The following is a 288358-nucleotide window of genomic DNA, read 5'->3' as shown; positions in this document are numbered from 1 at the left end:
TTCATTCATCATTGTTTTGTGTCATAACCAACAATAGAGTCGCTTAAACTTTCCACACCAGTAAAATGAAATGATTTACATGATGGGGCTGTTAGCAGAAAGTAGTGAATACGGGACATATATGAAAATTTTTGAGAGGATTGTAAATTTCACACTCAGAATTTGGACCCTCAAATAAAAGGTCTTTCAGTAAACATGTGAAAGATACAACAAAAGCCGCATTTTGTTCGGTTGCAATATAAAGCACATGAATCCACTAATACATTTCTGCACCTGTTTTATCATTTAACGTTATGAATAATATATAAAATAAATTCTGCAGCTTGTTTTATGATATCCAACAACACAAAGCATTGAATTACACAACATCAATTTGGGAATCTTGTTAAATTCCAACAAGGTCCCGTGCTGTATGAGTGTAGTGTTTTGCTCAACATACCTGTACTTCACATTAATCTGAAGCCATTCAATTAAAATGTTAGGTCCAATCTAGTCGAATTGCCACCATGAAGCTTGTGCACAAGTTCAATGAGAAAGCTCTGTTCCTTCATGTGCCATTCTTGCTGCTCTATTTTCTTCATCACTCTATTTTACCACGCTCTGAACTCATTCATTCGTCACTACACCTGCTCAATGATCTTTCTGCACGTGTTTTTGAGCCAATTAGTTTCCCTGTTCTTGAAACATCATTGTAATATTGTCATTCTGCCTTTCAGACTGACCGACACGCAGCCATCACCACCTCATCCGTCTGGTTTTTCTGATAGTTTCAACTGAAGTTTCCATTCATCTCCGCTCTCCCCTCTTCCCTAACAGTTGAGATAGATGACCTCCCACCTCTGAGCCCGGTTCTGTTTCTTCCTATCATTCCTGTGGGAATTGTTGAATTGTTGGGTTTCTTAAGTCCCCTGAGATGTCTTATATTGTGATTTGGTGCTACATATTAAATAATTTGAAATCCACATTCTCCTCCGCTCCACCGCCTCCAGTGTCTAAGCTGCAGGGATCTTGTCCTGTCTCCTACATCCATTTGGGACATCAGTGTATGAAGGGGCTTAATCGCCAGAATTTATTACTCAATCTGTCATTTTTTCAATAGATTATTTTTCATTCCTAATGGTCTCTCTGTTTACATAAAAAAAATATATATCTTAGGCACTTGTTCAGACATCAACTGACCAACTGCCATCAGATTAATATTAAGGGGTTCTTGTCAGAAATGTTTCTTTTGAATGTTGAATTGTCATCTCTGTTTGACTGTGACTTGGTTATTTCAGCACTTAAATGACGGCTATTTGTGTACAGAAATACACAATGAATGTTCTTACCTGTTAGCAGGTCTTTGTTCAGACTGGCTCGGTCCACTGACAGGATGTACTGAAAGGAGAACATTCTGTAATTCTGTTCTACAGGTAACACAGCTTCACAAACAGATATATACAGTTCATATAAAATGGGAACAGGAAGCATCTGCAGATTAAATACTAATTTTGCAGCTTGTCAGACCTCGAATGTGTTTGAAAGCACACACTTACAAGTAGCTGGGGTTCGTGTTGTCTCTGCATTCACGACTCATTGTGCTTCCCCCGTCTTTCTTGTATATTGTTGTTTCAACTAACCATGTAGGTCCCCATGAGATTAAAGAATCCCTGCCGAACTGGCAGCAGGGTAATTAAACAGCTATTTTCAGACAGACTCATCCTGCATACAAATAGCATCTTATATAATGACATACAAGCATCTATCTAGTTGGACCTTTATATTGTTTTGGGACAAAATTAAGTCTGACTGTAGCAGTCATCACCTCTACTAGTCGTTGTTTGGTGCATCCTCGAGTTACCTCAGCCAACAGCTACTTGTAAGTGTGTGCTTTCAAACACATTCGAGGACTGACAAGCTGCAAAATTAGTATTTAATCTGCAGACTGAATCTGTATGCATGAGGCAGTTCTTACAGTGTCTTCACGAGCACCCAGACACTTGTAACTGGACAGAGTAATATTCTTGGAAGTGGAGATGCTGTCAATTTAACTTGGTGCGCAAATTCTTTCCTGTGAAGGGCAAATTAATCTGGAAGGAGGGTCAAGAGCCAAAAACAAATGTTTATGCTTGAGAACACCATCCTTCTTTCTAGATAAGATGTAGGCAAAGTGTTATAAATATATGGAAGCTTAACAGCACGATGCTGTACAATGTTATGACTCATATTAACTTTTTAGTTGCACAAAATGTACAGTTTTGATTAATTACGGTTTGGATTATACAGCATTTAAGAATAAGGAGGATAAGTATGTGCTTTTCAAATGCTGTGGTGGACCAAGACAATGACAGTGCAGGCCAAACCTGGCCCACAGGCCCCAAATTGGGCCGCTGCGATCTAAAAAGAAGTAGTTTAACAGAAAATCCAAATGACAATTTATAGTTATTTGTAGATTCATTAACATATGCCCTGATAATGTATTTTTAAGTCTTTAGTGTTATGTCATTAATTGAGACTTTTGTTTTAGTTTATTACTTAAATAAAAACCGGATTCACAAAATTCTGCAGTTATTTTGTGAAAAACAGTAGTTTTGCAGTTGTTATGGGGTTGATATGTGACAAATTAAAGAGGTTTACCTGGCCTTTCTTGCCATAAGGGATTGGAGACTGTTTACCACTCAGTGAATGGATCATCCTTGCATGCATGGGGATTCCCTGGGACACAATCTGAAAAGAAATAACAGATTATTACAGGACATCACATCTTTAAGCCGACGTGTACAACCCATTTGTCTATATCCGCTTCATCCTGAGGCCTATCCCATCTGCCTGTGGGCCAAGTCGGAGTACAGTTCTGTCTCATGTTTTGTTTGTCAGTGTCCTCAGTGGAAAATGTCAAGTGGAAAATGTCAAGTGGAAAGAGGACATCATGCTGTGTACAGCCAGCTCGTCCATGCACTGTGTCCGTGTCTGCCCTTGAAAAGTATGTGAAAACCTGGCGAAGCATGTCTTATTTCGTCATGCTGAAAAGTCATGCAAGTGTAAAAAAAAAAAGGGGGGGAGTGATACAGAGTGATGCAGAGTTCTCAGGCATGAATAACATGCTCAGTGCAGACAATGTAGACCAACAAAAAGGATTGCTGACCTCAGACACCAGAAAAAAAATATCTTGAGTTGACTACAAGCAGAGAAAGCAAGGTGGCTGCTTCCCTGAGGCCTGGCCACATATTTAATATTAATGTAAATCAACAAAAACAAATGCTTACCTCCACTTTTCTCTATATTACCACCATATTCACCTAATTTACACTTCATAATTTAAGCAGTGAATATGTTTTATCAGCATACCTTCTCCTCCATTCCAACATGTTTCAGTGCTTGCCGGCCGCGGTGAGACAGAGCCAGATTGATGCTTCTCCCCTTCACAATTTTGGCTTGCCGGATATCTGAGCAAAAAGTCAAACACAGTATTTCAATCTTACCTTTTTTTCCCCTGTGTGTGTAGGATTACAGTAATTGGGATGCGTGGGTGTATTCCTGAGAGAATGGTGTGGTAATGTGACAACATTACTGACTTAGAAAAATATTAGTTTTAAATAAGCTGTGAGTGTTACCTTCCCGAGTTTCAAAGACTTCCACATCAAAGCCTCTTCTGGCGAAGTAGCAGGCACTCAGTGCCCCAACCTGAAGCATTCCATAAAAACCTTATCAAAATCACTTTTACACTGACATATATACAGTATATTGTGACTACACAGTATTAACAGCTGTACATGCTGCATAGCCAATCCTAAACACTCGTTTTTAATTACACTGTTAAATGTAAATACACTTCTTTGACCACATAGTTAAAACAAATTGTGGTCTCTCCTTCCCTTTAACAGTATTGCTTTGTAAAACTGACCCCTTTAGAGGAGACCAGCTGGCTTGGAAAAAGCACATTTACAGTAAAGAGCTCAAGAGGCAAGAAGTACAACAAATGTATGCAATAACAAAATGAATAATTCACTTTTACTTCACTTTCACTTTATTTTCTTACCAAACCACCGCCCACCACTGCTACGACTTTCCTCCTGTTTTGTCTGTCAGTGGATTCCTCCATTATGTTCGGGGCTCTCTGGTGGTTTGACCTTCTGCACTCACTGTCCAGCTCAAAGTGACTTATGGGACTATTGAGTTAAGATTTAAAAGAGGAGGAGCGTTGTGAATCCCATGAATGACACTTTCAAAATCAATTCCCCTGTTTCTAGGCAAACAGCTTCAAAGTAGTGTCTGGCAGACCAATCTGGTGTCAGAAAAGCCGAAACCAGACACCACCTGTGCTCTACCCTAAATATTCCATTGGCATAAGTTTGATCTATTGTTATAGTCCCAGGAAGTCTCTGTCTGCATGTGGGATATTGAGTATGCAGGTTCAAAACATACATTAAAAAGTCAAAAAGTCCCTAAATTTTGCTGAGTTATTATCAGCCGTCCATTCATAACATGTAAACATACAGGATCATTATAGCAGTTGTATTTTCGGGGGCCACCTGAACCTGTACTTGTAAAGACGACGAGTATTAAGGATTACTGCTCCTGTTGTCACAAATGACAGGTACTGTAATGGCATTTAAATATAAAAGCAAAGAAATCTGTCGCCATCTAGTGGTTGTGCGATGACAGCACGTTCAGCAGCTACACGACCACAACACTCATCAACAAGGCTACTACATACAGTACATATAGCCTACTACATACAGCATATGTACAAATAAGTACAGCGTTACAATTAAGAGTTGGAAATACCCTACAATTTATACAATATATAATAACATCTGCAATTTCGGTGCTATTTCAAATTGTTCTTGACTAAAGAGTTTACTACTAACATAAACTACATTGAAAATTATATCTTTCTTGTTGACTTTGAAACATACCCATACAGCTTCTTTTTTTATTTTATTTTTTTATTAAATCAGCATCCATTCGGTATGTTTTATGTCTATTTTATATGTAATCACAACGATATTAAATATTTAGCCTCTCCGGCTCACATTGTACTATATCAGGTAGGTGTAATTTTAAAAAGAAACGTAATTTTTTTTTTGATCCCAGCAACAAAACATAAACATGATTCATAAAAAATAACACTCGCAAAGTAACAACAATAATAAAGAGTAATTAAAAATTGGTCTTCATGTCTTTCTCTATTAAGAGTTCCGTAAAGTTCTGCAGATATTAACGATTCCTTTGCAGAATTTAAATTTATACATTTACTACTAGCAAAATTGTTTTTATACCATAGCTTTGACCATTATGTTATTATATAGGAAAGGGGGAGTATATTTGTAATACTTGTACTTTTTAATGTCTAACTTTCATGTTTAAAAGCAGCCCTCAGGACAAAAGGAGGAAACTTGATCTGACACACGCAACATAAAAGGAAATCCACACACAGGCGATGTAATCAATATCAGAATCAATGACACAACACAATTGTGACAACAAGGGTGAACTCTTCACAGCTTGCCGGTGTTTTTAACTTCAAGTCTACAGCTAATTAATTGTTGTTGTCACAATTCAATTTACCATTGGCAGGATTCATTGTAAAATTGACGACCTATCATTTCCGACATCGGTGCGTTCTGCGCTCGATTGCTCGAGTCTGTTCAAAGATGGCGCTGTGAAAGCCGAGGTTTGTTTTCCAACGGGTGCAAAGTATGTTTAAGTGCATTAACCGACCGGCCCAGTTAACGAGGTATCTCCAGTCGGCAACCGACAGTCTCTGTATCTACCAAGACTTCAGGTGAGTGCTGCCACGCACATGTTGGTAACATTTAGTTAAAACGAGTTGAGTTGTTTCTACAAAGAACAGCCAGCTGCCAAAAACAACGTTAGTAGCCGGAGCCGGTTTCTCGACCCGGCTAACCTCCCGAGCTAACGCGGACCTGCTAGCCGCGCTGCTACGTGAGGTGGCAGCTGAGTCGGGTTGTGCTCGCAGCTCCCGTGTTACTCAGTCGGTTATAATACGTTTAGTTGCACATGTCGCCGCAGAAAGAGACCAGACGGCCCCGGACAGCTGCCGCTCGCTGACCCCCCCGGAGCTTTTGTTGCTGTCGGAACAAGCTAGCGCTCGTTCCCCATGTGAGTGGTGTTGATCACGTCCTCCGGAGAGTTGTCGGTCCACTCATCTCTGCTGCCTTCGTGTTTTCAACCATCTCACCGACAGTGACGCGTGGATTTTTACGCGTTTTTTGTTGTTGTTCTTTCTGTGAACCCGTTTTAAAGCGTGTGTTCCGGTCAGCTGTTCTTTGAGACAACAACGTAGTTACGACCGAAGTAGCTTTCAAAAACAGATTCGCTGGTTGTATTTTAATATTCGGCACCGCTTTGCAAAACTGAAAGATTTAATATTATAATATTCCTATAAAACTGTGCCACGCGACCAACGCGTCGGCCAGCGGCACCATCAGGTGTGTTTCACCGACTATCATCTGTTAAAGTCGCTTTATAACCACCACTGGAACAGCTGTATGTAAACATATATCCGTACATGTCACTTATTATATCCCCCGCGACGCTCTCGGCCCTTACAGACCAAATCCTCAGGGGTCAAGAGAATCTCCTTTGACCTTTACGGGTTCATTCAGAATATCATTACAGGAGAAACTCACAGCTGCGTTAACTTCTGAGTTTCCGTTTGCTTCCCTCTGCTGCAGGCCGGTGTCATCCTCGCCACTCAGAATGACCGAGCCGGCTGTGAACAGGGTGGTCAGTGAAATAATCCGCTCTCCAGAAGACAAACGGGTTTACCAGGGCCTGGAGTTCACCAACGGCCTGAAGGCCATGCTCATCAGTGACCCAACAACAGACAAATCCTCTGCTGCTTTGGATGTCCAGATAGGTAAAAGATGGCTGTTTTCTTGCCAGGTTGTGTTTGTATATACTGTATATTCATTCATTCGTTGAAAAGATCCATGTGACCGTGTATTATGCTAAAATGTTGGGCTTTGAAGATGACCATAATGTCTAATGTAACCTCAATACTGACCATAAATTAGTTTTAGGTTTCAGAGAAGAATCTTTGATATCTATTGTCTGTTGCCATAAATTAACCTCTAATGATAATATTTTGATGTGCCTACTTGGGTTTTTCAACTTTCATGTAAAACATTGTCCCAGCAAAAAAAATATTCAAAGTTGTGACTCTCGGCTGTAACTCCTGTGACGAAGCATTAGTGGCTTGCTTTTAGTGTAGGAGGAGGAAATGATTAACACTGAACACTGTCATGTTTTCACTTCACTATAAAATGTTACCTCTGAACTGTCTAACACATTAAAAGGCACAACTGCAGAGATGGTTTATAAGAGGGGTAAACGTTTACTATACTACACTGAGCTGTTTTATATCAGGTAAGTTGATGAGGTCTTTCAGAGTAGAGGCTTACCCAGCATATTCTGATTGCTTAAATACCATCTCAATCTCTCTGCATATAAACGTACCTGTTATGGTGCCGTTTCACATCCGTGATTCTTTTTTTTTTCTTCCTTTGTTTGGCCAACCATATGGCACACTTTGTAAAGTCAAGATTTTGTATCTGGGTTCTAATGAGCAAAGACATTCAGCTCAACTGACTTCATTTTCTTTTTCAATTCAAAGGTTCTTTATCTGACCCAGCGAACATCTCAGGCCTGGCGCACTTTTGTGAGCACATGTTGTTCCTGGGAACACAGAAGTACCCCAAGGAGAATGAGTACAGTCAGTTTCTCAGCGAGCACGCAGGCAGCTCCAACGCCTTCACCAGCGGAGAGCATACCAACTATTACTTTGACGTGTCCCATGAGCACTTGGAAGGAGCACTAGACAGGTATTTAATTTGCTTAATTTCGCCTTGTATGAAAAAAAAAAAGGCACGTCACGAGGACTCTAGTCTCTGCAAATATGAGTCAATTAGCAAACATGGCAGCAATATCTGCACAGCTAATCAGATTTCACAAGTCTTTAATCTGTTTTTCACCATATACACATACATGAGTTTATAGCTTGTCAGTGTTTTTTTTTTTTTAGGACACCCACACACACACACACACACACACACACACACACACACACACACACACACACACACACACACACACACACACACACACACACACACGTACGTACGTTTATCAAATATGGGCAGATGTCATGTGTTTGCCTAAGTGCTCGTTGAGTTATCAGTACACAGTGTTCCCCTCGGGAGTCGTCGTCAACCTCAGGCACCGGGTGAGATTGATGGCTTCAGCCTTGCAGGGGGCTCCGCACGTGTCAGCTGTGGTGGTTTGAAAAGGACACTTGGGTGGTCAGAATTTAACCAATAAGGGTAAACTTACCTAATTAGAAATGAATGATGGTCTAGCAAGCACCTGTTTCAGTGGCATAGGCTAATTGTTCCCTTGCACCAGTGAGTTGTGAAGGCCATCTGGACTTTAGTGGGAGGAAAGGACAGTGCAGAGTGAGCTGAATTATTGACGATGCTGCTTCTTTGAAAACGTTGGGTCTAAAAGGACCATGTGTTATTAACAAGCCTGGTTTTCATACCCATGCTAGTATTAATCCAACAATATTTATATCACACTTTTGTGTCTAGGTGGTTTATTTATTTATTTGATTTACCTTGATTGATTGTCCAGATGTCACCTCTACCTAACGCAAAGTTTGCTGAAATATTTTTAGCTTGCACACATAACATTCATCTTGGTCATGGTGTGAATCTCTTATAATCAAACAGCAACATCATCTTCTTTTTTTTTTTCTAGGCCTGCTATTCAGTAGTGGCTTAAACAATCACACAAATATTAGAATGCACCTCAGTGAACCTCGTACTAAAGACTGATTGTGTTTTAGCGTGAGCATTTTAAGGATACAACACCTATAAACACCTGCTAGTGAAAACGTTCACGGTGCAGTTGTTGTAATTGTGCAGTTGTATTGTAACTTGACTTCAAACAACCAGCTGCTGTGACAACGCTACATTTCTCGTCAGCTCCAGGAAGGATTTCAGATGGGTACAATATCTGTGTCATCAATCTTTAAATCTTCACTGTTCACTTCTGTGTGCACTTTGCATTTCCTCATTTGCATGGCAGTTGCTCTGACCTTGTACTCATGCAAATGTTTTTTCATCATTTCATGTGTATGTCGCAGTGTGTGTCTACAAATGGTCCTATTGTTCACACTAACAATATTCATTTAATATAGAACAGCATTGTTCAACTCGCAAATTAAAAAAAGATCACAGAGCCTTCAGTGTTAGTATTGTTCATCTGTATACCAGCATACCAAAATGTAATGGTTTATGTTAACCTGTCATATTGCAAACTCTGCAGGTTTGCTCAGTTCTTCCTGTGCCCGTTGTTTGATGAGAGCTGTAAGGACCGCGAGGTGAATGCTGTGGACTCTGAGCATGAGAAGAACCTGATGAATGATGCCTGGAGGCTGTTTCAGTTGGAGAAGGCGACTGGCAACTCAAACCACCCCTTCAGTAAATTTGGAACAGGTAGAAACCCACACGAGTTCTCGCCAGACCGCACTTAAGACACTATATCATCATATTATTCTGTCTCGATTGTTGTGGTAGGTCGTCGTGTCTGTCATATGAGCGTGTCTGTCTCTACACATGGAGACGCGGAGTGAATACGTCCGGAGAGCAATATGTGTTTAAGCACCATCAGACAGTACTTAAGTATTTCTAGTTTTCTCCCAACTATAGGACAGAGATAATGTGATTTAGAGTTTGGATTCCCAGATCAGAGTAACATGGAGTTGGAGCAGCTCTAAACTCAAAATATCCACCTGATGGCAGTCTTGAATTGTATAATCTGTGTTCCAGTTAAGAATAGAAGAGGATCAGACAGGCCTGAGAGCCATGCACTCATAGCAGACTAACATAATCTTCTCCAGCCTGTTGTTTGTGTCTCTGTCTCAAAAAACCTCAACCACTAGACTTGCCTTAGAGGTGCCAGATGTAGAAATATAATTCACTCGCAGACGGCAGGGAAGCAGCTTATTTATGTGCTTAACATGTTATTTTCACTTGGACTCTGAATAGTTAAAGCAATTTTTAAGAAGATCATGCTGATGTATGCGGTGATCATTATCTGTCCTTTCTCTGTCATGCACAGCCAACTGATCTGTCAATACACTGCTCATATTTCTCTATTTATTCAAACTTTGTTGATAACTGCAGTTGAACCTAAAGGATGTTTTAGTTTTTATAGGCTGGCAAAGATTGAGTGTGACAGTTGTGGAATTTTTTTTTTTTTTAACATGACTTCATATGTCCTGATTACTTTTTGTTATAGGTAACAAATTGACACTTGAGACCAGACCGTCTAGAGATGGGATCGACATCCGCCAGGAGCTCCTAAAATTTCACTCGACATACTACTCCTCCAACCTTATGGGATTCTGTGTGTTAGGACGAGGTAAGACTTCTGCTGTGTTCCAAATGGCCTACTTACATACTAACACTCAGCATTTTGAGTGCATAAGTGTGCTCACACTTACAAATATGTAAACATGCAGTGCACTACAAGCACCCAGATGATGGACTCGGAATGGTCCAAAAATTGCTTGTGAAGTGCTCGACACTTTCCACACTCGACCGCCCCCATTGTGGCTACTCAGCAGAAAAGGACGGATCACCAACACTGTACGAAAGTGTTTATTTTTCACTAAGTACCACCATACTGCTGTTGGGTAAAAGACATCAGTATGTTTATTGTGTGCGTTAAACAGAGGGCACGAAAAAAAAGTACAGCATTTGAAATATAATCTATTGTTTATGTAACGTTTGAAAGTTGCAACACTGCTTTTGTACTGTCTGTACAAAGAGAGGAACAAACATGGCAACTCATGGATGACTTAGGTGTTGCATGTTCTGCTTGCAAATTATTATGCAGTAGTACAACATATCATTTTCAAAACAGTTGTGATAATGTGCTTTTGTCTCATGACTGAAACTAAATGACATCATCAAGCCTCCACCTCATGCCAGCTGTAGCATTTCATAAAGCTTAGTTCTTATACAGTGTTCGCTGCAATGTTTGTCTTCTGTTTAGCTTTGCTGAACATGGAGGTGGTGATATGGTGACTGGCTGCTGGCCTTTCAACATGGTGTGTGTAATTGTGAGGAAAACTGAAAACCTCATTTCCTTTGTGGTAAAAGCAGTCTGTGTTTTACAAGTTCCTCAAACTAAAGGTGATATTCTGGAGTCGAAAATAAAAGCTAAATGCTAACAGGACTTCCAGCATGTTGAAACGATGATGGACACAATGTGTACATTTACTATGATCATTGGCTCCAGGTGATTCTCAGTTACTGAAAATCTAGTGAGGTTTCTTGTATATGTTGTTGTGAGTGTCCTGACAACTGTTTAAAATGCTCAACATATTTGCATGTTTCAGACGAGGCCATTGAAAGTTACATACTATAGGTTAACTGGGTCTGGATTTATTTATTTTCTCAACCATATATATTCTCCTGTTTCACCCACAGAGTCACTAGAAGAGTTGACGTCCATGGTGGTTAAGCTGTTTGGAGAAGTGGAAAACAAGAGCGTGCCTATCCCAGAATTCCCTGAGCACCCCTTCCAGGCAGAACACCTCAAAGTGAGCCGCTAACTTCTCTCATCACGTTACACTCTTCACACTTTAACGCAGGAGTATATCCAGCATTTCTTTTCTGTTTTCACCCATTACATCATGGTAACTGGCTGTTTTTCTACATTTTTACTGCCTATGGAAGACATTTCATCACTCATTTGAATAGTAAATAATGTGTTTTTTGTTGTTCTTTGTGTTCCGTTACAGCAATTCTACAAAGTGGTTCCTATCAAAGACATTAGGAACCTTTACGTGACTTTCCCCATCCCAGACCTCCAGAAGTACTACAAATCTAACCCAGGCCATTATCTGGGACATCTGATTGGTCACGAAGGACCTGGAAGTTTGTTATCGGAGCTGAAATCTAAAGGTACGAGGACACAGAGTTGACGACAAAAATGGTTGAATACATTTTAGAGAGTTTAGAGGTTAAGATTGAAAATGCTGCAGACATAAACGGAAGGTCTTATCAGCTATGATTAACACTGGGTTTTTTTGTGTGTTTTTTTTGTTTTATTATAATAATCTAATCATAACCATATATAACAACAAAACAAGAATACAGTTTTCTGCGCTTTAAAATCAAATGACAACAGATTGAGCTGTTACCCACGAGCGCGGCACTTTTTTATTTCACTGAATAGCTTAGAAGGGAATAATTTTCAGTAATCAAAGTTATTAAGAGTTCAAATTATTAAGAGTTAAAAATTTTCCATCACCAAATGACATTTATACTCCTCAGTAAATGAAAATTATGATAATTGTTTTTCAGGCTGGGTGAACACGCTTGTTGGAGGGCAGAAAGAAGGAGCCAGAGGATTCATGTTCTTTATCATCAATGTGGATTTGACTGAAGAGGGCCTCTGTAAGTACTGCATCTTACTCCACTGTCGGTGTACTGCAGTTGCTTCATCACTGGTGTGTTTTGCACGTGATTGTGTTTATTCCTAGGAGTGATCAGATTTATATGTGTGGGTAAAAGAAATGTAAATCTCCTTACCGCGGCGTGCTCTCCGTGTCGCTGCAGTGCACGTGGAGGACATCATCTTCCACATGTTCCAGTACATCCAGAAGCTGCGTACTGAGGGCCCTCAGGAGTGGGTGTTCGATGAGTGCAAGGTAATTTATGTCGTCTATTCAGTGGCACGATTTCTGAGGAACGGAACAAACATGATCCACTTCTGGTTAGTGGAGAAACTAATAAAGCAGCAGATACATTGACAACAGAGACTGATGGATTCAAACCTGACAACCGTTTCCTCCATCTCTTAATATCATTTGAAAAGACTAATATCAAAATAATGGCAATATTCTGACACGTTGACCAAATTAACTTAAAAACAGTTTGGATACAAAAGGAAGTTGCAATTGCATTTTCTTGAAATGAATGAGAAAATATTTTTTAGTATTTTGTCATATCGTGTTATCTTAGAAATAAACAGAAATGCCCTAAAACGCTGTGCTGTTATTTTCGGGCCATATCACCCACCTATACTGTACGTTTATTGTTTAAGTCATCTTCCCAAAGAGATGATAATAGCAGCAGCACTCCTTTTTTAGATGCGTCTCTAAACTTCAACTGTTTGCATCAGTTTTACGTGTTTCCAGGCTTCAGCGTGTTACATCCTCCACCTCTTTCTTTTTTTTCGCCTCTCTGCAGGATTTAAACAAAGTGGCCTTCAGGTTCAAGGACAAGGAGCGACCCCGGGGCTACACCTCCAAAGTGGCAGGTTTACTACACGTAGGTCCCCTCTCCATCTGCAAAGGTTGTTTCCAGGGAGACTCGGTGCAGCTCATTGCGTCTGTACCTGCTGTCGTCACCGGGCTGCCGGCTGCTGCTGTTGACTCTGTTATGTGAGACGGGAGATTTTGCAGAGGCACAGCCAGAATGAGGCTACCTTTTATATTTAACTGTGGCAGCAGGTAGAGTTAAGTACCTGATGGTTACTGCTGCTCTAATTACAGGAATTTTGTTACACCAGATTTGGCAGTGCAAATATTTTTCTCACCATTATAACAAGGCACAGGAAGTGCTTACATTACACCCATGCTGCCAGGTAGAATACGGTCACCTTGAGCATAGAAAGCATTTTGTCTAATCTTCATACACTCACCGGTTTGCTTCATGTAATTAGAAATTTGATATCTGGACACCAAAAAGATTTTAGATTTAACAGCACATATGTTTCATCCTCTTTAGTAGCACTTTAAGACTTTTGGCTTTTTAAAAAAGAAATTAATTGAATTTTATGTGTTTTCCATGAATGTTTTCTAGTTAATTCCCCCCCAACCTGAAGCAGGAAAATGCTAACAACTTCCTGCCCTTTGTGTTGCAGTACTACCCTCTAGAAGAAGTTCTAGCAGCAGAGTACCTTTTGGAGGACTTCAGGCCAGATCTGATTGAGATGGTGCTGGATAAGCTGAGACCAGAACACGTCAGGTCAGTATGATTAAAAACCAGGCTCTGGTCATGTGCAGAAAACCTTAGGCTCTCTTTGTTTATTCCTTTAACAGGAAATAAACACCACCCAAGTAATAGTGGCTTGAGACAGTAACTGAACTGTTCAGTAAAGAATATTATTGAATATTATTAGGTTATTTTCTGTACATGATGTACAAATCTCCTCACTGATAGAATTTTTTTTACTGATAATTAGATGCATTGCAAGCCTTTTATACATTACATTATGTATCATTGTACCATTATAACTGGTGTCTGTGCTGATGGATACAAAATAGAAAGTGGGGTTGGTTTGTTTGGATGAAACGGCTTTTCAATTTTCTCCCCTGAAAAGAAATGCCAGACAGCTTTACAGATGTGATTATCTCTGCAGCTCAGAAAAGGTTTAGTTTCTTATATCAGGAGACAGACGGGAGTGCTCAGGAATACATTATCAAGTTTTGCTTTCTTCGTTGGGAATACTTGCATCTTCATAGGATTTTACATAAGCAGTTTGTCGAGAATGAAAGATTTGTAATAGACGGGTTGTCCATGTCCTGTGTTGTTTAAAGATGGAGCCACGTCAGATTGTAATTGAGCTCCACAAAGCTGTGGGTTTTACACATGGACCCGATAGTTGTCTAACATGATGGACTACAGCTGAAACAATTGACAGAAGAACAATCACCAACAACTTGATAATTGATAATTTAAGCAAAAGTGATCTGATTCCAGTTTCTTAGATGTAAGTATTAGTTCGTTTCCTTTTCTACGATTTTAATTCTATCGGCATTTTTCCATATTTTCCGATGGAATACTTACATTAATTTAAGTAGTTTTTTTTTTTTTTTTTTTACCCGTAACCACACTTTTGGATCCAGATTTTGTCCTTTATGGAGATGCTGAATAGGTTTGGGTATTTGAGGGTGTGACACTGAGAGAAATTTCTGTTTACCTGTTGACTTTATTTTTAATTCACAACCTTTTATGAGGCGAGATGTCTGTGAATGAAAGAAAAAAAGGTGGGCACACTTTTTTTTTTTTTTAAAAGCTTAATCTTTACATTTACAGTCTGACAAATCTTACCTTGTGTGGCTTCAACACTAACTAATTTTCTTGGATGCTGCTGTTGCGTCAAGCAAAGTGCAGACGTGTGTCTAGTCCATTGCTTAATGAGGAGGAGATGGTGTGCACTCATTGGCTGACCCTGCCAGTTTGGCTGCCAGTCTCTTCCTTTACTGAAGTGGCTGTTTAACTTTGGGGTTCTGCCAGCACTGTTTTAAATTCATGACCGAGGGCTTCTTGATGTATCACTCTCATTCCAGCAGCTGTAAGTGAAGCATGTCAGTTTGAATCTGCTATACATTACACACTTGTTAATTATGAGCACTATTTCCCAGTACCTTGTTGTTTAACAAACGACAGCGCGTGAAACACAGACTCTAAATGCGCTCAGAGCTCCAGCTCTGTGCTCTGAATGCTGGATCAGACTTGTCCCCTCGACCTCATACATGATCCATAGGTTTCTCTAAACAAAAGTGACCTGATTTGCTTTTTTTTTTTCTCTCTCTCTCTCTCTTTCTCCAGAGTTGCAGTGGTGTCAAAGTCATTTGAAGGGCAAACAGACAAGACAGAAGAGTGGTATGGCACGCAGTACAAACAAGAGGCCATCTCCGAGGAGACCATCAAGGTGAGTGACTGCGGTCGCAGCGCTCTAATCCGATCACACACCGTCCTGCGTGTTTAGTTTTTCTGCTGTGTGATGAGTGTATGATAGCTGACTTCGTTTTATAAAAGACTGCTCACTGATCGTACACTTGTGTTTCAGAAATGGGAAAATGCAGACTTCAACGGCAAGTTCAAATTACCAATGAAAAACGAGTTCATCCCCATGAACTTCGAGATCTACCCTCTTGAGAAAGACTCTCCTTCAGTACCGACTTTAATCAAGGCAAGTGTTTTTTGCTGCACAGCTGTGTCATCAAAGTGTTGCCTCACTGCACCGGATGCTCCCCGCTCAGCTGCATACTGTTAGAAATCTCTATCATGCTTTCATATTGAAATATGGTATTGTGATTGAGACATTAAGCCTTTAGGAATGTCGTTGCCATGATGTCCAGATCAGAGGAACTAAGCTATGAACAACAGCGAACAGCTGAATCAAATGTAGTCTTTTTTTTTTTTTTTTGCTAAAAGACCTATCAAAGTAACTCTGTTGGATTCACGTGATGAGATTTGCACTATTTGCTGGTGTGCAGCTGAAATTTGCCTCTGCAGGCATTTCTATGGTTATGTTTGCACAGCCTGGACTTTGAAAATGAGAATTGCCTGTTTGGTGTTTATTTCTTCCAGGACACTGCAATGAGCAAGGTGTGGTTCAAGCAGGATGACAAGTTCTTCCTGCCCAAAGCATGCCTGAACTTTGAGTTCTTCAGGTGAGCAATTATGAAGATTTGTACTTCAGCTGGAATGTAAGCACAACGTCTCACCCAGTAAAACAACGTTACTTCATTGTAATTCTTAAACAGCTTCTAGATGTGGGGATTCATTAGTGACAAGCAGTAACTAAACGTCCAGGTTTTTTTTAGGGTGCCATGGAAACGGTACTTCAAATTATTCAACCAACAAAGTGCAGAAAAGAAATGTGAAAAAACACGTGTTTATCAGGAGTTTGATCAAGTCAACGACTGCTGTAGCTGCTACATAATAACAACGAGTTTTAAAAAGGAGCTGAAAGTCGTATTAATTTTGCATTAAGTTGTTCCACTTCACAACTTCAGAAGTAAGTAAAACACATCAGTTTTACTGGAACTACAAATCTACTGCAACCTGAACGACTGCCACAGTTTGACCATGGATGGTCTCAGCATGTTAACAGCAACGGAAGTACAAATAACTGTGGAAACACCACATAAACCTGAAATTCTTTTAACCAGGTTAGCTCACTCCTTAATTAAGGTAGGTCGCTGCTTCCTGGCTCAGTGTTGATATAATTTAGTTGCAGGATTTAATGATTCCAGACATGCAATCAAACTGGGAAGGTGTTTGCGTAGGCCGCGCACAGAAAATACTTCTATATGAAGTAGGATTTGATGGATTAGCTTGTAGCCAATAGTCAACACTGGAAACACTGCCCAGCCCTTCTGGGTGGAACTGTAATTAGACGGTATTGTTTTGGCGAATACATGTAACATTACAAATAGCACGCTAAAGTGTAGAAACAGGTACTGTACATGTTTCAGATCTCAGTGGGAGAAAATGTAAAGACCAATATCTCTACATGTTGTGTCTCTATGCTTTGTGTGACCACTGACGTTTTCTCTGCAGCCCGTTTGCATACGTGGACCCATTGCATTGTAACATGGCGTATTTATACCTGGAGCTCCTCAAGGACTCCCTCAACGAGTATGCATATGCAGCCGAGCTAGCTGGCTTGAACTATGACCTCCAAAATACCGTCTATGGGATGTATGTAAGTATTGACAATCCCTCCCCATCGCCCTCACGCCGCTTCCCAGACCTCACATCTCCTCCCCCTTTATCGTCCTCAGACTGAGACTGTGGCTCAGCCAGGCCTCGGTTGACAGGTAATATTAAGGCCTGTCTGTGGGCCGAGTGGAAGGTTTTATCACGCGGAATGATAAAGAAATGAAAGAAGTTTAGACATTTACAAAGTCATGTAGTTAAAAAAAACCAATGTATTTTCAAAAACCCTTCCAACCCAGGCCAGGCTGCACCAGCCTCTGTTCTATCTGCATCTTCCTCCTCATTCTTCATCAATCCTTTCTCTCTGCCCATCCACCTCCTGCTAAACGTTCATGACTACGTAAGAGAGGCTTTATTTGCTCATATCAAATCATCAGTTTTCTCTTTTTAGACATACGAGGGTTAAGTGCACACCTGTAACGACATCATCGGGTGAAGCGGTGTTCAATCAACAAAATTAAATTCATTATTTAAAAGTTGATTTGAAACTAGTGCAAGTCCTCCAGAGAACAGTTGTTGCGGGACAGAAAGCCGGTCATGTGGCTGCATATGCATACTCTTCTTATCATTCTTCTCATACCGCCTTTCCTTTTCTTTTTTTTTGACAACCCTTCATGCCCAGCCAACATGTTTTTGTTTATTTTTGTTTCTTTCTTCCTTCCATTAGTCGCTACCTTTACGCAGATCCCCTGCACTGCAACATGACCTACTTGTTACTCAGGTTACTGAAGGATGATTTAAAAGAGTATACATATGCAGCCAGCCTGGCCGGGCTGGTGTATGGCGTAGCCTCAGGGATGAATGCCATCCTCGTAAGTACAGCCGTTTGAAGTCTGGAGGGGAGTGGGGGCGTCAGCAGAGGGTCCACTCTCAGGCTGTACCGGAGTGAAAATGGCTTGGTTTTCTACGCTGTGTTTGATGGTGTGAAGTGCTGCCCTGGATTTATAGGACTCTCTGTTTGCTACTGCATTCCCTGCAAACACCAACTTAATCTCACTTCTACAAAATTCTCTGGAAAGACAATTAACGACTGCGTTGGCATTTTTATTTCCACGTAAGTCAAGGAACTATGTTGGAGAGAATCTCCTCATTATATTTCATGAGAGGAGAGCACAAATTTCCACACCACGTTTTTGACACGCCAACATTTTCATTTGTAAGATTAGTGTTGAAATGTATTTATTCATTAACAGTTTCGTTTTAGGCCCCCGTGGCAGTAAAACCGACAAATTTAAAACTTTGTGCGGACTTTCAGGAGAAACTCTGGCCGGTTCAGTCGAGGATGCATGAGCGACTGATCTCACAGATTCACTTCCAAACGTCACACAGGGTGATAAATTCAGACGGCGAATGTTCAGCAGAAGGGGAAAAAAAAAAAAAGGAGGAATACCGGAAGGCACGATTTTACCCACTCTGACTGTGTAATGCTGTTTTTTGGTCTTTTGGCTGCTGTTCTCCTGCATCTATTGTTCAGGTCATAGAGACAGTAAATGAAAAAGCATCTCAGTCTGAAGGAATACAATCAATCAATGCAGATTTGCTGACATATTTATAGTCCTATTTCTGCTGATGCAAGTGCACAAAGGATGTTGGGAGTGGATCTGTATCCAGGAAGTGTGACATCATTTGGAGGGACTTGCTCAATCAGGCAGCTCTTTGTTTTCCCTCCTTATGAATACAGCTTGTGTGTGTGTGTGTGTGGAGGGAGGGGGGGGGGGGACACTGAAAACCTCCCACCCTACGAATGAAAACTGGTTTCCAGGGTTGGTGCTTCTGTCTTCTTTCAAGCTTTCTAACTTCCTCACTAACACTCTGCACCCTTTGTCATGACCTAGTAACCTGCATTCATTAGCTACCTCTCTCAAAAGTGAGTTCCTGACAGCGGTGTGTGTCCTTGGAGACGAACATTCAACACAGTCTGTGGACCTGTGGTGGGATGCAGGTAATTGATTTGAGTCAGCAGTATCGGTGCGGCTGGCTGGCCGTTTGTGAAGGTTAATGATGTTAGGAGAGATTACTTTTAACAGGTGTCACCGCAGGGACTCGGTGACAGCGAGAGGCCGGGAATGGGATGAGTCTGAAAGTGTAGCCATGTAGTCGGAGGTTTTGCTGAATCATGGAGGCCCATAAGGTGTGCATGACATTGCAAAATGGAGGCTTGGAATAACCTTGACTTTTCTTTTTCTATTTTTTACTACTTTGCATAGAAAAACCTCATCATCAGCCACTTAGGTCTGTGCTCATCTCTTTTATGCTCAAGCACATTATCTAACATAGATGGGTATAAATTTTTTTTATGATATTTACTAGAGTAGGGAAAAAAATTTTTACCATAGCAATGAAGAGGAATAATTTTTATAACATAACATTTTTAAGCCTCAAGCGGCAGCCTCAGAAGCTGTTAGATTAAACCAAAGCCGGAGGAGCAAAAGCTGCAGTTCCTCAAATGAAACGGCCACTTGAGGTTGCCCCCAAAGGCTCGTCAATCCCCATAGACCACCATGTTAAAATGCCAGACTTTACTGCAGGAATAAACATGTTTACAGCCTCCTACAAAAAACACTTCTGGACTCTACATATCATGTTTCTCTTCATGACAACTGTATGAGGGATGAAATTTTATAGAATTCATCCATTTTATTGTATTAAGGCATAAAGTCATGCCTAATAAAGGGCGAGGCTTCTTTAAGTTACATGTGGGTGTGGTGACAGTTGGCTCGCTGAATGCAGGTTGTGGCAACCAGGCTCCATTCAGCCCACTTCAACACCATCCATGCTTCACCTTTTCACCCATATTTCGATTAGCCGAGAGTGAAGCAGAATCAGGCGCCGAGTTTAGTCAGAGTTTATTGTTTATTGGAACATTTTAGGGACCTGGTGTAATAATTATTGTGATTTATATGTTGTTGTGGTGATGACTCATCTTAATCTGCATAGTGATATTTTCATGACAATTATCTGACCAGCCAGTAATTGCCTTACCACACATTATATTAAACGGACACACCGCAATCATGAATTCCCTGGTGATGAATGGTAGCTAATGAATGCAAAAACCTTCAAATCAAACTCCTGAACGAAGATGATGTTTCATGCTCCCAGGCTTTCAGCTCTGTTTGCTGATAATGTTCCACCTGTGCTCTGTCACTGCTCGCTGCAGCTGTCTGTTAAAGGTTACAGTGACAAACAGCACATCCTGCTGAAGAAGATTATCGAGAAGATGGCCACCTTTGAGATCGATGAGAAGCGCTTTGACATCATCAAGGAAGCGGTACGTTCTGACTGTGACTCCATCATCGCTACAAAGTTATGATGCGTCATCAAACAAATGACTCCGCAATGTGTTGAAACATCCATAAATCCTGACGATCTGTTTTATTCTGCCGTGTGACACAGAACAGTAGCGTAACCGCAGTAATAGCAGACGTGATACTCTGCTCTGGTTTTACTTGACTCCTCCACTCCTCCAAGTGCTGAAGTGGAACTCACTCTGCCTTCTCCATCTCCCTACAGTACATGAGGTCTTTGAATAACTTCAGAGCCGAGCAGCCTCACCAGCACGCCATGTACTACCTCCGCCTTCTAATGACGGAGGTTGCTTGGACCAAAGATGAGCTCAGAGAGGCTCTGGATGGTGAGACGCTGCTCTTTCTCTTTCTCTTTACTTCTGTCTCTGAGCGCCTGCACTTGTGCTTATTGGTGCCTTTTCTGCTGCGGACCAAACAGACTTCACTGAAATACAGAATAAAACACATAGTCAAGCCCTTCTTCAGGCTCGAGCTGAACAAGTGAACTGTGCGCTAGTTGGATGAGATTAAATAACATGGTAGCTCTCAGTCTGTAGGCTGGTGTTTCCAGGTGTTTGGCTTCGAGTCGATAGAGCAGTGCTCCTTCTCTCCTCTCACCTGAGGTCGACTCTTCTCCTCCGTCTCCCTCCTTACATCCTCATTTGAATGCCGAGGCTGCTCTCCAGCAGATGCCTCCCTCGCTGCAGTCGCTTCCCTCTCCGCGGCGCCAGTCTGGAGCCTGAAGGGCAGATTGTTATATTTTTTATCACGGAGCTTTACACAGAGAATCCTCAGATTCACGAGACCCAATTAACCTGCAGGGTCGAAGCCTGTAGCGCCGTCACCTGGGCCTCCAATTACCACGACTTGTTCCCCTCCTTCCCCTGTCCTCCTCTGTCGGGGGTCTATGAGACACTGGTCAGTCTCCTGGTGCTGAGTGTATCGGTGTTGCCATGGACAAACAAAGCGCACGAGCGTGTGTGTGTGTGTGTGTGTGTGCGTGTAGCATTTCATCCTTGAATCTGGGTCAGACGTTGCTTGAATTCAGATTGGACAGCCCCCATTGAGACGGACTTGATTTTTGTGCATGTGTCATTGAATGTTTAATTGTGATTATTTCCATCCTGTGTGACCGTCCGTCATGAAGCTGCTGCTGTTCGATGAAATCACCACACACTCGGCAGATATTCTCTTCTTTTTTTTTTGTCACTGTTGATAACAGCTTGGGAAAATTGCTCTTTGATTGATTGCTGTTGTCTGTGATTTGTTTTCCAGATGTAACTCTCCCACGCCTCAAGGCCTTCATACCTCAGCTATTGTCACGGTTACATATTGAAACCCTTCTCCATGGCAACATCACCAAGGAGGTTTGTTCAGTCACTGTGTTTTTACTGCCAGCTTAGAGGATTTTAAATTTGTTACCTCTTTGCCGTGAACATGTGTGTGCGCTTTTCTCCATGAATATAAATCGCACCTTTCTATTCTTGGAGCCACATTTCAGTCACATGTCATTCTGTCCTCCGATGGTATCGCAGGGTATTACTGCGGAAAATCTCTTATAAGATGGAATCACACTTTTGTATGAGGTCCCAGCAGTCGCATCAGCTGCCTTAGTGATGACGGCGTCACAGCCTGGTGGACGGAGAATTAGACCCATCAGTGGGAGCAATGATCCATTTTGTTATCACGGAGCTACAGTACCGACCTGCTTCTGTAGCACCAGAACAAATCTGACCAAGTAGTTAGGCAGAGAAGTCTTGAGGCTGTATGATGCATGAGGAATCAGATGGTAATGTTTTCATTTGAAATATTTGATTATTAATTACAGCAAAACAGGCCAATTTGAATAATGGGAAAATATATTTAAAAAACAATTTACGAATGACTTTCTTGTTTGATGGCAAGAGCAACTACACCAGTTAGCATATGCAATGTGAACTGAGCCTCTCCTTTTACATTTTAGGAAAATAAACTCCGTAATACCAACTTTTTTTTTTACATAATTCTTTGACAACTGTCAGAAGTCAACGTAGTTACCTCAAATTCCCTTTGTTAGTCCATCCCACATACACACCTCACAATTTACCACTTTTCTAAGGTATTCTATACACCGGTGATTATTAAACTGGGTCAGTAGTTTAAATGACACAAACACCAGATTTTATTTTATTTTATCCCCTCGTGGTTATACTTTGAGATTTTGTGACTTTATAATGTAAAGTTTTTGTAGGAAATGTTTTTTTTTTCCATTAAATGTTTACCATTGAGATGATAATCAAAAGTGTTGTTGTACTGGACTATATTTTGTTTTTCATACATGAGGGTGGGAGACCATTGGAAACATCTCTGACCAGTTTAAAATGTCATTTCAGTGCAGCACATAACCACCACTAACTATGACCTTAAAGCTCAAACACAAAACTTCTTAGTGTCAAAAAAATATATACAGAGACATCAGAAAAGGTGACTTGATGGCAGAACACTCGTTTGAGTGTATGAAATTTCACTTTTTTGAATCTTGAGCACCACAACTAAAACGCCACTCACCTTCTATGTATTAGTGTAGTAAAATAAAAGTCCCTTTGGGAACCTCTCATCACCCTCAAGCTAAGCTCACTGCAGTTTTTAAGTGGTGGTGGAGAGAGTGATGCAATACCCATGTGTGCCATCAATTAGCACTACAAATTGAGGGTGGAAGTGGTTCGATGTCAAGACAACTTAATTCTCATCATGAAGAAGCCGCAGCGTAATTCAGCTTGTTGCGGAGCGTCCGAAGCAATTCTGATTCATTAGCTGCAAACGGAGGCAGGTTAAAGGAAAAACTGCACGACAGGAAGGTGAATTAGAAATTCTTAGAGAGGGGCGAGACATCACAGCAAAATGATGTTTTTCTAAGGGGAAAAATGACTTGATACAGATTTTGAGGACTAAAATGTTTTGCTTTCCCTCTCGTCTGTTTTCTCTGCTAGTCTGCTCTGGGCATGATGCAGATGGTGGAGGACACGCTCATTGAGCACGCTCACACAAAGCCCCTCCTCCCGAGCCAACTGATTCGCTACAGAGAGGTGCAGGTTCCAGACACACACACACACACACACACACACACACACACACACACACACACACACACACACACACAAACGCACACCAGTTAAGCTCTGTTGATCATCGTCTGCCTGTCATGTCTGTCTCCACGGCGACCGTTCAGAAGGGTCCTTGCCTTCGTCATCGGTGTCTTGCGTTTGTGAAGATCTGATTAAAGTGAACATCCCATGTTTACCGCAGAGGAACAACAGTCAGTGGAAATGGACGTCATTGGGCAAAATACGTCCACACGTTGCCCTCGGCAGCTCGAACAATGAGCACACACATGCAGGCAGGGAACCTGCGTGGCCTCTGATTACATTCGGAGGGTGGAATAATGTGCAGAAGAAAACCAGAGGCGTGCAGGGCCACCCGGAGACGTCCTGTGTCTCAGAGGGACTTTCTCGGACTGGCTCCAGACTGCAGAGCAGGAGAAAGACGTACATCTCACAAACATGGTGTTAGTCTCACAGCTGAAAGTTTTAGAGCAAAGAGTTCACTCGAGTGTGGACAGTTACACATCCATCTTTGTTAAATACACCATATATTTGAAAATGCCATTTAAAAAAAAAATGTATGCTCAATTTTGTAGCCTGCTCTCACGCTAACCGGTGAATCCCAGCGGGTACAGGACCGTCACGTCCCGTTGGGTCCGTCCTCTGTACAACATCCTTCCTCACCGGGGCCGTTTCACAATTTAAGCATTTTGTTCACCTGATTTTGTTGACTTCATGATTCTAATGTAGGAAAGTAGGCTCCGTTGTTTCTTTTCTACTTTTTTGTGCTGAAGCTGAGAGACCAAGTTAATACAGTTGGCTTTGATTTAGTTGCTAAAAAAAAACCAAAAAATAACCAACCTTCGTCCTCATTATTATTTTGCTTCTATATTTCACACCGTGTCTGTGAGCAGGAGGAGAACACGTTAGAAGGGGAAACACTGATATACAATCATTGGTCTGCATACGGTATTTTATTTGGAAAATTGACCAAACTCTTTGCCTTTCTGACTTCCTGCCAGGCAGATCTGTTCTGTGCAGTTTGACACAGCTTCCGTCAAACAATCTCCAGCGTTGTGTAGACGGGCAGTGATCAGGTCCAGAGACGGCCCGGTGGAGTCGAGGCTTTAAGTTGATTGACAGGCTGTTTATTACAAGGACAAACACTGGAAAACAATAAATCCTCAACTAAAGCTCATGTTTTCTGTTGCTGCAGCAAAGACAGCTGTAATTCATATCGTTAAAAATGTTACAGCAGAAAGTCGTGCAGTTTTCCACCGAGCAGTGAGAAAATATGCAATTTCATCTCTTCGTATTCGGAGCGCCACGCTTCTGTTGAGTTGACTGAAAGCTAGTTTACGCCACACCGACAGCCTGATGTGTAACGCTAACAGTCTGTGACAAAACCAAATACACAATGACAAAGTCCGAAGTTTCCGCAGTTCCCATTAGAGCTTTGATTAATCAAAGAGCGCCTCTGCCCCCAACGGTCGACCGCTCCTTTTTTTTTTTTTTTACAGAAAACTTTTGACATGTGGAGGAGAACGCGAGCGGAGACGTTGAGTACTGTGGACAGGACACTCCCTGAGCGCCGAGCCAAAGTGCTCCGTCAGCATGAACACAAAGGCACCTGCTTCACCAGCCTCCGCTCGTCCTGCATTCAGAGTGAGCTTGATCACAATGGACTCGTACAAACTGAAGCCGAGCGTACGAGGAGCCAGATGTTCCCCGTGCTGCAACGGATGACTCCTCTCCACGTTCTACTCCAAAGAAAATGTTAAAGTACAGATGAAAGGCAAGAGGAGGCCAGTTTGGATCCACTCGGCAACCCCCCCCCCAAAAAAAAAAGGCCAGATGTTGGCGTTGAGCAGAACGTGTCCGCCTTTCTGGAGAATGTCACCACTGACCTCTGCGTGAACTTTCCTGTACTATACTTGTCTCCGCCTCGAGCAGAGTGCTGAGCTCCAGGTGCATACCTGCAGTTGAAAGAGCTGGTGTGTTTTCACACGCTTCACCTGGACGAGTTACTTTACGCAGCTCTGAAAGACCCGATTATTCATCCAGGGATGGATTATATGAAGTCGAGCAGCTCAGCCGCTGAAATTCATTTCAAAGCTTATCTGAGTTCATGAATCAGTGGATTTCAGGTTAATGAAAAGGATTCTACCTTAAACTCCCGGAGCTGCCTTCTGCTCGCTCGCTGCATTACAGGCCAAGTTCAGATCTCGGCACGGCCGTGTTGGATACAATAACTTCAGCTTTGACCGGGTTTGTGAACTAAATTAAACGTGTACACACACAGCAGAAAGAAAGTATATTATCAAATGCAGTCTTCTAACTGTTCTGAGGTCTGTTTTATGGTTCAAAAACTGGAGCAGGATGATGGAGAATGACAGGATGAGGTTTTTTTTGTTGGTTTTTTTTTTGAGTTTTCCTCACTTCATTAGTTTCTGCCTCAAATACATGCCGACATACTAAAAACATGTCCGCTCCTTTACTTGTATCAGTGTTCAGCTGAAATATAAATGAGTTGTTTGCTTTTTTTCAGGTCCATCGCTGCTGGTTTTTTTTTTGTGTCAATAATGAATCTCCGACTGAATGTGCTTCCCTTTTTTTTTTTTTTTTTATGATGACGGCACAAGAGAAGGTAAACAAACAAATATTGTTGTCTTCCTCTCAGGTGGCTGGTATGTTTACCAGCAGAGGAACGAGGTGCACAACAACTGCGGCATCGAGATCTACTACCAGACGGACATGCAGACGACCCACGACAACATGCTGCTGGAGCTCTTCTGTCAGATCGTCTCGGAGCCCTGCTTCAACACGCTGAGAACCAAAGAGCAGCTGGGTGAGCTCACAACACACCGACGAGGACGCAGCCCGCTCTGCACGACGGAAGGAGACTAAATCCTGGCAGATGTAGTAGATTTGCTGCAAAGTTGTGAATGTTTGTTTGAGTTTCGGCTGCGTTTGGTAACGAGATCCCGTTTCTGTAAACGGCGGACGGCGTGAAGGTGACGTCTCTAAAGATCTGTCACCTCTGATGACGTTTAATAAGTTTGAGAATGAATGGATTGTTCGTCTGAGCCACATCTCCTTGGAAGTAGTGCTGTAATTATAGTGCTAGACCTAAAAATAATATCAAGACGGTAATAAGACTAAAGTGAGGAGAAGAAGAGCGCAACCTCAGTATTTTTTTTTAGTTTTTTTTTTTTTAAACACTTAAAAGGTTTATGTGCACGACAGTGAAGTTAATAGTTTGGAACAAACTGTCCTTTGAAGAGTTTTTCTGTACGAGCCGAGACTCCCCTTCCTGCTAAGCTCTAACTCCCCTCATCCTCCCCCTCCCCCTCCCCCCCTCCTCCTTCTCAAACCCCCTCAAGGCTACATCGTGTTCAGCGGGCCTCGGCGGGCCAACGGGGTGCAAGGCCTGCGCTTCATCATCCAGTCTGAGAAGGCGCCCCACTACCTGGAGAGCCGGGTGGAGGCCTTCCTGTGCACCATGGAGAAGGCCGTGGAGGAGATGAGCGAGGAGGCCTTCCAGAAGCACATCCAGGCGCTGGCCATCCGCCGCCTGGACAAGCCCAAGAAGCTGTCGGCCGAGTGTGCCAAGTACTGGGGGGAGATCATCTCTCAGCAGTACAACTTTGACAGAGGTGAGACCTCCCTGCGAACTCTTCATCCCGTTTGGATCCGATGCGACTCTTCCTCACCCGCCTGCTCGTGTGACACGGAAAGTCAAATTTCACGCTGTTGAGAGTTATCAATATTTTGCTCCGTCTCAGAGGTGAGCAGGACGTGGCTTGGAGCTGCACAAACTGCGATCGATTAAAGCCCGAAATAATCTGCAGCCGTAGCACACCTCTCCTGAGTGGCGTAATGGATCGTAATGGGCCTGATTCACTAGTAATCTGCCTAAAGCCCTGAATGATGGCGACGAGGAGAGGCTGCCAGGGGAGCGCTGGTGATTACTGATACTAGCAGTGCTAACACGCCAAGGGCTCCGAAAAACATACAACACACTCTATTAATAAGAGCACACACACACACACACACACACACACAGTGTCTCAGTGTCTCCATGGAGAAAAGCTGCTGCTGACTGATCACTAAGAAATTCTTATTGGATTTGGTTCCGTTCTACATTCATTTTATCTGCTGATCGGCAGCAGATACTTTATTGATCCGAGGTTTATTTTCTTGTCATTGTGATGCTAAACAATTCAAAGCTATGATATATTTTTATAAAATCAATCCCAGAAAACAAAAAAATCTAAGAAAAAAAAAGAAATGAATTTTTTTTTTTGGCAGCTTCAGTTTCAGATATACAAACGCATTTGAACACACTAATATGGAACACTTTTAAACATCCAGTTCTGCAGCTGCAGTTTAATGACTGAATTGATGAACCAACACTAAGATGGAGCGCTCCTCAGCGTTATTTTTGAAATTCCACTGACCTGAAGTGAAACGTCCGCCCTGCACGGTCAGCAGTTATTTGAAGTGTTCTTGAGTTGCTGTGTGTCGGCTGAAAGCTAAGAGGACCTCTTTTGTAGCGCTCCTCTCAGTACAGTACAGTTCTTCTACAGTCGTGATCATGTACCCGAAACTGATGCGCTCTGTTGTCTCTGTTGTGTTGCAGATAACATTGAAGTAGCGTATCTGAAGACGCTGACAAAAGAGAACATCATGAACTTCTACAGAGTAAGTAGCACCGTGTTTCAGCCCGAACCCATTCATGTAACAGGTCATCCACACTTTAGGGACTGTTTAGTTTCACCGCTTTCTTTTTTTGACAATAATAAGAATAAACTATTTGCATGGCGCTTTTTTTTTTTTTTTTTTTTTTTTAACGGCTACAAAGAACAATAAAAAAATCAAATAAAAAAAAAAAGCACCCACACAATCAGGATATAATACCAATATAAGACACAGGACCTAATAAAACATCCTGCGCAATGAGAGCATAAAACATGCAGCGATAAAAAGGGGAATAAAAACCAGAGAAACTACAGAATTATTGTAAGAAAGCCTTTCAAGAAAAGTACCTTTTGAGGAGATTTAAAAGAAAGCTCAGAGCCAGCTCACCTGAGTTTCTCAGGTCAGGAGTTCCACTCTTGCGGGGTTTTAATAGAAAACAACACCTGCTATCTGCTCAGTAAATGAGGCGCTCAGATATGTGAAACCGTAAATATCAAACAAATGAGCCGGACAACTTCGGGTCGTCGTCGTCCTCCGAGGAAATTATGACACAATATAACAACCAGAATAAACAAAGTCCCCGAATGTATTTACTGCACGTCTTGAGCATTTGAGCAGCTTTAAATTCTGATGCTCGTTTGACTCGAGTTGCAGTACTTTGTTGCTGTATCGATAGCAGAGGCTGCTGTTTACATTAAAACGTGATGATGAAATCTCTCAGCAGTTCGTCCACCATTGTTCAAGGCATATTTGGACCGTCTCATAATCCCTCGTTAATGTCTGTGAAATGACACACCTAGAGGCCAACTTCATACATACTACTGCTTGGAAATATGAACTGACTGGACATGAGTTGTTTTAAGTTTGATTATCAGACCTTACTGTGGTAATTTGCACACATATGGGCTCATTATTATACCTCGGTGTTACCAAGCGGCAACCAGCAGTGACGTCACCCATTGGTTTGTGAACTGCTGTTCTCAAGCATCGAATTAGGCATTTCGGCCGTCGCCATCTTGCTATTTTTGAGCCAGAAGTGAGAATATTTGGACAAAATGGGAGCAACGAGTGATGGATCTGATTTTAAACTCAACGACGTTACATCCCGCCCACCAATAGGCCTGTCAATCAAGCAGACATGCTGCTTTTTGAGGCCTACTATCTAATTAATGATGGAATTATTTTCAGGTGGCCCACCAGAAAACTAATAAGGAGGAGTGACTTCAGCAAATGACACCACAATGACTCATGGGGAAAATGTACTGACTTTGTATTTCATGAGAGAAGTTGAATGGGAGTCTGGAGCCAGAGCCTTTTTAAGCCAGCTGGTTTTATAATCAGTCTTTGGAAGTTACACATCTTGTTCTTGGAAGCTTGAAGTTCATTCTTGTTTTGAAAGCAAATGTTGAAATAACGGACTTCTACAGAAATAACAGCTCTTCTGTTCACTTAAGTTTGATATGTCGTCATGGAAGTTCCAATTTCCTTCTTTTTTTTTTCCTGAGGAATTAATACACTCTTTCACCCACGTCGGCTTAAAAATCCAAAGTTCAAACAGAAAAAGTGAAGCCGGATCATTTTCATCAGCCGATGAAGACTATGAGGTGTGATCGAAACCTCCAGAGTACAATTTAAACCGACTGATGTCTGCTGAGGTGTATTTTGCTCTTGGGCACCTCTCCACGCACGGACAAATATTCAAACGGCTGGTTTAAACAAATCGGATCAAACTGTGTCTGTAGATAATTGTGGAGCTTAAACCGGTTAATAGAAATACATATTTAGCATTCAGAAGCAGAAGACAGAAATATTTGAATGTACTATTAATAATAGTACTTTTACCAGAGTTGTATCATTGTGTCAGACGGCAGAATATGTCATCAGTATTGCGCAACGGTGACGGGATGGTAATCACAGTTCTGATTAAAGAGCATCATTTCTCCTATACACAGCAGCAGCACCTACTCTGAACCCGTGTGTGTGTGTGTGTGTGTGTGCGTGTGTGTGTGTGTGTGTGTGCGCGGGGACACACACTGCTCTCCTGGATTCAGCGTGCCCTCCCAGCTTTCATCTCCTCCTGCTTCTATTCATAGCTGCGGAGGTGACACTGACACAGGACGCTCGCAGCATATCAGCTGCCGTAATGACAGCCAGCCGCTTCCGAGGGGATAAAGGGTCCAGAGACACGGGGCCGCAGAAAGAATGGGCTTTATCTGAGCCCGGCAGAAACCAGTACAGCCCCCATGCAGAATAAAGCCAATGCATTTTTAATGTCGTATCAACAGCAATCTCGGACGCCTTTTTAATATATATATATATATATATATATACGTGTGTGTGTGTGTGTATGTATATACATATATATATATATATATATATATATATATATATACGTGTGTGTGTGTGTGTATGTATATACATATATATATATATATATATATATAGACGAGCCAAATCTTCAGTGTAATATAATCCTCCGTTCAGAGGCGGTGACGAGGCCCGACGATGCAGCTAAATCTCACGGGGCTGTCGCCACCGATCCCGACTCGGTGGGAGGAACACGCGGTCATCTCGGCCATGTTGAGCTTCTTCCAGTGTTTTAACACGCCGATGACTCACTCCTTTATGTCCCCCCCACCCCCTCCCCTAAAACTCCGTGCGGACATTTAAATAAAGAATGAAATGGTAATGACGTCTCCTGCCTGCCGCCGTGCATCATGTCACCCGTCTCCGTTTGTCTCCATAGGAACGGCTGACAGTCGAGGCCCCGAAGAGACACAAGGTGTCCGTGCACGTCCTGTCCAGAGAGATGGACTCCTGTGAGTTTCTGTGGACACATGGTGGTGTCACATGATGCTACATGTTGAATCTCTGTTTATTCACTGTCAGGTTGAGCTGAATGTTCCTGTGTGTGTGTCTATGTCTCTGTGTGTGTGTGTGTGTGTGTGCGTGTGTGTGTGTGTGTGTGTGTGTGTGTGTGTGTGTGTGTGTGTGTGTGTGTGTGTGTATATACACCAGGTCCAATAGTGGGAGAGTTCCCGGCTCAGAACGATGTCAACCTGGCCCCTGCTCCCTCTCTGCCACAGGTACTGATCACATCCTTCATCTCAGCTTCTGGATCCATTAACCTGACTGTTGGTCAACTGCTGACGAACTTCATTCACTTTTTTTTTTACTGTATGTTTTGTCACATCGACACAAAGTCACGTGAAAAGAAAACGACGAAATGATCTGACTAACACACGTCAGCTGTACGTAGCTTTTGTTGTCCAACTAAAAACACGCAGACACAAAGCTACACCGACCGACGTGAACATTATTTGGAGTCACACTCGGTCCTGCTGCGTCCACTAGATGTGGATTAAAGGTGCGATGGGTCATATTTTTAGTTTAACGTAGTCGGTCTCTAATGGAAAGTTTTATGCCGTCTCGTGATGTTAAGAAAAGACTGAAAGTCAGCTGGCCTCAGAAACTTTGAACTTTTCGATAGAAAACAAAATAATTAGGAAAGAAGGGTTTTACAGCAGCTGTTGCTCTGCTGCTAGTTAAAAGCTACCTGACTCATCGCTATGACAACAAGTCAGCTGTTTTGCATCTTGCATCATTAGAAAGGCTTCTCTGACCTGCCTGCCTGTTTGTTTGTTCCCTGCAGCCCACGTTGGTTCAGGACATGACGGAGTTCAAGAGGAGCCTTCCTCTGTTCCCGCTGGCCAAGCAGCACATCAACTTCATGGCTGCCAAACTGTGAGCGCGGTCGACACGCGGCAGCGTGGAGGGACGGGAAGACGTCGGGGGGGGGGGGACCACGCAACACCACGCAACACCACGCAACACCACCCAACACCCCAACTCTCCGTTCCCCACATCCCCCCATCTCTCTCTCTCTCTCTCTACCTTCTCCCGTCAGAAAGACTTCTACGTCAACGTGTGTGTGTGTGTGTGTGTGTGTGTGTGTGTGTGTGTGCGTGTGTGTGAACGTGGCACGTGTGGCAGGCCGGCGCCGCTAGAAAGAGGCGCTCGGAAACAAAAAAAAAAAAAAAAAAAAAAAGCTTAACGAAGCAAAATTTGAATCACCAAGTTAGCCGTGGTTGTCGACATAGCTGTGATAACGATAGACTCACCTCATGTTCAAGTCTCTGGCAGGAGATGCATCTCAACACTGTGTAGGCTGTCGTAGAGGAAGTAGAAGCAACGTTAAAAAAATAATAATAATAATAATTAAGACGAGGGCCCCGATCGCTTTCAACAAACGTACTGCAGAAGCTTCACGGTAGGAGGCGTTGCCTTGGAGACGCTGCTCTGAGAACGGACGGCGCGTTTTACCGCGACGAACCGGAGGGTGTTTTATTTGTCCGTTTGTTTGCCACGTCACTCTCGGCTCTCCTCAGTTCACAGCAGAGGCGCTCGGTCGCTATTTTAATTCAAATGTATGCATTTCTGAAGCCTTATAATTCTCCTTTCAACCAGTGCATGTTTTGAAACGTTTTTGCCTGTAAGCTGGTAAAATGTTGGAGCCCTTTGAGGAGCTGTTTTTACGTTGCAGAATCATCCCCGTCACCAGAGTTTTATTTTTTAATTGCATTTTACAGTAGTATGTAATTCCGACATCTCAGGGGTACGTCCATGCTGTTTTATTTTATTTTTTATGGTTGTTTTTACATTCAGTTTTATTACCAATTAAAATAAAACCTTTCATTGGTCTGTCATCTACATTAGTGCTCTGTTCACAAATCCATAAAACTAAAAGGACACGAACAGCTGTTGAGACTTTTATTTTGAAAGCTCCGGGGAGCCTGTCATTGTTCTGAGTCTGCATGTTAGACTTCCTGCAGCTTGTGCCTTTCCAGGGGGGCATCGGTTACTTTATATCCTGGTTCCCCCCCCCCCCATGCCCCCCCTAACCCCACGACCACCGCCACCCCCCTCCCCTCCTCTAAATTGATGATGTGCACTGGCTCTAACAGCGTAGATGTCAAACAAAGCAGCTCCAGTCTGGACTTTCTTTTTTTTTTATTCTGAAAATATGCACTTCTTTCACAGAGCAATAATTTGAAACGTTGTTGACGGGAGCCGGTGCGAGGCGGGACGAGGTGCAGCTCTGCACGACTGCTGAGCTGGACTCCAAATTAACCCCAGAGAGGACCGTGTCCGTTCTGAGTGGGTGGTGGTGGTGATGTCGGTGTCGTGACACCCCCCCCCCCTCTGTCCCCCCTCCCCTCCCCTCCTCCCTCTCTCAGGTGCTAACCAGCTTCGCAGTGTAAAGTGGAGCTGCCAACACACTGATTTTTTTTTGGCTGTTTGAACAGTTGTACCTGCTCTCAGGCGACTTCATTGCACACTTATGTGATGCTGCAGTTTTAAAGGCTGAAACAACAACAACAACAACAATAATACGTTGCAGGGAGCATGTTTGATTGTGGTGCACCAAAAAGCTTCTTCAATGTTTTCCAGCATTTTACTACGTCTCAACCAGATCAAAAACCATTTCAATTGTTTGTGTTTTTTTTGTTTTTAAATGAGCGCCCCCCCCACCTCCTCCATGATCAACTGCTACGGTGTCAAAGCTCAAAGACAACCAGCAGCAGCAGCAGCAGCCTCCAGTAATCTTCCCTCCCACAGGCAGTAGCTCGGGACGGAGCAGTCTTCTTCACACAGCGGTCTCCAACAAACTAGCAACATGACATATCAGGCTTGGGTGGGCCGTGCACTGTTTACCTTGTGAAGTACCTAGTGAGTGGTTTACACTTAGAAAAATCAAGCTTTTTTTTATTTTATTTTTTTTTATTTCTGGATGTATTTAGCAACAGAAAGGCCCGTGATTGGCTGGTTGTGTTTATGGGCTGGTGATGAAGCGTGCTGATATTTTCAGTCCCGTGTGTGTTTCTAATGAATAAACCAACTGAACGGAACCGTCGTGACGTTTCTTTTTCCTCCATTCAGTGTCGACACGAGCGCGTCGGCGTTTGGAAAAATACATTTATTCACAGAAGTGAGACCGTAGAGCTCTACAGTCGGGAGCAAGGTGTGTTCACACGTTAAAACGTCCCGCGGCGGACATGACGGTGGACGTCATGTGGGGAGGGGGGGGAGGAGGAGGACACCTGGGATGCAGGCGGGTGCAGTTTAAACGGTCCCAGAGATCAGATAGAGAGTGAACGTCCTCAACCACACACATTATTTCTACACCTGGAAAACTGCAACATTTATACATGAATATTTGAAGTCAGTTCACTCAAACTACACAGAAATTAAAGTTTAGTTTATTCATTTTTTTGTTTTTAATTTTGTATTTCTACTCATCTTCCAGTAAATTCTTAGTTGTATGAGCATTTAAATATTACATCGTGACATACTGAAAGAAATGATCCCAAATGACTCAACATTTTTGTAAATCATATTTGTTCCACTGCTTCAATCCCGAGAGTGTCGAAGTAAAAACCAGAAATCGGGTTTAAAGCAGGAAAATATAGTTTGTTAGTTTGTGTGAACTGACCCTTTCATTACCAAAGGAGTCCAGCCAAAAGTGTCAACTGCTGCAATGAGTCACTTTCAATTACTGGTGTCCAAGTCTCTCTCGTGTCTCCACGGTAACCACTGAGCTGCAGTTCAGGCGACGCCGTCTTCTCATCACGATGGGGAAGAAAAATATGTATATATAAAAGTTTCACATGTCCCAGTGAAAAGCGATGGACTGAATGTCGTGTGATAGGCACCCGAAGCTTTAAAAAAAAAGAAAAAAAAGACCAAACAAATTCAGTCCAACGTCCTGAAACCTCCCCGCGTCAGGAAGAGACGGTCTCTCGGCAACCAGCTGGAGCGCTGTGATTGGGCGATGAGGCTTCAAACACATCACATAACTGCGGTTAGTAAAAAATAAAAACAAAAGCTACGCCGTGAACACTGCCGAGGCATGTGAATGAAAACATGACGCACTCCTCGGATAAGTCGGGGTCTGAAACACACACCTGTGTTTACTGTGGTCAGCGCTTCCTGCCTGTATTTACCTTCTGCATCAGGATCCGCTGTTAAACTGTTAAACATAATTGTATTGTTTGCTCATTAATACATTCCAGACACTGAATAATATTCAATAGAAAGCCCTGACATGTCAAACCTGCAAAATAAACATTATAAAACAATCATTTATTAACATTATAAAACTCTCATTACACATGCCCCGCATAGCTTTGCTTTAAAATACAGTAAGTTTACAACGAGGGTTAGTCGTGTGATTGTTGCAGCACATTCACCCTGCGGTCGCACGCCACAGTCAGGGAGGAGGTGGAGGGGTGGGTGTGTGTGTGTGTGTGTGTGTGCGTGTGTGTGCGTGTGTGCGTGCGTGTGTGTGTAACGTGCTCCAATCTGCAGCTCTGATCCGTCCTTCACCTTTTTTTTTTTTTGAAAGTTTAAAAACAGCGTGTGGTTGGTGGAGGAGGTGGTTGGTGGTTGGTGGTGGTTGGTTGTTGTTGGTGGTGGTGGTGGTGCAATGAGTCAATGAGTCACTCCGGAGCGGGGTGGGGTGGGGTGTGGCGGGCGGGCGGGGGTGCAGGGAGGAGGAGGTAAATGAGTCTGTTTCACCAGCACTTCCTGCCCCCCCTGCCCCCCACCCACCCAGGTAGTGGTGTGTGGCTCCTCCCTCCGGACACCCCCCCCCCCTCCCCTTCCTCCCCCCTCAGGCCTCCTCCTGCTCGGGGAAGTTGAGGATCTTGCGGTGGGCTTGCCGCATGTACTGCTGCTGTTTGAAATACACCTTGAACGCCCCCTTGATGGCCACGAAGGCGATACCTCCCTGCAGGTGGAAATGGGGAAAAAAAGAAAGAAGAAGAGAGGGCTTAGAAACAGATTGAGCCGCACACATCAAAGCCTCCGTCACCGCCGGCTTAGAGGAGGTCTTCTTTCATTTCACGCCGTCTCTCAGACGTACGGCGGAAACACACAAACGAGAGGAATGTTTCCTGCTCGGGAAACATTTCCTTCATTGTACTCGTTGGTTCAGATTCAACACCGAGAAGTAAAAGCTGCGGCTTCCTGAAACGCTGTGAAAGTGCAGATTAAAACCTCGGAGCAAAGAATTCACACCAAGTTTAGTTTTTCGATTCAGTTTTTAAACAAACAAAACCCGGTTTCCAGTACACGAAGAGCAACCTCGTTAACATCAGGACGTATTCAAAGTGTACAGCTACGGGACTTATGGACTTTATAGTTACAGTTCGTAGATAACCGTCTTGAATTAGATGTTAAATAATAAATTCTGATGGTTTATATGATTAAGAATTATTGATAACGTTCTGATGGGTTCTTCCAAAAAACAGGAAGTTATTGAGTGGAGAGAGAAAAGAAAAAAAAAACTGCACTCCAACAAACGACGACTGTTTGTCTGATAACTGTTAAATGAAGTTCAGGTCTGACGGCTGTATTTCAGACTTTATAGTTAATCGATCACAAATGAGTGACGCAAAAAAATAAGACAGATTAAAATGGCAACAGAAACAAATGCTAACCATGTTTTTTCGTTGTGTATTTGGAAGAAATATTTACACTGAGAACGAAACTACACCTGAATTCAAATACATAAAACTAGATGAAAAGGAAAAGGCAAAAATGTTTGATTTCAATTTCAAATCCAGACATAAAGGTGTTTTTTTTTTTTTTTCTTTCTTTCTGCTCTGAGGAACGTCGGACTAAAATCTCCACGAATCGTCCCGGACCTCATTTCCAGCTTCCACCACGCAGACGTGTGACGGTGAGACGAATGATGCCGCTCGTCCGCTCGCTCGGCTTCCTGCTCGGGTGAAAGGTTTCAGTCCGTCACTCAGAGCGGCCGAGGACGAGGACAAAGTGTCGGGACGGGTGTCGGCGCTGCCGCTCCGGTTACCTCTCTGTCCTCTCGTCTGTACGATGCCGTCGAAGCGCCGCACGTTTATTCAGCGGTGAGCTGCGACGCGTTTCCGTCTGGCTAAAGCCGCCGGCGTCATTTCCGTGTGTGAATGCTAATCCCGCTGTGACTCATTCTACTTCCTGTGCCCCCCTCCCCCCCCCCCCCCCCCCCGGGACTCTGCTGGTACCCACCAGGATGGTCCTCTGCAGGTTGGAGTTGACGCTGCTGAACATGAGCTTCCCCACGATGGTGGCGATGGTGGGGAACACCAGAGCGCCGCACAGGATGCGCGTGGCCGACACGTGGTCCGCCAGCGGGCTGGCCTCCGCGGGGATCCGAGGGACCGGGCAGCCGAGCCCTGCAGAGACACGGGGGAGGGGGAGGGGGGACGGGGAGGGGCATATTTACATGAGCACCTGAGACACCGGCTGGTCTGAGTCATCGGCTCAGGGAGCTGAAGTCCGAGCGTGTTCACGACCGTGAGGCCGTCTGACGGATGCAGGACGTGACGCTCGGTTCCCAACACCAGGCGTCCGGGGTCTGTGCTCACGAAGCTGCTGACTCGTGGTCTGCTCCTTAAACGATGCAGGTCAATATTGTCCTTTAAACACAGTATTTAACTAAACCGCGGGCCTGAGATCATCTCACAGTAACGGCAGCGTCTGAACGCGGTCAAACGGACGCACGGAGACGAGCGACGTGTTTAAAGAAGTAACGACTGAAAGGTAAGCGGAGGACGTCCTGACCCGGGAAGATGCTGTTGAGGATCTGCAGCTTGTTGGAGTACTTCCTCCACAGACGCAGGACGTAGTCCTCCCAGCGGATCATCTTGCCGAGGATCAGCATGACGGGGATGGTGGGCAGCCCGATGAGCAGGAACAGAGGGTCGGCCCGCTCCATCACGTCCAGGCCCTCCTTATGGCCCACCACCTGGACAGCAGAGGGGACGCAGAGGGGACGCGGAGCGGGTCAGACAGCGGGCCGGGACAACCGGATGACTTCTACTTACAAATACGGAACCGGACGGAGGAGCAACGGAGGAGCTGCTGGGAAGCCGCAGCGGAGGTCACACCTGCATGACGGTGACGGCGCCGTAGGTGACGGCCGTCCAGTAGATGGAGCCCACCATGATGCCGGCGGCGGCGAAGGGGCCGGCCTTCGAAATGAGCCGGTCAGCCAGGTCCAGCACGTAAACCACGGGACCTGGAGGAGGGACACATCCGACAGCAGAGTCACAACGGACGTCTGTTTGACACCGGGAGCTGAAAATAACCCCGAGAACAAAAGGCAACGCTTTCAATGACCCACTCATCTCATAATCGTCTTGATTCACTGATCCATCCTTTTTTTTTTTGGTGTGTGTGTGTGTGTGTGGGGGGGGGGGGGGGGGGGTAAAAAGTCAGAAACATGTTCTTCATAGTTTGCCTCACATCTCAGGTTGACATGTCCTAATGTCCAAGCCACTATGAGCACCTCCATCACCAGACAGACAGACAGACAGGCAGGCAGGCAGGCAGGCAGGCAGACAGACAGACAGCGGCCATGTTTGTTGCATCCGGCTGAGAGGTTGAGTTTAACCAGCACGCCGACCTGCGACCACAACTTTTCTTTCACTTCGCTAAACAACCAGACAAAGACACCAGGAAGCTGCCATGAAATAAACATGTCCAACAATGCAGTCATGTGAGTGCGCAGCTTCCTCCTCGGTGCCGTCTGTCAGTACGCCCGCGGGTGTATTGACAGACGGGTTGGAGCTTCTTCCACTGAGATTAAAACCCAACCGGGCTGATTCTCCACAAGCGTGTGGTAAGGATTCATCTGATGCTCAAACTTCAGAGCAGCGACATCTCTGTCTGACACCAGGGGCAGGACTTTAAAAAAATAAAATAAAATAAAATAAAACCCCTCCTCTCCGGCGTTCCAGGCCGACTCGAGGGAAATCATGCAATATTTACAGGAAGGCAACCTGATTTCCTCCCTCAGACAGACCCATCCACAGCCTATTAATACCCGGCCCGGGAGTCGGCGGGAGGGGCCGCGGCCGGAGGGAGAGCTCGGAGCAACACAACACAGAGCTGTGATGCTCAGGAGCTCTGGAAACTAACTGCAGGACCGGATCCAGAGCACAGAGCAGCCTGGAAACCCAGTTCCTCAAACACCTCCACTTCTTACTGGAAGCAGCGCGGTTCCTCATCCAAACCAGGGGAACGGTGACGTCCGCTCGGCCCCGCCCCCTCAGGTGCTGCGAAATCACTTGGTGGAACGCAGACAGCCGATGAATCACCGACAGACTTTACAAGCTGCAGCTCAGTTCAGCCGAGTTCAACGAGCTGATTAAAAGCGTTCGAAGTTTCTGATTGATCTCGTTACATTTGCGGGTTCGGGAAAGGGAAGATCAGGCTTTTATTCCACCAGATTGTCAGCTGCTTAGTTTACAAACTCAAGACCAGCTGGGCAGGTCAGATGTTAAGATAGTACGTTACCCTTTGAAGAGCACAAAAGTCAAAACTTTAAAAGGATGGAGATTACCCGATGAATTTAGCATAACGCCGCACTGCACGACGGTATCTGGGATAACTGGTTTGAGTTACTATTTAATGAGGAGCAGGACAGAGCCGCTGACGTTAGTTTACGCTGACGCAGCACCTAGCAGAGGAACGCTGTGTTTAATCCTTTTCCTACGACCTTTCATCTTGTGTTTTTTGGTTGTAAAACAGATTGGGGGGGAGGGAGAAGGGGGGGGGGAAATGGCTTCAACATGCGACTTGATCCAAAGCGTGATGTGATTTCTGATAAATAATTACATAAAAGAATAGTTCAAACTTACACTTTGATATTTTGCTTCTTTTTTGTGTGTAAATAACAAAAAAAATATATGCAAGTTGTGACAAGCAAAATCAAATTCAAATATGCCGTCTGTAAAAAAAAAAAACTGCAGTCTCAGTATCTGTGTAATATGTGCTGTTAAAACTAAAACCACAGCTGATCGATATCAATGTTATCGGGAAAATTCTATTGCAATGATCCCTAAAATGTGGGAATCAAACTCCTTTGACACTTGGGACAAAGATATATGATGGAAGCGGGATATTTTACAGTTTATTGTCCGCGCTGACACCAGTGCACTGAAACGGTGACTAAAAATGTAATTATTGTAAGTAACTGATCAAATTTGACCCCAGACATCTTCTTTTTTTTTTAACATGATGTTCAGTATAAATATTAAAAGCACGTTGGCCAAAATAGACGCTGCTACTGGTAAATCTGTGATGGGCAAATATCAGCCAATAAAATCATGAGCAGGCCCAGTCGGGCCTTCGTGCTTTATTTATTTTGGATTTTTTTTTTTTTTTTTTTGATTTATCAAAACTGGGTTGAAATGTGGTTTCCGAGGAGGGTGACATTTATAGTTGCGTTCTTAAAATAGTGATTTGGCCACGCGTCTTCTCTAGTTTGGAAACAGTGCTGAGTCACCGGTCGTTGGGAAAGCAGGACAGGGTTCAAGAGCACGTGTCCTCCTCCTCCTCCTCCTCGTCCTCCTCCTCCTCAGATTGATAAATATATGATCTTGTTCGTGTATGCTGCAAAGCTGGAGTAGAGCGAGGTAAATAAAACACATCGACCTTGTGGCGCTGAGCCGCCATCACTCCGCTGCCGGCGGGGGGGGGGGGGGATTACCGAGCAGGGCTGCCGAGCCAGCGTGGCAGAGACGTGGGCAGATTTAATGCGAACACCTGAGCGGAGACATTTTCATGAGCCTTCGGAGGAAGCTGTAACATCTCAAACTACAACGTTTACATTAGCCTACACGGCAAATGTGGGGAAAAAAAAAAAAAAAAAAAAAGAGCCACAGCTTTCTGAAATAACTCCGACCTTCGGGGGGTTATTTTGGGGATACGAGTTTTTACAGTTCGCACATAAGACAGACTTTATGAAGCTGTTTGTACAGCGTGGCCACTATGAGGCTGCTACCCATAAGTACTTCCCACAAGCTGTGTACAATTCAGCCACTGTTAGCTGGGCACCTATTTCTCCAGCTGAGTACATTCCCCGTGTAAAAAGCTTCGAGTTGTGAGCAGCATTTTAATCAGGCCACGCTCCGTCTCTCCAGACAGCAGCGCTCCGGCCCATTTGTTGAAGAGTCCAAAGCAAGCGAGGCGGCATTTCTAACTTTTAAAGCTACTTAACTTGACAGAAGCATCACAAGTTATTTCTAAAGTAGTTATTAATGCAGCAGCTCTCTCTCTCTCTCTCCCTCTCGTCTACTGCCAGCCTTCTGATGCTCTCCACGACTCCTTCTTTCTTTTTTTTTTTTTTTTTACTGCACCTGCGTTTGCCGCACAGACTGATCTCACAATGCTTGAGAGCATTAATACGCCATATTTTGATGACGGCACTAGAATCTCTTCCTCTCTCGCCCTGCCGGAGCGTTACGCCATCGCGGCCGGAGGGAACTGGGTCGACCTTAACGGCCGCTAGCAGAGTGGAGAGCTGAGCAATTCATTTCAGCCGCTGGCAGCCGATTCCATAATTAAGATAATTAAAAAGGAGGGGGGGGGGGGGAGAGAGAGAGACGGGGGGGGGGAGGGGGGGAGTGCGCAACTGCAATTTCTCAGTAGTTGGCACGTTGGCACGCTGCTCCGACTGGCTTGTTTACTCTCTCCAGGCTGAGTGTCAGTAAATTAGAAGCAGCAAGGACACGCCGTCCTCGGAGTTATATTGCCGGCCAAATTAGCACGATCGGCTGAGCTCTGGCTCTGCAGCAGGTGCGCTGCTCGTTCAGGGCGGAAGTGACGCTAACTTCCGCCTCTGCTGTGCTGCAAGTCAGTGAAAACAATCAAAAGATGGGTTGATAGAAAAGGTAAGCCGTAGCTCTGTATTCCCCCCCCCCCCCCCCCATCTGATCCGGCAGCAGCAGGCAGGGATCCCACCCTGGGAGCCAAAAATGAGTAATGCCTGTGAAGGCTGGAGAAATGAGCTGGCCTCAGCAGCAACCCTGAGAAAATAACTACTGTGGCAGCTCCCTGACGATGCTCCCTGTCTCTGCCTGTCCACGGCTTTAGCTCCATCACCCAAATTGAAAGCTGCCCCCCCTGTGTTGTCGCCAAGCTGTGAAATTGCTATTATTCTGAGGGCTAATTAAAGCTGCTGCAAATACCACAACACGGGGAGCCAAGTCACTAAAAGGGGAAATACATATCGGTGCTTTACATTTTGAACTAAAGATGGCACAGCAACTGGCTGTCTGTACAACTGGCAAACCATAAATGTAAAGTATCATTGTGTCCATATCACCGTTATAAAGAGAGCGGGGCTGAAGGGGAACAAAATGGGAAAGAAACACTGCAGCAATGATGCAGCAAAACAGACACCGCTGTGCTCCTCCTGCTCACTTTGAAGTGCACTCGTGCCCAGAGTATCCTGCAGCTCCGGTCTGAAGTCAGTACAAATACAATCACAGCGAATAGGTGGAGAGATGTACTCCTCTGCATTAATAATCACATCATTCAGCAACAACGGTGTAAAAGAAGATAGATAAAGCCCCGATGCAGACGTGAAATGTTTGATGTGTTCATACTGTTTGTCCTCTGTTAGGGTTCTGGAGGCTGCACGACAAAAACTGCAAACAGTCAAGAAAAGGTAAATTAGGCCTTAACAAGTAACAAAACCAAAGAGTTTGCAAAGTGCAATTTGACCCGAGTCTGGCATCACGTAGAGCCAGAGATGCAAAATGAGCAAATCCCCACGCGGCGTTTGCATGTGCTACTGCGCTGGGAGGGATCGCCGAGGTACATCCCGTCCGACCATCATCTCCAAACGCCGCCGTCAGACCGGAGCTCTAATGACGGGTGAAAGAGACGTGTAGGTCACAGGGAAACACTGGAGGAGGACAGCTGCGCTTTCGCGGCTGCATCAGCAGAGCGCCGGCGTCACCCCGCTCGCCTCCGCTCTGCTCGGTCAGCCTTTGACGAGCTGCTCCGTCGGCTCCTCCCGTGACCCACTTTCACTCCCGCTCGCCTCCCAGACACATCCGACATCCAACGGCTCCCTCGCCACCTCTGTCTGACACTTGCTAATGAGATTAGGAAAAAGACACTTTTCCCTGCGGCGGCGAAGCCTGCGAGGGGAAACGCAACAGGCAGCGTGCACATAACCAACCGCTGCTCCGCTTCCGGTCCAGATACTCTCTGAACATTCCGGCGAAAATCACTTAGATTTCAGAGGTTCTGGATTTATCATTAAATATACGAAGAACTAATCTCACAGGCTCGGTTGTTATCTGCCACGGGAAATGCTCAAATTAGGCACAGCAAACGTTGCAAAAACGGTTCGTCCATGACCAGACAACGTGGGTACTGCTGGGTCTCCACAAAGAAAATCGTATTAATTCAGTTCATATCAAAGTTTTGGTTACGTTGGGGAGGCTGTGGCTCAGACGGTAGAGTGGGTTGCACACTGATCGGAAGGTTGGCAGTTCGATCCCCAGCTCCTCCTGTCCATATGCCTCAGTGTCTTTGAGCAAGACACTGAACCCTAAAATTGCTCCCAGTGGTGTACCATCGGTGTGTTGTAAGTCGCTTTGGATAAAAGCGTCAGCTAAATGAAATGTAACAAAACATCCTGAGGATAAAACTCCTAAAAAGTGAGGCGAGTCGCCTCCTCCGACATCCTCACATTCTGTCCCGTAAAGTCAGAGTTACACAGCTAAATCAAAGCCAACACAAGCCTGTGGTTGCTTATATAACAGCCTCCGTATCATTCAACCTGCAGATCAGCTGCACTGAAAGAGAGGAAGTTCCCTTTCAAAACAAACCACTGGCCAATCCATCACGGCGCTCCGTCGGCGTCTGCCAAACCTCTCCGGCACCACACATGACAAAGGAGGACAAACTTTGGAGTGGGAATCAGCAGCTCGGGGGTAAACATCTTACCTTCTCGGCCACAAGTCATTATTATAAGTGTTTTTTTTATGTAAAGAGCTGGCCAAAAGTACCGAGCCACAAAGCCGGTGTGATTACTGTATGTGGCACAGTGTGAGAAAACACTGAGGCAACGAGTCCAAATCGCCAATCCTGACGCTGCTCTGTGAAACAGAGGCTCACTTCATAATGAGTCTCAAAGCCAGAGCATGTGAGCGGCACACAACACAAACATGTTTGTATGACTCGTTTCAAAGGCCTTCAATAATCAGTACTAAAGATATTTGTTCAGTCTTCCAGTGAAAACCTAGAAGTAAAAATGATTCAAACCACGCAATGAATATCGAGTGTATCCCTAACTGAGATTCGTTGTGATGTAGCCTACAGTCCAGACTACCTTTCACCATGTTGCTTGGCAACTAGTCAGGCAAGGCTTCACCTCAATTTCCCTGCATCACTACGTCTTCCTGCGCTCCCCTGTTTGCTACGTATTGATGAATTTGAAATAGAGTAATTCTTTATCTTTGACACAGCATGCAAAGTAATGTGGGCGAACAAAGTTGTTTTCACTATCAGCTTTTAGCACACCTGTGATATAAATAAGATGGGAGATGACCTACCAGACATGATGAGGCTGTGGTGGACCATCAGGGCATGCACATGATTTTCAGGCCCATAAAAACTTAGTGAACTTATCATCAATACATACAATAGTACAAGCGGGTCTTTTTCTCATTATATTTTATGTCAGCTAAATACTGTGACTCATTCACATTTACATTAAGGATGACTATATTTTCTAATGTTTTATTTCACTGAAGTGACCCAGAAAAGGTGATAAAGATAGCATGCTGTATATTTATTGGACTTGTGACTGAGACTACGAAGGCACCTGCAGAGCGAGGGCGTGACAGAAAATACAGCCTCGATCTTGTTGTTTAACATTTCTGCTTCCTGTTAGGCTCCAACTGAAGTCTTTAAAAGATCAGATTGTTTTTCCTGGAAACCAAAAAAAGACTGAGAAAACCTCAACTGAAGCCCTCTGATCTTTGTTTGAGAACATCCAATAGATGTGCTTTCATTTCTTGAGTCATGTTTTCACAAAATACCATGTGGGAACCTTGCAAATTGCCTCCATATTAATTAGATGCATTTTTACAAACATGTTCTTTTTAGATTAGTGAGCCAAATAAAAGTGACAACTCAAATTGTGAATTATTACATAATACATATAAATAATTAAATGGGTTGTCGTGCCCTGTTAGACGGCTCTACTAAACGTTACTGTAGAGTTAATACAGCACTAATTAAAAGTCCCGTTGGGAACAGTGTATCACAAACTTCGATACAAAAAGGAAAGAGGGTGACAGACATATTCCCAAAAACCCAGCAACCAGCCAAGTGCCAATAATCATCTCAGAGAGATGCAGACATGCACTTGAGGAGGAGAAAGCATCTAAAGAAGCTGAGCTGAAATCTTCCACTTATAGCACCAAAGTGAGTGACAGCACAGCCTCGGTTGCTATAAATATACATGAACCTGTTTACCAGCCGGGCCTCGCCCTCCTGCAGGCTAACATTGTGTTTGGTCCAGCTTCGGTCTCAAATTGCAGCTTCTCTCTCCATTAGGTTCAAATGGCAGCGGCCCAGTGGCTGATGAGCGACCTAGTGACGACATGTGCACTATGAGCTTTTAACAATATGTCCAGGTCTGCAAATCTGGTAGCAAAACTCACAAACGGATAAACCAACATTATTGTTTCTGGTGCACCCAGACGCTCCTGAGTCAGAAGGAGCGGAGCGATTGGAAAGCGAGAAACTGACAAGTGAGCCGGTTCTAGCCAAATAAGCGTTGCTCCTTATGGTGTATTTTCAACAAACGAGTCGCAGCTTTTGGCAACAATTGAAGCGCTCGTCACTCTGACGTGTCAAGATAATTGAGGCAGCTGCTTCTCTAAACTGCAGCTGGTCAATCAGCCAGGAGCCGGGCCGCAGAACAAGAGAGCACCCTTCTGTTCCCCGTCAAGCTGAAAGGAAATATTTAGCCAGATCACCACATAATCGATGCTGGCTCACGAGTAAACAAACATGCACTCAGGCAAGACAAGCTGAGCAGCTCTCAGAGCCCTGGGCATGATTACGGGCAGCAACTATTAAAAGAGGAGCTTCAGCAGTCTATTTACATGGACATTTGCTCCGTCATGCTGCGTCAGCGTTGGCAGCTGGCACAAAACGAGTCGTCATGACATTTTGTCAGGAAATTCAATTCTGATTTACGAGTTAAGAACTTTTCTGGCCGTTTGTCAGTATAGTGTGGTGCTATAGGGCAGCAAGCAGACAGCCAATCACCTTCACTTCTCTCAAAGTTCAACCACGTTGGACATCACACAATGACTGCTGTAGGATCAGAAACCATGAAATGTTGCAGTACACATAAACTTGATCTTAATTAGGGAAACTGACAATAAACGCAGTTTGGCAGATAAGACGTAACTTATGAAGCTCCTTAAAGCTCTATGCAGCAACAGTTGACTTGAAAAATATAACTGAAGGCCTAGCCCACTTGTCCCCTTAAAAATGTATGATTTCCACGAGCACAGACACTCGAGCTGCTTCCACCACGCTGGCAGAACATCTCCGATCAACAAGACAACAAAAGCGAAGCGAGCGCCTTTTTCTTTTTAAGGTCATCCTGTCCGTGAAGTGCACAACTTATCTCCCCGGGCCGAGTTTCATCTCCTGCGAAATGCAACCCACCCAGTTTGGGAAAGACGATGAGGTATTCTGCGTTGCATTGTGGGCAGGCCACGCGCGCTGTGCTGTTGCCCCGCTGCTTCTCGTCCACCCAGCGCTGCAGGCAGGCCTGGTGGACCCACTTGGTGGAGCCGCGGCAGCGACACGGACGAACCCACTCTGCCGTGCGGTCGTCCTCGTCTGTGGCGAAGCAAACCCAGCAGCTCCTAGAACATGGGGGAGGGGGGGTAGAAACAATGAATAAAAGCAGCTGGAAAAAAAAAAAAAAAAGGCACCAACTTTTTGTGTTGCAGCTGATGACAACAGATAATGTGATTTCAGAGCAGAAAACTAGGTTAGATATAAGTTCATATAACTAAAATAAAAGCGGCGTGATGAATATTTTGGGCTCCAGTAAAAAAGGCAGAGTTCCTCTCTGCTCGTACGACACACAAGCAAAGACTAACGAGAGAAAAACCTGTTGACGATACGCGACCACAGTTTGTGTTCAATGAATAAACAAGCGCCATTTAAGTGGGAAAAAATAAAGCGCGTCGCCATGTAAAGGTGACGTGACGCATGTCTGCCGAGATGAAGCTGGAACTCCCGACATCAGACGACAATAACGAACAATGTGCGTGAGCATGTGTTTGTGTGTGGTAGATGGGAGGAGAGTGAACAACAGCCAGCCAGACTAATGTAATCTTCCATGTCCCTTTTGAGCCAAAAGCTGGCAATCAGCAGCACAAAGTCACTACAAACATGAGTGAAAGGTTTGGGCTTAGACCGGGCTTATTCAGGGGTTCTTACTGAGAAAAGGCCTGGCGGGGCTCTTTTTCAGCATTTAGAAAACAGTGGAAGTAGTGATCAAAGTCTGGGAAATAACTGCGGACTAAACGGCCTCACTGAACACACATGCTCATCCAGCGTCACTCTGCATGAAATCAGCCAAGATCAATACATAAACCTTACAGGCAAACAAGCTGTAACGCAGACTGCTCGTCAGGCACATCTGACAGGACCGCAGGAACCGTTCAATGCACACACACCAGCTCAAACAAACAGGCCCTTCATCCTGCCATCTGGATACCAGGAAAAGAATTTCCAGGGGATTCTATTTCAGATCAAATCACAATGTCAAATCCCCCCCCCTTTTTTTGTTTCTTTGACTGATATTTTGCCAAAGAGGGACAATCTATACTTTACTCGTGCAGCGTTTCTTCAGTTCTTGCTTTGCATCGAATTTGAGCTACATTCTTCTGACATCGCCTTGAGTAGTAGTCACATTGCTACTCAAACCTAACTCTGTGTGTGTGTGTGTGTGTGTGTGTGTGTGTGTGTGTGTGTGTGTGTGTGTGTGTGTGTGTGTGTGTGTGTGTGTGTGTGTGTGTGTGTGTGTGTGTGTGTGTGTGTGTGTGTGTAGAATATTGTAACAAACAGCTAGGGTGTGAGGTGGAAGCAGACACAGAGGAGACACAGTCTCCCTTGTGTGTGACATCCAGACAAATGCCTTGTTCTGGCCCTAAGCCAGATCACCCCCCCCCCGCCTCCCCCCAACCACACACAAGTATACCAACACATCCTCCTTTTCGCTCCCCCGCACTATTATCCTCCTGCATACGCTGAGGGACCTTCTGAGTAAACTGTTCTTCCATTTAAGAAGGGTTGTACCTCCTCACGTGCAGGAAAGCAGACCCTCGTACATTTTCTGTGCCGTCTTCCAATTAACTCGACTCTTATTGTGCAAACAACCCCCCCCTCCCCGCTCCATGTCAACCCAACATCTGGGAGGTAATTTGATATCCAACTTCCCTGACCTTACCACAGTACATCTCCAACTGTGACATTATATTGCTGTTCCATAATTAATCAGCAGCCTGCGAGTGGCTGGAGGGTTCAGCCCCCCAGTGCCGCTCTGCATGTGGTTAAGTTTGAAAATCCAGAGCAGTGACAGTCTTATTTAAGCTGCCGTCTACCAATGAAAATGTCTGGTAATGACTACCACGACCGAGCCTCCAAACTAGAACAGATGTCAGATAATTGTTGCAATGAAGAACAACAACCAAGAATATCCCAAAATGTCAAGACTTTGATTAAATCTCCATTCATACTTCATTAGGCCTGAGATTAACCTGTTGCTAGGGGATCGGGAGCCGACTGCTGCCTTCGACCCACTTTCAGCCCGACTGTCCGTGTGTGTGATATTTATGTTTTCGTTTTCATAATTACACTGAACCTTAAACAGTTGGCATTTCACTGGATGGATGAAGAAAGGTTTGCTGTACACACGCCTCCCATAAACCTCCGGCATATATTCAATGTGGAGAGACAGCAGACTGGAGTAGAGAGGTTTGTTGGGATTATCTATATTTTGGATATCATTCAGATCAGTGCTAGCAAATTTAAAAAATAAAAAAAGACTGACAGGTGAATATTTAGAGTCCACATTGCAGTAAGAACACATCACACCCTCCATCATCAATACACACTGTAGTAGTATTTAGTACATCCAAGTCTATCCGTTCCATAAAACTGTTTAAAAACAGCCTCAACAAAAGTAAAGATGTATTAAACAGAATAATATGTCCAAACTGTGGTATGAACTACAGTTCTCATTTCTACATGCAGTCTTACAAAGTCACATAACCCCTGTATGATATGCATTTCTGCCACGCTAGCACGGAAACAATCTGATGAGTTTAAAAACTGGTTGAAGGTTTCAGCCACGATCAATTGTTTCACTCACGTTCCTGTTTGTCCTGAAATCTGTAGGTCGTACATGGAGGAAAACATGTCTGTGTTTCTGAGAAAATGATTTGAACCCAGAGGTTTCACTGAGTCACGGTAACCACCACAACTCACCGTAACGAAAACTAGGACATGATTTAGTAAATGAAGACAAACGTGGCTTTATGCCAATGCATGCTGTCACTAAGATGCTTTGTAAGGAAAGAAGTTAGAGGATTTTTCTAGTCAAACTTTTCTAGCTGCCCACCTCTGGCAGCACCGTCACACTCGCTTCAACATTTAGCCACAGTGCCTGACTCAGCGAATCCCCACAGAACACCATGTACATTTCAGCCCTCCTGCTCCCGCAGCTGAATAATGGATGCTGAATCAGTGGCCTTCTGTCATCATCGTACCGAGGTCTAGATGTGCTCTGTTACTGGGACCACGGGAGAGTAGAGGGGGTCCTCTGTCAAAGACTGGATGGCCAACTTGGATAATTCGCTCAGGTTGCTGCCTACTTGCAATGAATGATTTTCCAATACTCCGCTGGCGCTGAATAAAACATGACAACGCAGGAGAGGAGCCTCCAGGTCGAGGCGCTCGGATGACATGTCCGGCTACAGAGGCCACGCCGGGAACAAGTGGTGAAGCTGAGTCTGACGGAAACATCAACCCTCGGTTCACACCGTCTACAGTCTTTATTGAGCTCACACCACGTGACTGCCCCCCTGCCCCCCCCCCGTTTGCCTCTGACTGGTACGTGTCCCGGCCCCGCGCCGTACTGTTTGACATACATGTGATACAGTTATCACAGAAAAGCTGCAAAAGGCTGATAACAGAAAATGCATCATGCGGTCCGATGTCCTCCGTTCACGAGACTGAAAGGGATGCGGCTCTAAAACACGACGCTGAGGAGCAGACCGGCGGACGGATGTCTCCGCAGGAGCACGACAGCGGAGAACAAAACCCGGCGCTACCTTAGATTGACTGGCTCCTATTCCTGTAACCCGGCCCCGGAGCCTGACAGGACCCAATACAACGGCACCGAAACGCTATCCTCTGTGCGAAACCTTAATCTCCAGCTCGCCGTCGCCGCAGCGCTGTTTAACAGAACACTCGGGCAGATAAGGACAAAATGTCTCCAGAAACCCTGCGCAGTTTCACATGAAAACAGCCGGCTCTGTCAAGAAGCTAAAATCTGTCTCCAAAACACAAGCAGCATAATATCAGGTGTGAAGAAAATCGATGGCGATTCACCGATACTAACAATATTATTCCAGTTAACCAAGCGTGTTTATGAATATTTACAGACGGCAGCATGAATCTTACAGATCACCCCGGATATGTTACCGCACTAAAGCTGACCGAGGTCTGGAAGGTTTCCATCAAAGTGTCCTTCAAGAACATGAGATCTGATGGTGGCGACTCGCCTGAACTTCACTGAAGCAAGGTGACCCGCTGTCTCGCCCACTTATTTACAACTCCGAGTGGAGCTTTGCCGTCTTTACAATGAGCTTTAATCCAGCTAATGCTAACCGACTGCTTTCAAACTTCAAGGGCAGGCGAGCGGCACTGTGTCACATCCTTTTGATTTCAACAGTTATTTTGAAAAAGCTTCAAGCTGCCACGATCAAAAGAATATGCAGCAGTGAAGGACCGCTGATCCCGTCGAGCTGGGCCAAATATCATGAGTTCCACCTCAGCTGTGGATATAACTCTGACAGCTGAAGAAAGCGCAGAACTTTATGGCGCAGTCTCACCGACGCAGGAGAGCAGGGAGTTCTGGTGTCCTACAGAGACGGCGTGATTGACAGTCGGTACTAAGATGAGTTTGACGGCATCGCTACTTTCTCATCGTCTCGCAAGTCAGGCTCCCGTTCTTTAAGAAGCGCGTAAGCCACCCCACAAAGGCTCCTTTCACTCAGCGGCGGTCACGTGACGGTGGGAAAACTGGAGGTTCCTCAGCACAAAGGAGGGCACCCGAGTACCGGATTCTGGTCCACAAAGATCTTAAAGCGAGGTTACGGCTTCGGCGGGCTTCTCCGTGTCCGACTGCTTCTCCTCAATCCCTAACTAGTCCCGTCCAAGTTCAGTAAAAAAAAAAAAAAACTCGGGCCGTTTGCCACACCGAGACAGTCGAGTGTCCAACTACCCCCCCGTCTGAAATAAGTAGCTTTGTGTGTCAGTGGCTGGTTAAAGAGTCTTTGCCAAATAAATTGGTGAGAGTCAGCAGCCACAGTGAATCTAAAAAGTTGCCATGGTTACATGGTTTTGAGTATTTCCCGCACGAGGTTAATAACACAACAGGTTGTCTGTACAATTTTGTGCAACCAAATTTAGCAACATCAACTCCAGCGTCTAAAATTATCAGATGTGAATCAACAATCTCAACAAAATATTTTAGTCATTCTTCATATTTGAAGTATCATGAATTATAGGATATAAAAGTTTGTGACATTTCCAAAGAAACAGCACTCCAAATTTAAACTATTATTGATGGAGACATAACAACATTTCCCCACCGTGGGATTAATAAAATCTAATCTATGTTGTTCATCAGAATATCAACGAACACAGGAGCCTGCCGCTGCACACACATCTGTTATGGAGTAGCTTCAGGATACCCCATGCATTATGAGGCACGGTGACCTTTGTATTGTTTTAACATGTACACTGGAGTCCAGGAAGTGGCTGGCTTTCAAAATTAAGATGACTGTGACCAGTGGTGGATTACAGTTTATTTATCCAACCAATAAACCTTTTTATAATGTGACTCTTTGGTCACGTGGCTGCCTGTAAATGTTCCCGGGATACAAAGCTATGAAACCGCATTGAAAAAGGTTTGAGATCCAACGTCTGGTTCGGGGCGGACGATCTTAACAGGATGAGCTCCAGTTCAGTTTGTAGTTTAAATAACTCGAGCTAAACCACGTAGCTTAAGTTGTGTCATTTGGCATGAGCTTTCACTGAAGTTAATGTCATCCAGTGCAGGTTACCAAAACAAGACCGGTCAGCTGCCATTGAGTTCTGTTTCTTGGAATATATCTATAACACACTGCATGAGAAAAGTGTGAGCAAGTCTGTACAGTTGTTTTGGGACAGAAAATCCATTACAACACAGTTTGGAATGTTTCTTTCTCTGGACTGAAGAGGACCTGTAGATACCGACACCACCCCACAGCAGAATTTGTGCAAAATCATGCCTGCACAGTCAATCATTATTAGCTTTTGTGCATACACACACGTACAGCACATATTTATCAACCCATTCATAGACAGGGTCAGCAATCTGGGCAACACAACCAAACGAGGAAGCAGTAAAACAAGGAGGTCGTGTGAGAGCCAATAAAAAGGTCAGGCTGGATTGAAATGTGTCTCCCAGATCTATTTGTGAAACACTGCATTGCAGGGGCAGCTGGCTGCTTGTGGCAGGCCCAGATAACAGCCTGTGGAGCCTCATGTTTGTCAGTGATAGAGGCTGGGTACACAACTGTCTAGAAGCAAGGCGACATGACATACATCTTCCTGCTATCGGCTCCTCAAACATCGTCAGGGTTATTGCCTCTGCAACACACCCGCAGCACGCAGCTCCACCACATTTCACAAAGCTCACATGCCCTTCCTTTCTCTTCGCTACTGTACCACGTGCTCGGGAAACGGATTCAAAGTTCAACATTGACAGAACGTGCGGCGTCAAGTGCCCACGAATGCCTTTTAGTACGCACTGCACAAGTCAAGTAACTGTTTGAAGGAAACGGCACACAAATGTTCTGGGACCAAAAGTTGCAGCATCTCCTCACCGCCACTCACAGATTCTGGTGACCTCACAGGTTCCAGGTTTGCATTTTTAATTTTGGTGGTGGCGTAAACTAAGTAAAAACCTTCCTATGACTCTTATTTTACACTGGAAATGCTCAGAAAAGTGATGCTTGAGCCGACATAAAGCCAAAAACAAGCTGAATAAGAATGTTCTGAATAGGAGTTTAACTTGTCGCTTTAGGAGGTTGGCTGCTTGCGATCACAAATAATGAAAAGGCTATTTGAGTTGAGGATTTGAGGCTGCAGCGTCTACATTTTATGTCCAGTGTGACTGCCCAAGTGAAGAGGAAGAGCTTCGAGCAAGATTCGGGACATCGTGCTTCTCTAAGAGACCTGAGAGTTGCCGACTGTGCGCTCCGACATCCCTAACGAAAGGTCTTGAGAGTAGGATTGTATACGTTTACAGCTCAAAACAATTCTCCACCTGTCACGAAGGATCTCCTCTCCATGGGACCACGAGACGGTTTAACCCAAAGGAGCCCGTTTCTGAGGAGTGAAAACTGAGAAGTGTTGTTAGATATTTCAGTGTCTGCTGGGAAACTTGCCACCGTGACACTTTCCAGGGGCTTCAAAGGAAATCCATTAAAGTGTGTACAGACATTGGACAGCTATGATGTGTTGTGGTGATGTAAAGCTCAGTTTGTTTGATCACATGAAAGGGTAAGTCATTGAGCATTTAGTTTGGCAGCCTTGTTTTGTTGCTGGCTGGAAAGAGCTTTTCTGCTTCCAGTTATGTTTTCCTATGATGGTTCAAGATCACTTTTATATAGTAGTACAGGAGATCAATCTTCCTGTCGCACAACTTTTCCTCAAGATGCCAACACATCTCAGCAGTCTTTATCCCCAATCTGGTGTTCTCCGTTATACAAATCTCTGCAGAAAGTGGGAGCACAAACTAAGTTTGATAGTGTGTTTACTTGGTAAATTCATGAGGGAATGAACGCACACTTGTTATAGAAATGTTTTTTTTTTTTTTTTTAGTGTCTTACAAGCAGGTTTACTCATTCTGGGCCATAATGGACGTGACTGGTTGATAAATCTTACTAAATACAGTCTTCTTGTCTAAGGGTCAATAAGTTAACAGGACAAATGTTTGGGGAAAGTTGTACCTGGCAAGGTAAACGTAAATGAACTGCATGTGTTAAGGAGATCAAATAATGCAACCTCAATTTAATGTCAGCAGCTGGAAGCTGAGGACGTCCTGATCAAATAAGAACATCATATCCAGGGGAGAGTTTTAAAGCCAGTAGTTGGTATGACATGACAAGTACACACTGAAGTCGGCTTGTTGCTGAGTGTCTTCACAACACTTCCTCCCACTTCTGACCAGGCTTGTGATTTTACGTAAAGCTATGGAGCTGCATTAGCACGTTAGCCTAAAACTTACCTGTCCAAATTCTGCTGCATGACCACTGCACTGAGTTCCGCCATTACCATAGAGGAGACAAAACACTCAAACGTTGTCTTTTCGGTAGCGGGTATGGCTAAAAACAAAAAGAAAAAAGAAAAAACGTCACGCGTGTTGCTCTGCTGCAGCGGAGGTCGTGTTTAGATCACTTGCTAAGCTAGTTAGCAGAGGAGCTAACGCTAACTAGCCACACAGGCCTTTTGTTGGCGCGGCGCGTCGGCTGCAAACGAGCCGATGATTCAGCATAAAACTATTCCTGCGCGGTCATTGCACTCTAAGCAGCACTTATCTGCGACCGATGCGCTATTTGAAGTAGCAAAAAAAAAATCGCCTTTACATCTGCTAGGGCCTCTTCTGGCGTGACCGTTTGACTCCATTGACTGGCCGTCTCTGAGGGGACGTCTGTGCGTGACTACGTCATCAAAACAAGGACCGCGTCACGAGCGCCACCAGGCCACCGTCCAGGGGAAATGGCGTTTCAGAAAGCTCGTTTTCTGACGGCCAGACGTCAGATGTCGGGTCTGAATCCGATCCTGTGCTCCAAAAGAGATCAATTAAAGTGGAGATAAACCTGAAGATGCATTTAAGATGACCAAAAGACTGCTGACCGTGCTAAAACGCTATATTCTCTGTAATTGTTATATTTGGTCAACCTTTTACAAAATATTTTCTCCACTTATTTTGTACTTGTCTCCACTTGAGTTTTGAAGTTATTCGGGAAAAAAATATGTAAGCAATTTTTGTAAACTTAATTCCCAAACCTTGCGCGTGAGTGTACGCATGTGTGTTAGAGAGAGAGAGAGAGAGAGAGAGAGAGAGACTTGGTATCAATTACCAGTAGCCTACATTTTATTTCTAATTTAACACGCTGCTTCTATGTGTATTCTCATGAAGCCTGTATTCTAGGTCTACCTTGTTTTTGCAGTTAAGTAGAATAATTTGTTGACCAAGACGCCGCACAGCGGCAAACTACAACTCCCAGCAGCCTCCTCGGTATCATCCATGCGCCGCAGTCAATCAGCTGTTGAGGCAACTGCTGACTACCTCGGCACAAGGGTAGCTCGTTTGTCATATCTAAACCCAGACGAGGCAAACAGAAATATCTTTATTTACAGAGTCCCAAAAAGGTGAACGATAAAGGTAATTGAAGCTCAACGCCGGGCCGAGAGGCGACACCGCTGTGTGCGCATGTTGTTCTGTATGTCGTTCGTGTGGAGAGGGGGGACACGTATGGATTAGAGTGAGATTTCAAATCAAGACATCTTCATGGACTGTATATCGGATGTCTCGATCCGTGCGATGAATGGGCAGCCTGAAGGGTCAGGTTTGGGCAGTGTGTGTGTGTGTGTGTGTGTGTGCTGAAGGGCCGGTGAGCTGAGCCACTGTGGGCTGCTGATTATGCTGCTTTGATGACCTTGGAAGCGTTGCTGTTGGAGGAGAAAACACGGATTAACTGGTGCGGTGTGTGTAACGCAGACTATCGCGATTACCTTCAAAGTCCAAATTGTATTGCTGCCATCACGGTGCTGAAATGATCTGGCATGTCATCTGGAGTGTTATTTTCAAAGCACTATTGCATCTATGTTATTGAAAGGCCTCGTTGTGGGCTGCTTGTGAAGTTCTCCTGCAGCCAGGTTATCAGTGTTATCTGTGCTTTACATTTATCATATTTTGATGTGTTGACCCTGTGGTTGTGCCTTTATTGTGCTCTAACGGAATATCCTCAGCTTCTCTGTGAAATCATCAGGAATATTTTGGTCTGTTTACATTTTTTATTGTCCTGCATGCTCATTGTTGCGCTAAATATGGCAAACTTTATGAATTTCATGAATGCAAATTTGCCGGTCGACTGGCTGGGGTACTAGTCGAGGGTGTATGTTAATTGGGCTTTTGCAAGGCGTTGTCTCTGAAATGCAAAGTAAAGGATGATTTTGCATCTAACTTTGAATAGGAGACATAGAGTATAGACTTTTCAGTGATATTCTAGCCTTGGCTTGGCTACTATAGTGCCTAAAAATGCATGGTACATATTGCTTCATGTAAACACCAAGCCCGTGGCTGTGTCAATGCGGACCTCGGGCAGAGTCCCTCTATGCGCTATAATACAATCTCTCACTATGAATCCTATTATTCATGTAGGAGCTCGTATTGAAGACTCATTTTAATGTTATTGTTTTATATCATGCAAATAAATAAAGACATTTAATTGTAGCATAAATGTTTATGTCGATTTTTCAGGCTTTATTGAAGTGGTCCAGGTGCGTCACTTTCTGCTGCATTAAAAAAAAAAAAAAGGACGAAGTGCGCCTTTTCTTTAGGAAGTCCTGGAACAAAAGCTGCGTGCGCTCGTGTGTGTCGAAGTGCCTGGGTCAAGGTGGAGCTGTCTTTTTAACCTTGTTGAAGGACAGCTGTATTTACTGACGTATGTAAATGAATATAGGGGAGGTCCTTGGACAAAAAACACACACTGAATCAGTTTCACATTGCAGCTCCGGAGTTCCTGCGTGGAAGGAAAAACGAGACGTGGCGAAATCTGGTGAATATCTGCTGCCATATGCTCCGTGTGTAATTTGTGGGATTTGTGAATCACTCTAGTGTAGTGTGTGTTTTTTTTTTCTCTCTTCTTCTCTTCGGCTAAATGGATGATCACGCGTTCGCTTTGCAGTTGCCTGATCCCTCTAACATCATATCCTTGTCGGAGTTGTCCCAGTTTATCAGACACTACAGCAGCCCAGGGAGCCCGGTGTTTGAGCTCCTAAATTACAACAGTAATAATAACTCCTCGTGTCTGTTTCCCCCTGTTGCAGCTCAGCAAACCATGCAGGATGATTTACTGATGGACAAAAACAAAGCCCAGCCTCACCATCAGCAAGATCCGACGCAAGTAGACCCTCCTCCCTCCACACCGACCCCGTCATCGGAGCCCACTTCTTCTTCATCCGAGTCGGAGAGCCCGTCTAGCGGGAGCAACCAAGCGGCTTCAGCGCTGAGCAGCAGCAGCAAGGACAAAGTGCCGATGGAGTCGCCGATCCTGCCCGGGTTGAGCTTCCACCACCAGCCGCAGGAGACCGGCGGCCCCCTGTCCTCCCCGTCCTCCTCGTTTGGGAGCACTTGGTCCACGGGAACCACCAGCGCCGTGGATGATAGCTTTTTCCAGGGAATACCCTCGGTGAACGGGACGATGCTTTTCCAGAACTTCCCCCACCACGTCAACCCGGTCTTCGGGGGGAATTTCTCCCCGCAGATCGGTCTGTCTCCCCAGTCCCAGCAGCATCAACAGCAAGCCCAGCAGCAGCAGCAGCAGCCGCCGCCGCAGCCGCCCCAACCCCAGCCCCAGCCCCAGCAGAGGAGATCCCCTGTCAGCCCCAGCCAAGGCCCCTTCCCCCAGAGAAACGCTTATCAGACCATCATGAACAACAGCAAGGGGTCGTCGTCTTCGTCGTCTTCTTCTGCCTCGTCGTCAGCTTGGAATAATCACCAAAACGCCGCATGGAGCACAGCCTCCAACCCCTGGAGCGGGCTGCAGGCAGGCAGGGACCCGCGCAGAGCGGTGGGCGTCGGGGTCGGGGTTGGAGTCGGCGTCGGAGTGCCGTCACCCCTGAACCCGATCTCCCCGATGAAAAAGCCCTATTCCAGCAATGTCATAGCACCCCCCAAATTCCCAAGACCTGGTCCCCTCACTCCCAAGCCCTGGATGGAGGACAGCGCATTCAGGACTGACAACAGCAACAACATACTGCCTTTCCAGGTAAATACATTCCCAGTATAGCCTATAAGAGCAGGCCCATATAGGCCTGTATTGATCGATTCGATCTGTGTTTAAAAAAGACACTTTGACATGTTGTCAGCAGTCGACCTCTCAAATATATCAGGCGGATGAGGTTATTTCTTACGTCTTCTGTGGCTGAGAAAGAAAAGTAGGCGAACCAAAGATAAGGTCACCCTGAACTCATCAGCACCAAGAATTCATTTTAGGTCCATAAATTATAGTGAATGATAGACTGTTTATGTCATTGTAATTGGGACAGGAATCATTTTATCGCATGAATCTGTAAACAGTCTCATACATTTTTACTCAAAGGCTATATCACAGTTTTTTTTACGTGTTTTATCACTTGGACTCAGTCGCACTGGGATTAATATGAGTTTATTGCAGCATGATTCGGCACAAAAGGCTACGATATCTCGAAGCTGTGGCTTGTTTAGTTGACTTAATAAATGACCATCGACTTTTGCCGGTGGCTGTCACCATTTCAATATCTTATGGCTTGTATGCTGGGAGATTCTAGTGGAGGTCAAATTAATCCAATAAGACACCGAGTTATCTCAAGGGGCCTATTAATCGTTGATCATGGCTATTTTTACGCAATCAAAGATAAACACACCAACTCAGACCTAGAAATAGTCGCTGTGCGCGATTTATTGGACCGAGTGGTTAAATTTCCTGTGCCAGCTCACGCTCTGAGGGGTTTGAAGGACACATGACGCATTTAGGTGCTACTCGGAACTTTTCAATTCAGACTGACAGGGTCTATGGGGTAGATTACCACTACGCCCTAAATATCAAAAAGGTGTTGTCATTGGTGTGTTTTAAAAAAATATTCAACACTCCGTTGTAAAACAGAGTAAGCCTCAGAAATAATGTGATGAATATTACCCAGGGAAAATAATGCATTACTTAGTTAACTTGTAAATTAATGTTCCCAATTACAGGAACGTTTTTTTGTTTTTTTGTTTGTTTGTTTTTTAAACCTGTTTAGAATAAATTAATATCTGACACTTAGGGTCACATTTATACTTGTAAAAATATCTATTTTTCTGTCTCTATTTTCAACATTGTTCGTGTTTAATGCACGCTTTCACGGATACTTCCCACGTTTTCGACGGTAATTGAAGGCGACATTCATATGCCGATTTGATTGGCTTGTGATCGCGTAGTGGGCGGGGTTTAAACCCCAGTTGAAATCGGAGGCAGGTCACACCCGGAAGGTAGAGAAAAGTTATTGTTTACATTTTACAGAAAGAAAAAGCCAACATTAAGTTCATATGATGAGTTTTAACAAAGCGTATTACATAATGCAAATGCTGACATCGATATACGTCTGTGTTTCTGCTGTGAGGAGGCAGCACGTCCATGAAAACGAACCTTATTCAGGGTCAAAACATGCTTAAAGGTTGTTAGTAGTGTTGTTTTTAATTTCAAAAACAAAACCTGACAGCTAATAAGGAAATATGCATTAACATTAGATAAGCCCAGTGCAAGAAAGGGTCCTCTTTGTACCTTTTCAGATGTCCAAATACAGCCAAATACTTTGTTGATTCATATAGATCACATTAGACAGTAACATAATCAAGGTGGATAAGGTGTGTTTATGTTTATTATTTGAACAGTAGCCCTGATGCCAATACAGTGTTTATTTGAAAGCAAAATTAGTTATGAAAATATATGACCATTAATAATTACTAGGAATTGTATATCTGGCTCTGTCACCCGACGCCGATAAGTGAATCGTTTGTTACCTGTCTTTGGTCCATAAGTAAGATTTCACGTTATTGAAACCAGAAGTCGGTTTCACACTGGTTTGGATTTATTTCAGTCTGTCGCTCTGCCTTGATTGACATGTGTGATTGAAGAGTTGACCAACATGAACAGTCCCAACACTGTCTGTTTTTCTGTCCTATGTTTAGCCACGCTGCCTGACAAACAAGTCAACATAAAAAAATAAGGCAGCCGGATAACCCTCCCACCCACCTCCCCCCGCCCACACACACACACACACACACACACACACACACACACACACACACACACACACACACACACACACACACACACACACACACACACACACACACACCCCTCTCCTTAAGTCACTGGCTCACTTAAAAAGGAGCACTTGTTCACCCGATCAAAGAGAGAGAACGGACCTCAAGCCAACATCTTAGCCGGTTACTGCAGTAGAGCAAGGACTACATGTGCAGACGAAACGCAGCTCGACACGGGCTGAAATTCCAGTCGGCTTGAAACGTATAGCATTTGAGGAGATAATGATTGTGTGTGTCAGTCAGGACCTCTCGAGGCTTTATTACTCAGTTTCCTCTGCCCACAGCTGCTATCTCGGTTCTCTCGACTTGGCTGGATTACAGCTCGAGTTATCACTAGGAGACAAGGTCAGGGGGTCACAGGTCACGCAGTCCAGACTGGTCCGTGGGCTGAAAGGAAACGGCAGAGTTGAAGTGCATCTTAGTCTCATGTCATCAAGTGTTGCCGAGTTAAAACCTCCGGCTTTAAATGACATATAATTCATCGTTTCACAAAATGAATCTGCAGTTAATCTGATTAGCTGTTGTTGTTTTTTTAACTGAGCAAAAGTATTTCCTGTTTTTTCTTCTTCTTTTAATATCAATATTAATTGACTGCCATAATCTACCTTAATATTTTATTGACAAAGCAGTTAGCTGGTAAAATGTAGGTAAACTGACAAAGAAGACATTGGTTAACAGTAGCCCTGATGCCAATACAGTGTTTAATTACCATGTTCTTTATATTAATCTTTGCTATGTGCGGTTGCCATGAGATCACTGCATCTTTCCACAAAACGTATAGCTCCATTTCAATGACTCTAATTGCGCAGTGATGTTTTTCAAGCATATACATCTCTTCTTCATGTGTAAAACTGGTGGGTCGTCCCTTTAACAGCACACATACATATACATATACATACAATGAAGTCATTCTGTACATCCCAGGTTTGTTTAGCTGTTGACAGTGTCTGTTCTAGATAGAGGGTATGTTTCAAAGGGCTCATGGGGTTCCTCTATGATGCAATTGGCTCCCGGCTGTATCTCACACTTAGCTGCTTAACAATTCCATCCATAATTGGAGAAGCGTTATCACCAGGATGCAAGGTCAGGGTGCCACATGTCGACTGGCCTGTTTACTGAAGTGAAACTCAGACAATTCTCTGACCGGAGCGAGCAGCAGGTGGGGAGGGGGGGAGGGGTCCTGCACCGTCATGTGGACGGCGGGTGACAGGTGTACTTGTTGTCATGGTTTAGATATCTCTCGGTATTCTCCACGTGCCCCAGATGAACCGCAGGATGAAAATGTCGAGTCACATGCCACCTGATGCTCGTACTCGCCCGCTGCTGGCTGCCACTTAAAAGGCCGAGGAATGCGTGGAATTCAACTTAACGCGTCAGTGTGAGGCTTTAGACTCGGAGTCACATGAGCTCCTCGGGAGATACTCGGATCTGAAAATGATGGTCACGTTAATCATTGCGTGGTCCTCTGTGATTGTGATCATATCAGTTCAGGAAGGACGTTAGTCAGCAGTCTGACAGGTGGAGTGCCGCAGTCAAATGCTGTCATGTAAAACAGCAGCTTCGACGACTTCAGAGGTGCAACAGGTCATTTACATTAGTTAGTGTGGTTTAGCTTTTGCTTTGTCGAGTTTTTGATTTTGCCACTGCATTTGTTTCAGCTGACAGATAAAACCGGTTTAAGGTTAATGTCCTGTGGGAGGTGTTATTTGAAAATCTATTGCAAATTAAATGATCAAAATCACTCAGTTTTGACAGCTGATTCATTGTTTGAGTCATTTAATGAGCAAAAATGTAAAACATTCACCTCTCCATGTCTTTAGTTTTATCAAAGATCTTAGACTTTTGTTGTGTTGATCGCATTGGTAACTTTTTTTGCATTTCAAAGTAGAGCTGGGTGACATAGACAATATCACATGACTATTGGTGTTTGCGCAACATATCTACATCATAAGAGTTTTGATAAATAATCATCAGTAATGGCTATATAATGACTGAGTGGATAAAGGCAAATTATAGAGGAGCTAGAACAGTCTGGTTAGTTCAGGAAATGACATCACTTTACTGTAATGTAGTCTTTGAAACCAGTAAAAGACAACACAAATGTCATATTACAATATGACAATATTGATCGATATATTGCTCACCCCTATTTCATAAATTACACAATTAACTGTATGATTGAAAAAATTTAAATGATCATTTGTAATAAGGAAACAATATTTGCAACCTGACTTATCTTGGTCAAAACCTTTATTGGTGGATTCATTAATGTATTATGTGCTTTATGATTATGAAAATATTCAGTGGTTATATATTTTAGATGGCATTTCATAGACATATTTATACTCAAATGAATACGGGAAAGAATCCGGATAAATTCATTAAATTAGAATCTGTACTTATGAGTCTGTACGTCCCTGTAATTAAAAATACAGAGGCTGTTTTATTCTGTCTTTAGGGCTTTTCCCGTTGATTGATTGTTTGATTGATTGTTTGATTGATTGATTGATTGTGTGGTATAGAAGTTACCCTGACGGTCACATTCATGTCAAACTCACAAAACTTTTTTGAGTATAAAACTCAATAAATGCTAAATGTCTGATCTGCTTCTGACTCTGGCTGAACTCCACCTTACTGAGCAGATTTATTAAAACCAGGTATTCAGTCATATCAGAAAGGCTTGTGTTTCTTATCTTGATGTCCCTCATAAATGCTCACGAGGAATGAGCTGCAGTGTCGTCGAGATAGGCCGACCTGAACCTGCATTCCATTCTGTGAACTTACGCAATGTGTTCAGGAGTTCAGTGGTGTCATCTCGGGTCGTTTGACTACAGAGAGATCTCCGACCCTCCCCACCCACCCATCGCTGTGATCACCCACATGTGTCAGAGTGGAGGGGAAGGGGGGAGGAAACTAAAAGCTCAGCGTTTTAAGTGTTTACCATTTATACCAAGTGGGCAGATTTTTATCTGTGTGGCGCTGCCGGGTCCAGAGTGGAGGGGAATAACACTTTTGAATGCTCAGCCGAATGGGCAACAATAGCCGTGGTGTGCAAACAATGCGGCAGCGGCTCGGGGCAGCGGACACAGGACACAGCTGCCAAGGCTGCCGTGTCCGGGGTCGGAGCGCTCTACCTTTGGCACACATGTCATCCTCATAAATTCATCGGCGCACAGTGGGAATCTAAACATTTTGCCTCAAGGTGTTTGATGTAGTCATAGACTGCACGGTTCTGCAGTGGACCGACTTCCCTTGTAAGATTAGGATATTAGAGAAGGTTTTGTAAATAATCAGGCATAAATACAATAACACTCAAACAATAACAACCTCATGACAGCCACAGGACCAAGCTTCGACTCTTTAGGGCTTTAACAAAAGGGCCACTGAGTTCACGTCAGATTGACTTGAAAACAAAAAGCAGCATTCATAACATCTTAACATAATCTTCTTTAATTATTCTTTGATCTTATAGTTGAGTTTTAAACCCTTTTAAGTTCTTGTTTGCTTGATTTTATTTACGCATATTTAATATCTGACAGCTTTTTCATGAGCTTTATAAATAGAAAAAATGGCATTGCAGAAAAACACATACTGTATATTTATATTTATTTATATTTGTTCAATGTAAGGTATCCAGAAAAAAAGAGTCATTTTGGTATCAGTAGTTTAACTTGGGTATCATATTGACACTAGTATCAGTATCAGTAATACGCAGCCCACTATTGAACTGGGATTTTTAATTTTTTGTCACGTGGCAGATTTGAAAAAGACCAAAGCTGATCTTGAACGATCATCTTTGTTGAGCTGAGACAAGTGTTGTTTAATAACTGATTAATTTTGATAATCAGTATTTCATTTAAGCCTTTTTCCAAACGTCAGTTGGTTCGAGCTTCTTCAATGTGAGGAAGAATTTACAGCTTTTCTCTGTCGTATATCACTGAAAGCTGAATATCTTTTAAGGCTGGTAGTTGAGATATGCATATTTCACCTTTTTCATTTTAAATACAACATCTGAAAATGTAAGAAAATAAACAACAAAGAAACTGGTTATGAAAATAATAGAACCCAACCAATGTTTATTGGTCAATTTTGGTCAATCGGTATCGGTATCAGTGTGGATGTTGTCCAATATGAAACTTTATTTTTACTGAACATAATGCAGAAAACGAATCTTGGACTAACTAAGTTCTATTTGTGTTTATTTTTTTATTTATAGTTAGTTATAGATAGTTACCATTATTGTTTACCCAATGAACTTCACTGTTTCAATGCACTGGTGTCATTTTGGATGACAGTTTACCAAATATCCTGCCTCCACTACATATCCTCGTCACAAGTGTTTGATCAATTTTGATCAATGTATCAATATCCGTTTTGTGTTTTTTTTACTTACCAATATTGGTATCAGCTTTAGTACCAAAAATCAGGTCTCAGTCGGGCTCTAGAAAATGATTGATTGTTGCCGCCAGTCTTTGGCTGCATGGTAGTGACATTTAAATTAAAGCCGTCTGACACCCCAGACTGGAGATGGGAACCCCCTGAGGATGGGCAGTGAAAAAAGGAATACTTAATTGATTACAAGATAGCCCAACGAGTGACTCATACATCACAGACTGATTCTGCCTCTGACATCTCTCCACCCACGGAGCTGATGGTTGAGAAATTCTCTCCTAAAGTCTCTGGATTCAAACACACAAGATGCCTTTGGGCAGAATCCTGTCTCTTTTTTCACTGTAGCTTTTTTTTTTTTTTTTAGCTTAAAATTCATATCTCCTTCAATATCAACCGTGTTCACCGTCTTCCCCAGAGCTGGCACATACCTTCTATTTGCCTTTTTATTTTTGTTTAAATGTTCTCCCACATCTCCAGTTTATATTAGTCCAGTTAGCTAAGAATGCACCGCTGCCTTTCTTGACTTTTTAACAGAAATGGGAGCTGTCGGTACATGCAAGTTGTTACTAGTGATCTGCCCTTGAGCAAGGTAGCAACCAGAACTTCAAAAGCACGGATAAATATTCAAGATCATCATGTTTTTTTTTTTTTTTCCTGTTCCCACCATGTCTCTGAAGCTGAAATTACAAGTTATTGACCTTTAGTGTTTAGTAACATTCATTAACATAGCTGAGCTCCACCCAAACCAGCTGAACAAGCTTCTTTTATGTGAACAATAACAAATTGATACACACATTTTGTATCACAACAGCTTAAATTCAACAGCATTTGCATTTTTATTTCTGTATGCAGTTCTTTACGTTTTCAATTGATGAAGCTCACACTACTAAGTAGTGATCTACTCAGAACCAGATCTACAGGTTGGATGTATACGGTGCTATACTTGACACGTGTTGCAGCAGTAGTAAGTCCCTCCCTGTCTTTGTTTTGTATGTGATCCACTGTGCTGACTAACTCGACCCTCTTCCTGTTTTGCTGTGTTGCAGGACCGGAATCGGCCCTTTGATGCTTTTAGCTTGCACTCTTTGGAGAATTCCTTAATGGATATGATAAGGACTGACCATGACAAAGGTAAACCACACCCTGCCGGTGGCCCACCAATGACTATCGCTGATATTATATGGAGGAATCATTTTGCAGGTTAGGAATATTCATACGTCCACGCTTACAGTATTTAGGTTGTTGTTGTTTTTTAAATTATTTTTGCTTCATGGGCATAAATCATTTCTGGGTACATTTTATTTTTCATTTGCTCTATTTGCCAATCTCTTAATCAATTCAGTATGAATCATCATGTTCTGTTTGAATAATTAACATAATGAGCCTTACCTGCAAAATCTCACGTGATGTCTGTTTGTTTGTGTGTTTTGTTTGTGTGTTTTGTGCAGTGGACCAGGTGTGCTGCAGCATGCACTCGCATGGTCTTATTTGCAAATTGCATTTTCCTTCGCCCTTTGTTCTTCGATAGCTCTTAGATCTGCTGATCAGAATCAGTGGATCAAATGACTGCATCACATGATTTGCACTGTTGTTGTTGACTGAATATGTTGTGTGTATAAATGTGGACTGTATTTGTTGTTTACATTATTAATGAGTGACACAAAATTGATTTGAACTTGTATTTTTGTGTGTAATTGTGGGCTCAGACGTGACCGAGTCCTAACCTAAAGATCAAATCAGTGTTTCTAAGAAGCTACGACACAGTGTTTCTGAACAGTGAAATGCAGATTCAGAGTAAAATTAATAACCATCATGCAGCTTTATCGCTTGGGAAGTATAAAGAACTTTTGAAACCATGAAAACAAGGTTAAAAAGTCTCTCTTCACACCCTTTTAAGGCCATCCAATGTATGTCAGGCTTTCTAAGTCAATATTTTTGTAGCAGCGGTCACGTGTCTTTTGTAGAAAAAACTCCTGTCTCCTAGACAAGGCCCTGTCAGGTTGGGTGTGGGGTTTTTCTGCTCCCCCGTCCTCCCATCTTAACAATGGAAAGATTGGTGGGAGGGGTATATAATGAGCAGAGCATGTCGTTTTTCCCATGCGTACGGTCTGTTTTCCCGATCTTGTGCTGAGCTTGGATTGTTACAGCCAAAATGATCACCGTGGCCCGGACTCACTGGAAAGGTGTCGTAATGTAATGTCCTGTAGGGCTTCACTCGTGATTGTTTGTCAAAGCACAACAAACACACGGGAGATATGAGAAAAGTCAACGAGGGTGTGCATTCCTGAATCTCTCTTTGCTTGTTTACTCCGTCATGTCGTCATGTGGGGCTGCTGTAAGCTACTGTGCCGACCACAGAGCAGCTCCACCCTGCTAGCGTACCTACCCACTGTCTGAGAACGGCCCTGTGAGTGTGGCCTTTGTTGCACGCAGTGGCGACGGGGAAAGAGATTCCTAAATGTATTGACGAGCTGCATACCAGTAAATGAAGAAATGTGGCAGCAATGTAACTTTGGATCTCAAATTAGGAAGGTCAGGTTCGGGCTGGCCTGACATGTCAACTTAATCACCATTTGGTTTCACTTCATTCAAAAGCCTGATATAGTGCTCATGTTAGCTGATTTCCTGTTTGAAAGGACGTTGTGTTTTGTCTTGTTTGGCCCGAACCAGACATTCTAAAGAGATGTATCCAACCCGTCAACACTGAAGCTGTGGTGGCAGTTGATCGTAATGGTTAACTTTATTTAACTTAAGGTTTTTTGTTAAGATCATGCTGTCTTTATTTGATCATTTTGATGTTTTTAAATACAGCAGGGATAGACTGCAGCCCCCACTCGTGACCCTTTTCAATATAAAACGAGTATAGACAATGGATGGATGTTTTAAAATACAATATATTATTTCTGTAGGTTGACTTACTGCACCTTGTTGCTATTTTTCTAACACTGTAAATAAAATCTTACCATGTAGGAAGATAATGTTAATGCCGCCTGCTGACCTCTGAATGGTCAATTGTTCCTTAATTGGGTTAAACAGCTAGCCTGGCTGCGCCCAACTACTGCTCATAGATTCAGTCTTAATAGTGATAACAGTCTGGAAACCCTGTTCACATGAAGGTCTGCTCAGCCACTCGGAGTGGACCAATCAGTGACCAGTGTGGGTGCCTAAGCGCAATGACGTTGAAGTACTTCCAGCAATGGCAGCGGTGGCGGAGTTTTGTCGCACACCATATGGTACATGGTGGTCAATGCCGATTGGTTAAAGGCTGTTCCAATAGTTTCAAAATTAAGCGAAGGGCTACAGCCATTTAGGATGCAGCGACTGGAAACAATCCTCAGTGGAGCGCTGGCCAGAGCCATAATTTACTGGTACTTACAGGCTAGTAAAAGCCATCAGTAAGCACAACAGTAGACCTGCTAGAATTGCTAAACACATCAGACGACGGTGGTTCAGAGGTCTAGAAGCCGGCTGGGTTCAGGTGTTGGTATCAGGCCGCTGTACCGACACACGGCAGCAAAAGATGAGTGGATCTAGTACTGCAGGTGTGTCGTTACTTTAGTCTTTGTTGTTAACATGTTAACACTAAGATAAACTTGAGCCTATTGTAAGTCCACTACTGCAGCATTGTACTAGGAAACATGAAGAGGAAATTGTTTACTGAGGCGTTGAGAATGAGCATTATCATTGTCAACTGGACAGGTGTGACCCGTCGAACCTGATCCACCCTTCTGAGAGAGAGTATTCAAAGTGTTCACCATATAGTAGGTCAAATATTGGTGATTTGACTGACTGATGACTCAGACAGTAGGCTGTCTTTTTTCTTGCTGGGTGCTAACTTGAAAATTACCAGATCTAGTCAGCAATTCTCCTCTGTTGACTTAGATGAGATAATAGATTATCCTCTTTTTTTGGTACAAGTTGTTTCTAAAGCCAGTTGCATTTGTCTGGCAACCCACTTTAAGGACACTTTAGGTTCACCAGCTGAGAACCGCCAGTCGAAGCTAATTAACCCAGTAGGCCCAGTTTTGCATTCCCAACTGAACGGGTGCCGCCCACATCCATCCCATCACAGACATTTCTGACATACTTCTTATTGTTTCTGGAATAGTTGTTTTTCTTTGAGAGTTTTGAGAGTCCCTGTATCTGTGTGTGCGTGTGTTTGAAAGAAGAAAAACACACTCGTACTGTGATGTGAATAAGAATCGGTGGGTCTTCTGAAGAAAAGTGTGAGGTGATCCCACACTTTCTGTCCCTGTCAATACGGGGACGAGGGTGAGGCCGTCTCGATTCAACAGTGTCTTTTTTTTTCTCTGAGCACTTGTTTGGAGAAGAGTCAGCTTCAAAGAGAGAGAGAGAGAGTGTGTGTGTGTGTGTGTGTGTGTGTGTGTGTGTGTGTGTGTGTGTGTGTGTGTGTGTGTGTGTGTGTGTGTGTGTGTGTGTGTGTGTGTGTGTGTGTGTGTGTGTGTGTGTGTTGTCTGTGAGAGAGACACTTTATTCCCACCAGTCTTTCAAACTTTCTGAAAGCTCTTTGCTCCTGGGTGAGGGGAGCAGGGCCACAGGGACATCTGAACAAACTGGCCCTTTATGCAGCAACACACACACACACACACACACACACACACACACACACACACACACACACACACACACACACACACACACACACACACACACACACACACACACACACACACACACACACACACACACACACACACACACACACACACACACACACACACACACACACACACACACACACACACACACACACACACACACACACACACACACACACACACACACACACACACACACACACACACACACACACACACACACACACACACACTAGAGATTCTCCCTTTGGCCTGGAAAAACACCACCAGTTTGACAACAGCCGCCACCGCTGCTGCCAGCGTTAACATCTCTCTCACACACACACACACACACACACACACACACACACACACACACACACACACACACACACACACATCCAAATTGTTGCTGACATGTAAATCAACTGAGACATTCCATGCAAGGCACTCTCACCTCACTTCATGTACACATCTTTCAGGCTGTCACTCACCATTGGACAAGACAGCTCAACAGAAGTGATAGTGCTTCTGCCGCATGCAGCCTCTTCCTGCACACACACACACACACACACACACACACACACACACACACACACACACACACACACACACACACACACACACACACACACACACACACACACACACACACACACACACACACACACACACACACAGTCACAGTCACACTCGCTCGCACAGACCATAGACTGGACATAAAACTCGACAAAGCACCCATGTCCGAAAAGAGAAGCCAATGTGGAAGTGCCTTAAAGTGCAATACTACTGAGGGCCACAAGGGGGTAGCTCCAAGAAAAACTCTGACTCTAAATAGACTCCCAGTTAAGAACCATCAACTTTTCTCATGGTCTCGTTTGCTAAATTCACTCCATCTGATCAGTGTACTGGTGTTCCCTCTGAAAATAATTGCATAATTAATTCAATATTAGGGCCTCAAAAAGAGGTATGTTTGGGGGTGTGGCTGGTTTGATTGACAGGCCTGGGGTGCAGTCAGATTTCCCGTACAGGTTGGTGGACGTAGTGTCCTCAGTTTCTTGGTCAGATCCATCGCTCACTCCTCCCCAGTTCGTCTAAATAGGGGCTCCTCTGGCTCCAAAAAAACAAAATGGCGTGGCCAAAATGCCAAACTCAAGGCTTCAAAACAGAAGTTCACAAAGCAATAGGTGACATCACAGTAGGTTACTGTTTGGTACAGATACGAGATCAGCTCAGTCTTACCAAGAAACCAAGTATATATTTCAGACACTGCACACAAAATGTACTTGGAAAAACTGCTGAAACTCCGTGATCAGTTTATTAAATGTATGTCAATTATGTTTTCTGTAAACTGACTATTTAAATGATCAACTAATTATTTGTTTAGTCCAAAAGATGCTTGGCCATTTGTTCTAGAAACTCTAGATTAAGTAAAGTTTAGCTCCACACAATTACTTTTTCAGAAAGTGTTGTGTTTTGTTGTCACCCAATATGTGTTGGTTGATTGATTGGTAGGATATAAAAGGTAGTTGGTGCCAGCGATTACTGAAGAAAGTAGTTGAGGGAGAGAAAACATGGGCTGGCTTGGGACATTGGTCAACGGAAAACAGTTTTTAAGCAGAGTACAGGTCAGATGAAGAACAGTCTAATTCAGCAGGGAGCTTCAATAATAGGAAAGAGTGGGCCTCTAACTTCTAGTCTAGATGTTGCACTTTCTGTATATGCATAAATTGTGTCATAAAGATTAATAATAATGGTTATAATATTTATTTATTTTTTTGGTTAAGATCACGTTGATTTGAAACAGACTTTTCTATTAGATCGGGGTTTTTTTTTCTTCAGGTTCACACCAAGTTAACCTGAGGTTACAGGTCAGCACTCGGTTGGGCAAACGTTCAGCTGACAGACTGATTTTGACCCCTTAAACTTTTCAACCCCTGTTGTCACCAGCACGTGAGATGATTACAGTTTAAGAGGGATGTCCCTGTACTTTAAACAGACAGTAATGACTGCACAGAGATAAGATGACGTGTTCATAGGCTGTGTTTAAAGGTTAGATCGCACCTTGCTTCCAATAAACTACAGCGTCAGAGTGCTGTGTTTTGTTATGTTGGAAAATTCATGACTCTTGCGAGCATGACTGAGCTAATCCATGCCAGGCAACCAAACAAGTCTGGGCTTGTTTTGTCTATTAAAATCACTGTTTGTTCAAATCTCACAAACTATGAAATGCTATTAGAGGCATGACTGTTTCTGCCAACTAGAGCATCAGGGTTGAACTGAAAATCCTGTTATGATTTGAAGGGCACTTGATAGTTTATGAATATTATTTTTAATGAAACACTAAAAGAAAGTGGGTAGTCGTTTTGGCACTTATTAGGTTCTACCTCGAGAAATATACCCCAACCATTTCTTTTTATACTTTTCTATATAGTTTAATGTGCTATGGCTCGATCGTTAAAAGAACTTTGGTCATGCTATAATCATCTTGTTGAGGGTTGTTGGGTTCAACTGGTATGAAGAGAGGAAGAAGTGGGCGAACAGAGACACACAAAATAACCTTTTCATAAAGAAACGACCATCCTCTCAATCTGTTGGCTCCACTGCGGATATATTGTCATGTTTTTTACCCTTTTTTTTTTTTGCCAGTGTAGTGTTGGTAACTGAACATTTCTTTGGCAGTAGTCAGCAAGAAGTGCTGCCTTGGCGTGTTTTTTTTCATCTGCGCTAACATTTCCACACCTTGCTTTCGGCACGCCCTCCCTCTTCTCATAACTTCTGCGGGGGCTTTCTCTTCGAGGTGTTATTGGGGGCTTAAGTATGTGCTATAGTGTAGACCAGAGGGAACAAAACACGACCAAAGCAGTCGAGAGGAACTCGGGGAGGGGGGGACGCAGTCGGTCATGATTAGCCACGTAACCTCTTAGGATGCTGAAGAACAGCATTCTTGTAGTTTCTGTGATGTTAGTTCTGGTTGTTGATTAGTGACTCGGTGGATACCTCACCAGATGTTGAGATGTTCGGCTGTCCGTGCTGAACTCGTTGCCAGAACTAAATGATGCTCTCACCTAGAAGATGGGTTTTGAACTCTTAGCCTGCCTCTTCTCTTGCAGCTGCTGTTGTTTTTCCCCTCATTTGTCTGTATTTGAACCGCTTTGCTGAAACCTCTCAGAACAGAAGCCTCATTCTCGCTTGTCCTTGGCATCTGTGGACACTAGATCCCAAATTGATGCCCGCTGTCTATGCCCAGCTGATCCCTCCCCTACTCTTTACCCACTTCTACCAAAGTGGTCACAGCGAGGTCATTGTCCAGTCTGTCGATCAGGTCAAGCGCGTGAGTCGCTGCTGGTTCTGTGCCTGTAAGGAAAAGCGCCCGGCGTGTCCCTCCGGAGGGGCTGCATCTCTCCGGAGATGCGCTGTGCTGCGCTGCGGTTCCCCCATCATGGAGAGGTTGAGAATAGCTCGGGCTCTCAGTGAGGAAATGTCACAAGAACAGCAGCTCAGGGCCCCTCCGGCCCTGCCACTCATCGCCTGGGGGAAGCAGATGGCACATGCCCAGAGTTATTTTAAGGCTTCAGGAGGGCAACTGCCCCCCCCCCCCCCCATGTGTCACCCCCAATGACTAATGTAGACGAAAAGGCAAGCACAGACCTCTGTTGTCTGTTGTGACATTTGCCCTCCAATCAGCAAAGCCATGGCTTTGATTGTGTCTGAATTCATGGTAGCGTAGGAGTCTCTAGTGTGCAGTGCTGAATGTGTTACTGGGTTAAAGTGCACATCTGAGGCCGAAAGAGGTTCATCTCTCTCAAGGACACGTTAGCCAGTCAGACATTGAGGTTTAAACCTTATAATGTGGTCGGATAACTAACAAATAGACCACCCACACGTTTACCAATAAATGATTCTGCGCTGCGACCCCTCGGGGCTGTTGAACTTGGATGACAGCCTGGCTTTCCTATCAGATCAGATGGAAGGGTGGTGAGATAGAGAAAGCAGCAGAGGATTACAGAAGTTTCTGGAGAGTAAAACAAAACAAAAACTCTGTGTCAGGATACAACACTGGGTGCTCTGAAATGTTTGTTTTCTTCATAAAAATCTGTTGGAAACCGCAAAAACAAGTTGGTGACATATACATATATATATAGATATATATATATCTATATATATATATATATATATATATGTATATATCTCACATGTGTCTATGTGATCATGCAAACGTGTGTGTGAATCCATGGCCTCGTTGCACTCCGTTTGCCCCCGATCCCCACTGCCTGGTTTGTGACTGGCTGAAAGGAGTGTGGAAATCCACATCTGTGGAGCTGCATGGTGGCTTCCTCCCCCCTACTCGTCCTCCCCCTTCCCTGCCTCTCAACCTGGTCTAACCGCTGCTTGTCCTGATCTTGTTTGCGAGCCCAGAAAGAGCCCCTCACCCCTTCCTCACGCTGTCCCCTGTTATCTGTTTTCTGTGGCCATCTTTTGAAACTCTTGACATCATGTTTGCGCCATAGCAGCTTGCAACATGAAGGAGCTCTCTCAATGTTCACGGTACATATGGGGTCTGCACACGCCTGCAGATATCTGTTGCAGTCGTCCTCCTCTGCCGTGAACCCCGACACCACCCCAGTGTTAAGGCTGGAGTGACGGTAAAATAGGAAGACTCACAAAGGGTATTGGCCAAATATCAGTCTTCAATGTATCCAAGCGAGAAAATGTTGCTCTGTCTTTCTTTCTTAAATGACTCCAGGTCGGCCGGTAGCACGCTGTGTGATGAGTATAAAGCTGATGTTGGCGTATTTTGACAGAGGGCCTTAATTTAAAGTGGTGAGAGGTACAGGGCGTGTCTCTGCAGCTGTCACTGCAAAATGATGTTGGCGGTGAGACAGCAATATTTTGTCCTAAACCAGGTAGGCTATTTCCGCATCAGCCTAAGTGCATTTTTCTCGTTGTTTCCTGCTCGAGGGGGACGATGGAGACAAATAACTAGGAAGTCTTCCGTTTAGTCGTCCCACACCACCGACAGATGGGCCCTTGTAACGTGCACACACTGTCAGCGTCGCAGCTTTGTTGGACTCCCAGCCGTGCAGCTGCTTTTGTTTGTGCCGAGCGTATGTGCATGTGAGATATGTGACAACAAAGGAATGTGTGTTCTCCACCTCGTTTTTCACATCTGTTGTCTGTGTTTGTCCTTTGTATCACGTTGAGTAAATTTGCTGTTTATTCATTTCATGTTCATGGCTGGCATTTTCCCAGCGCACACGGTAGAATGGAAGATTAAAATGAATGTCTGTCAACAGGCTGACTTTTATCAGCATTTTCCATGTTTTCCTTCCTTTGTAAAATGTATTCTTTTCTTTTTTTCTTTGACAGGACGGATGGGCCTCAACTTTCATCATCCTGGAGCAGACCACATAATGCCATTGAACAGTAAGTCACGGTTTCATTGCAGCAATGAATTATAAGTGTTTCACTTTTACAGATAAGCGCTGCTTTTTTTGTCTTCAGCATTCAAAAAGTAGTGAAAATTGGAAAGCCCTTTGTGGATGATAAACATATGCCCGAGCCACAGGGGCCGTGTCAGTATGTGCCGGGTACACCTGACCGCCCTTATACTAAGGTCCTCGATTCCCTGACACCATAAACCGAGGACAGGCCTCTTAGCGCTGTGGGAAAGACAGTTGACCTGTGAATAGCACTTCCAAAAATACCCCAACATGTAAGACTAGATTCCCCCCTCAGTGTCCTACCAGATGACCAATAGCGACAGGAGATGAGCCAGGGAGGGAAATCAGGTCCTTGTTCCATATGCTGCAACACAGATGCCACTAAGTTTTCCAGGCCAGGCCTTGAACTTCTGAGTGGTCTTCATTTGACCTCGGAGGGGATCAGGGACGTGATTTTCTAGTTGTTTTTTTGGGTTTTTTTTTATAGCTATGTTTTTTTTGGGGCAATCATGTTTCCCATCTTTAGCTCCAAACGTCTTCAAAATATCAAGGACGTCGTAACAGACGGGGGATCAAACCAAATCAGCGCGTTTCCTCTCCGGACATGTTTAGTCGGTCTGCAGAGTATAGAAACGGATAAAAAGCAGAGGATGTCTAACATAAAGAAACTTTCTCAGTGAAGCAGTTTTGTACAACGCTGGTGCTCCTTCCTCATTTTGTTCTTTTCATCATGTGTATCCTTGGAGAGCGTGCCTCGGATTGATGTTAAACTGTTGTGTCATGGGATTACGCTCAGGCAAGCACGGATCTGTCCAGATCTTCCAAGTCTGTCAGAGCTGGCTCTCTCCACTATAGCATGTGATGTGTGGAGACAAGGAAGCTTTGGATTCAACTTTTAAAGTGTTTTTACTCGGTGTTTCTCCTTCATTTCCTCCCATTAGCTTTGAGGCGTCACGCTGAGAAAACCTGTACTTTCTGCGGATGGTGTTGGCACTCAAAGGGAAGAAGAAAGGGTGGAGGGTAGGAAGCGCAGGTCCTCCTTCCAGAGATATCGGCGTTGTTCGCTTGACAGTTTCGTAGAAGCGTCTGAGGCTTTGAAGCCGAGCAGAGCAGGAGACATCAAACTCATCATGCCCAGCGGAATCACCCACTTCCCTTTCAAACGTTTTCTCTCTCTCCCAGACACCACAGTTTGAAGTTTGTACTTATGCTTAACCCCTCACTTGTCTCCTTCCTCGTCTCCCTCGTGGGTTGTATTCTCACTCTTTGAGGCATCTGACGGTCTCCCAGCGCAACGTTTTCTTCATTTCGCCCCGGTTGCTAGGTGACTTTGTTTCTGCCGAGGCCAGACGGTGAGAGGGCAAAGCTGTAGAGAGACTGCCCAGGTTTTTTTTTGGATTGGAGAAGCAGATCTGTTTTAATGAAAATATAGCAAGAGAGAAGAGTCTCAGAGACAATACATTCCCTGAGAGGAGCCAGAGGGGCACGTCACATAATGGGGCTCTCACAATGCAAAGGCTCATATTGGTTTTTGAGGCGACGAGACTGCTTTGTGACAGATGAGTTTGGAGGAGCAGTAGGGTCTGTTTAGCGCTGAGTTACCCCTCCTGCTGTTTGTTGGCATTTGCACCGTCTTAAACCACCATTTTGGTTTCAATTCCCGTCACGGTGAGATTCAGATTGAAATTGTTTGTGGGAACATTTCAGAGATTAGTGGAACACAGAAAAAACTATCCTGAAACAAGATTTGGTGTTTTTGCATCTAAAAGTTGAGCTACATCGACCATTTATTTTTACCATAGAAACAGTATTATGGTTAAAAAAAAAAGTAAGTGTGGTCTGGTTAGAGTTCTAGCTTTTACCAGAGCTTTTGAATACATATCATGGTCTTTCTCAGCCGATGGATTTTTGCAGATGTTGCCATCATGTGATTACTGGTGTTTCTATAAAGTAGGAAGCCGGTGAGATAATAGTTAGTTAAAGACTAATTTATGAAACACAGTTATTACATTATCTATTTTTTTATTTTTTTTATTTTTTTTTTACAGCTTCTCAAGTCCTGGCAGTGAAATGATCAGTGAAATATAAAAAAGATAAGACAGATCCTTTTGAGAACTGGTGCATGTGACCAGCTGGGAGATACAAGTGATCACAGCGCTGTACTTTTGCCTTGCCATAGATTCAGATTAGTTCGGCCTGTGACATCACATCACTCCACTGCAGTCCCTCTGTATGTTCTCCACCCTTCTCAGAGCGACGAGGCTGCCAGCCGTGTCCATACACTCCTCTTATCCTGTGGGAAGTTTCCACTCACACCTGGCCTGCCATGTCTGACCTGAGAGCCACTTTTAATATTTTACCAAGGCCATGATAATGACTAACCTGCTGTATCTCCAGTCGTGCGTACTCTCTGCTCTATGGCCTCATTTGTGAATATTCACAGAAGATTAGCAGGAACTCGAGCCATTGCGGGTTCATTAAGCCGAGATTACAATCTCCGGCTACAGGGCATTGCATTATGCTGCTAAATATCTCCAGCCATTTCCGTGGCTAAACCTCATCTATCGCCCTCCCGTCCGCGCAGCATCTGCAGGCGTGCGTTGCCAGGGCAGGTGCAGCAGGTTTACTGTGGGCCGGTGCCAGGCCGGAATAATCTCTGGTCCTGGTGCTAAAGCTGTAGGTGTTGCCATCTGTGGTTTCACTGTTGCCTGAGAGATGTTCCTGGTTTGGTTTATTTCCACAAAACCCATGTCTCTGTATCTCTTTCCTATCCCTGTTCCTGACCCAACCCTCTATCTCCCCCTTTGTCTCCCTCCTTCCCCCCACTGTGCTGACAAGCAGCCCGGAGCTATGGCCGCAGAAGAGGTAACGTGTGGCATTTTCTCTGGGGTTCTGCTTGCCATGTCGGCCGTGTCTCTCTCTCCGAGGCTGAAGAAGGGGGGGGTCTTAGTGTGGTGTCACTATCTGCTTTCCATCTGTGCTGTGATTGAATGAAATCATATTAATTTCAATACAGTGTTTTCTATGTTGTGCATTTAATCGGGAAAGGGTCTATCAAATCTGTCACTATAAATCTTGTTTTGCTTGATGGTGAGAGGAAAAAAAATCTGTCTGACAATTTTCTTTTCTCTCTATTCTGAGTCAGTTTCCTACCTGCAATGCTTATAATATAATACGAGCAGTCGTGCAAATTGGGGTTGCTGTATTGCAAATGCACCCCAGTGTAAAAGTAAAGCGACGGCGGTTGACTCCGGCGAGTAAACAGCAGCATGACGCTGCTGGCAAATCGAACACTAAACCTTTGCAGCATGTTTGGTTGAAGTGCTTCCACCATTGATTTTAAAGGGTTTCCTGACAGTGTATGCTGACTCAGAAGTAATTCATCATCTTGACGGCAAAGATGGGCGCCTCCAACCCAGCCCATCTCTGATTTGATGTGCTTTTTTTTTTTTTTTTTTTTTTTTTTTTTTGAACTAATTCTGTCTCTCTTCAGTGAGGAAAGGGGAATGCTGGTGTGTGACATTTGTAAGGTCACTGCAGTTTCTGGTCTGGGAGGAAGGGGGCAGGGGGGCGGCGATTAGATGTTGTTGGCGAACAAAATGCAGTGAATAATATCTGAATCAACAAAAGAGGTTGCTTAGGTGCTGACATGAACACACAGAGGAGACAGAAAGTGTAGACAAATGTAATTCTACTGCACAAAATATACATATTACCTCTCAAATAACACCACGGTCAAAAAACTACAGTAATATTTGTGCCTTGCTGCACCAGTGGAAGCCTCCCATAGCTGTGTTAGACTCCTGCAGGCAACTGAGAGAGAGACGGTGCTCAGCAGTCTGATCAACAGTCTCATTATGTGCTGCACTTCAGCATGTCGTCTAAAGGTCAGGGAGACTGGTATAATAATGGTGATTAGGAGCTGCCAGCAAGGTCCAGAGACAACACTATGATATCATGGTCATAATTTGAAGACATGATCGACCAAAGTTTGTGAATGTCTTCTTTCCACATGGGAAATATTGTGTGTTTGTCCACATACATTTGGCCATATCTATGTGTGGCTTTCTTCAAATCAGTTATACCTGTGGATGACGATAAGAGAGACCAATTGGCCTTGTAGCTGTGGACTTGAAACCACCATGTCAAATAAAAGTGGGAATCAGGATTTATTTATAATGAATATGAAAGTAGTGTTAATATAAGATCTAAATTGCATCAGAGTCAGAGAGGATGTGTTCAGAGGTGGAAGAAAACAGGCTGGCAGACAGAGTTATGATGTAATCTCCAGTATCCAAACTGCTGCTCCTCCAACCACTTCCAGATGTGATTAATTCTCTGTGTCTGTCACACCCTTCCTCCCTTTTTTTTACTTTACACTTTCGTACCTCTCTGCCCTCCCCCGCTATCCCCGTCTCGCCTCCTGGCGTCCTTCGCTCTTCCTCTACCCCCGGCAGGTCGTTCTTGTCTTTTCCCCTTTGAGGATGGTTTCCTCGACGACGGCCACGGCGACCCCTCCTTGACTCCGGGCCTGAACTCGCCGACCCGCTGTCAGAACGGAGAGAGGATGGAGCGCTACTCCAGGAAGGTCTTTGTGGGAGGCCTCCCCCCCGACATAGATGAAGGTAAACCGTGTGAGCGAGTAGAGAAAGGTGTTCGTTAAACTCAAGCACCGCCCTGCAGCAGATTTATACTGATACATATTGTTGGTACCTGCCCAGTTGGAAGCCTCCCAGTACAGACTGTGTGGTTGGCGGGTTGCCACCAACAGTTACACTGACGTATTTGAGCCTTGCTTAAGGGCACCTTGACACTCCTTGTTACAGATATTAAATGTACACACTGTTTAGCCCCTTTCAACTTTTTTACTATTAAAAGCCTGGATGTGCTGCACAATTTGAGACTTTCACACATGCGACCCCGAACCAAAGAACAGATTTTAGACAATTTATTGAAATTAAAGGTGCCATATGTGCGATTTCTTTAAAATCTTCAAAAATGTACTGAAATTAATACCCAGAATTGGACATTGACATAACATCAAAGGCATCTACATGTGTTGTGTTACATTGACGTTTGCTGAATGAGAGTCGGACTGAGGGCAGACTGCCCGGACGCTACAGTGACTCAGTGCTATCACTTGGAAGGACTTCAATCTTACGTGTGGCGCCTTTCATAGGGACTTTTTAAAAATATACTTTTACCTATACTACCAACTAGTACCAATATCAGATGTGTGCATCAAATATGAAGCTACTGCCAGCAGTAGGGCCGCTTAGTTTAGCACAAAGTGTAGAAACAGGGGAACAGTTGTGCAGTACAGACACATTTGTGTGGGTTAAACTAACAACCTTTGTACACAGGTTTTCCCCTTGTTTCCAGTCTTTGTGCTAAACTAAGCTTCTTGTGGTAGTTGTAGTCCATTTACTGTACAGATATGAGAGGTATCAATCTTGTCATCTTGCTCTCGGCAAGAAAGTGAATGAGTGTGTTTCCAAAAATGTCAGAAATATTCTTTTAAGGACATGAAGACAGTCCTTGATATGGATATTAATATGTAAACCTTGCTAATAAATGTAGCTCTAGCTTGGTGGAAAACCATTGAGATGTAACCAAAAACAAGACTTTTGACAGTTTGTCAAAGTGAAAATGTAATTAGTTGATCAGACCAGAGCTGAAGAACCACGGTAGAGGCCATAGAGTTTAATATGGGATGTTTACCTTCATATATGTCCGCACAGTAAAACAAGCACATGTACTCCCAAATTCATCCACAACACGTGCCCTCATCAGGCTGAAAAATGTATGAGTTTCCACAGCACGAGTCAGACTGGATGTGTTCCTGTTTAATGCAGTAGCTACTACTGCAGCAGAAACAGGGCAAAAAATAGAAACTGGCCCGCCTCAGCGTGGCTCTGCACAGATTCCTTCATCTGCATATTACATGAACAACTAAGAGTGACTCTTATGCTTTAATGAGAATAACGCCGACATTTTCTTTTGTTGTTGTTTTACAGATGAAATCACCAACAGTTTCCGTCGCTATGGGCACCTGGTCGTAGACTGGCCCCACAAAGCCGAGAGCAAATCCTACTTCCCACCTAAAGGTAACAGCAGGTTGTCAGAGCATAAGCTGTAGTTTCCCATCAGGCGTCAAAATCCGCACCAATAAATATCACCTCGGGTGAAAATCTAAGAGTTTTGTAAAGAGTCATGTTACCCAGAATTCGTGGCTCATGCAGGGCGACCCCGGAGGAGTCTGTTTATGTAAGCAGCCCCCTGTGGTCGTCTCACCGAGAGACACGTAGAATATAATCAGTCTGTGACTGGCCACCGAGGGTTTTGACCCAAGAAGTGTTTGCTCGAATGAGTACCTGAGGAGTGTGAAAGTTTTCCTCGTCTCTGCTCAGGTTCTCGGGTGTCATTTTTCAGGCAGGTGATCAGAGCAGCGCCGCCCCGGTCGGAGCCTCCACATCCCTCCCTCTGGCCTGGGAGCTGCAGTGTGTCATATTAGGGAAGCTATTAAAGACGTTCTGGAAATAACTGGCATTCCATAGGCAGATGGTAATACGCTGCATCTGGAGGACCTGCAAAAAAAAAAATCTCTGCCAGTTTCTCCCCCACTCTCATTTTTCATTTTTAGCTTTGGAGGATTATTTTGAATAGGCTTGGCTCAACTAATATCCAAAGCCAGCAGGAAAAAATGCAGCCTCCTTTTAGGGGAATGAATGAGCTTACGGCAGCTGGATGGACGCCGCCATGTAAGGGGAGGAGACATGTGGGACTGGTGATCTGTGCAGACTTCATCTCTCGCTCCCATTTGAACCCCCCCCCCCCCCCCAAAAAAAAAAAAAAAAAAAAAAAAAACTCTGAGGGAAACTGCTAAAATATCCTGTTTGTATCACACTCTCCATATTAACTGGAAAGGGAGCTTGGACAGATGCCTGGTGACAGAGTTCTTAGCACTAATAGCTGCAGGGTTGAGAGAGGGAGAGAGAGAGAGAGAGAGTGTGTGTGTGTGTGTGTGTGTGTGTGTGTGTGTGTGTGTGTGTGTGTGTGTGTGTGTGTGTGTGTGTGTGTGTGTGTGTGTGTGTGTGTGTGTGTGTGTGTGTGTGTGTGTGTGTGGGCATCCGTCCGTCCGTCCCACTGCAGTGCGGACTATAACAACTGATTTACAAATGTGAGATTCGCTTCAAGAGGTCACCGGCCTCTCCTCGTTTTAAACGTCCTTCCAAGCTTGACCGAATGGAAGATAGCTGTCACTTTCCGTCCTGCTTCACATTAAACTGTCGGCAATATGCGTCTGTGCAGTTATGAAAGTGTTTTGGTTTGGGGATGACTCATGTTGTGGCTCAGGCTGATGTTAGGGGCAGGGTAAGACTGTTTTGGTGCTCGGAGAGGACCGGAGCCTGAGAGAGGAAGTGGGGACAAGGATGACCTCACAGTGATTTGTTCTGATGTGCTGGGAGACCCAGACAAAATCTAAAACCACAATATTTTTCAACAAATACCTCAATCATAATACTTTAGGGATGAGTGTTGGTGCTTTTACAAAATATTTACTTACTTTATTTTTTTTATATACGATCATCAGTTATGTGGATATCATGACTATGTCAGTGAAGGCAAATAATAGAAATAGTTAGAACAGTCTGAAAAGTTCACTTCATTGTAATGCAGCCTTTAAAACCAAGAAAAGACAACATTTATATTGATATCATAACATTACAGTATCCAAGATTTATCATGATATCTAGTCTCAGAACACAATATTGATATAATATCGATGTACTGCATAGTTAACACCACTCCAATTATTATTTTTGTTGTTTGTATTATTGTCTCTACAACTTTTCTATGTTTTTGGAGCTTTGCCGATCAAATAGCTGCATATTTCTGCAATAACATTAATGTGGTGTATTAGAGGACTGTAGGAGAGTTATGTGTCCGATGTGGAAAACATGGGAACCTTTTTCTTTTTCTGTAATGGGTGGGTATTTGTAGAGAAAGTAAACGTGGGGAAATAGAGCACTGGAAAAAGATGCAGCAAATTTACAACCGGACAGGAATCAAACCATGAACTTGCTGCTCAGGGCATTAGCGCCCCCATGGTATTTGCTTTTAACAATCAACTATTGTCTAATGCAATTAAATAGCCACATCAATAATACCAGTTTTGCTTTTTCCATGACTGAATGGTCGTTACTGGACTTAGATGAGCCAAACACTTTAGTGGCCATGAGAAAGGTTTAATAGGAGTACACCATCTTAAATCTTAGTGCACATCTAGCTGTTGATGGCAAAACAGATTGTACCATTTCAGTAATGTTATATTATCATATATATTTATTTATATCAGAGTACGCTACTTTGGCTCTGAAAACGGGTCTAAAGAAAGGTGTTTTGGGTTTTTTTTTTCCATAAGTTTCCATAAGTCCATAAGGCACCAAAAAAAAAAAACCTTTTTGGGTGTGACCATCTTGCGCTGCTTAAATAGTTCAATGGCTTGTTGTACATCTTACAGAGCTACTTCCCACATTACCAAAATCACTCACTTCCCCAGACCTAACGCATCTACAATGGAGCCGACAACAATGTTACCTTTGGTGCTTGTTATTATCACATTAGGATGTAAAAGCTGTATTTATCAATATTTTTTATGGTAACAGTGGTTCAAAAGGCTGTGCGTTAGAGGTCATTTGAGGACACATATTCTGCCGATCCCTTCCTGCTCCCACAGAGCGTTTTAGCATCTTTTACCTCTTTGTTTTGGTTTTACAGCCTGCAAATTTACTGTTGCTCTCATCAACCTCGTGTTCAGCCAGCTGTTTTTTTTTTACAAAAACCACAGTGCACAATGTGCACAGCACTAAAGGATGGGATTTAGCGACCGGTGAACACCCTACAGCAGACAGCTACTTAAGAGAAACATATTTTCTTGAGGACGCGATGGAGAGAAATACTCCTGTTCATCAACAAAAACATGACTCCAAATCAAAGCAACTGTTGGCTAACAGTTTGCCATGTAGCAGTTACAAACAGATATCTAAACATTGTTCTGATGCTTCCAAGTGGCTAAAAATTAAGTAATGCAGCTTTAAAAATATGCCAGTGTTATCATGAACATTTTTAACGTCCCTATTTAACGCAGCCTTTTTGGCCGTCTCACTCGTAAAAACAGTTTTCCAGTAACCTGTAGTCACTATGGTGCTGTCACTCACACCCGCTCCTATCATCCAAACACTATTGTTGGTGATGGGCTTGAAATGTTAGGCAGTTATTTCTGTCTGTGATTCAGGAATAAAACCAGCAGGAGGAGGAGGAAGAGGAAGAAGAGGGCGGGGGGGGGGGGGTTGCCTTTACGACACTAGTCAGAGCGCTGGGAGCTATAAACCGCTGCAAATGCTTACGCTCACGTCACCCGCAATAACTGTGTGTCAGGCTTGTTTCAAGTCTTCAAAAAGTTCCAGGTGACAGTCAGCATTTTTCTGATGCCACAAGTCAGTCAAAACAGAAGTCTGCATTCCTCTGCTCCGTATCTATCTGACAGCAGCAGAGGAGTGCTGCAGTGGCAGCGCTCGCAGTCTCCCTGCGTTACTCCAGCCTTGATTTCTCTTTTTGCGCTCGTGCTGGGATTATATCCAGTGAGTGACTTCTTCCAATTCAGATGATTAGAGACGCCTGATTTCACCGCTCCTCGACTCTATCACTGACTGCTCTCCAATTGCTCTAAAGCCTCAGGGCCCGTATTTGTTTTTAGGAGAGCAGATGTTTGTGTCTCCCTCCATCCATCCTGCCAAGCCCTCCTCCTCCTCCTCCTCCTCCTCCTCCTCCTCCTCCTCCTCTTCTTCTCCTTCTTCTTCTTTTTCTTCTCCTACTGCTGTCAGCAGTCGGTCTGTTTACATTTTGTGGCAGAGTCACAGTTCTCTGCAGATTTCGTTCTCTCGCTCTGCTGTCATGGGATATATAGTGTACATGGAGATGTGGCTTCATCTGTGCTCTCACAGAAAACAGCCTCCAGACTTTTGCAGGGTCTACATGAGTGTGTAGGAAGCCTTTTTTTTTTAATGTTTTTTAATTTATTTTTGATAGTTTGGCTGATTTATTTCTTGGTCATCGTGGTCTGAAACTGCAGACACATGTCTGTTTGTGGGTATGAAACGATAAGCCTGGATTTAAATATCACTATTAAAGGCAGAGAGGTGCACATTGTGACCACGCTCACTCAGTTTATCTCGTCATCACGGATCGGATGTCAGCAGTCAACATAACGTTCAGTTGATGAGATGATGGGGAGAGAAGGATTGCAATGTGGGACTTTGATATACCGGGGGAAAGATGTCTGTGCATTACTTTTAATCACTGACCCCGCAGTGTCAATTGCAAAGACACAACAGTGCGATGTAGATAAAGTACAAGCGAGGGATTGATGCTACACGTGGACTCAACAGTGTATATGTATGGATTAGTAGTTAAGAGATTTCAGGATTTTTTTGAATGCATTTCTTATTAATGATAATGTAAATGTTACAAAATCCTATGGGTAAAAACAATAAATATTGTAGATTTACGGAAGGTTATAAGATTATTTCTTGGCCTATTCTGACATTTTATTGATAAACCAATAAAGGGAGGTTTGTCGTTCTGGAAAATTTGCTAATTTGCTTACTTAGAGTTAAATGAGAAGATTGATATCAATCTTTTGTCTTCATCAAGCAGCAACTCACCGTAACATCAACCGTTGGTTTGGTTTGTGAACTAAAGTTTGGAAGTCACAGGTCTGGCATTTTGGCCGTCACCATCTTTGTTTTTTGGAGCCAGAAGTCACCATATTTGGACAATCTGAGGATGTTAAGCCCCGCCCACCTATACAGGAAACCTGACTGTACCAAAATCATGTCAATCAAACAGACAAGCCACTAACTACACCTTTTTCAGATCTAAAATCTAATTAATAATGGAATTATTTTCAGAACGACCACCAGAGCACTGGTCAGACGTAATACATTTAGCAAATGACGCCATCATGACTTGTGGAAAAAGTTTATTGACTTTGTAAGAGAGAAGTTAACGCTTTTTGAATAGGAGTCTGTTGGAGTCAGAGGTTCTTTAGAGCCTGCCCCTAGTGGCCATCTGTGGTATCGCACCGGTGACACTACCCTGGTGCTCTCGTTTCACTTTTCAAAACCCAAAGGCTACGTATGTATATCTCTAGTCTGTACACTAAATATGAATATGAATATGAATTTACCAGGATATGTTAGCGTTAGCTTAGCATAGCAGTAGTCCACCACATAATCTAGAGTCGTAGTTGTGTTATGTGGATTTGGTTACTTCTGGACAGAGCTGGGCTAGCTGTTTCCCACTATATCCAGTCTTTGTGATAAGTTAAGATAACTAGCTCCTGGTACTTCATATTAAACGTACAGATATGAAAGTGATGTAAATCCTCTTACTTAATTTTCCAGCACATTTCCCACGTGTCAAACTATATGCATCCTAACTCGATAACAGTCAGTGTGTTCATGTCTTTGGTTTAACAGTAATTCAACAACATGTCATCAGGTTGCCATTGAGGAAACAGTTTCTCTCCACGAGTCAAACTGCTGGCGTCCATTACAGGAAACAATCAGTCCTGCATGAGGTCACTGGTTCTCCTGCGCCGTTCACGAGGCACGCTGCCTATTGTTTGTCAGTAAACGGTACTGTTGGGGGGGAAACCGCTGCGTGGTTGTTCGTATTCCCTTCCTCGCCTAGACAGTGCTGGGAGCTCAGCAGCAAAGCCCTATAAATCTCAGGCACGAGCCACTGCAGATCTGTGCTCTCCTCCCGTGGCATAAGCCTCTGCAGTGCGCAAGGCTGATGGAAAAAGAGACGGATCCTCAGCACCATTCAGACTAAATATCAGAGCATTAAAGTGGCATCGTGCCCCGTGGAATTCGGTACAGCCTGCTTTAACGGGAGCCCGTAGGCACCGAAACATATTAGAGAGGGCTATGTTCCCCATACTGACTGTCTTTTAGAGTGTTGATTATGAGCACATCTTTTATATCATGTATACCAAAAACGGCCAACAACAAGGTGATGCATCGAATTTTGAGGATTGTATTTCAGTAACATCGTCCATAATTAAAAGATAAGGCAGGATAATAACTGACAGATGCCACCAGAGAGGTCGACTTTAGGCTTATAAAACTTCTGTCTTCAAAATTTCCGATTTTCTTTCACCATTATCACAAATGTGTAACTTTGCTAGGACATTCGGTGTCCCCCACCTGAAAGTTTTATTTTGCTCTGACAGGTGTTAATGATGTCACAGAAGGCTTGCGTCACTTCTTTTAACTTCCAAACCATTTAAGTAGCAGCTTTCCGTCGGTCTCGCCGGTCTCTCCCTCCTCCTGCTCACCAGCCCCTCCCATCCACCTTCTCTGTTTGTATGGCACTCATTGATGCTGCTTCTCTCCTTCCTCTTTCTACCTTTTCTCACTTTTTTTTTTTGCTCTCTTTCCATCTGTCTCGCTCCTCTCCCCCTCCTCCTCCTTCTCCTTCTCCTTCTCTCTCTGCCCTGGGTCATGGAACATGTTGTTCCCTCCTTCAGACTGTACGAGCTGCTGGCTAGCTCTGCCTTTTCAAGCACTTTTTTTCCCCCCTATGCACGACTGCAGTTGTTTTTTTGTCTGAGGGGGGATGTCAGTGCTAAACCACATGATTTCTCCCAATGACAAACCTTCTTTATGTAACGCTGCAACACAGACACAGGGGTCTTATGTCGGAGGAAGATGATGATGATGCACAAAAATCCTCTTTATGTCCGGTCTCCCTGTGTATTTCCTGTGTGTGGTCCCGATAGGAGCCAGCTCTGTATTGACCAATTACAAAAAGACAGAGATTAATTGGTCATTTTAAGCGGCCGATTCAATTTAGTTTTGCATTGTGAGTATTTTGGTTTTGCCCGTGACGATGCAGCTTGTTATTAGAGAAAACATTATATCCTCACTGAGCTTATTAGCCTGCAAAAAGCAAACGCTAAAAATGTTTAATTAGTAAGAGCCTCTGTGGTTACTCTGCATAACAACAGATGCATACAAAGACTTAATATTGTGTATGCTACTGTGTTATGGAGCAGAAATTGTCATTGACCTAAAAGGGAGACATCTATCATAATAAAAGATACATATTCTTTTAATGTGGCTCTTTATGAAGTATTTAACACTCTTTAACACTAACTTAATTATGGAAAGGATTCTTCATTCTAAGCTGTAATTGTCATTTTTTTGTGATCTCATTTTGAAGGACTCGCCTGAAGATCATGCTGTTACAATAGTAACAGAGGTAACAAAATGACGGGATCAGCATCTGCACACATCTCCATATGGGGTGTAAGGAAGGATTAATGTTGGCTCTAGGTCAAAGTTCAAACAAGGATGTCTGTTGTGGCCAATCTTGTTTTCGAATTTTACTTATTCCTAAATCCAACTGCAAAGTGTAATTTGATTAGGTCATCCACCTCAGGTCTAATACACAGTAAGAAGCATCTTATGTGGTGTTATAAGGTTGATCCACGCCTGCAACGTGAAACGATGTGGCTCCCTGGCAAGAAAAAAAAATACCATTAAAAAAAACAAAAAAAAACTCCATTATTTTGTTTTTTTCTCATAAATTTACAACTTTAGTTTAGTAAATTCCGAGTTATTTTTCAGAACCACCCCCGGCCTCAATGGTCCTAATATGCTATTATGCCATTGTAAAATCTTCAAATGTCTTTCTTTTTTTTTTTATACAACAAACAGTTTAAAGCCCAAATATACTCAGTTTACTGTCGTATGGTGAGAAATATAAGCAACAAATTATCATATTTGAAAAGCTGGAATCAGTAAAATGACCAAAATGATTTAACAGTTATCAAAGTAGTAGCTGATTTTCTGTATTTCTAATCAGTTTTTGCTTTAATTCTGTTTAGTTTTTGTTTTGGTGGATTCTTTAAAATGCTGTTTTTGGTTCCTATTTCATGTTTGTGCACTAACATACATGTTTTTCTTCCACCTCAAACTCATCAGGTTGTAGTGCTGAAGCTTAGATTTTTCTGCGGATAGATGCAAATGTCAAACCGACACAAAAGTCATCAGTGCTCGAGGCAGGACAGCATTATGTCACTGTGACAGGGGACACGTCAGATACATGAGGACACACACACACACACACACACACACACACACACACACACACACACACACACACACACACACACACACACACACACACACACACACACACACACACAGTCACAGTCACACTGTGACAGAAGTCGCAGCCTCGAGTCCTGTGCCTGCTTCTGCACCTGCCGTTTCCCTTCTCGCTCCACCCTTCCTCCTCCTCCTCCTCCTCCTCCTCCCTTGACCTGATACACACTCTCAGAAGCATCCACATACCACAGTTCCACCAGGTCTGCCGAGTCAGGTATTTTTTTCTGCTCATCAAAACTGTGGCAGCTCCACTCAGGAATGTTCAAAGGGAAACCTGACATTTGTCCGTGTGTGTGTGTGTGTGTGTGTGTGTGTGTGTGTGTGTGTGTGTGTGTGTGTGTGTGTGTGTGTGTGTGTGTGTGTGTGTGTGTGTGTGTGTGTGTGTGTGTGTGTGTGTGCGTGTGTGTGCTGAGAAAGCTGCAGCACCAAAGTGTTTATTTTCCGCTGCTGGACAGGACAAGCAGTGTGTTTATTGAGTGTGTTAAACAGAGGACAAAAAACCAAGCTCATTTCTGGGTGAAATAATTAAAGCTGCAGATATTTTGGCGGCTGATGTGTTCACATAGTGCACTTATTTCTGGTCAGTGGACAACGGCAGTGTGCCATTTGAAACAGCACTACTCTGTCAATATTCCTGCACTACTACAGTAAGAGTCCTAATATGTAAGAGCACTATTTCCTAGTGTACTAAGATAAGTATGTCATTTGGAGCACAGCGAGGGTGTTGGGTGTGGGATCCTGTGCACTTGTGCATATCTGCCCTCCCCCTCCGACAGCAGCTCACATTTCCCCGACTCACGGGTGCTACAGGTGCTGCTGGGCTTTTGCTAACATAACCAGGAGCAACAAACTAATAATTTAGAGCCCCTTCAAAGATGGTGGTGTGCATCAATATCTGCTACTTTGTGACAGAATTACGAATATATTTGCTCCCTTAAGGCTTGTTTTGGGGTCAGAAAGTGGATTTGGACTCTTGACTCTTCCAACATAAGGTGTTCAGTCTGTAAACCAGATCCCTATTGCTTGCCGATCCTTGCAGCATTGTGCGATGGATGTACCCTCTTGACTCAGTTTCCGTCCCTCCCGAAATGTCCTAATAGCTCTGACCTTGGACGAGCTCTGTGCTCTCCACGCTAAATAATTCAATAGTACAGAGTGACTGTCTGAATTGCTCTTTTTTTTTTTTTTTTTTTTTCTTTCTGCCTCGTATAGACATCACCAATATCTCCCTACCTTACCCAACGCTCAGGAGGATCTGCAGTGTGTCAGCCTGATCAATTTTGCATGGTTGCTTTAGGAGTTGAGGCACTCACAGCCATTTAATCTGAGGCGACGCAGGCAGCGAGGTGCCGGGAGCAGAATGTCTCATAGAAGCAGGCGAGGCAAATGAGGACCGAAGAACAGGCCACAAGGTCATACGCCTGCGCGGGGCTCAAGTTGTCTGAAGCTATGCATAGTTAGAAGGGGAGAAAGTATTGGTCGTAGTCATGGGATCGTGACTAGAAACAATGTCGCCAGTGTAAAGAAAATACTCAAATATCTATGAATTCTTGCCCAGAAGACAAAGTTTAGAGCGTCACAGTCACAAGGTTGTGACTATTAAACACAGTAGATGTGCTTTCTGTTGTTCTTTTTCCTAAGATCCCTGTTTTCGGTGTTTCAGGCTACGCCTTCCTGCTGTTCCAGGAGGAGACTTCTGTCCAGGCCCTGATCGACGCCTGCATCGAGGAGGATGGCAAACTCTACCTGTGTGTGTCCAGTCCCACCATCAAAGACAAACCGGTGAGTGGTGACGTTCATTTTTACATGTCCCCCTTTTATCTCCTCACGTTTCCAATCGGGATTCAAACATTTTCTTCATTTGATAATGTAAATGGTACTCTAACAACAGGAGCACAGTTGTTTATGTGTAAGAAGCAATACTAAAAGTCGACACCCATGTTAGTGTCTGTGTCAGGCTGAACTTTGAGGTAGTAATGCTTTGAGCTAAATGCTGACGTCGGCAGGCTGACATGGTCGAGGTGCCAATCCCAGCGTGTTTATGTTCAGCAGGTTCACCATCTTAAATTTAGCAAAGACTTGAGAACTCCGCGTGTAATGTTATTAGATTTGATCATAAAACAAAGTACCGGACAAACTAGGAATTTTGATTCAATGAAAGATCATTGGATCTCTAAATACTCATCCTCTGGGGAGAATGAATGTTTGTTCCAAATGCCAAAGCAGTTTTAAAAATCATTTATTTCCATGTTTCCACATAAGAATGAGCCACATGTTAGCAGAGCATCAGGTGCAGCTGTAATCTGGGAATTAGACTTGAAGTGTAAAATTATGCTTCGGGTCTCGTTTACAGATGTGTAGCATGAATAAGATGCGAATTGTCACGTCGCAGACAGCTGGATTGATGAATTTCGGAGCGTATCTGTTCCATGGATGTATGAAGGAGAACTGAACTCAAAGATGGAGCCCATTCACTTGAATGAAAATTGTTCACCTGCTCACTAAAGCCGGAAACGTTTTCTAGCTTCCAGGTTTACTTCTGCATTGTGAAGCTCAACGCACACACTCATCGCTCATTCCCCGTGCTAGCCCCCGCCCAAGTGACTGTGCCTGGCCCATAGTGTTTACATTGGGATGTAAAACCGCCACGGATTAAAGGCTCATTATGGAAAGAGCAAAACCCAGCCTTGTTTGTTGTTGGAGGTGTCCTTACAGACCAGACGTCTGTTTTGTAACAGTGGTATTTGGGAATGGAGTTTTTAATTGCAACACAAAGTATGGGAAATAATAGCGGCAAGGCGGAGTAGCAGCGCCGTATCCATCTTTCATAGCACGTCTGTGATCTGTAACATCCGACGCACGGGAGTCAAACTGAAAAACACAGCTGGAACGCCTTCTGTGGAAAGAAAGTCGGGGATCACCAGAGCAGAAAGGAAACATCGTCTGGGGGGGATCATGAATGTTTCTACAAAATGTCGTGCTACTCTATCTATTAATTACTGATATGTTTCAGTCTGGACAATCGATAAATAAATCCATAGATCAGTGCCGTTAGCAGTATACGATACACTGCCTTCTAAACAGCCACGTTATTTCCCTCCTCCACGCACAGGTCCAGATCCGTCCCTGGAACCTGAGCGACAGTGACTTCGTCATGGACGGCTCCCAGCCTCTGGACCCCCGCAAGACCATCTTTGTTGGTGGGGTGCCACGGCCCCTGCGTGCAGGTAACTCACTAATACGAACAAAATATCTTGTTTGCGAGCCCCCGAAGCTTCCAAATTGGCTTCATAACATCGAGTGCCATGGAGCCCAGAGGCCCGGAGGCCGTAATGAAAGTTCCCCCAGAGAGAAAGCAATCCTCTGCGTTGGTTTCCAGGAAGCGGGCCAAGTGGTCATCATGTTAAGAATTCATGGTGTAATGGAAGGCTCAGTCTTTCTGTTCTTGGGATAAACATTGTTGGCTCGTCTGCAATGTGAGTCCTACTAATTATACCAGCAGTTCTAGACTGCTGCAGTAATGAATCGTGGATCAGGGAGGATTTTTACATCAGTTAATAACAGTGTCAATCACAACAGTTAAACCTTTTTATTTAAGTATTTTTAGAGGAACTGAAGATTTTAAATTGAGAAAAGACCAAAGAAAGAACGGTCTTAAAGTTAAAAACTCCTGAGAGGACTGCAGCACTAATCACCTCTCTCTCTCTCTCTCTCTCTCTCTCCCTCCCTCCCTCCTCTGCAGTGGAGCTGGCGATGATCATGGACCGGCTGTACGGAGGTGTTTGCTACGCCGGAATCGACACCGACCCGGAGCTCAAATACCCAAAGGGAGCCGGCCGCGTGGCCTTCTCCAATCAGCAGAGCTACATCGCCGCCATCAGCGCTCGCTTCGTCCAGCTGCAGCACAATGACATCGACAAGAGGGTGAGCGAGTTCACGTCCACATTCACAGCCTCCCTCCTCTGACAAAGAGAGAGCGAGAGAGCAGCGTCTCAACCACAAGTGAGGTTTCTTCGCAGTCTTTCCCGGCGCTGAACTCTCCTCGAGTCGTCTCCTTCGTGTATCAGAGCTTTCATTATAGCCACGTTTTCAGCCAACTGCTCAGCACAGCCTACAATAACGGAAGGCCGTGCCTGGCTGTGTAATCACTCCGGCCTTTAGGCTGCCGGAGTCCCGACAGATGTTTCAAGCTGCAGACACATAGGGTTGGTTTAATTATAGTAGTTCCCTACACACGTACATCCAGTGCAGCCTGGTTATTTTTAGGCACGCCGGCCAATCGCAGCGAGACAGATCGCGACCAACGGAGACTGGTTGTCAGCCAGGAAGCTGAGCCTGCACAGGGTGGGGCAGCCCACCCCACCTCAGCTATCACCGCCCATCTTCACTGGGGGTTCAGAGTGTCTTTATTATGACTGGGTGGCAGTCAAATAAGGCCCAAAAACAAGTCAATAAAATAACACTTAAGAAAGCATCAAAGGGTGCGAATAAACACATTTACTATAAAATAAAGATGCTTTTTTTTTCTCCCCTTTTTTTGAACCAGTTAATTCGCTGCGAGTTTTCATTTGATGCTGTAAATAGATTTTTCTACATTTTATGAAGCTGCCCTCAACGTGGTCATCATCAGAAATGATTTGTGTCGACAGAATTACCACTTGTGTTCTCTGCAGGCTGCAGAAAGTGCAGCACATTCTTGAGATTCGTGAGTCCAGAGCTGTGCGAGGGAACAAAATCCCCCTTCGCCGCTTTCTATTTTTCCTCATTTCTCGCCCTCAGCGTCCACAATTCCATTACCAGGCTCTTGATGATAGGACAGAGAAGCTCATTACCGCCGGTCAGCTTGATATCGGTGTTTAATAGCGAGGCAGCGGAGCCGTTTCTGTCTGGCTTTGCGTCTTTTGTCTCGTTGCCCTCGGCACTGGATGTTTCCCTGCAGTTGTTTCAGAGTTCAGCTCCAGAAGGACGGCCTCCTACAGTTGAAGGATTTGATAACCTTTCATTTTGTGGCCACGCTATAACAAGGTTAGCATCCACCCCTGTCCGCTCACACACTAAGGCGTCTCCATGGCGACTGAGCTCTCATTTCTCGTCTCCCGGCTTAGTGGTCGAACTCACTTCGCTGGTGGACAGGAGGATACCTGCCTCTGTGTCGCCCGGGTTTATTCCAGATAGCTGCGCAGAGCTCGGCCTGTGAGGGGTCAGTGGATGACGGCTTAAAGGGGCGAACACATCTGGATCAACCCAGCTGTTCTGTTCGCACACTCGCCAACCATACAGTACATGCTGGTTGTCAGTCGTATTACTGAGAACCTTTCAAACAGCCTTTTTGTTTTGAGCCAGCGTGGAGCCCTGTTGTGAAGGAATCATTGGCCGTAGGGCCGCATGTTGAATATGTGGTTACAATACTCGACAGATGCTGTGCGGGTTAATGTGAGGCGCGATGGAAAACCTCCTGTTGCGGCCGAACGCAGAGAACAGGAGAAGCAATGACTTTCAGAAGTATTCCAAGTTAACACCATTTTCGACCGGAGTTACGCGCATTTTTTATGACCACTGCACGTTTGTGATTTCCAAATCTACTTGAGCAGAGAGAGCGCATTAAGATTTCTTTCTCGATTTTTGGAGAAAATCTAGCGAGTAAGGGGGAGGCGACAATTGAGAAACTCGCACGCTTTCAATGCGCTGTGAGCTGGAGCGCTGTCGCGTTGAAGTGCCCTCACACCACAGGTCAGGTCGTCGCAAAGATTATTTTCTCTCGGACGCCTCAGTAGAACTCAGTGTTGCGGGTTTGAGAGTTGAGATTCCCTCGGGGGACGAATTCGCAGTTCACGACCTCACAAAAACAAAAAAAACCACTTGGTTGCGCTGGTGACCTGATGCACCTTCTTTGGCCCTGGACAGTGACATCCTGCCCCTCCTGAAATGGGAAAGTAAATCAGAACGCCCCGCCCGGCTTACTCCTTCACGGCCATCGGCTTTCCGAAGCACGTCGACGATCTCCGTTGCTGGTTTACCGAGTTTGACACAAACTGTTGACGGCACAGGGGTGAGAAAAACAGATGAAACTCGTGCCGATGTTGCTCGAGACTCGTAACTTGAAATTCGTGCCCGCTAAAGTTTTTGCTTCCTCCCGCTCTATGAGCATCAGCGTGCTGCGCTCCGTTCCCGCTCGACAGGAACAGTCTCTTCGACCACACCTGCAGAAACCAGTGTGCGCGTTTCGCTGCGCGTCGCACATCAGCAGTTTGCGTTGCCCTTTACTTTTGCCGACAGGCCAAACACTTCACCCAACAGCAGCAGCTGGGAGCTGACTGCTGCTTAGAAGGTGCAGATTCAGGGCAGAATCCTCATTAATCAGGGCTGACTGTGCTTCACCTGAACACGGTTTTTTTTTTGAACGTGCGTTTGTGGCTGATAAACGAAATACGACCTCTCTGCTCTCGTTGTTCCCAGGTGGAGGTGAAGCCGTACGTCCTGGACGACCAGATGTGCGATGAGTGCCAGGGGGCTCGCTGCGGGGGGAAGTTCGCCCCCTTCTTCTGTGCCAACGTCACCTGCCTGCAGTACTACTGCGAGTACTGCTGGGCCAGCATCCACTCGCGTGCCGGCCGAGAGTTTCACAAGCCTCTGGTGAAGGAGGGGGGCGACCGCCCTCGACACGTGTCCTTCCGTTGGAGCTGAGGGGGGGGGGTCGCCACGTCGGCCCTGCCCCGGTAAACCCAAACCCGACCCCCACACCGAGAAGAAAAAAAAAACAACAACTCCTGCAGCCCGGGACAGCGCTGCAACCCCGCCCTCCCACCGCCCCACGTACTCCACCCCGCTGCCCACAAACACCTCATCAAAGGATTCCATCAGATACAAGGGACTTTTTCCACACCACAGGTCCCTGAACTCATCGTCTAGTGTTCCCCTCTGATGACGCCTGGAGGGGAAGTGAAAGTCCATCAGCTTAGAATTTGCACTTTGGCACAAAATCTCACTAAACACACACACAGGATGGTTTGATAGACACCTGGCTACTTTCAGTTCCCTGTTCTGTCGTCTGGGTGGTGTGGTACGTCCTGTAGGACTCCCCCCTCCCACCTCACTGAGACAGAGGTAGGACCAGACAAATATTTAAAAAAAAAAGTATATATTTTTTGTTTTGTACCTATCTATACACATATAGATAATTAAAATTGTATGTAAAAGGAGCATGCACTTATTTTCAAAAGCTGTAGTTATATTGCCCTTACAAAAAAAAAAAAAAAAAAAAAAAAAAAGAATTACCAAAGGCAAATTCAATTAATGCATTCACAAAAGTAAAATAGGTGGCATAAGATGTAGCAAGATTCAACAACTATCCATAGTGTGGGCCCGTATCGCCCGGAGTAAAAATAACACGGCTATATTCGCTCTCAATCTTGACTCTGAAAATATTAATACCTCATATGCGCATCAGATTAGTTTGCTTTCGATTTCTAGGTCTTTATTTTTATAATAACATAATTTTTTAGTGTTATGTAAATGTAATGCTGCAATAGCTTTGCTGCTAAATCCATGGTATAAACAGATACCATAAGTACTTTATTCAGGCTAGGGTGTAAAATACTAAACAGCAGATGTAGAAAAGCACCTGATGTCTTTGAACGACGAGCTGTCACCGGGGGTCGGGGTGGGTCGCCCCTAACTGCATGTTTCTTTCAATCAGGTTGCTGCATGCAATAGACTTTTCGATATCATGTCTACTATTGGATTCTGCCCATGTTTGCACAACACACTATAGACGTACGTTTGACTCGCACGAAACCGAACAGAAACGGGGACGACCGGCCGACGCAATCGTGGCGACTCCACGCCGCCGGTCGGGCCGACAGAGCCGAGGGTTCCTGCACCACCGGGCAGCGAACACATCCAGACCATAAAAATAATCATCACAAATCAAAGTCAATGTAGGATAACCATTTAAAAACTGTCTATGATAGGTGAAGTACTTTTTTGCAGTGATCGTTGATATAATTGTGCAATTTTTTATACCGTATGTAGTTAGGTCTGAGTATGCCTAGAACTGTGATTCGCTTTAACTGTCGTTAACGTCCGACATAGAAGTCCTGTGAAACTTCATAACTAGTGTATGCACACGTATATATGTTCTCTTGTACACACACTTGCACCAGAATACACGGACGCCTCTCGACACACACACACACACACGCACACACGCGCGCACACACACACACGCGCGCGCGCACACACACACACACACACACACACACACACACACGGACGGACGGCTGTCTTTCTTACGCACACAAAAACAGGCCCACAAACATCGAGTCTGATCCGAAGGAGAAGACGCAACAATGTGAGCTTAAACTGAGAACTGAGGTCTTTTTATTATTATTATTATTATTATTATTATTAATATTAATATTCTTATTATCATTTGCTCCACCGTTGACAAAAACGCACGTTTACGTCCCCGAATGCAACCAAAGAGCTGACATGTTTGACTTTTTACAGACCCCCCCCCCCTCCCCACCCACCCACCCCTCCCACCCCATGGAGGAGCTGACGGTGAGGAAAGAAGAGGGCAGTTTGGAGGGGGGCTGTAAAATGAAATATCGAAGCTACTGGAGACTTGAGGTTGATAAACTGAGCCCTGCACATGCTGTTACTGAGGGGAGGGGGGGGGGTCAACGATGCCAGAAAACCTGTGCAGATGTGCAAAGCTGGGGTTACCACATTTATCCAGATGTTTTTGTTTTTTGTTTTTTTCCTGCAAAGCTTGAAGTAATGAACCTGCTACAAAAAAAAAAAAATGGTGGACATATCTATATATAGATATATATATATATATATATATTTTTGTTTTTATGAAAAGGTTATGGTGCACAGTTTAAACAGGGGCGGGTGGAGGGGGGTGGAGTGGTGGCTATGAATGCAATGCATAGAAACTTAAGTATTGGCTGCTGAAAGACAGGCGGGCTCTGGTTTGTGGAGGGGGGTGGTGTCAGGGAGGGGGGGGGGGGTGGGGGAGTCCGAGCTACACTGTTTTTTTTAGCAGTTTTGTGGACAATCCCAACATGATCCTGCATCATTGCAAGTTTCATGTGCGTCGCCCCCTTTCCCCGCTCTTTTTTTATTTAGTTTATTTTTGTTTGGTGAGTTGTGATTGTCCCGTGCTGGCGCCCCGCAGTCCCGCTCCCCTTTCTTGTTTTAGTCGTAAACTGTTTTCTTTTTCTGCTTTAAGATAGATGTTTTTGTTTGTTTCATGTCCAAGAAAAGCTAATCAAAAGTAAGCAGACAATACTTTTTTTACTGAAAAAACAAAAAACAAAGGCTAGCCATGAGTAATAATAATAATAATAATAATAATGATCATAATAATAATAATAACAAGCATCCCTATGAAAGTGAATTCTGGGTGTTTTTGTGACATTTCTTTCCTCACCCAGACAGGTTTTCTATGTTTGTTCCTTCTCTATGATACATATTTGTTATGCACTACTCTTTGTATCTGAACAGTTTTCAAAAGTCAGCAGTTCTTTTTGTTAAAAGACAAAAAAAAACAACAACCAGACGATAAAGCGTGCTTTCTGACTGACAAAATCTTTTGCAATACCTCAATTTTGAAATATATTAGGAGAGAAACAGATATTTTCTAAGTAAGTTTATTCAGATGAAAAAATATATATTAATTTAATTCTTCAAGAGAAATGATTTAACAGATGGTTGATTTTTTTATTTTTATCATGCTTTTTTTTTTTTTTTTTTTTTTTGGTTTTATTTTAAGAATTTATTTTTTTGAAAAAGACAACAACTGAAGGAGCTAGAGCTTTATAACTAATATAATGACGTAGTTAGCGAGAGTACAGTCTACTTTATTACAGTGGAAGCGAGGGTGAGTGTCCCGCTGGTCAAATTGGTCTAAACATCGGCGAAAAAAAAAAAAAAAAGAAATCCCAACATCAGGTGCTCAGAGAGAAAACGAAAACATATTTCCCACCTTTTTGTATATTTATAATCAATCATTTACTATGCTGACCAGAGTTGTGAAAGAGATCTTCTGTTTGTTATTTTTTTAAGAGAAGTTTTTTATGTTTCCTAAAAGTATGTGCTCCCTTTTGTTTTGTAAAAAAAAAAGAAAAAAAAAACGCCAAGGTGACCCTGATTCGTTCAGCCTGCCGAGAAACCCGCGGAGGGACTTGTGAGAGTCAGCGGACGGCCGCAGGTTTGAGAGAAAAGAATGTTGTTTTGAACACAAAACAGACACAAGTGTTTTCACCTGCAACTTGATCGAAAGCCCCCCCTCCCCCCCCCCCCCTCCCTCCCCAAGGTGCATCAATTGACTGGTGGCCTTCTATTCACGCAAGACTTGAATTAGTCCCATTTTTTTAAGGCTAAGAACCTTGATTCTTTGTTGTAATGTGCAATACTGTTTGTACTGTTTGTAGAAAAGAAGAAAACACGAAAAAGAGGCATAAATCTTTATTGCAGAATTATTTTCATTGCAAGCATTGTGATTCACTAAAATCATTTTCTACTGTGTATTTACCTACTCTACCTGCTAGTACCTTCCAGTAGTAATGTAGCCTTTGTACTGAGAAATTTTCATTATTTTTAGAAAGTTTTGCTAAAAAAAGAAAAGAAACATATTTTCATTTTTATTTCATATTTTTCTTTACAGACTTATTTCTCAACCATTAATAGTTATTTCTGGGGGAGACTTTCATATCTGGTCAATGTCATAAATATTATTTTGTATTTTTACTTGGAATAAATTAATTTTCTGATGCTAATTCTTTAAACGTTTAATTTTTTTTTTTTTCATTTGTTCACTTTTTTCATTTTTTGAAGTTGAAAAAAAACCCTTTGTAATATTGTTACTAAATGTCTCGTTTCTTGAAATGCTAAGCTTTATGTGTTAACTCGCTGATGTTGCTTACATTAGTGTGAAAATGATCTAAGGAGATAAAAAAAAAAAAAAAGAAGAAAATTAACTACTCGAAGAAAAAGTTTGGTGGTTGGTGATGTTTAAGTGATTCGCAATGTAAACAAATGAATGGGCAATAAAATAAAAATGGCAGAATGGAGCATACAATGCACTATGTCGTGACGTAATTGTGGAAGACACCACTATTTACATTGCTTCTGCTACTCCAATATCACCACTAAAGCTACAACAATCCTCACGTCCTCTGGTGTGAAATATTCCACCTGCTTCTACTAAAGAAACGCCCCCGTCACACGTCCTCCTCTTTCTGGTTGGTTCCATCCACACCAGTGTGATTGTATTTAAGTATGAATGTAAATGTAGGGATGCACTGTATAAAACAGATTGAGAAGAGACTTCTTTTTTTTTTTTTTTCCCCCTTTTTAAATATACTTTTTTTTGTTGTTTTTGGTTTTTTTTTTTTTTAGAAGTAGCCTAACTTGAGTTGCAGAAATCTCTTAAAACTGCAGCTTGTACTTTTTGGTTTTGGAAGAAAAAAAAAAAAAAAAGAAGATATAAGATGGGAGATTTTTGAATTGCTGGCGGGCGCATTGATGACCCAGCAGGTGGAGCTTTCCTCCATCCTGCAGGACTTCTGCTGCACTAAGAGTGGAAGGAGAAGGTTATTCTGTATGAAGCTGCAGCGAGTGAGCTCAGCATAAAGACTGGAAACGAGCAGAAACAGTTAGCCTGCCTCTGTCCAAAGCCAACAACACCTCTAAAGCTCAATCATTTATAACACATGTTTCATTTGTTTAAAGCACACCAAAAAAAAAAAAAAACCAACCAGATGAGAAGCTCACTGCTGAGCGGGAGGGCGGTTATTTTTCTGAAGTTTTGTCCGAGAACAAGTCTGACCTGTAAAAAACCTTTTCAGATCACAGTGTGTCGTTTTACACTTTGGTGTTAATCAGTGAGCTTTAGAGGAGCCGGAGGCAGCCAGATGTTTGAACCCCTGGACGGAGACAAGTGGAGAGCAGTTTCCAGTCTTTCTGCTAAGCTAAGCTGTTTTCTGTAGACCACAGACACGAGGAGGCATCGACACTCTTTCATCTCAGTAGGACCGAGACAAATCTCATCTCCGAAAAATAGTCCTTTAATTCAGGCTGAATCTTGAAGTGGTTTTTTTTTGTTTTTTAACATCCTTCTCCACCGTCTTCATCCAAAAGGCTGCAGTGCTCATGTGACCATGTTATTTCCACCAGTTTATACAGCTGATGCTGACCCCCCCCCGACCCCCCTCTCACCCTCCCTGGCCTCAGTATTATTCACCACCATACCACCAAGTATTTATCGACCTCCTAACCTTCTTTTGGTATCCCCCCCCCCCCCACCAAGTTTCTCTTTCACTAAACAAATCAATTTATACCTGACCTATAAAATAAAATGTATGTACAAATAAAAAACAAAAAAAAGAGAAGACTGATTTGGATGATGGCTATTGTTTCATATATTCCTCTATAGATATTACGTATGTATTTCATGTAACTAGACTTGGATAGTAAACTGTATATTCACTTCTTCTTCTTCTTCATGGGCGTTCTCTGGGTAGGTAAACACTGTGGCTCTCGTCATGTTGTGATCTCAAAATAGATTAAAAAAAAAAAAAAAATTAAAAAAAAAAAAGACTGGTAATGTGCTTTTTTTCCTCACAAACATCCCTCTACTTTTGAAATGTATTTCTTTTTCTTTATTTTTTTCCAAATACAACATCTGTGCTTTTATTTTCTAGGTTTTTATTTCCTGACTTGAACGCTGTTTTTTTTTTTGTTTTTTGAGACCGACTTGGACGTGTGGGTGTCTCAACTTTTTTGCAGTATAACTGTGGTTTGAAAACATGGAGCTCAACGCTGCTAACGCTTACTACTGCTTCAGAGTTTGTAGTTCCGACGTTGTTTTTTTTTTCTGTACTAATGAGCAAATCTTATTAAACGTAGTTGTACGACGCTGTGAAACCTTGTGGTCTTTTGCATGGCATCCTTTTCCAGCACTAACTCACATGATGCTTTTGGCCTCCGTCACATTAACACATCTGTCCACTTGGTACCAAGTTGAAGTGTTTTACTCTTGATTTATTTTTTAATTCATAAACTCAGCGTAACAATTTCAGGTGTCCGAATTTCAAAAGAATGTTCATTTAAGGTTTACATCAAATTCAAACACTAAAACTGTAGATTCAAATATTAAAATCAAAACATCTGGTCCGTTTAGCAGCTTTGATGGAGGGTAATCTCTGAAGGACATCAACTCCCTCAGGCGCTCTGAAGAAAGAAGACGTGACGACTCCATCGGCTGCGGTGTTTGCATCTTCTTCAGTGTGTCTGTAACGAAGCACTAAACGATCCTTTAATGTGCAGAAGTGTGTTCAAATGAAACTGATGAGAGCAGCTTTTATATTCATTCACATCCACTTCCTGCTGTTATTCCTGGGTGTGCAACAACACCATCTACTGGTCACAAAGAAAATACATGTGGTTCAAAGGTTTGTAGAATTTATTACAATTCCGCGATCATAAACAAAAAGCAGCAATTACAGAAATATGTACAAGTCTATTATTCTTTTAAAATACTTGTGACAAGTTTCAGGGACCGGCTTGGCGCCCCGTTCAGTCTCTGTAACGCAGCTTCAAGTGCAGCCCCGCTCCTCCTCCTCCTCCTCCTCCTCCTCCTCCTCAGGTCACTTCTACATCACATGTGGCTGCGACAGAGAATTGGCGTTTCTGGGTCGGCCACCGACTCCGGGACCCGGGTCGTGTGGAGGAGGGGAGTCGTGTCGTCGCCGAGCTCAGCGGGTATCGCGTGTGCTATAAAAAGCTGAGGCAGCGTGACGACGTCCTGTGGCTTCATGTCACTCTCACCCTGTTTCCCTTTGTTATACAAAAACATATTTGGATCCGTCAGTCAGAGGGGCGCTGACCGGTGTGGCTGGGTACAGCAGTGCTTTTAAGACTTTGTGAGGGGTGGGGGTGGGGGGGGGGGGATACATGGTGTCTGAAGCAGTTAACACTGTATACTCTGGTGCTGCGGTGAGGGAGGAGGGCAGCGGTTTGTAAAAGCAGCACCTGCTGCTGTAACTATGAAGGATACGACGCCGCTGCCGTTCATTACTGTAGAAGATGGAGACCGAACGCTGCAGGTGTTACTACCGGTTCATTCTCTCGGCAGTTTCTGTAGCGGGGCGTGACGAAGGACTGCGTGGTTTGCTCACAACAAGGAATTATGGGATGTCTTGATCATCGTCCTACCGATCTCAGAGCAATAAATAAGAGAGTCTCTTCTCACTGGCTGTGTTTGAGTTATTGCTGTGGGACGCGAGCGGTGAGCTCGTCTACGGTGTGTGTGTGTGTGTGTGTGTGTGTGTGTGTGTGTGTGTGTGTGTGTGTGTGTGTGTGTGTGGAGGGGGTCGTCTCCTCAGGCTCTGACCAGGTCCTGCTCGGCCAGCAGATGAGATGAGTGATGGAGGCTGGGTGGGGTGGGGTGGTGGAGTGCTGTACGGCGCTACTGCAGCGAGTGCATGAAGCTGTCCAGGTTGTACTCGGTGTCGTACTGCTGCTGGTCCCACAGCTCTCCCAGACCGTCCAGCACCGACTTCATGGAGGCTTTCCCCGAGGTCGACGTCGGCTGCTCGCCCTTCTCGCCCTGAAACACGCAAACACACACACACACACACACACACACACACACACACACACACACACACACACACACACACACACACACACACACACACACACACACACACACGAGGCGGCTCAGATGCAGCGGTACAACACGCAGAAAGTGGCGATGTTTTTGTTTTTTTCCATAGTAAAAACAAAAACGGTACAAAACACTCCCGGGGTTTGTTTTTGTCCCGTTCAGGGAATTGGACCGGCCTCCTGCGTTTCTACGGCTCTTATGTCGAGGGGCGATTTGGAAGCAGGACAGGAAGTCGTGTGACCTTTCAACTTGGATGATTTGCGTCTTTCATTTGTTGTGCTGATCAGTTTCCACCCGGCTGATGTTCAGCAGCCAAATCCCGTTCTGAATTCTTCCTCCATTTGCGCCTCACTAACATGTCGGTCCTCTTCCGGTGAAGACGTCCAAACACCGCGTGTTTCCAGGTGGAAACGAGGTCTCTGACTAGTCTGAACAAACGGAGATCCGTCACATTTATCACATGATCAACCGGTTCCAATGATTTGAGGTGACCGCAAGCCTTTTCACATAATCTCTGGAAATCTGTCTCGATGTCATCCAGCTGGTTTAATACAAATGAACGGAAACGATTCCGTCAGTTTCCGCGTCGTTTCCCTGTTTGACTCTTAACGACATCTCGCTGCACCTACTTCCTCTTCTACGGTTTAACGCAACATCAGAATTAGCACCGCCGTAGTACAACGTTTATACCGACGTATATTTACGATACATGTTACGACTGAACTTGTGCTTTTCTTTGGTCTACAAATCATAAAAGGCAAACAGAAATGTGTTTTTTATTCATATATGCCGATGTTCATTAAATGGCTCTTCTTCATGAGGTGTATAATTATTATTATTATTATTATTATGATGAGGCTTATACTACAACAGTGGCATAAAATGAGCAGAAAAAGACAATTAGATCTCAATTATTTCTGTGAATTAATATTCAACTAAAAACTTCATGATCACGACAGGCCAACCAGTAAGTTGTTTAAAAAAAAAAAAAAAAAAAAAAAGGAAAAGGAAAAAAAGATGTTTGGGCAGATTACAGACAATAATCTGCATTTTCATAGTTACAGTGTGATCTGTTTATACCAAATGTAGAAATGTATTTTTGGTGGCTGAAGCAGCGGTGACCACGTTTAACTTCCGTGGTCACCAGACGTTCCAGATAACAACACTTGTAAGTCAGTTGAGATCAGAGTTGCTGCTCGTCTCTGTCCGCTTTCCTTTAGCACTAAACTCCACAGTGGAAACAAACAAACATCCGTTATGTATAACGGATCGTGTTTAGAGCTCCGCGTGCGTTCCACAGGAACTCGGAGGTCTCACCTTGTCGAGGGTGAAGAGGTTGAGGAGCTGGTCCGTGCCCATGCTCTGCAGGCTGCTGTTGTCCTGGCTGATGACGGTGTTGGCGATGCTCATCTTGAATTTCTGCAGCCCCATTATCTTCTCCTCCAGCGTGCCTCGTGTGATCAGCCGGTACACGTTCACCACCCGTTTCTGCACGAGAGCAAAACAACAATACAAGTTCCCAGAATGGATCACGTGTGCCGTCCTGACAACTTCATTTCGCTTCATTTTTGCGTCGCTGGTTTCAAACAAGAGCGGCGGTGTCACACAATCCAAGACTGATCTAAGGCTCTGCTTAATAATGCATCAAGGAAACACTGATGAACCAGTCACTTTGTACTGAGAGCAGCAGCAGCAGCAGCAGCAGCAGCTTGGCTCCAGTATCACCTGTGCAGATAGATGTGGAGGTATTGTGCCGTATGCTGCGGTACCTGTCCTATCCTGTGGGCCCGATCCATGGCCTGCAGGTCCCTCATGGGGTTCCAGTCATGTTCCACAAACACCACGGTGTCTGCGCCCGTCAGGTTCAGACCCAGACCGCCAACATGGGTGGTCAGCAGCAGCACATCGATGGAAGGGTCGTTGTTAAACCTGAAGGCGCAAAAGGGGAGACGGCCGTCGGCCTCGCGTTCACGTCGCCTGCAGCACTGAGCAGAATCTGCACCGAGTCTCGTTGACAAACGGCTTCAATGGAAATTCAAACGGACCGACCTGGAAACAATGGAGTGCCGCAGGCCGGCCTGCACGCTGCCGTCCAGCCTCAGGTAGGTGACGGTGGGCAGTTTGGGTTTCAGCAGGTCGTGCTCCACGATGTCCAGCATGCTCTTCAACTGGCAGAATATCAGCACACGGTGCTGCGCCACCACCGCCTCGGGGCCCCCCTCAGAACCTCCTCCGCCACCAAGACCGCAGTCCAACAGCAGCTGGAGGGCAGAAACATGACAGAGCCATGTCAGAAAAAAACAACCCAGCTGATCAAAGGCGCTACAAAAATCTCCTCGCCCTACTCGGCCGTCTGGAGAACCATCAACGGCTGATCGGTGGTGGTGTCCCCCCCTCCCCCCACCCGGGACATCACCTGTTTGAGAGCGGACAGTTTGGGCGCATGCTGAATGTCCCGCAGGTTTGAGTTCTGACCCGTCAGCTGCTCCGTGACGCGTTTGTACTCCGGATGCTGCGGCGTCAAGACCAGGCTCGGGTGGTTGCACAGCTTCCGCAGGTACTGCAGCGCCTGATGGAAAGTAGATGAGAAGGCAAATATCACAGGGAGGTAATAAGGAGAAGATTAGCGATGCATTCTGAGGAAAGGACGGCGACATCTTTGCATTAACCTGCAGAGTTTTGTTTTGTTCGTCTCTGACGATGAGAGTCAAGACCATTCCACCGATCTGCCGGACGCATTAATGCACCAACAAAAAGCATTGAGGACAAGCAGGGAGGACAAGCAGGGAGGACAAGCAGGTCCTACGCTGCTCACACCCATGTTGGTTTTCCTTTAGATTTACAGAAGTTTTACACAGCATGGATTTGGGGGGAAAAAACCCGAAAGTAATAGGAAACCTTCTTCACAAGAAAACGCCACAGAGCTCCTTTAACTTAAGCAGGTTTATATTTGATGTACCTGGAAGACGTGGCCTGTTGCCTTCAGTTTGGGCTTCTCCTCTTCCTCTGTAGAGGCTACAGAGATGCTGTCCTCCACGCTGGCTTTGGCTCGAGACTTTGCAAAGTCTTCATAGAGCTGAACCTGCAGGTAGTGAGAAAGGTTACACGGAGGTTGTGCCTCTAATGTTGTTGGAGCACCTATAAACAAACACTTGCGTCACTTCCAACCTCAACTCTGCCAGCATAATTACACTAACGAAGACCTTCAGCCTTTAATCTCATTAGCTATCTTAGTCAACAGAAGAAGGCTCTGAAACACACGAGGTCAAATCTTTACAGCTTTTAAAATGTTAACGCGAGAAAAACTGGAATGATTGAACAGATCGTCATCAGGGGCCACGAGTACCTGTAGAGGGCTCAGGGTGCAGTAATAGTCCTGAATTATTTTAGGAGGAAGATCCTGGAGGACATCCTCCTTCATCCTCCTCAGAAGGAAGGGCAGCACCTGTCGATGCAGAGCCTCCATCGCCAGGACACCTTCAAGCACAAACCAATATTTACTGCCGTTTAGAACCTTTATTTAAAAAGAGCAAAATAAACGAGGGATGTCTGAAAATGTAAAATGTTCAGACAACAGCAGTATATTTAGATATTTAGTCCGACTTACCCGCCTCCTGTTCCCGCGACGAGCTCTTGGCGTCTCGGCTGGCCAGGATGGGTTTACCGTAGCGAGCAGCAAACTGCCGCTCGGTTCCAAGGAAGCCCGGCATGAGGAAGTCGAACAACGACCAGAGCTCCAGGACGTTGTTCTGAGGAGAGACCGAGCGGGAAGACATTGACGGTCGGACTAGAAAAGAAGTTAAATCGTCCTGGTCACTTCCTTCCGAGGTCTCAGAAGGCGTCTCACCTGAATGGGTGTTCCTGACAAGATGATTCGGAAGTTGGCGGCCAGCTGTTTAATGGCTTTGGAAAGTTTGGTTTTCCCGTTCTTGATGACGTGACCCTCATCGAGGATACAGTAATTAAATTTGATATTTCTGAAAAATAAAAATAATAAAAACATTTTTTTTTTATAAAACAGGCTGCCTGCTTCCAAAACTGAAAAACAATCATATGTGAAATTGTCCTCACCTAAAAAAGTCGATATCATTGCGTACAACATCGTAAGAGGCTACTACGAGGTTGTGTTTTTTTACTTGATGTTGCAACCTAAAAAAAAAGAAGTAAATGTTCAGTTAGCGCAACATGATGGAAATGTTGTCTTTACACAGAGATGCACATGTTCTCTTTCACCTATTCAGTTTTGAAAGACTTGAGAGAAGAAAAAAAAAAAAAAAAGGGAACATGAATCATCATCTTACACCAAACTCTGACTAATCCTTACCGCATCCTTTCCGTGGGAGGCCCGGTGTAGTGCAGCGGGTTGAGGTACTCTTTGGTGCAGAACTTGCCCACTTCGTCCACCCAGTGGCCGGTCAGCGTGGGAGGACACACCACCAGAGAGGTCAGGGGGCTGCAGTCCGCGGCCTTCGTCTTGGCGTATTCCTGAGCCCTGAGCGACACGCACGCAGCAGGCTGAGTCACATGTTCAAACGCGCCACGTCAAACTTCAGAGAGGACGAGTGTTTTAAAAGAACACAGGAGGAGGTCGAAGAAGAACAAAAACAAATCACTGCTGAAGCCGTCGAACCCTGCGCTGCCCGTCGGGCGGTGCGGCACGTTCGACGGGGCTCAGAAAGGAACAGCATCTTAGATTTGACCATATTCACAATGTTTTATATCATAAACTAAAAGAATATTCAAGTCAGTCTCCTTTTACATTCTGTCTGCATTACTATTAAGTGTATCTATCCTAAAAAAGGAAACGAAGCAAACTGTAATGAGCTTTCACTAACATAATGTAGTTCAGTCCTTTCGGTGATAATTGGATTATAATATATAATATAACACTGAACGCATATAAACCTGCTGTGCACTCATTTATTACTATTCAAGTAGAAAAGTTGTTTGTAATGTCCTTCAGACGAGAAGCAGGAACAATCATACGAGTGGAGTTGCTTAGCAATAGAACAATCTCTAGAGGAGGAGAGTCGGTGTGCTGGACTCGTAGAGCTGGAAGTGAAAGCCGGTATCGGTGCCGTTCGGACTCGGTACCTGAGGTAGTGATCGCCTGCCAGAATGCAGATGGACTGCAGCGTCTTGCCGAGCCCCATGTCGTCACACAGGATCCCGTGCAGCTTGTATTTGTTAAGGAATGACAGCCAGTTCACTCCGTCCTGCAGGACGACACAAAGACCCACAGCATTATGCGTGCGTCATGGTTTTTATGTTGTGATATTGTCAAACGCAAAGAGTTTTAATAGCCGAGGAAAAATCTGGTGTAATCACACATTTTTGTATTTGTTGGAAATCGTCATGAAAAGAAATCCTCACTGAAGCGGTGCTCCTGAGTGAGTTACGGTAACGAGGTCGAAGACCTGGCAGCAACGTGTTGAGCACGAGCAGCAACAATAGCAGCATTTAAACAGGACGACCGCACTGCTCCATTAAAGAGAGAGATGGCTGGTCTCAGCAGAGCCGCCAGCAGCCAACGCTTCCGACAGGAAGCAGCACATTTCGCCTCCGTTTGACTGCTTTAAATGTCAAGACAACCATTTGTTGTCAGCAGCTCGGTTGTCTACAGCCTGCAGCAGTTAAAGCAAACGCTCGTTCCTGAATCTGGCAGAAATATGATGGGACTGGAGGTGAGGAGCCAGCTCGGGCACGAAACGCCCAAATGTTCCAGAAGTTAATTAAATGTGTAAAAATGTCCACAGGCTGCACGTCCTTCATCTGAAAACTGACACACGCGCGCACACACACCTGCTGGTACTTCCTCAGCTCGGCTTTAATGGGCACAGGGATCTTGTAGTTCTCCAGCTTTCTGCTGTCGAGCAGCTGCTCCAGGAAGTGACGTTCTCTGGCTTTCTGGCGGATCAGGTCAGCGGACATGGCGGGAGGGTCCGGTATACCTGGCTGGTAGACGAGAGCAAAACAGCAAGACCTTCAGAATTCGAACCCCTTCCCCCCACCCTCAAAAACAGCACCTCAGCCTGCCGTCCGGGCGCTCGTACCTCGAGTGGCAGCAGGCGGATGAGTGTTGCGAAGCACTGCGTGGCCATGAAGCGAACGCTGTCGCTGGGGTCGCTCATACGGCCGAGCACCGGGACGACCAGCAGCACGATGTAGGGAACAATGTCCACATCGAGCTGCTCCATGACACCTGCACAAGATGCTGGTCAAGGACAGAACTGTGCCGAAATAACACACCTTTAATCCTCGCGCGTAACATCTCGGCTTGAAATAGTATCACTGCATATGTGTTATAAAAAAAAAAAAAAGAAATGCTGTGCGGGTAAGAAAGCGGAAGGCTTTATGTGACTGAAGGATACAGGCTAAAGACTCGATGGCACCCTCCTGCTTGGTGCAGTCTTCAATAGCAGCTAACCAGGGCAGCACATGCTCCAGGAAGCTGTTCATGGTCTCCAGTGTGGCGATCTTACTGAGCACGCCCACACAGCGCGCCGCCATGTGACGCACCGCTGTGTACGGGTGCTGCAGGCAGGTGAACAGGTGGGGGAGGTGCTCCAGCAGCTACGCAGGGACACAAGAGGATACACATCTTCAGAGTTGTTTCAAGACGCCTTCGTGAACATGTTGTGGGAATCTCTCCTGCTACAACTTTTGTTCCATGACATCGACATGTGAACTTTTTTGAGACGGACTCTTCACGGGTCAAAGAGAAACAACAGCGTTTAAGTCTTCATGTGACACAATTAGAAGTCGCACCAATAATACAAACTCAGTAAAAGGGGAGTAAAGTGGTGTTGGTGGATCAGCAGTCTTACCAAAGGTTTGAGGTCAGCAGACATGGCTCCAGCCATGACTTCCAGGACTTGCAGTGAGTTAACTAGTTCCTGAGCTGCAGCGTCTCCTCTCTCCAGCTGGAGCTGCCTGTCTGGAACACACAACAGACACACAGTGAGCCGACCAGATGCCTGCAGGCCTTCATGAGACGTGGATGATCCTGATGGATTATCATGAAGAAATAAAGTGAATCGAGTCGATTTACAAAGACATAATCAAAGACAAAACAGTAACTCGAAACAAGTTAGAGACTCGTAGACTATGAATGACGGCAGGACGTCAACAGATTCAAACTAAACTTCGATCTGAAGTGTTACATTTAGATGTGCTCAAGTGGATTACAAGCTTCGATCCAATCGACATACCGATGCAGTGATTGTCCGTCGCCACTGTCCTCAGTGGTCCCACTGTGTTCTCCCAGAGGTACGGCAGAGACTTGGTGAGGTCGGCACCGAAGTGCCTGGCAACAGTCGTTAGGGAGAACTCTGCCCCTCGTCTCTGAATAAGAAATGGCTTCTTGCTCTAAAAGGAAAGTTCATAGAAAAACGGTAAACACAACGGGCCGTTGGTACGAGCTGAATGTGAGGAGAGTGTCGTTTAGCGTCTCTCTCTCTCTCTCTCTCTCTTTCTGTACCTCGTCATTCTCGGCACCGATGGTGCTGCCAGGAGGAAGCTCTGTGGTCGGGGTCTTCGGGGCTTTAGGAGCTGGACCTCTCTTACTGGTGATGGCAAACGCAGCCCTTTGGTGGCGGTAAAGCGTGATGATGCCTCGGGTTTTGTTGACCATGTGATGCATGCCGTCTTTCTCCAACCCACCCCCTTAACGGCACAAGAAATAAAACATGGATGCAATTATCGCACGAGCATATTTCCAAGTCAGTTAATGAATACGCGGCCAACTTCATCCACTCTCACCTTTGGCATTTTCCTGTGTCGGGGGAACGGGGCAGGCGGACGAGGGCGTGACCGCAGAGTCCACGCAGGCCGAGGCACAGAGGTTCTTGATGATCTTGGGGTTGGGGCACGGCGAGCGCCCGGCGCACTGCTGCAGCAGCTTGGCTATAAAAGAAGCAGCGTAACCCTGGATCAGGGTGTTCTCCTCCCTCTTGATGGCCTCCATCAGAGGCCTCACCAGTGGGTTGAGCTTGTCGGGAAGTGCCTGCAGGTTGATGACTGCGCAGGCGGTGAACATGTGCACGCGCAGGTGCAGCTGCTGCCACTCGGCGCTGGTCTCCATCACCGTTGCTTGAGCCTGCTGTCGTTTACTGTCCAGTGCCTGCCACTGTTTGGACTTCACATTCAGACCCGCCGTTGACTCGGTGAAGATGGTGGTTACCTAGGAAACAAGTGGGGACGGATGCGATTTGTTACCGAGGTGCAATATCCATTAACCTTTGCAGCTCAGAGTCAGCTGGGAAACATTATTACCGGAGCTGTCAGTTCAGGAAATGAAGACTTGGACAGAAAACAAATTACAGTTCCACAATATGGAAAATATGACCGCAATAACAACAAATACCATAACAGCTTAATGCCATTATAATGAAGTAGTAGCGTTACAGCTTAGGAATATATGCGAGTGGAATGCGGGTGACTAGAGAGCAACATGTAACCGTTCCATTAAAATATACAGTGAGGAAGTTTGCTTCATGTAACGGAGGCGAAGTGTTTAACGTGTGTGAGTGTGTATGGATTTACCAATTCATTGGCTTGGTCAATGGTGAAAACGCTACAATTGAGGCGGTCCTGAAGGTCTATCTGGGCGTCGGCGAACAGCGCGATCAGCTGCTTGCACTCATTCTGCATGCGGGTGAAGGGGATGGCGATCTCATCGTAGTACAGCTGCTCAGACAGAATGGCCAGAAGACGAGGCTGCACCATCAATGACACCACCTGGCAATCCTAAAGGAATTGAGAGAAACGTGCTCGAACGTTAGTTCGGATGTTTTACGAGCGCGGCAGAATCGAGCATTTAGTTTGTTCCGCGACTAAAAACGTCAGTCGACCTTCTGCAGTGCGGACCACTTGCAAAGCACCAGCGCCACCGCGATGCGCTGCAGGGCCGACTTGGAGTTGAGGTGGAAGAGCAGCAGCTGGCCCAAAGACTCAGCTGGTCGGATCTCCTGAGATGCAGCATTGAGCTGAGGGTCACAGATGCACCGACACAGAGCTCCCAGCAATCTGGATCGCAGAGTTACAAAGAGAGCAGGGGAACGCCGGCAGAGCAATTAGTACCTCAGAAATTATGGATTTGGAAATTCAAGCTTATAGAAAGCAACACGCCGTCCTCCAGATCAGAACTTTTTCTCTCTGATGCAACGATGAAAACTTACTTGGCAGACATGAGTCGAGCACGAACCACCACATAGTCCCTTGTCACCGGGTCATCTGTCACCGTGTCGGCGCCCGCTATATACTCCTGAACCGTTTCCTTCACCTGATTGTTCCCGAGGCGTGCCTTCGCTCCAGCCTTATCCTGTAGCAGCAGCACAACATGAATTATTATCGACTGAGAAAATTTAACTCCATATAAATTTCATGTTGTTATAAATGTCTCTGGGGCAGGCGAAGAAACAAACGGTCTGTTGGCACCATTAAATTTAAATATTTGTCTCCTTCTCCGTTTCAAACGCACACTGAATCAACTTGATACGTGCAAAGCTGAGCTGTTCCCATTCTAACTTGCATTCATTCTCCATCAGTTCAGACACACTTCATTAAACAAACTGGATATTAAGTCACTCGCTGGGCTGAACGTGCTTCTCTCCTGTATTTCATTTCCTCTCTCAGACTGTTCAGGTTGCTAAAACTCCTCAAACATACAGACCGCAGCAGGAAGATTTTTAGCCAAGCAGCCACAGCGAGGAGCATTTATTTTGTCTTTTGTGTGAAATCACTTGCATGAAGTTGTTGACATAACGAGCGAAAAGAAAACAAACAAAAAAACTGCTATCCTGAGTTATGTCATACTGACTTTTAAAAACAGACCTTAATATTCATTTTTTGAAACATTAAAATAAAAATATTATTCGAGTCACTGCCTACAATTGCCGTCACAAAAAGCTATTTAGATACTGCCAAACTATAATATAAAACATCAGGTGTTAGAGCAATAGAAGAATAAAGTGTGAATATGAAGTGTACCTTGCAGCGCGCCTTCACCTCCAGCAGCATGTTCAGGTCTATAGGAATGTGAGACGCCTGCATCATGAGACACAACCAGGCCCCCATCCATGGACAGCTGGCTGCTACCACGTACTGTTGGGGGGCCTGAGACAGCAGCTCCATCCACACCTGCACACACGATGCATATCAATAAAAGTCCTCCACACAAGCCTTTTTCCAATCCAAGGACTAAAAAAAAAATATATATTTTTTTAAATAATGAGTATTGGATTGTTTGTATTATTCTTCCTGTTTCTAATAAGCAAACTTAGGTCGGGTTTGTAATTTTACCCATCAGAGGTAGAAGTTTGGGTCATTCAACAAACCTTTTGAATCAGTTCGAGGATCTCCTCGTTGCTCTCCAGTATGCAGGACTGGAAGATGTGTCGGAGCATATCTTGTAGGATGGGATTTATCCACACTGCACAACTCTGAAGAGGCAAAAACATGAAACACGGCCTCATGAGGGAGACAACTCATTAATCAGCATTCAAGGACTGAACAAAAAAAGGTTTGACAGCAACACTGGGTGGTATAAATAAAAACATGGAAATTTACTGTATTTATAATACTGTTAAATACTGTATAGCGGAAAAAAAAAAGAAAAAGGTTGGAATGTACTTTGTCATGTGACCATCCAACTGCTCTTGGTCAAACGTACCTGGTCAGCTTTAGACAGCAGAGTGAAAAGAGTTTCTAGCGCTGCCCGTCTTACTGATGATATGGTGTGTCTCAGGAAGGGCCAAACCCGAGGAACCAGCACAGTTAGTGACTGCTGCATGCTGCAGGGAACAGGACACTGTGTCACTATACATAAACAGACAGCAAGGGCCACGCGAGAACATCATAAAAACAAAAACGAATTAAATAATGCATTACTGTCATAACTATAAGTGTACCAGCAGCAAATTAATTTGGTCTTTGTGGTAAGTTGGTTCTGGCTGTTTACAAGTCTGGTTGTCGGCTTTTATTTAAATCAGGTTCATTTTAAGAAAGATAACCAGTTTTAAAAAGCAACTCTGATATTATAATGTGTAATACTGTGAGTGTATTTGCTTTCCCCATCAGTTACAGCTCAGGATAATACAGGAATCAATATGTCGGCACCAAGTCAAAATTCAGAAAGTGTGACAGAAGTTGTTTTTCAGTGGTACCCAGAATACCGAGATACAACAACATGCAGGATGAAGGTGGCAACGACAGAGGAAGCAACAGCTCCACTGTTACTTGTGAACACGTGGTGAGTGTTTCAGTTGTTCACTTTACATCAACAACATGTTGTGTTTCCGTTATCGTTTGAGAGTTATGACAGACGGCATCTCTTCACACAACGTTCACAAAGATTATGGTTTTCTCTTTTTGGCTAATGGATTGATTGAAGAGCTTTGAGCTACTCAACATTAATGGATTACTGTCTTTATTGTTTAGTATATAAAATATATAGTGTGTGCATGTAGCACCATTTTTTTAGATGAGAGTTTATTTTGAAATACATTCATTTGAGAATTTGCTGTGGTGTCGAGTATCATGACACTTTCACAGCAACGTTACCGATAACTAAATGTCTGGTGTGGTGACGTGCTGAGTTACAACACGTTGTTGACTCTCTGTTCAAGAAACCGACGGCGCCACTTTGCGGCAGCAGTATTTATTGTACGACCTTCAGCGACTGACCTGCACTGACGGACCTGCGGATACGTGAGCAGCGAGGACAGCAGCGTCATGATACTGTTGGTGGAAGCGGTGAGATCGTCCAGGTCCAAAAGAGCATCCCATAGTGTGTTCACTATGAAGGGTACCTGAGAGACATTGTATTTTACAACTAAATTAAGACCTCCAGAACACAAACACTGTGAAAAATAGAGAGGACACTTCAACACAGGCGGAAGACTATTAACATTTGGGCGGGGGGGGTTCCTCCGACCTTGTTGGGCAGTAGCTGCACCAAGCCTTTCACCACAGGGATAAGGGATGCAGCTGCCACAGCCCTGACATCATCATCTAGGTCCTGTAAGCCTTCTGTGATAGCGGGGAGCACCCGGGGCAGTAGAACCGCAATCAAATCCTGAGCCACGAAGGAACCGACAGATGAGAAACAGCACACATGTATGGGTATGAGATCAGGAAAAAAAATTATCTCTACATGGGGAGCACATATGCTTCCAGATTGGAAAAAGCTTTCTGTCCATGTACACACCCTGCCACCCCCACAATTTATATTCATGACCTTATGGTGCTCAAATGAAATACATAGGAGAAGCCCGCTATGCTGATTTAACAGCTCATCATATACACGGTGAACAGGCAGTACCTGACGGACAGCCAGGGCGTACTTGATCCCCAACAGGCCTCCGTGACGGACTTCCCACTGGTCCTCTTTCAGCAGCTTCAGCAGGACGTCTACCGTCATGGAAACGCCGGTTTCATTCATGTGGCGAAGGGCCACGCCGAGCGTCTGGGCACACGTCTCTCTGACAGGAGCCACCACCTGCCAACAGAAGAGATGTAGAATAAATAGAACACTGAGACAACGAGAGTTGGATAATATGAATTTAGTAATTTTCCAATTATTCTGGTTGAGATTGCTCTAATAGGCCAGACAGCCACCATTAATAGAGAAGATAAAATGCTGTTTTATCACATATTCATGACAATGTGACGTAGACGTTTATAAAAAAAAAAAAAAATTTAAATCTTCCCTTCGGTCTCGGGGGAGAGTTTTGACTTCCTTCTACAGATAAATATACAATAGCTGATCCAAAATAGGTTGTCATCATGCAAACCTCCAAACTAATAAGGTCAATTCACTGTTTTTCACTGGTACAAATCCAGTCAAATGCAATGTCCCATTAATCTAGTAAACTCCCCTTTACACTCCTTTTTATTGATATAGGTTATTTTGTTGTATTAAGTAGGGCTGCGTGTTGTTTAAAAAAAAAATTGTTTAAATCATTACCAGTACCTTTTCTTTTTCATAAATACAAATTTTATGAAAACATTTTTTGGATAAAGAAAATTCAATGACACATAACGGTACACATCTTTAGTTTCCATGAAGTTTAAAGGGGGCGTGTATTACTCAGGTTATATCCTGTAGCTACAATTAACAGATGTCCCTTAAAAGCCACACATACTGTCGATAGATGCAAGCTAACCGCCTGCACGTACATGTCTCGAATCCAAACACACAAGAGTGAAATAAGGCGCTCTAATGTAAGATTTACCTAAATTGAAACCAAGTCATTTTATCTGCCTTAAACAAGTTGCCCAAGTAGAGCGTATGTAAAGGAAATGCTGTGTTGGCTCACTGAGGCCGATAAGATTTGCTCTTGTGTAAACATAGCAAAACGTTGCGCATTCAAAAAGGAAAATATTATCTTGTTAAAACTTCCATCTTCTTTAATGACATTGTTCAACTCACTGCTGTGTTACATATAGAAGAAAACAGTAAAAGAACACCTCTCAGGCAATGACAACCAAAAGGTGCAATAAATCCTCCAACAGACATAAACACAACTAGAATATTAAAGACACTGCAAGGTCCATTAGATATTTCCTTCCATGACATGACCAAAGTACATCTGGATCCTTTGTTACATATCCTCATATTCATAACACGCTACATCTCAATAGAAAAACACATCAGTAACTTCTAACATCCTCTGACGTTCTGTTTAGTTGTCCAGTGAAGAACAATGAAACCTACCTCGTCTGATACAAAATCTCCAAAGCGATCCAGAGCGAAGACACAGAGAAGCCGGATAACCAGGTCCTCTATCCACTCCTGATGCTGCCGCGACATCTAAACCAGAACATCAGGACAGTTGGTGCCGTGCTTAATTGTCAACAAATAACCTGCAGCAACGGTGGACATGTACCTGTTCTGCAGTGCTTCCTACCAGCTTCCCACCAACAGCACCATGGGACTTGAGGATTTCTCGAAGACCCGTGCCTGCACCATGACGAATCTGTAAACAGCCACATACAATACAATCCTTTTACATAACATTTATAGTAACTAACACTGGTCAAATAAAAGCTGGTAAAATTGTTTTTTTTTGGAAGGGAGGTTTTGTTAGAAACTGAAAAAAGGTAAATAAATAGTTTGTTTGACCCTTCAAAATATTCGCATTCATTATAGGAGTCTGATTTGGTCACGGTGCATCAAAAGACATGAATCAGTTGGGGAGTGACAGCTTCCAATCCTCAAAGTGTATTTTGTGGTGTTGGATCACAGATTAAATCAGCTCACCCCTTCATGTTCAACTGTGTACCATCAACTGAAATTAGCACATCATCAATGCTTTGTCTTTACCTCCCATAACGGATTGAAGAGGTCGTTGCAGAGCTCCTCACAGAAGCTCTCCAGAGGCCACTCGTGTATCTGAAGACAAAGAGACCAGTTACATAACATGTAAACTATTTTACGAGGTCCTTCATACCAGTTCGAGCACTTTAACTGTCTCAGACCTCACCAATAACTTCTTCAGTTGTTTTAGACTCCTTACCTCCTCTAAAAGGCCGGAGTTGTCTGGAACGTTGTCGATTAAGACTTTATGCTCTGTTGCTGGTTGGTCAATAACTACATTGGCGGTTTTTCTTCGTTTCTCCTCAGGTTCACTCTCAAAACTGTCGTTACTGAAGGTTGAAGAGGGAGCAGAGCCACGTTAGCATTACAACTCATCAGACTTCATTTACATGTTGAAATGGGTCGAATCCTTGAAATCCTTAAATATGACAATGCTGCTAAATACACACATGGCTGTACATGGGTCTGTCTTTTGAGATTAGTTGATTTACGATGATACAACTCTCCATGCATAACCAAACAATAATCGTACCTCTTTTCATTAGGATCCACATCTCTGGATCTTTGTTTTGCTACTAGTTTAGCCATCCTCTTGGCCTTATTCTTCTGGCGACTGCTCATGCCTGGCCGGAACTCTGAGTCGATCAATTCAGCAGCTTGCATGTGCTTAAAAGAAAAACAGTGGAGTTGATTATACAGTTTAAAACATAAGGACACACATATCCACCAACAGTTGCTCTACAATGAGGAGCAGATTACATTAAGAAAATTCATTCTCTTGTTCAGAACAAGTGTGGTGCTTACTGCTTTAGGTAAAGCGAACATCCCACTCTAAATCAATAGCCGCTCTTCTACATTCTCTCTGTCTATTTATGTACAATCCATTTTTATTGTTTCATACTGAGCTTGACTTTCAGCAGGCACAGACTACTCGTACCACACAAACATTTAAGGGGTTATTATCTTTGGTATGTTTGGGACACTACATACTGATGAGGCAAAGCTATAAAAGGCAATTGATACACTATTACCATACAGACAATACTGACACAATGATTTAAAATGTGTGCAGAACTTCACAAGAGAAAAGGCACACAGGCTCAGAGGATGTGAAAATCAGGCAGCATGACTTAACACTAAGCTTGGAAACATTAAAAAAAAACCACTGATGTTTGAATCATAACAGGCAGAGAAAAGACTGATTCACCAACGCCTGTCAGGCCAAAGAGAAGACGACACAATTAGAATGAATTTATTAGCTTTCTGAGCAGACTTCCTGTCCAGACAAGCCTTTATGCTGAAATGAAATAGGTGTACAATAGCAAGACATGTCGCGAGTCATATGTGTGACTACGGCATCAACATCCTTTCCACTCTTCAATTAGTCAAGTGTAGTTTGAGTTGAACAGGTAAGAAAGCCAATGACCTTAATGTTGTAGTTATGGTAACACACTGGTCATTGGTCAGCATTTTTCCCACACTTGAAGTGTGCTTAACTGACTGCAGTGTTCCTTGCTGTTTAGAAAGATACCATCTACACTGCTGGAATAGTAAAAGCAGTGGAAATTTATAGGCGGTACAAAGCAATTGCAGAGGTTTTTCCATAGTTTTCTTCCCCTGTACTCCCACATTAAAGGATCGTAGAGATGCCTGGAGAGATGGACCTGTTCACAGACGCAAGCCTCCAACTCATCCATTTTACAAATGCGCAAGGCCCCCAAAATTGGGAGGTGTGCCGCCAACTGAAACAATGCCAAAGAGCACCGCATGGAATCAGTAATGACATCACTTTTGGTGTGTGCTGCCATAAGCAATGGCAACGACAAGTCTTAGTCAAAGTCACCCTCTGGGAACATTCAACTGCTTTAGGAAAGCAGTGACAACAGATGGTAAAGTATAAACTACAATAGGACCTTTTAAAGTCCACAACTGTCAAAGAGGCAGTTTCCTTTCAAGTTTGGTAAACCAAAAGGACAATGTCTGGTCACACAAAGCTAAAAGGCTAAAAGGCTAAAAGGCGACCCACCACATGGTTGCGGGAGCTGGATCCAGCTGTGGGTTTGCTTCCATGAGCTCTGGGCCCACTTTGTTGGCAGGTGTAGTCCAGATCCTCGTCGTTGAACAGCTCCTCGGTATCCATACCAATAGCAGCTCCCATATCGAGGCCCAACTTCTTCTGAAGAAGCTTTCTCTGGCGGGCAAGACGTTCTTTGGGGTCCATCTCACCTGAGAACAAATCACAGGAAGTCATTGGAAAACTAGATGGTGTGGAGAGTGCATTGTGGCAGTGTGGGGAAGACTTGTGTGTAAGTGAACCACAGACTATAATTCTGGAGCTAAATGCAGGTAGGCGGAAAAAAAAAAGGATTATTCCTCGGGATACAAATCAATATAGTAACAGCATCATAAATAGCTCTGAATGTCACATTGAACTTGCTCGATTTGGTAAACTTTGACAGTGAAGGGGACTTTATTGCTTTTCTATTACCGTATTTTTCGGACTATAAGGCGCACCGGATTATAAGGCGCACTGTGAATTAACGTGTCTATGTTCACACATAAGACGCACCGGATTATAAGGCGCATTAAGCAAAACAACACAGTCTGGTAAATCAAACTTTCCACTTCTGTACCATTGATTCATTGATGTTGAATTCTTTGGCGGCTGCTCTTTTCCCATGTTCTGCTGCGTAGCTAATTGCTTGGAGTTTGAAACCCGCTTCGTAAGCATGCCTCTTAACAGGTGCCATTTTTGGAGTCCTTTTACGTACACACAAATATACTATAATATAATGTTGAAGCACAGTAAGTATTACGTATAAAAAGTGGAGGGTGTAAGCGTACTAAATACTGTTCTCTGATTGGTTTATTGTAGCTAACGCATACTCCGGGCGCGGGCTGCCTTACATGAATGCACTTTTAGTTCAGACATTACATTCCTGTTACGGGGCCGATCAGGTCGTGACACATCGTACCGTAATGCTCCGAATATCCATTGAGCGGAGCGGCTTCGTTGCTTACCAAAGTCATACTTACACATTTCGACAGATTTTTGAGCGCATTGTACCACATAAAATCGATCAATAAGCACAACAAGTAACCATACATAAGGCGCGCTGGATTATAAGGCGCACTGTCAATTTTTGAGACAATTTACGGATTTTAAGTGCGCCTTGTAGTCCAAAAAATACGGTATTCTATTATTATCTTATTGCTTCTGTATGCTGCTGTAGCGAAAAAAATTTCCCCTCGGGGATTAATAAAGTAACTACCTAACTTAACCTAACTTTGTAAACTCTTTGCTTCCCTGTAGTCCGATTTCACTTCTTGTTCAAAACACAAAAGAAGTTCATATTCAAATGGCCATCAAAAGATAGCAATGAGCAGCATTGCCAATTCAAATCACAATCAAATTCATGACTAAGTCACACTGCTGCTTATATGGGATAGTGACCAGTGATGTTGTAATAGTATAGCCATAGTTGATTACCATATTTCACAACAGGTTTGTGATTTTAGGGTGTAAATATGGTGCACAAAGTGTGTTTAGCAAACAAGAGTCATGAGACAATCTCTTTCCTCAAGTCAAAACAAACAGGTTGGAAATCTCCCAGTCTGATGCCCTGAGGTCCGACACGACCAAACACAAGACTGTGCAGATTCAACCATGTCTGCGTGAGAGAATGTAACCGTATGGATGTCACTGAAGCTGAAATAATAATTGAAGAGGCACTACAAACCGATTTTGTCATCCTGGAGCTCAAACTCTGCCCCGGCAGATCCCAGCAGAGACACCCCGTGTTTGAGGAGGCGGGAGATGTCAAAGTGGTAGAAACTCAACCGGTCACAAGAGGAGTCCTCTGGAGACAGGTCACATGACTCTATAGGAAACAAACACAAGAGTCTTAATTGTTGTATATTTGTCCCTTTAACTTCTTAATAACTCTTGGGTCATTTTCACAGAAATGTATTCACCATTTATGAGCTGCGATTCCATCATCTTTCTATGAAGCCTTCGTTCAAGTGAAAAAGATAGAAAACTTGGTGTTCGGTAAAAGAAAAAACAACGAGCGAATGACACGAGTATAGGGCAACAGTGTTTAACCTGTTGAGACAATGAGGAGTATAACAAAGAGTCCTTATCAGGGGGTGGCTGCCATGCATCATTTTACCGTTCGTCAAACAATAGAGGAAAAAGCACAAAGCTGTTGTTTTGGAGTCTTCACGTACTATAAAAACTTTTTAAACAGTGATCTGACAATGTTAGTTTGAATGTAACCACGTTTGATAAAAATGCAGTAATAATAGAGAGGGCATTTTATATTTTTGACCAGAACAACCTGCATGTTATCAGCCAACACTATTTAGTTCCCTGTAGCGTCCACGACAACCCGGTAAAACAACACGCATAGCTGATATGAGTCATGCATTTTCTTGTACAAGAAAGCAGTGGTCCGAAACTTATCACAAACAATACCGCATTAAGGAAGTGGCTCAACAAAACTTGGTGCCAGATGTGACACGTGTACGGCTGAGATCACCCAAATTTGGAGAAATATTTCACGGAACAGCCTGCCGGCTCACCTTGTTTAGGTCTGGGATTCGGGTTCCACTCTGGAATATTCCTCACAATGGCCTCTACAGCTTGGCCCGCTGCTATACGAGTGTCCCAGTTGGGACTCCTTAGGTAGGTCAAGACCTTATAATTGACAGAAAATAGATTTAATTTATTAATTGTACAACTAGAATTAAACCTATATCATCCAAAAAGAGATGGAAAGAGACAAGAAGAACAGCACACACAAAACAATATATCACAATCTGACTGCAGGGACAGCCACATATGCACAAGTGGACATAGTTGGTTTCTTGAAGTGGCTTGTCCTGTTAGGACAAGGATGGATATATATCAAACACACACCTTTGATAAGAGGTTATTGAGTTCATGTGGGTGGAGTTTGACCACTTCTCCAAGCTGCTGGGCTGCTGCTTTCCTGGTTACAGGTGTTGTTCCGGTGTCAAGCAGGATAAACAAACGATCAAGTCTGAAGACGGGTCACAAAAAAAGACAAGGTCAGCAGAAACATCAGAGGCCATGCACAACCACAACACTGAACAGAAACATGACGATTCCTCCTTGCCAGATTTTGGTGCTCGACTGCGTCAGGACTTTTAAACAAAAAGCCCTAAAAGTGGTCCAACAGTTTTATGTCACCGTCTTTGCACAAGTTAACCTGCATGACGATCCCGGCCTGTCACCGAGGTCGTGAGCAGTCTATTAACAAAGCGGGGTGGATTAGAGATGTACGGGGTGTGACCCCCACGCTGCACAAACACTTAAAACGGTGATACAGACGCGTGGACTCCGTTATACACGCGACAGAAGACCGATGGACACCACGTGGACTTAAAGAAAACACAACGGAGAGACAGAAGTGAAGGACGATGTTGACGTCAAGGCTGCAAAACGCTTTGCAAACAATGTCACAGATGTTCGCGGTTCAATTTTGCATCGACTGAGCAGCGTCACGAGCCGGTGGTGTCCCGGTGTCCCGGTGTCCCGGCTCCGGTAACGGGACGAGTTGATCTCCGCGGCTCCCGGCGGTCTCTCGTTTCCTGACACGACTTCACAGCAGCATCAGTTCACCGGTACTTCACGACACCACGGTGTAAAATCCACGTTAGCAGACATGTCGTACCTGCAGCGAAACACGAGTCCTAACTGACTTCTGGGGGCCGCCGCGCCGCGCCCGGCTAAGAGCAGTGCCTTTAAGTTACTCACTCACTCACTCACCGGCTGCGGGCGGCCATGCCATCTCTGCCGAACCACACACACAAAAAAAAAAAAAAAAAAAAAAAAAGCTAGCAGGTGTTAGCAAGTCAGTTAGCTAATTGTTAAGAGGAAAGTCGGACTTCTAAAGACAAGAGTCGCTCCGGGAATATCTCACCGTGATACGGCCATGTTCAGTCACTGCACTCGCTTCCACGTCCAGCATTCAACAGGCCGTACGCGGTCCGAGACTCTCCCTCCGACGCCGTTTAACGTTTCTGACAGATTAGCAGCAGACGAAGTCATTGGCTAGTTAGCTGGTTAGCTGGCTAGCCGCGGCCCGGCTGTGTGCTTCTGTCCGCCGGAGACTTTCACCACCGAGACATGTCCTCAAAGTTCTCCCCGCTGTCCCTCTGGTATCTCCCCCCACAAAACACCATCAAACTAAAGCTCGATTTACCCTTCAGCGGTACTCGCAGATAAATATTTCAACCTAATACGATTTAAAGAGTTATTTAGTCGCACGTTGAGGGCAACCCAGACAACTGTTTTTATATGAGGAGCCATCTTGAATTTATTCCTTCCTCCATGGCAGGCGGAAGCTGATTGGCTAGAAGCATCCTGGAGGGCCAATCAAAATGCACGTTAAAAGAGGAAGCGAATAAAGAAAAAAAGAAAAAGGAATAGTCTACATTTTTGTTGTTCAATCTTGTCACCCATATTGTTGCACTCGACTTCATTTATATGAATACATATATATGAATATATATATATATATATATATATATCACATTTACTTACTTAAGTACATGCTTGGATATGTACAAGCTTGATATCATTTATCACAATGTGCTTCAAATATGATATCAAACGATTCAATATTGCCAACTTTTAGAATTTTCTGATGTTTTCATGTATTTTCACAACACAATATTTGCTGGCATTGCTCTCAGTTATAGTTGAAACTGAACCCTGAGCTGACCATGGTCCTGAAGAGGTTCATCTTTTTGGTTTCACTGACAGAGTTCTCATGAGCTTTTTATAGCCTGTACAGTAAACATCACAAGTGCCATTGAGCAAATATTAATCATGCTTAGAGTTTCAGATAGCAACTGTTTAGGGGGTATTTAGTAGGATTGACAAGCTGGGCAAATATGCTCACAATTCAGTGGACAAAACAGTTGTGTTGGTGACTTGGGATAGTACATGTAAAATAAATATATATTTTATTGTTCTAGCACAATGGCAATGTCACCACACTTGTAGCATTTGAAAGTGTCAAGTGGACGAACACAGATCCAAAAAAAAAAAAAAAAAAAAACACTTTCTATGCATATGAAAATTCCCATTCTAATGATTGTGGTCATGCCAAGTTTTATTGAATTTGGATTGTGCTACTGATTTCTTTACAAATCAGCAGAGTTCTTTTTGTTGTTGTTTTTCACAGACTATAGAAGTAAGAAGAAACATCAAGTGGTTGTGGATCACAACCAAGTGGTTGTGGATCACAATCACTTGTATTCCTATAATGTGATACAAAGAATGAATTTAAAACCACGAGTGCCTTGCCACTCGTTGGTGTCTTTTATAAACTTAATCATGTAGACATGGCTTTTGTGTATCACAACTCTTGAAAACTGCAGTTTTCAGGTCTGCAAAGTATCAATATTCATTGTAGTAAAAAACAAACAAAAGAACACAGAAGAATCAGCAGATGTCTTATGAAGGACTAAGAACTGCACGCATGTATCTTAAGTGGATTAACATGATTGACGAGGCCAGGTTTTGACATGACAGATTTGCATGTAATCTTGTACATGGTGATATCGTGAACAGGATCACTGCACAGAGTTGCTGCATAGAATTTGAAATGATTTTATCACATAATGAACATCCTGTCTGTTTTCAGAATTTTGGTTATGAAACATTGTTATGCAATGTCTAAAATAAGCTCAGGGCTTCTCAGTTTGTATGCTCACATTTAGATTACTGTAAATCCTGTTTTATCTCTTAAGATATGACTAAATGGGTCACAATGGATTTGGAATGTAATTTAAACTCCAGTAGCCCTATAATTAACTGATCAATATGCTTTTCTAAACAGATTGAATTAACATAATCTGTTGGTTTTATTTATTTATTTAGTTCCATTTAAAACCAAAAAAAATACAGAAACTGAAATCATGTCTATTGCAGAATGTACTTTTTTGACAATACCAAAAATTCAAAAAACGCCTTAATGAGATGCAGCAGTGTGACCTGAACATTTATTGTCACGTAACATCCTCCTTTCAGCTCCTTTCTTTGCTAAGCACTGGTGATAGTGAGCAAAGTTGTCGGATATCAGGTGCAATCGACGGCATGCAGAACGAGCAACAAGACATTTATATGGAGCACATTTATTTTTGAACTGGCAGTGATTCACATTGTGTTTCACTTGCTGATGTCAGTAAATGGGGCTGCAGATTTCAGAAGCAGCTAAAAAAAAAAAAACGTTTAAAAATAGACAAAGCTTCAGAAACAAACTTTGAGGAAATGGCATGATTGGTTTTGTTTTGACCAAACAATACCATGTACATTTAGAAGGGTTTCTTCAACTATAATGAAGCCAGATTTTTTTTTTTTTTACAGGAATACCTGCAGCAAACTGAGGGAAAAAGAAAAATACACAGATCTCTATCTTATGAAAAAACAGCTGACACTTGTCAAATTACAGCTGCAAATGTTTCTACCATTAAAGTCACCAACAACATGTGTTGTGGGACATAATAGGCCTCTACTTCTCCTTTCAATATACTGCTGAGATCATGCAGTAACATACTGTGTTCATGCTGGCTTACCATCTGTCTTCTGAACAAAGTGATGGCACACAGATCATCTGAACTGAGTGAAACACAGAGAGGTGCTTATACTGATAAAAAAAAAAAAACATATTTTCAAAACTTGAAATGTGATATATCATCTGAATGTATGTGTAAAAGGCTTATATTCCTGCTATTTAAAAAAAAGGGGATAGTTTGGTTTTCATGAAGCTGAGCTCTTGAATCTAAAGGAGAAGAATGCGTCAATCTCCGCGGGTTTAAAAACATGACTGACATTTCTTTCTTGTTTCTCTGTGTGCAGTGTCCTGATGTGATCCATGTTTAATCTGCGAGCGGGGTTTCACTCTGAAACTAAACTGAGCCATGTAACACTTACAAAATCACAGTGAAGTGAACTTGGAACAGTAAAATACTCCTTTAAATCGTTACATAGACCTAACCTATTTGATACTATTACAATGGTAAATATATTTTATTGTTAGCAGCTTAAAACACCATACCTGTTGAATATGAATATGGTCCATGTCCATTTTAAAACCAGCATTATGCCGAGTCCAGAGACAAGGGAGATCATATATGTACATGTAGATAACTAGTCGAAACATAACTTCAAAAATTCAGGAGTAGCAAGTAAGACGTGAATCAAGCACTGCTTCTGTCCCAGTCTGATTTAATAATGTGTAAGTATTTACCTTGACGTACTGGAGGATTAAAATAGGTATTTAAAAAGTTTTTATATAGCTTTACAACAAACTTGTTGTTCAATATTAAACAATGTAATAAAAATGCCCCTTACAAAAGTCTTTTAACAGTTCTTAGCACATTCCCCATTAAGATTTTTATTTTATATTAAATTTTATTTAAAAATATCTGTTTCTTGCTCAAACATTTAAGTTCATAATTCCTTTCATAACAGCGGTGTTGTCAGTGGTCCTTGACCTTTCATCTTTCAGCCACTCATCGAGCTACTCTTAAACTAGCAAGCTCATCCACTATTACCAAAGTTAGCCAGTTAGTTCCTGTTAGCTCGAGCAACAACAGTGCTAAAGGTATCCTGAATCAACCAACTAGAAACTGCTGCTGTAAATAAACATAAAGACACACAGTTACTAATGTTAAAACTCTTTAGATTTTAGGTTTTAGGTTAACGAAGGTGTGTTATTTTCTGTTTGTTTACATCAATAGCATGTTTATTCATAATTATTCTGACAGGAGTCAGCGGGCTAAATAATATCATAAAATATGGAAGCAGTGGTTGGCTTCAAGAGACAGGTGGCATCTGATTGGCTGAACAACACAATGAAAAGGGACATGATCAAATCAAATCTGACATTATGATGTGCCATTATGAAACCTGACATTATGGAATTAAAAGTGGCCTAAAATAGAACTGTTAATAGGAAATGCCACTCTGAAGTAAAAAAAAAAAAAAAAAACATTTTTAAAAGTCTTATAATGACACCAAAAGGATGATATAACATTTATGATACTGAGATTGAATCATTTCCTTCATAAAATGTATATTACATTTTTATACACAATAAATTGATATAACTAGGCTATTTATTATTATTTAGGACCTCAGACAAGTATCACCTAACAAGACGTCATAACAGTGTTCCTTCTCTCAATGGTTAAAGTCAGACAATTAACCATGTACTTGAACATGAATTGTTTTGGTTATAATGGCATAAATCTTCCTTCTAAAGTCAACTTTATAACAATTTTTCTACATGTGAGAGGGTGTACCCTTTAGCAACAAAAAAATTATGTCAACGTGTGCCTGGGAGCAAGCAGTCCTCACACCCATCTCCCCTTGTTGTTGTCTTGTGAACAGAGACTCAGAGAAACTTGAAGTTTCGTCTGTGTGCCCTGAAGGAGCAGTTTTGACTTCACAGTCGAAGAACAGCTTGACAAGTCAGACTGCTTTCAGTGTTTGAAGTTGAGTAGCTCCCACTCTTTGAACACTGCTCTTTCCTCACTGTGAGAAAGAAATATAACCCTTTTTGTTATTTCTTCTTATTTTGGTATATAGCCCTTCACATACTTTGCTTCCTAAATTTGAACCATTTACCCACCAGATTTTGTCCTAACTAGTTAGAAATTATTCACTCCTCTCTCCTGAAAGAGTTGAAAAGATTAGAAAATGAAGCAGATATTTTCTAAAGCTGCTGTCTTTTTGGTTTGATATATACTCATTTTATCTCTCCACTGCAGTTAAAAAACAAATCTTTTAGATATAACTCTGCTATCACCTCCTTGCATATAAATTGTCATATAGTTTATGTGTGGTGTTCCACAAGGTTCTATTTTAGGCTCTTGTCCTTTTTAAATTACACTATATTTTTCTTTTAAAATGGGACATTCTTTGGTATAATGTCTGTCACCAGACTGACTTTTTTTGGCACTGCACAAAATGTCAGACTCCTGCAATCTTTATGGCCTGCATATCAAAATAGCACTAAATGTCATATGTAAACATAAATGATTTGATTTGATTTGATTTAATGTCATTTCAGCCCTTAACTCGTGGGTGGAATCAAGGAAAATCCCTGAAAAATTACAAAACTTTGGGCAAGCTGCAAGCACCTCTCAATATGGCATTATATTACCAATGTTTAATTTTTTCACTTTGTTAGTAGTGACATGTTCACTTTTTGTTTTAAAATCCAAGAGGCCTGTGGTGCTGTGGGTTGACCACCAGTGGGCTGACCACCGGCACCAACACAAATTACACAACTATATCCAAATCCATCAGAGGATTACATCCCATTGATTACCACATGTACATTTTAAACATTGGAAATACAACATAATAAACCCCGCCAGTGCTCGTTTTAGTGTGCAGTACCACAGATGGATGAGTGGGCCTCTATGTTTTTCACATTAAATATTTTGGCAACTGCAGAAAAGTTTGGGAATTTTTTTTCTTTTACTGTCTTTCTCTTGAACTTTGTCTGGAAATTTAAAAACACTCAGACTTCAGTTCCTCCATACTTGCTTTGCCCAAACGCCTCAGTGAAGTCAAAAGACTGATGGAAAGTGTTTGATTTAGTTGCGACTCTATTACATGAAAACAGTAGGATGTTGTGACTAAGATAGCACAGAGTGGTAAAACCTGCTGGATGGCTTCATAAATCTCAGTCCTCCTACTGATCTGGCAACTTATATGCACAGATTGGGAGGGGGAGCAGTAAATAATTAAAGCGCAAGAAAATTCCTCATCACCGGGTTCATCAGTCCGCTTCCTCCTCCAAAGGAAGCCTTCTGCAGTATACAACCAGATCGAAAACGCTATTTTAGACGGTCTGCCACATCATGACATGCAGGAATCAGGAGTGCATTATAGAAGTTTACTTGATAGTGTTGTTTCCGTCAGGCTTGACCGCATTGTTTTCTAACAGGAACTCTCTTTAATTAGGGTCCCGTAAGGTCCCTTTTGGCTTCCTTTAAAGAATAGCAGGCTCAAAGGTGAATAAACAAAATGCTAAAGCGGATGGAAAGCAAATTACAGTTTATGCACATGAGAAGAGTGTGGTTTTGTGTCTCTCATTCTAAAGATATCCGCCTCCGCTGATGTCCAGGAGAATGAGGGCATGTGGTCAACAATGTCAACATACCAGAGTAAACATTTTGCATATTGCTTCCAAAATGTTCTGTCTTATTCATCTTACCTTCAAAGGCTTAAAACATAATTCTGATTGTGATACAACTACAGAAATGACTTACAAAATGTATTTTCTGTGCAACTGTTTTTCCCTTAAGAACAGAGGCTTATTTTAGTGAGTTTTAAGAGGTAATATCTTCAGATTAAAAAGCTGCATAACGCAATAATTTTAATACAGAGATGGCTGAAAAGTTAACAATGTATCAGTCCACTCTCCAGGTGGTAAAAATATGTTTATATCACAAACAGAAATACATGAGATGGGAAAGCTGAGATGGCAAGCCTCAACAGAAATGTGGCCCATACTGCCCTCTGCAGACGGTAGATTGCCTTGTCGCCTCACCTAAACTGTATTATTATATTGCAAAGGATGTCTATGGTAAACGGTATTTAAGGTTATAAACTGGTGAATGTATTACAGGTGGGATTCAGTGTCCAATAAAAGCAGCACAAAAAGTTCAGTCAGCCACAGAAAGTGTCGTGGAGAAGGAGGGTGACACGTCTGAAATAGTAGCTCCTCATTGGTTGCATTAGTGTTTGCCATGTTTTACTTAGAGGATTTACAACAAGTGATTTCTACTGTGACAAATTAAAATCAAGGACCAGAAACAATAAATGCAAAGGATTTAATTTAAAGCTTACCGTCTTTCCTTTTCACTTGTCACCCAGGATGCATCACTGTGGTTGTTTCACCTCTATTAGGCAGCCAACAGTGGAAAGATGACAGGAGATTAGGAGAAATCAACATGTTTTCTTTTTATAGCTTTGATATCTTCAGTATTGCACAACAATTTAGAAAATTGTAAAAAAAATGTAATAAATAAATAAACTTGATGGACGAGGTGTGTCCTAACTTTAGACTGATACTACATAGTGGTTTGTTAATTGCTCAAATGACAACAAATCCAAAATATGATGAAGTCTATTTTGGTTCTGGATTCACTCTCTGCATGGTGAGTAAGTTGTGGTAGTCAAAAATGTCTCTCACTAACCTGTCATGTTTACACTGTGCATTTGCATACAGCGCAAGGAAGTGAGATCTGAACACAAGTGGGCACTCAAGACGCTTGTGGAGATGCATGATGATGGCAGGTGTTAACTGACATACGTACTAGACTGTCCACTTGTGATCCGATCACCAGGACGCATAATGTGAACAACCTCTGTGTCATTGGATGATCGAGACAGTGAAAAGATGAAGTTTGGTAACTGCAGCACATGCAATGCTCTCAAAAAAGGGAATTGATGGCCCCAAGTTGTGAAATAGCAATTATATGACAGAATTTTAAATAACGAATTGTAGGCACAATTATATTGCATGTCAAACAAATCCACTGGGCTAGAACCACAGTTTAACGTACAGGTTTGTATTTTATTTAAAACTATCATCGTAGAAGTGGACAGCACCGACCAAAATCCTCTGTGTACAGGAAAAAAAAATTCTCTGCAAAATACTGTACATTTTGATGTGCAGAGGAGTATATCCTTTCAATTTTTTACTAACGACTTTCATCCAATAAACAAAAACAAAATATTGGAAAAAACAAAACACAAACTCTTTTCTCAACCATAAATCGACATAAATCTCTATGTTACTGCTCTTTTAACTTAGCATAGTAATACTCAAAATGGCTACAAGCACAATGTGTTTGTGCATTTTATACTTTGGCTTAATTAAATACAAGACTTCAGGTCTGTAGCTAAATTATGCAGCAACATTGGTGATAAAGAGGTGCAAACTGTGCCGCTATAAACACCTCGCAACAACACTCATACCTGATACCTCAAACATCTTGGGGGAAAAAAAAAAAAGAAAAAAAAAAAGGTCCTCATGCAGGCTCTACACTGAAAATTACAGCAGAGTAGGCATATTGCACATTGCGTACACCTTATGGTTCAAAGTGCTGCACCAATCTCATCAAGTCTCTTCAAATTAAAAACGTTTCCTTCAGTGTATTCTGTTATGTTCAAGAGAATCAGATCACCATATCTTATCCCTTCCTCCCCAAGAATGACTAAATATTGAAAACCATCATCTGTCAAAGCACGGCGCAGCGCAGGGGTAGTGCATGCTGACTTGGTATGCCCTGTTGGGAATGTTCGTCTTTGGGTCCAGAGAGGCGCTGATGGCTTGGGTGTTGCCGTGCTGGGGGCCGTTTGCAGCCTGCAGGCTGGCGGTGGAGCAGCTAAGGTAGGAGGAGGGTCTGTGGTTCGGGGCCAGGCCCGGCTGGGGGACCTGCTGGGGATACTCCACGCTTGGCCTCTGCAGGTACTGTGACACAGTGGCTGTCTGGCCAGAACTGGGGTACACTGTCTGGCCCTGCTGCTGCTGCTGGCACTTTTGCTTGCTGGCTTCTTTGACATCACTGTCATGTGCACTGGAGGGAAAAAAGGACAAAGAGTTGCACTGTTGTTTAATGAGATGAGTCACTGCTATAAGATGAACACTGACGTGTGGTGTGCAACGTATAGGCTACTGTCCATTGTACTGTGTTTGAGATCCGATTGTCCTTGTGAAACATGTGTCATCGTAAGTTGTCAGTATCTGAATCACTGTCATTGAAATAAATTGCTCGATTTAACTGCTCCGAGCGATTGGAGTCATTTATACGAGCTGTTATGAGCACGTATGCAAGATGGCATCATCTGAATGACAGCTTGATACACACATGAGTAGTTTCTCGGCACATGGGACTAGGTTGTCCCACGTGTAGCCTGTGAGGCGCTGCAGCCGCGGTGGCCATGTCGGGGACAGGTGGAGGATGAGGCGAGAGGCGGACGCACACGCAGCAGCCACCAGTGAGGGTGCAAAACACAAAAACACATGATCTGAAGAAAAGGACAAAGAAAACCACAGACCCAGCAGTTAGCATGAATATTAATACAACTTTTTGGGGGGTAAAGACAGCATATTTTTTTTAAGTAGCTATTCAACAGAGACTAAAATCAAATTTATTCTTCCCACTAGCCTATCTGTTATTGAAAATGTCAATTTAGATGAACCAACATCTTAGTTTTACAGTTGCTTATCCCACTGACCTACATGAGCTTGTAGCTGAATCCATTTTGATAGAAGACTACACCCTCACTCCTGCTAAAGCTAACTAGCAGAGTAGCAGCAACTCAGCATGTGACTTATGAAAAATGTGATTTGACATGGTTAAATTAGCTTTAAATCTATTAAATTGTAGATCAATATAAATACTTAAAGAAGATGCACAGACAGAAAAACGCACGAGGCTCCACCTAGTGGTACTCATGAGCCTCCAACTGGCCAAAGTCCCAAAAAATTGGCCTTTAATTTCATTTTATTGCAAACAGCAGCTATATACAGAACACATTACATGGATGTAAAAAAAAATTGCTTTAGGAAAATAATTTGCCAGTGTTTAGTCACATAGAGCGACATGACATGATGTTTGACATGGCGCGAGGCGAACGTTAGCGCAGTGCAGTTGGATTTGGACTCAGACGTTGATTTTTAGCAGCGGAATTAGTGGAATTTTTAACTGGCTCTGAGGTCGCTGCAGAGAAACAGCTGTTTCTGCACCTCCTCCTGCTGATTTGTAACAAATTATTTGGAGCTCTGATTAATAAATGCAGGCATATTCTTTGATTTGGAACAGCAGCCTTATGTTGCTATTTAGCTTTCCAGGGACGTATTGCGTAGTTAAATCGGTGAATGTTAATTTATGAAAAATGCATATCTGCAACAGGAGGTGGTACTCAGGAAAATTGGTTTGGCACATGGCGTGAAAAGTTTGAGAACCTCTGACTCAGGTATGCGAAATAAAAATGCATTAAATAAAATAAAAAGGTTGTTAGTGTTAAGCAGCTTGTCGAGCAATCCTAAAACTTGCAGTGTGCATGGAGACATAGAAGTGAGCCTATTGTGAACTATTTGCACATCTGCCACATGTTTTTGATTCGGAGTACGCATTTTCTCCCACTTTTTACTCTCAGGCTCTTCTGATCACATACTGAGAGACACCTGTAAGAGTTAACAGTCCAAATACAACGTACCTTGCAAGGAAACCTCCAGGAAGTAATCAGCATACTTGGCCATGTATATTTTTGTCTTCTCCAGGCAGGTGATGGGCCAGCCATCATGCAGATCACCCTCATGGACAGCGATAGACAGGTAGTATTCAATGAAATGAGCAGCTGTCGGGAGGTAGAGGTTCCACTGGAAGGTCTCCAGCAGGAGCAGCTCCATGTGCAGTAAACCCTGCTTAGTCAGGACCAGGTTCATGGAGCTCATGCAGGCCAGGCTGTTCAGGGTCTCCAGCTTTGGTACACGGTCTTCCCTCTCCTCAAATTTACCTACAGCAAAGAGGAATTGGATCTGTGACACCAATGCAAGAGACTAACTAGCCCAAAAGTTGGATTACAGCTGCACACTTACTGGCCAAAAGAAGACAGGAGAGCGAGACCATGTGAAGCTGCTGAACCGTGACGTCATAGCGGTCCATGAAGAGGTCGAGCAGGTAGACGGCCAGGTGTCTGGCTGCGGGACACAGCCTGAAGCGGTTGCTGACGATGGCGATGAGGTCCGCAAAGTAGCGTCTCAGGTTGAGCTGAGGGGACTGACCTTTGTAGGAGGGCAGCTTCAGCTCCTGTTAGACAACACGTCTCATTTGAGATCTCAGGAACACGTCTTTCATTGTCACTTCATTCTTTTTTCGTACTATGAATAAACAGAATTTGCACAAACACGCAAGATCCCCAACACCAAAATGTGCTTGAAATAATTCAGAACCTGGAAGAAGTCATTTTTAAATTGTAAAATGTCTTTCATGATATTTAGTGGAAAAATTATTAAAAAAAAAATTATAAATGGGGGGAAAAAAAATAAGGGATCAAAAACATTTGCATATATTTAAAATTATCCATTTATCATCATTTAAACCGCTTAATTTGTATCAGCATAGAAATATGACATGCTACGACACCTATAGCTCAAACTGAAGAATGACATTTCAAACTAACTTTTTCCATGCTTGCACTTTTTGATTTACAGTGGGTACGGAAAGTATTCAGACCCCTTTAAATTTTTCACTCTTTGTTTCATTGCAGCCATTTGCTAAAATCAAAAAAGTTCATTTTATTTCTCATTAATGTACACTCAGCACCCCATCTTGACAGAAAAAAACAGAAATGTAGAAATTTGTGCAAATTTATTAAAAAAGAAAAACTGAAATATCACATGGTCATAAGTATTCAGACCCTTTGCTCAGTATTGAGTAGAAGCACCCTTTTGAGCTCGTACAGCCATGAGTCTTCTTGAGAATGATGCAACAAGCTTTTCACACCTGGATTTGGGGATCCTCTGCCATTCTTCCTTGCAGATCCTCTCCAGTTCCGTCAGGTTGGATGGTGAACGTTGGTGGACAGCCATTTTCAGGTCTCTCCAGAGATGCTCAATTGGGTTTAGGTCAGGGCTCTGGCTGGGCCAGTCAAGAATGGTCACAGAGTTGTTCCCAAGCCACTCCTTTGTTATTTTAGCTGTGTGCTTCGGGTCATTGTCTTGTTGGAAGGTGAACCTTCGGCCCAGTCTGAGGTCCAGAGCACTCTGGAAGAGGTTTTCTTCCAGGATATCTCTGTACTTGGCCGCATTCATCTTTCCTTCAATTGCAACCAGTCGTCCTGTCCCTGCAGCTGAAAAACACCCCCATAGCATGATGCTGCCACCACCATGTTTCACTGTTGGGGTTGTATTGGGCAGGTGATGAGCAGTGCCTGGTTTTCTCCACACGTACCGCTTAGGATTAACACCAAAAAGTTCAATCTTGGTCTCATCAGACCAGAGAATCTTATTTCTCATAGTCTGGGAGTCCTTCATGTGTTTTTTGGCAAACTCTATGAGGGCTTTCATATGTCTTGCACTGAGGAGAAGCTTCCGTCGGGCCACTCTGCCATAAAGCCCCGACTGGTGGAGGGCTGCAGTGATAGTTGACTTTGTGGAACTTTCTCCCATCTCCCTACTGCATCTCTGGAGCTCAGCCACAGTGATCTTTGGGTTCTTCTTTACCTCTCTCACCAAGGCTCTTCTCCCACGATTGCTCAGTTTGGCTGGACGGCCAGGTCCAGGAAGAGTTCTGGTCGTCCCAAACTTCTTCCATTTAAGGATTATGGAGGCCACTGTGCTCTTAGGAACCTTGAGTGCTGCAGAAATTATGTTGTAACCTTGGCCAGATCTGTGCCTTGCCACAATTCTGTCTCTGAGCTCCTTGGACAGTTCCTTCGACCTCATGATTCTCATTTGCTCTGACATGCACTGTGAGCTGCAAGGTCTTATATAGACAGGTGTGTGCCTTTCCTAATCAAGTCCAATCAGTTTAATTAAACACAGCTGGACTCCAATGAAGGAGTAGAACCATCTCAAGGAGGATCAGAAGAAATGGACAGCATGTGAGTTAAATATGAGTGTCACAGCAAAGGGTCTGAATACTTATGACCATGTGATATTTCAGCTTTTCTTTTTTAATAAATTTGCACAAATTTCTACATTTCTGTTTTTTTCTGTCAAAATGGGGTGCTGAGTGTACATTAATGAGAAATAAAATAACTTTTTTGATTTTAGCAAATGGCTGCAATGAAACAAAGAGTGAAAAATGTAAAGGGGTCTGAATACTTTCCGTACCCACTGTATTTCAGCACCCACCACACTCACTTTGTATCGCAGCGCCTGGTACATATCTGCAGCAAGTTGTCCCTTCCACCATTGGTCCTCTAGCTCCATTTAGCACAGTGCTTTGGAAACCTCGGAAAGAGAACACATGGGAAAGGATATCAATCCAGTTGGTGCTGAAGATGCTGCGCACATGAAGGGGGGGAACTCAATTTGTGACAGACAATGACACTTTCAAACTCGCAACAGCCGAGTGGAGCACCGTGATCTGTCGCCCTTCGGTCATTGTGTTTCTCTAATCAGGAAACTTTAAATAAAAGTTCCTGATGACACTTTAAAAGTGGAGACTCACCCAATGAGCACATGTAGGGGATTTTGCGGGCAGTTTCACTGAAGTAAACTTCAATTCAAACAGCCGAACATGCTTTCCTCGCACTCATTGTTGTAGTCAGTCTCCAGCTCAGCAGCACGAGTTCAGCAAACACCGCTGGTGCGTTCAAGTGCTGCCGGACACACCAACTTCATTTCGGATAACCAACTGAAAGGAAGCCGAGAAAACGGATAATTGAGGTTTAGCGGGTGAAAAGCACAAAATAACGTTAGTAAACTACATTTTAGCTATTGACTTAGCACATGTTGTCATGTTTTAATTTTGTCCTTTCTCCTAAAGAAGAAAAGTCGTCATTCACATGTCATTGTTAAAATCTAAAAATTGACTTTTGATGGAATGCAGTTTTTACCCAAAAATATTTGCATCCAAATTTCTGCTGTCTCCCAGAGGAAACCACCAAAGTGTAAGAGTAGTTTTGGATAAACACCTGAAAGCATCACTATTCTCAGGACTGGTCGTGCACAGGACGCAGCCAATTACAAATAAGTATAAAAACGGTCAACATCCAATCACTGCGCAGCCTGGCTACTTTCCTAATTCAGCCAATAGCCGATAAAAGGGAATTCTAGTCTATAATTTGTTAATATCCAGATTTTTAGAGCCAGATATGACTCCATATTGTAATTCCATTGACGTTTGTAATTAAATTGGCAGCTAAAACAATCAAAAGGAAACACTTTCCTGGTAACCTTCACTGGTAACCTTTCATTTACTTTGCACACTGGAAGCTCTGATTGAATATAGACATTACTGTACATATTGTCAGATTTACAAACAAGCAATATATCTTGAAACAAAAGTCTTTGCATTTTGCATAAAATAAAAACCCCTTTTTCCTAATTCATTGCACCACAGGATTTATCACTTATGGATAAAAAGCGTTTTTACAACAGTGTTGCATATTTGCAGGTTACAATAATACAAAAAGAAAAAGACCCTCAGCTTGTTTACTCTTTGGTAATCCAGATATTAGCCAGGTCAATGTGATCTAAAACAAGCCGGGGATTTTACATTTTTCGTTAGGATCTGATAAACTGCTTTTATTCCTGTTTAATTTTACTTCAGTATTGACTCAAGCAAGGTCGCATTTAGGGGTAAAATAAAATAAGGAGAATAGATAACCCTATTTGTTTAAAACTGTTTTTCTCTGTTTTTTTTGTATGACAATCATCTATCAACGAGTCACTCTGAGCATCCTAATTCTCTGGTTTATCAACTGAAAATGTGAGCAAATCCATTACTGTGGTGCCTTAAATGTATGATGCAAATCTGAGAAAGGAGCAGAATGAGTGTAGGGATGGAAGTGTGTCTGGGTGCACACCTGTGAAGAAACTATGAACTGTAATTGTGTCTTATTTCCTTTTCCTGTCCCCCAGGGTCAGTCTGACCCGCATCCTAAAATCTAAAACAATACAAACATCTTTATGTACTTGGTTTATATTTGATCTATATATGTATTTCTTCCCCTGAGAAGCCCTGCCTGTTAGTTTTTATGCTGAAAAAATATTTCCATGGGTCATTTATATTTTTCAGCGCAAATCCAAAATGGGTCAGTTTGCCCCAGCAGCGTGGCGCCATTAAATTTGACCCAAATAGGTCAAAAGCAACATCAGTGTTCCCCGTATTTCAAGAGCAGAGGGACTTTCATGTAATTCACTGCAGCAGGTTAACAGAAAAAAAAAAAGTAATTATGGTGAGAAGGCAGAGCAAAATTGTTTATTTATATGTATCATTAAAAAAAAAAAAACTGGTGCATTGCTTTACAGCTAAGTGCATTCAGGCAGAAAGACAGGTTTTGGAGGGAGCCATAGAGGAATGTCTATTAAGCCAATAGGAACCAAGATAAAATGAGTTTTATCAAGTGATTAAAGCATAAAAATGATGTGGACTCATCTGTATTTATGGAGCCATTATGCACATAATCAGTCCTTATCTGGGAACAATGGAGCAGTCACAATGCTCCTCCTGTAAAGGACTGGCATAAATAATGGAAGATATAACTTAACAGCCATTTAAATGTACATAACTTCATATAATTTGCATTTCTTTGTAGTGTCTGAAAAAGTGGTGCAAAGTCAATATAAATTGGACTAAAACAGGCATCACAGTGCTTCCATGCTGTGATCAAACAAGAAAAAGAGCAGTCCAGAGAGTGTGGCTGTATGCAGGGGGTGAGCCTTAAGAGGATTGGTAATGCTAACAGCTCTGTTGTCGACACTGTTGAGGTGGCGGGTCGTTCCGTTCTTAATGGACTGGAACTGTCTCCCACAGGAAACAAATGGCGTCCCGGGTGGAGGGAAGCGGTGGCCGGCCTTTCAGTGCTTCTGTTCCCCCCTGTGTCATGCAGTTCCTGGTTGGAGGAGCAGCTGGCAGCCTTTTGACCTGCTTGGGAGTGTGAATAACACACTGCTGACTCTTTCTCAGAGTCATTGGACAGAAATACCAAAGCAGAGGTTGTAAACAATCGTTATGTTATTGACCCTCCACTGGACCAGCATCATGCAGCTTTTTAGGTTTGTTTACTTCTAAAATATTCTGCTCACGCCAAATCTCTTGAATGACTCAGCTGGTTTCTAAATCTGATTCTTTTTGTTGTATGAGATATTCATTGGTAACAGAAAAGCTCATCTTGACCTTATCTTAGTTTTGTTGGCAGCACAAAGGACCCTCTGCCCATAGACTCATCCACATGAGATTTAATCACAAACCAGATAACAGATTTGTGGTTATTTCTGACGCAGTTCACGGTTAAGCTCTAATGGTTAATGTGTAGGGTAATGCAAGCAGTACAAAGAGTAATTTGGTCCAACATTTAAAAAGTCATAAAATATGTGTTTAACTTCAACTTTATGAAGCTATATGTTAAAGTTACTTAAGTAAATAAATATGTTTTCACACATTCCTGTAAAACAGTCTCATTACAGGTAGTAATGTAGTAGTAGTGTGTGCATTAATCTGCAGTCTTGATGCAATAAAGGGTGTCATATTTACCAAACTCAGGCCAAGTGGGCTATTTTTACACAGAAGTATGTTCTTGAAGAGCAGCCCTTCACTATGTGTTGAGTGCTGGACACACACAAAGTACATGCACTCAGCTTCTCTTAGGCAGAGCACAGGTAACCTAGAGTTTTACTTCTTTTGCAGGATAATGGGCTTTAAAATGAGTTCTGTAATCGGTCCCTGCCTGGAATAATGACAAGAGAAGGAGATTAAGGAAGTGCTTTGTCTGTAAAATGTTTCAGTGAACAACAGGATGATCTGATTAATTTACAAATGGTATGAAGGGTGTCAGAGGGCACCCTGAACGCACACAGTGGATTACTTGAAAACCTATATCTACCGCATGTGTCACTACGCCAACACAAACATACAATACATTCTACCCCTGGTACCGGTTAAGCCTGGGTTCAACACAGAACCACAGGTATAGTTAACTATAACTAATATAGTTATAGTTAACTTCACTTCCTGTCTCAGTCAACACCCTTATCAGTTCCTAAAAGTCACTTATGCAGGTGTATTGATTTTTTATTTTTTATTTACCATGGTGAATGAACTACATGAAACTAATAAAATAAATGATAAATAAAATGTATATAAATGATATAAGAATTACCAGGACCGTGTTTCTCCAAGAGAGAGGAGCAGGAGGATGGAGAGACTGAGGCGCAGCATGAGGAGGCAGCAGAGCTCAGAGAGGATAGACTGGCTCAAAGGGCAAGACACTTTATTCTGTGTAAAAATATATATTGAATGAATGTTTCCTGTTTTAAGGCAGAAGAGAATCACTAAGTGTGACATTTACATTTTTATGTTCTGCCTAAAATGTAACATATGCCTTAACATGTTCCTAAAACATTAAAATGCTGTTTATGCTTATGCTGTTGTTTTTATTTTGAATTAAATATGCACAGAAAACAAATCAGGGCTTCAGAGATCAGTTTGAAAATGGCTGACTGCAAAGTAACATTTGAAATCCCACTTTATGCCGAATAGATTATTTTTTATTTTAGATATAAAATAAAATGTGAAAAGTACGGATTAGCCTATTTCGGTTTATAGACATTTAAATTTGGCAAAATTCAAATATTAGACTATTTCTTTACTTAGACTATTATTTGTCTGTATCTGTATGAGATATCCGTCACTATACGAGACATTCATCAGACGTCATACACAGGAGCCTGTACCCACCAAAGTCCATGTTATTAGAGCATGTTTTAATAAATAAACATTATACTCATAGTACCTGGGTCAGATACAGTGCTGGGGGGGGGGGCAATAAACTACTTTTCCCGGCAGCCTTTATTTGGATATATTTTGTGTAAAGGTGTCAGTTGACCGTGACATTTATAAGTTTGGTCATGAAGCAGTAAATGTGACGGAGGTGATCCACCCTCACCACTTCATGTTCATTTGATGCAAACACACTTCATTTAGGAAAGAGTTCCTATTCTTGTTTGCCTAAAATGGTTTTGTTTTTTTTACTCTACTGTTTTGGGGGTTGTTTTGTGTTACGTTAAAAAAAAAAAAAGAAGAAAAAAAGTGAATAGTCCACATAAAAGGCACCCGAGCGCACGGAGAGCCGCTCGGCGTCGGTGTGTAGCTGCAGGCCCGGGACAGGCTAAAGGCTAAAGGAGCTCAGAGAGGCTGTAATCCCCGGATGGAACCATCATGGCTGCCACTCGCTGAGCTGTCAAGCTCACCACAAAAGAAAAGGTAAAAAAAAAACAACCCCGATACAACTACACGAACAACCCCAGCTTTATTATTCATTTACGTCAACCGGCGGGTTTCTCTGCAGTAATAACTCGATGCGGTGTTTTGTATCAAACGGATGGGGTGCAACTTTGCTGCCACGCTTTGTGTTCCTCAAGTTATTTCGTCTTTGGAAGCTCTTGTGCGTCACGTTAGTTCAAATCACACAAAAGGTGCTTCAGTTTTCATAGTCAGCCCAGTTACTAAATAACACGGCGCCTTTTGACGCGAGAGCAAAGAGGTTGCAACGCGTGGTCGCCGTGATAGTTCAGCGAAACTTAAATCCCAAAGCGATTGTTGCTCGTTACGAAGCCAGCCTTGATCACTTTGTTGTGGTCAAGTCAGACTGCACAATGGCCGTACGATCCCCCCACGGATCTGCCACTAGAAAGTGCCAGCTCGGTCTCTTCGGCTTTTAGTGCATTTGTTTTGGTTATGGTGAAGTTTTTTTAATTATTATTATTTTTTTTTTTAATTGCACAGCCCACCGTATCGCATTTAAATGTGTTTTAATGCGAGACATGACGTTCACAAACCGAACAGGTGAGCTGAAGTGCAGTTTTCCTGCACCCGGTGGCTGATACGAAACTGGTGGAGGTGTTTTATTCCTGATCTGAGTGGGATTCATTCTCATCCACAGAGAAGCTTTTTGAACCAGCAACAGGTTGACTTGGAGTTAAATAGCATGCAGACCAGGACAGTGAATGCAGCTCCTTTTCTATGGGCTTACTGTGAAATAATGAAACCGCATTTTCAGCACAAAGAACATGCTGGGTCTTATCAAAGCACAACAAAAGTATTTGTGAGGAGGCACGCTTTGTTTTTCATTTTTCGTTTTTTGTTTATGCCATGTGTTTTTCTGCTCTTTCAGGAACCTGACAACCCATGGATTCTGTGGATGTGCGTGCAGCTACCTCTGCAGGAGATAAGGGCCGGCGAGTCGACAAGAAGAATAGAGATTGGAACAAACGGCTCCACCTCAGGAAGACTGCCGTTCAGCCCCCAGCTATGCAAACCGAAGATAAGCGAGGACCAAAGACAACAGCAGAGGAGCGGGAGCGGAGCACAGTGTGGCCTTCATCAAAGACGCCCCCTCGAGATGCACAAGAAAGCCAGCGCAGGACAAATGACAGCGGAAGTACACTCAGGTTCGCGTGCACTCAGTGCAAGGACAACTCGGAATATGTTCCCAAAGACTTAGCCAGACACTTTGAGGAAAAACACAGAGGGAGTCCACCAGTTTTCTCCTGTCACAAGTGTACCTTTAGTACACACGACTTCTCCTACCTTCAGGTTCATCTATTAAGCCACAAGGACACTTTTTCTAGTTGCAGCATTTGTAATGACAACGTTCAACGCACGTGGCCTGAATTCAGCGCACACTTGACTATGTGTCACTGCCCAAATGGCAAATATTCATGTGAAATGTGCCAGAAATTCTCCACAGGTGATGTTAGAGTATTTTTAGAGCACATGTTTGTACATAATTTGGACCTGGAAGGAGCTGATGATGTTGATGTATCGCTGCACACAAAGGACAAGAATCAATTGTCAACCACTCAGACTTTACGTTGTCAGCACTGTGGCTATGAGGCATCTCAGAAATGGTTGATCACTAAGCACATCAAAGCTGTCCATGTTTGCCAGAATGGTAACCAGAGGAAGAAGAAGAAGAAGGAGGTTCATTCCATAGCAAAGAAGCCAAATGACACGATTCCCAAAACGAAGGCCAGATTAACAAGAAGTGCAGTCAGGGAAATGTGCTGGCTGACTCAGGACTGCTTGTCTCTGCCAGGGAGAGAATTCCTGGATAAATACTGCCATCTGTCAGATCCACAAACAACTCTAGAGGAAACTCAACAGTTTCTGATGAAATCTGTCGCCGGGGAAACCGGTGACCAAAAATGGACCAAGGCTCTTAAAACCGTTTTGTCAAATGTCCCTCAAGATATGAATCTTCACCCCAAGTCGGAGAATGGCATCATGACGAACTCGTCGGATCTGACTGTCCTGACAGTCAAGAACAAGATAACTGTTGCTCAGAACGGTGCTACATATGCCAAAAGGTTGAAAATGATGACATCATCAGAAAAGGAAACGGTCTCTTCTGAAAGCACTGCTGGGGATGCTCAGTGTGCTCTCGACCAAAACGAAAGCCAATCGAATTTGAACGACCGCGCACCTTGTCCACAGGCTGAAAACAAACTACATAATGACGTCTCAGTGTCAGGCAAAAATGAATCTGAGTGCACTCGGATGCAGGAAAACAGAGAGAATCAGGAATTAAAGACTGGTCAGGTAATAGAGGAAAGTAGTAAAAAACTGGAGGGGCCTGTGCATGACAATGGGATTTGTATTCCCAGTGATCTGAAGTTGACAAATGAGTGTGAAGAGACATCTATTCATAAAGCCCTACCAAAAAATAAGAAACAAAATCGACGGCGGAGAAGAAGAAGCAGATTTAACAGGAAAGGTAAAAGATCGCCAGGACAGCCCTTAAAGATAGTGTTGAAGAAGAATCCCGTGAAGGAGAAGCAGTGGGTGTCGCAAAGCTCCGTGTCTCCATCAGCAGGTGGTTCGATAGACGGCCATGATGGACAGCCAACTCCTCATACAGCGACGGAGGAGAGGGTACAGATTCTCCAAAATGTGCAGCCAACAGAAGCACACCAGAAGAAATGGACCAAAGGTTCCAAGACTGATCTTAATGACCCATCTGAAGCCATTAGTTCAATTCTACAATCAAAGCCAGGCGAGGAACTCGCCTCCAGTTGCGTCGCGAAGCCAGTGGGATCTAAAAATACGACCGGAAACATGCCGGCCGTGCTCAAAGGCTCGACGCCGACGCATCAGGAAATGCAGGTTGACGCAGAGAAGTCACCGCAGTTCTTGGAAAGTGAAGTTGACAAGAGCACATCAGCTGGCAGGACGAGGCAGGCGGATCCGAGGGATGCATCAGCGACTGAAGCAGGGATGTTCCCCGAAAACGTAGAGCTACAAACATCTCACAGCGGCACCGACTGCAATGTGTCAGAGGATAAGAAGAGTTCAGCCGCTGATGGAGTGACTCTTCATAGCAGCACGTCTCCCCCTGTCCCCCAACCTGTCATTACACCACAGGGTAAGACGGCAAATTATACTTTCTGCATAGACTCAGTGACGACAGATTTAACACACAATGGCAGTTTCTTGACATTGATTTGAGCTTCAAGAGCAAAGTGTTTGGAAGTTTTGGGTGTATTTCACCTTTTTATCTTACAGGTGAGATAATCGTGGAAGATCCCCGCCTTGCTCTCTCAGTAGAGCGGAGTGAGCGCCGCGTCGAAGGGATGAGAGCTGGAGAAGTTCCCGCTGAACCCCTCGGCAGCATCCGTTTCCCTGCCGACAAAGCCATCCAACAGGAGCCCTCAGCCGCCTCCAGCCACCGGTGGCAGCCCGCCCCAAAGCACCTGGAGAGGACCCTGAAGTTAGTAGCCATAAATTCCTCTCAGCTGGTGAAGCGTCCAGCGGGAGACCAGCCTGTCGTGGTGCTAAATCACCCAGACGCCGACATCCCCGAGGTGGCCCGGATCATGGAGGTCGTCAACAGGTACAGAGGAGAGGTGCAGAAGGTCGTCCTGTCACGCAGGACTCTGAATGCTCTGTCGGCTTCGAGCGGCGACGTCCCCGAGACGAACGACCCAACGAATGCCCAAACTGAAGCCGCGTGGCGCGGCGACAACTCCGTGCAGGAGAGGTTCAGTTTGAAGTTGAAACTTCGTAGGTTGAGCAGGAAAAAGTACGAAGTAGTGGGTGCGGTGTCTCCCGGCAGGGACGCCGCGAGGAAGTTTCGCTGCTGGTTCTGCGGGAGGATGTTCACGCGTCGGGACCTCTGGATGGTCCATCGGCAGCGGCATCTGATGGAGTGGAAAATGCCAAACTGTGAAAACTCGTAATTGTCGCACACACTGGATAAAAAACAGATATTCTGGAGAAAAAGTGACTTTGCAATACATCAAAACAATAATGGAAACTGTTTTTTTTTTTTTAGAGTCTTAATTATGATTGGTTGTTTTTGAGGAGAATGAAAGCATTGTGCGAGGGTTCACATTCTCAGGGGAATCTGAGCATTTACCTGTTGTCTCTCCCAGTTTGAGTATCTTGATACGAAGTCTTTGTAGATTGTTTGTAAAGCCACAAGTGGAAGTGGCGTCCATAATTTACTCGTTTGTATTGTTTGTATTTTGTCTACACAATAGCTTTATTTAAGGTGATTCAAGTACACTGTCGTATGGAATCTTTTATAGAACACTGTAATGTGTATATTTGCCATACCATCTGTTTAATGGATCAGTTTATGTACGGGTAGGCAAAACAGTGTGGTAGCTGTCATATTTATGTTTCTGGAATGGGACGCAGAGACCCACGAGTTACTCAGATATACCAAAACTGTGTGTTTAAAAAAAAAAAAAAAAAAAAGAAAAGACAATAAGCTGTTTTATTCAACATTTATTTATGACTCTTAGGTTTAGCCTTTATATGCTTTCTTTATGCTTTTTCTGCCATTAGAAGATGTGTACATTTTCTTTTTGTATAAACTCCAAATTATGTTCAAATATATTATTATCTGGAAGAGATATATTTTCATGCAGTGGGAGCTGATATCCCTGAAGACACGATTAATTTGAAAAAGTAATCCTGTGTTTTGTGATGTCGATGACACGCTGATGAAATCATTTCTTAACAAATATAGATTTTTTTTTTCAACTTAAAGAGGTTTAGATGATTTGATCACGTGTTTGCTTTTTCCTCTTATTTGACTTGAAATGATAATGTTATCTTTTAATTGCACTATGAAAGGAGGGTTTATATTTCCCGTTACCTCACCTTATCAGGCCGAAGCCGATGACAATCTCAACCAGTGTCCTACTGTGGCTCAACATTTGTCTGTGTGTGTGTGTGTGTGTGTGTGTGTGCGCGCGTGCGTGCGTGTTCGTGTGTGTGTGTGTGCGCGTGTGTGTGAAGGACCATTGGTTAAACGTACCTAAATTGTGCACAAATTCCTGTTTCAATGAGTGTCAATAATTATTTTTAATTCAGAAAAAAGTTTTGTAAATGTACATAGTCCCACTGGAGGTACTGTAAAATATGACCTGAGAAGTTTCACCAAGTGCCTGGGAATTATCCATATGCAACAAAATGTGCACCAGTATGATAGCATTACTTGTTGAACAGAGAATAATTGAAAGTGTTTGTCACTTCCTGGTGACATTTTGTGGAGACTGAAGATATGAGCGGAGCTCTAAAAGGCAAGAAAAGACTTTTATTAAAACAAAATATACAACCTTGTTTTTTCGCTCCCCAAAGACGCTGTCATAAACTTTTGTCTACCTGCTTCTTTCTGCTAAAGCAACACTGTTTCATTCCTTTGCATTAATTTCAATACACTGTTTACTGACTGAGCATTAAAAAAAAACAAAAAAAAACATTGAATAAAACACAAGTTAAAAATTCTTCTGGAGTCGGTGCTGTTTCAGCTCTGCATTGCCAGCAGTGCAGACGTGTCCGGCTTCCAGTCCTGCTGACAGGACCGCAGGTCAACGGTGAAGGAGGAGAAAAGCACCACATGACGGGTCTGTTGCTCTGGCACTACAGGTGCTTTCGGAGGGACTATTTCACTGTTCTAAGGACGATGGGCGGGGTTTCCCCTTTTTTTTGTTGAACCTGTGCTGTCTGGGTCACATAATCCCTTAAATCCCCGCTGCTGTGTCCTGAGGAGGTTAAAACACACCTGTGATTCAGTTTGAATCTGGCTGCTGTGTCTGCTAGAAAACACCTAAACTTCTACTGCAGATGAACAAATGCACAACAAATCATTTTAGGAATCCCAAAAATGGCAAATATTTAGCCATGTTTTTGAAGGCAACACAAAAAAAAAAATATAGCAAAGTTATAAAATTGTATAATTAAAGGTGTCACATCTCCCTTATTTCATTTTTGATGCAAGAAACAGGGTTATTGATCACCACAGTTTAACCTAAGCTAATTCTATATATTTGACAGTACTCATACTACAGTAGGCAGAAATAAAACAAAGTAGAAAATGTCTGAACATGATGTGACTGAAATATTTACAACATTAACTCAGTAATTATCACAAGCGGGGGACACGTGTTGTGTCAAGATAAAGCTCTCAGAAAAAAAAACCTCAATTTGTATCACGAGAGGAACTATTTTTCCTTATCAGTGTTGCATTGTGTCAAACATCACTTTTCAGGATGACAACCTCAATAATCGTACACACAGCAACACTTATGATGTAATTATTTGCTCATGTTGATAAATAATGTGAACAGCATAGACAAGATAATGATAACACTGCTAATTTGTTGCCTCGGTGCATGCTGGGAAGCCCTCAGACACGCCTGCTCCCATGTTGATGAGGTTCTCTTCCACACCTGCGTTGGACACAGCAGTCAGGTCTGGATTAGCACACAGCTGCTTTTGAAACCCCTGAAACTTCAGGTGTTAGTTGGACCCGTATTAAACCGCAGTTGAGCGACTTGGATGCTAAGTGACAGAGCAACAGGCCCAGTGGCTCCTGCAAAGAGTGGTCTGACAGTACACTGGGATGTACCGCTCCAACCACTCCACTGTCCGCCATCAGTGAGGTCATCTAGGGCTTCACAGGGTAGCACAACTTGGTGGCGTCCTTGGAGTTGCTCTGAGTGTCAATCAGCACCAGGGGATTCTTCTGGTGGTTCTCAATGATGTGGGAGACGCTGCTGAAGTACTGAATGTAAAAAAGAAAGAAAGAAGAAGAACGCATCGTTAGCGTGAAGAAAAACAAACAAACGGATGAAAACAGGTGACGTTGTTGCTTAAAACAAATGTGCAATTATACAATCATATTCATCATCATTTTTCTGCCTTTAAGGATTTGTGCAAATTTAATTAATAAAGCAGTCCACTTCCTGATTGGATAACCCAGTTACAAGCAATTAAATGGGAGAACACTTTTTTTTAAAATATCTTATTTAAAGTTCAAGCTGTGTTCGGTATTTCACTGCCTAGGTCTGGCATAATTAAGGGAGAACTCGGGTAGGACCACAGGGTTGGACGGATATCAGCCTTTTTCTAAAAATTGGAAATGGGCCTTTTGCACCTGTCACATGTCACCAGAGGCGGCGCCAGGGAGCAGCTTGAGGGTGCTTCACCTTTGACCTAACCCACTTCCTGTGAGCAAGTTTTTTTTTGTCTGTCAGTAAATTGGTAATTTAGCATTAGCACCACGGTTGTGTCATAACGATTTAAATCTGAAACAAAAGTGATTGTGAATCCTGCAGCGCTCATACAGGTGATGTTAATAGGTGTTCATTAAGTTGGTGACGCAATGATAGAAGTCACTGACCAGCGCCAATAAAGCCGAGGACGGACATGAGAAAGGAGCCTGCGATTATAAACTTCCCAGAGAGGTCCCAGGACGATACTTCTTAAAAATATCTGCAGAAAAGTTTTAACTAAAGATGAACGGATTCATATGCGAGCAGTTTTTGAACCGAGAATCAGCAGTGTTGGCTGAAAACACTCAGACCGAGAGCCATTGATGCCTTCGCAGTCGACCACAGCAGCAGACGACCAGACGTATCGTTTTATGAAGGTATCGTATCGTAACGGTGAGTGCACATTTTTTCCCCGTTTGGTCTAATATAAATTTAATGTCCGATGTCTATGTACACTCTTGTGTGTTTGTTAATTGCTGCGCATGTGCAGGTCCTGTCCATGGAGTATCTGTGTGAAAGCTTACGTTCAGAGGTGTGTTGTTTACGTAGGCATATGGCACGAGGTGATTTGTGGCAATTCTGGCTTGCCATAGAATTTTTTTAATTTTTTTTTTTACATACTTATACCTTTACTGCCTCTATTTTTATTCTGGAATTTGTATTGCTTTTGCAGTATCTTCTATGCTGCTGTAACAAAAAAATGTCTCCTTGCAGGATCAATAAAATATATCTATCCATCCATCCATCCATCCATCATCCACATCCATCCATCCATCCATCCATCTGTCTATTGAAAGTAGAGGTGTGAGTAACACAAATAATGTCGAATAAATTACATTTACTTGCCTCAGCTTTACTGTCCGAGTATTCCGTATGCTGGCTCGCTTTCTGTGCCTGATGTCACATACTATTTACTAAAGTATATCATATATTTAACTGTATCGTTTGTCACACTACAGTGCGACTTATTTACTGTTTGCCACATTATTTGGTGTTCAAATGTGAATGTTATGACCTATAATTTATAGAGCCCTCAAATACCTAGTATCATGGTCCATGACATGTTCACTGCAGTCCTCTAACAATCCCACAATGCAATGCATCACGTCTTCGTACAGCTGTCAGTAATGATGCAAAATGACTCATCTCATGCGTGTCCAGCTACAGTCACGCTGTCATGGCTTACTGGGGATCAAATGGCTCCATTTTGGGATGGCAAAGAGCGTTTTGTAAAGCAATGTAGTAATATAGTTGAACATAATTCAGAACTATGCATTTCATGTTTCAATTCAATTGTCCAATATGTCTCCGTTTGTTTACTCTATCTAATTAAGGATGGCCAGGATGTTACCCCACCCTGGTTTACACACATTGGACAAAAGCAATCACAGCCCCCTTTATAAACAATGAAAATGAGACAAATAAGAGTACCCCGCTGTACCTCCTCTCCTCTCTTCTCTCTTCCCAGAGCGTACTGCTGAGTGCTCGGTATGAAGCGGATCGGGATGTTGTACACTCTGCACTTGTAAAACACCACTAAAGTATAGGGCTGATGCACATCCTGACCAGAGCTCTTCCTCACCATGAACGCGCCGTCCTAAAACAGAAAATGCTCACAGTCACACCCAGCAGGGATTTATGGGAAATAATCCAGATGCTGCTCAGTTTGAGGAGCAACAAAGATTCTCACTTTATTTGAGCGAAACAAGACCTCGTCAGCAGCCCTGCGGTCACATGCGGTGGCATACCAGCGTTTCTTATAGACGCCTGCAAGCTGAAGAAGAGTGGAGGTCAGACTTATTTCAAACCGTTACTCTTGTCACAAAAGTTTATTTATTTATTCATCTTTACAGTATTATTTTGTCAAAGCACACCTGATCTGGGTCTGTTGATCCATTTTCAGCAGAAACACTTCCTCTCTCAGCTGGTTCTGGGATGACAAACATGATCATTTGTCTCACTTCATGTTAAAAGTACAAAACCGCTGTGAAATGGCTGTTAACCGGCTTTGAAACACAAGAAGGAGCCGCACTTACTGGGGGAGGTAAACTGTGGAAGAGGAATTCTGCCAGCAAACACAAGAGTGCACAGTAAATACACAAGACAAAGCTGGGATTAAAGGCAATTTTCCTCATCTGAGCAGCTCTAGAAATGTTCATATGCAGCATAAATAAGATGCACAGTGTAAAACTGTACGTTGCACTTCTTACTTTGGTCGTTTCAAGTCCAATGTGAAAGCTTTCGGAGGAGGTTTCGGGTTTGCATGAACGGCTGGTAGCGTTCGGCCTTTTGAAAATATAGACAAACTGAAATTAGCCTGTTTGCTGTTTAGTCACAAAGTGAAGACAACATCCTCCAACGAAAAATATAAATAAGTCTTTAAACTAATTCAGGGCTAACACTACACTTTTAATGTTCCCTTTTAACTGGAAAATCTGTAAATGATGACTTCTATTTCAATTTAACTGATTAATGTGCATCAGTAAGCACTCCTCTGTACGTGCAGCATATGTATGTTTGTAATTAAATCATCATCGGATAACAGAGGAATCCAGAGCAAAGGAAATGTGTGATTTAATCGTGTTTTGGGGTAAAACTTCATTTATAGAAGTAGACGGCACTAATCGGCTGATTGTCCTGTTTATTAAATGCTCAATCTGAGATGGCTCAAAATGTGAGTTCAGTTAAACACTTACTTTCAAATTCCCTTGGTTTTAAATCAGGCCTCTGCAATAGAAGTCATGTTTAATGGTTTTCGGCAACACAAAAATAAATGTTCAGACGTACATTTTTTTTAAAATGAAATGTGAGTCAGTTAAATACAGTAAGCCAATAAAGTGCTGTATTTTGGCATTGTGTACATAATTTTTCATTAAAAACCACTCCTACCAGCCCGAGAGGTGGTTTTGGGGACTTCCTGAGAAAAATGATGAAAGGATCAGACACTCAGTTATTCTTTTCTTTAAATTTAAATCTTAATTGTCTAGAAATGTGAAAATATTAAAAGCTGCTTACTCTTTGGGTAAAGGCCTGGGTAGACGTGGAGGAGGACCCTCTGCAGGTGTGTCAGTGGAGCCTAGAGGGACACACAGTGCAGTTATACAGTAAGTGCGTGTTAAGATCCAGTATGTTGTCAGCTTTGATTAACAGCCCCATGTTGCCTCGCTAGCCTCTAGATGGCGCACCATGCGGGAGTAATTCATGATTGTGATCCTTCTGAACACATTGTTCAGAGTAGTTTTTTGATTTGATACTCACTGTCTTCTGGATCACAGATTTCATATTCGTCGTCACCTGTGGGCTCCTGAACCTGCAAAATCACAAAACCAACACAAGTCAGCGTCGCTTTAAATGTGCAGTGTTTGTTGAATCGCAGCAAAACCCAGATTTGAAAAGAAGTCTTGCACATTTATCATTACTTACAGGAATGGGTGATCGTCTCGCGTTCAACCTGAAAAAGCAGACAAGCAATACAAAAGCTATAAAAATTGTCTTACGACAGGCTGAGAGAGTTGCACTCTAAATATAATTATTTTTTGTAAATGCTGATGTAACTATTATTGAACATTGTCGGCCCTACCTGGGGCTGGGTTTCGGGGTTAAAGAATGGGACTGTGTTGTGCGGATGGGACACAGTCTGCAAGAAAGATGCAAGGAAATGGATGATTGGTTTCAGATTGTCTTCAATTATTTCTGAAATACTCTTATTTTATACTGGAGACTGGTGGAGGAAGTTTTCAGATCCTTTACTCAAGTAAAAGTACCAGTAGAAGAATGTACAAATAAAGTAATGTTTTCAAAAATCACATTTAAATAAAGTAGCATCATCATACACTTGGATACATTTTCCAGATTTAGACATTTAAACAGTTTCACCACTTTGGGGCTTAAAAGAGTAATTTAAATCATCAAATTCATTAGGCAATTAATTAAGACATTTTAAAATGTCCAAATAGGTTGAGAAATGATAGTTTAGAGTTTAACCATGTTGTATTTTATAAAATGTATATGTTGTACTGTATGATTGCAATATCAAGTCAAAGTCTCAAGTGACTGTCAGGTAAATCTAGTGGACCAAAAACTGCAATATAACTATCTCAAAGTTATCAACATGTAACACTACCTAAAGTCCACCACAGATGATGTATATGGATCCAGCTACTTAAATGAACCTCAGTCAAGAAAATCTCAAACTGACCTGCTTGCTGAAGGAGTTGAAGTGCTCGCCTGTAAAGATGACATAAAATACAACCAATGTTCGATTCCATATAAAAATGTATCTTACAAAAAAGCTATAATTGGTGTTATATGAACAGCCTACCTCTTTGTCAGGGACTTCATAAAAGTCTGAAAAATACCCAGAAGACAAATTAGACATGAAGTAGAACCACAACAATCTCTTTGGTGCTGGATTGTGTTGTTTTTACGAGTCTTCAACATACTGTGGCGTGGCTTTCTCTTATTCTTATGTGTCTGTGCATTTGCCTATAAGCTGTTACAACAAACAGAATGGAGGCCTCCTCTTTCCCCCTGTCTTAGTCCTGCATGGCTTTGAGGAGGGTACTGTTGGTAAGTCCACCGCTTTATTCCACACTTAAGGAAATCAGATGGATTACCATGAAAGTATGAAACTAACTGTCATGATGGATAGATAGGAAGTTATTGCTAATAAATAACACCAAAAATTCAGGGTATTTGAATTTGCTAGTAATTTGGGGTGAACTGATCCGTTGAGTAAAATAGAAAAAAGTTGACTTAAAGTCCTATTATGCAATAATACCCCCAAAAAACAATTAATGATAATTAATGACAAAATATTTGTTTATTTATGACTTCCTAAAAATGAAAACTTCTATCCATGTGCAATCTTCATTTATCTAACAACATACACTCATGGTACAGTCAAATGTTTTTTCATTGTTCTTAGGCAATCTGATGTGTGTTGGTTGTTACATTAATGATTAGAAAGGTCAAATTATGTAAAAAAGTTACGAGATGGCATCAATGTACTATAATGTGACCGCTGCAAAGACCCTGCTATGTGAAATGGAAAAATCGCCGTAATATAACACCTGACGTGACAGAAGAAATAGGTAAACAGATTAGACTTTCACTAACAGAAAAATAAAACCATCCTGACAGCTGTGATGGAGCTCACTACTCAACCTGATGGTGGCCGCTGGGTAACAAATGATTTAACTGTCGCTGATAAACTGTGACTCTGTGGCGGCTCTATCGTTTGTCATTAGATCCTGACTGACCCTGTCTCCATCTCAGGGATAATTCTTTATAAGTAGGTAATTATGTTAAGTTCTGTTGTTCTTTGGTGTGAAAATGTGCTCATAAGGATCCTGCTGCTGTCTGAAGCTGCAGATGTTTAATAAACTCAGAGCAAAGACTCCAACAAACAAGAAACAGGAAGCAACAAACTTTAGGTTCTGCCTAAGATTTGTCAAAACCTTGATTATATTCATGACTGGAGAATCTCATTAATCAGATCTGTTAGAGATTCTGTGCTTATCACAATAAAGTTGTATTTTATAGACATTTCAGTCTATATTAGTAGTAATGGTAACCAGAAGGAATGTGACATAGAGCAAAGTAATTGAGGCAAAACTCAACATACATGACAGGTGTTCTGGGATTTTTGAAAAGGTATGTGTGTGTGCCAATGAAGGACCAACGTTGGTGCTGAAATGTGATGTTAAGACTTGGTCATGAGTGCAGAGAAAGTCTGTTTAAAACTACATAACTTTTTTTTCATAGAGGGTGACTTTGAGGTTTTTCTTATTTGGGGTTAGATTTGTTTGGAGAGTTTGACAAAGACTCTCCAAACAAGCAGGTGTCTCACACAAAAGCATGAGCATTGTCAAACCTGGATTATGTGTTTAACGTGTGGTTTGATTGTAAAGTAGTTGCGTTGACCACTTGTGAACTTGTGTTGTACCCACCAGGACTGGGGGGACGCTCTGTTAAATGTGAGGGCAACATGGGACGCTCCCTCCCAGTTCTGTTACTGGTGCGCATCATCGGATCTGAGGAGAGTCATGGAAAGCATTATTGGCATTTGTTCATTAGTTGCATTTTACACTTTTAGTTGTGGTAGCAGTGGTATCGATATCTATGTTTTGATTTGACATGATGTTAAATAAAATGCTCAAGTGTTTCTCCCCTGATGTGTCTTACTGGCAGGTGGATTCTCTTCAGGTTCTACGTAGTTGTCTTCATCTGCAGCATCTGGATTTATGTAGTCTTCCTACAAAACAGCAAAGACAACATTACCTCACTCAGTGGAAGGTTACCAATAGACACGATAGGGCTGGGCAGTATTTCTACTTTATATGGTATATGCACTGCATAACCAGTTACAGTATGTATCCAAAGCAAACAAAAAAAAACCTTCAGTGACGTCAACTGTTGGTTTGAGAACAGTTGTCATGAAGCCTTGAGTTTGGATTTTGGCGGGCGCAATTTTGCTAGTCCCGAACGTTTTAGAGCCAGAAGTGACCATATTTGGAAACACGGGGGGGGGGGGGGAGCGAGAGGGGGATCTGATTTATCTGATAGGAAACCCGGCGATATTACGTCCTGCCCACCAATAGCCTTAACCTGACTGCACCACAGGCCTGTCAATCAAACAGACACTCCCCCAAAAACACATCTTTTTGAAGCTTATTTTCTATTTAATGACGGGATTATTTTCAGATGGACAGCCAGAAAATGAATGAGAAGGAGCGTCTTTAGCTTGAAAAACCAAGATAACTTGTGGAGAAATTTTATTGACAGAATTTTATGAGACTAGTTGAATGGAAGTCTATGGAGCCGGAGGACTTTTGGAGCCAACCTCTAGTGGCATTGGTGGTATTGCAGGCTAAGCCACTCCCGCATCGGCCTCATTTTTCAGACCCTGAAGCTACGTCCACTTTTATATACAGTTAACAGTCCAATGAAGCTTTGCTGGTTTGGCTCGCATGGGAGCTCAGCTCCCTTTTCACCAAAACCGTCCAGTACAACATCTGCTTTACTGCTGGTGCTGCACTGATCGGCCCATCAATCTCCAGCTCCTTCCCACCCTCAATGGTGAACAAGACCCCAAGGTACTTAAACTACCTCACCGTGTCTCGCTATTAAGCCTGAAAATATCGGGATATAATTTTTGGTCCATATCACCTAGTCCCAACACTTTAAATAAGGTGAGGAATCAAAGTTCCTTTACTTCATCACTCCCCAGGAGGGTCGGTTCTGGGGGCAGTTGTTTGGAGGGTTTATCCGGGCAGGTGGGCTTCCTGGGTGGGCGGCTGGGTCGGTTACGACAGCTGTCTGGAAAGGAGAAGCAGAAACAGAAACAGGACATTAGCATTTGCATGAAGCACAGTTCTGAAACCCCTTGTGTATTGTAGCTTTGGCTCAACAGTGTGTTTATCTCAATGAATAAATTAGAGGGAAGAGATGACTGCAATGAAGAACAAAAAAAAAAAGAAAGAAAAAGAATCGGATATACTTGTCATGGAAAAAAGGCAAGTTTTAGTTAAACAAAAAAGTTAAAAGATAGCACTGACCGAGATATTCCCCTCTTGGGAAGGAAGGAGTTGTGGTGAAGACTCTGTGGGTGGGAGGCGGCTCGTAGCTGCTGTCATCATCACGTGGGTCCTCATACATGTCATCGTCCTGAAAACAATGTACTTTTAATGTTTCAAAAGAATATCTCGGACAAAAACAACTGCTTGAATTACAGTTTACAGTTTTCCCAACTTACATAATCAGATTCAGACAGTTGATCGTTGCTTTCTCGGTTGTCATCTGTAAACACAAAGAGGGAAAAATAAACAACATTCAAAATTTTGATTTTATTAAACACAGCTTATTAAAACAAACTAGTAATAAATTAAACTGAGCAGATGTCAGAGCCTATTTCCTCATTTTAAAACAAAGCCTTGGCTTTCAGTGAGCATCTCCGTTGTGGTACCAGTGAAGCGTGTCTCTTCACCTGTTGCACTATTGAGTAATCTCTCGCCAAGTGACTTTATCAACGTTTTTATGATGCAATTTGCACAGATGTGTCAGATGATTAAGCGCAGAGTTTTTCTCAAACGAGCATGTGGAAAAAGGTGAAGGGATGTTCAACTGCCATGTTTTTTTTTATTTGTAAATTTGTCCATTTAAAAGACATGCAAGATTCCATCACCACAAAGTGTGAATTGGTATGGACAGCTGGAGTGATTACAGAGACCGATAACTCTTTCAATGTACATTTATGACATTTGTGTCAGAGAAATTCATCCCATTTTAACCTGGAACCGACTCTCTTCTTACCTCTGTAGTCTCTTGCAGGTACGTTAGGAAGTGGTTTGCCTTTCAGTCTGTTATACATAGAGAGACATTGACATCATCAGCAGGCAGTGATAGACGTGATTATTAAGACATGAACTTAAATTTAATCAAAGTGGAATTATTTGGCCACGGATGTTTTTGATTTTGCCTCAATTCATGTACTTCTGATAGTACACTTGGGTAGTGTGTGCATTTTGAATGGGTAGTGTTGTCTCTAATCACACACTGCTGTTTTGCACTGGAAAAGACCTTGACATTTGAATGCATCGCCCGCCAGCATATCTGCTAGCTTTGTTTGGTTATTCCACCTAAATATTAACCTGTTTTTGTGCCCTCTGTATCACACTCACAATAAACATTACAAGTGGTTTCTATCCACCAGCAGTATCAACACTTTTGTATGGACATGGTCTCTATTTCTTGACTCTTATGAGCACACCATCCAGGTAGGGCAGGGTACCAAACTTTGATACTTTTATGGCATCCACTAAATTGGTTTGGTAGTATACAGCATTGAAAAATGGACCTGGTATTGAAGTCAAGCTATTGGTACTGGTACCGAAGATTTCTGAACGCCATCCAGCCCTACATCCGGATACTCAGTTCATGCATGTTGTCACACTAGTCAGTGTGAACCCACCTTCACACTCAGAAAAGCAAGTGTATGTACGTAAGTAAGTAAATTGAGACACAGCCTTTGTCTGGTGAAAAAACCCACATCATTTGCCTGTAGCACAGCAGCCACCTGTGCGGATTATATTTAAACAGGCGCAGTTAGCATACTGATGTGCACATTTGCCAGATAGGATAAGCATAAATGGCTTGCGTAACACGTGTCAGTACCTATCCTTAAGTGTCTTCAGGGGACTCATTTCAGGAAAGGAAAGTGAGAGAACAGCCATCTGTTTTGGTTATTTTTGGGTTGTGTGTCTCTCGCTTTTCCAACGGTTGTGAAAGAGGAATTGGCACTGATGCATATACACAAACCACATGGAGAATTTTTAGATCAGTAGACTTCTCACTATCCTTCTTGAAAATAACATGAAACATATATTTATACTTTTACTGCATATTTACACAGGTTTTTTTTTAACCTTAATATTGGCATGTAATAGTAAAAATCTGACCAACCTTCTTAGTTTATTGAGTAAACTGCCATCATTTTTCCGGATGTCTTGAACAATCTTCTGAAGCTGCCTGGAAAACACACGTCGAAAAAGTATTACAAGCTAAATCACAGTTTTTAGACATCTAGTTTGGGTTATTTTTCAGCTTTAAAATGGATTTTGAAAAAACACTCTTGTATTCCCATCTGTTACTCCTCATATCCTCTTGAATTTTCTATATCACCACTTTTCAGACTGGGTTTATATCGAATTTGTATGTGTATACAAAGCAACTGTCTGGTTATTCATCTTCAATGCAAATAATGAAATTATTTTTTTTTGCCAAAGTTTCACCCGTTTTCTTGCTTGTGAAAAAAAACTTACAATACAGTGCTTTTACTGACATCATACAGGATCAAATAAAAGAAATGCGGTTTAGTTTTTGTGCACTGTACCAAATATACTCACTATTAAGTAGATAATAAAAATTATTAGCTGTATGGGTTCACAAGTTGAAATAAAACTCAACTCCTTACCGGATCTTTGCAGTGGCAGGAGCAGCCAGTTTACTCAATGTATCCATATTCATGTTTAATCCAAGAGTTTGCATGTTGGGGCCTCATTCCTCTCACACATTAACTCTGTACTGCCATTTTGTATGCAGAATAGTAAATGAGACATACGTCTTTGTTATAGAGGGGAGGGAGTTTGTTTTTTCTGGCCCTGGCAGAAAAATCACTTCTCTTTTCCACTCCCTTTGTTCAGCGACCACACTTTCTGTGAACCTCTTGCACTATACTGTATCTCTCAACTTTCTTAAGTACCGCCCCTCCATACACAGATAATATTTATAGAGGTGGCCTTCAACATTTTTGATCACCAACTGACCCTTGCCACTATTAAACTCAGAAATGTCTCCACCGACTTTGGTTTCATAGCATTTTATCATCTGCAAAAAACTGCACCTCTGTTTTAAAAGCTTATTTTCTCAGAGATATTAGCATTTTTTTCTGTTGATGGACACCCCTTTCACACAAAAGTCAAGTATTTAAAGTATTACCTCTTTGTGGATGTAAGTTTACTGTCAGTGCATTTAATAGATGGTTGTTTTTAGCTTTAAAATAATGGGTCATAATGAGTCATGGTAAAAAAATGAATTGGAGGCATTTTCTGTTGGATGAGCAGGAAGATAAACCACAACTGTACGTGTCTGATTTAACCACGAGGATTTTTTTTTTTTGCTAAGCGTCTAAATGTCTGCTTTACATTTGAACACAGTGGAAGAGGGGAAATGAGGAAGCTGTGTGGCGAGAACACCACTGACCAGACTAAAGGACTTGCAAAAAAGCTGGTTTTATTCCTGGCTATGAGAAATAGCAGAACATGGGTGATGCATAGCAGTTTCTGTAGGTTTGTTGTGTGTAGCATTGACTTTTTACACTGAATTATGTCGACAGTGAACACCACTGCATACTGAGAGGACCTGTCTGTACTCTCCATGCTATAGAAATCATGTAACTTCCTGCTTCAACATGTGTATGATCAACCACAAGTAAACAGAAAATAAGAGGAAAGTAAGGAAGCTCAGGACTGGCAGGTTTTTACATTAACATTTGTAGTTGCCAAATATACAAATCACCTACAACTTGCCAACATTCACCCTAAGTGCCAATCAATTAAGACTAAATGGAACTATTAAACTTAAAACCTTTTTTATAAAATAAATAAAATCAGTGTAATCACAACACAGCATCACACCAAAGCATGTCACACACCCGCCAGTCCAAGAGTATACTGTATAAGTGTCACCTTTTGCTGCTTCGTCTAGGCCAAAAACTGTATATTAAAGTGGATTTAGCTTTCGGGTCTGTAAAGTGAGCCCAATGAAAAGTACCTTGTACTGTAAAACCACTGAGGGCTGCTTGGGGTCGGCTCCAAAAAGGTTCTGGCTCCATAGACACCCATTCAACTTCTATTATGAAATACAAAGTCAAAAAAGTCGTAATGGTGTCATTTGGTAAAGTCACTCCTTCTGATCAGTGTTCTGGTGGTCCATCTGAAATAATCTCATCATTAATTAGATATTAGGCCTCAAAAGGGTGAGAGTCCTGACCTCCTTCCTTTTTGGAGTCTTTCTGTCTTTGTACTTTGTCACATGATCTCCTTCTTTGACCCGGGTCATACATGTCATACATGTCTGTACTTTTTACTTGTAGGCGAGGCAAAACATGACATGGCATCCATGGGTTTATTACAGGCTCCTGTTTTTCTGCTTTTCCGATGATAATCTATTTTGTTATAATACATTCATATAAAATATCAAATATAAAAGTGATACCAATACACTACAAAAACTTTGCCTGTTTGAGTAATTCCAAGTTCGTAGTGTTTATGTGCGGCTCACACACACACGCATACACATGGGAATACGTGAACAGAAACATGCCTCACAAACAAGAAAGACACATGCAGATGAATGTGCAGGTGCAGTCAGGCAAAAAACTCCTCATACATCTGCACAAATACACAAATCCAGCTGCATGTTTATACAAGTACAAACCAGCTGCATGTATGCACACACTTGTAAACACACACAGACATATAATATACATATTGTAATTTTATTTCTGCACTTTTTCTTATTTTCAAGTGAATTTAGAGATTTTATTATTTAAAGTCGATTTAGTGATTTCACCTCTTATCATTTGGAATCCACTGCTTTGTTATGATCAATATATGTATGAAGATGATGATAAGTGATACTAAAAGGAGTTTTAGATTTTGTGGATAACTTTGCTGTTTCTGAAATGTTCAACTCAAATGATAGAAAATAAGAGAAGCAAAGAATTGATGGAGGGAGACAGGATGTGAAGAGAGGAGGGTCTGATCGACGGCTGGGATGACAGAAGAATCAAGGTGTTACTTACGGCTGGTGGATGAGACTAAACTTGCTCATGTCCCAGGCGGACAGGTTCTGAAAAAACCCATCAGAGAAATCAACTGTAAACACAATTGAAAGGATGGATGGAGGGAGGGAGGGAGGGAGGGAGGGGAGGTGGGGTGGGGTGAAGGACGACTGAGTTCACTGATGACTCTGATTCCTTGTAGCTGCAACGGCAAGGATGTCACCTTTGATATATTACATGCATCGGAGCAGAAGTGATGGGGAATGCACTACCACTTAGCAAACAGAGGATGGCAGCATCTCACTGAGGGCCTGTTCAGCAGCCCAGTAGTTGTATTTCTAAACTAAGTCAAAGGACATCATGGGAGCTGCGGGGTCAGAAATGGTCACAAACATTACATCCATGTATATTACAGAAACACAAAGGAGTGCTCCAGTCGGAGCACTGTTGGCGAGATACCGCCGCATCTCCATGGAGAAGCAGGGTGTTGCTGTCTTGCTTCGAGGCTCACTGATAATATGATGCTAAAAATTAGGTGTATCAAATCAAATCTTAGACGTCTTGTTGCTCATTTAATCCAGTAAGCGATTTACAAATACAATTCCTTAACCAACCGCACAAAGGACATTGAGTCTCCGAAAAATAAAGCAGAAATTTAAAAAAAAATGTTTTCTATGTTTTTGCCTGGTTTCCGTATTTGAAGAAAAGCTGCCAAACTTCAGGCTAAGCTTGCTTCTCCAAGCAAAAACACAACACCGCCATCCATGTTACACAATTTTCTAAATCATCAAACGTTTAAAAAAAAAAGGCTACCCTCTGTGTTGTCATTTTAAACATTTTTTTTGGTTGCATTTTAATGTCTGTGTTGCAGTAAGGCAATTGTGATACGTAAACGAAAGGGAAATGATTACCATAAAATATGCAACAAATCCTGCTAAATTATGTATTCCCCTCTTCATTCATAATTCATTGCTCCAGGTCGTTACATGCTCTGTCTCTCTTCTGCTTTAAATTTGCAGTATTGTAATGAAGATCCATGACAGCAAATGTTTGGGAAAGTTTGGAAAATTGTACGTTTTAGTTTGTAAGATGTCAAATGAACAAACAGAGAGAAGCTTGTCATAAGAGCATGAGGTATAGGTCGAACATCATTTCCATATGAATAATGTATGGCTGCCGCTTTTATGTGCAGAGTCTCCTGTGAAACAAGTGTAATGATGCAATGTTAAGATGCTAACTGTTGATTAAATAGTAGTTTTTCAAAACTGTTAATGATTTATATGAGTAATGCCACAGGGAGGGGTTAGTAATACAGCTCACACTACCTTTAGTGTGGGAATTTGGTGCAACAAAAAAGGATGCATTACCAATAAGCCCACAGCATAGCAGAAGCCCTTTAAGCAGAGCATGTGATTTAATCATTTGTAAATCAGATAGTGAGATCACTTTATATGAAAGGCTTTACCTCCTTCAAAGAGCTGAACCTTACCCTCACATATACACACTTGATCATCACACCGTCTTACAGGAGAGAAAAAAAAAGCATCTGTATAAAATCTGACTTAGCCTTTTGACACCGAATAAAATATCAAATAGTCCGCCCCAGTGGATACTCAGGCACTGCTCCCACTTTGAATTATTTATAGGAGTGTCTGTGCTTGTTCAAATGAGACACAACAGCTCTACAAGCTGCAGCCTCTCCCCTGCACAATAGATGTAGAGCCCTCAGTAAATGTAAAACCACACTCGATCACATCTAAATGCCTTACGTGCTTTCGCAACTTACATATAGTCCAGTTAACATATGTAACATATGTTAACTGTAATGTAATGTGTGTGCTAAATACAGAATGCTTTATCGGTCCTTGATAGACTTGAAGACATCATGTGCAGGATTTTTAATATTTTTAACATTGGTGCCATTTCGTTTAAGCATTAACAGACTAATGCTGTGTCTGAATTCACCCACATGTCCACTAATTCACTGCTTCTTATACGGAGGACCCTCAATAGTCATTAGTAAAGTGTGATTGCATTGAAGTCATTAGGATTCATCCTTTGGTTAACATGAACGTTTGTACCAAACCTCAGTGGTTTCACTAAAAAAGCAACAGATAGAACTAGAGTAAACCTCGGGTTCACCAAAGATAGCGCAATTGTTCCTCTGCAGAACACAAAAGTTTGTACCAAATTTATGGCAATCCACCCCATAGTTGTTGAGATATTTCTAACCTACCAACATTGACTTCCCTAAAGCTATGCCGCTAGTGTGGCTAACAACACATTTGGGCTGTGACATAGATTTCAAACTTTTTTGTTACTACACCTTCAACATATCCAAGTTGAGCCCTAACTTGAGCAATTGAAAAGATTCAATTGTCATATAAATATTCAACACATAGCCATGGTATCTATACAGCTACAGGTTTTTGGGTAGGAGTGTTGGAGACATGAGAACATTTGAGTTGAAATGAGTTTCATTTCACGATACAGAGAACAGCTTCCCAGCTACACGGCCACAAAATTACCTTTGGTTCTTTTACGGCACCTGCAGCAGGTCTCATGACTGTCATTAGGCTAGAGACTTTCTACATGTTCACAAATCTACACCGAATGTTTGGCGTGACAAGCTATATCTGGGTTGAGGTGTTTTTCTTCATTTTGTCTCTGGTACTTTTGTCTGTTTCCTCTTTTATCCATTACAAGGCGACTGTATTAAGACCTCATCTCTGTCAGAAATATTTGGTCTTTCTTTTAAAGTATGGCTCGTCTTGTTTTAATAAAACCTTCCTCATGCAGCTCATATAATTTGTATGTCCATATGCCTCTGTAGATGTTTGATACCAACAACAAAGTAATCATGTTATATATACAGCCTTAGACGTGTGCAGAGGCTGTCCTCTGTGACGGGCCTTTGTTTGTACTGTTGATGTAATAGGAAGAAGCTGAAAGTGACTTCCTCACACAGCCGCCACACACTGAGATGGAGACTGACAGTTCTTTTGATCTGCTACATATCTCTTTTAACCTGTCTCCTTGTGTGAGCGAATGTGACATCAAAAAGATGGAGATTACCTTTATCTACGCTGCGCTGGCTGACTGTCATTCCCATCCGTACTGTAGTGTAGAGCCGTCCGCCGCTCAGACAGAATTAAATTGTCTTTTTTTAAATGGTGAAGAGCTATCGGAGGTGTAATGTGAAGAAGATGCATTCAAGGCAGAGGCTGATGTTGTCTTATGAATAGCAGTTTAGATCTGCGCTGCCTGCTTACTCGTGCCTATTTACTTGAGGATTTCATGACCTTTGCTCCATCTACTGTATAGACATCACATGAATATGCAAAGTAAGCCAAAGGCAGTGCTCAGCAGCAGCGCTCTTGCTGGATGACATTCAGAGCCCACAGTACAGACCCTCTCTGCCCTCAGACACATGCTGAGCTCAAACACAACTACATGTTCCTTTTTCCTCTTTTGCTACATTTGTTTTGGCACACTGAGCAGCAATGAAGGCACACAGCTGCTCCAGCCAACAATGCATAGGTTTCAGGAAAAATATATAATACATTCACTGGAATGTGCCTCAATGGTTTTGGTGCAGAGACATACATGTAACGATCCATTTCAGACATATTTTAAGACGGATGGAAATGGTCGCTTTTGAATAATGTTTTATAGAATTAAGATGTCTCCTACTTCAGTGAAAAGTCCAGTCAGTGAAGATTATCCCCACACTTGTCTGAGTTGCATACTGGACCCTGTTTGGCTTCCAGATAATTGTGATGTCACAAAATACTGTTTCCACTACACACATGTCTTCAAATATGATTTAGGCTGACCAACGACAAATTAGCCCCCTTCAGAAAATAGAATAAAAGTAAAACAAATTCATGTAAATATCGGTTATGTTTCAGTCTGCTTTGTTACACAATGGTTAGGTTAGGTTAGGTTAGGTAGTTACTTTATTAATCCCCGAGGGGAAATTTTTTCAATGGTGATTCAACCTATTCTAAATAATTAAAACAGTGGCTGTTGTACAATAGAGGAAGCGGCATTTCTCTTGCCACAGGCAATTTCAGGTCATTTGTAAAAAATAGAAGAGGAACTGGATAATTACAATGAGCAGCAACTCACATGACGAGTAAAGAGCACCACCTACTGAAACCCACGGTATCAAAAGATAATTCTGGACTGATAAATGACTTTGTAGTAATTACTTTTTGGGCTAAAGATGTCAAAACATGGATCTCTGAGGATGCAGATTAAATATTAACAATGCCCTGTCGAACACACATGGGGAAAAACAAGGTACAAGGACTCAAGGACAAAGAGATAAATCACACTTACATTACTCATACATTGAGGGCTCTCGTTTTACAGTGTGCAGATCACATAATCCACCAGCAAACATATATTGTCACAACAGAACAGCAATGTCAACAGTTTTGTCAGCCTGTGCTCGGGAACAGTGGCGCTTTGAGCTAGATGCTAACATCAGGATGCTAACATTCCCACAGGGACAAAGCTAACATGCTCATTGTTTATAGGTTTAATTGTTACCATGCTCACAAACCAAGTTCAGGCTGTTATTATGCTAACATTTTCTAATTAGCACGAAACATAAAGTACAGCTGAAGCTGGGGATGGTTATATTATTCGTTTTGTAAGTCCCTGGTTGTACAAATTACTGATCAATTTGAAAATATGAGCTGAATAGTTTTTTAGAGAAAAAGGAAGGGGATCCTCAAAGTCATTGGCATGTATCATCTGGGAATGTCAGTGCAAAATGTTTGCAAATCATTCTGTAGATGTTGAGATATGCCACTTAATAGCTAAAAATGACCATCTGCTGGTGGGACAGAACCAACAGTCAGGGGATCACCTCTGGGGACCTTGAATATCGACAGCAGTTTTCAGCGCAATTCCTCCAATAGCTTTAGACATATTTCAATCTGAACTACAAATGTTAACCTCCTTGTTGCACTTGAAGAAAAGTTGGGGTATCACAAAGTCAGTATGATTCATCCTCTGAGGACACTGAATATCTGCAGCAAATTTCATAGCACGGCATCTAAAAGTTGTTGAGATATTTTAGTCTGAGCCACAAACGTTAACCTTGTTGCAGCATTTGAAGAACAGTTAGAGGATAATCATCCTCTGAGTACACTGAATATCTGTTGCAAATGTCAGGGCAATACATCCAAAGGTTGTTCAGATATTTCAGTCTTAGCTACACATTTTAACCTTCTTGTGGCCCTAGAGGACAATTTAGGGAGTCATAAAAGCGAGTATGATTCATCCTCTGAGGACACTGAATATCTGTAGCAAATTTCATGGCAATGCATCCTGTAGTTGTTGAGGTATTTGAGTCTGAGCCACAAATATTAACCTCATTGTGGCACTTGAGGAAAAGTTAGGGGATCATAAAGGTCAGCATGATTCATCCTCTGAGAACAGTTGCAGCAAATTTCATCCAAATGGGAATCCATCCAAAAGTTATTCAGAGATGTGAGTTTGGGTCAAAATGCCTTGCCTTCCATCGAGCCGCGCTACTAGCACGGATAAAAATCAAACTAAAGTCCACACAGCTCGAAATGTGAGCTGCGAAAATATGACTGGGAATGTTTGTCAGACTCTGCAGCCTTGAAGCTAGTTAAGCTGAAAGGCTGTGCAGCCACTCAATACAAGCATGGGTTTACGCGGGCTTAATAGAGCTCTGGTGTACTGCCTGGATCTGTAGCTGTAGGATCAATACACATACTGTATGTATATGCATTTTTCAGAGCTGTGCTGGAAACTTGCACATCAAAGCCTCAGCTCTGAAACATTCATCATTTTGACTGATAAAAATCCACAACGAGTAGATTTTGGGGGAGATAAGCCGGTGAGATACAGGGGAGCTATTTCAGTGATGCAATATCCCACCTAAAGTGGAATCAGCTCACGGTCAGTTAATAATGAATAGGAGAGATTGTTGGGCTCATTTACAGCGAGACAAGAAGAGTTTATTGTAAAAGAGGCTGCTAAAAGGGTGCACATAAATGAACACTTCTACAGTATGCAGGAGGTTTAACTGAAGTATTATTAAGATCCTCAAAACACTAAATATTAGAAAGTTATAAACCCACACTTCAGTTATTTGCTGCATAAAATCCTCTTTAAACAGTGTTCCCCCTCATGACTGAAGCAGATTTAAAGATTCTTACTTAAATAAGTGGAGATCACAGCTTCATCAGCCATGAGACTCTTTTCACGGCTCTTACACACTTCCAAACAGAGACACAGACAGTTTCTAGCTGCTCTCACTGTGCCTGTGTGCTTCTCAGAAACATCGGAAGGCCTCAGAGATTGTACACACAATGTAGGTGACGGAGACTAAAGCAATGAAAGTGACATCAAAGCAGAACTTGCAACAGATTTACTGACTTCCATATCAGGAAGGCCACACTGAGGAAGTGTGGGATGTAATGCAAGCGATCAAGTTTAACTAGTCATGTTTCATATCCTGTAAACTCTGCTGTTTCAACTTTGGAAATTTGCATTGCTGCAATACAACTTCAAAATCATGGTAATGCGAATTTTAAAGGATTAAGATTCAGTTATTATTTAAACAAAAGTGCAAACACAGACTGCAGACATTAAATGAAGGAGGAAAATGTTAAAATTTTAAACTGAGTTCACCAGTTTTTTTTTTTTTTGTCAAACTGGCACAAACAGCTCTAGGAAGTGTAATTATTGTGCTGTTTTTTTAATACCATAATCACAATAACAATAATTGCTTGGGAGGATTTGTCCATTTTGATGTAATTAGAATAACAAACCACAAACAACCACACTACCCTAATATGATTCTGAACGGATAAGTAGATTACATAACTGCAAAAGTAATTTCTGCAGAATTCAGGTAAAAATTTGAAAAATGTTAAGCAAAACTTACCAGAAGTCTGCGTCCATTAATTTTCAGTCTGTTTACAGTAGCAGCACATTCTTGCATTTCATTCTAAGGACAGGAAACATATTGATTTAGTTGTTTGTGTACATTTTTATCACACTGATTAAGTGCATTTAATTCTGGAAGTAGTTGTTATCCAATCACCTGATCTGATTTTAATACTTGTTTGAGCTGTATATACAGTATGTGTACAGATTACACGTGACTCCCAGAATGAACTACTGAACTGTGAAGTGATGGAGAAAATAGGTCAGCATGCCTCCTTGCTATCCACTGGTTTTCTGATAGTGTTGTATTTCTTCTCCCATGTTTCTTGCACTCACCTTGCTCAGAAAGAAGGCTACTTGGGCATGGTCCCACCCCTCGCACTCCTCTCTGGACGGCAGGTTCATTTCTGTCTCAACAGGGAACCTCTGAGCAGGAGTGTGCTTTTGGAAGTATAGTAATAGACTGACCTGTCATGCACGACAGCTCCAGCACACCAGCACAGCTTCAGCAGGGAGAAGTACACACGGGGAGGTCACCTCATTAAAACCAACACACATTATCCGTCTCCCTCGGCTTCATCCATAAGTAATGTGGCAATTGGCGGTATTTTCTCAAAATGTTTAAATTGTACCGGAGATTGCGTTGCGCCATCGACAAAAGGGAAGCAGGGACTTCCTCAAAGTCATTCTATATTAAAACCTTGAGAAACAAATGTGTCATAATAGTGGGATTTGGTTTTCACCTCCAAGCACAGCCATGCTTCATTTACCGTCAGACAAAGTGTGTAATTTACCACACATTTATTTTTATTTCAAGGTGGAACCTTATTTAAGTTGCGAGACTATGCAGATTCCAATGGAAAGCAAGGGGAAAGATTGCTAACAGCTGCACTCTCTCAAATGAAGGACATGTAGCAATATGATAGATAGATAGATAGATAGATAGATAGATAGATAGATAGATGAGTGTATCAATGTTAGTAAGGGCAGACAACTTGTGACTTGTGCTGCTTTCAAATGGAACTCCTGACTTAGCTTAGCATTAATACTTCAGAGTTAAAAAAATGTGTCTACAAGCACATTTAAAGCTCACACTGTATCTCATTGCTTCAATACAAACACAAAGTTGGAAGATAAAGTAGTGCGTGTAAGACATAATAAGTTAATCACCTGGTTGCAGCATTTAATGTGCAGGTATGAGAGTGTTATCAATCTAACTCTTGGCAATAAAGCTAATACGCATATTTCCACCATCACAACCTTCAGCCTTGACTTTGTAAAAGTTCAAGATACCATTCAGTGTAATCCTTATTGTCTACCGTATGTACAGTATGCATTTATGATTTTCCTTTATGCTTTAAAGATCTTTATGTTCATTGTGTTAATAGTGTTTAAAAGTAGTGTTTGATCATTCTTAAAAGTAACTGAAAACCTATAAACACAGCCGCACACTTCCTTAACACATGCAAATCAAAAAAGTACATCCAATAAACAAAAGGAGACCATTACTTCTCTTCATATCACTTTGGTTTGTTAGTGGGGTATTTCTATTATACAACCTTTTACTTTGTTCAGAAGCATTCTCAGTCTGAAATATTGAAGATACAAAACAGCAGCTCTTCAGCAAGAAAACTGGATAATAAGACTTACCTCCAGGCTGTGTTGTTCTTCTTTTATTTATTTTTCTATGCTCTGTTGGCTGTTGATTTTAAAACGTAGAAAGCATACTAAACATGGCACCTTATGGGAGCCTACATTCTCAAACCAATACTGACTGCTGGGAGCGTTCAGGCGTTGATGTCATCGTGGTGTTTCATTGTAAATATTCTGTCTATCTAGATAAAATCTGAGAATAAGACACTTTTTGGCCTGTCTCATTTTGCTTTTTAATTTCTTCTTCTTAAGAGGCTTAAAAGCTGCTCCAATCAATATTTTATATGAATGCAGGTAAAATACTACATAACCTAATTACTTTGAAGAGGGGTCTGTTTACATTGACAGAGCATCAGAAAAGCAGCTATCTCTACAACTGCCGTCACCTTTATGCAGCATTTTAGTGACTTTTAGGTAATCGTTTCAGTATTAGGTAATTGTTAGAGCCAGAAATTGTTTCTCACTATTGAATAAGTGGTTATCATAATACGCGTCCCAAATGCAAGGGCTAGTAGGCGCCTACTGAACCTGCAGGGTGTAACCTCTAGTGGGAAATATTCAGGTGTAGTAGTATAAAGAGTGACAAAGTCTGTAAGAAAGCAGTTTGGGGGCAGCTGGATGGATCAAACAGGACTTTCACCACGGCAACTGTGGTTTGTACCCTGTTAGGGTAAGTTATGGAATGTCTTAAAGGAGCAGTGTGTATTATTTAGTTGTATCTTGTGGTGAGGTTGCAGATTACAACCAACACAACACCCCTCACAGCTTTCCCACTGCTCAGGGAATTACAGGGAACATCAGGAAATTTTAAAAACTCTTCTCCAGACAGGGAAAGTTAGGGAATTTGATATTCTTTTGGGCCAAGTCATGTAATATCTGGGAATTTTGTTTGCATGTTTACATTTTAGTTTATATTTTCCAGCATTCAAAAAGAAGTATTGTCAGCAAAATTAACTTTAGGTATAAAGAAGAGTCTCATATATATCATTTTGGGATGTGACCATTGTTGTCTTAGATCATATTTCTTATCAGTTCACAACTTACTGACATTGTTTTCACCACAACCTGGGAACATGAGCGGCTGTAATGTCACAAGATATTATAACAAAGCAATAAGTTAAAAAGACTTTTAAAACATTTTAATTTCCGCCCTTTCTAAACTAATCTGAATATGTATGCTAATTGTAATTATTAGATTTTATTGTGCACCGACAGAGCTACTGAAGGAAGTTAGATGTTAAATTGGATTCACTGCACTTGCATTGATTGCTGCTGGCAGTGTTAGAGCCATTTGTCTTAGCAATGTTAGAATTTCTTTGGTCTCCAGTTTGGATGGGGGCCAGCACCCTCATCTACAGCTGAGTGATTGGGGGAGGGGGAGAGGGCTAAGGGAGGGGGTGTAAATAGTCAAACAATTAGTCGCGTCTGCCCTGTGACACCCGTTAACCCTCAGAACTCCATGCTAATGAGAGCTGTGTAATAATTTCTGTCTAGCAGACAGAAGCAAGGTGTGCTTATTAAAGTGATGAAGTGAACAGAGGCTATGGTAATTAGATGTAGAACCGAGGCCTCTAATGATCTTCTCCCCTTCGCCTAAATAAACAAATCATTCCTGTTTGGTCTGCTGAAGCAGATGCATTATTGTAGATAATTACAGCAAAGGCGCATTTAAACCTTTTCTTTCGCATTGTTGACTGCTGCAACAGAGGACTCAAAACAACAGGAGGCAGTGGCTTGTGTTGTAATTATTAAAGGAATAGATGAGTTCAGCAGATTAAATCTATTTCCAGTGTGCGTTCCTGACCATTGCATATGCAGCTATATTCCCCAGATAAATGCTCCTGATCGTCAACGGCTTGCATATACTGTACCTGTACGTGTGCAGAGGCCGTGTGAGAGTTTGTGGGCTCTCGGGGGAAATGCCCACAAAGGCTCACATTTTTTAGTCACTGAGCTAATTAAAGTGGGAGAGCAGATGGTACAGACTTGCTTCGGACATAATGAGACGGTGAGCGGCGAGATGAACCGGACATGGCAGGACAGCTGTGAGAGGTTTGCGAGGTGACCAGAATTCAGGCATCTCCCAGGAGTGGGGCTTCACTCCAGCCAAGAGAGTGCAGTCACAACTCCCTGAAAACTTTCTGTAGCTTTTTAAAAAGCCACTGTTTACTTCCTCCAAACACGTGTTTGCTGATCAACTTTTGCTGGAAGTGAATAAAACTACCCAACAGTGTGTTTTTGTTATCTTTTTTTTCTCACCTCCTCAATAGTTCTATCTCGGCAGGTGTTTTTTGGTAAACACCAAATCCTCGACACCTGTTGCCAGAGGCTTTTCCTGTCTGTCGACTCTTACCAGCTCTGCTCCAACCGACACCCTGTCCCACTGCTGGGGAAATGAAAAAAAAAGAGAGAGAAAGCTACAAGTGTGAAATAAAAAACAATTTTTTTTTCTCTGGATCGAAGTTGAGTTGCACATGACCACAGCGTCAAAAAAAAAAAATCACACAAAGCAGGAATTCCTAGAGGTGCAGACAGTTCCTCTCAAAAGAGATGTTTCACGCACCTATTGTGCCTCGTGCGAGGAAGAGGTCGAGGCCAGCGGAGGCCAGCGTTACCAGGCGTGCGGAGGTGAAGTTCGAGGATGTCAGACTGTACCTCGTGGAGAGGAAAATGGGCAGCAGCAGGAGAAGCTTTCTGACCGAGCTGGCCAGGTCGAAGGGCTTTATTGTGGAAGACGTCCTCAGGTTAGGAAAAAAACGTGACTTTTTGTCGTTCACAGGGCTAAAAGCTTTTCTGAATGGGGAGCTGAAGACACGCAGGAATGAAGGTCGTCGGGGGGGATGCAGGAGTAGTTTCAAATACCAGACAGGATGGCTTGACCTTGTGGTTAGTATTCAAGGGCTTTTTTGTAACCGTAGCGAAATGGAAGTTTAAAATAGTCATTAAAGGCCTGATTCGGTTTGGTTGTACTGTTGTGATCCTGAAATAAACATTTATTTATAGTCTGGAGAAGCAGTTAAAAAATTATGTAATGAAAATCTGTGCACAGAATTTTGGATTTAAGTAAAACCTAGACTTTGATCAGAAACGACTGATCAGGCTCGAATAAAAAAGATGCAAAGACACTATTGGGGAGTTCTTGAGTGAGATATTCAGGGTTACTCTGTGCCATTTTTTCCCACACACTTCCACCCATTTAACTTTTTTCGAAGTTATCTTCCAATTAGCTAATTAGAGAGCCACTATTGTCTCGTGAATAGTTAACTACGAAGGGTGAGGGCATCGATACTGCCTCTGCTTCACCTTAGAGAATTTCATTTTGGAGCCATAAGTCACAGGTCCTACATTTAATATGTTTAAAGGCGGGGAAGAAATTGGTTAAACCAGCCGCAGCGAGAAAACTACAAACATTAGAGGAAAGGCAAACTTTTTTAACGAGTTTGGCGAAAGTTTTTCGTTAAGTCACAATAAGGAAGAGCTGTGTTGTGAGCTTACGACGGTGAGTCATCTATTGTGTGGTAATTATGGAAGCAGTACGGCTTCATTTTTTCTGCGTTGAAAGTATCTTTAAATCCCAAACTGTGAGCGCAGCAGAAGACCTCTGCTTGACACCAGCAATGCCTCAGTCAGGCTCCTGTGGGGCCATGCAGGGACATTGTTGACGCAACCTCCCATTGAAAAAAAAGAAAAAAAGTTTTTGAGGCTGGGCAGGTGGGGCTCAGAGTTTGAGCTTTTCCTGTGAGTGTGTGTGTGTGTGTGTGTGTGTGTGTGTGTGTGTGTGTGTGTGTGTGTGAGCGTGTGTGTGTGTGTGTGTATGTGTGTGTCTTCCGTTGCTTCACTTTCATTCACTGTGTGGGCCGTTCTTCAAATTCATGTTACCTTGAGGTTAAAAAGTGGTTGAAGTTAAGCATATGATTTAAATGCTATGCTCAGTATGCAGTCAATGTAAAAACAGTGTAGTGTAAAAAAAAATGTGTGTGTTTAATGCGTGTCTTAGTGTGCCTGCCAGCCGTGCGCCAGCTTGGCCATGGCAGCATTCCCAGAAACACAGCTTGAGCGCTCCTACGGTTACACTTGGCTTGATACAATTGTTTGAAACCAACGACAGGAAGTAGAGCGTGCCTGCCTCAAACTGACATTAATTCTGCAAGCTGACAAAACTGATATCAGCTGCAGTTTGATAGCAACACCTCCCGTATCTAGTCTTACACAAGTTATAGGCAGACTGCCTTGAGCATATGGTCAGATACGCTGTGCGCATTTCCCCAGTGCATAAAGGAATGTGTACACACACACACACACACACACACACACACACACACACACACACACACACACACACACACACACGTCTCCCCATGTCTAAATTTCAAGTCTGATGCATGACCGTGGATCCAAATATCGACATGTTTGTCCTGGCTGACTGATGATCTGCATCAAATGCTGTTTCACGAATGGTAATAACACAGACATGCTTTATGTTATGGCCACCAGTTCTAATTATTTTTGGTTAACTTTGTTTCTGAGAAATTGTGGTGTGTCCATCAGTTTGGCTGACAGGTCTCCATACAACAATATTCCTGAGCTCAGACACTAGCCGGAGTGGTCGGGGATTCAAGACCCTTTGTTGGTGCGGTTGTTAACAAGTAATTAACATTGCAGACAGCAACAGAAGCAGCCGTTAGCTCAGGTGACAGAAGTGAAAGACTGATAACTGGATGTTTCTTGCTGAAATGCACCTTCGTAGACATAATCAGCGTCTCCCCTGTGAGTTTTATGTTCATCACAGAACCAGATCTTTGGTAACACAGCTGATGATTGAACCAGGAGTTTCATGTCTATATCTATGAAATGAGCCACATAACATTTTCTATGGAAAAAAATAGATGTGGCTTTTATACACACTATAAAGTGGTGAGTGGAATAGCTACCTGGAGATATTATTAATCCTTAGCATTTTTCAAAACAATGGACCTTTGATTTTAGGCAGTTGAAGAAAAGTGTTCGACCTGGAGACAGTTGATTATGTCGACCAGTGAAACAATTGTCCTGGGCGCATTTCATCAGCTGTCGCTAGCTTGCAACATTTGTTTGTTCTTCGTCTTTGGTATTGTCCTAAGAGACTAGAGTTAAAGCGAACAGGTTCCAGCCATGCAGCATACGTACCAATTAATGATATTAAAATCTGTGATTTACTGTAGAGCTGGCAAGTTATAAGTTTGATAAGAAAAGGCATGGTTGTTATTTCCTTCCTTGTTTTCTGAGAGCTTACCAATATACTGTGCTTATTGCGATTTATTTATCACATTTATTTTTAACACAGTGTATCCACACAGAATAATGCAGTATCAAATGGTGCAGAACTCTGAAGCTATAGGCTGCTAGTGTTGCCTGTACTCTAGTTAGAAAGGACAATGTCTTGCAGGTTATGTGAGAGTGGCAAACTGCAACAGTTCAATACATGTCATACACTTGTGCTCTTGTAGTTTTTGTTTTGGACAGTTTGAAAAAAAAAAAAAACATCCACACTTTTTATGTGCCGTATTTCTTTTACATCACCCCCATTCAAGCTGCTTCAACATACACAGAAAACCAAAGTGTGACTGCCATGCATTCACTACACACTTGCTGTTTTGAGGAGTGTTTAACAGCAAACCCATTGGTTATTTTTTCATGTTTGTGATATGACATGTTGACAGATTGTGGAAGCTGCTCTTCTTGACTGAATATAATAGTATTTTAAGTCAATTTCCATATTCATTCATTTATTATCAAAACTAAAATTTTACTACTTACAACAGCCATGTGTATCTCTGTGATGAGGAAGGAGCAGCTGTAAGAGGGAAACAGATGAAACCTCAGCGTGGTGCAAAAAATCTGTTCTGGACATACTCTCCCTTTGATCAGCCTGTTGGTTTTGACTTTTGGAAGAAAAAGGAGGGTAGCGACTGACAGTAACAGGGCAGACAAACGACTCGAGAGAATTCTCCGTATCAAAGCCCATTGACTTTAGCCTGTCCTTGTGTCTGAGCTCAGAGTTCCACTGATTCTGGGAAGTACAATCTGGTGCTGGGCTGACTTCCTCACTCATTTGCATGCCAATCTGTTGTTTTGCATGCGATGCAGCTACACATTAAGATAAGGATCCCACATTTTATGAATAGATTATATTTAGGTAAACATGGCTCGAGGATAGAGTGTTTTTTTTTTTTTTTTTTTACTATTATCTTTAATCTTGTAGCAACATTGCAATTCAACCCCTCGTGTTTTTAAAGGACAATCAACCTACAGTGGTGCTTGAAAGTTTGTGAACAGGTTTTCACACAAGTCCTAGAAGTAGATAATATAACAAATGAGGCCAAAATATCATACTTGGTAATTTATTCATTAAGGGAAATTTTCTAATATTACATATCTGTGAGTGGCAAAAGTATGTGAGCTTCTAGGATGTTTAAAATTTTAATAACAGGGATCTATCAAAGTTTGACCTTTACAATACATGCATGTGGCAGTGTATCATGCCACAAACAGAGGAGATTTCTGAAGAGCTCACAAAGGATTGTTGATTCTCATCAGGCTGTAAAATGATACAAAACCATCACTCGAGATTTTGGCTTCACCAAATCACAGATGGATTGTGTACAGATGGACGAAATTCACTCCCCAGGAGTGATCGACCAGCAAAGATCACTCCAAGAACATGGCGTGAAAAAGTGCGTGAGGTCACAAAATAGCTCAGGGTAACTTTTAAGGAATTGAAGGCTTCTTTCATATTGGGTAATATTAATGACCATGAGTACACCATCAGGACAACACTGAACAACAGTGGTTTGCATTGCAGGGTGGCAAGGAGAAAGTCACTGCTCTCCAAAACAAACATTGTTGCCTGTCTGCAAAAATCATGTGGACAAGGCTTCTAAAGACATGTTTTATGGACATATGGAACCAAAACACCAAAACCAAAAATGGGAACTCTTTGTTTTAAATGAAGAGTGTTATTTTAGGAAAACTGCATTCCAGCACAACAACCTTATCCCATCTCTGAAGCTTGGTGGTGGTAGTATCATGGTAGAAAATCTGTCAGTGAACTGAAACTCAAGAGAAAGTGGGTCATGCAGTCAGACAACAATCCAAAGCACACAAGCTGTTCTGACGAAGAAAGGTTAAAGAAGAATAAAGTTAATATTTTGGAGTGGCCCAGTCAAAGTCCTGTCCTCAGTCTACTAGAAGTGTCGTGCAGGGACCTGAAGTGAGCAGATCATGTGAGGAAACCAACCAACATGTCAGAGTTTAAACTTTTCTGTACAAATGAATGGGCTAACATTTCTCCAAGCTGATGTTCAGGACTGATCAGCAGTTAGCAGAAACTTTCAGTTTAAATTATTGCTGCACAACCTGGGTCACACCAGATACTGAAAGCAAAGGCTCACATACTTTTACCACTCACAGATAGGTAATATTGGATAATTTTCCAAACAAATAACAACAGATAATATTTGGCTCTCATTCTTTTAATTGGGTTCTCGTTATCAATTTTTTTTTAGGACTTTTGTTCAAATATGATGATATTTTAGGTCACATTTCTGCAGAAATATAGAAATAATAGAAAACCACTAAGAGCTATCACTGTTCACAGAAAGTAAATTTAAGCTCTTGGAGGTAAAGTTGTGTCCTTTAGACACCTCAATTGTGTCTGTTTGAGCAGCTCTTTGTCCATGTCTTTGTAATGGGGAGGATTTTGTTTTAACATAGACCATCAGTGGCCAGATAGCTAGACAGCATGTTGAACAGATAGAGGATTAGTTTTGCCAGTGATTTGGCCAATTAGGCTTCAGCCTGAGCTCTGCTGGGACCTCCCTTAAGGGGTCTTTCCACTGCTTTACCCACGCCAACAGAGGAAGAGGAGGAGCATGCTGAGGGTAATTATGCATGGCTGGGCGCCCTGATTGGGTACGGTACTTAGATGCCGTGGCAGGAAGCGGAGACGAGGAGACCGTGATGTGATAAAAAAAATCTGTTGAGAAAGTCTCAGTGGAAACGAAGGAGGCACTGGTTGAATGAGTTCAGCTATCAAACAGTGGAGGGAGGCACTGAGGGTTGGTGGTGATTGTTGTTTACCCAGTGTGGATCCCCAAACAGCACAAGTCAGACTGTGATGCTGAGATCTGAGCTGCATTTCAAAAGCTTCACTTGCACCCATGCACTCTCTAAAATGCTGCTGAGACCAAGACAGGAAAGTTCTTTGTGTTAAATTGAGCAGCGAAGGAAATATTTCAGTCAAACAATCAAAGTCATGGAATTCTACTAATCCATTAACTGTATTTATATTTTTGTCTGCTTATTTTACATTAAGAGACATTTTATTACTTAAAGGCCCCAAAAGGGTCATTTTTAAAATCAAGTTGAACAGTTTTGGTTGGTTAACATAAGAGATTTACATGAGTGGGCGGGTCTTGGTTGGAGAAAGGTGATGTCACATGTTTTCAGGCACCAATCAGAAGTTAGCATCTTTTTAATCAAACCTTAGGTGGCTGTGTTGAGGCTGTGTTTATGGATCTCTCAAATTTGATGAAAACACACTCACACTGTCCTGATGAAGCAAATCAGCTGAATGAATAAATAATACATAAAGTTAATTTTTTATCAAAACATGTTGATTGTTGCTTATAAGGAATATTTATCACCAAAGAGAAGTAGTTAAGGTTTGGAACCAAGTTTTTGGGGTATTCAAAGTGGTAACAATCCAAATTAGTATATTTATTTATATATATTTGTCTTGGTTACATGTGAAAAGGATCGCTTATACTCTGCAATTCTCAGCTTTGCAGAGCTCTTAAGCATGTTTTAAGTTCATCAACCTGGACACTATTTTCCCATTATTTTTGGTTAAAGTGACTACACTTCAGTCGACATCCACAAAACAGGCTGCAATGTAAAACGTCGGCAGGCTTTTTGGAGTCAACATCTAGCTGCACCCGGTGGATTGCAGTTTAAGGCACTTCCGCATCGGCCTAATTTTTCAGAGCCAGAAGCTACGTCCACTTTTATGTCTATATCGCTCTTTATATCTATAGTCAATGGTCAAAATACTCCCTGCAGACTGGCCTGCATGGCGCAGTGTGTGCACTGTTAGCATCCATTGGTTGGACAACTAGCCACCACTTCAGTGTGTCCATATTAGGAATGGGTCATGGTTTTCAATACTCATTAAATGATAAAAAAAAAAAAATCATCACAGTGTATGCGATTAACACTACAGGCTTCCGCTCTCCAACTCTTACTTACGTTTCCACCGTTGCTGTCCTGCAACAAGTCATCTCTTGCGAGACTTCAGACCAACATTTTTGTTTCAGATTCGGTTAAGTGAAATTAAGCTTTCCTTAAAATGATGTTCACTCTTCTCCTTGGTTGTTGACATACCTAAATACAACCATAAACTGATGTTTTGAGTTTTCTGACAGCTCTTTTTTTCTCTCCATCCACAGCGAGGCGGTCACTCACGTGGTATCAGAGGACTGCCAGGCTTCATCTCTTTGGACGTGGCTAAAGACATGCGGCCTGAAGGATCTACCCATGATGCATGTGTTGGACATCAGATGGTTCACTGACAGCATGAGAGAGGGGAGACCTGTTGCTGTGGAGACCAGACACCTCATTCAGGTTTGTGTGTGTGTGTGTCACTAACTAAGCAGAAAGATCCAGATAGATATTGGGTTAGCACTAGATGGCACTACAAACCCAACAGGAAATTATAATTTGAGGAATGACAAACTTGTAATAATTCTTTATGAAAGAAAAGTACATATATATTTTCAATCTGGGTATATAGGCTTCTTCTTCCTCCTGCAAATCTATGAAGTCAAGGGGCTCTTAAAAGAGGACACATCCAACTCTCTCTCCGTGTCTGCTCGTATTACCACATTTCACCTCGCTGATAGCAAGAGAAACATCCTCCATATTGCGTGGGAGTGTCAAATGAACCCATCAGCTGGATGTCAGGGCTCAGAGCAGCCCACTAACAGAGACACATACACATGCGAACAGACGTGCACATATTTTCCCCTGTGAATGGCACTATGAGAGCTTGGCAGCATATATAGATCCAAAGTAAAGAAATATGTTGTCTCCTTTTTTCATTCTGCAGTAGAGAAGAGAAAAACACAAGCCAGGTTGCCATCTACGTTTTCAGTCACGAAGAAAGTGCACGTGAAATCCCTCCTTTTCTAAAAATGCTTTTGTCTTGCTTCCACATGGGCAGCCTAAGTGTGGCACATGGGTTTCGCACGTCTAACATCATTCGGAGACGAGGCTAATGATGCCATGCTGACATTTATTGACCCGTCTCCCCAGGTAACCGCTTGGCCCCACTTCTCTGCTTGTTTTGCAATGCGGCTCCTCTCGGAGGCAAACGAGGTAATACGCGGTGGCATTTATGCGCGCAGCGCTTCCAGTAGATTGTTTTTTATGAGTGATAAATCCATTTAAGGAGCTCCCATGTAGAGATAAAATATTCCCCAAACAGGCTACTTCTTGGGCACATTTGCCTGCGGCTCTTTATGGTAGTCTGAGGTGCAGCGTGTTTTACTATCATAAATATTCTATGGCAAGTCAGGGAGGAACTTAAGGTATTAAACCCATTGAAATGTAATATTTTCCATTACTTTCCTGACGTGCAGAGAAGCGGTGTAGCCTGTCTAAATGGCGATGTGATAAGATGTAGGGAATGAAAATGGAAATGATTGCCAGAGAGTCAGAGCTTGCATCTGGTTTGTGAATTGCTTTCACTCTTAGGAGACAGGTGTCTGAGGAAGTGGGTTAGTAGGTAGGTGCAGAGGCAAGCAGCTTCCCTTAAGAAGTGGAACCTTCCTGACCTCAGTGGCCCAAGAGGATTTCTTTTAACCCACCTGAGAACACTCCTCCGCCTGCATGACAGGCTTCAATGTGGAAAGAGGAACCGGTTCAGAGTGCACGAGTGGGCGGGGTACCGCAGTGCTTACTGTACCTTTTCATCTCAGCAGACGGTGTGGAAATGAAGCCCCGGAGTGCGTAGATTGCACACATTATTTTAGTTACATCTAAACCATACAGAAAAGGTGGAGAGGACACAGGAGAGAAGGCCAGGAGGGGATACTGCTGCCTCTGAGATCAGTCAGAGAGCTTTGACTTGCACACAGTTATAGGCCTGTATAATAACTGAGCCCAGATGGGGAAAACCAACCTCTGCATGCTGATGCACAGACGTTTGTCTCCACGGACCCGCAATCCCATATTGGATTAAACAAACTGCTGCTGAGGTGGAAAAGTGATGGAGAACCCCTGTTGTATTTAGAAGGAACGCAGTCGGGGAGTTTCTAAGGCAGTTTTACTTTTGATTGGCAGAAAAATTGTGCCGTGAAATATATTCAAAGTTATTCACTTTTTTTTTTTTTGTGAGGACAGGAAAGGCTCCTGGCAGAGAATAAATGATGAACATTTTTGGAATCCCTTACTGATTGATTCAGCCCAGCAGTGTGAGAGGTACCGGCTCTTTTCATTATCTTTTTGAGACACCCCTGTTCCTCCTGCAGCATCAGGTAGTCAACACCGACTGGTGACAATCTCCCCATCTTCCTCCTCCTCATCCTCATCTCCCGTCCGTATCATTCTCCCGCCCAATCCATGGGTAATTTTATGGACACAATGTTCCCTTTTGTGGTGTCTAATTGTCTGCAAGAATATTAATATTACATTGGTAATCCTTTTGACACATATATTACAAATGGGGAACCATTTCTTCGTCGAATGAAAAGGCAATTTACAGGAGGCAAATTGGATGATGGCAAGCAGATTTGTAATGCCACGGGTTAGGTAGCGTAATGGATTTGGATGCCACCAGACTGTGAGATGAGTGTCATTAGCCTGTTGCCCTGGAGACACAGTCATAAAAATAACTTCTCCAAGGCAAATGGCTCCATTTTTATGTAATTCAATTTGAACTCTTGGCTCTGTGCTCATCGGGAATAGCCTTACACACATTTACACGTTTAGCCTGTCAACAATTTGGGCTCAGAAATGAAGACAGTATATGATGGTGTATGCATGTGTTCACGAGTCTGTGGGTATTTTTGCATGCAGGATACCTTGCCCACAGTGACAGAAGGAACTACGCCCACTCCTGTGTCCACAGTCTCTCAGTACGCCTGCCAGAGACGGACAACCCCAGAAAACAACAACAAGATTTTCACAGTAAGAAGCCGCTGCTCTCACCTCGCTCTGGACACAGCTGCACTTTCACATGTTTGGCCACCAGAGGCTGTCGCTCTCACTTTGCAATGTAAAAAGCTCCCCACCTAATCTGTTCTGCTCTAATTGGATGGCTTGGCTTGCTTCACTCACCGGCGCTCTGACACAACTCTCCCTGAAATACATTAACCTGCAAATGAGTAGCATCTGCAGCTGCGGCACGGCCGAGGCGCAACAGCTGACACGTCCACGATCCCTGCCATGGACACGCCCGGAGGCGCCGTGCGCGCCGCCAAGATGGCCGGTGGACGTGACACTCCTCGCAAGCAATGATGGATCTGTCCCTCGGCCATCTGGTGGGCAGAGTGGGAGGGAGGGGTGGGGAAAGTGGGCGGCTCAGGAAAGGGGCCGCTCAGGTTCTTCCCCTCCACAGAATGGCAGCGAGGATAATTGACTGAGGTGTTGATGAGCGTGAAAGAAAGGGAAAGTGATGTTGCACCGATAATGGCAATTTAGCTGCAGGTGCAGAGTAACAAACAGGTCAGAAAACAGGAAGAAAACATTAATCATGTAGAGCCTTTTTCATTCTCAAACTGAAGCTGTTTTCAGTTCCATAAATGTAAAGCTTTGTTACCCTTCTCTTTTTATTGTTATAAATTGAATATCTTTTGTTTCTGACTTAAAAAAAAACAACAAGCAACTAAAAAAATGTCATTTGCGGCTCTGGTAAACTGATTGACATTTTTCCAGCATTTTATGGAGTCAACAGTTAATCTAAAAAAATAATTAATCATACAATAATTGCCAGGATTAATCCATAATGGAAATAGCAATTACTTCTAAATTGAATTGCCCTGCTGTGACCTAAAGGGACATTCACAACATTACATACAGAAGAAAAAGGGACTACATGCAAAAACACATCATCACTCATTTCCATTTAGCTTCTTCTAATCTGTCTCAGAAGCAGTGTCTTGGTGCTATAGTTGGCCCTGAATATGAAAGTGGTGGTCTGAGATGTGCGATATTACTGTGAACTGATTGGCAAGTGTGTGTCTGTGCGTGTGTTTGTGTGGGAGTGTGGAGACCCGCTGATGAGTTCCTGTAAGACCTATTAAGCACAGCTTACCGAGGGCCTGTGAGGCATCTGTTTCATAATGACTCTTTACTTCCCGGTGATGGCAAATGTACATAATAGATGCACATACGTGTACAGATATCCGCCATGGCCCGCTCGCCTGTGTGTGTTAAAACTCTCACACACACACACACATGCACACACACATGCACAGACACGTGTACACGTGGACATGGACGGGCAGATACAGATGAGCACACCCACACATGGCTCACCTGGGGAGGGCTGCTGTTCAATTCTTCATCCCCCGTTTCTTTCCACGGCATTAACTCCATAATTAGCAATCCCACTCAATTTCCTTATCCCCATGATTAACTCATTATCTCCACATAAAGCCACATCAAAGGAGCCTTTTCAGGGCAGAGTGAAAGGTTGTTCTAGCCGTGGACTTTAGGAAACAGCAGGTAAAACACTTCACTGAGGCAGACAAAATGCAATTACAATACAGACAGGAATAAAAGAAATGTCTTGTCTTGCCCTTTGACTGCAAACAGAGTCCCTGTTTGGAAATAAGAAGCAGTCAACCAGCAGACAGGATATGATACTGTAGTGTGGCAGTGCTAATGAGGGGCAAGCTATTGATCCACAATAGTAAAGCAATGCTTGATCTGTCTCGATGTCTGCTTGAACGCGAGGGACAGTAATGATGCATCTAATGAAAAGGCTTTGGAGGGGACAGAGAGACTCTAAAATGTGTATTTGTGCATCTCTATGTTTCTACATATTTCATTTCTTGCTTGTCTTTTTGTTGGTATACAGTACGTGTGGTGGCAAACTGAAGAGTTTCCTAGTTATCTCCTTATTTCATTGATCTTCAAAAGGCAAATCTGAACTGATAGATGTTAAGTATTTTGTCATTGAGAATTAAGGGATAGTGGGAACACAGTTTGTACTGCAATTCTACTGGCATTTATTTGGTTTCGGGGGCTTTGCCATCCAGTGTCACATTGCTGGAAGGCGGCCAGATATGGATTACTGCTGCGTCTTCATGGATGTTGTCAATAACGTGCTTGAAAAGTTCATTCTCACTCATTAGCAAGTTCGATGTCAGCTGGCAGCCCTGCAGTGATGAGTGGTCTCAGAGGAGAAGGTGGGGAGAATTTTTAACTCAAACCTTTTACAACTTTTCTCACAAAAGGAAGTTTTAATGCCACAGATTGTTAATAAATATACAAAATTATATACAGCTAACTGTTGAGACAACATCTTGCTATATTAGTTTGTGTCTTCTTTTAGGCTCCTCTTCCGGTTAAGCACAAAGCAGTGGCCCTGTATGGTTTTGGCACATGCAGTGCTGTGTGCCAGTGCTACTGTCACCTAGCAACCAAAACCGTATGAGCTTGTCTCAAACAAAAAAACGAAATGCCCTACCAATCCAACTCATGACTCACAAAAGCTAAACTCCAAGATGGCAGTTTTATTCACAAATATTTGATCTTCATAGTACTTTAGCTGCTTTGCATAATACATATAATGAATGCCACCAGATGGAGTAACATGATTTTAGATAAAGGACCTTAAAACTTTCTAACAGAATATGGATGGTAAAGTCCAGCAACATGTTTCACTTTCAGATCAGTGAAAGAAACGCCCAATCACAAATTTGAGTTATAGTGAGAGATTTTTATCTAATTTTCAGCAAGAAGGTGTGAAGGTGTGAATTTACCAAACTGTCAAACTATCCCTTTAACTACTGCAAGAGATAATGAGGCCCACTGAGGCCACAGTGGGACTTCACAACGTCTGGATTTGTCTTCATATTTGTATAAACACACGACATCAAATGAAAAGCCTGGCTTGTTTTAGTGATACCCATAAAATAAATGCATAAAATTGACCAGATTTTACAGTTGATCCACCAAACCAATTTATTTTACAAAGATACAATGAAGTTGAGTAAATATTCAACACTTTCCGGCTTTAGATGACACGGTTTGTTCGTACAGCTGTACGTGTAGAGAGACAAAGTCTGAGGAAAACCAGGCAATGATTCCAGTAAGAAGGGGTGGAGAGGAGGATTCGGGGCAGCAGGACGCGGCGGTGAAGGAAGAGGAAGTAGGTGGTGCCGGTATCAGGAAGCGAGGATGAGCATCATCTCAGCAACAGCACCCCAGCGAGGTGTCAATCACACCCTGGCAGCAATCGGCCCTTCATTCCACAGCCGTGCACTATTGATTTATTCATTGCCGCTCCCTCTTTATCTCTCACCGTCTCTGCTTCCGTCTCTTTCACTCCCGAAACACTTCTACCTGCCCTTTTGTTATGTCTCACCCCCACGCACCCCGATTCTTGCTGTGCTCTCGCTCACTCTTTTTGTGTCTTGCTGTCTTGCTCTCGCTGTGAGTGGGAAATCCACATTGTATTAACACACACAAGTCGAGCTTATAGCCTCTCTCTTCTTTAAAAAAAAAAAAAAAAATCTGCTTTGCCTCGAGTCTTCTGCTGTCATAATTCCACCGTAAGCCTGACATACACCGACACGAAAATTGACATTTGTGTCTTGGCTGATTGACGTACAGCCTCAAATACCTTTTCTTTGATAGCAACACACATGCAACACAAATATACTGTACATACACTCAGATACGTACAAGCAAGCACATTGACAAGACTATTGAGTGGAGGGGAAGAAAAGAGTAAGTAGGGTAAAGCGGTACAGAGAGGAAGTTGTAAAACATCCAGAATTTGTTTCCCTGCAGCACAAGACCTCCAATGTATTGAAAACAAAAATACCACGGATGAAGAGACGGGCGGAGGCCGTATGGAAGTAATGAACCTTCAATGCATCAAATTGATTTTCCTCATTCACTTGGTGGAGTTCAAAACCTAAAGAGTCAACAAACAAAAGCTATAAAGATCAGAAAAGGATTAAGCAGTTGAGTTTTGTTGGTATTTGGTTGAAAAATAAAATTTGCCACTTTTTAAGTGGATGTGCAATCACTGTGATGGTTTACAACAGAGTTCCCTAACCAGTAGCTCTGGGCTCTGGGTAGCTCGTGAGCTTCTGTTTGAGTATGTGTGTGTGTGTGTGTGTGTGTGTGTGTGTGTGTGTGTGTGTGTGTGTGTGTGTTGTATCATTTTTTTCTTGTTAACGTAAAAGAAACTCATTCAGCTGGTTTGGTGGAGCTCAACTATGTGAATAAATTCATTTTGTCAAAGCAGCTCTCAGAAAGGTTGGAGCACCTGGTTCACAAGGTGCAATCAAAGGTTCAGAAACCATTTCTGTTTCATCTGAACGAAGCGCAGCACAGGAATAAGCATGGAGCAGGCAGAAGCAGTAACTTTTGCGAATAAGTATGCCAAGTTATGTCACTTGATCAAGATCAGCACCTTAGTTACACATGTTTTTGTGAGCACTTGTACGTGCGCATTTGTGATTTGGACCTGGAACTTGAGTAGCGAGCACACATCAAATTTTGTGTCAAACTCAAGGAATCTGCAATCGAGACCTCAACGACAATGAAGCAATCAGCTGGGCGACGTGTTTTGAGAGGGGCAGAACTTCACTGTTCAAGACCAAAGAAGGTCAGCAACCAAGAACATGATGGTGGTTTTCTTTGACATTTGCGGGTTTGTGCTCCACAAATCGTCAACACAGACTTGGACCGATTCAGATACATCTGAGTGGAAACAGTCAGTGCAAACGATCTGATCTGTTGTCCAATGGCAATTGTGTTCTCCAACATGACAACGTGTGATAACGTCCAAGTTTCCCTCTACTTTCCAGATTTGGCTCCCTGCAACTTCCTTCTGTTCCCCAAAATCAGGTTCAAGCTGAAGGGTTGCGGTTTTGACATTATGGAGGAGATCCAGTGTGAATCGCAGATGGTGCTTAACGTGTTCCCAAGGAGCGTTCCCAATGTGGCAGAAGTGAAGGGAGCGGCGTATGGCTGCACAAGTGTCCTGCTTTGAATAGGATGGTGGCGAGATTCAGACCCCGAGCTGTCTGAGTTGCTAGTGGGTGCTCTACATGCTGCAGCAAAACAAAACTTTGGTCTCTCTACTTGTACTGCAACTCGATATGTTTCCAACATAGAAAATAATATCCCAACGTATGAGTGCAGAGGAGGTTATGGACAAGGATTCATTTTACAATGTTTTGGCTGACTTGGATTTCCAGCTGTCTTTTTTTTGAGTATACGGCTGAAGAAATGCACCAGAGAGGAGATGTGTTGCGGGGACCATCCGGTCAAAGAGCAAACAGAAGCAGAATCATCCTGCTGCAATGCATTTCAATGTGGGCAGTTTTTGTTGGATGCTGTCGCTCTTGCCGACTGACAGAACCTGTTGGTTCGTTACTACGCGTGAAAGTTTTCTCCTTAACTCACGGTTGAAAGGATAATGACTATAAACTGGAAAAGGCAACTAAAACCAGCAGGGCTGAGAGGGTAGATGACCACTTAATATTTTTGTCACCTGTTTGTAACACCGGGTTAGTGTAGACTAGACCCAACTGCACAACTTATGATACAGAAAGTTCAGTTCAGACAGTTCAGGCACTGCTCAGAAAAACTCAGCTTTCTCTGTCAATGAAGCACACACTGAAGAATGCATCGCTTCAGGTGACTACATTTACCACCAACACTGAGTGGACATCTGCATAAAAAGGTGAATTTTTACTTTTAATTGTTTTGGAAAATGTATTATTGATGGTGTTCATAAAAGACTCGTGAAACTTTTATCCTTCATCAAAGTTAAAACTTGAGAAAGAGGGATGATTTAGAATTATGGCCACTACTTATTCATTAGAGATGAGATGGATTAAATTCATCTCCTAGATGTTAATCGTTGTAAAACTCTTCTCAGTGGGTCCTCTGACCTCCTTTCATGGTTTCTTTTTGCGCATGCAGAGAGGCGGGTTGCTGTGCGAACATGACTCGCAGGCATGTCCATGATATCTGGTGGTGGGGGGTAAATCGGCGTGCTATATCAACGTCCCTGCGCACTAAGTTTTAACTCCTCATTAATTAGATGAACGCATATGCAGGGTGGATTTTGGAGCCTGCAGCGCTGACTGCACACAGCTGCTACGACTACATGACAGTTGACAGCCTTGTGCACAGGGTGTGTATAAGTGTGTGTGTGTGTGTGTGTGTGTGTGTGTGTGTGAGAGAGTCCTTAAGTACACCTCTAGCATCAGAATCTATGTTGCCCCCATTAGTGGAAATAACTTCTTGCAGGTGTTTTTCTTGAGTGTCCAACAGTCTCTGACGTAGGCTTGACCACTCTTCAAGATGCTTGAGGGTTTTCTTGTGTGTCCTGCTGCCTGTTAAAGCCGATTGGAATCTGCACCACTTGTAGATGGTTTTTCTTACCTTGGATTTTTTTTTCTGGAAAGCTATAAAGAGCTCTTTTGGTCTTGATATGATACCACACACTTCATTAGCAGAGAGATTATCAGACCCTATAGATTGCTGGAGGTTTAGATGTGACAGGTTCCATGTGTTGCTGCCCGAGGAGGTTCTAATAATTGGCACCTAATCTAGAACCCCTGATTCCACTTTGATGGATCTGAAGGTGTGTTGAATGTGAACTTACATTTTACGTTTGATTGATGTGTTTTTATTTTTGGAAGATTTAAAAAATGACCACAAAATGTTAATTTTATCTGTTTTTTGTTTGAGTATATCACCTTTATCTGTAGGCATGAATATTTGCATGTTTAGTAATGTCAAAAAAGCCAACAATTTCCATATACTTAGTATGTCTGTGGGTTTGTCAATCTAAGTCACCCTTTTAAGATAAGATAAAACAAGATAATCCTTTATTTCACATGATTAATAGTAATCTAAGCCCTCTATAATTTAAAATGTTAAAAACAAGGTACGAATTTTAATCTTCATGATTTCAGTACAGAGATTTTTCAAACGTTGCCTTTATGCAGGTTAAAAAAGAAGATGACTCCAAATGTACAACATACGTTAAGCAGATAAATGTTGTCTTTCTTTCATGTACCTGCTTCATTTGATAGAGTTCATTGTTCCCATTAAGAATCTACACTTTATGTTGTTGTATGGATTGTCTTTTTGGCTGGACTGCACCAGCAGGGCCCTGTAAAGGTGAAAGTCTGTTGCTGAGTGAGTGATCAAAGTTACGCGATAGGTCGGCCAAATGCTGGATGACCACTTCCTGTGTCCGTTTCAAATGAAAAGCTCATCTTATCTTCTTAACCGCTTGGTCCGATTTGGATTATTGTGAAAGGAGAAAGCATCCCCGTTCCCTGCAACATCCTCCTTGTCCCGGAGGATCCGAAGCTGCCTCGCAATTTTTTTCCTTCGGTCATTACCCAGAATTCATCGCTATTGATCGGAGTAGGGATGTGGACTGACCGGTAAATAGTGAGCCTTGCCTTACTGCTCTTCTTCATTACAGTCTGGTACATTGACTTCATTACTGCTGCAGCTTTTCCAGCCTAATGAAATGAAAAGCCTTCTAGCGTTTCATACATGATCCAGACAAACACTAGGTTTTGACCTAGTCTTTTTATATTTGGGATAAGCCGAAGTTTAACAACTGTTGTTGTTATTGTTGTGACTGAGGTTCTGCTGGCTTCGGTGCATTAGTCCCAGCACATCTATGCAAACTGCTCGTAACACATCCGGCTCACTAAACACAAGCGTGCCCTTTCACCTTTCCAGCAACAAGCTTGCTTTTCCTATTTGTCGCATACTGTGAGGAGAGCCCAGCTGTGTGTGTGAGAGAGTTTGTTTGTGTGGTGTAAAGGGTCGGTCCCTTCCCATGTGCTGCAGTAAACGGGTCAGTGCGTCTCCTGGGTGAGCTGGACTACAGTCTGCTGCTCACTGACCTGAGGCTGCATGTCTGCACAGGACTGCGGGTGGTGCAGTGACCTCAGATAGCAGATCGGCTGGAGGAAAATGAACGAAGGTATGTGTGTGTGTCGGAGTCTATCCGGAGCTTCGGTAACACCGAACTGCTTTAAGTTCAGGTCCTGGATTGAAAATTTGTTTTGTCCTTTTAGTGGCTTTCAGTATTTGTCCTTTAGGCACTGGCAGAATGGTATTAAACTGATATCAGTTTGTATCTTTGTACTCTCTTTAAACACTACTGATTTAAGCACTACATAAATGGCAGAGCAGCAACACACAAGCGTTAGCATAATATACAGTGCTGACCCAAATGTTAGGAACCATTAGACTCATTTTGAGCTCGTAGGGCTCGTAGAGAAGACCACTCTGTGGCTGGTCTTCTTACAGCTCCATTAATCACTTATTGATGTTGAATTAAATGAATGTAATGTGAGGGTCGCTTGTAGTGGGCGTGCAGTTCTTCACTCTATTATAAAGCATTTTTGACAGTGATCACAGCCAAATGCACCGGCCTGTAGAAACACAGATACAAATATATATACAGTTGGCGTCATGCCTGAGAACTGTAAGTGAACCCTTCTCTGGCCAGTGCAGCCAGCCTGGTGTTGTGCATGTTGGCTCACTGTCACGTGGTCATGGTTTACTGGGACACTTGAGTGCAACAATAATATTGTTAATGTTTTTTAAAAACTCGAGCTTTTTGCTACTATAACAAGTCAAATTGTATGTGGTGAAAAATGGCTGTCAGTTTACCAAAATTATCTATAAGTCAATCAAACCCGAGGACTAAAAGAGCCATTTGATTTCTTAGAAGTTGTGTGACCAGTCCAGTCATATATTTAAGCTCTTTTTGGATGGTTGAACAGTATCTCTAATCCTCTAATGTTTTAGTTGATGGTGGCTAAATGTCATGATTTCCAACAATTGCTCCCACCTCACTGGCCTGGTGTGTGGAACTGACAAGATAGTCAGTGTATGAGTTTCAGACTCCAGTGGACAAATTTATTCAACCATTTCAGTTTCATTCACAATGGACGTCAATTCATTCAACTTACTCAGTGGGTAAGCGAGGGTTGGATCTTACTGAGAACACTACGCCCCCCCACCTATACTGGAAACCTGAATGCACCTCAGACACGTCAATTAAACCAGGCACCCCCCCAGACATACCTAATATCTAATTAATTATGGAATTATTTTCATAAGGTCCACTGAACACTCATCAGAAAGAGTTAATTTAGCAAATGATATCATAATGACTTGTTGCAAAAATCTATTCACTGTATTTCATGAGAGAAGTTAATGCTTTCTGAAAGGGAGTTTATTGTTTCCAGCTCCCAGTGGCCCTCAGTGGTATTGAACTTTTAGGAACTTCCTCATTGGCTTCACTTTTCAGATCCATATACTGTCTATGGCTGTGTCGTACTGTATTAAACATTTTGTACATGAGGCAGTTTCGTGTGTTGTTTCAGTCACTGCTTATCATTACTGTTGTCATACAGAAGTACACTTAACAGACATTATGCTCCTTATCAATACACAACATTAATGAACAAGACAGACAGAAGGTGGAAGGCTTTGGTCTACTGTAATGGGTTTTCTATTAAAAACCAAATGACAGAAGCACAATTTGTTCTTTGAAGGAAATGATAAAAGTTTGAAAAAAAATATAAGACATCATTGGAGGCGTGCTGAGGAAAAGGACATCATTTTAAAATACACAGTAAAATAGGACATGAACAATTTGTAAAATATGATGATAAAAAGACAATGCAGTTATGAAATTTCTGGCATTTAAAAGCACAACGCAACAGACTTTGAATTTTTTACAAGAATACTTTTCATGACGCAACATGTCAATATTTTGTGTTATGTGCTTCTATAAATTATTGAAATATAATAATAAAATCACTTTTCCATGACATATTTGATATGCTACTCTTTAGTAGATAAACTTCTACTGCAGTGTAGTTTTTCCTTTTTTTTGTTAATGTCTGTTTTGATCATTTTGAAGCTGGCTGCTGGCTAAATAGAAAGAAATGGAAAGAACTACGTAACACTTTATTTCGGAGAATTCTACCTTCTTTCTTTAATAAAAAAAACAAACCACTTATTTTTTCAGGAAAATGCTGCCTATTAGAAATGATGGTAATTCTACTATAGTCACAACCCCACTGCTCTTTATTCCTCACAGCACCAACATGCTCCATCTCAGACACATTTGGAATGTTTTGTTGTAGCCTACATGAGAGTATTACTTGTTTAGCTAATGGATGGCCATAATGATGATGATCCAACCCCCCTGTGGTGACATGTTTTCCTCCCTTTGGTTCTGCCACAGTAGCTCATCACTCCAGCAGCAGCACAGACTGTGAAGCAGTCCACCTGAACATGGTGCCAAATGTTCTGCTGAGTGCCAATATACTCTCGTTTTAGAAAGTGTGGCACTCAAGTTGTTTCATGAAGTATTTTTTTTCTCACTTTATTCTCTTGCAATATGATGAAAATAAAACGCATACATTTTGAATGTTTGTCATTTTCTTACCATGAAAAAATTTAACAAATTATAAAAAAAAATTTGTGAATGAATGACTGGAAACAAAAGAAAGACAAGACATTATTGGAGGCGTGCTGATTTGGTGAGGGTAGTACCACCGTGTGGCCATTTATTAAGCAATGAATTAAATCTCGAGGAGACCAAAACCTAAACATGTTGACTTTACTATAGTAGAAAAGAAGTACAGTAGATCAGACAATCATCAATCACAACTTTTTTTCTTAAAAAATAAACCAGTCAAAATAGCTGATTATTATCCTGTCAGTTTCACAAAACCCATCACTGATTTTATTATTCATACATGGGCATTTTCTTTTGTGATGTGTCAAAATGTCTTCTGTGAAAAGATATGAGCATTTATGGAATTTGTGTTCACTTTGCTTTTAGCTCTGTTTTGGTCCCAGCTCCTGAAATGAATATATGTCTCTTCAGGTTTTAAGAGCTTTTTGCTGAAATGGTTTAAAAAACAATGCTGAGGGTCAGGTTTGTAAGCCAAAATAACAAAACAATAAGCTGAAAAACACTAAAATACTCCTTCATATATGGTAATTTGATCAATGTTTGATATTGGAACATTGATTACAGAAGCTTTAAATCATCAGCTTCTGTTAGCGCTCTCTCTATGCTTTCAACTACATCCAGTCTTCATTCCGGGATCCTGGCTGGAGCCTATTGGAGCAAACATGTTGCCTTTGTAAAGCTAAAGTCAATGGCTGTCCCCTGGGAAGCCTGTTGTGAACAAGTGGAAAATGACAGGTTCCTGTCTGGTGTTTGCCAGCCTCTAATGTTCCTGTCTGGTCATCCAGAAGAGAAGCAACATGCAGCAGGTGCTACTGAACAGGGACAGTGACAGGGAGGGCAACAGAGGCAGAGAGGAGGGATAGAGGGACGGAGGAAGGAAATGGAAGGTGCTCCTGTCCCTGTCCAGTTTCCTGTACGGGTCAGTGCTTCTCACATGTGAATGCACACCTGACACATTTTTGTTCTGCCTCTCTTTTCCTTTTTCTCTTGTTTAAGTGGATGATTTATGCAACAACTCTACCTTGTAATGCTTATCTACTCCATCTTACAGGTGGAATAATGCATTTTTTCATGTTCTCCTACATTATTCTTCCGTCTGCCTTTACCTGTCCTCGCCTCCGTCCCCCTGTAGGATGCGTTTGAAGTGCTGGTGGAGAGCTATGAATTCAACGAGATCGAGGGCCCATGCCTGGCCTTCAGGAGAGCTGCATCTGTCCTGAAGAGTCTGCCCTCGGCGGTGCAGTGTCTGGGGGCCACCAAGGACCTGCCCTGCCTGGGGGAACACACCAAGGCTGTCATGGAGGTAAGGCCCATGTTCTGTATGCAGACAAAGTTTACTCAATTCAGAATCCAGCTGACAGTCAATACATCTGTTTTATATTTTGCGAGCGGTGCTGTCACGAAGCAACAGAATTTAATTTGTGCAGCTGTAGTAAATGGAAAGGACTGCGGACTTTTTAATGCAATTAAATCCTAAATTGTTGTCATCATTCCACGGCTGTCCATCTTTTATCATCTGGGTTTGATTTTCTGACATCAAAGCTCGTGAAAGTTTTCAGAAGCCAACTCTCAAACTTTCAAACCAGCTACACTTTAAAATTATTTTGCAAACAAATAATGATGCAATGTTTACTGTGATTGATTACATCTTCCAACATGCAACTTCCAGGTCTCTCTCATTAACTCTCATATAAGGCAGTAACACTGACCACTTTGCAATGGTAGTTTATCGGTGAATAAAAGACATGTACATACGCTATTTACTGATATGACAACTAAGCTATTCCACTAAGTTACCACAGCGAGTGCATTTGAGAGCAAATTTTGCTTTCATTTTTTTTATGTTGGTGGCTCTGTCACATTAGTTTATGCCACTTCAGTTAAAAAGACGTTTCACTATTTGTCTGGTTTTTTTCAGTTTTGTGAAGGATTGCAGAAACACTAGAATTAAATGTTTACTATGAATTACTATTTACTACAGTGACTTCATCCAACTGTTTCCCCGCCTATGTTGATAATAAGAGCAGGAAGTTCTTGATAGATAGTTGCAAGACAGACAGGAACAGAGCACATGAAGATAGTTGTGATGGGATGAATTTCCCCACTGTGGGATTAATAAAGTCAATCTTATCTTATGTTACTGACTATTGCAGACTGTTTGTTTTCTGATTGAATCGTAAAATCATAATTGAAATTTTGTAGTTTCATATACCTTTGTTGCACACTGAGACACATAAAGGTACGTCCATGAGTACATCGATTTAGAATAAATCCTTAACCATAAATCAACCTACTAAAATATTACAGTTGCTATTGCAAGTTATTGTACAACAGGGTGTGCATGAACACAATAATAAACCAACACAATAAAAATAATACATGAAAAAAGGGGGTGTACAGTGTCCATTATGCACAACATTACTGTGGCCCCCACACCTTTAAAAAAACAACTCAGCAATACATCGAGGTGGGCTTCGGCCCTGCATTATACAAAAAAACTAATGTTTGTTGAAAATGTTGGTTGAGCTGCTGCGTAAATTTAAAGTTATGAAGTGAATCAAACATAATGCACATGTACCACAAGTTAGTAAGGAAAGATGGAAAAGAAAATGCACTCAAATCACACCAGGCTCATAAAGATTAAAGTGAATATGATACCATCCTCAACCTTGAAAAGCACTACACAACAGGGGACCTCGGATTCCAGGGCTGATCGATGTGGGCCGAGTTATTAAAATCACCAAATGTTTATTAACGGTTCTGAACAAATATTCTGTTTCCTGCTGTTTGAGTTTCTTGTGTGCAGCTGAAATTAGTGAGCTTTGTTTTTAAAATGAAGGTTTCAAAGTCAGAACAGATTAAGAGATGGACAAACACATTGTACTTGTTGACAGCAAGAACCTAAAATAACACCAGCATTCTCCTTTTGATAAAGTTGTTCCAGTGGGACCGCAGAGCTTTAAGGAGGTGTCGTTTACAAAGTATTTCACACCATCAAATTATTTTTTGGTGGCATATTCCTTTAAATTTTGCTCAACAACAATGTAGCTAAATCAGTAACCATCTCTCTCAAGGAGAGGCCAAAGTGGGATTTCATCTTGCAGAACCCATTTGCTGTCTGGCATTGAAGGTTAAAAGAAATTCAATGTTGAGTTTAATCTTTTGAGAATATATGAAAAGTACTTTTTAAATTTCAGGTTGACAGACACTCAAGCAAAAGTTTCTCTACACGTCAGACATCAGACAAATTTATTTTGTCTTTGAGTAAAAAAATAAAAGTCCTTTTGGGTCACTTCATTCCCTCACCTACAGTGGAGCTCAGGGCAGAAATCATGGCAGGCTGTCAGGGAAAGTGGTGAAAAATGTTTGCTTGGAGAAAACGGCGAGTCCCTGTAGGATAACAAGGTGAGCTCTGCAATCCAACTCCCTGACACGTTAAACCTAACATACACACAGCGGGTCTCGAGTGCAACTTTCCAAATCTGTCAAATCTGTCAGCGCCGAGGCAGATTCATGAAACAAAATAACATAAATGTCCCACGGAGACCAAATTAGACTGCCAGAGAATGACCTCTCCCGCTTGTTGTTCTTCCACAATGCAGACGCACGCCTGGCGGCGAGTTTTTCTTTCGCTAGGTTGTCGCTTTTGAACAGATCGACGCTCAAAACAAGAAAATGACATGACACGCAAAACAAAGTGAAACCAAACAGAGTAAAAACAAAATGTTTGATGTGCCTGTGAACATCGGAGTGACACTCTGTCAGCTGCGGCTGAACCGCTCACTGCTGACTGAGCATCCAAAGTGGGGGAAAAATATGAACCTACTGACATGAAAGTCTGGGAGCACTGAGGCAGAGTTGGGGATGAATAGTCAGTATGTGTTTTCTGCATGTGTGTGTGTGTGTGTGTGTGTGTGTGTGTGTGTGTGTGTGTGTGTGTGTGTGTGTGTGTGTGTGAGAGAGAGAGAGAGAGAGAGAGAGAGAAGAAGAAGTGTGTCTTTCCCAGAGCAGGGAGTGTGTTGGAGCATTATCCTTGTGTTTGAGGTTGGCCTTAGCTGGAGGCTTAAAAAGCAGAGGTGGACGCGTGGATGCATCATTGAGCAGTGAAGGCTGCTTCAAAACTGCACTGTACTCACACTGTGGATCTGTGGTCCACTGGTTCATTGATACCGCTGTCATTCCTTCATACACAGCCTTTTAAATGCACACACATTCTTATTGTAAAGCACAAATACAGAGGAACACTTTCACACTCTCCCCTGAGAGCAGCTGATACTAACCAGTTAACTACCACCTGAATTTTACGCCCTCACATAATGAAGGCATTTAAAATGTGACCAGCAAATTAGCTGGTGCTCTGCAGAGAGCGGCAGACAATTAGACGCCGAGCAAAGTTGTTTCAGAGCAAACAAAAGAAGCGAGGGAAAACATTACCCAGGGATTTTTTTTATGCATGCCATAAAACCGGCATTAATCCCAAAGTTTCACAGCACTAAGGTTGTTATTTCTTGAAAAGAAGAGAAATGGAAATGAGGACACCTGGAAATGTTTTTTCAAAATGGGTTTCAAATTCGGGGGCGACTTGTTAATAGTTGAACAGAAAGGAGGGGAAAACATGCCGATGCAGACGCCGCTTCTCTTAATAACATCAGCTATTTTTATGTGTTGCAGGAGATCATTCAATGTGGCCGTTCATTTGAAGTCGAGAAAATACTCTCTGATGAAAGGTATCAAACACTAAAGGTCAGTGGATGAAAAAACTTTGAGAAAATAGGCTTTCTTGCTTTTTAAATGCTGTGAAATAGCTTTGCGTTTGCCCTCTCTGTAAGGACACAGAGCTCCTCGAAACTGTGAATGCTAACCTCTTCTGAGAAGAGCCTGTCATTTTCAGAGCTTGTCTCCTTGATTACGTCCTTACCTCGTTTCCTGCCAGCTGTTCACGAGTGTGTTTGGGGTTGGACCGAAGACGGCGGAGAAGTGGTACCGCAGAGGGCTGCGCTCATTCAGCCACATTCTGGCAGATCCCAGCATTCGTCTAAACCGGATGCAACAAAGTGGTACATCAACATGTCACAGTCTTCACTCTGCCACTTCACAAATTATTATAGAAAATCTCCTACTCCAGTTTGCTTCTAAGAGAGACTCATAGGCGGAATTTCTCCAGGGGGGCCGGCGTGTCATTTGGGACTTTTTTTTTTTTTTTATCCTTTTTAATCCCAAAGGAGGCTCCTTATGGAGCAGAGTAGCTGTAATATATTTTCTCTAAAGTGAAATGAGATATGAAAAAAAACCAAAAAAAACAATGGAAAAGGCAGCAGGGATGTTCTTAAAAAAAAATAATCAATGAATAGTGACTGCTCGCTGCAGAATTCATACGAGTTCTCATCAATCAAGCCGGGGCAGAGTGGGCCGTCAAAGCAAAGGCCATGAGAGGTCGCTAAATAACAGTGGGAGAGTTATGATTTGTTTGACGTGTTTGTGGAGGATTTTGGTTCATGTTTCTGTGGGGTCTCATTCTCTATTGCTTTTGGAATATTGTTATTTGGTTCAATTACAGAGTTTGGATGCACATTTTCTTGGATGGTTTCCAGAACAAGAGCAAATTAATTAGCTGCTAAAAAATTTTGAACAGCAAAGAGCCACAAAAGCTCGATCGGGTCCGGTCTACATCCAGGACATGGTCCAACCTTACATCCCAGCCAACTCCCTCCGCTCTGCTTCCACCAATCGGCTTGTTTCTCCCTCACTGAGCTAAACACTCTACTAAATCACGACTGTTTGCTGTCCTGGCTCCTAAATGGTGGAATGAGCTCCCCACCGACATCAGAGCAGCAGAAACTCTGTACATCTTCCGCCGCAAACTAAAAACACACCTCTTCCGACTTTACCTTGAACAGCAGAACTTTAGTAGTTTAAAATGACACTTACTGATAGCACTTTGTAGTTTGGCTTTCTTGAAAAAATTGTATTTTCTTGATTCCTGTTGTTCTGGGTTTTGTACCCTCATGGTTGAAATGCACTTATTGTAAGTCGCTTTGGATAAAAGCGTCAGCTAAATGAAATGTAATGTAATAGTGGCTCTGAGAGGCTGCACTGCTCAATGTGAAGAAAAACAAACTGGTTAATAGATTAAAGCAGAAAAAAAAAAGTTTGATCTGTAGCAGGATTTTATCTTCAGCAGTTGTGGTGAGGTAATAAAATCAATGTTTTTAGCCCTATCTGAAACATGTTTCAGTGAATGGCAATACTACTTGGTCAGTGTTTGGCCCTGACTTATTGTGTTGCCATGAAATTTGGTACAAGCAATTCCCACCCCCTTTTTCATTTGTCCAACACTTTGATATTCAACTAAAAACTTCCCAACAATATTTCACAATGGCACAACTATCAATAGTGGAATTGTTGCAATGTTGCAATGCAACGTTTAAACTCTGAACTGAGCCCTCTCACACCTGATCTATTATACTTGGTCTTTAGAGTAACCATGACTTCATCAGAAATTGGGCAGCTACTTCCAACCTTGTCACTTTTGGTTTTGAGTCATAGACTATTTTAAGTATCTTTTTTTGACTTTATTAACATGTAAAAAACTCTATTAGTAATAAAACATGTATTTTATTGAAAAAAGAAAAGTAGGTTTATAACATGTTGGTAGAAAAAATAGCTACCCATCATTGAGGATGACTTAATTTGGTTGTTTTATTCTCAAAAGTTACAAATGAAGAAGACCTGCTGGGGAATACCAATTTCTTTGTCCAATGACCTTGCTCCCTGTCAATTATGAAAACTTATGTTGACTTTGTGACAATTTTAGCCTGTTAGCATGCTAGCATTTCGAGGTTTGAGGACCTATTTCACTTTATCCACAGCTTAAACCTTTGTTATGTCCAGAGATCCATCTGATCTCCACGATGCTGTGAATCTCAACTATACAGCTGCTGTCATTAACCTTGTATTTATTGTTTACTTTGTCAGAGGACTTTATGACCATAAAATGATCAAAAAGGCTTGATGGATGTCACAGTCAGAACGGTGGGAGATTAGGTCAGCTGAAGTCAACGAGAGTGTCATTAATTTTGAAGGTATTTGGTCATAAACCAAAGTGTAAAATATAAAATGATGACTTGTTTAAAAGGGAGGGCATCAACAAATTTCAAAAATACAGTACTAAATGTTGGCACCAGACTGCATGGCGATCCATCAACACACCACAAATGTGCTACAGGAAGATTCAGTGAGCTTCATCCTGTGGAAACCATGCATGAATAAAATGACACATGTTGAGTGTTTCACTCTGGATTAAAAGTGATGCACCTGCTGCTAGACTGCTGTTGTCATACATAGACCCATGACTCTATGGCTTCAAAATAATGCAAATAAACTGGAGGAAATGCAGTTTAAACAAAGTTCCAGTTTAGAGCAAACATCGGCAGCGACTATATTCTCAAAGGTGATGCAATAATCCAATCTGATACAAGCTGAATGAACAGAAATACAGCAAGATAGGAACAACCAGGCACGCAGATAACAACAGCTTCGTTTGGACTCAGCGACAGAGATCCCACGAACTGCATTCGTTTTTAAATGAAACACTGATATGCATCTTTTCATTTGTCTGCTGCTCAGGAGTTTGCTGGATGCACATGGACTACAGTAGCACTGCATGAGGTGGTAATTCAAAACAGTAAATTGAACCACTCGCAGGTTCCCATTCTGTTTAAAACTCCACCCGAGTATTATGCTGACAGACATCTTCATCAAACGGGTCATAATCCATCACTGGGAACACCGCAATCTCCACTTCGTGCAGAGAAATAATGCAACTTTTTGACACCCTGATCTCGCCACTGTATTCTGTAAATCTTAAAAGAGCAGAAACATGAATTATGCCTGCAGTACAGACAAAAATATCATTAAAGGTTTTTGTAATTAATTGGCGGTGCAGCTCTGTTCGTCGAAGGAAAAGAAAAGAGAATGAATGCTTTTCATGTACCACATAGAGAGGAGAAAATACAAAGTGAGATGCATGAAAATCAATGAGATACCCATCAATCCATCATTTATAATTAAGCGCAGTTTCTACGGTGACTCTAATCCTCTTGTGCAGGCGTACACCGCGAGTCGCCTTCCATCAGCCGGCAAAGCACATCACATTTTTACCTTTACTTTTAATTCACCCTGACTCTCCACTTCCCCAGAGCAAATGGCTATGATTGATGGCTGGCTCCCAGGCTAATAACCACGTGGTCTTTTCCCTGCAGGTTTTCTGCATTATGGAGACATCTCCAGGGCTGTCAGTAAAGCGGAGGCTCATGCCCTGGGGAACATTATTGACGAAGCTGTCCATGCGATCACACCGGACGCCATACTCGCACTGACAGGTGGCTTTCGCAGGTACAAGACTTGTCTCCTCCTTTCAGTGTTGCTTTTGCAGATGAAATAGCAGTCCACTTTCTATTTTTTTTTTTTTTTTTTTGTCCCCACTACGGTTTAATTCATTTTGGTTATGCACAGGGAAACACAAGGACAATAGAAAAGTCTCAAGAGGTTTTTTTTTTATTCCCTTGTGGCTAGTCTTTATTGCTAACTGCTGTCAGAGCAGATAAGTCACAGTGTGAGTGTGTGGGTAGATGCATCCTGCAGTTTTTGAAGAATTATTAGATAAAATGGACTATTGTGACATTTAACGCTGCAGATTATCCCCATCTCATCCTTTTGTTCTTGATCGTAAAAGAAAAAACTGTAAAGCGTAGGCCAATCAAGTTTTTAAATTTACATTAAGACGCTCAAATGCATTACTGTCAGTCTCAGAGTGTGTGATGAGTGCTCTTGTAAAGCTACCTGCTGAGTGCAACTATTTGCTCACAGCCGGTGCCTCCCCCTGTTGCCACCTCTTTGTGCCGTTTTTTTTTTTTTTTATGTGCAGCGCTTTGTGCCTGAGTAAGCGTGGAGCACTCCGCTCTGTGGTGTTGTAAAAATCCAGCTATAACCAGTGGCGTGTGAGGTAAATAATTCAAAAGCAGTCTGGCAGTAAGGACAGGCGCTTGCTTGCCTCTCAACAGGGGTGACAGAGCTGCCACAGCTTCACTGATGGTCTTTAATAGTGCCTGGGCGACAAACATTACATTTTTCCACAGTTTTCCTTTTTCTCTGAAAACCTTTTAAAACATTCCCTTCTCTGTATTCAGTATATTCTAACATATTCCTGCGTGTTTGGTACATACTTACCATACATTAACTTTAAAATGAGACTGAGTAACTTTCTAAACAGGGACCATTATGTGAAACAATTGTGAGATAATCCCAAAGCACAACATATCTCCTGCTAAAATGCTAAGCTTCTTAAACAATAGCACAAGCAAAAAGGATCATGAAGTTTTCACAGTTTCACACGACATAAACATTTTAGTGTTGAATAGATTTTTGTTTTTCTATAACTGATCTTTTGTCACAACTCCAAAAAAAAGACACAACAGAAGCCAACAGTATGACTCAGGATGCAGAGATAAGGACAAACATCTAGGAAGGGGAAGTCAGACAAATTGTGAAGAGGTAGTTGCATTCATGCAAACTGAAATAGACAGATGCAATGAGTTCTTCTCAAAAGTCAACTTGAATCTTGAAATGTAGACTTTATTCTTGACATTTCCACTTATTGTGGCCATAACACTCAACTGTAGTTTAACCACCAGCAACACTTCAGCTGTGAGCATTTCCTCTGTGCCGTGCACTGTGACTATAGACTGTATACAAAAGTGGAGGTAGCCTCCGGGTCTGTAAAATGAGGCCAGTGTGGAAGTGCCTTAAACGGCAATACCACCGAGGACTACTAGGACTTGGCTCCACAAAGGCTGTGGCTACATAGACTCCCATTCAACTTCTCTTATAAAACAAAACCAATACATTTTTTTTTTTCACAATTCATAAAAATGTCATTCATTGAAGTCTCTCCTTCTTATTAGTTTTTCTGGTGGTCCATTTGAAAATAATCTCATCATTAATTAGATAATAGGCCTCAAATAGCGATATGTTTGGTGGCGTGTCTGTTGACAGGCTTGTGGTATAGTCAGCTTTCCACTACAGGAGGGCGGGCCTAGTGTCCGTGGAGATTGAGTCCGATCCACCGCTCCCTCCTCCCCAATTATCCAAATATGGTCACTTCTGGCTCCACACAAGAGGCTTCAGAATGTCAGTTCACAAACCAATGGGTTACATCCCTGGTGGTTGCCACTGCTCCTAATACAACTTCAACTTTATGTTTAAGAGGAAAATTGTGTTAATTGTCACCTCAAAAAGTTATACAGCCTCACTTTCATGCCAGGTGTATTTAATTTGTCTCTGTGGTTCCAGGTTCACAGCTTTCCTGAGTAAAGATAGTCAAACAGCAGAAGAAAAAAAAATTCAATATCTGTAATCTTCAGAAGGATAAATGGCAGCTGGAGTGATATCTGATTATGTAAATAACTGGTCCTCAAGGGGAAAATGTGGTTGGAGAGAGCAGGGAGCTGATTAGAGCATCATGGACAGTTAACATCAAGGATGACGGGGAGGAACAGCTCGAGATTTATGGGGCCAGGAGTCTGCTGCAAAGTATAAAGTGGCCTTTGAGAGTGCTTTTATGGCCACAAACTCACAGAGATGAAGCACACAGTCACTTCGTCTCATATTCAGTGGGAGTATTACGTGAGACCTAATTGGAATCACGCCGAGCTGTAATTAAGAAATGATGACTTGAACATTATCAGTCGGTAAGTAAGTAATTTACCTTTATCTGGTTGAAAAGCATATTCTCCAGACATGATTTAAACACAGCGGGAGGCCATATAAGACCCGTTCCTCCATAAGAGTTCATATGCTCTCTAAGATGCCAGCGGCACCACTAATAATCCACTTATTCTCTTCAGTGTGACATATTTGAAAATGTTCCCCTCTAAAGTCCTGTCAAAGCTCGATTTAATTACCTATAATTTCCAGCATGATGTTGAGTTTCTTATTAGCTTCATCCTTCCAGCCGATCGCCCCTGTCAAAAATGGAAATACAGTTGCACTATATACCTCTTAAAACAGATATTTTCGTCTCCGGCGTATCTTTCATCTCTGGAGAAGATACACAAAGAGATAACTGGGCTCCCATAAGTTTCACCAAAAAAAACAAAAAACAAAACCTGGTGTGCTCCAGTAAACTCCAGCTGTCATGCACTTCAGAGAGAAGCAGCATGGCGAGGATTTGTTGATGCCACTGACATTAGCCTTATTTAAAGGACAGCTGTGGAAGGCGGGTGACAAGTCTCGGAGCGGTTTTGTTGGAGAGGGGGAGGGGGAGGGGAGAGGGGAGGGGGGGGGTGGATTAAAAATAGATTAGACTTGAAAATACGGCTCCTACCACCACTGTGTGAGAGGCTCAAGCCGTGTCAGCGCAGTGTTGTATTTATTTGCGGTGTGAAGCCGGCAAGTCCCTGCTGTGGATCTCATTTAACATCAGATTGGGTGGAATATGACTCAACGTGACACTGATGGAGGGAAGGGGAGGGAAAGGGGGGGAGGTGGGAGGTAGAGGAAGGGGAGAGGAGGAGTAGAGGGAGGGGAGGGGGGGTCCGATTGCATTGTTTCCCATGAACAACAGCTGAGATAAGTATTTCTTATCGGGTGACATGATTTCTTAAAACCGACTCCATTATCAGCTTGCAGGAGGAAGGAGCAAAACAAGCCATCTAATCACAAAGTGTAGTCCACACACCTTTACTGCATGTCGTATCTTCACGATTCTTTACCTCTGTGTTTGCAAGACTTTTTCGATAGGAAGGCTGATAGGAGGTGAAACGATGAGTCACAATGCACAAACGAAGCTTTCCTTTTTTTCCTGAACGACTACTTAAAGTGCTGCTCAACTTCCTGCAGATGACAGCGTTCTGTGAAAGATTTCCAGCAGCAGCAACACTTCCCACATCTGCATTATTCATTCATGTCGCCTTGTCGTCCACGCAAATTTGTAAATAACCATGTATATTTCATAGGCTTTGTGAAGAGATGCTTAATAATTCATCGTTTTCCCTCACGCAATAAAAACATAAAGTGGCCAAACTTCACACCAGGGCCTGATTCACTAAAGGTCCGTGTGTGTAAAATCACGTGCAAACTCCAAACCACCCGCAAAACAATATCCAAGCAGATCTACTAACGACGTGCAGTGAGGATTGCGTCTTTCAAATGTGCAATTTAACACATGTTGTCCATTTTGCGTGTTTGCCTGCATGCATATGTAATATTGGGCGTTTCTGCTCGAAGGTAAAAAATACTGAGGGAACATGCAAATGGAACAATTTAGCACCTGCAACGATATTTACTAAACCTGAAAGTAAATATAGGAGAAATGATCGCGTGTGTATTTTAGTACGACTGAAAGGAACGTATTAATCAGATCCGCAAATCAGGAGAGACGGCTGCTCTTATTGTGGTGAGAAGGAGACGCAGGGAAACCAAAGAATACGTTGAGGACGGGGTTTTACACCCGTGGAAACACTTTTGAGATGACAGAGGGAAAAATGATTCAGACATATCGTCTTTCCAGCGATGACATTCTGAGTTATTGAATGAACTGAATGATGATTGACAGCCAGCAACAAGGAGGAGCCACAAAATACTAGCAATGTCAAAACTTCTTACGACTCAGCATTTTCCTGCCTCTGGGTCGTCCCAGCGTATCGCTGCTTGGATATCCCACCCAGTCCCGTTATTCAGGTGTACTGTCACAGGTGCTGAATGTGTCCTGCAGAATTCACAGGTAGCTTCATGAGGTACTCGAGCACTCGCTGATGAACTGAACTGAATGAAACCAAGTCACCTGCTCATCACAGACAGATCTGGACCTGCTGATCGCTGTCAAGAGGAGCAGTACGGATTCCGTCGTAGACCAGCGGACCAGCTCTTGGAGTTGAGGCGCTACTCCTTCGCGTCGAAAGGAGTCAGCTGAGGTGGTTCGGCATCTGATCAGGATCCTCCTGGGCACCTCCCACTGGAGGTTTTCTGGGCACGCCCAACTGGCAAGAGACCCCGGGGAAGACCCAGAACACGCTGGAGGGATTATATCTCCCAGCTGGCCTGGTAACGCCTCGGGATCCCCCAGGATGAGCTGGAAAATGTTGCGGGGGAGGGGGAAGTCTGGATCAGTTTGCTTGGCCTGCTGCCACCGTGACCCGATCCCAGATAAGCGGAAGATGATGGATGGATGGATTTGCACCTGATTTCAATGACGCAGTTATTCTTAGTAAATCACCTACAAAACGGGTGCAAAAAAACCCCCCCGTGCTAACTTTTGGAAGGAACACGCAATTTAGGAGCCTTTATTTGCGATCTTAGTAAATGAGGCCCCAGGTGTTTTATAGATCTGCAGTTCTGCTCTGTGTTGCACAGTCATTTACAGAAAGATGTCTGTTACAGTGCGCGGCGCGTTAAAGGCCCATCAAAGCTTATGTGTTTTTAAAGCTGAATCTTCACAGCCGTGTCTCCCGCTGTGCAGAAGTGGGGTCTTAATGCTGAATACAAACAGCGTGTCTGAAGGTGCACCATTAGAGGCAGAGGAGGAGAAGAAGAAGAAGAAAAAACAGCCTCTTCGCTGGAGAGAATGTGCCCGATGTGTTGTTGTCGGGTTTTCCGCTGACTGGGGTTGAATTACAGGACGCATCTGCACTGACCTGACACATACTAATGCACAGTGGGGGAAGGAGCTTATAAAGTGTAATGCCACGCTGTCTTCTCCTCAAATAGCCAACAATTCCCACGATAGCCCGACCTCACACACACACACGCACATGCACACGCACACGCATATACACACATACACACCACACACACACACACACACACACACAAATAGTTGAGCTTCGATAACATCAGGTTGTTTTTTTAAGCTCTGATTGGAGCTAAACTGAATTTATGCTGATGATCTCTCCCGCTTTTTTTTTGCTTGCTATTCATGGCACACATTTATGCAGTGCACTCGAGTGAGTTTTGCCAGCGCAGCAGAGGCGAGCAGTGAGATTCACTTAACAACTTAAGTCCACTGCACAAGCTGAAAGTGTTGTGGAATCTCAGCTTCGCCAATTAAGAGTGTTGGGAAGTTTGGAGGGAAAGTTGCTCATTCAGCAGATGGAAATCTGTGATGCATTCTCAAATAGCTGTGTACTACCAGTCGACTCGTTAAAGAAGACATAGATACCGCCGAGAATAAACAAGAGTGTAAAAAAGAGTTTTCTCACGTCTCTCACGTGTTATTTTAGAGAGAGGATAAATTTCTACAGACACAACGCAAAATGAAGTGACTGTGACTGAAGCAGCATCTGCCGAGTGAACCTGCAAGCCGGGCACTCATTCAGCTGATGCCACAGGGGTTCACGCTCTCTGCCACTAACGCTAACCATTAACATTATCATGCCTTGTGGAGCTCTAATGGCTGTTTTCTAATATTTCCTTGCTCCCTGAATTAGCCACAGTGACCTTTGAAGCTTTCCCACAAGCCATTCACAGCCTCTTTCCACCACTTTAATATGGCTCGCTCTTGCTGTCGTCACTCGTTTGTTAGCAGCACCGGGGAGACATCAAACGCAGAGCCTCGCGGCTGCACAGGCTTCTGTGGAGCCGTATCGCCCCCAACATTCATTGTCATTTCACTTTGTTGTCAGCCATGACACTGGTGCTTATTTCTGTAGGACTTTCGCCTACTTTTTTTTTTTTTTTTAAAGGGTGTGTGTGTGTGTGTGGGGGAGAGAGAGAGGCTGCTAGGTAATGATCAGTTTTGAAAGGATGCCTGTCCTTTTGGCAGGTGGCTCCAGCGTAGGCCCGAGCTGAGGCGGCCGCCAACTTCAGCGCTGCTGGTTTGTGTTTACTCTGTGTGCCATATGAGGCTGTTTTAATGGGTCACTATTGTCACAGGAGCCCATTGCTTCTGTCCATCGTTCCATCTGACCGCTGTTCTGAGTCATCCTGCAGCCTGCGTCAGTGGAAGGCTGGCCAACACCTCGGACAGGTGGTCAGTCCATCACAGACACCAGCACCGTCATAGGGGTTTCCCCAGGTTTCTGCAGGGGTTAGGTACAGTGATTAGTGGGCACTTTGATCATGTCAATATTTGTTTAAAAAATTTACTACGTGCCAGGAATGACAAAATACTGGTAAAACAAGGCTGATAGTGAAAGGATTTGAGCTGTGACTTTTTTTTCATCCTCCCATTGTCAGTCTTTATCCAGCAGCCAGCTAATGTGGATAAGGCATTATTTGTTTTTATCTTGTCCATACTCTTATTGTTCTTATTGTTCTGGTTCTTTATCATTGTTGTTTTTCATTACTAAATAATTATTTAAAAAAAAAAAAAAATTGATATCCCACTGATAGCCGTAACCTGACTGCACCACAGACCTGTCAATCAAACAGACACGCCACCAAAAACACGGCTTTTTGAAGTTTATTTTTTTAATTAATGAAAGGGTTATTTTAAGATGGACCGCCAGAAAACTAATAAGGAGAAGTGACTTGAGCGAGCAAAACCTAAATAACTTGTGGAGAAATGTTATTGACTGAGAATTGTATGAGACTAGTTGAAGGAGAGATTATAGAGCGTTTTTTTTTTTTTTAGAGCAGACCTCTAGTGGCACTCGTTGGTATTGCAATTTAAGGCACTTCCACATCGCCACATTTTTAAGACCCATATACAGTCTATATGGTTTTAACCAAGTGTCTTTCAAAGAGCAGATTATAATCAGAGGAATCTAAATAAAAGTGAAATGTGCAACATTTATCCCAAAACAAAATGCTACAGATTAATTTACACAGTAAGAGTGTTCAGTGAGATGGCGCAAGTGGACAGAAACTCAGCCTCCCAGTATTGCCGGAGGGGGACACATTCACACAGCGTGAATGATGATTTGACAATATAAGATCTTGATAAACAAATGGTTCATGATAGCCTGACACAACACTTTTTGTTCAACATCACATGAGAATAGAAATGACTAATTGTAATAAATTTATCTTAACCCTGAACTTATAAATCAAGCGATATCACCGTGTGTGGAAGAACCAGCTGAATAAATAGAAGTTAATTTGATGTAAACTGCATCTTTAAAAACAGAGACATCAGTTATTTAAAAAGTGGAGCTGATTGAGTGGGTTGATGCCAGACACAAGCTTTGATATGCCTTTAGTGTACATATCTAGGGCCCATGCAGCGGTTCTCTGCACGGCCCTTTCTTGTATCTGTTCCTGCCAGATAATCACTTGATAATCACTCAGCGCTGAAACACCCCTTGCTCACAGTTGTGCTGACGGAGAAAATGCTTTGTGTAAGCCCAGTCAGGCTCCATATGGGTCTGCTTTATGACACTGATCCAAGTAGAAAATGATGATTCTCATAAAAGTGAAAGCTATGACAGCTGAGGCAACAAAAAAGAGAAGCTTTTACACTTAACAACTGAGGACAAATTACTTTTTTTTTTAATAATGAAAAAAGTCAGTGCGATTAGCTTGGCTTGTGCTTTTAATAGCTCCGTCTGCCACCTTCCCTCTTCATCAGTTAAAGATAATTAATTTCACTATTTCCAGGGTACAATGAGTGTGTAAGCAGCCTTTGTCTTCATGTCCAGGGGGAAGGAGTTCGGTCATGACGTGGACTTTATCGTGACCACACCCGTGCTGGGGAAGGAGGAGCAACTTCTCACCAACAGTATTGAGAGACTGAAACAACAAGTAAGTATGTTGTTTGCTGTTTTTGGCACTAAAGGAGAGCATTGAGTGTGTTGAGCCATACAGTTTATACAATTAACAGGAAGTATTCATTTCAATCCATATCACTGGATTTGAATATATTTCAGAAAAACAACTTTTGAATAATGTATTCTAAGCTCAAGTAAATAGAAAAGCCTAATTTTGTTGACAGAAATAATAGACTAAACTGAGCACTGCATAATATCCAGTTGGAAATCTGTATTTTTTTTGAGTGCACAGGCATCACATTACAATAAGTAGGAGTTTAAGACTGCTTTACATTTGAAGTTAAATTATTGAAACTGGTTTAGAGTTTCATGAAACTAAAACTCTGGGGTCCATCTGGACATTTGTGTTTCCATATCCTGCATGCATAATCAATCACTTTTTAATTAAAGCTAACTTACGGTGGCTGAGGGAGCTCAATGCACTGCAACACAAGAAGACACATGAAAATCAAGAGAATATATTTTTTTACTAAAGTCACAATGCAGGTGCAGCATTCAGAAAAAAAAAAGCTGTAAATATTGGAAACAACCAAATACAGAAAGACACTGCAGACAGCAGAGACTACGAAGGAAATGTTTGCAGAGGGGCACTAAGAGGTGATGTAGGGGTGTGGTTGCCATGGTGACTAACAAAGCTACTCAGATCCACTTTTCATCAGTGGTGTTGGAAAATGAGCTAACTTGTAAGTCTTCTGTTTGTTTGTTTTAACATTGTAATGGCATGATTCATCAATCACTGCTAATATTTTGAGATTAAAGCAAGATTTCCCAGATTATTAATGGCTCAGTATGCCAAGTGATCTGTTACATTTTTTATTCATTTTTTAAATTCCTCTTTTTATTTATGTAGCACTAAATCACAACACAGATTATTTCAGGGCATTTAACACTGTAAAGTCCTTGCAGCAGAACTTGTACAGTGGTGGTATCCTCCAAGTGGATACTTGTAAAGGATGAACATTGTTATTTAATTGTTAACAAGTAAATTAAGTGTGTCTAATGTTATTATTAAGTTTGTTCCAGATATGTGGAGCATAAAAACTGAACGCTGCGTCTCCATATTTAGTTCTGACTCTGGGAACAGGAAGGAAAACAGTCCCAGACAACCTGAGGGGTCGGGATTGTTCATAAGGTAGCAGCAGATCAGAAATGTATTTTGGCCCTAAACCATTGAGTGCTTTAAACCAACAGCAGGATTTTAAAGTCAATTCTTTGCTCGACAGGAAATCACTGTAAAGACCTCAGAACTGGAGGGATGTGATCCAGTTTCTTGGTCTTAGTGAGGACTCGAGCTGCTGCGTTCTGAATCAGCTGCAGCTGTCTGATGGACTTTTTAGAGACACCTGTAAACACACCGTTACAGTAGTCGAGTCTCCTGAAGATAAATGCATGGACAAGTTTTTCCAAATCCTGTTGAGACATAAATCCCCTAATCCTTGAAATATTATTCAGGTGATAGTCGGCTGATTTTGTAATTATGTCTTAATATGGCTGTTCAGATTGAGGACTGAGTCCATGACTACACCTAGATTTCTGGCTTGGTTTGTGGTTTTTAACATCAGTGATTGAAGCTGAGCGCTGACTTTCAATTGTTCTCCCATGGCACCAAAAACATTTATTTCTGTTTTATCTTAGTTTAATTGAAGAAAATTCTGGCAAATCCAGTTGTTGATTTGTTCAATGCATTTACCCAGCCCTTGTATGGGATTATAGTCCCCAACAGTACATGGTGGTCACTGTTGATTGGTTAAAGGCTGCTCCAATAGTCTCAAAATAAACCTGATGTCTAGGCACACTAGGGTGCAACGACTGGGAACGATATTTAATGGACTGTACACAGACCCACATATTCAAGCAATATATTTAGGTCTGGGACACCAGGTTAAATTACCGTTGCAACAGAAAGTATGTCCCAGCCATGGCCATCCCTTTTTTAGTGCCCCTCAGAAAACATTTCCATTGTGGTCTGTGCTACTGATAGCTGTTTTTAAATTATTTTGTTGTATTTTCTATATTTGCAGCATTTTTTTAATTTTTTTTTCTTAATGCTGCGCCTCATTGTCATGTTGGAAAAGACATTTTCTGAGTTTTCTTGTGTTTTGTCAATTTACATATGTTCTCTCATGGTGCAGTGCGTCAAGCTCTCAGGGACACTGTACTATCTTCTGTCTTAAAGATAGTACAGTGTCCCTGTGTGGCATACCTACAGACTGCAACTGCTGAAAAGGACAGTAGAGTTACAGAGGAGTCGGTTGAACCAGCTCTTCACAAGATCACACTGAACCTAGTTAATAATATAATAATGTTGTCGTAGACTTTAACACATCATTAGATTCAAATGGGTTTCACCACAAATCTTTGCTCTGGTGGAGAATACAATGTTTCCTAGCAACCAGTTTACACATTACTGAAGTCTTTGCCATCCAGGGAGTTTCTTTAATCTTAATTGAAACACAGACAAGCTCTTAGCTATTAAACGGTACATACAAATATGATGTTTGATTTCCTCATCTGGCCTGTTAGCCTGCCCGATAAACCGATAATAACAGTTTTGCATGCAGTGCTGTGTTACTGGGATTTTCCATTGTGAATGAAATTACAAATATGAAAGAGAAAATGACTGCGTCTGTCTGTTTCCCATCCTAATAATAATTTCCTGGCAACTATTGTGTATTATGGGATTTGGAATTGATAGCACTATTTAGATATAGATAAAAACCTCATGAATCCAAAAGTATGTTTTGATAATAAGACATTTAATGGAGTTGGCCAATTTGCCATCAGTCATTACCGTGTGTGTCCTTGAAAACTTACAGCGGGTAAAACTTAAGTGAGGGACGTATTCTTGGTTCTGACAATTTTAGCCGTCTGCAATGGGAAAAGATTGGAAAAGGTGAGTAAATCCAGTAAAAAGAAAAATAGTAGAATTTTGCAGGCTACATTAAAAACTTTTAGGAGGGCTTTCAGGGACCATGGGTAGCACTGGACACCTTTTAATAGAAAATGAATCCTTTAATGGAAAATGGGCCCCAAAAAAGAGAAGTGGGTGAGAGGGGAGAGGAAGGACAGAATGAATTTGGGAGCGAGGCAGAGAGACAGACGGCTATAGCGGATGATTAAAGCAGCGAGAAAGCGAGTAGAAAGTGAGAAGAGCGAGAAAATGTGTGAGCGAGAGATAAAGTGCAGAGAGACAATGATAATAGCAGCCTTTGTTTACACACACATCGTGGTTTGAACAATTATTTGCTGCTAATATCAGAGTAATGGGACAGATATCACCGCACCGCAAGGGTGTCCAATTTCAACTTAATGCATGTAAACACGTTTATTGAATTATTTTAAACCGAGGTCTTAATCTCAACTGTGTCATGTTCATACATAAATATATAACTACCTCCTTCAGCTTTCATATTTTGCATTTAAACAAAAGGGCAAATTAGAGTTCAATTGTGTGCATGGAGAGATGTGTCCCCTGAGAGCAGGAAATGACAAAAGCAAGCAATCCTGTGACTGCAAGTTCAGGTATGCAAATGTTTGGATGACTGGATGTATAGTCTTTACAGCTTTGAGGAAACTTTCAACAAAAGGAACTATGTATGTTTTCATTAAAACCTGATTGACAGAATCATTAATGCTTTGTTCAGACTGCCAGCCCAAATCTGATTTTTGACATTTCCATATTGTATTCGGATATATGTTGGAATGTCTGGACAGCATAAAAACCACATGAAAGCTGATCCAAATCACATTCAGAGGTGGTTTCAAATGTGATTACAATCACCTGGACACCCTTTTTGCATTAACGTTTGCTCAGCCACTCTGAAGTGCGGACCAATCAGCAACCAGTGTCAGTGGTTAAGTGCCATGAAGATGAGGTCAAGCTTTTTTTTTTTCAAAATGTAGTTGCAGCAGTGAAAGAGTTTCAGATGGTTTTGGCGCATATCGATTCGTTAAAGCTGCTCCACTAATTTCAAAATGAACCTGAGGTCTGTGCCCGGTAAGAGGCAACGACTGCAAACGATTGGAGAGTAAACAGACTCATATATTCACACCGTGAATTTGGGTCTGGTGACACAAGACTAGCAGAGCGCTATCAGAGAAGTGAGAGTTTTGCACTATGTAAGACAAAAAAAAAAAAACAGTCCGCGAACAGACGCCGAAAATAAATTGTCTGCTGGCACTTTGCTTCCATGTTGAAAAGCCTCGTCACCAGCGTAGCTATGCCTATGTCGTTTCCACAGCAACCCATGTAGATAAGTTGGTGATGTTGGGACACACCAAATCTGATCTTGCAAATAACAGTCTGACCTAAAGATTTTTTTTTTAAAGAAAATGAAACAAAGCCTTAGTTCACTAAACTCATTAAAAAAGTAAAAAATGAAAGTTGAATTTTGCCTAAACTACCAGTGTTGGATTTGAATGCCGTGTTTGCTGTTTTCCTTTTCTTCTGTCAAAATAATAATGTTTATATTATACTTTAAATTAGCTGAAAATATTTCCATAGCAAACATTTTAAATTGCCGACAGAAAAAAATAACATCAACAATGATTCCATATCCAGTGAATTTTTAAAGGCAGTAAACAATGTTATCATCTGTGTTAGACAAGTTAAAATGAATAAATCCATTTAATTATAGGACCGTTTGAGGCTACGAGGGTTGAGCAGCCGGATTTAGCTGAATCCAAATTATTGCAGGTATTTTGCCTGCTCCCCCTCAGCGAGGAAACACTGTCCAGGAAAATACTAAGAGGAAACTGCACCAGTCATAATGTCTGCCTTCAGAGCTGCTTTAAAAAAGTCCCTATTAATATAATGCAGGTGGATACTTTTCCACTGAACATGATAACACATGCTTCAGATGAACTTGATCTCCAAAAGGCCAATGAAAACACATTATGGAGAGTATCACTTACATACAAATGTACAGTGTATGGCATATTGTGAAGAAAAAAAATTGAAGGACAGGATGTTGAAGGGCTTTTTTTGTGTGAACGCTGTCTTCCTCCCCAGATAAATACATAGTCGGAGAGGGTCATGGGAGGAGAAAAGTGCTTGATGAAGAGCAGGACCGCGCAGTCTCGTCGAGCTTTTTTCCTTTTGTCATCGCTGGGTTTAAAAATACATCCCTCCATCCCCTTCCCCCTCATCCATCCACACCTCCACACGGCCGCACTCCTTCAGAGGTCCATCCTGAGGATAATTACCTCCTACTTACTGCACCTTATCACGCCGAGCTCTCAACACTTGCAGCCACATCCGCTCTCGCTATAGGTAGAGGGAGCGAGGTGATGGTGTGAAAGTACAGTTACGTACGAATGTGCGGGGCAGGATGGATGTCACAGTTATTTAGATGAGTGTAAGGGCAGGTGTTAAAGAAGGCTTTAGGAGCCTAAGAAGGGACGGAGCGATACGACCGGAAGCTTTTCTTCTCGGGGACGGAGAAGTGTGGCATGGGGGGGGGGGGGATCTGCAGGGACGAGGACACAAGAGATGGTGATTAAGTGGAGGTAGCAGAGGTTGACTCTAAGTCATGTAACCTTGTCATCTGCAATCGAGCCCCTGGGGGCCCTGACGTGTCTTCACTCAGGCCTAATATCGTAGGCAGCCCCTGGACCCCCCCCCCCACCCCCTTCAACTACCACCACCATCCATCCAGCACCCCTCCTCAGCCTGCAGGGAGTTAAAAATACATCTATCTAGAAAACGTCCTTGTAAAAAGGGGTTCATCATTTTTTTTCCTCCTCCTCCCCCAACAGACAGACACACACACACACACACACACACACACGCACGCACACACACACACACACACACACACACACACACACACACACACACACACACACACACACACACACACACACACACACACACACACACACACACACACACACACACACACACTACTGCTGATATTCTGAGAGCATAACTTGGGGGCAGAGGCAAGGTCAGCCACCAGCTTTCATGGCAGACAGATGATCTTCAGCTTGGCCCTGGTAATAGCAACGGAGAGACAGAGAGGGCCGACGTTGCATCCTCCCTCCATCTATCATCTCTGTCTCTAAATACTGTACAAGCACTGCTTTTCTGAGGCTCCGTATGCTTTGCTGTCATTACAATGCCGTTCAGCTCGGGCTTTATTGCCTCGCACTCGCCCCAAGTCAACGTGTTTAGGGATCGCGGCGTTTCCCCCTCCGGTTCAATAAGTGATCCAGACGGAGATGCCCGTATACGGCGGAGGTTATTGCGCAGTCACATAGAGTTTAGTCACTTTGAAGCCTAAATACAAATCTGAGCGGCGATGGCCACTTTGACGGACACACGAGAGGACACACAAACAGACGCGCTTTAATTTCAGCAATCAGCTCCTTTCATCCGGGCGAAGCTGGTGAATCAAAGTCAAAGCGCCGTTTTCAAAGAGTCCCGGCTAACACGTGCTAATCTGCGACTTGAAGGCAGGTTCTGAAGTCTCTTTTTTGGTGAGCGAGAGAGAAAGCGAGATGAGATCAGAGAGTCTGTACAACCCAATGCTTTGTCCCCTGGACGTAGGTGGGTGCTGCGACCGTTCATCCCGCTCTCTCAAGAAAAGACCCCGAGTAAATAATCAAATAGAAAGAAAAAAAAAAACAGCCTTCAAATCACAATTTCAAAAATCATGTTCTCTTGACTTTTTTTTTTCTCCACTGTGCTCAGAGGCAAAGCTTTGGGGGAAAGATTATCTACCCGCTGTCCTCCTCTGTAATTCCCTCTGTAAACAGTTCTGGTGGAATAAGCTTACTCTCAGATGCTCGCTGACATTACCTACTGCGTAGGAGATGATTACAGAGCGCTATTGGGCTAAACAGCCCCTGGCGATGCTGAGACGGGGAACTTCATGACATCCTGTTTTTTTATGGCGGATTTGCGAGTTGTGTGTCAGAGAAAGAGAGAGGTGAGGAGAACGCGGCGCCGCTGTACTGTACTGCATCTGTGTAGGCAGGAGGGCTGCAAACCTCACCCAACGAAGGGCAGCCACATTCAGGTACTTGATGGTGTGAGCAAGTGTCACCATAATTCATTAATACTTTTCTCTGAACGCATCAAAATTATTCAAGGCTGAAAGAAAATCCACATCCAGGAGGGGCTGAAATATTTCGCCGGAATAAGAAGTGACCTACTTTTGAGGCGTCGTGTATCAGATGGGCTGCAGACCTTCTCCCACAACACATCTAAAGTGTGGCTCAGGGGGATTTTAATTTCAGATTAGTCAGTATTTAAGTGCTTTTATGCTGTCTTTCTGGCCTCATTATCTAAGTGGCAACTACCACTGCCTTCAGCTAAGCTATTACCGAACGCAAAAGGGAACTTTTAAGAATCCCTATCCCTGCCTATTATTGGAAGGTGAATGGTTATCTGTAATTGCAGAGAGCGGTCCAGGGGTGCAGCGGAGGGTGACATCAAGAATTTTTGCCTGCAGTTGCACAACACGCAGGTCAACTCCTGGAGATAATTAGAGGAGGAAAAGTGAGGAGGGAGCCTGACGATTTATTTTTTCTTGAGATCAGTCACCACCTCAGATTTTTTCAACGGTCCCTTTCTCAGTGGCCTCTGGGAAACGCTGTCCTCGTCTGATAACTTGCGCCGCTCTGTGATGGAGCAAGACTGTTTATTCGGGGCAATGCTGACGAGGTATTTAATGTTTCGTGATTAACCTCAGTCATCAGTTGGACAGGCAGAGCGGCCGCTCGCTCCCCCAATTATTGCTCTTTAAGGAGAGTGAAGCAGATTTATAGGCAGTGAGAGGAGAGTAGTATCCCAACAATTACGCCGGGTGCTGGAATTAAATTGACAATTTGTAATCTTAATCGCTTTAACACTCCTGCATCCAGAGAGGAGCATAATCAGCCAGGGCGAGGCTCCGAGGAAATCAATTCATGGGCTATCTGTCTTTTTCCTCCCTCTCTCTCCCTCTTTCTCGCTTTCCCACTATCAACTCAGCCACCTATTTCTCACTTTCTCTTTCAGGTTGAACGCTTTATTCTCTAACTCTCCTCCACTCACTCCATTTCACTCTTCTCTACTCTTATAGCTTTGTTTCTCATCAGTGACCCTTTCTCCTTCTCTCTCCTCAACACGCTGACATCTTACTTGGCAGAGATTTCCATTATCTAAGGAGTGGAACCATTTACCAGGGAATGGGCTTCAGCCATCTACTATGGCTGACTGAAGGCTCATTTCTCTATTGGATCTTACACTTAGCCGTGGCATTTTTTGTTTTCCACCACTCCAGGCTCAAATCAGACTGATGATAAGTCTGTACACATGTTCACACTGCAGTCTGTGTCCTTTCACTGGCATCCAAAGCCCTACAAAAGCTACCTCTGCTTTCAGTCAGGCAACACTTGCAATTGTTTTTAAAGCTTTAATTAACCAATCCAGATTTCGCTCAACAAATCACTGAACAGATTTAATTGAAGCATTCATTTTACAAATATCAACATGATTTACCTTAACAATTCAAAGCCAGTTTTTTTAAATTTCAAAATCACTTACTTTGTGATCGTGCAATAAGGAGTTTAAAAAAATACATTGTATGAAAATGCAAAAGACGTAAAGAGTGCTTAAACAGCTGTGAAGGCAATGACAATTCATTTATCAGCATCCCATTTTCCTGCCACCTTTGCATGTCTGAAATGCATGACGATTATTTGATGGCATGCTATTTGTGATTTACGTGAGCCTTGTGTTTAAATTGCTACCCACTGACGATGTATGGAAATGTAGACTAACCTTTTAATTTAAACTTTAAAAGGCTAACTGCAGGGCCAAGTACTGTTGTCAAAGGGCCACATTTGGCCATTTGCCTGCCAGTGATCTGTAGTCATGCTAGCAGCTGTCAGACTGTACTTGGCCCAGCGGCGTTTGAAGCAAGAGGTTAACATTAGTGTGCTAACATGCTCTAAATAACAATGTTAACATGGTGTTTTTTTTTTTTTTAGCAGGTGTCATGTTCACCATCTTAGTTCAGCATGTTAGGGAAAGTCAGGAGATCCCCAAAGTCACTAGGATTCATCCTCTGAAGAATCTTTGCACCAAATTTTATGGTAATCCATCCAATTGTTGATATTTCTGTGTGCACAGAAATCACCACTCAGATCACCACTAACAGCTAACCAATATAACCAATATAACCAATTGGGTGCAGAGTCTTCATCTCTATTCTTCACCATTCATACAAGAAAATCAATTAAAAAGATTTCCAGAGAGCCACCAGTGCACGAGACAATATCTCCAGAACTTTCCGCTCACTCCTCTGTTCGCTTTTTTTTAAGATGCCAAATATCCAGCCTCGTTTGAAGAAACATAACCTTGACTGAACCGCTTTCAATAGCTGCAGCCCTGTGTCTAAGCCGCCTTTTATCTCAGAGATTATGAAGAATTTCGTTCTAAAGCAAGTCGCAGTGCACATGGATAGCAATAGCATTTTGTAAGAATTGTAGTCAGGTTTGTGACAGAGCCACTTCAATGTAGAGATTGACTCACTGATTAACTTCTGACGATTCCAGAATTAAGGTGGCGTTCTGCAATGGGAATGTTGCATTGAAGTACAGCATTTGGTCTCGAATGATCCAAAAATGTGAAGTTAAATCAGTTTTTTTCTGTCTGCCTGATTGAAAATCGTTGCTATACTGACAATATTCAGCCAAATATTTCAGTTTATTGAAATATATTGATTAAAAATGAATCCACTTTTTGGCACAGATATGCAAGACTGAATGTCCTCAAATTCTCTACAGCTTATCTGCATGAACAACAAAGTTTTTAATTGGCTGGAAAAAGTAAATTCGCTGATCTATTAACAAATAACATCATGTCATAAATTGAAACATTTTACTGTTGTTCTGTTTTTTGATCCAAATTAAAACCTTGAGCAGTATTTACAGTAACTGAGTATTTTTAAGCTTTATGAGGATTAAGTCCATCCTGCCAGTCAGTGGAACAAGTTTATGGAGGCTTTTATATCAACGTGTTTTAATTACTGTAATGCTGACGAGGCATGACTCTGGTCAGGAACCATGTTACTCCAGATGTGGAATCCATCATTTCAGAATAAATCTGTGTTTTTAAGAGACAGTCTGCGGGCTCTGCTCTTCAGATGGCTCCTCTTTTTCAATGCTCTGAAGTCTGGGCCAAAGATGAAAGGTGACCGGGTTTCAGCTGTCAGGGCCCCTGGGTGCTTGCCTGAGAAAGATAGACTGGCTGTCTTCCTTCATGTCTCTTGCCAAGACTACGGAGGCACTGAGGTGCAAAACACAACAACAAAAATAAAATGCAACGAGTAGTGCAAAACACACATATACAAAAAATTTAAACCACAACAACAAAAACATACGGTCCTGAAGTGCAAATTCCGAATACAAAAAGAAAAAAAAAACTCCACAACAAAAACTTACAGTCCTGAAATGAAAAGCGCAAATACAAAAAGAAAAAAACACTCCAACAAAAGAAAAAAACTTACAGAAAATAGCATCATCAGCTGGTCTGTCAACGTTAGCTCCGTTTCCGGAAAATTTCAGGCACTGAGATTTGAAAACGTCTGTTGCATCAGTATAACAATCACTTCAGCGGTATATCACTGCTATGTCCCGATCCCGAGTGGTATGCCACTCCTTTACCACCGATAGATGTGCCGGAAGCAAATATTAAAGCTGGCCGTAGTTAATGGAGTTAACGTTAGCCGAACCACCATAGCCAGTCGGACCAATCAGTAACAGAAATTCAGTCACCGAAAAGGCTAAAACTTGTATTGATTTTGACACGTTGGATTTATTAGTGAGCACGATCACACATCACATCAGATAAAACTCCATGCTGCAGGACATTAACCAGGCATATGCATGGCATCACATTCATAGTCACGAGGGGGACGAATCATTTCCGACTGCTGCTCGTCGCTGCACGGCGCAGGAGAAAGGCGTCACCCTGATGAGTAACTGGTTCAGATTTGGTCGCGTGATCATCATCATCATCAGTTCTTGAGTTCCACACTTTTTGTGAGAAGTAATCCAAATGCGTCGGTGATGTTTTATGCACCGGAAACGTAAGCGCTGAGCGCACATCAAAGTTTGTGAAAAGATTTTGGGGAACAGAGAGAAGCAGCAGGGAGTCTTATCCAGTGGTGGGGGCGAGCTACGATTGTGGGAGAGAAACTTGTGCGTTATCATTGCGCTGTGAGCCGGCGCATAGGAGAACCCAAGTGCCATCGCACACACAACTTCCTCAGACGCCTCAGATCGTAGATCTAGAGCTTGGGGGTGACAGCCCGACCGTAGGTGAATTCACGGTTACACAGCACAGTGAATGAAAACCCACATGGTTGTGCGCCTGACCTGGTGCGCCTTTCTTCGGTCTCGGGCAGTGACGTTCTGCCCCTCGGAAACGCTATTGCCGTGATTTTTGGGCTGCAATTTGCATTTCAGGGCCGCTCCTTAATGTTGTTGTGTTTTTTTTTCTTTTTGTATTTGTGTTTTGCACTTCAGGGCTGCTCATGTTTGTGGTTGTTTTTTTCGTTTTGGTGTTGTGTTTTGCACCTCAGGGCCACTGTACAAAACCCATTCAAAAACAAATTCTCATCATTTCAACGGCATGACTTTTACCTAATCTTTCGATTTAACGCTGTAAGTGTTACAAACAGTAAAGGTCATCAATATTTTTGTGTCTTTAGTGTATGTTGGACAAGGATTTGCCAAAGACTAAGATCTGCATTTATAAAACCAAGTAAACACAACTTTAGAAGTTTTACAGATATCTGTGTTAAAACACTTCTTATTTCTCTTCACCAGGGCCTTCTCCTCTACTGTGAGTACCAGGCCTCCACCTTTGATATGTCCAAGCTGCCCACCCACAGGTTTGAGGCCATGGACCACTTTGCAAAGTGCTTCCTGATCCTGCGTCTGGAAGGCAGCCAAGTGGAGGGCGGTCTCCACAGTGCTGCAGGGGACAGCCGGGGCTGGAGGGCCGTGCGCGTGGACTTGGTGTCGCCGCCTATGGATCGTTACGCCTATGCTCTGCTCGGCTGGACCGGCTCCAGGGTACGAAAGATTATACAGAGTGGATGACAGGGAGGTAGCTGCAGGAAGAAGCTGTGGGTCGAAAAAAAGAAAAATATCCCAGTAGTTCCTGTATTTTATTTCTCATTTATGTGGTTAGGTGAAGGTCAAGGTACTCTTTGATTTGCCCAACAGGGATTTAATTTAGAAAAAGGTTTTGAGGAGACATGCTGTACTTTGACATGATGGAAATAAAATATCCTTAAAGTCAGAGATCCAAAGACAATCTTGCAAATGATATAAAAAGGATTAGGAGTCCTCCAGGAAGAGAAGATTGCATTCAGGCTTCAATATTTCCTTTCAGTCGCATAAATGAGACAAACAGAAGCAGATATTTGATTTCAGACCGTTGATTCTTTCTTTTACAGCAGTTTGAGAGAGACCTAAGGAGGTTTGCTCAAAAGGAGCGGCGGATGCTATTGGACAATCACGCCTTGTATGACAAAACCAAGGTAATGTGTTACTTTAGACACACAACATCATTAAATCATTTAATTCTCAGCATATTTATTTTAGTTGTATTGGTTCAAAGCATGGCGACATGAGCTCAGCTCTGTGGTCAAGAGTACCTCAACCCAAATCAAATGGCTTTTTATGAAAGTTTTGTATAGATGCGAAAAAAGGAATTTGTCATTCTGATTGTTTGAAGCTACAAAATGTATTTTTTAGTGTCAAGGACGAATCTGCTGGAGGCTTGAAAGATGGTAAAAATACTTTTTTCTTCTTTGCAGAGGTTAGTGATGGTGGTTGAGTTGAATTCATGCTTTTGTTGCAATGTGGTTTAATCTTTATGTTGCACTTTCACAAGGATTGTTGAATGAGAGAAGCACTGCTTTCTTTTATAACTCTTACAGATATAATTTAACAATTGAAGATGTGAGAAGTTTCCTGTCAGTGTGAATTAACATCATTTGGGGCAAACCATTGACCAGTTTGTGGGGACGGGGCCCACTTTTGGTTTCAATTGAACTGGCTGCATAATCCAGTGTATGTGGTGTTGTGCTGCCTTGGTTAAACTGTCACAGGCAACCGCGAGATGTCTGAGAGTACTCTGATGTAAACTGAAACTCTTACTATGTAGACAAGCTGGAGTCAGTTTATCATGATTTATACAGCGGATTGTAACCATTACTTTGTTGCTGGTTTGAATAAATATAGCCACATAGCTATACAGGAGGCTCTTAAGGGAGCACTGACATACAAGGCAGCTGCAGGTGTAAGTATGTAAGTTTTGGGTTGTAACACCTTATTGTCCTTGAAAATGCCTCTTGTTAATTCCATGGGTCATTACAAAGTCTTAAATCCATTCATGCAAAATCAAGGCCTTACTTGTCCTTAAAAATGACTAATAAGCCCTTAGTCCTGTCTTTCAAAGGTCAACTGAGATGTATGCTTAACTTTTAACATTTTATATTAAATTTATGGTTTAAGTTTTTAAAAATGTAATAGTTTTTTTTGGGAGACCTTAATGTGTCCATAATTCTGTGGCCGCAAAAGTCTTGAAGGTGTTTTATGAAGTGGCTTCCAGTTATGAGTGTTGTACATTTGGCAAAAAATGAAGTCTTTAACTTACAAAATAGTCTTAAAGTCATAGATTTTGCGTCCCTGAAGATATCTTGATGTAGTTGTCTTCCATACAAGATGCTCACCTGCCATGGGGAGCTGCTTGGTGTCAAGTGTCTTGCCCGACGACACTATGGCATGTGGACAGGAGGAACCGGGCATTGAACCTACACTTAGTGGGAAACCCTCTTTACCATCTGACCCACGGCCGCCCACTTCCCAGCATGCGCAGAGTTATGATTAATCTTTGTGATATGAAGTCACACAATAAGTAGGAGTCAGACGTCCTTCTCTCTGATAAAAACTGAAACATAATGAAAACAGTCTTCAGTTCGGCCACTCCACTCTGTGTCTTGAGGGTCGTAGCTGTTCGCCAATAACTAACCACTTAAATAAACACAAGTAAGGATTTCAGTTGCGACAATGTAAAGTAAGAAGTTGCTCAGTGGTGTAGTGGTGATGTCTCGGTACTGATGCTCAGCTAGCTACCTCGTCTGTCACTTAAATGGCATCTTGCAAGTCGTAACAGTCTGTGGAGTTTCCCTGCTCCCCCCATTTTTAATCCTGCTCGCAGACCTCTCCACCCCAGACCTATTTGAATCAACACAACAAATCACACTCACAGCCGGTGATTCAGAACTCCCGAATCTCACTGATGGCACAAGCAAAATGCTTTCTGCCGGAAGCTACTGCTGGTGGACACCCTAAAATATGCCATAAAAAAAAATACCATACATATATACATACATAAACATAGAAGGAGGATATGAGAAGAAGTGAGACAGAATCCAGCTGGAGTGTTTATCTGCTGGGGTTTGCTGCAGCGTTACCCCCTGAGAGTGTGTGCTGGAAAATGTGGATAGTAAATGAATTCTAACACTGCTCCTCAAAGGTAATTGGAAGGATTAGGACTAGCGCGTCGGAATGCCACAGGAAAGAAAACCGTCGCTCACATTATTCAGTGCGATATGTTTCGTCTCTGACTGAGCAGATAGTTGATACGAGGGCGAAAAGATCAGGACGGTGGGAGGTGGGCGGGGTTTGGCATGGCCCGGACACTGCTCCCTCTCTCTCTTACACACACACACAATTAGGAGTTAATCAAAGCAAGTTGAGCGAGCAAAACACATCTCGGCGTTTCGGCATACGAAAGCTTGTTAACGTAAGGGTAATTGCACGGGGGAGTTTTGGGTTCATTTACACATTTCCAAATTAAATAAACCACATGATACCTTTGCAGGAGTGGAAAGCTTCATAGGAAAGAGAAAACACATTTAATAAACAATTAACTCTTCGCTTGATGCTGGAGCTAATTAGGATTTGTTTAGGAACACTTTTCCTTTGTTGGGCTTAATTTGCCTCAGGAGGAGGAAGAAAGGCTCCTGCAGTGGCAGTAATAGTGTGATGTCAGGACGGGCTGTTATTCTTAACTTGGGACAAAGTCAGACCTTCCGTCTTGGCACGTGTTATGAGGTGCAGCAGGATAGAACCCAAATGCAGACACAGAATCGAGTTCAGGTACAGAACAGACTTTATTTTCACGAGGATGAACCAGAGACGGGACTCTGGGAGGGGCAGGGTAGTCCGAAAACACTGGTGGAGCAGCCATGAGACAGACGTGGAAGAACCAGAGGGAGCAGCAGGCTCGACGTCAGTGACAATCTCCGTAGATTGAAGCAGGACTTACAGGCCACAGCTGACTGGTGACCTCCGTGGGGTGACAGCAGGTGAGAGTCGACGGTGGGATCTCCGTGGATCTCCGCAGGGCATCAAGTAAGTCCAAGGCAAGACAAGGGGGCGGCACGAGACGGAACGGGACGGGACGGGACAAGACAAGGGGACAGGGGGACAGGTCAGGTAGACTACAGGTACGCTGACATGTTGCGGGCGAGTAGATGTAGCAGACAACCCAGGGCTGATATACTGACAGGTGGTGATCAGCTGGATTGTCCGCAGCTGTGCAGGTTGATCAGGTGGCCATGGGAGGTGTCTGGAGGCGGGCAGAGGAGGACAGACCAAAACACAACGCACATGGCAAACAACAACAAACGGGAATAACAGAACACATCATGAGAGGAGATGGGGGCACCAAAAGGTTAACACACACAGGGATCCTGACAACACAAGATATTTTTAAACAGAGAAATCATTTCCCCACACGTGAAAATCAGCTCTGACAACCGGTGTGACAAGCTGTGAGGAAGAGGTGGCAGACAGCACAGTCATGTTACGTTTTCTGTGCAGAAGGCAACACCCATGCATGATAATTAGGATTTGGTTAAGTGCTGTGCAAACAAACTGAGGTTTGTATGAAATGTGTTGATCAGTGAAGCCGAACTCGTTTGTGTGTTGTACATCGGCTTGAAATGCAGCTTTCTTTTAACTAAAAGTCTCTCTGATTTACAGCTATCAGACTTTGAGAGCCACTCCTGAAAGCACAAGAGCCTCAGTGCAAACTTTAAAAAAAAGGACTGACACGACTCTTCAGCCGAAGGACTCAATTATTCAGCAGGGAAAAGTTTATAATACTGACAGGACGACAACAACAAATCCAGGCAACCATCAATCTTCGTGACAGGGGTCTTTGGAGCTCCCGTTTACCCGATCCTTGTGCCTGTTCGCTGCATCCTGTAAGGCAGCCCTGGCTCATTTCCAATGCACAGGGCGGACAGCGGAGCCCCGTGAGTTGTGAGTGGAGCGGGACAAGGGTATGTGGCGTATCAGTGTGCGGATCGTCAGGGAAGACATACTGTCACCGCGATGTCCCGTCAGCGGCTCCCCCGGGGACAGAGGTCAGAGGCCCCGAGATCACTGGGTGGCAGCTTCCTGACAGATATTATACACAGGCAGCCAACTCAGATGGTGTTTATTCAAATGCAAGGGCAGAGCCAGGCCTGCTGACAGTGCAGCCATCCGTGCCCTACAGCGGACGGGGGGGGGGGGGTCACGCACAAGCACACAGTCATTCTTGCAGAAACTTTGCACGCATTTGCAGGAGTTTGATCAGAAGGTATGAATGAATGAAAACGTCAATCTAGGAAGTGAGAGGGGCGAAGAAATGCAACGCAAGAGATTTACAGCAGGAAGCCATCAGCCTGTTGAGGATTTAAAAGTGCACCGAAACAGTCTGAACTATTTATGCACACACACACACACACACGCGCGCGCGCGCTCTGGAAAGCAGCGGCATCACTTTTCAGGCTTCAGTTTGAAGGTCAGCAGAAAGCTTAACGGGGCACATACAGACAGAACTGCGCAGCAGAGTGACCCCTTTTTCATTCCGCGCTCCACATCACAGCCGTAATTAACGTAATGAAGATCAATTAACTGTTCCTGGTGTCTGTCCTGTCGCCACCCTCACACAGAGCTGACTTTTCCCTTTGTTCGCCTTTGCAGGAAAGGTAGAGTGCCCCCCCCCCCCCACACACACACACACACACTTTCCTATGCTCGCCATCCTTAATTGGTTCCGCCGTATGGCCGAGGACAGCACGATAATGGCGCTTTCATCTTCTTCGTGTTCTTTCTAATTGGCCAGTAGTTTTTGAGAGCGCTGCTGGTGTGACCGGTGTCAGAGAAACAGGGGAGCGACGGGGACTGATGTCTGATTAAAGGGGAGACATCTCAGCTAAGGACCAAAGGCGGTCATTTAGAGGACTTTAATCTTGCGGGCTTCAGTGGGACTCAACGGACACAAACCGGTCTCCGTCTTATTATAAAATGCTTAAAAAAAGATTAGAGGGCTATACTCAAGCTAATGATCTACCAATTAAGAACAGGCTCAGGGGTAATCCTCAAAGCTCTGTGGGACGGGGCTTCACAACTGTCACACAGAAACACTGATTTATACACCAAACAAGTTTCCAGTTTGAAGCATTTACTGTGATTCAGTTTAATTTGCACTGGTGCACATCATGTCATTTGAGCACAGGTCAAGAAAAAGCAATGAGTGTCTATAGTGGAAACATAATCCTAAGAAATTACAGAAAGTAGCCCCTCTATAGCTTTATGGGTATAAGGTGATGGACAGCTGGAGCGCCTCACATGAAACAACAAACAAAGCTATGACCTGTGATGAGAATACAGACCGAGGAGCATGTCCCTTGCTTCTTCAAAGAAAACACAGAGACATCAGGATGTTAAACCACAGTATATTTTTTCACCCCCACTATTTCCCTCCATCCGTGTTTTTTAAAAAAAATTATCTGGCTACCAAATCCTCTGAACTGGAAAGATGCCAGATTTCCAAACCTTTGTGCCGTCTCTACCAATCCGAGGAAATAAAAGAGTCCCAAGACGAAGCTAAATTGGTGTTTCCTTCTTCCAGGTTCTCAAGAACTGTTAAGGTGTGTGTTTAAGAGACAGTTTTCACACACAATGATAGAGTTGTTATGTTGTTATTTGTGGTTTAGTATAACTCATTGTGACATCCAGTGCTGAGGTGGAGAAAGACTGAACATAAAAAGAAAATATGTCAAATACTCTTCGGTTCCACCTTCAGAGAAGTGATGGCCTGAAGTGTTGGATTATTGGTCAGACAAAGAAAGCAATTTAATGATGTTTCCTTGGGCTCAGGAAAATCATGTTGATCATTTTTCTTTTAGCAATTAAACTAAACAAATAAACGAGAAGCAAATTTACAATGTGAATATCACCTCTTAAGGTAATATGGAGCACTTGTAAGTAAATGTTCACACCCAGCAGACACGAAGCAACATTATAATTTATTAAAGTATAGAGTTAATTTCCATATGACAGACATATGTTTTACAAATGTAACAATGTGGTTTGCAAATACAAAACATTATTAATAAACTAATGTATTGTGTTTTGTAAATACAAACATTCCTGTCAAACAAATACACAACATATTTCTAATAAATCATGCATCAGAAACAAAAATAGCAACTTACAAGTACAAAAATATCCTACGCAGACAAAATAGCATGTGGCTTTCAGTACAATCTTTCCATTGTTTTTCTCACAAATATTCTGATATTTTGCCCTCCACAACAGCAGGTGGCGCTATCGGTTTAAAGGTGTTTTGCTTTCCTGCCGGACAATGGACACTATCAGAGACATTGCAATGATTTTTCAGGCAAAGTGGGGATCGAAAACAATAAAATATCCTTTGGCGGGTTGATAAATTATGATGAATAATCCAAAATCTTTAATTCTTGAACATTTAGAGTTATTAGACTGAGAAGTAGCATCCTCGATTCACTTTGTTTGAACATTTCCGAGGGCAAACTCTTTCCTGGTCCTGAGTAATGAGTTTTTAGGCACAGCATTTCTGAACGTTATAGAAAAGTGATCTAAGAAGTTTCAAATACAGACCGGTGAATGAGTGTCACTCAGCCAAGTTAAAATTGATCAAATAAAGTATGCTTTATTGCCCCCTCAGTTTTATTCAAGTGTGTATGAGTGTAATGGCTGGATGGAAATTATTTTTAAGCTTAAGTCATAATAATAATTATGTCTTAAATTCAAACTGTCGACACAAAGTGGCCTAAATATGCGCAAAACTATTTGATTCATGCATCTCCAGAAATAAAGCTCCAACATGGATGCAGGTGTTTTTCATTGCTCTCCATTTAGACCAAGTGAGTGTTAGATGTTTGAAATTCACACCGACAAGCCTAACTGGCCAAAAATGTGTACTTACTACGACATGTCATAGTCAGGAGAGAAACTTAAAAGTTGGGATGCTGCCCAGTGTTGATTTAGCAGCCAGGATTTGTTATGAGTCTGGGCAGGTAGAACACCACAAAGTTTAAATCATAAGAGTACCACCTGCTGTTGTGGAGGGCAAATTACTCTGGATGTCAATGAGAAAACAGAAAGACTGTTCCAAAAGCGCTGATGTTTTTTGTATTTGTGTGATATATTTTGTTGTACTTAACGTAATAAGACATGCTGTATTTCTTTGTTGAAGCATTATTCTTTCTAAAAACAGGTCTATTTGTTTGACAGGTGTATTTTGTATTTGACATACAGAATGCTTTAGTTTGTTCATGGTGTTTATTATTTGCAAACCACACTATGTTTGTTAGATTTGGGCAGGCATTTTGACTTGTTGCAGTAGGAAATATGAAGGTGTTAGTAGTAATGCTAATAGTGACTGTTCCATTCAAGTGTCTGAGTAAGGCATCACAGTGTAGCAGTGAACCCGCAAGAGTAACACCAGGACACTTCAGTGAAACTGAGGCACCTGAATGGAATTCAGCCACTATTAATGTTAATGTTCACACCTGTGCTTTTACTACGGCAACATTTCAAATATATTTCCACATTCTGGGTCCCGTGGTTTCCTCAGAGGTGCACCCACTGTGGAAAAGGGCTATTTTTCCGAAAAGAAGCTGCCATCTCAGTTGGGTTTTCTCGTTATTGGTTGACGTGAACTGAAATGGACAAAACACCAAAATTCAACATGGGAAATCTTGTGCACCCCGGTGTGATCGATATGACTGCACCGCCACTGCCAAGTTTGGCTTGGGACACCCTGGTAGCAACAACTGACATCTAGTTGTCCTCTGAAAATACTCTGCTGACTTGTACTGCCACAGGCACTTACAACCAGCATCAGTGCCTGACCACCACTGTTGACTTTTAACTGAAGTGTAAGTCCGAGGTACTGGTCGGCCTGTGTGTGTGCGTGTGTGTGTGTGTGTGTGTGTCCTCTGCTGTAAGTCTGAAGGTTTGTGATAATTAATATGTGTAGTGGGCTTGATGAATGAGGACAGGTGGAGGATTTCATCATGCCTAGACAGACTGACTCCCTCCCTGGGCAGGAGGGATCCATGACCCTGCCCAACACCTCGGAAAAAACACCCATCTATGTGTGGCAGGTTCTACCCTTGAAACTCACTGTGTGTGTGTGTGTGTGTGTGTGTGTGTGTGTGTGTGTGTGTGTGTGTGTGTGTGTGTGTGTGTGTGTGTGTGTGTGTGCGCGCGCACACGCGTGTGACTGCGCAGTGGTGCAGCTCAGGTGTTCCCAGGCTCCAAAACAAAGTACACCTGTTAAAAATATGTTCATGTAAATCTAATTCATTGTCGTTTGTTCTGCTTATTTATGCATACTTTCACATACTGTGTGCATGGAGCGTGCCTTATACTGTGAGTGTGAGCGAGTGTGTATCTGTATGTGTCGTTCTCAGAGGGTAATTACTCTATGTCATGTGTTGGAGTGTGATTAATGAGGATCCGATCAAAAGGCTGCGAGCATAGATGTCCTGGCTTTGGTCCTGAAGCACAGATACTGATATGAAAGGACCATTCATTTTCTCTTTCTACCCAACACCCAGCGGCTCCACACCACACTCCAGTGGAGGTCTCACCTAACCCAGAGTGGACCAAAACGAAAACGTTGTGCACGTGGAAAATCATACTGTACTTATCTATATCCATCTATCTATACCTGCTTCATCAGAACAGCATCATGGGGGGGAGCTGACTATCGGCAAATGCGGGGTGCAACCTGGACAGGTCAGCAGTCAATCACAGGGCCAAATTGTAATCATTTTAACATGAGGAACTATACACATATATATAAGACAGACACCAACAACTTACAGTTAAGTGTAAATAAAGGAACAGACAGAGACAATCAGAGATCAAGTTTACTCTGTTATATACACACACACACCTATGGATGAAACCATGGCTGAAATGAAAATAAAAAGAACATGATAATCTTCTTTTGGACATACTTTTTCATAATTAAATGCAGACAATAATAAAACACAAATCAATCTCTGTTATTCCTGTTGCCTGCAGTCCTGATGACCATCTTTACATTTATCTCTCACTTTAGTCCAAAATACCACTTATAGCAAATTGTTAAATACAAGCCTGGACCAAAGAAAAACATATTTATTTTAATTTAACAACCTCAAATGTTATTAAATACAAACATGAAAATTAATCTCTGCTCTTGGTTTTTCCATTACAAGTTTAAAACCTGTTTTTTTTTTCTCTTTTGTTGTTTTGTGGGCAGAAAGCTGCACATACTCATTAATATTAATTCTCACCAGCTTTGCCTAATTTACTTACAACAAAAACTAATTCTATTAGAATATGAAAATGTTACAATCACAAAAAACAATCCACATGCTTTAAGAAAGTCCACAAATACTTTTTGTGCAGCAGTGATGTTCTTATAATTGCAAATACAATGTTCACTGTTGACCCTCAGTAAATCATTCATTCTTAAAGACCTGAAGGAAGCATAAAAAATTAAAAAGGATGTTTTAGTTGTACCAATATTAGATTCATGCAGGGCTGTTTAAAAAAAAAAAAAAAAAAAAAAAAAAAATTAAAAGTGCAGCTTTTGTTCAACACAAACAGCAGCAGAATCCTTAAAAAAAAATACTTAACCAAATGAAAATCATTCTGCAGATTGCTCTCCCAATTTTCTTCGACAGGCATAAAATGTTCAATTTAAAAGTGATGACAAATTAAAGCTAGGCCTGTTATCCACAGCGTGCTCCTTTTTCTGTCTGTCCAGCAGGGGTGATAGATGAATTTAATACGAAGCTCACTGTCAAATTACAATATCTTGGATGTAGAGTGCTCATAGCTCTTTCGACCCCCCGCAGCCTCCTCCCCCCTCTGAGCAGTGGATGAGTGGACAATAACAGGGCAATTGCATTGGGCTTTGGGGAGTGGTGGTTTTGAACGCTCCCCCGGCCGGCTGGATGGCAGGCGCTCACAGGCGGTATTTGCACTGAGGACGGGGAGACGCCTGGAAGGAAAGGGAGGCCCCTGCTCTGCGAGTAGAGAAAGGAGGCGAAGCGGTTTAATTTAGCGGATGGTGGCACGGGGACCCTCAGGGCGTCACACAGTGTAATACACACACATATCTGAGTACGCCGTGAGACAGACAAGTGTGGTGGTGGTGGTGGTGGTGGTGGTGGTGGGGGGAGCTGGGAAATTTGCCGTTTATAAAGGGAGCCATGTGTGGAGTATGTATGGGGAGGTGGGTTGTTCCCTTATCGTTCGCATTTGAAAATGTTTCTTCTCGACCTTGGTGGCATGTCTGTTCTTATGAATTTTAATTACCAGGGGTAGATGAATAGACCTGGTGGAGCTGGATGAATACATTGATGTTTTTTTTTTTTTTTCCAAGGTCAGAAGTTGATACACTTCATTCAGTACTTGGTATGCAGCTATTAGCTTCCAACCCTAGTTTATTGTATTTGGTGCTGCTGGTGCTTGAGGTGCTACTGCTTAACTACACATTCATTTGTACACCTAGGGACACCTTTCTCAGAGTATAGGAGAACATACTGTTGTGGTACCATTCTCCAAAATACATTACAAGTAGCCTGCAGTTTCACACTGACTGAACCACCAACCCCTCTGCCTGTGATTATAAGAGGACGACTATGAACCAGTACCAAATCAAAAGCATTCAGCAATTTAATGCCTCTTTGCAATTGGTTTCTATTTCTATCAGCAAACAATGTAATACACCTCATAATAACCAATAAAAATCCTGCGATTATTCATTTGCATTGCCTCCATTTAACGCTCCCAACTGCAAAGAGAGCAGCCATCAAGTTGCTAAAATAAGTCATGCAGTTCTGCTGTGTCCATAATATTCATATAGAATAAAGCTAAGGAGGGCTGAGTGTTGGGAAGTTAAAACCAGAAGGAAAGTTTATCTTTTCCTTTTGTCTTACATGGGCACAAACACTATGTAGCATTTCATTAAGCACACTAAGTGGATTACAGGTTGAATTATTGTCACTGTTTGTTATTGCCGCGGAAGTGGAGTATTCCAGGAACATTACTCTGGTAATTGCTATACTAGGTGTTCTACATTCAGGAACACAAATTGATTTAAAGTTGTATTTTTCTTTCTTTTCCTCCTTCCTTTACCCTGTGGACGGTCTGAGTATGGTTTGTTAGTGGGTGATTCGGCACTCAGTATTGGATTGTGCTCTGTTTTGCTTTTAACTCTTATTCAGCCACATACATTTTCCAAGAACTGAGAGCAGTATGGATTATAAAGATGAGACATAAAGATCAAATACATGTGAGATGCAGCTTTAGTTGCAATGTCATTTACAGCTTGTAACAAAATCTGTACCAACAAGGAAAATGTATGACTGAGTATAAAGTATGTGATGGGAATTTGTTGAGGCTTGTATGTTACCTTTAGTGGTGATGGGGCTGGGAGGTATGAAGCCACACTGAATCACTTTAACCTTACCTGCATTTATAGACAGGATGTAAACATGTGATAAATGTTCATAACAATCAATGGAGGCTGAAATATAAACATCTGCATATAATTGTAATAATTCTGTTCATTGTAAAAAAAACACAAAATTACAAACCATAGAAATGATTCTAAAAACTTTCAAAAATATTGTGTTGAGATGCATGCTGTTTGTTCTGATAATCCTTGAGATGTGTCTTGAACTCGATCAGAGTCCACCTGTGGTACCTTGAATTGCTTGGACATATTTTAGAAAGGCACACACCTGTGTATACAAGGACCCAAAATTCAGATAGCATTTCTGGACAAAAACTGAGCCATGAAATTCTTAGATAGTGGAAATCAGCCCTGTCACCTTATTTTAAGAGATGGCTAAAAGACATGGTTTCTTGTTTGTACCTTGAAGAAATTCATTGTACTTTGTTTAATGTCAACCCTGAGTTTTTTTTAGGATCTGGGGACCTTTCATCGAACATATTAAGAAGGACCGGGTAATTGAGCATTGTGGACGATGTCAGAGCACGGCTGTGTACTGTACTGGGATGTCTCTTAACTTTGACTCTTTGGCCTTCATCGACCTCACGATGAAGGCCAAAGGATGTACGAACTTTATTTCTGACCTTGGAATTAGCTATAGACAGTTTGGGTATTATTCAGGCTGACGTGTATATGATTCAATTGATTCCTCAATGTGTCAGTTGTTTTGTGTTGGTTTGTTTTTTGGTGTTTCATTGGAATGGTTGTAGTGTGGTTTTTGTAATTGGAAAAATTAAACGGGCCACAAAGTCCGAGGATCTCTGTACACACTCACGATAAAACTGGTTTTATCGTGCATTTCATCCATCTGGTTTTTATGGCAGAGCAGCAAGACTCAAGCAACTCTGAGTAAAAGGCATGGCAGCCTGCTTGAAGTTTTTCCAAACAGATTTAAAGGACTCTGAGAACATGCGGGAAAAGATTCTCTGGTCTGATGAGATAAAAGCTGAACTATCTCAGCAGTATTCCAAGCACCATGTCCATTAAACATAAGAAACTGCTTGTCACCTGGCTAATGTCTTCTCAATGGAAAAGAATGGTGCTGTCGGGTTGCTTCTCGTTGGCAGGGACGGGGAAACTGTTGAGAACTGAGAGAATAATAAATGCAGCCAAATACAAAGAGAGGTCCTTGAAGAGAAAAAAAAATGCTCCAGAGTGCAGCAACCTGAGACTGGAGCAACGGATCAACTTTCAGCACAACAGTAAACAGCAAACGGCCAAGAAAATAGAGTGGCCCTGGAGAAGCCTCTGGCTGTCTTTGAGTGGCATAGCCAAAGCCTAGACTTAAACCCCACAGAACATGTGTGGAGTGACCTGAAAATGTTCACACATATCCTGTCCAATCTGACGCAATTTGATAGGGTTTGCCAGCAAGAATGGGATAAACTGCCCTAATCCAGGTGTGTAGAGTTTACGGAGACTTAGCCAAGCTGTGACTGATGCCAAAGGTACTACTATCTACAAAATATTGAATCAGGGGTCTGAATTTTAGATTGTTCATATTTTATATATTTGCTAAAACGTCTAAACTCATTCTCACTGTCAGAACAGGTTATCACATTTTCACTGATGTAAATAAATGCCAATTTTATCAATTTAATATTAAATCTGTAACAAAATGAAACGTGAAGAATGCAATAGGGTCTGAACACTTCATAAATCAATTGTATCTTACTATATGCAGTTATTTGTATTGAGATGTTTTTAACTCAGAAAAATTAATGATCATGGCCACGACCAATTCTTAGAAGTTTTTTGCATTCAGCCTGGATTTGGGTTTGAAACAGCCATACCAAGTAGTTTTTCGTAGCATGGTTCAATAAATGAGTTTCAATCACCATGGCAGAATAAACATATCTACTGCAAAATAAACTTTAAATAAAGTTTGTAAAACAAATTAAACAAAAAAGGGATAGGCTGGAGGAAGAGAAGGGAGCAGGAACCAGCACACATCCAATTAGAGGCTCATTATTTTTTTTTATAGTAAATGTAAATTATGTCTAGGTTGAACCATTCATAATGAATTCATTGAATGCAACAATATTTGATACTCATGTCAGACAAATGGTGTCTGCTTTTTGCATTTTTAACAAACAGGTGAACATTTGTCAGACACAGAACGTTATTGTGATCATGAGAATGGGACAGACATGAGGTCACAGTGACCTTGACCAGTGGCCACCAGAATCTTAACACTTCATCTACAAATCCAAGTCAATGTTTGTACCAAATTTGAAGGAATTCTGAGATACTGTTTTCATAAGAATGGGAACGACGTGACATCACATTGACCTTTGACCACCAAAATTGAACAGTTCATTCTGGAGTCCAATTAAACATTTGTGCCAAATTTGATAACAAAACAAACACATAAACAACCCTTAAACATGATGGCTCCAACTACAGCTGTCGCCAGCACGAAGCCAGAAGAATCTTCGTTGGAAATCTTGGGAATGTAATCATTATTGCTGGAAACATCCTCACTGTGGGTAGAGTAGTTATCACTGTAGGTGCAAACATTATCACTGCAGATAGAAATGTCATCACCGTGGGTATCAATGTCATCACTGCAGGTACAAACGTCATCTTATTATCATTGGTAATAACATACCCTCAACTACTGGTCACATAAAATGGCCGATTATCATCCCTGGAGCCAACGAGAAACGTACAAAAACATTGCTCTTTGATGTGACGACACTGTCCAGGAAAAATTGGGCAGTTATAAAAATAGAGCAATATACTGCATGAAGACATCTTGGAGCAGAGCTGGATGAGGAATTGCTTCTTAAGCTGGGATCAGACTGCAGGATTTAAAGAATCTCAACATATCTCATATTTACAGGCCCTCCGCTCCAGATTTCTCACATAAAACCTTGTCTCACAGGGTCCAAGAGAAGCTCCCACCTACTGGTGAGATAAGGACAGGAAATGACAGATTACAAGATTCATTCGGATTTGGAAATAGGATTTGGAAAATTGGACCATCTTGAATGTTGCAAACACATGCATTCTTGCAATGTGTGGTGACAAACTCAAGACAAGTATGGAGCTAGGCCAGCAGTAAAATTCCTGCTGTCATAATTTTTCACAAGGAAAGTGAAGACAGAAATGCACATAATTGACAGAAAGGCTATACAGGTGTGGAGAGCTGAAGCTTTCAGTATTTCAACAGAAACTGGAAGCATGGTCATAAGGTTTTTACTGTTTGGAAAATGTTATTGTTTTTCAAATCTGGTCATTGTCTTTGTACTGTCACATTTCTTTTGAACTGCTTCAACAACTTTGCCATTTCATGAGACATTTACTGTTCTTGATATTGGGGTTAGATGGTGTTTGACGACATCTAAAGGAAAAACTATTTAGCCCCACTCCAATTGGTCACAAATAGTCTAATGTCATTGTTGAGATGCTATAAAAAAGTATAAGAAGACTCATCAAGTGTGGCACTTGTGTGAAATTACAACAAATACCAACTTGTGACCTATGTGTGACAAATATATTCAATCTCAAATTTGCAAGCGTTTGTGAAATTCTTTGCAATTTCTGAAATGACGCTGATACTATTTGTGCTTGAAAATTAATTTAGTAAAAACGGGCCACAGAACTGATAATTGGTAAACCCTACTGGATGGAGTTTGGAAAATCACAAAAATTATCATCTGTAACTTCCTCTATTCTGACAGCGGAAGTACAGAAACAAGGTTCAACTGGATACGTTTTCATGTGTGCTGATGATGCCCTGATTTTTCCTCTAGTGCAACCATGTGGTGGACATTTGTTGTTCAGTCATGTCCCCCTCATGATAACTGCTACTAACACTGATGCTCTGATTTTTCATGTAGCTCTATCTTCACATCAATATCTTATCTTATCCTGTGGTTGGATTTATGACCAAATACGTAAAAAAACAAACATTCCCATCATCATCTGCCGCAATGTAGTCAAGTCTTATTGAGTAAATGTTACACTGTTGACATGTTGACATGCTAAGCTGAGATGGTTGACACGGTAAACATGGAGCATGCTAAACAGCTGCAGAATATTATCGTCATTGTGAGCATGTTGGCATTTAGCTCCAAGCACTGCTATCTCTGAATACAGCATCGTACAGCATGGCTGCAGATTCTTTATCGTGTATTAGATGCATAACTAAATTTTGATTTCCAATCATTATCTTGCAGATAAAGACCGGATTGTGTGTGTTAGATAGGTATTTCTGAGTTGCATTGGTTTTCCAAAGTGGCAATCTCAAAATGCTGCTTCTGTGGGTTTTTTGTTTTTGTTTTGTGTGCCTGTGGAAGATAAACACGATAGATGGATGTGGGGAGTCAGGTCATTGGAAGTGAGATAACATCACGGTACATTTGTGGGATATAACAACCAGTTTGTCCTGGCCACCACAGTCCGCTGATGTCAGCGCAATTGCACAACTCGGGATGAACTTGAAAGAAGCATCTGTAGGAAGTAGCAGACCAGCCTTTAAGTCTCATGTCTGTAAAATACATTTAGACAATGGGGCAGGTCCCTTGAGCCACTGCCATGATACATAGCAATATATAGTATGTCAGGGCCAGATGTGGTCAAAAGTGGTTCTGAACAGGGGTTTCTTTTTTTCTGGTCACTGAGTCCACACATCAAAAAATGACCAGGTGAATAGACTGGCTTCTTTACTTTACTCATCATGTTGATTGCGCAGGCGCCAACCGTGACGTCCGTTTGCTGCCGTTGCTCTCGCTCACTGGAACCTTTTGAACAGATTTTCTCCTTTCTTGCTCTGCAGTCTTGACAATCAATGGGAGAGGTTTTCTAAGTTTGTGTCCCTCTATAACCATGCAGTATAGAGGAGTTGTAATCATTTTTCTGGTGGTTGGATCACTCTTCCTTGAGTATCCTGCAGGTCGGGTACTACTATGAAAGCCTGTAGTCATCGTTTACAGTCGCGATCAGCTGATAGCACTCCGACCGGCTACTGTGGAGTCAACCCACCAGATCCCAGAAGAGCTCTGGAGGAAGGTGAGGGGAAAATGAGGGAAAGGAAAGGAGACAAAACAGCCGAAGGCAGCGGCACGGACGGAAATAAGGAGAAGGAGATACAAGCCATATCTACCCTCCTGTATCATGGGAAACATGAGGTCGCTAGCTCACAAAACTGACAAGCTGACAGCGCTGGAAAGGAGACGACCGGCGTTTCGTGAGATCAGCATCATGTGCTTTACTGAGACATGGTTGCACCTGGACATCCCAGGCCAAAATGTTTCCATCAGCGGCTTTCTGACAATTCGGGCCGACAGAGATTGCACCGAGAGCGGTGTACGGAAAGGAGGAGGGCTTGCCGTTCCAGTCAACAGCGGGTGGTGTAATCCCAGGTCGTGTTATAATTAAAGAACGAGTCTCCCTGAATATTGAACTGCCGAGGGTTTCCATACTACTTACACAGGGAAATACCGCATGTTATTGTTGTGGCTGTTTACATTCCCCCCTTTGCTAACCCAACGTCGGCACGTGACATCACACAGCGTAACAGCCAGACTACCGACCAAACACCCGAACGCTCTCATCATAATCTCTGGAGACTTCAACCACGTCACCATGACAAAAACACTTACCATACCATATGGTATTATATACACTATTGACTGTATATTTAGTATGTTTATTATCTTGTTTCTTCTTAAATTCTTCTGTTTTTTCTGTCCTGGAGCAGACGAGACATGAGTGAGTGTAGCCTTACAATTTCCCTGTGGGGATTAATAAAGTATTTCTGATTTCTGATTATGGTACAATCAAACGTGAAAGTTACAACTAAGAGAATATTTCCTTTTTATTATGGGTTAGTCAGTGTTAAACAAACTTCTCATTTCCTTGGTAAATAAAACATGTTTATAGTTCAGATTGTATCTTAAATGCAATTTGAACATTTGAGTGTCTTACTTTTGCTGTATTGTACAAAGCACTTTGTATGGCCTTGTGTCTGAATGGTGCTATGTAAATAAACCTGCCTTGCCTTAATGGTACCATGTTTCTCAACTCTTCATCTGCCTTAAACAGTAAACATCCAAAACAGAACCTAATCAATTCAGACATACTACAATTAACAGCAAATACCATCAAATCATTAATTATCAGGATAATATAATCTGATCCAAGATCCACGGCATTTGTGTACTTGCTAAATGAGTGCTTTGTTCAGAGGCACTTTAGCAGTAGTTGGTAAAAGAGAGACTCTCATTTGTTGCCATAGAATCCTTTAACACATCAGAAACTTCTTACTGTGATCATTTATTGCAGCACTTTGGACTTCTTATCTTTGATTGATACTCGTTGGGCTCCATGATGTATTCCGACACTGTAATTAGGATCACCTCTTTGAGGCCAGAATGTTTCTGTCGATCCTCTGTCCATATGAATGCCATGGCCACGCAACAGGTCCGACTGTCTACCTGCATTTATTCTGACTAAAAACCCCTTTCTCCTCTAACAGAACTGCCACTCAGCATTACAAAGACTGGAGTTGCTGGTTTGCCATAAAAGCTCGGCAAGCGTTACTATTTTTTCCTCTCTGCCAGTCAAAGAAGGGTTCAAGGAATTTTTCATTTCAGGGATTTGCTTTTATCATGCCAGTTTGAATGTTTTCTCTGGTATGTCCCCGAGTTGGTCTTGAAAGGCTCTGACAGTAAGACAGAAGCTGAGGGGAATGATTGCAGACAGGTAAATCAGCATGGATCCAGGTTGGATTATACGGCGGCAGCATACACTTAGTGTAATAAGAAGGTGTTTTCTGCAGGGACGTCTATTTCAAAATATTTTCTGACCAATCCTTTGTCATGCTTTGGGGACTTTTTGGGTGAAAATGTTACACTAAGCTCAATGCAGGATGAGATTCTGGCAATTTATTTGACTTTTGCTTGTTTTTTTTTTTTTTTTAGAAGGCCATATGTAGAATGTATAAATGCTGAGTTTCTTGAATTGTTGGGATTTAGCTGTGCTTGGAGGAGCTGGAAAACTAAAATCAGTTGTCTGTGGTGCTATAGTCATTGTGAGAAACCTTCTTTTGTACCCCTTTCCCTTGAACAAGACACCTGTTCATTCCAGCCACCCAAGTAATGACACCCCAATGACAGGTGAACAATGCAAATATGGCCATTCATTTCAGGAAACAGTTGCCATTTGATTGGATCTTTCGTTCCACATAGAGGTCAGAGAAACAATTAAGGGACTTTAATGGGAATGATTGGGGAGTGTGAAGTGGGAGGGCTGCTGTAATAATGGTGCGCAGTGACAGATTCAGCCTGGTGTTGCAGAGCCAGGTGAAATAGTCCACCAGGTTGTGATTTCATCTTTACTGCCTTCATACCGATTTACGACTGATGATATTGTTGCACAGTGTTTCATATGTATTTTGTTATCATTTTAGGAGTAAAATTGGACATTTGATTGAAACTGTGATTAAGAATCATGCTGTTCACACACATAGCCGTAACACATAACATACAGAGAGCAGATAGCAAAGCAACAAGACTCAATTGAAAAGCTAGTGGCTCATTGGTCTGATGCTTAGACACAGCAAAGCTTTAAGCTAAATGCTAATGTTAGCATTCTAACATGTTCACCCTCACAATGCTAATATGCTGACATTTAGCAGGTAAAGTAATTACCTATTTCTTCAGCTTAGTATAGCAAGCTCACATTAGCTTTTTTGTACTAGACACAAAACATAACTGAAGCTGATGGAAATATCATTAGATTTCTACATGAATGAAATCATGGGACAAATAAGTATTAGGAATATTAGAAATGAAGGCACTAGATATCAGGATTCCCATTTAAAAGAATATATATTTTAAAGAGGCAAATAGCTATTGTGATATTTCTGTCCAAATGAATAAATATCCACCTCATACATCCCCGTCTTTGAGGCCTAATATCTAATTAATTATGTAATTGTTTTTAGAAGGAGTGAATTTAGCAAATGACAGTATAATGACTTGTAGATAAATTGTATTGACTTTGTATTTCATGAAAGGAGTTGATGCTTTCTGAATGGGAGTCTATTGGTTCTTGAGGTTTTTGGAGCCAGTCCCTAGTGGCCTGCAGCGGTGTTGCATTTTAAAGTACTTTCAAATTGGCTGCAATTTTCATACCCAGAGGCTATGTCCATTTTTGTCAACAGTTCATGTTTCAAACTGATGCAGTTAGACTTTCATGTAAGAAGTAACCACTGAACACCACAGCTTATGACTCTTCAAATGATCGCAAAGAATAAAACAAGCAACATACAGTGCTGACTTCTATTTTCTGTGAATGGATGGCTTCTCACTGCTGTTTGTCAGTTTTTGCTCCATTCTTGTGTATCAATTCATCACTTTCTGTCAACAGAGAAGATGTTGTTTATGTCTGTAACACTGCAGTTTTTCTGGGGCAGATAGGGCAAATCTACAGCATCTCAGGGAATAGAACACATTTTTTAAAAATGAGCTGCATTTTTTTAGATTCATGTTGACAGTACAAGTGTATTTTCAATAGTTGCCTAGTGGAGCTTTAAGAGGCTGGCATTTCATGCTACAACATTCAATGTGGGAATGTGCTAAAGGGAAGGCAAACAACAATGACAGTAAAACAAGTGAAAGAACGACACGTGAAGAGAAGGAAAGAGACAGGATGGCGTTGCCGCCATTCCCGCAGACTGTAGTCCCCCAACAAGGCGATACCAGCAGGATGGTCATCTAATCAGCCTTCACAGTGGGACAACTACATCAGTTAGCATCAATGATAAATCATATTGACAGCTATTGCCTGACAGAAGGGGGGTAATGATAGAGGAGGGAATGTGGAACTGTTGAAAAATAGATTGAAATTAAAGGGAGTTAGGGGGTTGAAGAAGAATGATGGACACTTTTAGAGGAAAGGGAATTTCAAAAGTAAGAGAAACACATTCAGGATAATTGCATGAATATTATCCATTCACTAACTGTACTTGAATTTTACCACTCTCTTTCCCCCTGTCACCCTTTTCACCACCACCACCACCACCACCACCACCACCACCTCACCACTGTACCTCTTCCTCCACTCCTCCAGCCTCCCATCCACCCACACAGTGTTAGCAGCGCGTAATGGGTGAAAAAAGGGATGGGAAGTATTTATAGATTCTATTGAGCCTGTGTTTTGCATCACTTAAAAAATATAATTCAATAGCAGGCTATTATCCCTCCAATACTGCAATCTATTTCTCTGCAACACTGTAAAGAGAAGAAATGAGTTGGTTCTGTGAACTTGGGGGATTGGAAGGAGAGGACAAACAAGGGAACATAATGGGGATGCTGATGGTGGAGGGGCGGTGAACATTGGGCTTAACCAGCTCACTCAGGAGACAGATCTTCCTCCATTATTGATGAAAGTGAATGGCAGAGGGTTTCAGGAAGGCTCGGTGTTGGGCCGTGTCTGCTTGTCATGTAACATTAATTGACACGGCCCTTGCGGTGGCACAGGCACCCATCCATCCGGGGCTCCCGTTTCAGTTTGCCCCATGATTTATTTACAGAGACACTCGACTGAATAGTCCTTGGGGTGGCTCAGGCTCTTCTTGCCCTCTAAAAAGCACAAATGGATTCACTGTTGAATACCTGGAAAAGTAGGGAGACATGTTATTGTTTGTAATACATGTGTGAACAGAGTTTTAACACAAAATTGGCCAAACTCAATCACTATTCTTACACCTCAACAGTTCATAAGTACTATCGTCAATTACAATGTGATTACTAACTTTCTGCAAACCGTCACAGAAACAATAACACCAGGTGGCTGCTGAGCTATTAACATTATAGACAGTGCATGTATAGTTGTAGACAGTGCATGTATAGTTGTAGCTAACTTACTTTGACCTAAACTGTGTTGACTTTTGTGAGCATAGCCATTGGCTGAAAGCTTCTGCTGATTTTGCAATGAACAAGAGGACAAATGGGATGCGAGCTTGTTACAAAAATAATGTACAATTGTAAAATGTGACCATGAACTATCCCTACAGCATGAGCAAACTGGAACAGCAAAGAGTTTCTACAATAATGTGAATGAGGTAGAAACATTAGAAAATGATTTAAATGAAGCATAAATATCTTTGAGTGTGATGTCTTCACCTCATCCTGGTACACCAAGAAACGCCTGTTGCTGTGGAGAAGCAAGAGACATTTCCAGCCACTACTTTTGGTGGGAACTGCAGATGTGATGTTTTTCCCCCGTCAGCCCCAAGAAGCAGCAATGATTCCTCACTTGCAAACAAACTAGGCCAAGCCATATAAATATTAGATCTATGCTTCATACAGTGTTTTCAACCAGTAGAGGAAAGGCTTCAGGGATGAAGACCAACTGGTTGGTCTTATTTTTCTGGTTAACCTTCAATGTCTGATCAATCTGATTTAGCTGACCCCTTAAGCATCTGACAGAAGGGTCAGTCAAAGATGGGACTGATGAGTGCTGAGGAATTTGTGTACCGATGTGCTTTATCTATTTTACCTTTATTTTACCAGGTAAAAACAGTTGAGATGAAATCTCTTTTCCAGTGGTGACCTGGCCCTGAAGGCTGTAGAGTTACACGTCAAGTGCACATTAATTATATATATATATACCATAAAATACAAAACAAGACATTACACGTTGTACAGTGTAATAACTAATGTCCACACATCATAGAAGACGTTAAATGTACACAGAGAATGTGTAACCAAATGAATGACACATTGTAGCAAGAACATTTTGCATCCGGTTATGTTTTAACACATGGCACTGTGCTAAAATGTTCAAAATCCATCGATATTTTTTTTTCAGTGGATATCTTACTTACAACAAGATAGAGTGAGCTAAGCAGTGTTGTGTTTCTATGTGCTGTATTTATTCAGTTTGAGAAACAATTTCTAGAACGCAATAAAACGGACTAAATCTCATCTCTGTTGCTAGGTCGTTACTAAGGGTCGGCCTACTTCCTGGAGCGGTAAACATTGCATACATTACATTCGCTTCTACTGATGCGACTGATTGTTTTCCGGTTGTTAATTATACCCCATGTATTGCCATGGAAACGGAGAGCACTTATTTTGAGAGTGAATTGCCCCACAGTATGAATACATTTTGATTACATATTCTATTTAGATGGTAACTTGTATAATGCTTACTGACCGCATCACTGTCGTCCGAATAATGACATGAAAATCCAACCTCAAGTGTAACATTGCTTCAGTAAAAACTGCTGTTGTTTAAACCTGTTAGAGAAATGAGAGAGGCTCGAGTGAGTCTAGCCTGGAGGTCATTGCAAGACCAAGGGCTTTATTAAAATAGACTCCTTTTTCCAGTCTCTGTCTGCACAGATGATACCTTTGAGCCGAGACTATTGTTGGATCTCATATTGTTGGTATTTTGAGCAATTATGAACCTCGAGCATACTTACATGGGTAATCTGCCTGGAATAGCTTTGTATAATTACAAATACCAGTGCTTCAGCCTGCACATAACAAGTGAAGACCATCTTGAACATCATCTAAAATGTGCAGTGATGAGTCCTGTAGTGTGAGTTTAATATATATCTCAAAGCAGCATGATAAAGTCGGTCAAGTAAGTGCCGAGTAGAAGAAACAGCAATTCTGTAAATGGTACCACCATAGTCTAGCTGAGACCTATGACTAGATGATTATGAGATGAAGGACAGAACAATGACTAATTCTACATAAGAAACACGGTGTAAACTTGAGCTTCTTGGTTTGATTCTTAATGTGATGCTTGACGTTGAGATTTTGATCCAAGCAAATTCCCAGATCAGCAAACTCAAAACTAACAAAGGGCATTGAATTGTGAAAGAGCTGTAAAAAAAAAGTGACCAATAGTGAATGACGAGAACATTTTGAACTGGACTGGATCAAAAGATTTAAATCAGGAAAGTGAATTGTAATCCTTCCCTCTAGTTGTAAGCATGTTCGGCATTGTTGGGGCAAAGTATTGTAAACCACATACACTCATATAATTTGGCTGAGACCAATAGCACACTGTGAAATGGCCTAGGTTTTAAAACAATGTAAACATTTCACATAAAAATGTCTGTCTAGCCACCCTGTCTTCAGTTGTTGTCGTGTAGGAATGATTTAGCCTTTACCCGGTTCATAAAAGGTTAGGAGCAATTCCAAGCGCTGTTTATTGAGCAGAGCACTACTGCACAGAGGTGATGCATTTTCTGTTTGCAGAACCAACAGTTGTGGTTTGTTTGGATGATACATGGGAGGACAAAGCAAATAGAAGAAGCTGCACTTCATCCAGGGCTCTATTTTTGTAATGATACAGTCACACAGGATGTAACAACTGATGGTTTTCTTTTCATCACATTCTGGCCACAATAACACTTATTGGAAGCAGGGTGTGATTAGAAGAAACACAGGCTTTAACATGTGTCATGACGAATAAGATCACTTCCTTTTATTTGGGGTCCAAGCATCAACGATGGTGGTAAAATAAAAAAGAAATTGAAATTTTTGGAAAGAAACTATTTTTTCAAGATGAACTTTACATTGAATGAGATCGAACACACTTTTAAAGTTGAGTTTGTGATTCAGCATAAAAACCTTTGGTGTAACATACACCTCTCTAAATACATATTTTTTTTAAAAATAAATATATATAGCCTTTATCAAATTTCACCATTTTTGCTATTCTAATACCATGTATGTTTCAGAACCTGAATATCAAATATGATGCAAATCGGCCACATGGTGGCACGGAGGAGGGGACGATATAGTAAATACAAATTGCTTTTGTCAAATAACTTATTAACTGCACACATCCCTCTCAAGTATGATATATGCTCGTGTTCATTTTATTGAGCTGCATCTGCTTATTAATTATACGCCCACTTTCACTAGATTAAAAATTACAATATATGCAAAAACCCCTTTTTTGAAGTAGTCTGTGCTTGTTTCACTCAGAGTAACAAAATCAGTGTCAAAAGATTCTCTGAAAATTTTTTGAATTTGACCAGGAGTGACATTTGACATTGGATAAAAGACTGTAGCTTCCCCAGACAATCCCCCAAATTGAATGAGATTTTAAACATCAAGTATAAGTTTGAGAGTCTATAAACAATTTCGGGTGAATATACACATCCCTGGAGTTCCCTAAAGAGCTTTGGCTCCAGGTTCTTTCTAGACTCAGCCCATCATGGCACCATGTATTAATTAACTGGTTAAAATACCAGAAGATGCTCTTGGCCTTTTTGCACTGTTTCGTGGAGTTTGAGTTTCAAAAGACCCTGGGGTGCTTCCCTTGGGTGGGTGTAGCATCAGGTCTGATTTGTGGGTAGACGCTTGGGGTCGATATGGCTTCTGGTTCGAGTTGCGTAGGGGTACTTGGACCCCTTTGTAATTGCTTACAATTGTAGTTGCTTTTAAAATCGTCTGCTTTGAGCAATTGCACTCTGGATAATATTGTGATAGGAAGAACAGTTCAGAGCATTCTCTGCAATAAAAACCTCTCCCAATGGGACTCTAGAACATATTGTACATGGTGCTTTGACGCAAAGTGGTGTCGGAGGAGATGGCAGATTCAGCAACATCTTCATGGATCCCAAGAGAGCCATTGTTCAATGTAGGAAACTATTGGATGATACAGAAGAAGCATGAAGTATTTGTCAGGTTATTAACTGTGGGCGTCATGACACATAGTGGCAGTTCTGTCTGGATGATGATCATGAAAAACGCAGCGAGCAATAATAAAACACTGTAGAATGAGAAGTGTTATCTATTTTTACGTTGTAGGATCTCTGCTCGGTAAAACCACCAAAATAACCGAAAGTCATGGCTTTCTTTTCCATGAAACTCTCCAAGTCTTTGTAAGAACCTGACATCAAAATCACCCTGCCCCGCTCAATTATTACTGGCACACAATAGAGCACAACTCTGACTTCCCAATCGTACATTAACCATCACTTTCAGTCACTAAACAACAAAACAAGTGCTATCAAGAAAATACAGCTATGTGCATCTGGCAAAAATGCACTTACCCCCCTACCCCCGCCCCTCCCCCTCTCAGTAGATCCTAGAGTGCTCTTATGCCTAATTTATGTGTTGTACTCTCACCACATACAGTACAGTGCAGAATTAAACTGCACAGATATTCCAGTTGATTAAAGTAACCACTCACCTCTCTTTGATTTGTTTTTTCAGTTTCAAAACCCAAGTTTTTCATTAGAAAACATTCATGTGTTTTTCAACCATTAGAGGCTGGATGTGAAAGTTCTGTTTGGTAATTAAACCGAGCTAACAGTAGCTTATGATAAAACAACATAAAAGGTGCAATCAGAAAATTATAAGGCTCTTCCTGTTTTACACAAATGGAGAACAGCACAGTAATACACATGGTGTAGGTGGAAGCAATAACTTTTATGAGAAAATATTCTAAGCTGTGTGTGCACATTTCCTTTTTCACCATGGACCTGAAACTCGAGCAGAGAGCACATGACCTGCACAAGCAGCAACCTCCGGGACTAAAAAATAGGCCATAGCGGAAGGACCAAAAACTGCAGTTCTTTGGAGGGCCACATGAAGCTGGCTCCAAAAGCAAGTCAATCCCCATAGACCCCTATAGATGTAAAAATGCCCAACTTTACAGCATAAATAAACATGTTTACAGCCTGCTCCGAAAAGCAGTTTTGAACTAACAAACAGATTTCTCCTTTCATGACAACTGTTGGAGGCAGGGCACGTTTGTATAAGTCACCTGTTTGAATTATTTACGGATAGATAAAGGCGGGGTGAATTTGAGTGACAAATGGGTAACATCTCAGTTCGATTGTTGCCTTCAAGTGTCAGTCAGAACCATACAGGTTCTAGGCACTGGTTTCAGCAATCAGCCCGTTTCAGCATCTCAGGAAAGCCATAATTGACATCGCAGAGGCTTTTTTATTTTTTTAATACAGTCTGTAGATATAAACTGTTTGTTCGCTGCCAATTAGTAAATGCACTTTGATTTGGCTTACCTCTCTTTTTCTTTTTCCTATAAAATAAATTTAAAGCTGAAGGTCTTTGACGCTGTGGAGGAGATGCAGCGCTTATCACTGATGGTGCTTCAAAAGCTTACAGAATGGGACCTACAGGAGTATTGTGTATTGCACAAGGGGAGGCTATAGAATCAAACATAAGAATAGAAGAAATACAAAATACAAAATCTTAACATCATGTTTAGTTTCACTGTGGTTTGTGTCGTATTGTTTACTTATATTACCTGTCAAACAACAGACCTACACACTTCCCAGAATTTACTGGCCTGTTATTACCAGACCCAACATCGTTGCGTGAACAGATAGATAGTCTGGCCACGCTCCACTGAGGATTGTTTCCAGTCATTGCACTGTAATGAGCTTAAACCCTTAATTAATTTAAATCTATTGGAAAATTAAAACTATTGTCTTTAACCAATCGCCATTGACCCTTATATAATGTATGCTGTGCGATGTAAACAGCAGAGAACCTTTATCAATGCAAGCAGAGTGCAACGTGATGTCGGTAAGTGACCACTACAGACTATGCAAAGTCAATTTAAGGATAGAAGGAGCATTGTTCAGGCTATGGCCTCAATTCCTTGATATTTGTTAGAGTTGCTAAGACTGTTGGTATCTCTTCTTTGAGTTCTACCACCGCTGCCATTGTTGGACCTACATTTTGAAACAAACGCTTGACCTCAAGGTTATCACATTTAGTCATTCCTACTGGCCTCTGATTGGTCTGCTGTTTGGGGTGGCTGAGAAAACTTTAATGTGAAGACAGTTTCCAGACTACAATCACTGGAATCACTGGAAATACCAACCTTGTCACATAGGTGTAAAAGTGAAGTGCAGTAATGATGATGGTGTGACCGATGAAATGATTCAGAAGGTCCTGGCTCATCAGTATGGAAATGTGTTGTGAAAATTCCCAAACAAAGCTCATATTTTGCCAATGTGCCATTTTCATTAAGCAGAATAAGAGGAGTGCTGAGGCAGCATCATCTGATCACATTGTCTGGAGCAGGAAGCAAATTGGTCATGCAAAACTAGCCACTCTTCAACAAACCAATTAATTATTTATGGGCTTCAGTGGAGCAGAGAAAGTTAATTTATTGTTATCATTAGAAGAGTGTTCTGTTTGGGTCCATATGAGGAAGAGTGGAATTACAGTTACAGGCTCGGCAGATTACAGAGAACTTTGTGTGGCTGTGGAAAACATTCGTTTGTATTGTGGAGTTTGGGAAAAAAAATAGTAATGGTGGATTTGGCAACTCTTTGACATACACACTGTTTAGAATTGTGGATTGGGTTTGTTGGTTTTAACTGCTCTTGATAAAAATGCCATTGTCATCTAAATTCATTGCTTTAGCAAATGGATTTGTGATCCAATAACAAAGTAAGTTCATGACATTTTCAGTGTATAAAGAAGAGGGCAAACAGTGGCACAAACCAGACAGTCAAATACTGCGTCAGAAAGAAAAGTCAAGGGCAGAAAGTAATACTGATAAAATAAAATATAGTTTAATCAGTACAAACATATCCCTAAATCAGTTGCATAGTCTTAGTAAGTATATTAACATAGCATCATGCTGTAAAACAGTATTTCACTGCTTTCTCTTGTTGAAAGAGGAAACACCTAACATCACTGCTGGATGTGTTTAAACATACTTTATCTCTATTGTACCTATAAACACAGCCAACAGTGTTGTTGAAGTACAGTGAACCCTCGTTTATCGCGGGGGTTACGTTCCAAATAGAGACCGTGATAGGCGAAATCCGTGAAGTAGTAACCTTTATTTTTTTTACAATTATTATACAATGAAATACTCCATAATACATTGAAACCAAAGAACAAAACCTTTTTACAGGCCCAAGCATTTGTTTAACAAATAAAAGTACTGTATAAATGTTTTTTTTTTTACAAATAACTACTGTACTGTAAAATAATAATTTTAATCATCAATACGAACTGAAGGCTTCAAATTGCTGAGATCGGCACCGCCCCACTGCGACCCGAGTCATTGGATTAGAACGGGAGGAAATGAAAAATGATTATGAAAACAAATACAAAGTACAGTAGGACAAATAGTGACTCGTGTATTTCACTGCTCTTCTGACTGAGCCGCTGCATCCTGACTCCGCTCTGCAGCGGTTCTTTCTTCTAAAGCCGGCGGTGCAGGTGTGGTTTTTCGAGAGAAGAACATAGTTATCGGTAGTTGTTGTCGCTCTTTTTTCTTCTGGGCAAAAAGATTCTTATAAACCGACATGCCACCATCGATTATTTTTAATTTGGCAAGCTGTTTTACGTACGTGTACATATTAAACCGCAACGTTATTGACAAACAGGTAGAGAAGAAGCGGAGAGACTGTTTAGCCAATCAGAATGCAGAACACAATGCACGATGCAAATCCATGAAGCAGCGAGACCGTGAAAGGTGAACCGCGTTATAGCGAGGGGTCACTGTATACTTAACTCCACTCAACAAAAATATAAACGTTCCACTTTAGTTTTCTCTCCCATTTTTTGCAAGTTGAGGTAAAAGATCTTTGTCTTATGTGAACATAAAATGTATCTTAGATTTTGTTCACAAATTACTTTTTTTTTTATATATATATTTTTATAAACAATTTCCCATTGTACATGGTATTTGAAAAAAAAAAAAAGTATATAAACAGAAAAAACTAAAAATATCCATTTATTCCATTTATCATGGTGTTTGTACTACATAATGGATGTGGTATGTGATCAGGTCATAGCTTCTGACTTAATATGGTCCAGGAATGGCCTTCACGTTTTAAAAAATGGGTCCCCTCGTCCTGAGCATCTGAATATAACTTGTTCATAACCTGCTACATTTAGCATTAGTTCAATCCAATGCTCAAATGATGAAGGTGTGTCAGATTTCCACTGTTTCACAATAATTCTGCATCCGTTTTAACAAAGCTAGTTTACACCACAGTTTAAAATGAGCACTTATTTGAACATTTTAAGGGATCATACCCAACATACATATAGCAGGGGTTTGAATCAAGCACAGGTTAATAATTATGTTCATAAGAGATATGATTTTCCCCCATAGATCTTGGACCATGTTGCAGGCGTCTAACATGTGTACCATGGTTTCAATTTCTTTATGACAGCGCCAACATACTGTAGGTCATCATCTCTCAGTTTGAGCCTAGACATTCTGCTTGGGGTCCAATAACATCGATTGAGTATCTTATTGTTGGTGAATTGTGTCTGGACCTCTTGTGCTGAGTTGTGCCAGTCCAATATGATTTCATTCCATTGTTGTTTATCAATATTTTACCCAATTTCTCTTTCATGCCAATTTGAGCCCATCTAATTTAGGTATATTGGTATCTCTGATTAGGTCATAAAAAATGTATGCGCCTCTTCTGAATATCTTTTGAATTTCTGTATTTGGGTCTGGACCAGATTTCATTACGGAGTGAAGGCAGTGCCTTAGCTGTTCACAAATTACTTAAAATCCGTGTCAGTGAGCACTTCACCTTTGCCAAGATGATCCATCCACCTAACTCTTGATGTGGCACATTAAGATGCTGAATAAACAGCATGAATTTTGAGAAGCTGTTAACAATAAAAGGCCACTTTAAAATTTGCAGTTTCATTTTGAAAATCTTTACAAATCTGTACAAAGTATAGCATCAAATGGAAATACTCATGTATAGTACAAGTACCTCAAAATAGGTCTTAACTACAGTACTTAAGTAAATATACTTAGTTACTTTATAGTGTGCTATTGGGATATCCTTACCTTAACCAGCGTGTTATGATTTTTTAAAAGTTACATATTCTTTCATTTTTGATCAATATATCATCATTGAATCTATCTGTATGAAAAAACATGATTTTTTTTTCTTCTCTGTACTACAAAATGTTGATTGTGTTTTTCGGGTTCAACTGGTCTGGTCAAAAATGCCAATGTTTTAATTATCTCAGTAAACAGTACACCTGTAATCACATTACAAATGCATTCAGTGACATTTCCCCTGCATGCCAAAGAAAATGGTTACAAAAGCATGCAATTCTTTGCCATTTTTCCTGCAGTTTTCAATCAGCTGGGTGAAGTCATGCAGTCGAAGTGGAAAATACTTAAACGTTATGAGGGGAATAAAGCTGTAAATGACCACATAGCCAGTCCTCAGAGTGGAGAAGCCCTTATTCATCTTAAAATGTGCAACATGATTACATACTACGTTTATACATTCATTAGCGTTGTTCATGTGGAGTTTCTCTACATACTTGAGAAGATTTGAAGGTTGTTTTTAACAGCTGAAGTTATAATAATTCCTAAATTACAATGTCTCAACTTTTAATGTGCTAACAAATGACTTATGGTGAGCAAGAAGCGAATGTCCTACAGTGTAACATACTGAAAAATTGTCATAAATTGTCCTCCGGGGCTCCTCCACCGAAAGTACTGGCTCAGCTCAACATATATACTTTTGGGGTTTTTCCATTGTCTGTGGATGTTATCACTGCTATTTTTTTTTTTTTTTTAGTTTAGCCTCCGTCAGGGTTCCTAGCAAGCTGAGACGATAACCAAAAAATGACTTGAAAATACTGCAGACCACAATCTTCACACAAGCACTCGCCCCAAGGAGATGTGCCCACACAACTAACGTCCTAAGGAGTGACACAAAGCCAGCTCTGAACTCTATTCGCTCTATTTGCCTGTGGAATGTTCTGTTGTAGATATGAAAGGCGATTTTGTTGAGGTGATTTTGAAAATGACGTCACGGCAGTTTTAATTCAGAGTTGCAATAGTAACACTGCTGCCCTGAGGAGGTACTACCTGCCGTGGAAAATGAAATTTAGAAAAGTACTTGATACCAAAAACAAGAAAGTCGAGTAGAGCAGAGTGGAGTAGAGTCGGTACCATCAGTAGAGATGCGTCTCTTGCTGCATTCCAGCTCCTTTACTCAATGACAATATACTGTATTTTAATGGAAATATGTATTTCGAGGTGTCAAACTACGGCAACATTATCAGGACGCAGAGAAACATGGAGCTTTTATTACACTTCTATCAGACTCTTTGATGTGTCTGTTCATTGCCTTTGGGCAACCTAATCAACTAGATAACTTTGATTTGCAAATGTTTACTCCTCCACGGGAGCAGAGAGCCATAACACCAGGGACATCGAGTGAGGATCCCATTGTTTCTGATTAGGAATTCATTATTTTCTACCCGTCTGCCTCTCTGCCCAGTGCATGGGCTGATTAGCTAGCCGGGGAAGGATAGGTAATGACGATAACACTAAACTCAATAGCTGTTTTATAGGCAGCGGTGCTTTATGATGCTTGCGCTAATTGCCGGTGTGATTAGTGAGGTGTCTGTGCCCTCTCTGGTTGCTCAGGCTGTCCTGTGAACCGAGCTCTTGTAGACCAGAGCGCGGGGGAAGTGTGGGTGTGCGGCGGATCGTTGCAGGAGGAAGACGCAGGGGCATAATCGACTTCCCACTTTTTCTGTCCCTGTCAGCCTTTTCCCGTGTGCTGCAATAAAGACAAATTAACTTAGAGGCAATCAAAGGATTTTTTTTTTTTTGTGATCTCTTGGCAATAAAGTAATCTATTTCTAACTGTCAGTAGGACAAAAAAAAAAAAAAAAGTAGACTGAGAACACCATCTGATGTGATAACCTTTAATTTACGTGGAAAAAAAAGAACAAAACATAACATTGCTTTCTGCCTTTGAGCGCCCTCTCTGATGGAAGTGTACTTTTTAATCTTGATATAAAAGTGGCTGTCCTCAACATAAAATACTTCACTTTTTACCATTGGAGCCATGAAAATACAACACAGTGAACGTTATGCTTTTGAAAGCTTTATGTGCGTCTGTCATTCAGACTGACCTCCACACTCTGGTTCTTAATGCTCGGTTGTTGCTTCTGCGGCCAAGCAGACAGTCAACACTGAAAATGAGATGATAGCACTCTCAGTGAAGTGTTTGTTCAGATACATTTTCTCTACTAGAGAGCTTATATAAGTTAATTTGCATAGATTTCAGGTTTTGTTTGCATGCTTATCTTGGGTGACCTTTAGCTCGCTTCTCTCAGCCGACTTCTGCTTTTTTTTTTGGTCTCGCTGCCTTTCTAAAGATAGCTCTGTCGAAGACTTTGCAGCGTGGAAATGAATTTTTCACATATATATATTTACCTATGGTTGAAACTCTTTCACAGTTAACATTGCCAAGCCAACACTGAAATAAAATATAGCAGAAGTGGATATCACACAAAATTCAAGTAAATATAAAAGTCGAACAGCCATCCGTGGTTGACCTTAGCCTTTGGGTTTGACCATCAGGACCTGCACTACAGTAGAAAACAGTTTATGCCTGCATCAATTGATTTTTGGCCAGCTGGGAGCAGCACAACAAGCTGTAAAACACTGACATATTATTGCCTCAAAAAGCTGTTATGCTTTACAAGCCGTTGCCTGTTTACACATTCAGCTAACACGCAACAACATTAGCATTCATTGAGTTATATTTCTGGCCACCTGGTGAAGGCGAGTCCAACATCACCTCTCCTTTTAACCCTGTTTTCCCACCACCTTCTGGGCAATTTGTTTTTCCTTTCTTTGGCTGCTAAAGCCCCTCTGTGTTCGCCAGCTAGGCCTTAACTTTGTCTTTTAGATGTTCGATGTTGCACACAGTTATTGTCTAGAAGCTGCTTGCTGCGGTACTAAATTAAGTCGATGACAGTAGTAAGACTAAACCACAGCAGTACATTTTGGCAGGCTGTAAAACTGAAACAATTAGCTCAGAGGGGCCAAAATGCCTCGTAAAGTTGAGGGGAATTGGACAGTTATGATCCTCAACACTAGTGTGATGAATTAGTAAAATAAGAGTAGTTCATCCAGATAGTTCTTTCGGATAAGGATGTGTGACATCTCCTGAGCTTGATAGATACACGTAGAGTTACAACATTTATCGTTTATTACTTCATTTCCAATCCCATTCATCCTCTTCATGGACAATGCCAAGTGACTGGCTGCTGGCCGCTTTGACGAAGCTCTGCATGGAAATAAAACTCTTGTATTAGCAACAAACGAGAGTTAGCAAAGATGAGCAGCTGTGTTTGTCGATAAAAGGTCAACGTGTGCTTTAAAACCAAAAACAGAAATCAACACCTCCCAAGGTGCAATGAGGAAATACAAATTCAAACACTGAGCTTGAAATTCTGCTGCTTCCATCACTAACATTCAGCAGTTTATCGCTTTTATCGATGAGGTGAGTGCAGTCTCGGCATGCTGGAGCGGCGGGTTTCAGGTGAGTGCTGAAGCCCTTGGAGGCTAGCGGGTGAAGGTAGGTACCCAGGTGAGTGAGGAGCTGCGGGCTCAGCTTCAGGCAGCCGTAGGAGTCGGCAGGTTTAGACAGGTAGGCAGGCAGGAAATCCTCCGGAGCGGGAAGGCAGACTCCCGTAGGATGGCTGGCAGGTCACCAACTGAAGATGACTCAGACAGACAGGAATTAGGACCGAGTTCATGTAACAAAGACTTACTTTCGTCGAGCAAGGTGGTCTGAGTCGTAGTACCGCGTAGCAGACTGAATGATCTGACGAGATGGTGTGGAGAGCCAGGGTTGATATACTACATTGGGTGATTAGTTGAATGATGATCAGCTGCACCAGCCATCCAGGGGAGTGAGCCAGGGAGGAGCCTGCAGAAGGTGACACCCTAGCCAAGTCCACACAGACAGACAGGACAAAGACCAAATAAGGACAAACAGGAGGACGAAGGACAACGAGCAGGGAAACACAGAGAGGGAAAAAACACAGGGAAAAGAGAGAGAACCTGACCTACAGAAAGGTCGGGAGTGGTTGAACAGAACAAAAAGGACTTTCACCTGGACGACCGGTTTTTGAATCCATGCAAGCAAAAGTCAATGTGAATTTCTTTGAAGAAATGTTCGTGAGTTTTGTACATAACGTAATGTATTTAACTTAAGCATGTATGTAATGTTAAGCCCAATGTTAAGTTTTCCTCAACCTAACCTCTTGTTTTTTGGTGCCTAAATCTAAGGCATGTTACTTTACACACGAATGTGAGGCAAAACGTGACACTGACATGGTACCCTGTAGTGGACTGTTGGGTGTATTACACGCTTTGGCCTGATATCCAGTTCCACTGCATTGTGTCAAAGTGAAACAATATTTACAGCATCTTCTGCATCGCAGCCATGACTGAGGCACGTGTGCGTCATTGAACTTTTTCTGTAACTACAGGAGAAAGAAGACTTTGCTGAGAGTTTTAACCCCTTTACGCAGATGATGAAATTTGCAAATTTTCTGTGCACGTTTCAGCTAAGCTCAGCAGAACTTTTATTCAATTCATCTCATTAACTCCCTCCAAGATCTTAAATCAGAAGTGATTCTATTTTCTTAAATGGCAATGCAAATGGTTTTAAGCTAACAACTTAAAAATATTTCCAGCCTAAGCATTTGAATTAAGATGACATAAAATCAGTAGAATTTTACCAAATTTGAGCACAATGTTTTATGGTGTACAATTTCAGTCCTCAGGCCAATATGGTTTAATGTCTCTTTCATTTTCATTGGTGAGACTGTTTTGCTTATTTGGGCCGGTATTGAGCTTCCTCCTTTCTGTCCTTCAAATGCTTGCTGGCAGAGTAGTGCTGAAGAGCTCTCCAGGTTTTATCTCTCTCTCCTCATATCTCTCTCTCTCTCTCTCTCTCTCTCTCTCTCTCTTTGATGTGTCAGTTGAGTCGCGCCAGAGTTGGGCAGGCAGCCATGTCCATCAGCTTCATCCATCAAGCGATGGGCCTGGTGGCAGAGAGAGGATGACGGGCAGCAGAGAAGGGGCAGATGTTTTTGCGGGAACTGATATGTGTTCCCGTCCACGAGGGATGTCATTACGTGGCGGACAGAAAAACATGTAGCTGATTAGAGCCTTATTAAGTCAAGGACACTGGCTCGCTGTAACACACACCGCGGCCATTCTGGCTTTGTGCTGCTGATGACTTGCCAGTCACTGACAACACGCGTGTCTCAGACAGATAACCTCTCTTTTTAATTAAACGACTCTCTGTTCTCTATCTCTGAGCTTCTTTTGATACACCGAAAAGCACTAAAATAAAATCCGCTTTTGCCATTTTCCAGTGGAGTGTTTCCTGTGTATGCCTAAAGGGGAGAACTCAGAGGTACATAAGGTTTGTGGATTTATCTCTCACAGAGCTGTGTTGCGGTAAGTAAATAAAGCAGCGTCTCCCTGAGGGCATGTAAGGATTGAGGAAAGTGGACAGTGCTGCGGACAGAGGGCTTTCGCTCTGATCCAGGACAATGGCTAAATTGGTAATGCTGAGAATCTCATCTGTGCCCTGTGTTTCCTCCTTTAGTTGGATCTCCTGAGTTGTCGTGAGTTTCCTCTGCACAATGAGCGGCAACCATGTGTTGTTAGAAATATGGATTTCCTCCAAATCACATCAGCCTTGTCTAGCACTCTCCTTCCTTCCTCCTACACCCCCTGCCTCCAGTTTTTTTTATTTTATTTTATTTATTTATTTTTATCACCTGTATGTTTAATACAGTATAGGTCACCACATCATAAACTGCAGCTATATGCGTCCGCATTTCATATGTTTTCAGTGGTTAGAGCAATAAATGGGCTCAGGGTTATGAGAACGGTGAAAATACAGGCAGCGGTGAACCACTAAATGAGCCTCAGGATGGTTTCACTCAAACATAATACTGTCTCACCAACAACACACTATTCTTTGCGAGCGAGAGATGATATTTCTCTGTACAGCGCTGAATTAAATGATTCGTTTTGTGCAGGAAAGAAATGAGAGCAACAGAGAAAACTCCCCTCAGATATTCGTGAGCATGTGATTGATTATTACAGCTGTGTCTTGTATCTTTTTTTTTGTTTGTTTTGACCATTCTTTCATCCACAAAGCACGGCAATATCGAGTCCAACAGGGCAAGGAACATCAGTAGTCAGAAGACAATACAGGTTTTAGCCTCTGAACCTCACTGACACATGCAGTTTATATCAAAACCGCCAATCTTTGTGTTCACACGGATATCACAGACCAACACACAGAATCCTTTTAGATGTTCTGATATAAATCAGATTTCCATCACAATAAAAATCATTTAAAAAAAGTACTCATTGTACCTCTCTCACCCAATAGTTATTGTGTTTAGATGTTTTCTTAGGAATTAAAAGTATTGTATTGGTAGTTTTAATAATATTCAGCTGTGAAACTGACTTTCCCCCCCTCTCATAAGCTGCTTTATGCTCGTTTCAGTTATACTTAACCTCCATCTCCACTCTACTGTTTTAAGTACAAGGACACATCGACATCTCCTTTTGTCCATTCACTCCTTGGCTCAACTCTTTGTCATATATGGGCCAAAGGTGGAAGGGATACAATGGGAAGGCTGCTTAAGTAAGTTATTGTTAAAGAAAAGCACAGAAAATATTCTTTTTTTAGTTTTTCTTTGGAATGAACACCAAAAAAAATACTTAAATATTGGCACCACCTATAGAGGACTCGATAAAAACATTGACCCGTGAGATGAACTCTGATTTACAGTTAGACTACACAGACATGGAGCAATTTCTCAAAACACCAAATCACAAGATGCTGCCAGCAGAGAAAAAAAAATCTAAAGAAATGAACAGTGAGGATCCACAACTACCAGCATCTGCTATACCAAAGCAAAGTCTGGTGGCTTTCAAGAGGAACAGTTGATCAAACTAGATGCTAACAGCAACATTTGAAGAAATGTTCACCCTACCATCCTATAACTAGCTGACATGTTCAGCTGACTTAATGTTATAAAGACTTCAATGAGAAAAATGCATTGCTCTTCATTTCTTAAAAAAAAACTAAAAAAAAAACTCGAAGTTTCCTGGTCTGGGCAGTGATTAATCTGATTCTTTTCCAGTACTTGATGAGTTTCATTGAGAGAACAATATGTCAAAAGTCGACTTGTGGGTCGTTGTGAGGGTTTACTCAGTGGGATGAACATGCAGAGTATTTCTCTGAAAAGCAGACGATGTCTGGTACAGAGCAGTGGATTAGAAATCCATTGACAGTAATGCCAGTTTAATTTAAGGACTCATTGTCTGATGGCACAACTGTTATGGCTCTAAAACCGAGGATCACGCACAATTCACTGGTTGAATTTTAATATCAGTGCAAAGTAAATATTGAGGAAGAAGGGTGCTCTCACATCTACCATGCTTGGTCTGAACCATTCAAACTTTTCAGTTTTGTTTTGATGGTACCCCGGACCAAAGTCCAGACCAAAGAATCAAAATTTGACCAAAAGAGTTGGTCTTAGTCCGGATCAAACTGAACAGTATATCAGTTTATTTGCAATGTAAAAACACTTTAAGGATGGTTCAGACTTTTGGACAAATTATAGGAAGTTGATGCTTGTACATTGGGAGACAATAAGATAGTGGCAACAAAGTGAGTTAGTTGATTCGTTTTTCTTCATTCAAACAGAAAAGGCTACAGTCCAAATTAACAATATGTCATAGACAGATACACGCCTGTTTATTAACCAATCAATGTCAAGTACAGAAATGATGACCAAAACTACAAGCTGTATAAACTAGACTTTTAACTTGAACCCAAATTTATCTTGAAGGCGGTTTAAAGAGGTGTGATATGAACAGAGCTTCATGCAGTGTGCACCCAAACCTCTCCGCCGCTCGGCTAACCTGTCATTTACATTATAAATAACAAGCCAGTATAGAGGCAGACATGCCTTATAGTGTTTTTCCCCCAACTCCTGGCTGCCTACTAGTTGCTCTCAGTTATTTCTGCCTTTAGCTGGCAGTGGGAGCTGACACGCTCTTGATTTTTCTGCCATCTCTTCGCAACGTGTCAGGTCCGGTTTAGCACTTGAAGGCAGGACGTGTCTGAACCGCGGCTCGCCTCTCTCTCCGGGCTGTCTCGCTCCCAAGGTGAGTCAGGCCTCGTCACCGCTCCTGTGGAGACATAACCCATCACATGGCGCTGGTAGACGGCCAGCAGTTAATAGCCCTGTCGTGATTTGTCAGGGAAAATACTCATCTGCTGAAGAGAGCAAACACTTTGAGCAAGGTTAGAGTGTTTATGGGTTGGATGGGAGGTTGGACGGTCAAATTTAAATCTGCGCAGTCACGGCATGTCTGAGCCTGGGCACAATCCAGAGGAATAAAATCTTAAATTAAAATTGACAGCTTGCTATAGAGATAAGAGTCCAAATACATGTGTACAAACATCCTCCAGAACAGTGAAGCCTGAAGCTTTCGAATCTGTGGATCTGCACTGGTGTCACAGAAGCAAATTCTGCACAAGTCACTGATTCTCTGTTTGCTTGTCCTCTCTCCAGAAAGAGTTCCTGGCAGCCACGACTGAAAAGGACATCTTTGCCCATCTGGGTCTCGAGTACATCGAGCCTTGGCAGAGAAATGCGTAGGCCTCCACTCCACTCTGGCTGGATGATACCCTGCGCGTACATCAGTACTTATCCCATCTGCTTGCTGTTCTCCGGTCCTCCTGTGATTCACTTTCAAACAGCTTTATATTTCCATACACTTTTGCGTAGCTGTTGCCAATATTGTTATTGTCGTCTGTGTCTGGATCACATGCTGATGCATGATTCATAATTCTGCTTATTCACTATTGTCTGCAAGCGAATAAATATTCTCCCATACCATTCAGGTCTCGGCTGTCTCTAAGTGTTGTAATCATAGGCAGGACAAAAAGACGAATCAGTCAGAGTGCGATTTGCCTGGGGTGCCTGCGAAAGCGTAGGAGTCTGAAAGAAACGCAGCGGTGAAGGGGGGTGACCACTGAGAGACAGGGAGGGCGAGGGAGAAGACAGGAAGCGACGAGAAAAGTGAGGAGGGAGGGCGCTTTGTGTCGAGCAAAATGTTGTAATCACCCTCCTCCTGGCAGGAAAGTGCTCAGCGTGACGTTGAGCCAGGCCTCTGGGTATTGAGAGGTGGGTAATGAGCTTCAGATAGAGGAGCGTTCCGTGTCGCCATTTAGCCTCCATTTAAGCCTGCGTCCACTGGAGATCATTTAGTTGGCGTTCCCCAATCCAAAGAGTCACAGTGTCCGCTTTGTTCCACAATGAATCCCCTCCCCCAGAAGCTCGGCTGAAATTAGAGGCAATCAGCTCCACCGGGGAATCATCAAGAATCTTGACGTAAGGTAAATGAGTCCACTAACCACATGGACGGATTTTGGCATTCGAAGCCACTCTGCCTCCAGTTGCTTTGACTTTGCTTCTGTTTTATGTATGATGGTTGTTTGTCGAGATTTGTGTCCTTATTTTTCAGGACACTGATCCACTAATGAAAAAACATCAAAGATCCCTGCGGGTAAAATGGGTAAGTCTGATTTGCTCCTCCAGTGATGACACGACCTGCCCCCCCGCTGTCCACACAACAACCCACTTTCCCATGATGCTCAGCCCGCGGTTTATCCCACGGTGCCTCAACCAGAGCAGAGACCGATGAGAGCCAGGCATTCTAGTGAATCACCCTATTTAAAGATCTTTAAGTAGAACAGTCCGGCACTTTGAGGACTTGACCCGGGCCTCTTTTTTCTCTTACTGACACAAAACAAACTTTAAAGATTCTGAGTTGCGGCGTTAACCAAATGGAACATGCGCCAGCACCCTGTTCTCTGGGTTATCGAATATTTTCACTTTAATACAGGATTTCTTTTTTAACAAAAACTAAAAGCTCTCTCCAGAGTAAAATCAAATCAAACTGACCTCAATGAATTTACATTTGTCCTGCTCTCTTTTTGTAATTGTTTTTAAAGTGCAAATGGGATCTCTTTCTATCTTCACATTAAATATTCACGAGTGCAAAGGGATTAAAAGGCTGTAGCACTCAATCTAAAAATTCTCACATTGTTTTTTTGGTCTTGGAAAGCTTTAAAGTGTTTGCAGAAAGCTGAAAGATTGAAGCACAGCTGGGTAACTCTATCTTCTCCTCAGTACTCCAGTTCATTCCCCAGTGAGCAATACATTTGTATGTTGTCACTGATTATTGAGTGAGACTGTCTGTTGTTTGTTACTTTATCTGGGTAAAGATCCTGTAGCTGTGAGTGCCCAACAATACAACACTTGACCTCAGTGAACTCTGATTATTACCCATTATAATGGTGGAAATGAACTTGGAACACATATGGATGGACTTTACACAGATAGATTTGTACTTTTTGTGATGAAGATTTGGGTTTGGGTAAAATGGCTGCTGAATTGTCCCTAAAAATCTTAGCAGTTTATTGACATCTTGTTGCTGTTAAGGTCAGTGCAGAGTTTATGTGTTTGGTGCAGAGATATAGATACAAATACATGGTCATCATCAGGTCAGGTATCCCACTTGACTTGATGATGACCACCAAGCTGCACTACGCATTGTTGAGCTGCAAAACGCTGCAAGTTGTGACATGAATTCATGACATTAAAGGAAGATGTATTCAGAGACTTAAGTCATGTTAATTAAGTAAAACTACAGAAGGATTATTAATCAAATACATCTACTTAAAGAAGCTATAATGAATATGTTATAACAAGAATGTATCAAATGACAATGTTAAAAGAATGTGAAAATGTTACAGGTTTGTACTTAGTGATAAACCCACAAAGATCTATGACATCAATCTGCAGCTCCACTTTGCTTTACAAAGCTTTATAGCAGGTTTCCCCTCATTGTTGGGCTCAAGGTAACAGAGCTGCATCCAATAGTATTAATTATATAGATACGGCACCTAAAAAAATAAACAGTTTACTCGTGTAACTGTGACACAGTGGAATCATGGGTGCTCCGGCTTCTTCTCACAGTCCAAAGACATGCATGCGAGGTTAATTACATTTATTTTAAATTGGCTGTAGAAGTGAATGGGAGTGTGAATGATTGCAAGTCCTTCTATGATGGCTCTGTGATGGACTGGCCACATGTCTGGGGTGTATCTCCTCTTCACTTAGCTGGGACAAGCTCCAGCATTCGTGACCCTGTTCAGGTTAAAGAGGATATGGATAGTGGATGAATGTTTAGTGTATAAAACTGTAATGGGCTTAACCCTAGGTAATTTCAGATACATGTACAAAGTAATACATTTGCTTTTGAAATGTGGTTTAAGTTGCACAAAATGAAAATACCCAAAGCACAAATACCTGAAATGGACATTATTTGGATGCACTGCAGGGTATATTTGAATTTGAAATAAAAAAGTGTGTGATTATTTGTGATCTTTGCTCATTTCTGTATAATAACATGTATTGTTTTGGACACTCAGGTTCACTCATAAGAATGCTGTCATCAAAATAGCAATATCATCTTTGACACCGATGTACTGTCGTGTGTAGCATCAATGATTTTAAAGTAACTCCTGATCCCTGCCTCCATGTGCAGATCATGACTGGAGTTATTGTTTTATGGCTTATTATAACATGGACATTATTTGCATGGTAAATTAGCGACAGCTTGTCTAGCTTGTCCAGTTTGTTTGTGAATGTCATGCATCATTTTATCAGGAACATCCTGGCAGCTGCTGCTGGAACACCGCAGAATGAGATCAGGCAGGTGAGCCGCAGGTTTTCACTTCATAGGGAAATATCTGGCCATCACATGAGTATGTGTCATGAGTTGATAAAATACATACATGTGGAGGTTTTAGAATGATTTAGAGTAGTTGAAGCTTCATTTAATTAACTACAGGAAACTATTAAGTTGTATTTTTACAATTAACAAACTGACAAGGCCACAAAGTAACCAAGCAGTGCTCTTCAGTGCTTGTTGTTGTTGCTGCGCAGACTTAACATTTGGTGGGAAAAATTACTTAAGAAACTAAATTAACTTATTGTGTCCAAATTTCTGCTTTACGGGGAGAGACTGTTTTGCAGAGGTCCAACTTCATGCCCTCAGATCTGACTAATTTGTTTATTCATCACTTTGAGCCAATCACATGTGGCCATTTTCTATGCAAATCATCCCCTTTGGCTCCTCGCTGTCTGGCAGACACTGCCCTTTTTTTTGCATGGTTGATGTCTGAGGTCTGACTAAGATGACAGATGTGTGAATAAATGAAAAATTGGATGCAAGAATTTGCATAAAAGTGCCCAATTTGCTGACAAAAATGTATTTTGCTATCCAATCAGTGTTCATTTCTACCTATGCAATCTTTTCCATTCCCCAGTTTTCTCTCAGTGGCATTTGAGTGCCAAAAGCCTTCAGTCATCGCCATCTGACACCCATTCTTTTAACTCGGGCAGATCCATCATCACACAGCAGCTTTATATTGACATCTTGATGGCATGTGCCAGTCAGGTTTCACTCATTTGAGCATTGTAGCCTCAGTCCGTACTTTTTAACCTCATAGACAGATTATTGAATGGACCTGTCGGACACAGGCTTGTATGAAGGTCATTTTTGTGTCTTTTTTATGTCTCCTCCAGTAGCGTAGGCCCTGCCCAATACGTCCAACTCAACTCGCAACCAAAACTTTTTGTGACACAAGCAAATTTCTCAAGTCAATGAGCAAAAGCAAGAAAACTGAGAAACTTGTATTCAATTGCAGTGCGAGAAATTTGCCATCAAAACAGTTTTTTATGCTTCCATAAAAAAGACACAAAACCTTCACAGGCTTGGGGCCCAACGGGGTTAGAAAAGAGTTTAGAAAGAGACTTTAACAAAGTAATTGCAAAGACCACATCCTGCGTATCTAAGGCAGAGCAGTTCTAAAATTTACACAGGTGCCAACCACAGCATTAATAAAGAGTAAAAGAATCTTGGATTCCATCCTGGTTTTTGACAGGTGACCAGTGCATTTATGCTAGTACTGGTGTGATGCTTTCTCTTACTGTAAGAGATTTACAGTAATCCACCCCTAAAGAGATTGATAAGGTGATTGTCTTTATATTATTAAAAGGGAGAATCAATTTCAGTTTAGCAATGTTCCTCAGCAAAAAATAGCAACCTCTCTTCGAATATCAGTGGAGAGTAAAAGATTAAAGAAATTGTCATGGCACGGGCATGATGTCAGTCGCCTGAGCTATACTCTTGTTTCAGAGGTGTTGGGGGGCCTAAAACAATCACTTCTGTCTTATTGTCATTTAACTACCATTTTTGCCATCCAGCATTTCACTTCCTGGAAGAAATTAAGGGAGGCACGGTGGTGCAGTGGTTAGCATTGTCGCCTCACAGCAAAAAGGTTCCGGGTTCGAATCCGTTCCTGGCCTTTCTGTACAGAGTTTGCATGTACTCCCTGTGCTTGCATGGGTTCTCTCCGGGTTCTCCGGCTTCCTCCCATCATACAAAAACATGCACCTCAGGTCAGGTTACCTGGCGCCGTGCCAGTGGCAGCCTGTTGCAGCAGCTCCCCCCTGAGAGCCCTGCTGTAGCGAAGACATTTCCCCTCGGGGATTAATAAAGTGAAATAAAAAAAAAAAAAGAATGGTTGTGAAAGAAATGCAATACCCTGGATCCATTGCAGGTATATTTGCGCGTCATCAGCGTAACAGTGTAGGAAGACATTTCCCCTGCGGAAGATAGAGCAGAAAAGAAGCCAAAAAGGAGGAGATACAAAGCAAAGAAATTGGGCCCTGCAGTTGATCCTTGAGGAACTCCATAAGTAATTGGGGCAGTAGAGGAAGAGGGTCTCCCAACATTAACTAGAAAGACCCACATGTTACATAGACCACTTAAGACCAGTGCCCTTGATGCCATCCTGGTTCTTAAAACCATTCCAAAGAATGAAATGATCAACCATGATAAATGTCTAAAATTCAGCCAATCACCATCCTCCAATCTGATGCGAAAAGGGTATTTATTTTATTGCCTGACGCTCGACAATGCTGAAAAATGAGACCAAAGACTCAGGAGAAACTGGCCTCAAAGACACAAACAATAACTACAAACTGATGCAACTTTTGCCTCTTTTTCAGTCTGTGTGTTTTGCCTCTTTGAAGGAGATTCCTTTGCTCGTTCATGTCTCATAATTCGTCCATGGATACATCACTATGTAAACTGACTTAAGGTCATTCTATAGCTCTGTCAATTTGTCACTGAGTGAGAGAGCTGATTATATGGGGACAGCTTGCATTGATAGGGAGTGCTCAAAGATTAATGGGCGACTCTTTGAGGAGGACACATGTACCCGGGGGAACATGCATCAGCCATAAAGCTTCCCTAGAGACGGTCTGGAGATAGAATATGAACTGCCACTTTCCTCTCAAAGTCACGTGACAAAAGGTTGTGATGAACAATGAGTGAGTGTGTTTGTAATGTGAATAATCATTTGACATGTTCCTCAGAGGTGAGAGCGAGCATCTGTGACTGAAATGACTAAAAAAGAAGATCGGGATCGGTTTGATTAATATCCAAACCGTTAATGCAGCAAAGAACATCCGTTTTCATCCCAGTTTGAGCCACTGGCATATCTATCCTTTCATGTCACACATCCAGCAACTGAAAAGGAGAGGACCAAAATAGATGGGGACCAAACACTGATAATGTCTGCGCCGAGCTCCTTCAGCAAACTTTCTCTTGTATTGTATCAGAAGACAGTGATTTATTGGCTGTGCTGTAGGGGCTTGAATGCAAGTGTTGGGGCCAGTCAAAGCCAATGGGGGAAGGTGACAGAATAAGGACACTGCGTATCCTTGCCTCTCAAGGCCTGTCACAACGTCAACTCAGCCGGAGAGGAGTGAAGCCGATGCATGGCCGCGGCCAGCACTAAAACAAAAGAAGAAGGGAAGAGCACTCAGACGTCTGCAGTAAATAGACATAAAGCCTTCTAAGAAAGATTCTCATTGTGATAAACAAGTCAGTAATGAGTGAATACCAAGGTAGCATTTAAAAAGACAAGTTAGATCTGGAGATTCTGAAAAAAAATTGCCTTTTTAATTTGCTTTGATAAAACAAATTAAATCTCAAATTTAATGTGTGATGTTTGAAATGGATCTATGGGATAATTTGCTGGCAAAGACAAACACCCATTGATGCCAGAGTGACTTTCAGACTCACTCCATCTACCAGATTAGATTCATCATGCCCTCTCACAACAAACTTTAATTTGAGGTGACCTGCTCCTTTCATGATAAATGACCTACATCCTTGATTTCGGGGGAGCGTGGACGGTTTTGGACAGTGTGTGTCCTCATCCACAGGTGGTAGGGAATAGGAGGAAGAGAGGAGGAGGATGAGGAAGAGAAGATGAGCCATCTGCTGCAACATGTCACCGCGCTCCATTCCTTCCTGCACTTTCTACTTTGTGGCAAACAGGCAGGGGTGAGAGAATCGGATCTGTTTGTCTTTGTATGAGACTGTGTGTGCACAGCTTCCCTGACAGTGACTGAAAGTCTGTTTTAATGTTTGTTTGAGGTTGCATGTGTTTGTGCATGCATACATAACTCTGTCCATGTGTCACTTTGTCTCTTTATATAGTATACTGTATGCTCTGTGCTTTTGTCTGTGCTGTAGAAATAGTTGGTTCTAAATATGTGCAGGTTTGCTTCTGTCCCTGTCTTTTACTATGGGCACCATCCGAGTTTGATACAACTAATTAACACATTCACATCATATTCCCCCAAACAAAAACACTATAACTGTCTATAATATATCCACAATAGAATTAAAAAAAACTTCAGAAGCAGAGTCAGTGTTTCCAGTAGAGATGTTGTGTTCTATTAAATTGTAGTTCCTGTAACCTCACTGTTAACCCTCACCCTGTTGCTACAAATATTTCCATGTGTTCAATAATGAAGGGTGGTTTTGTGCCTGGAGACCATAAATGTATTTTAGCAAGCCTTTGTTCCAAGCTGTTAATGAGGGCCTTTAAAGATAATATAGGAGGTGCAATCAAAAAGTTCTCAGATGCTTCTTTTTGCCCACAAACAGCACAACAGTGTGCACACAGTAGGGAAAAGTAATAACTTTTGCGAGTAGGAATTTTTATGTTATGTCACTTTATCAGGAACATTTTTGTGACCCCCAGTATGTGCTCATTTTCAATGTTACCATGGACCTGAAACTTCAGCAGAAAGTGCACATCAAGTTTTGTGGCAAATGTTTTGGGGAACAGAAATAAGTCGCAGGGAGATAAATCCGGTGAGTAGGAGGAGAGACGATTGTGTTATTGCAGGTGAGAAACTCGCACATTTTTAACAAGCTGTGGGCAGTACATTGTCACGTTACAGAACCCAAGTGCCCTTGTGCCACAGTTCAGGTTGTTTGCACTTGATGTTTTTCCACAGTAGAACTCGGTGTTGACAGTCTGACCCTGGGGGATGAATTCATGGTACACAAATCCGCAAATGTCAAAGAACACCAGGCTAATTCTGCCCCTCTTGAAACATAAATGCCACTCAAAGCACCTCGTCATTGCTTCAGTACCGTAGACTTTCTGAAGCATTTCAAGGGTCTCGGCAGCCAATTTCCCAAGTTTGACACAAAATTTGTGCCCATGGTTAAATCGCAAATGCACAGTGGTCACAGAAACGTGTGTAACACAGGTGTTGATGATGATCAACAAAGTAACTCGGAATACATAATCATGGAAGTTATGGCTTTCCACTGTTCCATGCACAACATCGTGCTGTGCTCTGTTCATGCAGAACAAGAGCAATCTCAAAATTTTAGATTGCACCTCGTAAACACATTAATAGAAAAGTAGAATCCAGGATTTTTTTTTAAGCTTAATGCTTACTTAGAAGTAAAAGTATAAGTATCTCAGCCTCTGCTGCTTCAGATTTGACTAGTCCTTTTACAAAAATCAGTCCCCTATGGGTAGCCCAAATCACTGAAGTGCAATATTCAACTGCTGGAGAAACACAATGCAAGCATGACCACTCGGAGACAAACGTGTCTAAAGCATATATACACACACTGCATATACACTATTCATACTTTCTGCATTATCCTGTGGGGATTTGAAATATACATGCTCTCATACAAATTGAACTGAAGTATATCTGTGTAAACAATCATCTTGAGTCCAGCACAAGCTGTCTTTTGTGAGAAGACTCACTCACCACGCTGTATCAAATTATGCACAAGCACTGAAAAATATGGGAATCTACTCAGGCTCCTGATCAACAATTTAAAAGATTAAACAAAGTCTACCTGCTCACAGTTGGCAGACACCCCGGCAGCATCCTAAAGACCACTCCACCTAAATGGTATTGCTCGTCTTGTAATGTCACACAGCTTGTATATTGTTATTGATTGAACAGAGGTGATCATAATTAACATTTTCAGGATGTGGAGGTGGAACTTGAAATATAGTCCATCACTGTTCATGAATCGAGACGTGTGTATTTGTACGTAATCCGTCTGACTTTTACATTGTTTCTGTGGGTGTTTGTGCTTCTTTTTATCCAACTGTTTGTCTTCTTGTCTGTGCTATTGTGTATGTGCCCTGTGACTGTTCATCTTTTAGCTATTTCTGACCTCTCTCTCTCTCCCAGTCTCTCCAGTTGCTCCCCTTGCTATTCCAGATGGACCTGCTTCCATATGAGGCTGCTAATGAGGCGGTACTCTTCATTCTGGAGCTCTTTGAATGGAGGGCCAACCGTTTAACCCCGCCCCGCACCCCTCACTGACCCCCGTGTATTTTTAGGCTTCACCTCATTTCATGCTGAATAAACACCTTCGTCTGGCCACCCTCAAGGGCCGAGCCACATGCCTTCCTGCTAGATTGAGCAAAAAATGAAAACAGGAAGCGTTGTGCGACAGCTCGTCTTATGGTAAAGGCCTTTTCGGATAAGAACACACTTTTCACAAAGGTGAAAAAGTACCACAGCTGATTTGACTATTTTCTTCTTAAATTTCTTTGTTGTTAAGGGCGGTGGTGTAGAAACAACTTTAACTTTAGTGAATCATGATTTTTAGGGTAATTATTGTAAACCGAGATCATTGTCAAGATGATTGGCATCCTCTCTGTAGTTCATTTTACATTTTGCTCCATGGACGGAGAGTAGGTGGGAAATGTGTTGCATTACAAACTGGCAAACAGCTTTGGTTTTTACAATTAATATAAAACCTTGTTTCATTTCCACAGTTTGGAATTGCATCATTTTCATTTGACGTGAGCTTAAAATTGCATATTGATCATGATAAACTCCCATCGTTTCTCCACAGAGTAAATTAAAGACTGACACTATCCTCACCAGAAAAGCAATAGTACATAGTATATTTTTTGTATTCCTCTCTCTCCTCTTCCTTGTCAAAACCTGAAGCCTATGTTACCCACATGACTACAGACAGTTTGGTCAAAGATCTGGGTGTGTTGGACTATTAGCAACTCATGTAGCCTCGGGCCTTCTAGCCTTGAGCAGAGATGAGGACCGGGCTGCCGATCTCTGGTAAGCTCTCTTCTTTCTGACTCCTCACCCCCTGATCTTTTCCATTTTAAAATGTGTCTCCCAACCCAACCGACACTGACTCAAGTGGCATGGCTTGAGGATATTTATCAGACTTCATGCAGCTCCCTCTGGAATTTCAAAAGGCTTTATACGACTTTTTTTTCCCCACATGAAGTACCCCAACAGCAGGAGACATACTTTGATGTGTAAAACTGGCAGAGGTCCCCTTTAATAAAACGTATTTCTATATTTCAGGTTAATTCTTGATTTTGGAAAAACATCAATAGTTTGAACAACAATTCTCAAGTCAAGGTCCGCTTATAAGATTTCTTCAGCAACTTTGTTGTTTATGAGAGGCAAAAGGTGGAAGTAGCATTGTAATAGCAGTCCAAAGCCTCAGGTTGGAGAGGGTGTTTTGATGTCTAAGGTGTTCAAAACCACTGTTCTCATCCCCTCCAACAGTCAGCATTGGTTTATTTTAACCACTTCTGAAACATGCCATAAAAATTTATTTCTGTAACTGCCATACACATTTTGGAAGGCACTGATGTACTCACAATAAGAATTTGTTTTGTAGTTTAGTGGAAATTGAAAAGATTGTTGAAAGGCTCTCAGTGTGGGGGGATATATATATGAGCAATCAACTGCTAAGAAGAGAAGCTGATTGGTATCATTTTCTTACCAATCTTGCACCCTCATACATGAATGCTGAATTTGATTCCAGATGCTGTTTTGAAGTCTATTTTATGTCTGCCACAGCTAACTGAGATCAGGTGGACGAATCAATGGTCAGTTGAGAAACACTAACTTTGTCTTTATTTGTAGTTCAACATTTTGGATTATTCTGAGAGTTAAATGAGAATTTGGAAGCTCCTTTCATAATTGTCCATTAAATCTAATACTGAAGGTCGCAAGATGTGTGCTGCAACTTTAGTGAAACAGGGCAAAGGCTCACTGTTATCTCGTATTTCCAGGCTTCTTGCAAAGCTAAGTGAACCAGATTCTGACTGTGCAGTTTCATATTTCTTTACATGTTAATTTTAGCACTTTTGATGAATTAAAAGAATCGCTTTCCTTACAAGCCATGTATATGAGCAGGAGAGGACTGCAGAACTGAACATTTATCTGCAAACTGCAAGTGACGATAATTCTTGAAGCAGATTGTTTGCATCATTTGCGATCAGCGTAAGAAGTGCTCTTGAATCACTTTTGTGAGACAGGCTCGTGGTTTTGTTCAAAGGTAGCATGTTTTCAACAAAATCAGGAAGACTCCAGGAAACCTTTCCAGGTATTAAACAAACAATATATTTTATAATGTGTTAATTACTGAGCTTTAAAAAGTGGTCTTAGGCCGTGTATCTACCAAAGCATTTTTTTTCCAGCTGAAAACACCCAGATGGGAGCACTTGTGAGCACTTTTAAAATGCAGTGTTTTTTCAGCAGACACGCCTTGGTTGCTATGATACCGAATATCCAAAGAATGATTGATCGATGATTTGAAAGTACCTCATTTTGCAGAAAGTTTGTGTTATCAACAAATACTGAGTGTCAAGATGTCAGCACAGAGTTGCTCTGGATGAATGGAAGACTGAAGCTCGTAGGGAGAGAGGACGGACCCGCCGACCTATGTGGGTTCATGAGATGTTGTGAGTGAGGAAACATCGTTTGGTTCAAGAGCTGAAGTTGGACTGAGCCCTGTTCAAGCCGTAGTTTTCTATGAGCAGGACACAGTTTGAAGTGATGCACCAGAAAATTAGACCTTTGATTTTGAGGAAAGACACAAATTACCGAGAGGCCATCAGCATGGAGGGACATCTCTCCATTTGTCTGAGATGTGTGCAGAGGTGAATAAGATATTAACTTAGTGCTTTGTTGCATTTGCCCCAACCCTCCTAAACTGTGAATGTATGGTTGGGTAAAAAGTGTAGTGTTTTACCCAAGTGTAGTGTAGTGTTTTCTACTCTCTGCGACTGGCAAAAAAAAAAAATCGCAGAATGTCCAGCCCTTAGCGCAAAAAACAACCACAAAATTTCCCTCTGAGGGATTAATAATCTATCTATCTATCTATCTATCTATCTATCTATCTATCTATCTATCTATCTATCTATCTATCTATCTATCTATCTATCTATCTATCTATCTATCTATCTATCTATCTATCTATCTATCTATCTATCTATCTATCTATCTATCTATCTATCTATCTATCTATCTATCTATCTATCTATCTATCTATCTATCTATCTATCTATCTATCTATCTATCTATCTATCTATCTATCTATCTATCTATCTATCTATCTATCTATCTATCTATCTATCTATCTATCTATCTATCTATCTATCTATCTATCTAATCTATCTATCTATCTATCTATCTATCTATCTCAGCGCTATCTTGCCATTTGAAAAAATGCACCTCTCCCATTAACAATCATTTAAAAAATACACTGCTCTGGAAAAAAAATATTTGGTGGATACAGGCCCTTTGGCATAAGAGTAGTATCAATCTTTTTATGCAACTCTGGGGATATAAGAGAAGATACTGTGAAAGTTCCAGAGACTTAGAAAACTAGATTATTGTACATTAGTTCAAGCAGACATGTTATGAGATCTCCTTTTTTCATAAGCACTCATTGTGTCAATCTCGCTGATTGCTGCCTGTTTAATGGATGTAAAGGAGGAGAAGGATGTTATCACTGGGTGAATCCCAAGGCATCTTTAATTGTCAGTCTGGCACAAAATGAGTCCCTGTCCTAATTTATGTGACTTAATTTATCAACACGCTGCCTTTCCAGCCGCATGGGAGCTCGCAGCCGTTGCGTCGGCCTCTGCTTACACACTGCTTTTAATGCCAGTGTTTCCTGATGTTTGACTAAACGTCTCTCGCTGTGCCATCTCCAACATTCAGTATGGATCACAGAGTAAACCATTATATTGTCCATCAATTTCCAAAAAGCAAATCCAAGGCACGCTGACGAGAGTGTAATCAAGCAGGGAGACCGACAGAGATCAGACAGCCGCCTCCAATCAGTCTCCTACTTACTTACTCTTCTCCTTCCTCATTTCTTTCTTCTTGTCTGAGTCTCCTCTCATCTCATTGCTGCTTCTGATTAGTGCAGCAGCCAGAACAGATGATATTTTGCTTGATGGTGAGCTTTGATGGTATCTTTGAAGGATTGCAAACTCCTTAGCTTTTCAAGAGGACAGAGAGGACATTTTCTAATGACAGTGTTTTTCTCTGCAGTGTTTCCACCCCAAAACATTAAGTGCACTCAAGACAGGATTACCAAAGTAAATGGCTTGTTGGGAATCACTAAATGTTTCTGCTTATGTTGCTGCCTTTCTCAGCCATATGGAGTTTAACACACCACAGGAGGCAAGAGGCAGGAGCAACTCTTTCTCTCAAAGCAAAGACAATGAACATCAATGAGTTATCAAAAATGCCTGTTTTTCTTTTTTGTTTGAAGAGGAGACAGAAGAGGGAATTTGATTGCAAACGTATGCACTTTGACACTAACAGCTACATGAGTTACCTACAGATAAGGATAAGGGTTCTCGGAGACTTATTTTTTGCATCAAAAAGTCTGTACTGTGGTTGAATTTGCGACCAATCCTGGGCAAATTAAATTTGATATATATTCTCTTCCCAACATTTCCATTAAAAAAAGGCTTGTCTTATTATTTGTTTCCTTAACGTGGCCCTAATATTCTGTTGTAGCTTTTAGCTACTTTGGTCCTATCGGAACAAACTCTCAACCTACGATTCACCACAAGTGTTTCCACATTTAAAACTTAGAATCACCAGTTTCTGTCTGTTTTTAATTTTTTTGTGTTCCTGAAACACATTCTTGCTTTTTATCTATTTGATATTTCTAGCACTGTGAATTTATTAGTAATTAAATATATTTGTAATACTTGCCTTGCCATTGCCTTGTCGGGTTATAGTTCAATCAAACTGGGTCATAAACTGGGTGAAAATATACGTACATGGAAACTTTTTTATATGTTTGAAAAAGTAAACATTTAATTCTCATCAAAACATTACCTACCTTGAATTGAATGCGTTATGTGCCGTTTTTACAATCAGCTTGAGATATACTATAAATCTTCTCCTTTTAGATGTAGTTTAAAGTAATGAAATGCTGTTCACATATAAACGTTTTAAAAAACAAAAACTTTAGGACACTCAGCAAAAAAAAACAAAGACCTGTATTATTAATATATAATATGTATATAGTAATTATTTTATGATGTGGATGATTGATTTTTATTAGAATTTCTAAGAGGCTTTAACTTCAAAGGGATGAACACATTTCCAAACAGAATTTCACATGATCTAATGTTATAGGACACACATGAATATTATATATAATAAGAATTAGCTGCAGTGTGTGAATCTATACAGATATAGATTCACACACTGCAGCTAATTCTTATTATTCATAATTCCAAAAGCTGATATTTAAATGAAATCCAGCCAGCATGAACAAATAAAGGCTGGTTGTTATCAAAGGCACAGTAGAAAAAAAACAAAACAAAAAAAAACACTGGGGGAGAGTAGCATTAAAATTCAGCATAATATGCATTTCCACGGCACTAATTCTATCAGCACGAGTGTTTTTTTTTTAAACAGAAATACAGTTTTCTTTAATTAATTAAATTCAATTGCTTCCACTCTGTTGTATTTTGAAGTTGTTCCGGCAGATGCCGCAAATTAAAAGCTTACCAGGATTAACAACTAAAAGGCAAAATGAAGGCCACTCGCTCACTCTATAGGCGGTGACAATGAAAGCTTCTCTTCATGTTTTCTCTGTAACCTCTAACTTTTCACCACAATAGCATGCTCTCTTTAACAATGCGCTTTCTCTGACTTCTATCCGTCATTATAAGCGTCAACAATGCTTTGAACATTACAGGCCCTCGACTGTGGGCCTGCAGACGACACGGTGACAGCTGGAGGTAATTCACTTTGCTTCGTTTGGCTCGCTGTTAACAGCTCATGGGATGATAACGGCAGCGCAGGAGCTTTAATCATATTCCTCTGCCTTCAAGAGAGATATTGCTTTTTCTCAGTTTATTGAGAGGGTAGGGTAGGGGAGGTGTGCGAGTGTGTGTGTGTGTGTGTGTGTGTGTGTGTGTGTGTGTGTGTGTGTGTGTGTGTGTGTGTGTGTGTGTGTGTGTGTGTGTGTGTGTGTGTGTGTGTGTGTGTGTGTGTGTGTGTCTGGTAGGTGTCATGGGTGGCCAGGGGACATGTATCATCGATCTGCTACTCGGGGCTTCCTGTACACGGTGTGGCATTAAAATGATCCATGGCCTCTTTCCCGGGCTAATACCAGTGATATTGAGATATCAGGCCACTGTTTTCTGTTCCTGTCAGGGCGGGGGGGCACACGCTCACACCAGCAGAGCAGTAGGAGAGTTCTTCCACAGGGGCTGAGGTGATAATCTAATAGGGACATTTGTTTTTGTCTCCGGCTCGCTCCTCGCCTACCTTCCTCTCTCCCTCTCCTGTCTCCTCTTCAAGCTCCGAAAAACAAAAGCTTCCGTCAAGGGGACACCGCTGCATGCTGCCTTTGTGGCGTATAAATAACAGCCGCAAGACAGCAAAACAAGTGTAACACGCACCATCTGGCCCTCTGCCTGTGTCTGCCTCAGTCACAGAGATAGGCAGGAACAGCGACGAGCGGGAGGAGCAGGTGGGGAGGAGATGATCAGGATGGCATCTCACCCTCACCTCGAGAAGGATGCCAGGAATTTTTTTTTTTTTTTTCGTAGAAACAACACAAAAAGTGCCATTTTTTTTTTTTTTTTTTAAATGCATCGAGATGTGCCTCGTTCGGGTGAATTTGATGTGTGGTGGAGGGTCTATCTGAAGGCACAGGGTGCATTATCTGCCATATGTATAATCACTTCTGGCTACAAATCAAATGACTCATTATAAATCTGTCCACAAGCAGGATGTGGGCTGGAAGCAAGCTGCCCACAGAGGAGATTTTTGCACATCCAGCTCTATGGGAGGTGTAGATTTCCTGCAGGTTTGGCAGAAAATAGAAACTGTTAATGCATGAGTTTTGTTTATTTTTTTCTCCACCCTGTTTCTACTCCAGTGAAGCGCTCGTTGCTACCCTCGTGAAAGTCCTCTATTTCATTTCTCTGATATCGGCCTGATAGTTTTTCACCACTTCCATGAACACCCGATCGATCCTTCGAGCAAAGCATGTTCCATTACCAAGAATTACTCATCCATCGATGTGCGAGAGGGGATATTAATCAATGTAACCTTTGGAACTAACAACCTTGTTATTTTTTGAAAGCCAAACAAGATGAGAATTTGGCTGCATTCGAGGCTCATTATTAAGAGAGGCGGAGAGCAGACAACATACGTTGCTATTGATCATGTTTGAAAACAGGCCGACCCAGTCGATACCCACAGCCAATGAAACATGGCCCTTTTTCTTATGACTGCATCCTGCGGAGAAAAGGGGTCTTTCTTCGCAGTCTGTTCAACTTCTGTTTGCCCCTTTTATCAGTTGTAAACAGATTGAGAGTAACAAAATATGTTTACTCAAGTTTGAGGCGCTGTTGCTTTTACCTGCATGTGTTTGGCAACTTTATTATTTTATTCTAATCTAATATGTCGATCCTAAGTTTCTAAATGAATTGCATTTACTATATATAGTGCGTTTATCTAAAGCACGCAGTCTCTGTCTTCCATTCACACACACTCACACACCAGTAGCACTGAACAGGTGCTGGCCTCACCAGCGGGAACTATTTGGTGTTCGGTGTCTTGCCCAAGCAGCAACCAACCCTGACTTCATCCAGTTGGTTTTGAACTGTCGTTCTAAAACCTCGAGTTCGGTGTTTTAGACGTGGCAATCTTGCCATTCTGGAGCTGGAAGTGACCATATTTGGTCAAGCTGGGAAAGAGCGAGCAGCGGATCTGACTTGATCTCTGAGGCCTCCGGGCCGTCCTCCTGCAGCAGAAACCTGACTGGACCACAGGTCTGTCATTCAAACAGACATGCCCCCAAACATACTGCCCTATTTGAGGCCTAATATTGAATTCATTATAGGATTATTTTAAATGGATGACCAGAAAACTAATAGGAAGAAGTGACTTTAAGGAATGCCACCTTTATGATGTGTGGAAAAAATGTATTGACTTTGTTTTTCATGAGACAAGTTGAAAGGGAATCTACGGAGCCACAGGCCTTTTAGAGGCAAACCTCAGTGGTATTGCAGTTTAAGGCACTTCGACAATGGCATCACTTTCAGACCCTGACACCACGTCCACTTTTATATAAAGTCTATGTTCTTGCCCGAGGACACAGCTTGTGATCAGTGGACAACCTGCTCTACCACCTGTACCACAGCTGCCCCGCTTCTAATCCTATTATACAAGAGATGGTTTATAAAATGTTTAACATCTATATTTCTCAGTGAAAACTGTTGATGACAAAAGGTGTATAAAATGTCTAAACTGCATGAGGTGTACTGAATGCTGATACGAATAAATAAATAGATTAATTTTGCAGTTTGATCAGCGGATTCTTTAGATATTTTTAATGGCATCAAATTTATTTCTAAACATGATGTTTTTTTATCTTAATCGCTATATCACTGTCAACATATGTGTCAAACATTTAACATAATCTTAAACTATTTATTTTGTGATACTTTGCTCATCAAGTGTTTTCCATGTGTTAATGTCAAGAACCAGTATGAATGACAAAAGCTGCCGGAAAATAATAATTTCAAGGTCTTAAAACCTTCTTGTGTACAGTTTAGCCTCCGCAAGCTCAGATCCGCAATCAGGGCTTTATTTTCCTGAACCTGCATTTTATTCGCCAACCACTCTTCTTTACAGATAGGCTTGATTACAGTGTTGTAACAACAAAGCACAAAGATGGGGGACAGGTTTTGTAAAATGAGGTCCAATGACATGACAGCAATGTTTGTCACTGTTGTCATTACAGTAACTGTCAGCGGTCTCCGGTGTTTCTGATTCCACAGCGACTATTAATTAATCAATCTCCTCGACACACTCTTAAAATTTGGACTGCATTAAAAGTCAAAATCCACTTTATGTAGGTGTCAGGTTCTTGAAGAGGTTTGATTGATGGACTTCAGTGACTCATAACCCTGAGACTCCATCAGACTCATTTATTTGAACAGCAGGTGAGCTTTCAGTGGCTGAAGCTCCGTCAAATGAACCTCCAGCAGCTGGAGCACCATTATGTGTCTCTTCATCAGTAAGGACGCAGGCGACAGGTGCTGCCTTCTTCTGCTGATTCCACCATTGGAGAGACACTCAGAGGTAAGCATGCCACTGGATGACAACAAATGAATGAAGGAAAGAATGAAGAAATCAGTCCACTAGATTAATAGTATCCATCAGTCTACAGTCACTTAATGCGAGCTGATGACATCATTGTCCTCTTTGCTGTGGGACTGAGATGCAGCATCATCTTCAGTCATCCTGTGTGTCCACATCTGGATACAGCTACATTTGGACATTTGATAGCTGCAGAATATGGAGCACAGCACACATACTTTTTTATTTGTATTTTGATGACTCCTGTGTGTAAAATATACATGGTTTATAGTAATATCAGGTATTGGATTATATGTTATATATATCACACATTTCTGCAAATATCTTTTCTCAAATCATAGCCGTGCCCCTTGAACAAATCTAACAGGAAACTGGATCGGTCTCATGCTACTTGGGCATTGTGCTATAAAACTCAAACAGTGTCATCAAAAAATGATCGCAGACTAAAGATTTGTTGAGTAGCTTGCATCAAGTCCATCATATCAGGCCAATAAAATAAAAGATGCAGAGACTTTTCTGCCAGTTCTACTGAAGTTTCATCAATTTCAAAGCTTTATTTTGGAACTTGTTAGTGTTCTTATACTGGGACACTTTACTGGGATTGACATTCATAACTCTTCACTATTTGAATTCATTCATTTAAAAATGATTAATTATCTTGTTATCAAAGGACAATCCCACAAAACAAAACTGCTTTTATTTCCATATATTCACTAATATACGTGCATTCAGCTTTTCCAATACCCTTGCAATTATTCTCTGCAATTCCGTTCTACTCCTCCAACTTCTACAGCTAACGCAAGTTGTGATCTAAATAGTAGAAAGACATTTCTTCTCTCTTAAACATCTCCTAATCAGTGTCTTTACCAGGAAAAGTGTAAGATGCTGAAACCAGCCAGACTTCCTCATTCTTTAGGGTTTGAGATGATACATAGTCATAGGTGTTTATAGGCATGTCATAAGATACACTATGGAGTGATTATTGATGCAAGATGACTAATCACTATAGATGCATGCTAGTAGGTTGGAAATCAATGGATTTGGGATTGTGTTTAGTCAGAAGGACAGGTCTCGTTTTTCTGGTTGATTTAGATATATTTTAGGTGATCGTAGATTAAATGATTTGGCAAATTACCAAAGGGCTTGTTGAGCTAAAACTGTTTTCCCTGGGATGATGACCAACATTGACTGACCGGTAATCTTAAAATCAGAGCTTCTGAGATGACAGGGTGCCTCAAAAATCACTGCATTAGATGATAGAATGGATTATTTGATGATGAATGAGTGGAACACTTCAAAATGGTAACTAAATATCAAAATTGAATGATAGTGACATAATTGCAATCCTAATATATATATATATATATAACAGCTTTAAGCCTGTCTTGTTGCAACTGATGCTTATAAAAATCCTGATGAGAAATTTTCAGATATGTTGTTCTGACTCTTTAAAAGGTTATCCTGCTGGCTGCTTGATAACTGTCTTTGAAATATTGGAAAATTAATGATATAACATGAGTGATGACCGAGGTCAGACGTTAATGGGCAGCGAGGGCAGGTTCACAAAATGCCCCATAAAATTAAAATGAGGCCAGAAATGCCAAAGTAATTATGACACAATATTTCTCTGTTGAGTTCTCTCAAACTGAGTAGTTTAAATATTCACAAATGAATACGACCTCTGACCCCAATGGGCCACTTAGGTAAATTTTTGGCAGTTTGTGAGTTATAAAGAATTTTTACTCTGCATTCTGGCTGCAAATATGGAATAGAAATAACTGCTTGAATGTAGAGATAATATGTTAATTATATATTTTAGACTTCAAGAAGTGAAAATATAGGTTTACTTGCAATATACAAGAAAACAAACATACTGGAACACCTTTAAAATAAGAGAACAGGTGTAAAAATGAATTTCTTTCCTGGAAGCCTGTAATAGTTAAATTCTCATCACGTATACCGTACCTGAACTGAGAAAAGATTGTATTGGCAATCTAAGCAGCAGAGATAATCATATCTGTAACTTGGCGGCAACATAAGTGGCACAGATGAATTGCGCCTGCAACTTACGGGGTTCAAACACTCAAGATTTATTTTCAACAGTGTGAAAATCAATTTACATCATTTGAGCTGCTGCAGTCTGATTCCTTTGGGATTCCATGTATCTAGTTAATTCTGCTGTAGCGTCTGTGCTAATGAATGACAAATTTCTGCTCCTCGCGTATTAATCAATCCGCCGCCACCCTCGCTGGCTTATCCGTGCACACCCACTCCCCTGCAGTGACACATTTTGAAAATAGACCACTTCCTATAGAGTGAAAATGTCGCAGGAATTTCAGGGGTGTTTTTACACGCTTGCATTTATAGAGGGGTTGGAACCACTGATGGATTGGCAGGGGAAATGATGGATAGGTGGATCAGGCGGGTGGGGGATGACAAGACCCTGCACATGGAGTGTTTGGTCTCTCAAACTCATAATCCTCAATAAGCAGTGTAAACCCAGAATGTGAAATATTTATCCCTAATACCCACCACACCTCCGGTCCTCCTGTAGAGCATGCCGCTGTGGATAAATAAGCTCTTATATTACCTGGAGAGTTTAATAACACAAGTGTCACTTCATAAACTGGATCTAATAATCATCTACCTCCCCTATAAAACCCCTAAAACACAAGACGGGATAACAGTATGAAATGACCCTTTTTTTATCCCAATATCTCAGGATAACTATGATTGAGTTTTTGAGTTGTAATGCTCAGTAGAGAATGGAGTTCAATTTAATTAATCTGCTGATATGATCATGTTTTGTCTCGTCCTGTTGACATGCAGCAAGGTGTTCTGTCCTCTGCACACAGCCGACCCATGAGTTGCATTTGCTTGCCATCCTAAACCTCCATTCCACCAGTGCATTTAATTTTTTATATTCAAACCACTGTAAATAAGAAATGACAGAAAATGACTTTATTTCTGAGCCAAATGTCAGCTGATGAAAACACAAGAGGCTCATCTCAGTTTCTAAATCAAACTGCGACACTCATAATGTGGAAACTCAGGCATGATCCAAAACTGTCTCTGACTTTGTCATGTAAACATGACTGGACAGCTTTCATATGTGGAGAACGCCTCTGGCTCAGCGGTGTGCCAATAATACAATTTGGACTGTCAGATGATTTGCAGACACCTCTAAAACTAATCTAGAAAATAACCAAAGAATAAAGGTTTTCCCGTGCAAAATACATTCACACATGGAGTACAGCATCTTCTGCGAAAAGCTCCAAGAAAAGGACATCATGTAGTCATCTCATACTGCTACCATGTCTTACAGTTGTACTGTTATTTTGTTTTGTCTGGTGAGTTTTGAGAGAGATGTAATTACTGCTGGAGAGGAGGCACCGGTTAGCTATGAGTACCCAGCTGCATCCTGCTGTGAAGGACTCAAAACTATAATCAGATCAAGTTACTGGGAATTGAGCTGGACCGCTATTTTTTATGCTCTCATCATGTTGGTAGCATCATTAAGACAATGAGACAAAGCATAGCTTCTGCCAGAAAATGCTTCACCAGTGTTGTTCAGTAATGTGGACAGCTGCTCATAAGAGGGACCTTAAAGGACTTCCAGAACAAGACCACCAGATTAGTGTTAATTATGTCCACACTAGTATCACTGAAATGTACAAGAGACTGTCTTAGTCTCCTGCTTAGGGGATTTACTCACATTTCTAAAAAAAAATAGCTTCCTTATCAGGTACATCCCATTCAAACTCTAACCAACGTCCAGATCAGTAACACACTCAACCAACATGTTTCTTTCGTAAACTGAAATTTAGACCCAGAGAGAATTATTTTTCAAAAATGTTGTTATTTAGAAAGCATCATCAGAAGGGCAAAATCTGCCTCACATAATTTGGCAAATTCAGAATTTAAGAAACACATAAAATATATTTGAGCTCCACTATGACTATATGCCACAACCTGCACCTGACTCTAAGTCATGTTTTCTGTTTTAATTTACTTAATTTACTGTTTTATTTCCATGTCTCACTCTCTTGTCATATCAGATGTCTTGACTTCCTGCCCTCGTGTGTGATTATCTACCTCCCGCCTGATTGTTTCCACCTGTGTTTAATTGTCTTCCCGCTGCTAGGTAACAGCAACGTGGACAGCGTCTAGAAGCTGCAAAGGCTAACAATTTAGCAAATTAACCGGCTGATAAAGTAATGCAGGAAATGCAAAGGTACAGAGAGAAAAGATGAGACCTTTGGGAAGATCAACATTTTCCTCAGACGTAGGCTATTATCTACGTAATGACCACAAACTGTACATGACTAAAATTACAATATATTAGCTACGTCTAGCATCTAACAAAAAATGAACTTCCTTGGTATTTGCCATTTCAACTTCAGCAAACATGTTACAACCCGTGAACTCAAAGCCTATAGAAAATTTTGAGTTCCGACGTTGTGGATACCACGAGAGGGCCATTTACATGGACTCTTCTGATATACACGGTAAGTACAACCCCATTTGAACGCAGCAACACTCGCTGTGTTTCTGTCTGTGCTAGTTCGTTGTTGTCCATTGTGCTCTATGTGACGGTCATTATTCTCCAGCAGTTTCCCAGTGTTCTCGTGAGCTTTCCCGGTTTGATCTTGATCTGTGTTTTTGACTCGTGCTTCTCCTCTGGCCCCTTTTGCACCTCTCCCTGATTTCTTGTCAACCCTGTTCTTGACCATGGCCCATTTTTGGGGAATTTGTCTCTGCCTCATCCCTGCGTATTACCGTTACTCTGTTTTGTACTATGTACAACGTTGAGTAGAGAGCTTGAACTGTTACTGTATGCCATGAGTCCTGCATTAGATTCAGTCCAGTCCCCGTCATCCCGGTGTTACGCTGAACATATTTAAAGCATACACATATGAATGTAGAGGGGGGGTTATGTCAGAGGTAAGGTGTCCCTGGATGGAGAGCCCCAATACAGTCAGTAGCTAAATTATGTGTTTATTTTCCATCAGACTTTAAAAAAATGTTTAAATTGATTCATGTAAAAATCAGGTCTTTTGGAAAGCTGCAGGGAGCTCGTGTTTTTTGCTACAATCAACATTGTTTTGCTCGACTCGTCATTTCCTCAAATATCTACAGCGGAGGGGGAGAGTGCAAAGTTAGCAAGATCCAAACAACCACAATAACATTAATGGGGAAGTTAATTTTAAATGTCAACAAAGCATTGCAATTCAAAAAATATTAGGATAAAGCTGCCTTTGCAAGAACACACTGTCCCCTGTCCCAGGAAAGATATTATCACAAATCATGTGGGATTGTTGGTCTTTTTTAGAAACTGATATGTTGAGTAGGATTTTTCCAACAAATGAGAAACTCTGACAATTTAAGCCCTTTTTGAAATGACTGACAAAAGTAATTTTCATGTTTTCTGTTGTGCTGATGAAGGTGATCATGTGAGGGAGGTCACGTGAAGAAGTACAAAGAGTTATAACCCAGTTAGCCATGATCTTTTCTGAAACCTAACCAAGAATTTTTGGGTGCCTTAAACGCAAGCCACATTAATTTCATGTCTAGGTGAGGCTAACCATGACACTGACACAGTATCATCTAGTGGACTGACGGGTGTATTACACGCTTTGCAAGTTTAGCGATGAATTTGATTTTTTTTTTCCCCCCAAACTAACCTACAGGAAACAATCTGAATGATATTAAGATAGATGTACACAACATTATTTATTACAAGCTTATTATTGTGCTTTCTGCATCATTAGTAAGTCACGTGTACAAAACAAGAAAATATAAAATTGCTCACTGGATAAAAGAAAATGTTCCCAATGATGAAGAGGTCCACACAAAAGATGGAAACCTTATCATAAACATGAATTCCTGCTGGCACCTTAATAGATTTTTGATAAACCTAATCACAAAGTGAACCTATTCTATTGCCTAAAATAAAAATAATAAATTGTAATTTCATTGCTGCAGACACACAGCCTCCCAGAAGAAATACTAATGAACAGCACAACAGCCTCTTCAGGACTGTCTCACACGTATTTATCTGATATTAATGTGTGACGGGAAGGCCTCTCCAACAGTCATTGTCTGTTATGATTTTACTTCAACAGCAGTATGCTACTTAAGTGGAATAATTACATATTTGGCTCTCAATTTGACAGGCATTAAGCTGTCCATAGCCATTTGTCAGGCCTCTTCTGGGCCTCTCGGTGACACTTCATATTAAGGTGAGAAGATGGAAAGTAATGGTACTCTCAGTAACAAGCATATCTGTTTATTGAACATCCAGTACACAGTGCAGCAGAGCATTGTAAGATTAAATAGCTTTAAACCTATTATAAGTCCCCTGCTTGCTTTGACTTAATCTTGATCAAATTGCTGTCTAGAGTCATTAAAGTCCCTCAAGTAATTCTATTTCTTCAGAGTTGACTTCCTTGTCAAAATGGGTACATGAAAAGCAGAAATAGGAAAAAAAAAATATCAGGCCTCAGGACTATTCAGTTCCACTTTTATGTGCTTTATTGCACAACTGCAAACACCACTGAGCACATACGACTTCAGATATGCAATTCTGTCAACTGTTTAAAGATATTACAAGCCTAAAATCTGTTCATGGTTTGCAGGACAATAGCTGCTAAGCTAGCAAATGTCCAATTTGCACAGAAAGACAATCAGAGAAAAGTCACAGCCAGACCAGAGTTGAGACTTTGGGTCATCTCCCTCTTTTGCCTGAACCCTGCTGCCAATTGCAGTCTGAGCAGATGGTCCACTACCATTCAGAAGGACTGCTCTCCCAATGGAAATGACCCAATATTTGGCAACAATCTCAGGGATGTCATGTTGAACCGGACTCATATTTCCTTGGGTTATTTTCACAGGAAATCATAAAGCAGGTTAAAGCGGACAGAAATTTTACCGGTGTGGGCATGAGCAGTCTATAAAAATTACTGCCGTGGCAGATTCAGACGGGACTGAAATTGCAGACATGCTCTGGTAATGATTACATCACCCCACCTCTACTTGCGAAACTAATCCTGTCCGAATAGAGCTGTGTCAAGTGAAGGCTTTTGGGGAATTACAAGGTAGTTAGTTATAGTGGGAGCGATTTCAACTTTGAATTTAAATAAACCCGCTTGATTTCCATTAGCAATAACAGATGGTATATAATGATACAATTATTAAACATTAGTGTTAACGTTGCACACAGTGAATAAAGATAAGTACATCTCTGGGTCTCATTACTCCCCATTCCCCTCAATCAACTGTTAAGATTAGTTTAATCTGTCAATTTCATGAAGAGCACAGTTGGTTATGAGAACTGATTTCACTAATCAAGCAGTGATTTGAGTTTTATTCCATTCAGGTTCAACTCCATGTTGACTCGCCTAATGAAGACAGAACAGTTTAAGACCAGTGAGAACATAAATCACATCTGCAGAAGAATGTGACCAACATAAGTGAACAGTGAACTGGTAAATAATGCTGCCGCTCACGTGTTGTTGGGGTTGCCATATAATTTGTCTCAGCAAACTTTTAATTTGAACTGAATATCACTAATCAGGTTCATTTCTAGGTTACTTACTGCTCAGCACTTGTCTTGGGGCAAATGTGTATACAGCAGCCAATCATTATTTCTGGAATTTTTTTGGAACCAATAAGCCTCACAGGCTGAATTACTGACTCATAAAAATCCACTTCTATCTGTGTTAGTCGTCATTGTAACTAGGTTGAATTCCAGTTCTCTATATTTATCATAAAATCTCATCAAATCCAATTCAATTTAATTTAATTTATAGAAGTTATTTCAAGGCAACATAGTAAAGTTCTTCTATCAGACCCTTTCAACATTATTGAAAGAAACCCAAGAATTCAACAATTTTCACATTAGCTACAGTTGGGATAAAATAAGTCCCCTTTAACAGGAAAGGAAAACACCTGACAATAGGACAGAAAAACTGTCTTTTGACAGGAAGAAACCTCAGACAGAACCCGGCACAGAGGTGGGCAGCCATTTCACTTGACTGTTTTGGGTTAGGTGAGAGCAGTGGGAGAAGAATAGCATAGTAATCTAACACAATAAACTGCTGGTGCGGCCAGTAATCACAGACCAGAGACATGCCGCTCCAGAGCTAGAGATACCTGAAAAAAAAAAGAGACCAAAACTACACGAGCGAGGGGAACTGCACAAGGGGACAACACAACTATGGGAGAGAAAGCGAGAGAGGAGAGGAGCTCAGTGCATCATGGGAGGTCTCCTGGCAACCAAGGCCTATAGCAGCATAACTAAGAGTTGGCTAAAGGTCACCTGAGCCAGTTCTAACTTCTAAGTTTTGTCAGATCTAAA

General features: G+C 42.1%; 8 protein-coding genes and 1 long non-coding RNA gene across 21 annotated transcripts in view; 3 read left to right on the top strand and 6 right to left on the bottom strand.

Annotated features, from left to right (window-relative positions):
* The window catches only part of kmo (kynurenine 3-monooxygenase), an 18311-nt gene extending 12665 nt beyond the window's left edge, over positions 1 to 5646 (bottom strand). The window contains exons 1-6 of one of the 2 annotated variants that reach the window (XM_069689913.1): positions 5551 to 5646; positions 4019 to 4148; positions 3594 to 3663; positions 3328 to 3425; positions 2617 to 2706; positions 1329 to 1377 (exon numbers count right to left, since the gene is read on the bottom strand). In XM_069689913.1, coding sequence (XP_069546014.1) covers positions 1329 to 1377; positions 2617 to 2706; positions 3328 to 3425; positions 3594 to 3663; positions 4019 to 4148; positions 5551 to 5597 — 484 coding nt within the window. In that variant the 5' untranslated portion in view covers positions 5598 to 5646. The remainder of the gene's footprint in view (positions 1 to 1328; positions 1378 to 2616; positions 2707 to 3327; positions 3426 to 3593; positions 3664 to 4018; positions 4149 to 5550) is intronic. The other variant, XM_069689914.1, reaches the window with a different exon arrangement.
* A 35-nt stretch (positions 5647 to 5681) lies between these two features.
* ide (insulin-degrading enzyme) lies at positions 5682 to 34514 on the top strand. Of its 2 annotated transcripts, none has more exons than XM_069689927.1 (25): positions 5682 to 5767; positions 6681 to 6865; positions 7622 to 7829; positions 9334 to 9503; positions 10309 to 10431; positions 11505 to 11617; positions 11819 to 11981; positions 12384 to 12476; positions 12639 to 12730; positions 13272 to 13352; positions 13948 to 14051; positions 15639 to 15741; positions 15880 to 16002; positions 16404 to 16486; positions 18205 to 18349; positions 20698 to 20808; positions 21051 to 21171; positions 22100 to 22191; positions 23794 to 23905; positions 26585 to 26752; positions 27288 to 27560; positions 28547 to 28608; positions 31352 to 31424; positions 31624 to 31691; positions 32258 to 34514. In XM_069689927.1, exons 1-25 carry the CDS (start codon positions 5682 to 5684, stop codon positions 32351 to 32353), a joined length of 3048 nt encoding a protein of 1015 aa, XP_069546028.1. In that variant the 3' UTR covers positions 32354 to 34514. The 2 variants fall into 2 exon arrangements, with proteins under 2 accessions (XP_069546028.1, XP_069546027.1); XM_069689926.1 differs by lacking the exon at positions 18205 to 18349 and adding an exon at positions 17379 to 17523 and having other exon boundaries at positions 23794 to 23904; positions 26584 to 26752.
* On the bottom strand, positions 8212 to 21719 carry LOC138615991 (uncharacterized). The gene is made up of 4 exons (XR_011310572.1): positions 21640 to 21719; positions 21443 to 21563; positions 12612 to 12763; positions 8212 to 8276 (listed from the first exon to the last, which is right to left on the bottom strand). It is a non-coding gene; the product is annotated as an uncharacterized lncRNA (long non-coding RNA).
* A 1543-nt stretch (positions 34515 to 36057) lies between the features above and the next one.
* marchf5 (membrane-associated ring finger (C3HC4) 5) lies at positions 36058 to 55490 on the bottom strand. Its single transcript, XM_069689921.1, has 6 exons — positions 55073 to 55490; positions 47161 to 47363; positions 38556 to 38686; positions 38230 to 38413; positions 37675 to 37841; positions 36058 to 36394 (listed from the first exon to the last, which is right to left on the bottom strand). The coding sequence occupies exons 1-6, from the start codon at positions 55120 to 55122 to the stop codon at positions 36278 to 36280; spliced, it is 852 nt and encodes a 283-aa protein (XP_069546022.1). The 5' UTR covers positions 55123 to 55490; the 3' UTR covers positions 36058 to 36277.
* Positions 55491 to 56113: 623 nt separating this feature from the next.
* cpeb3 (cytoplasmic polyadenylation element binding protein 3) lies at positions 56114 to 96867 on the top strand. Of its 8 annotated transcripts, XM_069689904.1 has the most exons (12): positions 56488 to 56549; positions 57583 to 57629; positions 57901 to 58841; positions 66358 to 66511; positions 75280 to 75336; positions 78195 to 78218; positions 79811 to 79978; positions 81371 to 81460; positions 91260 to 91378; positions 92709 to 92823; positions 93339 to 93520; positions 96053 to 96867. In XM_069689904.1, the coding sequence occupies exons 1-12, from the start codon at positions 56503 to 56505 to the stop codon at positions 96278 to 96280; spliced, it is 2172 nt and encodes a 723-aa protein (XP_069546005.1). In that variant the 5' UTR covers positions 56488 to 56502; the 3' UTR covers positions 96281 to 96867. The 8 variants fall into 8 exon arrangements, with proteins under 8 accessions (XP_069546009.1, XP_069546010.1, XP_069546005.1 ...); XM_069689908.1 differs by lacking the exons at positions 56488 to 56549; positions 57583 to 57629 and adding an exon at positions 56114 to 56233; XM_069689909.1 differs by lacking the exon at positions 57583 to 57629 and having other exon boundaries at positions 56481 to 56549.
* A 7086-nt stretch (positions 96868 to 103953) lies between these two features.
* Positions 103954 to 124934, bottom strand: btaf1 (BTAF1 RNA polymerase II, B-TFIID transcription factor-associated). Its single transcript, XM_069689880.1, has 38 exons — positions 124545 to 124934; positions 123518 to 123641; positions 123181 to 123295; positions 122337 to 122477; positions 120623 to 120822; positions 119129 to 119262; positions 118796 to 118925; positions 118603 to 118671; positions 118166 to 118255; positions 117994 to 118089; positions 116599 to 116775; positions 116212 to 116352; positions 115962 to 116086; positions 114949 to 115069; positions 114614 to 114718; positions 114267 to 114416; positions 113456 to 113598; positions 113129 to 113303; positions 112821 to 113024; positions 112038 to 112458; positions 111757 to 111941; positions 111488 to 111644; positions 111104 to 111213; positions 110648 to 110849; positions 110330 to 110478; positions 110079 to 110231; positions 109371 to 109492; positions 108601 to 108768; positions 108348 to 108425; positions 108124 to 108253; positions 107884 to 108025; positions 107623 to 107753; positions 107236 to 107358; positions 106693 to 106845; positions 106326 to 106537; positions 106046 to 106205; positions 105594 to 105764; positions 103954 to 104216 (listed from the first exon to the last, which is right to left on the bottom strand). The coding sequence occupies exons 1-38, from the start codon at positions 124556 to 124558 to the stop codon at positions 104076 to 104078; spliced, it is 5562 nt and encodes a 1853-aa protein (XP_069545981.1). The 5' UTR covers positions 124559 to 124934; the 3' UTR covers positions 103954 to 104075.
* Positions 124935 to 132220: 7286 nt separating this feature from the next.
* ccnj (cyclin J) lies at positions 132221 to 137908 on the bottom strand. Its single transcript, XM_069689916.1, has 6 exons — positions 137839 to 137908; positions 137529 to 137618; positions 135261 to 135471; positions 134879 to 135178; positions 133525 to 133684; positions 132221 to 133233 (listed from the first exon to the last, which is right to left on the bottom strand). The coding sequence occupies exons 2-6, from the start codon at positions 137595 to 137597 to the stop codon at positions 132888 to 132890; spliced, it is 1086 nt and encodes a 361-aa protein (XP_069546017.1). The 5' UTR covers positions 137598 to 137618; positions 137839 to 137908; the 3' UTR covers positions 132221 to 132887.
* A 27-nt stretch (positions 137909 to 137935) lies between these two features.
* On the bottom strand, positions 137936 to 183287 carry blnk (B cell linker). Of its 4 annotated transcripts, XM_069689910.1 has the most exons (26): positions 183076 to 183287; positions 173089 to 173215; positions 169513 to 169679; positions 169175 to 169237; positions 162262 to 162308; positions 159360 to 159425; positions 158211 to 158257; positions 157654 to 157697; positions 157457 to 157565; positions 157114 to 157217; positions 156084 to 156153; positions 155849 to 155932; positions 154219 to 154244; positions 154096 to 154124; positions 153478 to 153534; positions 153321 to 153348; positions 153156 to 153207; positions 152913 to 152973; positions 152787 to 152814; positions 152594 to 152624; positions 152108 to 152183; positions 151934 to 151962; positions 151772 to 151827; positions 151588 to 151671; positions 151339 to 151494; positions 147918 to 149407 (listed from the first exon to the last, which is right to left on the bottom strand). In XM_069689910.1, the coding sequence occupies exons 3-26, from the start codon at positions 169579 to 169581 to the stop codon at positions 149291 to 149293; spliced, it is 1533 nt and encodes a 510-aa protein (XP_069546011.1). In that variant the 5' UTR covers positions 169582 to 169679; positions 173089 to 173215; positions 183076 to 183287; the 3' UTR covers positions 147918 to 149290. The 4 variants fall into 4 exon arrangements, 2 of the variants coding, with proteins under 2 accessions (XP_069546011.1, XP_069546012.1); XR_011310571.1 differs by lacking the exons at positions 147918 to 149407; positions 169175 to 169237; positions 169513 to 169679; positions 173089 to 173215 and adding exons at positions 137936 to 138024; positions 145882 to 146531; XR_011310570.1 differs by lacking the exons at positions 147918 to 149407; positions 162262 to 162308; positions 169175 to 169237; ... (1 more) ...; positions 173089 to 173215; positions 183076 to 183287 and adding exons at positions 137936 to 138024; positions 145882 to 146531; positions 159871 to 160336.
* On the top strand, positions 173376 to 261753 carry dntt (deoxynucleotidyltransferase, terminal). Its single transcript, XM_069689915.1, has 11 exons — positions 173376 to 173573; positions 180315 to 180489; positions 182944 to 183054; positions 194727 to 194897; positions 198266 to 198337; positions 198528 to 198651; positions 201856 to 201988; positions 210229 to 210331; positions 222181 to 222429; positions 222816 to 222899; positions 261667 to 261753. Exons 1-11 carry the CDS (start codon positions 173380 to 173382, stop codon positions 261751 to 261753), a joined length of 1503 nt encoding a protein of 500 aa, XP_069546016.1. The 5' UTR covers positions 173376 to 173379.
* The last annotated feature ends 26605 nt before the right edge of the window (positions 261754 to 288358 follow it).

Source organism: Brachyistius frenatus, unplaced genomic scaffold, assembly GCF_029030835.1.
Source record: "Brachyistius frenatus isolate BFR_SWC_R1_liver_20210118 unplaced genomic scaffold, ASM2903083v1 Contig_8, whole genome shotgun sequence".
Lineage (NCBI taxonomy): Eukaryota > Metazoa > Chordata > Actinopteri > Embiotocidae > Brachyistius > Brachyistius frenatus.
This window is presented reverse-complemented; position numbering and strand designations above follow the sequence as displayed.

Coding starts and splice junctions, on each gene's coding strand:
- ide (XM_069689927.1), top strand. CDS start 5,682: ATGTTTAAGTGCATTAACCGACCGGCCCAGTTAACGAGGTATCTCCAG. Junction 15,742..15,879: donor TCTCCGAGGAGACCATCAAG/GTGAGTGACTGC, acceptor CTTGTGTTTCAG/AAATGGGAAAATGCAGACTT. Junction 16,003..16,403: donor CAGTACCGACTTTAATCAAG/GCAAGTGTTTTT, acceptor TATTTCTTCCAG/GACACTGCAATGAGCAAGGT.
- marchf5 (XM_069689921.1), bottom strand. CDS start 55,122: ATGGTAATGGCGGAACTCAGTGCAGTGGTCATGCAGCAGAATTTGGAC. Junction 37,842..38,229: donor CCTCAACAGCATCTTCCCGG/GTCAGGACGTCC, acceptor GTGTCTCTGCAG/GGCTCGGCTGCCCGGTCCCT. Junction 36,395..37,674: donor ACCTGCAGAGGACCATCCTG/GTGGGTACCAGC, acceptor TTCCACCTGCAG/GGAGGTATCGCCTTCGTGGC.
- cpeb3 (XM_069689901.1), top strand. CDS start 57,732: ATGGATGATCACGCGTTCGCTTTGCAGTTGCCTGATCCCTCTAACATC. Junction 92,824..93,338: donor GCCACGGCCCCTGCGTGCAG/GTAACTCACTAA, acceptor CCTCCTCTGCAG/TGGAGCTGGCGATGATCATG. Junction 93,521..96,052: donor ACAATGACATCGACAAGAGG/GTGAGCGAGTTC, acceptor CGTTGTTCCCAG/GTGGAGGTGAAGCCGTACGT.
- btaf1 (XM_069689880.1), bottom strand. Junction 109,493..110,078: donor AGCTGAGGAAGTACCAGCAG/GTGTGTGTGCGC, acceptor GTCGTCCTGCAG/GACGGAGTGAACTGGCTGTC. Junction 107,754..107,883: donor GTCGCGGGAACAGGAGGCGG/GTAAGTCGGACT, acceptor TTGTGCTTGAAG/GTGTCCTGGCGATGGAGGCT.
- ccnj (XM_069689916.1), bottom strand. CDS start 137,597: ATGGAGCTAGAGGACCAATGGTGGAAGGGACAACTTGCTGCAGATATG. Junction 135,179..135,260: donor CTCCTGTCTTCTTTTGGCCA/GTAAGTGTGCAG, acceptor TCTTTGCTGTAG/GTAAATTTGAGGAGAGGGAA. Junction 133,234..133,524: donor TGTGCCGAGAAACTACTCAT/GTGTGTATCAAG, acceptor TTTTCCCTCCAG/TGCACATGACAGTGATGTCA.
- blnk (XM_069689910.1), bottom strand. CDS start 169,581: ATGAACCTGCCGTCCAGAGAGGAGTGCGAGGGGTGGGACCATGCCCAA. Junction 154,125..154,218: donor ATGAAGTCCCTGACAAAGAG/GTAGGCTGTTCA, acceptor TCATCTTTACAG/GCGAGCACTTCAACTCCTTC. Junction 152,815..152,912: donor CCCAGGCCTTTACCCAAAGA/GTAAGCAGCTTT, acceptor CATTTTTCTCAG/GAAGTCCCCAAAACCACCTC.
- dntt (XM_069689915.1), top strand. CDS start 173,380: ATGTTTCACGCACCTATTGTGCCTCGTGCGAGGAAGAGGTCGAGGCCA. Junction 180,490..182,943: donor AGACCAGACACCTCATTCAG/GTTTGTGTGTGT, acceptor TTTTGCATGCAG/GATACCTTGCCCACAGTGAC. Junction 183,055..194,726: donor ACAACAACAAGATTTTCACA/GTAAGAAGCCGC, acceptor GTCCCCCTGTAG/GATGCGTTTGAAGTGCTGGT.